This window comes from Camponotus vicinus, unplaced genomic scaffold (genome assembly GCF_025532165.1).
Source record: "Camponotus vicinus isolate PSW18456_S1 unplaced genomic scaffold, iyCamVici1.0 SCAF_5, whole genome shotgun sequence".
Classification (NCBI taxonomy): Eukaryota; Metazoa; Arthropoda; class Insecta; order Hymenoptera; family Formicidae; genus Camponotus; species Camponotus vicinus.
In genome coordinates this window covers 10,792,466-11,029,887 of record NW_028141977.1, presented here as the reverse complement: position 1 = coordinate 11,029,887, position 237,422 = coordinate 10,792,466, and the positions used below count along the sequence as shown (strand labels likewise).

General features: G+C 29.4%; 25 protein-coding genes, 3 long non-coding RNA genes and 2 pseudogenes across 69 annotated transcripts; 22 read left to right on the top strand and 8 right to left on the bottom strand.

The window, feature by feature from the left end:
- Window positions 1-703: 703 nt before the first annotated feature.
- LOC145972565 (uncharacterized) lies at window positions 704-27,342 on the bottom strand. Of its 2 annotated transcripts, none has more exons than XM_083101307.1 (2): window positions 26,719-27,342; window positions 704-4,439 (listed from the first exon to the last, which is right to left on the bottom strand). In XM_083101307.1, exons 1-2 carry the CDS (start codon window positions 26,754-26,756, stop codon window positions 3,794-3,796), a joined length of 684 nt encoding a protein of 227 aa, XP_082957433.1. In that variant the 5' UTR covers window positions 26,757-27,342; the 3' UTR covers window positions 704-3,793. The 2 variants fall into 2 exon arrangements, with proteins under 2 accessions (XP_082957433.1, XP_082957434.1); XM_083101308.1 differs by lacking the exon at window positions 26,719-27,342 and adding an exon at window positions 8,819-8,973.
- Window positions 8,884-42,533, top strand: LOC145972564 (SKA complex subunit 1-like). The gene is made up of 5 exons (XM_083101306.1): window positions 8,884-9,000; window positions 41,329-41,428; window positions 41,524-41,645; window positions 41,728-42,223; window positions 42,334-42,533. The coding sequence occupies exons 2-5, from the start codon at window positions 41,341-41,343 to the stop codon at window positions 42,486-42,488; spliced, it is 861 nt and encodes a 286-aa protein (XP_082957432.1). The 5' UTR covers window positions 8,884-9,000; window positions 41,329-41,340; the 3' UTR covers window positions 42,489-42,533.
- On the bottom strand, window positions 29,256-39,094 carry LOC145972563 (facilitated trehalose transporter Tret1). Of its 2 annotated transcripts, none has more exons than XM_083101305.1 (2): window positions 38,934-39,094; window positions 29,256-30,893 (listed from the first exon to the last, which is right to left on the bottom strand). In XM_083101305.1, exon 2 carries the CDS (start codon window positions 30,849-30,851, stop codon window positions 29,439-29,441), a length of 1,413 nt encoding a protein of 470 aa, XP_082957431.1. In that variant the 5' UTR covers window positions 30,852-30,893; window positions 38,934-39,094; the 3' UTR covers window positions 29,256-29,438. The 2 variants fall into 2 exon arrangements, with proteins under 2 accessions (XP_082957431.1, XP_082957430.1); XM_083101304.1 differs by lacking the exon at window positions 38,934-39,094 and adding an exon at window positions 31,508-31,749.
- A 152-nt stretch (window positions 42,534-42,685) lies between the features above and the next one.
- Window positions 42,686-45,951, top strand: LOC145972562 (uncharacterized). Its single transcript, XM_083101303.1, has 3 exons — window positions 42,686-43,028; window positions 43,336-43,605; window positions 43,735-45,951. Exons 2-3 carry the CDS (start codon window positions 43,345-43,347, stop codon window positions 45,643-45,645), a joined length of 2,172 nt encoding a protein of 723 aa, XP_082957429.1. The 5' UTR covers window positions 42,686-43,028; window positions 43,336-43,344; the 3' UTR covers window positions 45,646-45,951.
- A 408-nt stretch (window positions 45,952-46,359) lies between these two features.
- Window positions 46,360-52,144, top strand: LOC145971473 (uncharacterized). 5 transcript variants are annotated; one of them, XM_083099165.1, is made up of 8 exons: window positions 46,360-46,563; window positions 46,995-47,106; window positions 47,226-49,093; window positions 49,248-49,460; window positions 49,541-49,690; window positions 49,772-49,832; window positions 50,099-50,230; window positions 50,471-52,144. In XM_083099165.1, the coding sequence occupies exons 2-8, from the start codon at window positions 47,004-47,006 to the stop codon at window positions 50,974-50,976; spliced, it is 3,033 nt and encodes a 1,010-aa protein (XP_082955291.1). In that variant the 5' UTR covers window positions 46,360-46,563; window positions 46,995-47,003; the 3' UTR covers window positions 50,977-52,144. The 5 variants fall into 5 exon arrangements, with proteins under 5 accessions (XP_082955291.1, XP_082955292.1, XP_082955293.1 ...); XM_083099166.1 differs by having other exon boundaries at window positions 46,992-47,106; XM_083099167.1 differs by having other exon boundaries at window positions 46,360-46,611.
- A 454-nt stretch (window positions 52,145-52,598) lies between these two features.
- LOC145971475 (uncharacterized) lies at window positions 52,599-54,423 on the bottom strand. Of its 2 annotated transcripts, XM_083099171.1 has the most exons (3): window positions 53,976-54,423; window positions 53,189-53,786; window positions 52,599-53,044 (listed from the first exon to the last, which is right to left on the bottom strand). In XM_083099171.1, the coding sequence occupies exons 1-3, from the start codon at window positions 54,105-54,107 to the stop codon at window positions 53,007-53,009; spliced, it is 768 nt and encodes a 255-aa protein (XP_082955297.1). In that variant the 5' UTR covers window positions 54,108-54,423; the 3' UTR covers window positions 52,599-53,006. The 2 variants fall into 2 exon arrangements, with proteins under 2 accessions (XP_082955297.1, XP_082955296.1); XM_083099170.1 differs by having other exon boundaries at window positions 52,600-53,786; window positions 53,976-54,422.
- A 108-nt stretch (window positions 54,424-54,531) lies between these two features.
- LOC145971477 (peroxynitrite isomerase THAP4-like) lies at window positions 54,532-56,143 on the top strand. Its single transcript, XM_083099175.1, has 4 exons — window positions 54,532-54,647; window positions 55,107-55,186; window positions 55,273-55,783; window positions 55,907-56,143. The coding sequence occupies exons 3-4, from the start codon at window positions 55,406-55,408 to the stop codon at window positions 56,021-56,023; spliced, it is 495 nt and encodes a 164-aa protein (XP_082955301.1). The 5' UTR covers window positions 54,532-54,647; window positions 55,107-55,186; window positions 55,273-55,405; the 3' UTR covers window positions 56,024-56,143.
- Window positions 56,144-56,610: 467 nt separating this feature from the next.
- LOC145971476 (peroxynitrite isomerase THAP4-like) lies at window positions 56,611-57,382 on the top strand. Its single transcript, XM_083099172.1, has 2 exons — window positions 56,611-57,006; window positions 57,088-57,382. The coding sequence occupies exons 1-2, from the start codon at window positions 56,611-56,613 to the stop codon at window positions 57,202-57,204; spliced, it is 513 nt and encodes a 170-aa protein (XP_082955298.1). The 3' UTR covers window positions 57,205-57,382.
- A 638-nt stretch (window positions 57,383-58,020) lies between these two features.
- On the top strand, window positions 58,021-65,397 carry LOC145971714 (uncharacterized). Of its 2 annotated transcripts, none has more exons than XM_083099657.1 (5): window positions 58,021-58,487; window positions 59,154-59,225; window positions 59,311-59,373; window positions 60,881-61,043; window positions 61,585-65,397. In XM_083099657.1, the coding sequence occupies exons 2-5, from the start codon at window positions 59,155-59,157 to the stop codon at window positions 64,510-64,512; spliced, it is 3,225 nt and encodes a 1,074-aa protein (XP_082955783.1). In that variant the 5' UTR covers window positions 58,021-58,487; window position 59,154; the 3' UTR covers window positions 64,513-65,397. The 2 variants fall into 2 exon arrangements, with proteins under 2 accessions (XP_082955783.1, XP_082955782.1); XM_083099656.1 differs by having other exon boundaries at window positions 59,034-59,225.
- Window positions 65,398-66,099: 702 nt separating this feature from the next.
- Window positions 66,100-72,691, bottom strand: LOC145971553 (uncharacterized). 2 transcript variants are annotated; one of them, XR_014438897.1, is made up of 3 exons: window positions 72,007-72,691; window positions 66,817-67,949; window positions 66,100-66,616 (listed from the first exon to the last, which is right to left on the bottom strand). It is a non-coding gene; the product is annotated as an uncharacterized LOC145971553 (long non-coding RNA). The 2 variants fall into 2 exon arrangements; XR_014438898.1 differs by lacking the exon at window positions 72,007-72,691 and having other exon boundaries at window positions 66,817-66,998; window positions 67,113-69,082.
- Ampdeam (AMP deaminase) lies at window positions 66,411-95,325 on the top strand. 13 transcript variants are annotated; one of them, XM_083099326.1, is made up of 15 exons: window positions 67,345-67,502; window positions 69,936-70,075; window positions 72,280-72,484; window positions 82,317-82,491; window positions 89,321-89,474; window positions 90,258-90,444; window positions 90,854-90,943; window positions 91,160-91,509; window positions 91,976-92,173; window positions 92,273-92,568; window positions 92,645-92,771; window positions 92,880-93,043; window positions 93,130-93,424; window positions 93,572-93,682; window positions 93,878-95,325. In XM_083099326.1, the coding sequence occupies exons 3-15, from the start codon at window positions 72,388-72,390 to the stop codon at window positions 94,046-94,048; spliced, it is 2,415 nt and encodes an 804-aa protein (XP_082955452.1). In that variant the 5' UTR covers window positions 67,345-67,502; window positions 69,936-70,075; window positions 72,280-72,387; the 3' UTR covers window positions 94,049-95,325. The 13 variants fall into 13 exon arrangements, with proteins under 13 accessions (XP_082955445.1, XP_082955452.1, XP_082955442.1 ...); XM_083099319.1 differs by lacking the exons at window positions 67,345-67,502; window positions 72,280-72,484 and adding an exon at window positions 66,411-66,554; XM_083099316.1 differs by lacking the exon at window positions 72,280-72,484.
- Window positions 94,324-98,223, bottom strand: Efr (ER GDP-fucose transporter). Of its 2 annotated transcripts, XM_083099332.1 has the most exons (6): window positions 98,052-98,223; window positions 97,800-97,948; window positions 96,695-96,911; window positions 96,305-96,619; window positions 96,066-96,217; window positions 94,324-95,960 (listed from the first exon to the last, which is right to left on the bottom strand). In XM_083099332.1, exons 2-6 carry the CDS (start codon window positions 97,874-97,876, stop codon window positions 95,714-95,716), a joined length of 1,008 nt encoding a protein of 335 aa, XP_082955458.1. In that variant the 5' UTR covers window positions 97,877-97,948; window positions 98,052-98,223; the 3' UTR covers window positions 94,324-95,713. The 2 variants fall into 2 exon arrangements, with proteins under 2 accessions (XP_082955458.1, XP_082955457.1); XM_083099331.1 differs by having other exon boundaries at window positions 97,800-98,223.
- On the top strand, window positions 95,465-100,997 carry LOC145971551 (KIF-binding protein-like). Its single transcript, XM_083099330.1, has 2 exons — window positions 95,465-98,883; window positions 98,991-100,997. Exons 1-2 carry the CDS (start codon window positions 98,826-98,828, stop codon window positions 100,523-100,525), a joined length of 1,593 nt encoding a protein of 530 aa, XP_082955456.1. The 5' UTR covers window positions 95,465-98,825; the 3' UTR covers window positions 100,526-100,997.
- A 1,074-nt stretch (window positions 100,998-102,071) lies between these two features.
- Window positions 102,072-105,123, top strand: LOC145971548 (KIF-binding protein-like). Of its 2 annotated transcripts, none has more exons than XM_083099315.1 (2): window positions 102,072-103,249; window positions 103,360-105,123. In XM_083099315.1, exons 1-2 carry the CDS (start codon window positions 103,192-103,194, stop codon window positions 104,907-104,909), a joined length of 1,608 nt encoding a protein of 535 aa, XP_082955441.1. In that variant the 5' UTR covers window positions 102,072-103,191; the 3' UTR covers window positions 104,910-105,123. The 2 variants fall into 2 exon arrangements, with proteins under 2 accessions (XP_082955441.1, XP_082955440.1); XM_083099314.1 differs by having other exon boundaries at window positions 103,357-105,123.
- An 886-nt stretch (window positions 105,124-106,009) lies between these two features.
- LOC145971547 (KIF-binding protein-like) lies at window positions 106,010-108,334 on the top strand. 3 transcript variants are annotated; one of them, XM_083099312.1, is made up of 3 exons: window positions 106,010-106,213; window positions 106,300-106,555; window positions 106,663-108,334. In XM_083099312.1, the coding sequence occupies exons 2-3, from the start codon at window positions 106,498-106,500 to the stop codon at window positions 108,192-108,194; spliced, it is 1,590 nt and encodes a 529-aa protein (XP_082955438.1). In that variant the 5' UTR covers window positions 106,010-106,213; window positions 106,300-106,497; the 3' UTR covers window positions 108,195-108,334. The 3 variants fall into 3 exon arrangements, with proteins under 3 accessions (XP_082955438.1, XP_082955439.1, XP_082955437.1); XM_083099313.1 differs by having other exon boundaries at window positions 106,010-106,555; window positions 106,666-108,334; XM_083099311.1 differs by having other exon boundaries at window positions 106,010-106,555.
- A 1,567-nt stretch (window positions 108,335-109,901) lies between these two features.
- LOC145971546 (KIF-binding protein-like) lies at window positions 109,902-112,229 on the top strand. 3 transcript variants are annotated; one of them, XM_083099308.1, is made up of 3 exons: window positions 109,902-110,095; window positions 110,299-110,520; window positions 110,628-112,229. In XM_083099308.1, exons 2-3 carry the CDS (start codon window positions 110,463-110,465, stop codon window positions 112,163-112,165), a joined length of 1,596 nt encoding a protein of 531 aa, XP_082955434.1. In that variant the 5' UTR covers window positions 109,902-110,095; window positions 110,299-110,462; the 3' UTR covers window positions 112,166-112,229. The 3 variants fall into 3 exon arrangements, with proteins under 3 accessions (XP_082955434.1, XP_082955435.1, XP_082955433.1); XM_083099309.1 differs by having other exon boundaries at window positions 109,902-110,520; window positions 110,631-112,229; XM_083099307.1 differs by having other exon boundaries at window positions 109,902-110,520.
- A 1,051-nt stretch (window positions 112,230-113,280) lies between these two features.
- LOC145972397 (uncharacterized) lies at window positions 113,281-115,245 on the top strand. The gene is made up of 3 exons (XM_083100956.1): window positions 113,281-113,865; window positions 113,971-115,026; window positions 115,145-115,245. The coding sequence occupies exons 1-3, from the start codon at window positions 113,808-113,810 to the stop codon at window positions 115,243-115,245; spliced, it is 1,215 nt and encodes a 404-aa protein (XP_082957082.1). The 5' UTR covers window positions 113,281-113,807.
- A 2,697-nt stretch (window positions 115,246-117,942) lies between these two features.
- On the top strand, window positions 117,943-120,724 carry LOC145971541 (KIF-binding protein-like). 9 transcript variants are annotated; one of them, XM_083099297.1, is made up of 4 exons: window positions 117,956-118,450; window positions 118,566-118,850; window positions 119,409-119,450; window positions 119,970-120,724. In XM_083099297.1, exons 1-4 carry the CDS (start codon window positions 118,393-118,395, stop codon window positions 120,110-120,112), a joined length of 528 nt encoding a protein of 175 aa, XP_082955423.1. In that variant the 5' UTR covers window positions 117,956-118,392; the 3' UTR covers window positions 120,113-120,724. The 9 variants fall into 9 exon arrangements, with proteins under 9 accessions (XP_082955416.1, XP_082955417.1, XP_082955415.1 ...); XM_083099291.1 differs by having other exon boundaries at window positions 117,948-118,450; window positions 118,566-119,846; XM_083099296.1 differs by having other exon boundaries at window positions 117,949-118,450; window positions 119,409-120,724.
- A 1,242-nt stretch (window positions 120,725-121,966) lies between these two features.
- On the top strand, window positions 121,967-172,341 carry LOC145971543 (KIF-binding protein-like). Of its 5 annotated transcripts, none has more exons than XM_083099302.1 (6): window positions 121,967-122,180; window positions 131,707-131,785; window positions 168,642-168,758; window positions 168,845-168,915; window positions 169,621-169,762; window positions 171,898-172,341. In XM_083099302.1, exons 4-6 carry the CDS (start codon window positions 168,849-168,851, stop codon window positions 172,112-172,114), a joined length of 426 nt encoding a protein of 141 aa, XP_082955428.1. In that variant the 5' UTR covers window positions 121,967-122,180; window positions 131,707-131,785; window positions 168,642-168,758; window positions 168,845-168,848; the 3' UTR covers window positions 172,115-172,341. The 5 variants fall into 5 exon arrangements, with proteins under 5 accessions (XP_082955428.1, XP_082955430.1, XP_082955424.1 ...); XM_083099304.1 differs by having other exon boundaries at window positions 168,642-168,767; XM_083099303.1 differs by lacking the exons at window positions 121,967-122,180; window positions 131,707-131,785 and adding an exon at window positions 167,434-167,663.
- LOC145971545 (KIF-binding protein-like) lies at window positions 125,812-127,613 on the top strand. Its single transcript, XM_083099306.1, has one exon. It carries the CDS (start codon window positions 126,105-126,107, stop codon window positions 127,497-127,499), a length of 1,395 nt encoding a protein of 464 aa, XP_082955432.1. The 5' UTR covers window positions 125,812-126,104; the 3' UTR covers window positions 127,500-127,613.
- On the top strand, window positions 132,183-134,325 carry LOC145971802 (KIF-binding protein-like). Its single transcript, XM_083099862.1, has 2 exons — window positions 132,183-132,679; window positions 132,761-134,325. Exons 1-2 carry the CDS (start codon window positions 132,622-132,624, stop codon window positions 134,323-134,325), a joined length of 1,623 nt encoding a protein of 540 aa, XP_082955988.1. The 5' UTR covers window positions 132,183-132,621.
- Window positions 136,513-157,401, bottom strand: LOC145971544 (cytochrome P450 4c3-like). Its single transcript, XM_083099305.1, has 8 exons — window positions 156,686-157,401; window positions 145,272-145,469; window positions 144,735-144,917; window positions 141,222-141,291; window positions 140,965-141,091; window positions 140,302-140,541; window positions 139,123-139,285; window positions 136,513-138,671 (listed from the first exon to the last, which is right to left on the bottom strand). The coding sequence occupies exons 1-8, from the start codon at window positions 156,867-156,869 to the stop codon at window positions 138,337-138,339; spliced, it is 1,500 nt and encodes a 499-aa protein (XP_082955431.1). The 5' UTR covers window positions 156,870-157,401; the 3' UTR covers window positions 136,513-138,336.
- Window positions 141,877-144,252, top strand: LOC145971801 (uncharacterized). Its single transcript, XM_083099861.1, has 3 exons — window positions 141,877-141,973; window positions 143,069-143,281; window positions 144,155-144,252. Exons 1-3 carry the CDS (start codon window positions 141,877-141,879, stop codon window positions 144,250-144,252), a joined length of 408 nt encoding a protein of 135 aa, XP_082955987.1.
- Window positions 172,342-181,506: 9,165 nt separating the features above from the next.
- Window positions 181,507-182,679, top strand: LOC145971540 (uncharacterized). The gene is made up of 4 exons (XR_014438896.1): window positions 181,507-181,596; window positions 181,973-182,086; window positions 182,323-182,376; window positions 182,443-182,679. It is a non-coding gene; the product is annotated as an uncharacterized LOC145971540 (long non-coding RNA).
- A 5,480-nt stretch (window positions 182,680-188,159) lies between these two features.
- On the bottom strand, window positions 188,160-194,241 carry LOC145971539 (uncharacterized). The gene is made up of 2 exons (XR_014438895.1): window positions 189,570-194,241; window positions 188,160-189,492 (listed from the first exon to the last, which is right to left on the bottom strand). It is a non-coding gene; the product is annotated as an uncharacterized LOC145971539 (long non-coding RNA).
- Window positions 189,765-193,650, top strand: LOC145972396 (uncharacterized; annotated as a pseudogene).
- A 179-nt stretch (window positions 194,242-194,420) lies between the features above and the next one.
- Window positions 194,421-212,530, bottom strand: LOC145972395 (cytochrome P450 4V2-like; annotated as a pseudogene).
- Window positions 212,531-220,614: 8,084 nt separating this feature from the next.
- Window positions 220,615-223,133, top strand: LOC145971538 (uncharacterized). The gene is made up of 3 exons (XM_083099287.1): window positions 220,615-220,868; window positions 221,564-221,705; window positions 222,846-223,133. Exons 1-3 carry the CDS (start codon window positions 220,802-220,804, stop codon window positions 223,060-223,062), a joined length of 426 nt encoding a protein of 141 aa, XP_082955413.1. The 5' UTR covers window positions 220,615-220,801; the 3' UTR covers window positions 223,063-223,133.
- Window positions 223,134-227,913: 4,780 nt separating this feature from the next.
- LOC145971988 (uncharacterized) lies at window positions 227,914-230,729 on the top strand. Of its 3 annotated transcripts, XM_083100140.1 has the most exons (5): window positions 227,914-228,548; window positions 228,644-228,956; window positions 229,334-229,454; window positions 229,578-229,761; window positions 229,841-229,969. In XM_083100140.1, the coding sequence occupies exons 2-5, from the start codon at window positions 228,942-228,944 to the stop codon at window positions 229,842-229,844; spliced, it is 324 nt and encodes a 107-aa protein (XP_082956266.1). In that variant the 5' UTR covers window positions 227,914-228,548; window positions 228,644-228,941; the 3' UTR covers window positions 229,845-229,969. The 3 variants fall into 3 exon arrangements, with proteins under 3 accessions (XP_082956266.1, XP_082956265.1, XP_082956264.1); XM_083100139.1 differs by having other exon boundaries at window positions 227,914-228,956; XM_083100138.1 differs by lacking the exons at window positions 227,914-228,548; window positions 228,644-228,956; window positions 229,334-229,454 and adding exons at window positions 230,112-230,221; window positions 230,473-230,729 and having other exon boundaries at window positions 229,624-229,761; window positions 229,841-230,027.
- Window positions 230,730-230,879: 150 nt separating this feature from the next.
- Window positions 230,880-233,090, top strand: LOC145972394 (uncharacterized). The gene is made up of 4 exons (XM_083100954.1): window positions 230,880-230,964; window positions 231,619-232,401; window positions 232,504-232,752; window positions 232,861-233,090. The coding sequence occupies exons 1-4, from the start codon at window positions 230,880-230,882 to the stop codon at window positions 233,088-233,090; spliced, it is 1,347 nt and encodes a 448-aa protein (XP_082957080.1).
- The last annotated feature ends 4,332 nt before the right edge of the window (window positions 233,091-237,422 follow it).

The window sequence follows — 237,422 nt, the reverse complement described above, 5'->3', positions numbered from 1 at the left end:
ATCTTAATATATAAAGATAATTATTAAACACGATTTAATAAAATTGTACTTTATTTAATTTTTCCTAGTCATTTCATCATAGTGCATGAAAAAAGCGCAAAATAGTATATGCAATATTTTTAATACAATCGGTTTTCTTTGTTCTGAAATAATTATCTCTGTATAAACTGGATTTTTTTTCTTTTTTCTCTTCTGTGTTTACTATATGTTTATCGCCTGTGAATTTACGAAGAATAGAAATTGAAGATCCAGAATAGATGAGAAAAATTGATCTCGTTTTTAGAAAAACAGATTTGATTGTTCCATAAGAATTGCGACTGTTCATTCCCATTAATAAATTCAATTACGCAAAAAGCTCCTTTTGGAATATTACATGTCGAGGGTTTCATAACAAAAGAGCGCATCTCCAGATTCAATATCCCAAATTATATCAAAATCAGAAATTAATATTTTGCAAATCTAAATATATACCTATGTTCCTAATGCATTCTTATTCAAAATAGAAAATTGCATTTTCTTATGTATAAAATTTTAATTTTAATTTACGTCCTCCTGTGAATGAAATCCTCAATATTATGTTTTGTAATATATTATGTAAAATCACAAAAAGTAACTTTCACAGGAATATTAAATTTATATTAACTTTTTCACGGTAATATTAAATAAATCAAAAAGCGGTTCTGCATGCATTTTTTAAAATCAATAAGAGTAATAACTAGATTTTATTTTGCCAAGCATACAATAATAAAAATTAATTTGATTATATTCCAAACTTGTACATTCTTTTTTTGCATAATTACGTATCTATTCCTTATTTAGAAAGATCTAATTAAGATCTAATTTTTTGATAACAATCACGAATCCACACAAAGAATGGATCGTTACTGCAATTTGTATTCTTAAGCATTTGCATTCTAACGATTACATTATTACGACACACGTGTTGATATTGCAGTCACATTAGTAATCATAATTTACACAAGTTCAGAGATTCTCAAGTATTAATATTTTACTCAATTTAATATATTCAATGAACGAATATTATTCTTTTGCTATTAAGTGCAAAGATAGATTCTTAATAGAATCATTTTTTTAATATTCTTTAATTTCTTTAATATAAGTCAGTAGATATATATCACTAAATAGTAACAAACATATAATAATGATGTAATTGCTTGAGAATCCTTGATCTAGGATCTTAGGTGCTGTATCGTAGAACAATCATAAAAGTATATACAACTTGCAATACATGGAATGAACGTAAAATCATAGTAAATAAATCGCTTACGCGCAGTGAATTAATAGCATAATCATGAAAAATTTCAGTTTTGAAAGCTTGTGTCTCGAAAGGATATTTCTTTGTTTAATAAAGAAATTGGTTGGCTAAGAAAAATTTTAAATCATACATGGCGCAATATACATTGGCTCAAATTGACTACTTAGCAAATATTACTTCTATTGGATATTTAAGATTTTCATAATGTTGCAAGGATCACACGAATGCAACAAAATGTAAATTTTAGATATGGCACTGTGCATTTAATATGACTATAATTTATATCTTTTTCTAAGCATTTTTATTATGTGTGTGTGTGTATATATATATATATATATATATATATGTACACACATAATAAAATAATATGTATAAAAAGAACAAACAAAATGAAAATGATACTTTGCGCCATTTTTGTTTCAAGTATAAAGATTTTCAACACAAATTATGAATGTGAAACAAAATGTAATATCCAATATATCAAAATAGAAAAATGTACTCTGTTAAGAATTATATATTGTGTACGTTACATTGTAATAATTCGATAAATAATTTTTCTTTTGTAGAAAAACAAATATTATATTTTTTGTTACATTTTTTTCTTTTCTTTTGCTATAATATTTATTTAAGAAAACCCTTAACTACAGATATTATGTATATAAATCCGATACACACAAAATTTATAAGTATATAGAAAATTACAATATTATATTGACACATCAGGAAAGCATCTATATACTGGCTCTATTCATATTTTAAACAAAAATTTAATTCCCAAGACTCCAAATTTAGAAATATGTTTGATCAGTGTTTTCCTTTACAATTCTTATCAGATACTTAATTATCTTGTTATCTTATTATATTCACAACTCGCAAACCTTAAGTTAAACAATCTTTTATTAACTTTACAATCGTAGAAATAAATAATCATATCACTACGTATACAATATTTACAAGTTAATGTCGATCATCGCAATAGCAGATACAATTCGATAATAATATCGAAAATTTACTCACAAAAGAAAAAGAAAGCAAATCCAAATAAAGTATAGTAAGGAGAAAAGATATCTGATGGATCTGATGCAACAACTTCTAATTACACGCAAATTATAAGATTTATTATTTGTACAATTACTTAGCTGCAACCTCCAAAATGCATTCATTTTCTTTCGAAGTAGTATATATAGTAATTGAGAGGTAATTCGGTAATTCGACTATAGACCATTAGTCATATGATTTATATTACAATTTTATTTTTTTATCTTTTCATAAAATAACACCTAATAATGATATATACTATTTCTCGATGTGTTTTAACGTTACTTTTTCAGTGTAATTTACAAGTAACTCTTAAAAGTGTCCAAATTTATAATGATATTTTTATATTTTATCCTCGATCATGTCGAGATATCCTTAAAGCTTATTTAATGCAAGACTGTATGCAATAGTTTTCAAATCAATAAAAAATTATAATAAACATAGACTCCATTAAATTAATTTTATCTATTAAACCAATAAATCATCAAACGCGTCAAATCTTAGAGATTATATCTCCTAAATATATTCATAATGTAGAATCTGCTATTAATTAATACATATTTTAGCTATTTTTATGATAATGTTTTCATATCGATAGAAAATTATATATTTTTTTAAATTAATTTTTTTATTTTACAAATAAATAAATGAGTTAACATTATTTTTTTTAACACAAAAAGAAAAAAGCATAAAATACAAAATTCTTCTCAATATCTATGTTTTATTGATAGAAAATTCTACGAGAAAATGCAATTTAGAATGTAATGCAGAATAGTAATTTAATGTAATGCAAAACATAATTTAAACTAAATAATTGCGTGTCTTTTTTAAGTGTTTTACGTAATATTTTTGTTCTATATTCACCTTTATATCTTCTAACATACATCTTCTAATATAGACCTAACCCTGTGTTCAAAATCGCGGTATGCTTCATGTATGGCAGAATAAAGAAAGAATTGTTTACATCGCTATATATAATCATATTCTCCTGAAATCTTTGTTATTCTATTTTTATTCAAATAGCTTCTCTGTCGCGTGAAAACTGTTATTAAAAGTAGAACAGAACTAAACGTTGTTTTTTTACAATATCATAAGAATGACATCTTATCTCACGATATCAAGTTTATTTGAAAACTGATAACTTATTTGCACTCAAGAACCAGCGAAGATTTATTGTCTTAATTTACATTATTGAAGAATGTAACTTATTTTCATTTCAGCACATGAACAGCATACTTAAACCGCAACGAGTTACATAAATAAAATAACGAATTAATATTTCAAAATTTTGTTGGCGGAAAAATCCAAAGAAATTTTGCAACCCGCGTAATTGGTTTCTTGAGAGTTCGCCGGTTTCTATAAAATCAAGCAAAGTGATGGAAGTTTCCACGAAGTTGATGACGACGAGGCGAGGACGAGACGGTATCTGCTCTTAATGCCAATTGTCGCGATGACGATCAACGAACAGACAATGGCGAATCAGACTTGCCCGCCCACGTCTGCCTGATATCGCAGCGAAAGATATTCGGCCGCCTCTGTCATGCGGGCGAGACTGCGATGAAGGCCACGCAGATGACGTTTAAAGTCCTGGGCGGCGATGCTCGCCAGATCGGCACATTCCTCGCCCTCCAGCCCGCTATCGATCTCGATGCCTACCTCAGAGTCTGAGTCCGAGGTGGAAGTAATCGAGGATGCGCTCTGCACGCTCTGCATCGAGGTGGTACTGGGGCAACGCACGTGGCCCAGTCTGGCGCCGGTTACAACCGGATAATGATGCATTTCGGATGGGCTACCGACTGGATAACTCTTGATCAGCTGATCGTCCGCCTCGGTGCCTCGCGTAGGCTCCTGCGACCACAGTAGCTCGATCTTCATCTGATTGATGATGTTGTAAAGGCGGTATAGATCAGTGTTGGCCAGAGTGTCCTGTACCGTGTAGCCTCGCTTGCCCTTCAATTTGCAAATCATATCGCCTGCGTCACCCACCGATAAATCCAGCAGACGACTAGGCACCAAGATAGTGTCCTCCATTTCGCTCACGGTACGCACGAATTTTTCCATGCTGTTCAAGATGCTGGCATTGCTGAATTCCGGCTCGTCGTGCCGGGCGATCCTCCGCAGGTTTCTGTAATAAAAATTATTGAGCGTATTTTAATACGATGCATTTGGGATACATGATATCTTATCTAATCATATGTGTGTAAAAAATTGCACTTTAATCCTCTGTATAGTAGATTAATTAACAAAAAGACATATATTAATTGCGATTTATGTGAGAGGAAAAATTATTATCAAAACGCCATTTTAAAAATGCGTTTACCAGCAGTGACATTTTATTAAGATTTTCTAGTATTTAGAAATAGACGATATAAGAAATAAAAGTTTATTATTGAATTTTTAATTATTGAATTAATTTCATTAAGATGCAAATATATCTTAGAACAACAGACTCGATTCGAAACTAAAACGTTAGTAAACGTAGTAATAGTTTACTATTTTCACAAGTCATGATTCATTTTAATCAGACTCGTGATGAGTTGTTTATAATCGAAAGGTCGACTCTGTGATGGGATTCTTCCACAAAGTTGTGATACTTTAATTATCGTAAACATTGAGCCTCATTGAGATTAATAATGTATACATTCCTTCAAAGTAATTAGATTGATCTTTGCTCAGTTATAGTCAAAAAATATATTACAAGAGATTACTCGAATACATCATCATCTTGCTTCAGCGGAAAATCGAAGATTACTAAATGATTGATTTGTATGCACTTCACAATCGTGGCGTAATGAACGAATATGATGCAATATCATTAAAGAACGTAGTGTCACAGAAGGATGTGATACTTTAAGAGAAACCCAATCTTCGTCGATTTGTAACTTCGTAATAAGCTATCGCTGGAAAATACTAATACTCCTTTCATCAATAATTAATATCGATTTAATATTTATGGTATTCTAAATTAATTCATTCGACTACATTTTAAATTCACTATATAATTTATTAAATAGATACATATAGATGTGTGGCCCTTATCTCAAAATTAAATATTGATATTACATATGTTTCATTTTTTTAGATATAAATTATATAAATTAAAAATTTGACATTTTAAGAATATTACAAAGATAAATAAATAATTTATTTTTCAGTTGATAAACATATTCAAAAAGAATCACGTTTAAGGAGAACATATGACGTCAATATGACGTCAAATTGATGTTATTTTAACTATTGTATTCTCCTTAGAAAATGTTGCATATAATTACATTATTGATATATAATATGACATATTGATAAATTGAAGAAATTAAATGCAAATTTAATGAATCGATATTTCTAGTCATACAATCATATTGATATTCGATTATTGTAATGAAAAAAGTCATCTACATATCTGTTTTAAATTTTCATTCTGTCATGTAAATAAATGCATAAAGTTAAATAATAAGGTTTACATAATCATATATAACGTGATTATAAAGCTAGTAATGAATAATAATAATTTTATATAAATGAGCAATTGTTGATTCTGTCATCCACACACATGCACACAGATTTTTAAATAAATTATAAAATCTCTTTCCAATTATGAAAATTATTTTACAAAGAAATCGTTACATTTTTAGTGAATTTATTGATATTATTATAAAGCAGTAATATATTATCTGTGTTATCACTATAATCTGATGATAAAAAAAATTAAAAATCAACGAATTTTTCCGCTTCATTAGCCCATATTTCATGTATATGTGATTGATCAAATGGTTTTCTTAATTAAATAAACACGATTAAACTTATCTCGCCAGCGTAAACGGCGGCTTTATATTGTAAATTGGTGAGCACTGGAATTCGCAATAAAGTCCAAGTCGACGCATGAATAATTCAAGTATGCGTGCGCACTCTCAGCCGAATTAATCAAATCACTTTGTTATATTAATCGCCATACCTGCATATAATAAGTACGTGCACGAAATAAAAATTTACTATAAATCCATCGATAGGGCCAAAAAAACCTATGTAAAGATTTTAACGAGCGAAATATTATAAACTGACGATCGGCACTACCTTCTCACTTTCAGCAACAAACGACAAAATGCAAAACGTAATTCTATTACGTTTTGCAAGTGCATTTTGTATTGTCGTCACTCATCTCTTTCCGCTCGAATTGCAAATTATTTTCTTACACCGCGAGCGTAAGGATAAATTATATAGTACATTATTTGAATATTCTCTGGTGTTAAATAATGCAATATATCATTATGCATAATGTTTTATTTATAAACGTAACGCGGTGATAGTTCTTTTATCCCCCTCCACGACACTCGGCTCGTATGTATGCGCCTTTAACAGTGTTTGAGCGAAGAAGAGCTTATCGGAGAAAATAACGGGCGTTCTATAGCGTTAAATCGATCCTCGACTGATTAAGGACGCGCGCCCAACGAAATTAAGCGAGGTGACGCGCTAAAAATAATCACCGTAGTGTTCTACTTATGTAACTATAGGCCTATTCTGTCCCACTTGTGTATGCAAGACCCAGTCCAGCAATACCTTTATCCGAAATCGACAATCTTTCTCTCTTCTTGTTAACGGAGAAATCAGAACACGATGTTGTCTCTGACTCTCGAAACTCAGCATCGATAAATACTTTCAACGGATGCAATTCTTGATATTTCAGAAAAATTTATTTTACAATGCCGTATATTTATTTTACAATACCGTTATTTTGCAATACCATATATTGACAGAGTCGATGGTTCTCATCATTCACAAACAAACACAAGAATCATTCCGATCTATTATATCGAGATCTCAATTAACTGAGATTATAATATTAAATAAATTATGTTAAATTAAATAAATTATATAATTTATTAAATAAATAAATTAAATTAATTAAATAAATTAATTAAATAAATTATGAAAAGCTTTGAAAAGTTTTTCTCGATATCCTAAATATAAATTACCAAATATTAATATTGCTTATTAGTAATATAATTTATTTAATATTATAATCTCGGTTGAGGTCTCATTACAATAAACGAGAATGATTTTTACTTGTGAATGACGAAAATTATTGACTATTTGTCAATATTGTAGAGTCATTGTCAGTATTGTTGACTCATTGTAAAGTAATGTAAAATAGATTTCTCTAATTACTTTTTTTTATCCCTTTCTAAAATAAAATGTCTTATCTCTCCGTGTATTGATAATTAGGCGTGTAATGCATTTCTCAAGAAAAATTTTTCCTATATATAACAAAATCATAGATAAGATAGGCGTGCTTATTACTGTGAAATACATAATTTACTTGAATTTTAAAAAAGAGAATAAATTTTATCAATTATTTTCAAAATGCAACAATAACAACACAAAATTACAAAAAATAAAGTTAATTTAATTTTTAATTTCAATCTCTTGTGAAGCAAGTTGGAATAGATCTTTTTTTCTCATGTTAATTCAAAAAGTGTATTATTTACTTTATTATAATTTGTGTAAGGATTTATTATTCTGAGCAAAGGATAAATATTTCTAATCAATTATGATTTTATCAATTAAATTATCTTTAAATTATATTTTTTTTCTATGAAATAAAGACCTTTGAATCATCTTCTTTGAATATAGAGAAAGTTTAAAATTTTCGCAAATGCGAATTATCAATAATAATTGCGTATAAACCAACTACAGTTTAGTTTGATTTCAAAACATTGCGCGAAATGAAAGACTGTTTCAACATAAGAACCATTTTACCTAAAGTCTCGATTACACATGGAGTCCGAGGAACACGCGAAGAAGTCTGTGCCACTTTTTCGAGAGGATTCTACTCGAGATACCGTTTCGAGGTACCTGTTCCTTTTTACGCGGCGCCTCTTCTTTAGAAAAACGAAAGAGGAACATGCTCGAAGTAAGCCATCGCCCAAGGCATCGAAGACGCTAAATTCCGCGACTGAAATCGTAAAGGCTCTAACCGCAGCCTCGGGGAGTCTCGAGGTATGTCGTGCTTCTCGTCAATTCCCCCCCCAAGATCCTGGCACATGTTACAAGAGATGGAAGAAATTTCCATATTTCTAATCGCTCGTCTTAACCCTTTCACTCCTGATTTTGTATTTTTGGAAATTTATAATTCTATGGGTTAGGTATTGAGGAAAAAGGTTCAACAAGTACAAGACGAACAAAATTTATTTAATTATATCACCGGGACATATATGTCCCTACAGGAGTGAAAGGGTTAATCGAAATAATCGCCTTTACGAAACGCCTATCACAACTCCGTGCAACGTCACACATCTTGGCCCTATCCTCTCATCATGCGTATTTATGAGGAAATTATTACGGAACAAAGTCGCATGGTTTCGTAACGAGGATTGCATAACTAATAAACACGGGGTCGGGATGACGACGAAGCGGAAGAAACACACGGGGAATGTTGAAGCAACGCCGTAAATAATCATTACGCGATGATAATGAGCTATTCGATGGCTCTTATATACGAGTACATACCGCTTAGAATGCAACATCCTGTGTCGGCGCGATATCTCTCTGTGAACCGATGAATATCTCGTATTTTGGAGCCACCAAGTCGCAATATATCAGCCTATTTTATTCTCCGACAAGTCCGAACACCGAACTGGCTTGATCGACGTCGACAGAAAGACAAAACTTGGCGGACGTCTGTTAAAAAGGTAAAGACCGGTCGATGGTCGCTGATGAATATTCGCGCGCATTTGCCATGCAAAGCTCTTTTACGCTCTGACCTCGCGATGGGAACGCGTATTATATGATAATGGTGGGACCGATCGCCTCCTCCATTATTGTGGTATCTTGCTGATTCTCCCTCTCATCGCTACCTTTGATCGATTATCGAAAGTAACGTAGGAAGCGATCCTATCCACATTTTTCATTTCGCGAGTTTCTTTTCGAACAAAGATAAAAACTGCTGCTCAGGTCGAGTCTGACATTAATTGACAGATGTATAGTCTTTGTAACAAACAAGTTATCATCGTCATCGATCTTTTTTACAAGTAACTAAAAAAACAATTGTTTACCGGTTACATTTCGATTATTCTAATGTTTAGTAACAATGATGTGGAAATCTAGTGTGATATATTAAAGAGAGAAAGAGAGAGAGAGAAATGTATATTAATATATTAAATGGTGAAAATGAGGGAAGAAAAAAATGAAAAGTAAAAATCAAGTGGGTTACGTCAAACATAAAGAATATGACGTTTCCCACGAAAGTACACATCCTATTTCCTGATAATTTTCTTGTCGTTTTAAGAATACACATAACGTGTACGTCGTTGTTTTTACCGCGAATACCGACATATTTGCAATTTGACGTTAACTTGCTAATGACAATGATAGAAAAAAATGTTAAGTGGAATTATTCCAGAGACTTCGGACTTGACGATTCATATCAACATAATATTGATATTCAATGAAGTGCAAACAATTTAGTGACGAGATTATTCGCTAGTACATTGAAAATCTACGATGAAAGTCTAAACCGTAAAACCGAATGTGTACCTAGGCACACAATCGTCGTTTGCTCAATTCTGTATTCGTGTAAAAAAGCTTCAATGACATTCGACAACGTCCTTTCCTACGGCATATTTTCGAAATATTTGTAGAAAAAATTCTACTTTACGAGAGAAGAATTTTTCTACACTTAAGGCTTACGGTTAAATCACGTCTTTTCCGTACGTGTACAAAATCTCGAAATTCTAAGAGACCTTTTTGCATATGCGTTCTTTAAATAAACGTGAGTCGATAAAAGATGCGATATGATTATTCTTTTATAAGTCATAATCCGCTTTCTGCTTTATTATTGGCACCGGTAAACTTTCTAAGACTAAGATTGACGTACGTAACATACTACGCACCTCTATCATTTGCCACTTTCGTTCTATCGCGGTGCACATGAAGGAAATACTCGCGTAGGAAATGCAACCCTTTACATCACAATTGAAGGATACCAAGAAAAAAAAAAGAGGCGTTGAATTTCTTTGGCGAAATGCGATTTCACTTTATGTGCGCTGATCGAATATTTTCAGTGTTAAATATTAGATTAAATTAATCTTTTAATATTAATTCAAAATATAAAACTAATTGACTTTTAATGTGCTAATATCGTGAAATTATTAATTATAATTTTGAGCAATTCTTGTGATAAATTCTGTTGTCTAAAATGAATTTTATGAGATAAATCATTGATCAAAAAAATGTGTCCTTTTATTGGTATTTGAATATTCTTATATAAATATATGAATTATATATAAATTATATGAATATTCTTATATGAATATTCTTATTCCTATAATTCTCTGTATATATTATATATATTATATAATATATACTATATATTTTTTTAATTTATGTTTAAAAAATTTTGAGATATTTATTTCAGGATTCAATTCATATATTCTTATATAAATATTCTTATTCCTAAAATTCTCTGTATATATTATATGTATCATATATATTATGTATTTTTTTGAATTTGTGTTTAAAAAATTTTGAGATATTTTCAGAATTCACGGTTTTTTTGCTTATGAAAAATTCACGACTCGATGTGTAAAAAAGTTTAATATTTTTATCTCTGTTTTATTTTTATTCAGCGATATGTAGTTGTTATGTATTAAATAAATAATAATAATAATCGCAAACACAATGTTACGTGCAAGCGCAGTTTTTTAAGCGATATCGTTGACAGATGATATCTAGAATTCGTACGTTTAAAATCACGTATGAATGCATCGAAAAAAAAGAATTATATTTACTTGAAATCACACGTAACAACCGAATATACAGGATACTGTGGCAATTATCTCATTTAATATCTGTTGTGCAATGTGTAATGTGTTGTTGATAACACATGTACTGTGCAAATTATTTCGTGCAAAAATGTATCAATATTGTTCATAAAAAGAAAATGTATCTTTGCGATTACAATGCATATCTACGTAATTGTATTCGCATCCGTTTATATTCTTTTTAAAAAATTTACATATCGAAAATTTATTTAAATATATTTCTCGGAATTCGATTTAGAAAAAAGTGCAAAATTTATTTAAATGTATTTCTTGAAATTATATCTAAAAAAGCATCATCAAAAACATCAGTTTATATAAAAATTGAAAAAATTAAAATTAATTATATTTTTCACATATATAAATTATACACAGAATATTGAATATAATTATAATACATATTTTATTCAAGATTTGTCATAGCAATAGATATCGGTGTGATTTCCGTGAGTTTTTGCAAGAATCTGATGACCGTCTTACCGGAAAATTACGCGAGAGCAACAAAAATACGGAAATATCGTCGCTCGCTTTCGCTAGTTCAGAAAGTGAGATTTTCTCTGATGTGCATTTCATTGAAGGGATTAAACTTGATGGCAATAGCCTGTCGCGGGTGATTCGATTGAGATAGATACAGAACATATTCGAATATTTCAAATTTTTCGTAAATATTTCAAGTTTTCCGCCAATTAGCATATCTATCCGTGTTTCACCTATTCAAAATTTACGATGACTGAAATAATTAAGATGATAAATGTACGTTTTTGCATACATGTACTAATACACGATATACGTACGTTTTTGCTTTTAAGCAAAAGAATATTTTCAATAAGAAAAAAAATATATTATGCATGTATATGATATATTTATATAATATAAATCATCTATATTTTATCTTACTGAGGAAATTAAATTTGCAATTAAATACAACAAATTAAATGTTTTTATGCAAGATTTAAAATAAACTCTCTTATTCACTTTCCTTGTTTTATAATTATTCAAAGTGCGTATGCCGATTATTTCATTGGTAAACTATGTTAAATCTGTTTTCAAATAACATGAGATGACTGAGATGACTCAGTTTTAATAACTTTCAAATTTTGATTCTGATTTCCTGATAATATGTAATTTAACTAGGCTTAATATATATTTTATCTTTTTTATAACTTATATATATATACAGGGTTGGGAAGTAACGCGTTACTTGTAACGCCGTTACCGTTATAGTTACTTTTTTTTGGTAACGGACTGATAACGGCGTTACATTTTTTTTTCTGTAACTGTAACGATAACGTAGTTACATTTTTTTAGTAACGATAATGATTTTAACAGTTACTTTTACCGTTACTTTTCATATTTTGAAAATACTTATGACATCGTATTTCTGTCATATTCAATTTTTAGTCATCGACCGACATTCATATAAAATTCGATAATACTTCGGATGAAATTTATAGCTCTGAGAGGTGTCTGTGAAGCTGGCACGACAATTTACGAATTTCAAAAAAATACTAAGAGTTCTGATAGCACTTTTCATAGTTCTACAGTTCCTGATAAAAATTAAAAAGAGTTCCGCATTCCTTATACTAAAAAATCGAAATCGAAAAAATGTGCTAACTTCGCGAATCTAGCACGACACTCTTCCCTCTAAAATACCAAAACGCGGTGAATATTATTATTTTTAGTAAGAGTTTCCGATAGTTCTGCTATAGTTCGGCCTATATATGCAATTTCAGATCGATATTCCAAAAATTAATAATTTTTGATGAATTTTTAATGTTATTGCCAGCACGACACTTAGTGAAAATGTGTCGTGCTGATGATTTTCCCTCGTTTTAACGGCAGTTCTGGACAGTTCTATAAGAGTTCTATCCTTTAGAAACATTTTTGCGCAGAGTTCCGACCGTTTATCATTTTATAAATAATTATTTAATTATTTATTAATTTTCAGGAACTGTAGAACTATGAAAAGTGCTATCAGAACTCTTAGTATTTTTTTTAAATTCGTAGATTGTCGTGCCGGTTTCACAGACACCTCTGAGAGCGATTAATGACATCATTGGTCAATCACAGTTATTCCATTCTTCTGAGGAATGGATGTGATTGGCCAGCTTTTAAGTTTGACGTAATATCGGACGAGAGCGCATAAAAAGAATGTAAATTTAGCTGTATTTATCAATTTAATGGAAATTAAAATTTTTTATTTACATGTGAAGTTACATGTTAAGTGCTTTAAAATCTATATCTCTTTAAATTTTTTACAGTTTTGTAAATTTAAAATAAAAAATTTGTTTTTTATTAATATTTTAATCAAAAATATTACCAAAGTAAATTTTTATTTAATTCTATCTTGTTTTAACATTAAAAGGGAAAAGTAACGAATCGTTACTTTTGAAGTAACGGTAACGGTAACTAGTTACTTTTAAAAAGAAGTAACTAATAACGGTAACGAGTTACTTTTTTTACTCGGTAACGAGTAACGGTAACGAGTTACTTTTAAAAAGTAACTTTCCCATCCCTGTATATATATATATATTTTTTTTTCTTAAGAATAAAAGTCCACTATTGTATTACTATATCTAGAAGAAATTAATGTTTTGTTTGTCCGCAAGAATAAATGTCAAATGAAGAAATTTGAGAGAATATAAACAATATACTTATTTATAATGTCTCACAAGGGGAGGGCGCGACCTTCGGAACATCGATTTGAAAAAAATTTTAACTGTGTATAGTACTCGACTAAAGAAGTATTTGAGGAAAGCGAGAGGACGCAACGCTTAGTCGTTTTTAAAAAAAACCAACTTAAAAATATGCCGTATCTTGTATACCGGTGAATTTAGATCGATCATCGAGTAAGCGGCGTTAAAGCCCCAGACTACTACGCTGCTGGTCACAGGTTCGATCCTGGCCTGTGGTAGTTTCTTTTTTCATTTTTTCTTAACGCGAAACCTGCAATATTTTTATAAAATAAAGTTAATTTAATAAATAATTTAATTTTTTTGTTTTTATTTTGCATTACGAAAGGCAATTTAATTTATTTACGATACGTCGTTAATTTATATTCAATTTCATAAAACCTTACAATTTTATATATTCTACTCGATATTAACCAAAAAAATAAATTAAATAATTACGCCACTTATTAAATAATTATAATTTAATACGAAAAATATTTTTCGCAATTTTACATTAAATTATAATTATATTTAAACGAATTTTTATTCACGAAAATTATACGACTTCGTTTTTCATTTCCGCAAGTCACAAGAAATTTATCGCGTTTTATTTCATTTCACATTATGACAGCTTTCTCTTTGTCATCAATTATAGATATAATCCAGCTAAAAAAAAAGTACAAAAGCATGATCGAATATTTCTTGTGTCTTTATCCGCGAAAGGCAATGATCAATTTTTAAACAAACATTATTTATTTCCTTAAGAAAGATTTTTGATGAAAATAAAAAAAATGTGATATATTTTTATCAATCTTAAAAAAAGAATGGGTTTTTTAAATTTAAACATTTCTTAAATTTAATTCCGAACTTTAATTTTTTTCAAGTTTTCAAATCTCATACACTTTACACTTTTTTCTACTATATCCAACTTTGGAATTGCAAGAGCAGTAATATTAAGACAATGCACACAAATTGATTAGCACAAAGGAAGAGATGTACAATAAAATGTGACGCATTGCGTAGACCATGTAAATTCTCACGCATAGAATAAAGAGATAAAACACCATGCAAAACGTGTTATGCTTTGAATAAGTAAGTATTTCGAGGCATTTTATGCACACTTTGTATATATGCGTTAAGAAGAGAGAAAATGCTCAAGAACTACATTGAATATCGAATTACATTGCATATAAAAGCGCCCGTATATATATTTAGATATAAATATTCAATATATGCGTACGAAAATGTTATATATATATACTGAATATTGATGAGATATAATAAACATATCAACATTTTACACAAAAATTAATAACTACTAATTAATAATTATTTTAATTTTATATATAAATCAAAATTTACATTTATCAATTCAGATTATATATATTATTATCTTGATAAGAGATTAATCTATGCAATTAATATAAGATTTATTAATATGTTATATTAAGATTAATAATATACATGCATGTATATTATAAAACCGTCTGTTTTATCATTCAAATAATTTATTATCTTCGCACAGTTCAAAAAGACATATAAAAATCTCATCGTGATTAATCATACATCGAATTTTATAACAAAAATTTAAATAAATTTATATAATAAATATTGCCAAATTGTGTAATTATCAGTCTGCGTAAAACGCATTGATACATTCGTTGCATTATCATTCGGCATTTATCTTCGAGTGACATTCTCTATATTTTTAACACAGAATTCATACTGCGTCAGAATACGGCGCAGTAAATAAAATTCATAAATAAATATGTATACGAATAAAAAAATATGAAATTCATTGATCTGCATAATGATATGCTTATGTAAACCGATGTATGGTCTCTCTAATTCAATTTATCTCTTCCTTTTAATATGATTTTTAAGACACGCAAAAAATATCGCAAAAGCGTTTTTTCTATTTCATACAACTCGACAATTATACAAACATAAAAGACTTGTAAATACATTTATCTGGCTATAAACAAGTACTTTTGCTTGCCGTAGTTATCACAATTGTGACGTTCCCAATATTAAATGCAAAGTAAAAAATTCATTTAAGATTTAAATTTTGCTAAAAGTTTAAACAATTTATATACGTAACTCTAAAGAGTCTTGACACTATAAATATTTATGAGATATTTCTTCTTTTTTTCTACGAGACATTTCGAGATTGTATTGATTTTTTAATTAGTAATAAATGAAATTTTAATTAGTAATGAATCGATGAAACGCGATTCTTTGATTTTTTCTATTCTTTTCTATTTTTTTCTACAACATTATGTCGTAAAATTCGTAAACATATTTCTGTTAATAGCTATTCAATACATAATTGTTGATTTTATATACGGCTCTCATTTTACACTTTTCTGTAATATAATTAAATATAAACGGTGCCTCTAAGAAATTAAAGTTTTTAACAAATGATTAAAAATAAACACATGGATAGATTTTTATAAAATTATATTTCGTGTAACGTTAAAAAAGAATAGAAAATCATTTTCAATATAAATACAATGCTCTTCGAAACGAGCAATCACGAGTAAATCTCACGCGTTGTTCATTATCGTTCTAATGCAAGTGCGAAATTATCGTAATACAATCTTAATCTCTAATATAAAAATATATTATAATATTACAATAAAAAATTACTATTACATTAAAAATATGTATAAATATCATAACAAAAAATTATAATGAAAAAAATAACGAATATTAATTGCCGAGTTATGTTTTTTCGAATTAATTTTTGATGAAAAAATTTTATATTTATTAAAGATCGATGAAAATTTATAGATGATTTCAGTATAAAATATATGTGCAAAATCTATCATTAATAATAAATAATATAACTAAATATCGTATAAATGAATAATCGATTGGTATACTAGAAATGAGATCTTTTCATAAAATCATCATCACTACAATTCACGTTTATTATTTAATTGGTGCAATGATGTTATATAATAGATATTTTGGACAAAAAGCCATAATTTTTCTTTGCTTGAATCGTTATTTTGTTAAGATTTTTAATTTCTAATAAAATTATATTGTAAATACTGTAAAACAGCTTAATATAAATGTATATTTATATTAAGCTGTTTTACAGTATTTACAATATAATTTTATTAGAAATTAAAAATCTTAACAAAATAACGATTCAAGCAAAGAAAAATTATGGCTTTTTGTCCAAAATATCTATTATATAACATCATTGCACCAATTAAATAATAAACGTGAATTGTAGTGATGATGATTTTATGAAAAGATCTCATTTCTAGTATCTCATTTCGCGTATTTTTAGCACAGATTGAGATGAAAATACGGCACGATGCGTGAATCAAGATACAGACACTCGAATATATTATTTATGATTTTATTTTAAGAGTTTATCATCTCGAAAATTCGCACAATGAATGTTAATCGCTTCTAATTATAAGTATATATTCGCACGAATAATCGTATGAAAATATCCTAGAAAAGTTCGCGTGCGATCGAGAGTCCGATGGTTAAGATGGCACGTAATTTTTCGTGACGAACAATGCGTTTAATGCATATCATTCACATCGAAACTAGAAAGGAGAAATCGTGCAAACGATTAAAGGGAGGCTATAACATACAATTGTGCGAACAACAATCCGGATAAGTATAGACTAATAATGATTTTCCAGAAGGTCAAGCATTACGTGTCTCGTTGTCATTTCTGATTCTGAAATTTCTTTATTTGTATCTTGATATGGAAGAAAAATTTTTCACGATGGATCTCACAAAACTTGTGATATGATTTGGTTTAGTTTCGTCCGGAAACACCGATGTTATATTTGATGCGTACAGAGAAAAAAAAATAAATGTCAATTCAAAACTTATATATTTAAACTAACGCGTTCATTGTTTCGTATATACGCAACAATTTATATTCTTCTTAGAAGAATTTAATAATTTTAAATTTTAACAATATTATAGTCTTATTTTAATATTGTAATTGTCATCTCAAGAATATATAATTATTTAATTCTATTTTAAGAAAATTATAATCTTTGATTTAAAAATATTATTTTCTATCTAACATTGTTTCTTTTCCATTCAAGAAAATTAAATCTTAAATCATAAGAATATATTTTTCTTGATTGAACTATATAAAAATGGCTTCATTCAAGTAAGCAATTATTCAAGCAATTATATTTTTCTTAAATTAACAATATAATCTCATTTCAAGATTTCCATGTTAAAACTAAATATATTTTCAAAACAAGAATGTCCTTTTTTCTGTGTATTATTCTCCTTTTAGCAATTCGATGCCAAGATTATTCATTTTATACGCGGACTTTTATTATTAAAATTGTGCGTATCTCCATGAATACAGATTCGGAAGCTTTCAAATGAGCAATATCGCTCATTTAACTACGTTCGAAATCATTCAGATATTCAAAACAAGATGTATTTATTTTACAAAAAAGTTTATTGAAGTTTTTTATAAGATAAGATCATTTCACATATAAATTACTTCACAAATTTTAACTACATGTTTATAATTTTATGCACGTACACGGTCAGCAACCTTGAATTCCAATGCCAAAAATGGCACCACAGTGAACAGGTATGGTAATGACATTAGCGACACTATCGGCACTTCCAAACATATAACATGTGAGTTGGATTATGTAATGTTATATAGCGAAATCAACTGCTAAAACGTTTTTCACGAAGTCAATTTTTATGCAAAAAATTATGCTCGCATAAAAGCTACGTGAACCTGGCATCCGACTTTTAAAAAATTAATTATTATCAAAGTTATTATTGCAAAAATTACATTTATGCGATAAATGTAATTTTTGCAATAATATTTGCAATAATATTTGCATGCATATTTCGAAAGAATATGCTTTGAAGTGGGAGGGATTGGCGTAGGAAACTCCATGAAACATATCATTTAACAGCAATTCTTAAACGATTATTCTTTATCTCGACGATTATTATAATAATACAAAAACACATATAGTGCATAAATATGAATAATTTTACTTGATATGCAAGTGTTTTTCTTTCTCATAAGTAACATAGCAAAGCGCAAGTTCGTAGCAGATAATGAAAAAAAAATTGTCTGGAAAAAATTATACTGGAAATTATAAATAAACATATATAACTATATAACTCCATCTTGACTGTTATTATTAAGTTTTGCACCGTTATATATCATTTTAATATGTCATTCAGCATACATTAATAAATATTTAATAAAATACATATAATAATGTATCTGTCTCGAGAATCTTATACTTTGACAGTGCGGAAAATTTCAAATGATGTAAAAAACAAGTCTTGTTTGTTCTTTTAATTATCATAAGTTTGCATAAAAAACTTATATAATTTTTACTATTGTAATATAATTTCTTTCTCACCGATATTTTATTTAACAATGTTATATAATTGTTATATGTTATAAATTATAAATTGTTACAATGTGTACATATAAATTGTTAAATTGTGTACAATATTATAAATTGTTATGTTAAATCTTTAATCATTAGATCGATTCTCGTACATATTTTACTGACAAAATAAAACAGTATCTTTTTATATAAAGAATGATTTGAATTTTATATAAAGAATTTTATATAAAGAATGATTTTTATATAAAAAATGATTTGAAAAATGTATTATAAATGTACAAAGAAAGAAAGGATTGTCTGTTTCAAAATATAATCTAGATGATAGAATAAATTATTTCCATAGACATCTCGTTTTCGAGAAAATCGCGAATAGAATATTAATAATAATAATAATATTAATATCTCTATTCGCTTTAAGTTTTGATTTAAAATAAAGTTAATAAATTTCTTCAAGTCTTGTGTAATATTATCTTGTATAATAATTTGTTATTGAATTCGTTTCAGTAGACTATCAACGCTTGTATAAGGAAATTTACTCCCTTTAAAAATATGATTTAAAATAACTGTTATATGCAAAATATCGAAATTATTTTTTTCTAATAAAATTATATCTTTTATATCATGTTATATTTTTTCATTTCACTTCTTAAGGAATAAATTTAAAAAAAAAAAAAAAACAGTTTCAGAAATATCCTGATTTTTGCGTATATTTATAATTCAGCGAGAAAAAGAGAAAGATTCTAATCTATGTGTATCTTGCATAATTACACGCTTCGCTGGCAAAAGTTCCAGACAAACTGTCGTGCTTTTATCAGGACAACGAACTTGTCATCGGAATAACCTTTTGACATCCATGATAAATCGCCACTTGAAGACAATTAGTCGCGACTCCAATTTTTTTTTATTACAGAGACATGCTACGCTCACGTGATAGGCACGCATTGATCAGCTCATAAGTAGTTTTCAATCAAAGATGATATCAGTCACGCTATGATCAATGGGCGATCAAGTGTTCAATTTTTCTCAAAATTTGGACTTTGAGAATATAAGATTAATTCTTTCCAATATAAGAATTTATGAATGAACTTAATTAATGCCAGAAAATACATGGAAATATGATTTCGGTAACTTTTCCCTCAAGAAGCGCAGTCTTACTACCCTAGAATGTCGATTTTTACGAAATTTTCGTCTTTCTCTTTTAAGATTTAAAAAAAACTGTGACGTGATGGAGCAATTCTGACGTCAGATTCGAATTCAGCGGGCCAAAATACATAAGACTAGCCTAGTCAGATCGCCAGCACAGGGTACTTTTTTTTTTGTGGGCCTGTGTTATCATTAATCCCCACGAACGATCATTGACCTTTACGAGCGAGTCATATTTCATATTTTCGATAAACTACATATTTCTAGCATTTCGCAAATGATGTAGAACGTATCGCAATAGTTACGAAATAACTAAATAGTTGCAATCGCGCGTTAAAGTTAAATCATATGTGTTGTATCGTATAAACTTGTTTTATTTTTCTTTCGCAATTCAATAGATATGATTTTCATGGAAAAAGTACTACTTTCTATTAAGAAAAAAATTTCTTTTGTACGATAAGGAACCTATAAGAAAAGTATAATCTATTTTCATCCAAGTCTTAATAAATATTTATATAATTACGAGATATTAGGGATTTATTGTCCAAATATAAAATTAGACAAATGCAAATATAAAAGTGAAATACACTAAGTTTCAAAAAAAGCGGTACACTTGAAATTTGGAAAAAAATCACCAAATTTCAAATGACGATAACTTTGTAAATAATAAAGATAGAAAGGTCTATAAAAAATGAAAATAAAGCTTGAAATCTCTACTTTAAAACTAGGTTCTCCGAAATGTTGCGAGATAACATTTTTAAAAATGACGGATGACAAAACCAGAACATGCAAAATTGAAAAATAATTGTTTGAGTTTGCCATGACACATGGCGAGAATCAAATGTTGCAGGTCAATGGGGTCAAAAGCATATGATAGTACAGATTCCTCTTTAAAATGCTTTTTTGTTCATCTCGATACGATAATTTTTCGCCGAGTTATACGCATTTGGAGTAAAAAGCCGCTTTTTTCTTCAAATGCGTATAACTCGTTGAAAAATCATCGTATCGAGATGAACAAAAAAGCATTTTAAAGAGGAATCTCTGTACTATCATATGCTTTTGACCCCATTGACCTGCGACATTTGATTCTCGCCATGTGTCATGGCAAACTCAAACAATTATTTTTCAATTTTGCATGTTCTCGTTTCGTCATGCGTCATTTTAAAAAATCTTATCTCGCAACATTTCGGAGAACCTAGTTTTAAAGTAGAGATTTCAAGCTTTATTTTCATTTTTTATAGACCTTTCTATCTTTATTATTTACAAAGTTATCGTCATTTGAAATTTGGTGATTTTTTTCCAAATTTCAAGTGTACCGCTTTTTTTGGAACTGAGTGTATAAGACTTGACAAATTATATTTGTATGATTTCTTGCGAATATTTTATCAAATTATGTACACATATGAACACACGGTCTCTTATCTATTCGTCCTATGACTAAATGATCTTTTAATTACAAATAAATGAGAATGTTAATTTCAATTTAATATAGCCTTAATTTTTAAATCCTTTCCTTGATAAAACAAAAAGTGTTCAAGTTTTATATAAGTCACAGCAGTAATTTTTACTACTTAAAGAGAAATAAAATATTATATAAAATATTATTATGTGAATAAAATAGCGGCAGTGCAGAAAGTACTGATGCAATTTCACAATTTTATGATCTATATTTTTCAGGATATTAAAAATAATTTATAAGCGATATTAAAAATTCAGGATATTAAAAATTATTTATAAAAAAAACAAATCTTATAGAGAATAAGACACAAAATAACAGCGAATTTTATTTCCTACAATACATTACACACGAAAAAGGAGGATGCAAATTTTTCTTCGACAGTCTATGTTTATTGTAAACAAAGCAATTGTAAACAAAAGATTCGATTACAATAAACTCAGTCATGTCAGTTATAAAAATATGCGAGGAAGATAAAAATACTTTTTTGTTGTTATAATGCAGACATTATTTGTTTTTTTAAACCTTTTGAAAAAAAATTCAAAATTAATTTTAGGAAGAATCCTTTTAAAAAATCACGAGAAGCTATATAGAACAAAAACTAATCGTAAGAATTGAATGCTATTTTCTCTTGAGACAATTTTTGGGAATTATCTTATCAAACGTGACTTCTTAAAATTATGTAATAAACGTATATTCGAAATTATATTACGTTTTCCTTTTGGTTGCTATATCCACATATTTGATAAAATTTCTTTTTAATGTATTGAAATTATGATAAAAAAGTAATAAAATTTTTACCAAGGTCTTTTGACATCATTGAAATTGAACGACGAGCGTTACGTAGGTGTTATGACAAATGCACAAGCGACATTCCAAGCGGAGGAATTATGGTATTACAACATCGGTATTTCAAGTTCGTTGAAACAAATGCGATGGTTTGATCTTTCCGAAGCTGACTGCCAAAACGCAAAAATATCACATAAATATTTTTGCTTATTATTAATAGATAGATTAACGAACGATATTTTTTGTTATTATTTTTTGCGAGTAAATAAAAATGACATCTTCCATGTATATATCTTTTAATGTTATTACGTCTTTCTATCAATTTATGTTAAGTCTGAAGACGTAGATATCTGAATTAAAAAAGAAAAGAATCTTTGGAAGATATATTTTATCCATTGTATCATAAGAAAAAAATGTTATTTTTCGTAAAATACATATGATATAAAATTTATGAAACGATTTCTAGAATATATTGGAATAATGTTATGTTGAAAATGTAAACGATATTAAACATGAGTAGAAATATGATTTATATTAATTCTATCGAAAAGAAGTATCTACCCGATAAGTATTTGATTAATGATTTTTTTCTGTAGACTTCTAAGACATATATTTTACATATTCTAGAATCTATTCTATTATAGTTTAGATATTTCTAGTGAAATTTCGAAACAATAGATTTGTATATAGATTCAGTTATGAAGATAAAATATTTTAATTCGTATTTCAATTTTAAAGAAAGTCATATATAGAATCTTATTTCGCAATTATTCTGTATAACATGGAATAAAAGAAACAAGAGGTTCTTAATTACTTCAAGCATTCGAAATTACGTGTATTTTGGGCTTCGACACGTGCGATACAATTAAGAAAAAGCAGAAATTTTAATGCTAATTATATTATGTTATTAATGTAATCAGATCTGATTGGTGAATACAATTTGCCGGTTATTCGACTTGGATTCATCCGAATGGATTCAACGGTATTTATGGTTATAATATTACAAGAATATTTCGTAGTAGCTAAGTCGTGGCAATGGTGTCACGGGTAAAGTCACAGACGTTGTAACGCTAGACTTTCTACAGACGATGGCCAAGACCGAAAGGCGGGACGTGCTTTGCATAAAATTGCGCCGCGAATCTTTCCAAATTCATTTCTCCGAGTGCTAATTTGCGCATCGAGGCGCATACGATTGCTTCTTTCGTTAAGGAGGAACTGAATCGGTTATGTCAAGAGTTAATAAACCTAACGTATTGTGAGATTTATGAATTTAATATTGCGCAAAATCGACTTTTAGACTTTTCAAATATAAAATTAATAATTGATTTGTACAGGTTAAAACAAAGCCTTTATCTTGCAGATAATATAATTTAATTTCAAAATGTAAATATTAAATTTTTAATTTAAATTGAATTTAAATTAAAAAATTTAAATAATTTTTAATTTATATAAATTAATTAATTTATATTGATTAATTAATTTTTTTAGTGACTACTATGATTTTAATTGTATGATACAAAAACTCATGAAAATAAAAATTTTAATTCTGAGTCTTTAATTTTAATTCAAATCTTTATTGTAATTCATCAAATCTTTCATCAAGTCTTTAATTTTAATTCAATCTTTAATTTTAATTCAAATCTTTATTGTAACTTACACAAATGAATTATTAATTTTATATTTTAAAAGACTAAAAATAATTTGCATAATGTCAAATTTATGAATATTGAAATGTATTAAATTAATTAACTTTCGACGTAACTATCCAGTTCCTTTTAAACAATTGCAATTGAAGCCGTTAAATCATTTTAAATAGTAAAGCTATGAAATACACATACATAAGCATATGAGTTTTAATATTTTCGCCTATAACATTTTTATTCAACACTGTTTTATTATTTCTTGCTTTAATTATTTTACTCACTCTTTTATAACAAATATTTTTAAATGCTAAAATGTGATACTTTTAATTAATAAATACGATGTCCAAGAATTATAGATATCAAATTGTTAACAAATAAAAATCTGCTCAAATTAATTGAATTATTGGAAAATAACGCGGTAGGAAATAAAATAAAATAAATGATATCGAAATATTAATGTAATATGTATCAATATATATCATTAATCTAATTAATAAAAGATCTTTTGATCTGAATCATAACGTATCTCTCATCAGATTGTAGTATTTCATAGCATGTAAATCAAAGTCGCGAATTCTGCGATCGTATAAAATCGATTAGATTTGAAGAAAATCGATAAGAGATCTTAATAAGGTAAATGGCTATAACTTTGTCAGCGGATATAATTTCGTCAGGCCTTCTTAAAATTAAATAAATTAAGCAATCTCGCGTATATCGACTATATTCGTATTGAAACGATGAAGTGTTCAAATCGTTTCAAATCGGGAAATATAGTCGATATACGCGAGATTGCTTAATTTATTTAATTTTAAGAAGGCCTGACGAAATTATATTTTTAAATGTTAAAATGTGATACTTTTAATTAATAAATACGATGTCCAAAAATTATAGATATCAAATTGTTAACAAATAAGAATCTGCTGACGAAGTTATAGCCATTTACCTTATATTATAATCGCATCGCTTGTTTTTATACACATGTTTGCATAAATATGCTTTGCATGGGATAAAAATCTAAATTGGTAATTCTGCATCATTGACGCAGTTTATTATTTTTTTAAAAAAAACAGGCTTTTAGGAAAATAACTAGTATTCACTACAAATATAATTTACTTTTAAGAGATAAGTATAAAGATATTGATTTTTAACAGGAAAAATATATATATATGGTGACTCATCTTTATATGTGCAGATAATACGGTCACGCTATGTTACATGAAACCACTTATACTTGAAGCTCGATCTGGTTTTATATTGCCTTCTTCGAAATAAATCTGTGGAGTGTATTTATTTCGTTTGTATACACATTTGGTATACATCTCTCATTAACATAATGTATATATAATGTTAAATCACGAAAAAGTGACGAAATTTCATTAGGTATATTTCTGACACGAGTCATGGATATTTATACACATTCAACCCGGAAAAACCTAAACCGGAATTTGAAGAAGGGATTAATGAGCCGAGTGTGTAATAACAAAGTCACATAAGTATATATTTAATGTTTCTTGGCGTGCGTATTCACGCAAATTACAACGCATATACTTATCATTGCACTTTGCAATCTATATGACTTGTACAAATTGCTAAGTTAATTATCGCAAAAAGAGATCGTGAACATGAATAAATATATGCTTGCCCTCCGAGAAGCTTTCGTTAAAGAAAATATCTTAATATTTTTTCATTAAATTTTCGCTTTTTTTCAAAGAAAATATCTTAATATTTTTTCATTAAATTTTCGCTTCTTTTTAAAGAAAATATCTTAATATGTTTTCATTAAATTTTCGCTTCTTTTTCAAGAAAATATCTTAATATTTTTTCATTAAATTTTCGCTTCCTTTTAAAGAAAATATCTTAATATTTTTTCATTAAATTTTCGCTTCTTTTAAAGAAAATTATCTTAATATTTTTTCGTCAATTTTTCGTCTTCCTGAATTTCGATCGTAACAAAAATTCCGCCGGTCATGAGAAAAAAAAAGGCGCGCGAAACAAATGATATACCTGGAGAAATATTGCGTAAAACATGTGTAACAAGGCAAATTTTTCTCTCAACATAAAGAAAGCGCAATGTAATTTTCACGAGTAACAGCATATTTGTTTTAAGATAAAGCACCTCTCATGATTAAGAGTCGCGTTCGATTATCGAATGATAAAGCCACTTTTCACATATAGATTTTCACGCAAAAAAGTCTCATTAAATTCACGCGGCCAGGATTATGTTGCAACGATCAAATGCGATTTCATTAGCTCGCTCGTCCATATTGCTCAAAAATTGACCAATCATTCGCGCGAGCAACCGTTTCTACGAAGGAACAAGAACTTACGTTAGAAGCTTTTGTACGTAATATTTGCATTATTCTAAATAAATAGGCTGCAATATTTTCACGGAATGTAATTTGCCGGATGCTCGTCACGTGAAATGATGAAACATTAGAAGTGAAATATGTCGTACATCGAAGTCGTGTATCGAAGTAATGAATTCTAGAAAAATCTCATACCTGGCAGGATCGACATTCGACATATCCCCGTAATTCATCCTGTTGTCTTGACGGTTGACGGGCTTGCGAGTGCACGCGCACCTAGTTACGCTCTCACCGAGGGAAGAAAGGAAACGTTGGCGAGAGAGAGACGGCGGATCGCGAGTCCAAGAGAGAGGAGACGACGACGATTCCTCGTTCGGCTCGCTGCTTTTATACCTTCGCGCGAGGGACGCGTGTTGTTAAATGCGAGATTAACCAACGACGCGCTTTGTCGTACGATGCGTTACGACGAAACTAAAAAGACGAGCGAGTTAAGAAGAGCGGGGAAGCGCAGCATGTTTCTACGGAGCATCGCGGAGCGGAAACTGACAAGGCTCGCGTATCTCTCTCTCTCTCTCTCTCTTCCCCTCTCACCTTTTGCTTCCTTGTCGCTCGCGACAGATGATCCGACGAACTCCAACCGTCGCGATCACGGATTCTTATCGCGCCACGTGTATTGACGGGTTAATAAGCGCGCGGGTGGGATGGGCGAGATACCGGGATGCACAGAGATTGCACTACACGAACACCGGCCGAGATGGATCACGCAGCCAAGCAGTGACAATGGCACGAGAGCGGCGCCGCGCCGCTCCGCGCTGACAGCTGGCCGCTTCCCCCACCACGCGCCCGAGTCGGACCACAATCCGCGAACGCGATTGGCTGGCGCGGACCACGCGAGCACCTCGTCTCCTCTCTGTCGTCATCGACGCGGTCCTCATCCTCTTGCTCTTCTTCCTATTCCGCGTGTATAGCCTGATCCGTCACGTACGGTCACACCATCGTAAAATAGATCTCCTCACTGGACCGGCGAGACGATATATGTGTAATTGATGTATTAAGAGACACGATAGTGGCTCGCCTGGCGAGTCAAGCGAGGTGTATATAGGTCTCGTATGGGTTTTACGAATGATATCTCTGAAAAGAGATATCGATGTATGATTTTCTTATCTCTACGTTCTGTACTTTAACCCATTCAGACCCTATGTACATAATTATGCAAAAACTTTAAAATCATGTGAAATAGTTATTTTTTAGAATTAGATTCCCTGCGATCTCTCGGTGGACTAAATAATAATAAAAAAAAAATAAATAATAAAATAATAATAATAATAATAATATATAATTTTTTACATTACCAGAAAAAATTCAGGTCTGAATGGGTTAATAACGGAAATTTTAATACATACGAATCTTTACATAAAATATATCTTTTCGTGGAAATGCACGATATTAAAAACATTTTTTAGTAATTTAAAAGAAATAGACCTTCATGATATCGAGTTATACGATTTGAAATAAAAAACATTTATACACGGTCAATTAAGTATATATCTCTCGATTAAAACTTTAATGATGGACTTTACAGAAAAAAGAATTCAATGACTTTTTATGTCTGTAAAGTCTATCATTAAAGTTTTAATCAAGAGATATATATTCAATTGACCGTGTATAAATGTTTTTTTATTTCAAATCGTATAACTCGATATCATAAAAAGGTCTATTTCTTTTAAATTACTAAAAAATGTTTTTAATATCGTGCATTTCCACGAAAAGATATATTTTATGTAAAGATTCGTATGTATTAAAATTTCTGTTATTAAAGAAACTCGTACAGATTATTATAAAATTCTTATCTGAATATATATATGATTATGATGATATTTATATGATAGATTAAATACTTTGAAAGATACTGAAATACTTTGAAAAACTTCTTTGACTCTCTCGCTTTCGATATTTCTGACTGTTATAAATAAAAACAAATTATATATTTTTTTTTTATTGATCAAAAGGAGGTTCTTGATCCGAAAATCATACAGCATGCTGAATTATTCATAGTAGATACAAAAGATTAGTCTTATTATTAAACAAAAACAAATTATATGATCAAAATTTAAAAGTGTAGACATCTATGAAAGAAAATGCAAAATTAATCATAAAAGGCTAATGATAAATGGTAAGGAAAGTAAAAAGATAAAAACAACAGATTCCTACATTTTTGACGAAGGATAAAGTAGCTTCGGAGAGACTTATGTTAATTTATAATTTTCACAGAGAAATACAAAAAAATGGACATTTTAAATATTTAATAATAATTTATTTGCAGTGAGAGCAAGCAAATATACATAAATATAATGCTAATATAATTCATATAATTCTAATTATCTTAAATAATAATAAATGAAAATATTATGACATCAATTAAAACTTTATATAAAAGAATCAGTCTTATTGTATATTATACAATAAAATGTTTAATCTAAGTATCATTAGGACACTGATGCTAATTTTAACTTTTAAATGGCAGATAAACTAACAATATTTATGAATCGTATTAAAATTTCAGAGTAGAAATTTGCATCTTTTCAAAATGATATACTAATGAATTTAATAACTTGAGGAAAAAGGAAATATATGTATATTCTCTCTTATATCACCGATGGTTCTAGTGAGGATTAAGATGGTATTACAATATAAGATGGCAATAAGGATATTGAGTATTATACATTATAAAATAACAATCTAAAATTTTGAATAATATTACATGGTCATAAAAATACATGATGATACAAGTTTGTCATAACATTATCAATTTACAATGCATGCTTTGTTAAAATACTATAACTTATTATATATGTACAATTATATATATATATGTATATATTTACAATTTATATTTTTAATAGGAACTCTCTGACTCAATCATTATTTAACTCCCTTTGGATTTGATCCAGCGTCTTGCCCTTAGTTTCTGGGACTAAGAAATAGACGAATACAATGCCAACGGCACAGAATGCAGAGAATATCCAGAAAGTACCAAAGGAGTTTACAGCATCAACCATGTCGCTATAAAACTTGGTGACTATAAAAGCTGTGAGCCAGTTGAATAAGCAGGCGCTGCTTCCGCCAATTCCCTTTACTTCTGGCGCAAAGATCTCTGGCATCATCATCCACGGAATTGGGCCAAAGCCGAGAGAGAACATTATAAGGAAAACGCACAGTGGAATAAGTGCGAACCACTTGAGATTGTCAAAAGCACTAGTATACATGATACAATAAAAGTAAACTCCGAGGATCAGAGTCGTTAAAAACATAACAACGATCGATGCCAATAGCAATATTCTTCTGCCCAATTTATCGACGACCAAAGTGCCAACGAAAACTGATATTACTTGTACCACTCCCACAATAATCGATGCCTCATTGGGCGGTAAAGAACTTCCAGCTTTGCTGAAGATGTCCGAAGAATAAAAAATAATCGAGTTGACGCCGCTCATTTGTTGGAAGAGCATTAATCCATAAGCGATTATGAAGCCTTTTTTGACGGCTCGTGATTTTATCATGACAGCAAACGATAAGTTGCTTCGAGTGGTCTCTTCAAGTGCCTCACGATGTGCCTGTAATTCAAGCTCAATGTCATACTGATTACCGCGAAGTCTGGCCAAGCTCTTTCTAGCAGCTTCCTCATTTCCTTTCTTTAGGTAGTACACTGGAGTTTCTGGCATGAAGAAGAATACTGCGAAGAAGACCAGCGGTATAATTCCCGAGATGATTGACAGTGTCTCCATGTTTTCTAGAACAGTTCCGAGAACGTACGAGATCAGAATGCCTATAGTAAGCATCAACTGAAAATAAGAACCGAGTGTGCCACGGATTTCACTTTCGGCTATCTCTGATGTATATAAAGGGGCAGCCACACAAAAGGCACCACCGCTGACACCAGTAATAAATCTACCAAAGTAGAGCATGAGCACTGAGTTCGCACAGATGATAAGTAGCCAACCAACGGTGAAAGGGATCACCATGAGCAGCATAGCAGTCTTTCTGCCAACTATATCTGCCAGTATACCAATGGGAATGCATATCGCGCCTGCTCCAAGAGTAGCGAGCGATCCTATCCAAGAGAATTCGCTTATGCTAATGGGTATCTCATAGTCCTTTGCCAGATTCTTGCCACCTTCACCAGCAGGCGATGTCCAACCCAGCACCATACCAGCAGCAAGAGCACCGAGCGTCGCTGCTATGCCTGCTAGGTATTGTGGCAATTTCTTAGCCTTTTGGCCATCGGTGGAGACCAAAGTTTGTTGTGATATACCAATTTTTTCCGACATGGCTTGACCGTCCGCTGACAGAAGTGGTGTGGTTTCGTCGGTCTGGAGAAAAAAATATTAATGATTGTTTTAAAATAAATTCAATTACATATAATTAATGAATTACATAACATATTCATATCTCTGTTTATAAATTTGTTTCTCAATAGATTGCGCATAGATTCTTTAATAGTTTTGAACATGAAGCCATTTTAAAGAACATTATTTTTCTCATGAATCTTGACTGAAAAGTTCCTATTTTCAAATCATATTATAAGTAAAACAGATACTCTACAAATAGTTAATTTGTATCTAAAAATATTTTTAGATTCTTATTTAAAAATGACCTGAGAAAAATAGTTGTTTAAAACTACATTATACATGTATCAAAACTTTGCCTTTCTTTCCTATTTTTTGTAATTATTTATATGTGTATATACTTTTTACAATGTTTATTTTTATCTTCTCCATTTATAATTTGAAATTAAAACCGTGATAATATATAACGTGTGAAAGTAGTGCGATATTTAAAAGATTATTGTCGGGAATTATATTATACACATGATATCGTCAGTAATAGCAGAAATGTTCGTCGAATAAAGCAAAGAATTGAAAAATGATGATATTGCATATTGAAGGAATATATCGTAAAAAAGAAAATATGTAGGCTTACGTACATTGCATATTGGTGCCGTATTTTCGACATCCCCTATATTATTCGATGCCATTTTGCTATAGGAGCTTTACACTCTACTCCGATAAATTATAAAGGGAAATGCGGCAGATTTCAATCGACAATTTATATATCGTGATGTCGTGTGACTCTTTTGTCGATCAGCGGACGATATACATGTGTCTATTGTATTTGTTATCTATATTTATCCTGGGCTGCGGTCAAAGTGACGCTGAAGCGGGGAGCACAGACTTTTACATAAGCGCATAACCATAAGCATAAGAAAATTGATTGGTTCATTTTCTTATGCATATACTTTTGGACCAATCAATTTCCTTATGCTTATGGTTATGCGCTTATGCAAAAGTCTGTGCTCCTCGCTTGAGGATGCTTTGAAGCGTTTGATTGACCAATCAGGTTAAAGAAATCTTTACTCCTTTTACCCTGATTGGTCAATCAAACGCTTCAAAGCATCTTCAGCGTCCCCTTGACCGCAGCCATAGGTCCATATTCTGAATCCTCTTTTATTGATAAAAGTGCCTTTAAAAGTGGCTTATAAGCCTTCTGATTGGCTGTAAGCCACTTTTAGAGGCACTTTTATCAATAAAAGAGGATTCAGAATATGGACCTTAAGCCCCTTGCACAATGCTAGGCAACGGGCAATAAGAACAGAAATAGTATCTATTCTCTGCTCCTATTGGCGAATATTTTCTGTTCTGCGTAATTATTGGTGAATAGTTTCTATTCCTTATTTCTATTGCCTGTTGCCTAGCATTGTGCAAGGGGCTTATAATATAAAGAAGGATAATATAACACTACTGTGTATCACTTGTCGACTCTTCGTACTTTATTGCATACTTTAGCTGGATTCCTTAAAGCGCGCGCATGTATTTATATATTTGATGTAAACGCAGTCGAATTAAGGGTCGTCTACAATGGCCGTAGCATAAGGTTGTAAGGCCGTAGTCGTAAGAAATTGACCAATCCCAGTTGAAGTTCAGGAGAATAATCAACTGTGATTGGTCAATTTCTTACGACTACGGCCTTACAACCTTATGCTACGGCCATTGTAGACGACCCTTAATTCGACTGCGTTTACATCAAATATATAGACGATATATAGACAAATATATAGACGACCCTTCAAACGTTTGGTGCGCATTACTTTTGATTCGCGTATCAAAAGACGTACGGTGTAAACCAGGCCTATATAGCTGTGACGTCATGAACGAAACGCAACATAGGGCGTGTTCCAAAATTCACTGCCAGCGCTGAAAATCTATAGTTCACGTTACGTATATTATATATTTTCAGCGCTGGCAGTGAATTTTGGAACATAGGCATAGAAACACGATGCGACATTAGAAAATATTCGCGCCTGACATCTACAGAAGGAACTAAAAATTAATTTTACACTGCAAAAAAATATCGAGAGGAGAATCGGAAATAAATAGTGTCCCTAGGAGATCTAGGGATACTAGAAATAAAGAGAAGAGAGAACTTCTAACAAGAAACACACAATGACATAAATCTGTCAAATAAAAAAATCAAATCGCTATTCGATAATCAATTGCATATTGTTTACGTGTGCTTTTTTGTTGGAAAGCTTCCGTGATTATCAATTGTGAAATTTTTTCCATTTTTTCCTTTGATTTTTTATGAAAAATTTTCGTTTTTTATTTATATTAAAGCAAGAAGTTACAGAAAGCGATAATACGATATATTATACTTTGTAAGTGTAATAGCTGCATAAATAAATTGTATTTATTTGAAGATACATTTACATTTAAAACGTGAATCATCAACGTTTGTTTTCCATTTCGTTGCATTTATATTATTATACTTTTAATTTTTATTTATATATTTTTTATATAAATATACACTTGCATAAGTGTAAATATACTTGAAGTATTTTTAATCGCATGTGCGTTATTTCTGTGTCTTAATTAGCTTTATGCAAAAATACTGCACGTGTTCACCGAAGTTAAAGTATATATATATATATATATATATATATATATATATATATATATATATGTATAATTGCATTAGCTTATAACTGCAAATATTGACATTGATGAATTTGAAATTTACGTTTATACCATATAATGAATTCAATTCTTAAACATCGTAAAATTCATAAACATTTTAATACTTTTTAATTATTCTTTTTAATTCTTTTTATTAGTATAAGAGACAAATTTAATTATTTAGATTTTAAATTTGTTGTATATTGCGATTTTTATTTATTGTACATTTAAATTCTATATATAATTTCTAATATATTCTTTTCTCATAGAAAAAATATAGCTATACACATACATACGAAAGATTTTATAATATATTATATTATATATTATTTCTTGAATATTCAAGAATGTAATACTCGTGCGTGACATTTGTACAATATAATATAGATTATATCATCGTGATTTTTTTATTTCGAAAGATACGTAGCTATCTTAGTTTTATATCAAGGATTATCGTGAGATACACGTACATTATACTGTTATTATCTTAAAATTTATATAATTTTACATCACTGATTGTTATTAATCATTTAAAACATTTCAACTTTAGTATTTTCGCGTGTTTGAATCATAGTATTTAACAAAAGATGATTTAAATAATTTATTCATACCAGATTATTTCTCGCTTTAAATATTAATATATGCAAGATTTTTACAAATGGATGAATTTAACACATCATATATATATATATAATTTTGTTATGTATTAACTTTATTATATATATTATTTTATATATATGAATATGTATTTATATTTTACAGATTTATTTATTACAAGTTTGTATTTTAGCGTTTTTCGGCTATACATTATGATCACGTAAAAATAAAAGAAATACAATTATGGCAATATATTATTTATTGCATGCATAAGATTATGTGTGATGTATAATCTATCGAGAAAAAAGATATGTATTCTATACAGAAAACTATACAATATTATTAACTATTGCATCAAGCATGATGTTAATCGAAGAAAAATTGTATAGATAAAAGAAATATAGATAATAGAGATATTGTGAAACGTACAAGGTTGTTACGTATATATTGTAAATGTTATATATATATATATACATACATACATATATATATATATATATATATATATATATATATATATCTTCGTACATCACTAGAAAACCGCAAATTCTTTATTGTTCTTATTTACAGATAATTAAAATTTATATTAATATTGAGATAGAGAAAATTTACATCTATATAACAATAGCAATGTTTCTTTATTTTTGTTTTACTTTAACTTTCGATAAAAAAATATGATGCAATAAAAAAATGCTAATTTTCTTATTGCATCATGTCTTTTCACAAGTATAATAATATGATAAAATTTTATAAAGTTTATGAAATGATGGCGACATGTGTATTGAGTAAGAATTTGTTCAAAACGGGAGCTGCTGCGAAAAAATTTAATATCTGCAAACGTCGCAATTTAAATATAACGAATGATAAGAACAGATATAATTCCTTTAATACTACTTTCTGGTATTTTGATAATGCGAATTACATAAATCATGCATGACGCAATCATTTTTAGTGTATATTATTTATTTATACTTTATATAGTACATGCAATTTATAGATATGTATAAATATTCCTTAATTTATTAAAGATTAAAAAAATTGTCTATACAAAAAATTATAATATTAAATAAAAGTTAAATTAAAAACACGCACAACGTATGTGATATTTGGCATTATCAATGAAAATATTAATTTTGATAACCTATTTTACAATATGATGTAATAATGTAAATATTTATGACAATTTTATTTTTATATATGTATAATCAATTCATGTCATTTTGTTATCTAGGATCGCGAACCTTCACCTTTGCATAAATATAGCATGATTAATCTTTATCAAACTCCATATAAATTTCTTTTTTATTGCTGCAAACTCAATTTCTAAGCTCTTTGATATTGCAATTCTGCAAGCTATTAAATACACGATCGTACCACAATTGAAATATCATCCAATGTATGTGATACAGGTTGGACTTTATAATTCATAAAATTTATTTTTTCTTCTCTTCTTATATATGTATATAAGAAATGTAAATAATTTTCTGAAAATTTACTTTTCTATGGAAAATAAATTTATGCGCAATTTAATTTTTTATTTTAAATTAATGGAACTTTTCACAGTTACCAATTATTTTATCAGGAGAAATATATGTTATGTCAATATTCTCTTACGATGTTACACTTTTTAAGTTTATCATCTAGATATGAAATTGAAGTATTTGCTTTTTTCGGCTCTGTATTTATTCTTGTTATCTGATATTGTTATCTTTGGAAACTAGATAAATATTCTTATAAAAGTCGAGGCTCTTCTATTTGAATAAAAAAATCTTCCGCTATTATTTCGTCATATCTACATAATCAATCGTTTTAAGATAGGAAAATCCAACATAAACATTTACGTATTTTATAAATTGTTATAATATATTTTTTATAAAATATAAATATTTATTACGATATTACTAATATTAAGGTATATTAAATATGTATAAACACTATATATCATCATTTCGTTTTAATGTTATCGCCTGATATATTGTAATGACATCAATAGAATCTAAACAATGTGGCATTTAAACTTGATACTCTTGAATCGAAAGCGTATCAATTTTAAAATAGCAAGATTAAACGCGAATCCATAAAGTATTAACAAACTTTATTGCCACTATTTCTTACCTAGATACAAAGTTATATGAATTGATTGTAAAATGGATTATATTCGTAAGATATATATTCTTCATATAAATTTCAACGGGTACGATCAATTTGTACGTTCAAAAATTTGTATTTATATTTTTAAAATATTATAGCTAATTTTTCGACTTTCGAATCGATGTGTCATAATAATAATAGATAACGCAAGCACCACTTCAAAAGTTTAAGCAAACAGGATGTATGATAATCGAATCTTGTTACATATATATATAAAATAAGTTTCGATTATTATGCATTCTGTTTGCTTAAATTTTTACTTGTATATTAATAAATAAATTTGATAAAAATTTACGTATAGAACAAATTAATTTGTGAATATAAAATTTCTCTAATAGTAAGTTTTACACGTTTTTTTAACATATATGAAATTACGATGTCAGTCCCTTGAGATTTCAGATTAATATCATTTCACAGATTAATATATGAAAAGATTTATATATTTATACATATATTATTTATATCTTTTTATATTAATTTAAAATGATAAATATCGAAAGACTGACATTATAATTCCATATATATATAGATCCTTTTGACATTCTTTTTATATTATGATATTATTCTCAATAATATTTATCGATAAAATATAATTAATCGCAGCACTCATTAAAAGTAATTTATTACCTTTATTAAAGGTAATTAAGAAAAACATCTTTTACTTTGCCCGTATTTAAATAGCACATCTGTATTTCAATGTTAAAGCTCATCAATGGTACAAATATGATTTATGTAACGATATGCGGTTTCTTATGTAAGTGGTAATGCATGTATGTTCGGTTCCATACATAATTTTTGTTTTGTTGTGTTTTTCCGCCTGTCGAAACGATCATTATCAAAGTGGGAGCTCGTGTCACGCAAAAAATGCAGAATCGCATGTCGAAATAACTTGACAAAAGCGCGAATAATTAAACGAGCGTAATAATTAGACAGTTTGCAAATTTTTTCTCTTCTTATCTCAAATATTTCATGGCTGCGATAGTATTTAAATCGAAAGCAGTCGATAGGAATGGAAAATTTTGTTCGTGTAAATATTGACCGGATAATTACAAAAAATCTCGACGTGTTTTTTTGAGTCATTTATTAATGTTCATGAACCTTATCTTATTAAAAACTGGTATATTGCACAAGTAGATTGAATATATTCATATGTTATATATTCATACATTCATTTATAGTGTGGTATTTTTTGACATTTTTGATTTAAATGAATGTGATATATCACGCATATAAGATATAGAATAACAATACATATTCGATGATTTACGTCTCTTGATAACTAATTATATAAAAATATATAACAGATTTATATAATTATAATTATATAAATCTGTTATATATTTTTATATAATTAGTATATAATTTATATAATTATAATTATATAAATCTGTTATATATTTTTATATAATTAGTTATCAAGAGACGTAAATCATCGAATATGTATCGTTATTCTATATCTTATATGCGTGATATATCACATTCATTTAAATCAAAAATGTCAAAAAATACCACACTATAAATGAATGTATGAATATACAGGGTGATTCAAAACAACCTGATGTCTTTGAAATATGATATTCTTGAACAAATTCTAAAACTATTTTTCCTCTTGAAAAAAATTTTTTTTAATTTTTTAATTTTTTAATTTTGTTGATATTTTATTCTTAAGAGTTACGTTATAACCCTCCTAGACGGTAATAATATTGTTAAATATTGTGTAGAAAAACTGCAATAATAATTTAATACACTTCAAAGGATCAAATATTGTGCAATAAAATTGACTGTCTGGGGAAAAAATTAAGCTTTGGACAAAATTTTTCAAGAGGAAAAATAGTCTTAGAATTCGTTCAAGAATATCATATTTCAAAGACATCAGGTTGTTTTGAATCACCCTGTATAACATATGAATATATTCTATCTACTTGTGCGATATGTCAGTTTTTAATGAGATAAGGTTCATGAACATTAATAAATGACGCAAAAAAACACGTCACGTGTACTTACGTGGAACTTTTAAAATAAAAAGACATGTGTAAAAATAAAAAACGTATATAAGCATATATATGGATAATACAATAATGCTACTTCAATTTTACTTTAAAGTTAGACTAACATAAGAGGGATAGAATGTGCGTTTTATGCCTATACTTTTTACTATTGCTAAACATTATTAATATGTTTTTGTGTAAACTTTTTTGCCATTCATATTAATATATCATATTTTTTAATTAACATATCATTTTTCAAAAAATTATTTTATTTTTAAATTCGAAAGAGATTTCGAAAGACAATCAAACATATCAAACACACACATACACACATCTATACATATCAATTAAGATATGTTAAGGCCAAATTTCTCGAGTTTACAAAATAAAATTGAAGCATCAATGAAAAATATCGATAATGCCTAACGATTATAAGAGCGATGAAAAAGTATAAGATCTGTTTCTTTTCACTTGCACTATTTTGCACACGTCCAATAGAATAAATATACGTGCATTAAAAAAAGAACTAACGGAAAAATAAAGAGAGTGCAAAAATAAAGAAATGAAAAAAGAAACGAATCTTTATCAACAAGAATTCCTTATATATGATTACCTTGTTGTGTTATAACATAATTTGACCATTAAATTGAAATTGATTACGCACCGAGATTTTTCTTCGCGAGACTTCTTCTCGACGGCGATGTTGCGTGCAAGAGGCAGCTTCTAGATCAGATAGAATCCGAATCTTTACACCGGATGTCGTGGCGTGTATAACGCACGACAGAGTATATAATGCTCGCCAGAAGCTCGCAACGTTAATCACCGCCCCGGCAAGAATTCAGTTCTTATCAGCCGCAGTATGCAGTATGTCGAAACGCGAATATATATGTATATCTTGATTTAATCGACGTGACTGTTTGCGTCGATGTCGTGCAAATGGGTCCCTCGTTTGCGAAATAATTTTTCGCAACGTAATTTTGTTGCATGTTACCGCACGTTCGGAAACATCACAATCAATTCGAATGATCGTGGTTGATGTTTTCGCGGAACGAATTTTTTATTCCGCGCTTCACGTATGATAATTACGTGTAATAGCGCAAAATTATCGTGCCGTGAGATGCAAGATGCAAGATGCAAGATGAGCCGAGCATCACGGAAACTGGAGATACAGATTTATCATTCTTCGTATGTGTCTAGATCGCGTATTTTTAAATAAAATATAAAAATAAATAAACAAATATTTCGCGCAAGGTTTTGGGTCTTTAGAAAAAGTATTTACTCTCAGAAATATGACAAACCCCAATCTCAGAGATATAATAAAGTTCCATTAATAAAAAAATTAAAATTGATAAAAATATCAAATATTTTCCTTTTCAATTTTATCCTATTTCTTATTCCTTTAGAATTTCTGAAAATCTGCAACGTTGAAATAACTTACATCTTCTATTGCTATGTGTTCAGACCACGTGCTTTGCGGTATCGCCGGATATTTAACCGCAAAAAAATATTTAAATCCCATACAGCACAGAACATTGCAGTAATATTGCGGCAATATTGCAATGTTGCTGCAATGTTACAACAATATTAATAATATTGCTGCAATATTCTGTGCTGTATGGGATGTATGCAGATAAAAAAAGAATCTTTTACAACATAAACTTCATATAGACAGAAAAAAGTATATTGCAATTTACACTTGAAGGAGAATTATCGTCTCCTTCTATTTATCGATATAAATCTGTATTAAAAATCTGAATCTATCAAAAAAATCTGCTATCTTTCAAGTATTAATCTAATTTTCTTGTGGATATACGTAACTCTGATTTATTTGTATGTCACTTTTAGATAACATGATAGCAATATAATAGTGATAGAATATGTTTCTAGAATGCTTTTGCAGTGAATTTTTTTCTTGTTGTCTACTATTCGTGGTATTTATATATCATTGTCGATAGTTTTTATACAATAATACACATAACTTTGCGCGATATAACTGATAAATAATTGATAACTTCCACTATCTTACTTTTGAGAAGTTTAGATATAAGTAATTATCTAATAATTGTTGAAAATGCCAGCAAAATGTATAAACATACTCAAAATGTGCAAGCATGCTTGTGATTTTATTTAAATTCTGGATTATTTTATGAATACAATAATGTAATTCCGTGCTTTAATCTTGACTTTTAATTTAATTACGACATATTCCAAATTCTTTTTTCTAAAAATATCATTGCCCAGTAATATCATTATAGATACTAATTAATGTAGAAAATGTCATATAATTTATATTTCTAATTTAAATATTACAAGTTATTATAAATTATTATAAATTAGTACATATTTTTTTCGATTGAGATAATAATTCTGAGGAGTATAAAACGGTTAACAATTTTGGAAATATTTATTATTTACTTGATGCTACATAGAAGTAATATCTATTTAATAAATAACTATGATATAAGTAGTAATTAATTTATGTTTTATTTATTTCTCGTATTTAATACGCGATATGAAAATATCTAAAAATATTATAATATTTGAATTGTCCCGCACAATTTAAATTTTATTAGAGGACGAAGAAAATCCCTATTCGATAGCCAACCTGTTTTCTTACTAGAAAGCACTCTTATTCCTGATTGGTCGATTAAATTCTATCTCACTTCGTGAAGGATTTTCGAACACATCCTGAAGAAAATGAAATAGTCGATTTCGGAACATGACATTCACGATGGGAAATAAACTAACGGAAATTCAAATTTAAACGAATCGTCACATGAATGAAAAAGTTATTGATATATATAAAAGTAATTTCTTCAAAAGCTAATGTGTTCCATTTCTTAAACATGAATAATTTATAATAATTCGTAATAATATATTTGGAATAATTATTAGGAATAGTATATGATATGATATGTGATACACATGACGCATAAATATAACCTCGATGTTTGTGATGCAAAAAAGTTTTGTCTCAAATAATTTAAGATACGTTGAAGACACATTGTGAAAAAAAAAATTATATATGCAAAGTACATCATCTCATATTATTTGTACAGTAAACTAACAATATGGACAAGCAGGATAATTTAGAAGAAATAGTTGATGGGCATTATAAAAGATTACATCAACTTAATGCGACCACAATATTTATAAAAGGTATGTTGGTAGAATATATTATTTATTTTATATTATATCATTTCAACAATATAATAGTAATTTATAATTGCAAGATCATGTTTCATCTCTTATAGGTAAACACAATATAAAGGATGATCTTCAGAAAATACGTAATGAAGTATTGCAAATCTCATATGGCATTGATAATACGAGGAAAATTTTGGAGCAAATGAAGAAACAGAATACAGATTCTAAAGTAAGCTTGTTAAATTATTCACTCCTAAAGTTTTTTTAATTAAAGAATTGAAAGAAAGTTAGAACTTTATATTTATACGCAGGAATTATTGTCGTTGATTGACATTTTGAACAAAAGAATTTTACACCAGAAAGAAAATGTTCCATTGGAACTTATACAAGGTTATCAGAATGCTGATAAGCAAAAATGCATTCAAAATCAAATCTCTCCTGTTATAACAAAAAGTGCTATAAATTCAGCACATAAATTGATAGAGCAAAATATATCTGCAAATATGTACAATAGTGGTATTATTGAACAAGAAATAATAAAAGACTGTAAAAGAACACTCTTCAATGAACTGGAAGTATGCCCAACAATACTATTTATCAGCACAGAAGAATTTAATAACGTGCCTAAATATATGATTGGGAGACAAACTTTGGAGACAATTAATAGTTTGATAACTGATATAAATAATACGCTAATTACAAAGTATACAATCTTATCATTGGGGAAGGCCGCTGCCCAAAAGAGAGGGGAAATTAATCTATATCTACAATATAAAAAACAAGAGTTTGATATTAAAAGAGGAAAAGGTAAGTCCTCAATTTTAGCAATTTTTGCTAAGATATATTTTTTAATAATATGTTACAAATATAAAAAATACTATATATGTGTGTGTAATTTATATCAATATGATTTCCAGGATATTTATATTTCTTCACAGCTGAAGATTATTACAGACAAACCAAAAAAAAAATTGACAAGACTAAATTAAATTTAATAACTGTATTGCGCCATTGCAAACGTTTACGCGAATGCAGAACAAATAATGAACTGCGATATGTTGTAATTAATTAATATAATCTTTATTGTATATTGTATAGATATACAATAATTTCATAATCTTCTATCATTAATTAATAACTTTTGTGAATTAAATAATATTATCTTATGATAGAGACAAAGTTTTAATTTATTAGTATTATTATTAACATATATAAGCTGTTAAAAAATTAACATTTAGAACAGTATATAATCACTAAATTAAATGCAAATTAACATAGATAAAAAAAAATGTTTGCTATTTTTATATTACATTGATTGTAATGGTATAAAGTTTGAAAGTTTAAGCACTTATTTGTGTAAATAATGAATCAATTTATTCTTCCATTTATATAATAATGTATACATATATATAACCTATTCTCTTATATCTTCTCTTGTATACATTAATATCAAAAGACAAAACAAAAAAGAGATAGTCAATTGTTTCTAGTTATCCAGTCAATTTGTTTCTCATTGAAGAAGCTGAATGATAGCACAAAAATTTGTTATTTCAAGAATATTGAGTTTGCCATGAAACAATATTTGAATATTTGTGTTCTTTTCAAGGAAAAGGTAATCTGCTCCATTTTTTCATTGCAACATTTGAAGTATTTTTTGCTGATCTATATATAATGTGTAAAATAAATTTAATATGTGTACATTAATTTTATTTTATATATTTCATATATCAAATATTTATAAAGATGATGAAATTATATTAAGTTATATTAAATATTGTATGAATAAATTATGGATAAGAAGTTACATATTTATAGTTTCTTAGATGGATTTTTTAACAATGTTTTATGGTTTTTATATGTTTAATATATAAAACTCTGTTTGCAATTGACTTATAAAGATTATTATGAATGATTTGCAGTTATAAAATATGTTCAAAGCAGAATCAATTAGTACATTAAGTGATCATGAAGATGACATTGATGATTTGGATGGCTCTATTGTATGGTCCCAAGAAGAACCACTTTCTTCCAACGAAATATTAGAATTATCAACTCAAGATGAGAGAGAAAATAATTTTGCTTTCTGTCGATTGTGTGCTGGCCAAACTAGTAATCCAATATTTATCTATTCTAAACTCGGGGAATCAATGAAATTGGCGCATAAAATAAATACATGTCTAAGTATTAAGGTATATAAATATATATATAGAAAGATCTTCTATTTTTATAAATATTTATTATACATATATTTTGATTGTCATGCAATATATGTATTACATAAATTCTTATAAATACATGTATTACGATTCATATTGCAGATTAGAAAAACAGATCCATTACCAAAACAGCTTTGCTTGGCCTGTATCGAGAAAGTAAATTATTATGACAGGTTTGACACACAATGTATTAAAGCGGAGGAGATCCTTTTAACAATATTAAAGGAAAAACAATCTTTTAATGCTTCCAATCACAAAAATCAAATTTTATCTGACCGACAGTCCTGTCCCTTATGTATAGAAGGTTACATGAATACATGTGAAAACATGTCTCAGCATGTGAAAGATATAGAATTAGACGAGAACGATATAATCTTAGAAAGCAGCGACGAGGAAAGTATATTTAATAATGTAAATGTTGATAAGGAAAATGGAAATCGCTCTATTATGTTACAATGTCTAGGAAATAGGCAGAAATACTTGAAATGTGGCGCGTGCATGAATCTCTATCACACTAAGGAGACTCTAGATGGTCACAAGTGCAAGCCCAATGTGCAGAGCACGACGAAACCATACAAGTGTCTTACGTGCGACACAACGTTTAGTTTCGAGGAGCGTTTGAACTTCCACAAGCAATTTCACAGAGGCGCAAAAGCGTTGTATTGTGAAATCTGCAAAATAACTTTCGGTAAAGAATTGAAGCTATTTTATCACTACAAGAGGTATCATTCTAAAGATATTAGCATCTCGTGTCTGCAATGTGGAAAATTATTCGAGAATCAGGAGACGCTTCGTGTACACGTTTGCGTGGACGGTAAGAATCGGCCACATATTTGCGAGGTGTGTAACAAAGGCTTTTCCGATGGCTATACCTTGAAGCGTCATATAGTGACACACCTGCCCGAGAAGCCTTACAAGTGCTCGCAATGTTCGAAGAGTTTTACACAGAAGTCAAGATTGAATAAACATGTCGCGAGTCACTGCATCGTTATTGAAAACAATCAGACAGTTTGGAAATGCATTCAATGCGGCGAAGTATTTATCTCTTGCGATGACGCTGATGCTCATTACAAGATACACGAGGATAAGATTACATTGATCGAGGAACTATCGATATCGAAATTATATCACTGCGAATTCTGTAATAGTCACTTTACCGACGTGGACAATCTGAAGATTCATCAGAATCGACACGTTATTGAAAAACCATACACATGTAACGCGTGCGAAACTACGTATAAATCGTTTGCAGAGGCCATTTTACATTGGAAGGAACACCAGAGATTGTTCAAAGTTCTCGTCGTCTTTCTATGCGATGTTTGTAACAAGGACATGAAGGAATTATCTCTATTGTATAAACATAAGCAAAAGAGACACGATTATGCAGCCAGATTATCCGAATCCGGTGATGCAAAGTTCGTGTGCGAACTATGCGGAAATATATTCGACAGGAGCGAGGATATACAGGCTCACGGACGAGATCAATGTTCCAAATTTCCCTGTGATATCTGCGGCAATCTACTGCCCACGGCAAATTCGTTGAATGCTCATAAAAGGCGGCACAATGGACTGCGACCATACGTCTGTAATATCTGTGGAAAGAGTTACACTCAGTCCAGTCACATGTGGACTCACAAAAGATTCCACATGGGCGTCAAGCCTTACGCTTGCGAATATTGCGATCAGCGTTTCACGATAAAGCCGGATTTGGCGGATCACACCAGGAAGAAGCATACAAGGGAGAGACCGTTCAAGTGCGACGTCTGTAATAAGGCTTTTCTCACCGGATCCGTATTTTATCAGCATAGATTAATACACCGTGGTGATCGTAGATACAAATGCCACTACTGCGAGAAGGCCTTCACCAGAACAGAGGCTTTAAATAATCATATTAAAATACACACCGGGGAAAAGCCGCATGCGTGCGATGTGTGCGGCAGATGCTTCAGACAGAAAGGAGACATGAGGAAACATAGACGCACCCAACATAATTCAAAACAGGATACATCTTGAAACTTTTGTCGCATTTCAAATGCAGTGTGAATTATTTTTGTTACTTTTGTATTTTAATCATTACATCGATAAATAACAAATATGTATATAATAATCTATTTGTGCAACATGATCATATTATACTATTGTATAATGAATATAGAATCACACAAATTACATTAATTTATCTGTTTCATAATAAATAATAAAATATTTCACAAAGAGAAAAAGAGAGAGGAAGAATAAAAATTATAAAAAAATATTAAAATATTACATATGAGACATAGTATAAAATATAAAAAAAGAAAATATATATAAGTATCATAATAAATATAATATATTAATAAATATCATGAATATAGAATAATAAGTATCATAATAAATATAATATATAAAATATAAAAAAAAGAAAATATATATAAGTATCATAATAAATATAATATATTATGATGGCATATTAAAAAACAATAATTTATGTAATATAGGTACATTATAAAAGGTATACAATAATGCATTTATTTCTCACTTATTATTTATTTGTCTATATCGTGTATTATATATATCGCTTAATTTTTTCATTATGACTACAAATGTATAAAGAAACATGTATATAGAGAACAGTGAAGGAATTCGGGACTCCGTACGCAATTTTAAAGGGCCGCGATAACGCGCCTGACGAATGACAGGTGCGCGCGCGCGCGCGCGCATGCGCCCGCGTATCGTAGAACAGGTGATGTGTGCGCTACATGCCTAGAATGTCTCATGACCGTCGTCATCGTGCATCTAATCGTCGCGCACGATCTGCTGGACGGACGACCTGACACACTTGGCTGTGATAATCACCGAGTCCGTCGCGCTCGCGGAATACGCGCCGTGATGGTCGCCGAGACGACGATGGCGAGGTAGAATCGTGTTCCCGGGATCGCGGAGCTGATACTGGTACGTGGTGGCCTAGAGTAAGAACGTCATCGTTGATCCTTCGCGAGAGTAAGTCATGATCAACCTTCGTCGCACGATCTTCCGAGTCGCTCAGGAAGATGTCCCCCGATGTGTCCCTGACCTATGTATTTGAGCGCGACTTAACCTTAACGCGTTTTGACATATGCATGTAACGGGCGTACGCATGTGACGAGGGTGGGACGATGTAATTGTAAACAAAGAAGTGAGATGTGACCGAAAACGCGACGACGATTCGAGCGATTTTGTGTAAAATTTTTTACGAAATTTATGCGCAGCAGTTTGGCACGTTATTTAGGTTGAACCTGTGACCGAGAGTCTATCCTTTACCTCGTTATCGCGCTCTTTAATTTCGTCGATGTTTGCAAAAGGTTATATAAGATCTTGTCGTTTGTCGATGTTCCATGAAGTAGAGGAGAACCATGGCTTTCCCGCCTTTAGTCAGTTCAACACCTCCACCCTTGGACAACTTCGGAGAGTCCGACGAGGATGAATTCGGAGACTTCACAGCTGGCGGAATAGATGGTATTTATATAATAGAATACATTAATGAAACATTATACATACATATTAATAACGTGATATCAATATTGATTATCTTCCACATTATCACAGTTATCTTCTAATATATAGATTTGTTGTAGGCTTATCCGTTTCATCAGAGTCTCCACAAAAACTTATCACTCCGATACAAACACCAATAATATCACAGAATGTATCTCCTAGGATAAATGGTATTAATGAGTCATCAGTATTAGACAGTCGCTCTAAAATAAACAAAGCCTTGAAATGTGGGGTCATTGATGACCTATTGATTGTTGAGAAGGGAGAGGACAACGTGAGCCACATAAGATTGAAAGATAAAACAGATAATAGTAGCATATTGGAAAACGATTTGGAAAATATTAGTATAACAGAACACAATGTATTAGATGTACCTAGAAATGGCGATTCGCATAATGTTGAGACTAGTAATAGTATTGATCATGTTTGTACTCAGAATGTTTTAGTTAAAGAAAATTTTGTTGATACAGATGTAATTAGTAGCAACAATAGTAGTTTAGCTGATAGTGTAAAGACAGTCAGTGAGCAAGAGGGATCGTCAAGTGGTTTAGAGGCAAATGATGAAATAGAACCTGCGAGCTTGGATTTGGAGGATCCTACGAGTACGCCGGATATTTTGCAACAATTGGATGACGATTTTTACAATTACGAACAGTTCAAAGATTCCAGTGAGTGGAACGATACTGTTTGTGAGAAAAAGACAGATATGACTGTGGCAGTTTTGCAAACAGATTATGATAATACGCCTAATTCTATAGACACAAAATGTAATGTAACAGATGAAATAGAAAATACTTACACGCCATATATCGAGAATGATGTCTGTGTCAATCATATTAATGATAAATCTACTTTCATTCATAATGAAAGCACAATTTCCAATTTTGTTACCTCACAAGAACTTAATGTAGACAGTACTAATGTTTTTAATCAGCCAGATTGCGAATACAGTATTCAACCAAAATATATAGAGATGTACGATGTAATATCCAATGGTGAGACAAGCAAGTCGAAAACTTTAAATGATTCTTTCAATTTTGATTTTACCTTTGATGATGCTCTAAGAGAGAAATCAAATTTAGATTGTACATCCATATATGCCGAAGACATCTATGTTCAAAAATCTAATATGAAGAGTGACGAGAATTTTCCTAATGACGTTTGCGATACAGTCACTATAGAAAGTATTACACAATCAAAAGAGAACGAATATGTAGTTGTAGAGACAAAAAATCAAATTGTTCAAAAAACAGGTATGAATGGGACAATTGAGGAAATTTCTGCTTATAAAGAAAAAAGCTTGAGTAATGAAGAAATAAACAGACACATTCCGGAAGATGATTATGACGCACATAATCCAGATAATTCCGACTTTACGGAATTTATAGAGCATAAAGGTTTTGACAGTGTATTGGAATTGACAAGTAGTTACAATCCGATATCCATTAATAGTGATTGCAAAACAGTACAAATTCATGATTTGCATGCATTTTCTTCCGACACATCTATACAAAAATTTTCATCAATTGAAGAAGCTTCACTGCCATCTACTAATACATCCCTTGACTGCTTAAAAGATAAAGTTAATTTTACAAGTACTGCGAGCGAATGTGCCACATATAAAAGCGAAAATTCTGTAGTATACTTTAGCGATGGCGAATTTTATGATTTCCACTTACAAAATATGGAGCCAGTAGCAACCAGAGTACAAGAAAATAATTATTCTGGCTTTGAAAGCGCAGATAACGAAGACGATGATTTTGGTGATTTTACTAATTTTCCGAGTGCGACAATAGAATCGAAATTAAATGATGATGCTAAAGAAATGAAGGTACCTGAGGATAATGACGATTTCGGAGACTTCAGCAATTTCGAAACATCAATGAATGTAGTAGAGACACAGCAGTTTAGTTTGAAAGAATCTATATGTCGGATAGAAAACAAGAATGTGAGTTTAGGAATGTTTGTAATATAAGATAGTTGGTAGTTTATTAGAGAAATAAATGTATCGCTTTGGCTTAGATTTCGTGCAAGTTTTGTATTAAATATAAATAATATAACTTAACATATTTTCTGATATATTTCGATCAAAATGATTTCAGGCCGCGAATAAGATAGAAGATATAATAACAAATATGTTTCCAATAATTCCTGAACATCATGAAGTTGAATTAAAATCTTTAATAGATAAAACGGATAAAGTTTGGCAGAATGTGAAAAGTGTGGAAGAAACTAATGCTCTCACTTATCAATGGGCAAATAGCAGTAGTAACAATGTTCTTCTAAATGCTCTTGGTATCGATTCCCGAAACATCGTAAGTATGCATATGTTGCACGTATTTAAAACTGAAAATATTTCATACATTTATTCGACAACAAATATTTGAAATTAAAGCTTTTTGGGCCAAGATGGAATCCGAATATACCAAGGTTTGCTGCAAATCTCGGCTTTACTCCACTGGAGCCGATTAAAGCTACCGTTGAACCTCAGCACCAACCATCTGCATCCAACGTAAACAAGATGCAAGGCACGGCTTGTTCAGATGTAAGTTGAAGCTTTTATTTCAATAGGATACACGTGTGAGTACAATCTACGTGTTTATTAATAATTGTAACATTATATTAGGAAGTACCCGCCGCCCAATTTGATTGGAATAGTTCTGGTCTTGTAAACCCCCTAGATGCTAGTAAGTATTTATTGTACTCGTGTGTATATGTGTGTGGTAGTTAAATTATTACATTGAAAGAAAAAAAAAGATGTTATATCTCTTATATATTTTTCTGAATCTCAATACACTCACATATAGCGAAAGAGAAAGAAAATAATATCTTTTTTTTTTTAAACAAGTATTTATTTTACACGTAAAAGCAATATATGTTGTTGTGATATAACATGTAAACACATAACATGTTGAGTTTTTTCTTAAATCTTGCAAAAAATAACACAATACAGGTGGTGGTGGGTTATCCGCTCTTCTACCTCTGGATTTGTTGTGTCCGTTTGATCCTCTATTAACACCTCATTGCTCCACACACTCCGAATCCTATCATCAGTCAGCTTGCTCAACGAACTCCGTTTATTACTGTAAGTGCTGAAGCTATATGTATGTGTTGTGATATGACGTATGCGTGCACGCTTATTTATAATTTTTATTTCAAATAAAAAATATCCTTTCCATATGCATTCATATATATGAAATATTCAGTAGATTTACGCTTATTTGCTTGATTTTGAATTTTATAGTATCTTCCGTAATTTTTCTGTATTTATAGTTAACCATATAATTAATTATTATATAGTTAATCATTGTTTATTATTATGCAGATCCACCGGAAACACAAGAATCAAGCAGTCAGCTTGTAAAGTCGCAAAATTTATCCGAATTTACTAATAGTTCGCTAAAACAGCAAAAATCGTCTCAGACGTCCAAGATAATAGAACCATTGCCAGGACCATGTACAGTAGAATGGAAAAAGAAAGTCGAACAAGATCTCGGAGCGAAGCAGAAAAGTAATCACCAGTCGCATAAAGCTTTGAGAAATGTTCCGCCGACCAACAATAAGTCGTTTTCGGTAAGCAATAATATTTCCAAGGTACATGATTATCATAGAAAGACATCGGTAGGTAGGAAAGAGAATACTCATGGTGCGGAACACGTGGTCATGGATCGGTATGGGCGACCGATGACCGTGCAAGCCGAGACCGCGAAGATTCTGAATCAGTTACCGGATCTGTCGTTCTTAAACGCGAGAACTCTGTTGTTCAATCGCGAGCAGAGGCAGATCGTGCCGGATCTGGGCGCAATGATAAATCGGAAGATGCCCGGCTGAGTAACATCGGTCTGAATGCGAGTTTGAAAGGGGCAAACGCGAGAGGAAACCTCCCGGAGAACCTGTTGCGAATTGGACGTTTCTAAATGACCCATACAATCAAAACGTACTTCTGCTACCTTTCAAACCTGTGTTCAGACCAACCTCTGATCCAACCTTGGCTCTTCCGCGTCTGAAAAGAATAACTAGACGCGTACGTGTGTACGTGTGAAACTCCTGTATTATTCATCTATTCACTTGCTGCACCGAGCAATGGCACTTTGACATTCCGAACCATCATTGTTTTGTGATTCTATAGCGCTATTGAGAATTATTGTTATTGAATCCTTTTAAAGGAGCTTTTACTTCGTTATGCAATTATAATTTAATATTGCACTGATCGTTTCGGTATGTAAGTTTGTTCTGTTAGCTCAACGGTTGCATAATTCTCACTGGAGATAGCAACATTTAACGTCTCTAAATTAAATAGATTTAAGAATTCACATCTATTCGGCCATGTTCTAGTCTACAGTTCTTAACAAATAAGTTTTAGGTATCATATGTTAGGAGAAAGATTTTCGTTTAAAGAGGTTTATATTTTTAATGATAATTACGAGCAATGAAGAAGTCGAAAAAAATTATATTACACGTTTTTATCTCGAACGTTAAATTCATTTATTAACTCTTCTGAGATTACTCTTAGATGAGAGCAGACCTGAATATTAATCATATACATTCGAGATATTTCGCGTACTTTGTACGATATTTACTTATTACAATTTCAAGCAATCGTAAATATTTCCAGTCATAATATAGAGAAGAGAAAATACACATACACATACATATTTAACTCTATTCAAAATAAAAACTATATACTAAATCGTAAGTCAATTATCAATTAGATTGACGAGAAGATTGATATCTGTAATGAAATCGTCGAGTGATGTCGCATATATCAAATTCGCTTGATGCTTTTATTGCACATTTTGAATTTCTACTATGGAACGTGATGTACTTAATTATATGTAAATGTAAAGGCATTTGCATATTGATTATTAGGGCGAAATGATAAGCTAAAATAATATTACCATTATCGAATTCGTTATTTATTAATGATAATATTGTAATATATATTTTATGTAAAATATTGTGGATAACATTAACACATAGGCAATCTTTGACAATTGAATCGTTGTTACTTTTCTTAACCAAATTATATCTTGCAAAAGTCCTCGATCTTTTCCCGATCCTTGAATTAACCATTTACAAAAGACACATATGTCGTATTTGATTTTATTAATTATATGAGTTAAAGAACGATAAACAATTCAATATTTTGAACATTCGTAGTTTTGATTTTACTAAATATAAGAGAAAAATTCGTTTAAAAGACCAACTAAATGATAGTTATTCTTTTTTTATTAAAATACTTTTATTAAAAAATTATTATTCATCATTCGATAACATATTTGGTTTTTTACTCATCATCAATATGTGTATAAAAAAATATATATTATTATATATATATATATATATATATATATATATATATATATACACACACACGTATTAAACAGCAATAGCTATAATGTTTACGCAACACATACAATTAGAATAAAACATGTACTTAGAATATATAATTAATAATACAATTAAATATTTTTTTTTAATATATTATTACATGCACACAAATTATTTCATATAATGCAATATAAATCTTTTTAAAACTTTTACAATTTTGTCTTAGACTAGATTTTTTAAATTCAAATATATAATGATCTATACATATATTATAATTATAATACATTAATTATAATTGTGTCTTAGACTAGATTTTTAAAATTCAAATATATAATGATCTATACATATATTAAATACATGTATGTATATATGTGTGTGTGTGCGCGCGCGCGCGCACAATTTGAAACAATAATACTCTGTATAAGTATAGAAATTTTTTTTAAAAACTATATATATATAATTTGTAAATTACAATTGCACCACCATTTCTTTAAATTATGAAAAAAAGCATAAACATATGATATTTTTCGTCATTCAGAAAATAGATCCTCTTCAGATTCTTCTTCTTCTGAAATATTAAGGATCTGTTTTGATTTTATTGTATGAGACACATTTATATTATGTAATGTTAATTTGTTTCTACTAGTAGAAGGCTCAGGAATTATATCTTCGCTAGAAGGAGAATTTGTACATCTGTTAAAATTTATCTTACTACTCTTTGGTGTAGCTTTCCATTCACTTTTATAATCTACTTTGCGTTTTTTTGAATTAGATGATGCAGTACTCTGTACTTTCTTGCTCTCTGCATCTGATTTTTGACTTTCATCGTCAGTAGTTTCATCATATACTGACTTTGTTGTTTGTTTATTGCTATCTAAAGCCTTCTGAAGCTCTCTGATCTTTTTTTTCTTTGCATTCAGAAGTAAAAGAAATTTTGTGTAAAGATCCTTCTCCATTTTATCTTTTATATTTATCATTTCCTCTATATCTGTAGTTAGCTTTATATTGCTTTCATTCAAGCATTTGTTCTCTTTTTTCAATGTTAGTATCTCTTCTTGACATTTTTGATAAAGCTCTAATAATTGTTTCAAAGTGTCAGAAATAATTAATATATTTGAAAGAGGATATATTGCAATTTTTCCACGAGTAAGAATATTTTGCTGTTTCCATATAAATGTATCATCATGCAGAAAAAATTGTATGTCAGCATTTTTACCAGAAAATGCATGTCTAGTTTTCTCCAAGTATTTTTCAAAAGATTCATCTAAATGATCTAGAAAGAAATTGGCATTTTCTGTGGCTGTGTGCATCTATAAAATAAAAATAATTACATTATTAAGTATATATTTATTAAATATAGTAGAAGATAATTATCAAGAGTAATATTTTGTTTTAAAAATAAAAAATTTGTTCGAGTTTTTCAAAATTTTAGTATCTAGTTTTGTAATATATACAAGTAATATACAATCGAATAAATAAATATTAATCAGATTATATACCTCTCCACTCAGTGGTATTGTGCATGGTCTTAACAATATTATTTTAAAATGCGTATCCTCCCATTCTGCATATAATGTAAAATTGGTTTTGTCCACTTGATTCACGAGCTGACTCACGCTCACGTTAATCATTTCAATAATTTAAAAAAGGTATATGTAATATAAATGAAAAACGAAGGAATTGCGCAAAAAACATTTGATGTATGATCTGATAAAATTTTTTAATAAATTTGATCATAAAAATTATAAAAATTTGATCAGAAAAAATATATATTTTGATGCATAAAAAGCAGATTCTGTCGATAAGAAACGATACTCTTGTACTTTAATGTAATTAAAAATTGATAATGTGCATGAAAGCACATTATAAGGTTAGTAACATGTCGGAGCATGTTCTGTTACGATGCGTCACATGTTTACATGTCATCGCTTGTCATCAAGTGACGCGCGCATGCGCTTCTCATAACAAAGTAATAACACTTAGGGCCGATATTACATTTATCAGAAAATTCCTTGAGTCTCTAGAATGCAGCCAATCAAAGCGCTTAAAAAATTTGTCGTACATGTAATATTAGTCTAAGTCCGTTCTTTTTAGCTGAACTGGATGCACTATATAAACTCTAGTGCAGCTAAAAAGAACAAAAATCTCATGACAAATTTATCTGCATGGATGTGAGTATTGTAATTGTTTAAAAAATTCGAAAAAAATGAAACGATATATTTGAAACATTAAAATGATTATCACACACATGTGCACGCTTAACAACAGTGTTCCGATTTTTATTAGCAACAATATTGCTTTTTATTAAAAACGATATAATTAAATTACCGAAGAATAACATGACTTAATGAAATGTTTTAAAGATAAAAAATTATTTACAGCGAGAAGAGAATTACAGTACTTTTTTTTAAATTATTTGAAACTGTCCAATGTTATTTATTTTTTTTTTATAATAGTTTTTAACATACGTCAACCGATTTTATCCTTTACGGTTTTTAAATCGACAAAAAAAGTAAATATTCAAGTACTATGCAATAAAAAAATTGAGACATCTTCCATAAATCAAGGATGTTAGAATATATTAGAATATATGTAATATGTTATAATTAATTAATATTAATATTTAACAGAAAATAACGTTATTAACTTTTACAAAAAGTATAAACTCGAATATTAATAGAGAATCTTTATTTGGAGTATTTTTGATAAGGTAAGAATCATAGTTATATCAATAGTTTATAAGCAAAAAACTTAATTTTATATCATATCTAACACTAAATATATTTATACTTACAGAGTATATTTTATTAAAATTTTGAAATTCTTAAATATAAATTAAAATTTGCTCAAACACCTTGTTCATCACTTATTCTACATATATTTATACTATATCTGGAATTAAATAAAGCAAATTAGGATATATGATAATATGGAACGTTCACCATTACCCAAAGCATTAGAACCATTAGCGTGGCTTGAAGGGACATGGCGAACAGACTGTGGTAGTGGCAACTATCCAACTATTAAAGAATTCAAATATTATGAGGAAATAAATTTTACATATATAGGACAACCCATGTTCAATTATACTGCTCGAAGCTACTCTATCTCGGAACCAAAAAAACCAATGGCTCAATCAACAGGTTTCTTGAAGGTGGATCCAAAAACTAATAAAATATTTCTTATCTTGGCACACAATTTTGGTTTAACAACTATCGAAGAGGGTGAAGTAGTTAACAATGTTGTTTGCTTAGACAGTATTGATATATTAAGAATGAAAGGGGCAAAACCACCACAAGTAACACAGGTGTGTTAATTTTTAACTTTTACTCAATTAAAAATACCATAATTTTTACTTATATAAATATAAATTATCTTAATAACTTATTAAATACAAATTATATTGTTTATACTTTATGATTTTTTTCAGATGCGCAGGATATTCAAACTTGATGATAATAATTTAGAGCATGTGTTTTATATGGCAACATCAAATACCCCAGAGCTGACTGAACATTTGCGAGCAAAATATGTGAAAGTAAACTAAAAGGAGAAAATATGAAGGAAAAATGAACTGTTAAATGTGCATATTATTATATAATTTCCACTATTTATTATTGCAATTTTTTATATAAGTATTATGAACGAATAAAATTTTAGAACAATAGGTAAAATGCATGCTAACTATTTGTTTTTGGGCATTAATTTTTTCTGCATCAGTGATATTATCTGTGCGCATATTACGTGATATGAATCTATTATGTATTCGTGTTTCAACATTATCTATCATTCAGATCCCGTGAAATTACCAGAAAAAAATATTGTTTACGCTATTACATAATAACTTCATAATACACGAAGTATGTGTCATTTTACAATTGACAATCGTAATTTCTGTTGCGAAATAAAAATTGAATGGTTTATGATGTTAAAAAACATTGCATGTTAACATATAATCATAATAAATGAGAGATTTCAGGAAGATATAAATACTGAAAATTTTGTGCTCTGATCTCCCAGTAGACATTTCAGCTTGCAATTGAGCGCTTGGACATAGAGAATACATATTATATAAGCTCAAGATATTTTTTATCACTTTTATTAAATTTGTATTATTTAAATTCATTGCGAAAAATGAATATGAAAATATTACCGTTACATGAGTTGTTACATATGCTGGCCTGGCTGGAGGGCATATGGATAACGGAGGAGCCCGCAGTTGGAATATACCCGACCATCAAATCGTTCAATTATTACGATGAGATAAATATCACGTCCATAGGCCAACCGTTGTTTAATTACATTGCGCAGAGTTGGCATCCGGAAACGGGAACGCCGATGCATCGAGAGACCGGTTTCCTGCAGATTTTACCGGGGACCAACAAGATAGCTCTAAGTTTGATTGATAATATAGGTCTATTCACAGTCGAACAGGGTGAGCTGATGAATGATACGAAAACAATTGATTTAAAAAGCACCAATATATTAGCGACAGATGCATCGATACCGACTTTTCCAACTTTAACGCAGGTACAATTTTTGTATAAATAATCGTTAATAATTTTTTTTATATTCAATAGTACAATGTTTAATGTGTTCTTTTCTCGATAGACGCGTCGAGTGTTCAAATTCGATGGTGATAGTTTGGAATTAATCTTTTACATGGCAACGTCAAAAACTCCAGAACTGATGGAACATTTGCGTGCGAAGTATAAGAAAGTCGCATAAGATATGAAGACGTGGGAATAGATTAAAATAAATTGTACAAGTTAATGCTTTTCACTTTTTGTAGTAATTATCTGACAAGTAGAAAATGTGAATATAAAATTTTCGAAAGATGCGGAATGTAAACACGCATTCTTCGATATAGCTAATAAATGTATAACAAAAAGTAGATCTAATTTAACACAGCGTAATATACCAATATTAATTTGCACAAAGTTATATACACATTTTTTGTCTTCAATTTTACCAAGATAAATCAACTAAATAAAAGGTCGGAGGTCGGTGCATACAATATCTAGGAGAAAATTCGCGACTGGCACGCGACGTGACCGCACAGAGAACTGCGCCACAGATTACATCCTTAAGCGTATCCTTTTTCATTTGATCGATGAAGTTTAGTTATACTTTATTACATTAATAGCCAGTATGACTTTTATTGATTGTGATATACTTGCATTGCAACCTACATTATAATGTCAAAATATCAAAAATTTTAATTTTATCTTTATCATTTAATTATATGATTACAGAAAATGGTAGTGAAATTTGATATAAAAAAATCAAGTAATATTTATAGTATTCTATATATTTAATAATGTAACGACAAAGTTTATCATCTAATTTTATTCATCTCAAAATCATATATCATAGGAGAAGTGAAAGAATTAAGAATCTCTGATTCTTAAAATAATTCTGTGTCAAATTAACAAATTAAAGTAAATTGAAAAATATTTATTAGCTGCGAAATTGGATTGAAAAAAAAAAGAATACATATATATATATATATATATATTTATTTATTAATATATATATATATATATAATTTTACTTTTCGCAGTAGATCCTGCATTTGATTTTTTTAATAGAAAGAACAATTGTGCAATTCATATCAATCTGCGATTGTGTGGAATGATAATTGTAATGCATTTAAATTCATCGAAATGTACGTATTTACGTGTTTCGTAATATCGCGAAACCTGAAATAAATAACCGTTGCTGCTTACATTAGTCGCACGAATCCGCTCGGCACCCAAGGGGGTAGGGAATGTAACACCTGCGTGTTTACCCGCTGAAACAGCCTCGACCTACCGCGGTAGAACCGATGTCGACCATGACAGTTGCTCGCTGCGTCGGCATGACGAAGGAACGTTCCCTAGCTCCTCGAGGACACGGATATCGGAATTGATCTCCGAATCCTTCGCGTTACAACACCGCGAGTGTTCATCGTCGTCATATGCCGCTATTAATTCAAGGCGATTCAAGCACCTCTGTGACACTTAAAATACGTGCGTTTTTTGTTTGAATTTATTTTGCAATTCGCTCTCTAGATTATTTTAAAATCATTTTTGAGTTTAGAGAATAAGCGTATTTAAGTCGTCAAGCAGATTTGTTAATTTTGTACTATTTTGAATGCTGTTCCCATCCTTCTTGATTTTGAGGCAATTCTATATATTTTAGATTTTTTTCATTAAAAGAATTTGTATACTTTTATTTTAAATATATATTTTCTGTGTTATCTACACGATTTTTTTCATTTTAAATATTTGGGATTTTTTTCTTTCTAATCGCTCATCTTAATTTATAATTAAATTAAAAATAATATAATTTAATTAAAATTTTGTTTTGTATCTCTTTAATATATTTTATAAAATTTACATTTCTTCGAAAGAATTAACATAATTTTTTGATCCGATTTAAGGTGGTTAAAAACTATGGAAAGTGGAGAAAAACGTTTGTTTCAAATATAGATTGCAATATTCGGATTCATTAATTTTCTTAATAGATGCTCGCTAAATTATAAATGCATAAGACTGTACATATCTTGTGTTTAGAATCATGCTACTTTTGACTTGACTTATGTGCAACTTGAACTTGTATTATTGAATCGATCGAGATCACTTCTCGATGCGCTCAATCGACTTTAGACTTTTTGACTTTTGAATGCCCTGTAGCATGGCACCGCTTTATGATGGCCACGATCATTACAAGAGGATGTTTGAACTTCAGGAGAAACTGCGAAAGAGGCAAGTGTGTCAAATTCTCATAAAATAATCGCACATTACATGAATGCACCGTAAAAAGATGGAGATATTGTTACGAATTTTTCAGTGAGGAGCAAAGGATACGATTAGAGGAGCAATTCAACGTGCTTATGCGAGAATCTTATAACAGGTGAACGATTGTCTTGATTAATTTGAAATTCGAAAATTCCTTGAACTTGATTTTTTATGCTGTAGAGAAACTTAAACTTGTAATAGAGCTGATAGTTTTTATATGAAATCTATGACACATAAAATCTATTATGGAACTGTATCATAAAATCTATAATAAGTTATAATTTTTTTGATTCAATTTAAAGTTTTTCAAATAATTTAAATAGCCTTAAATAATATTTTAATTATCTGTAAAATTGTTGCCACATCGCCAATAATTATTGTTGCATATATTATTGTCAACAATACGACACACAGCAATATGATTAATCATATTAATTAACATGACAACAATATGATTAATTAATGTGATTAATCATACGTTTGGTTATCTGGGCAATCTTGTTTTTGAAGAATAAGGATAAAATTAATTTTCTATTGCTTTTTAATTTTTGTTTCATGATTTTTATTTTATATTGTTCATAAATAATAAACTAAATTTATTTAAAATCTATTTATTTTTTAATAACGCGTTAAGCAAATTTTTCAAGTCTAAAATGCGAAAATTAGAATAAATCAGTTTGCATTTTCTAATCTAGTGCGGCAACGGTAAAGGAATTACCAAAATACTCGATATCGATCCAATGGCAACCCGGTTTTACGGGACCCAGTGAGAAATGATAAATCGAATAGACGTCTAAGACGTTTAATAGATGTCCAATAGACGTTTATTAGACATCTTAGACGTCTAACAAACATCTATCCGACTTGTCATTTCTCACTGTGGATGTGACGATCAATAACACTATGAACATAATTTCATTCTCATCATCGTCCGGCATATCTTCACGTTCGCGAATTCCATTCTCTCGTTGTTTACCTGTTCCGATTCGTGTCTGGCCGAGACATCCAACTTCATCGATCGGGAAAACAGGATAAGAACGCGCACATATTTCATGCCATACGATAGTGCGCGTCTCCGTTTTAAGGCGATGCGTTAGCTATGTATATTGTAACGGAAACACGACCTTGCATTATCAAAGCATTGTCACGAAATGTTTTTTAATTGTAAAGGCTATACTAAATTCTTAATTGATCGATAAATAATCGAAAAGTATCGACTAAAAAAAATAACGCATAATTTTTATTTATTTCTAACTCTAATTTTACAACATTGTATGCCTGTAAAATTGACAAATATGTATTATATTATAAGCGCATATCTCATTGAAGAAACATTTTTTTCATTTGTAATATATATTTAAATATATATTACAAATGTAAAAATATAACTAAATATATATTATATAATAAATTTAATAATAAATTTATATAATAAAATTTAAATTAAAAAGAGTAAATTACAAATTAAAATTTATATAAATTTATTTATAATAAATTTAATATTATAAATAAATATTTTTAAATATATATTATACAAATGAGAGAAAGAAAAGGTTTCAATGGGAGTACTTATGAAGCTTAAACTTATCATTCCACATAGCTCGACGATTTTCTAATTGCAGACACGATGCTTGTATAAATCGGTTGCGCATGAGATACATACAGTATTTAGAGGAACAACGTTCGAGAGATGAGAGGAATCACAAGCTTCTCGCAGCATTAGACAAGGTCACGAATAAACTTGCATTAATAAGCGCGAAAAAAGACAGACTCAATGTTCTCAGGGTAAGTGTTATTTTAATCAGAGATTTATAATTATTTTAGAAAAAATAATTTACCACTTGTCTATCATATTAAAATATTAGTATTATTTTATTAGAAGTAAAACTAAAGTATTAAGAAATGACAGAAATATATTCCAAAAATTATATATATTTTATTTTCTTTTTTCTTTTTTTTAGACTGATTCATTGATTGATCAAAGAAATTAATTTCTTCATTATTTAAGATTTCAGTAAAATAAAATTTGAAAAATTTCTTCGAGAGAAAAATTCATTTTATCCATATCTATAAGAATTCAAAATAATCTTTTCTTCCAAAGATTTAAAAATGGAAAATTGAAAATAAAAAAAAAGAAATATTTTTTTTAATCTTTCCCTAGTATTCGTGTTCTGATTACATAACAAAAAAAATATTTCAATATCTTAAATTTTGTCTATATATTATATTGCATGTACTTTGCTCTTATAATTGCAAGGAGATATAGCTATTGCGAGCAAATAAGTATCAATCCTTCTAACAAGCAAAAATCTTGGTTCCTTCCCAGAAACAATATGAAGCTTATCTACTTCGCGTCTATGCCAATCGTCGACAACCTGGTAGCGTCACCGGGGACAGTGGTATCGCCAGTCAGAATGAAGATAAATATACGAAAAAAGTAATAGTGATGGCGCAGCCTGATATAGCACCCGCGGAAACGAGAAGCGTTTCGTCACCGCGAGTGCATCCATCTGCTCAATTGAATCAACCAAGGTCTACCTCCACATCCAAGTTGCATGATCAAAATGCTATAAACGGTACTTTATTAAATAATCCTCCGATTTCGCCAACTACGCCACTAGGTGTACCCTTCGGCGCCGATTATCATCAAACGCGCGTTCTACCCGAACCGCACATTTATGTCTCACCGGTCGGTCAAGCGAGCAAGCAGTTCACTCAAGTGTCAATTTCTTCGCCAAATATCCGTCAGTATCCACGAACGATTTCCGATTATGATGGAAGCGCATCTCGTAATCTTGAAGATGTCGCCAACCTTCGCGCTTCGTTTACGAAAGCACCGGTTTTGCCGATGACATCCTTGGATCAGATTCAACCCGATACTATTCCCGTTAATCGATTCTTCAGAGAGCATGTGGAATCAGTGCAAGCCGCGACTTCTGGTCTCTCGATGCAATTTCCCGCTGGAAATACAGCGCGATATGAAGAAACATTGCAGAACGAAGCTGTTCCACGACAATTCGACCCTGATATAATGTTACCTAGTCCGCGGATAAGAAAATACGATCCGTCAAATATTGCAAGACCTACTTTAATGACCGCGAAGTCGAGTACGTATCGAATAGATCCCAATACAAGTGTCGTGGATGAAGTTGGTCCGTTGCCGGGATATATGGACTATATCGCGGCGAGTCCGCAGAAGTCCGAAGACGAAGAATCCATCCGTTCTCTTACCAGCGATGATGTGGATGATCTGATAAGGCACAACGAGCATCTATTGCGGAGAAGCACGGATGGTACTAAGACTCCTCGATCGCCGATTGATGTTTTGGGGTTGCATAATGCTAATCTGGACGAGAATGGCAGGACAGCGATACTGGAGAATGAACTGGACCGATACATTGGCAAAATCCGGAAACTTCATCGAGAGCACGGTGTGCCAAGTCTAGAGGAGCTAGATCAGGAACAGAACACTAGCGGTGATCTGCTGAACGTCAGTCTGTCGGAGGACGCAGCGGAGCTTCCGGCCGAAGATCGGACGAGGAAGGAACGAGTGTCCGAGGAGATGGACAGGATCTTGGCGTTGGCAAACGATCTTGCGTCTAGAAGAACTGGACTGAAGGAAGTTGCGCCAAATACAGCCGAGCAAAATGGCAATGACAACTTATCTGCGAAAGTTATCGGGGACGAAATTAGACACCGTGAAGTGACGCCGAACGATACACTGCAATTCGAAAGAAAACGCGAGGCTGAAGGACGCGGGATTTCGGTAGAGAACGAAATTAGAGAAGATATTGCGACACACTCAACGGAATTAGAGCAAACGCATATAAATACGGAGATTGCGAAAGAGGACTGGAATAATGCGGACGATTTAGCCGAATCGCGAGAACGCGATCAGGAAATATCTTCTACGAAGAAAGATGACATGTACGAAAAGACAGCCGTGTCCTTGAATAACGAATTAAAGATTGACGATCGGAACAACGCATCGGAAAAAGAACAGTTTGATCTTGTTACCGGTAAAGAATCGAATATCGAAGGTCTATTCAACGTCGCCGAAGAATTAGCGCCGTGGAATCTTGCAAGCGTGCAAAAGGAAGTTCGAGAATTACATTTGAATGATTCTGACGAAGTGAAAAAGGATGCTAAAGAGACGGAGAACAGAATTGTCGATGAAATTGCGAGCGAATCGCATGTTTCGTCATCGTCCATCGAGCAAAGCGGCGCGGATGATGAAGTGAAGAACGCGCATCTCCAACAAAATACACTTCCTCAGGTAGAGGAGGTGGAATCGAAAAAGTTGGATGCGATCGAACCTGACGAAAAACGTTCCTCTATCAAGGATGCTGAAGATGCGATCTTGCAAATTTCGAATCAACATAAAGCCGATGAGTCCAAGATCGTATCTCAGATAAATGAGGAACTTGGTGAATCAAAGAAAAATAACGATAACAAGCAGGATAATGAGAAAACGACAAAACCTCGAATCGATGATCCATCTGAAAAGATAAAAGATAATAATGTCGAGCAAGAATATATCGAGGAGTCGAGTCAAGAGCGACAATACGAACAAAATTCAAATGAGCAATATCATTATGATCAAGGTATGCCATACGAGGGAGTTAATAACGAAGAGTACGAGAGATACGTCGCTCAAGGATACGCTCAAGAGGGGCAGGAATATGTCGAGTACGTGGATGGTCAGTACGAGCAATATCCTGAAGATCCCAATAATCCACAATATCAACACGATCCTAACGCTCAATACGAGCAGGACCCGAATCAAGCATATGATTATAATTATGATCCCAATCAGGGATACGGGAATGATCCTAACCAGCAGTACGATCCCAATCAAGGATACGGGAATGATCCTAACCAGCAGTACGACCCCGATCAAAGATACGGGGACAGTACTTCTGGTAATCAGGCATACGATTACACCGAACAAGTTGCTTATGATCAGGCGTACGATAATACATATGAACAGGAATATAAGGAAGAACAGCATAATCCTGATAATGTCGTCGTCGAAAATCGCGAGGGGGTACCGGAAACGGAAGAAACCTCTCAAAGACAGGCAGATTCGGAATCGGAACACAAATCGAGCAAAGCTGAAGATGAGCCGCAGCAAGACACTGTTAATGGGACGAAGAAGAAGAAGGATGTAATCAAATCCTTGCTGGATTCTGACACAGATACAACAATCGAGAGAAACGTCTCTAACACGGAGAGTGATTTTGATTTTAATTAAAATGTACTCATGTATTAGTACGCAACGGAAAGACATTAAATTTGTATAAAGAGGTGAAGGTAAATAATAAGAGGTAAAGGCAGTAACAAGATCCTCTTAATAAACTCAAATATGCATTAAACAAGAACGTGACTGAACACGTGACTGAACGTGACTCTACACCGAGTTTCAACATCGATTTCGCGAAAAGTGCCTCAAGTATGAACAGCAATTTAATTGAAATGTGCAATATCGACGAGAACGAACTAAGTTAAGTATAGATGAAGAAAAGTACAGCAATCTTGTTCATGAGAAAGTTTAATTCAGAAGGACATGCTTTTGAATCTGTGCTGAGAACTTCAATATGAATTTTACATTTATTTCGTGAGAAATGCAAGAAATGTGAATTTAATTTTAATTAGAGCTTCAATTAAAGTCCACTAATTGTAGCAAAAATAATTAATTTCCTTTCGTGAAGTTTTGCTTGAAATCTAAACATCATATTTACATATGTAGGTGCAGAATAAAATGGTAAAACCAGATGCAAAAATGAAAATATATATTATTTCATGGACACTTTGTTATATATATTTTCGATTAATTTACAGCAAAATTTGAATATAACTAATTATATGCATATGTGAAAAAAACTGCGCACCTGTCAACGTGTCACAATCGTGAAAAGGTTCTCGTTAAAAGTGACACGGATCTAATTATAACAATTTACATCGTAAGAATCGATTATTAAAGACCTATTAAATTAAAAAAATGGGAATAGAGTTTTTCGTATAGGTAGAAAAAGATTAATTAATTTAAAAAGTTTTAAAGGATTTTAAAAAATGAAAAAAAATTCTTTTATACATATTAATAATCTCTCTGCTTCATAAATTTAAAAGCTTCTGTTTAGTTAAATTTAAAGCAAATATATTAAATAAATATATCGGCGTTGAATAAATACTGATAAAATTTCTCTAGATAATCATTTGAAATCAGAATTTTTCTGTTCCGTGCTGATTCAATATATATATATATATATATATATATTATAATACATATGAACAGGATCGCGTATATATATATATATATATATATATATATAGTTCGCGTATATATATATATATATATATATATATATATATATATATATATAAAAATTAATAAATATAAGACTCGAAATATAAAATTAACAAAACAGTTATAATGGCAATACGAGTCTAGTGTCGATGTTATAACACATTTATTTATATTACAATCAGAGATACCGAGACATTTATTATCGCTTTAGACAGCACCCTTTGTAACAGACTCCGATATAAAACACTTTGTTATTATATTTTTTCATTATATTATCTTTTGTTATATACTTTCGCGCTGAAGATGACCCAAAAATAGGGTCGAAACGTTCGCTATCCTCTCTTTGTATGCTTTAATATCAATATTTATTTGATTGTAATATAAATAAATGTGTTATAACATCGACACTAGACTCGTATTGCCATTATAACTGTTTTGTTAATTATATATATATATATATATATATATATATATATATTAGACAATAGGAATGCAGTAAATTAGCAAATGTGATATTTGACAAGATCTATTTACAAAAATATTATCTGTATATTTTTTTCTTTCATTATTATCTTTAACATATACGTAATACAATGATAAAGATATATAAATTTGTGTTCTCTTTCTAAGAATATAATTTTATATAATGTGAAATTTAATTTAATATTTTAATTCAACAGTTAAGAGGGCAAGTTTACAATTGGGAAATCGATTGAATCGATTGATTAGACTGTTAAGTGTTTCTTCATTTTTGCATGTGTAAAACACGTATATGCAGTTTCGTATAATTAGCGCAGTACGACGGCGGCGGTCAGTCGCACGGTATGGATTTTCATGGGATCGACGGAAACGAGTCTGCGCCACTCGTGCGATTTTCGCAGCTGTGTAGCGTCTTCTCGACCAATCACGCTTATAGTACCAGTGCCGTAAGAGCTGCCGGTGAAGAGGATCTTCCTTTGTCCACTCCGTCTTAGATCAACCCGAGAAAGGTAAAGAACTCATACTTTCTTCTAGAATTATTCTTTCTCTCTCTCTTTCTCTCTTCACTTTTCTAAAAATTACAAAATTGCATAGAATCCCAGCAAACACCAAGTAACATTTATATAATTGTTAGTTGTAATTTCCCACTCAACAATATAACTGTTACATGTTATATAACTGTTACATAACATGTAACAGTTATATTGTTGAGTGGGAAATTACAACTGACAATTATATAAATGTTACTTGGTGTTTGCTGGGATTATTCACCGTAGAATTAACTGTTTTGCAAGACACGACATATTATCAATAAATGAAAGAAATTGTATTGAACGAGATTTCCGTGAAGTATCCTCCAATATTGAATGATCGAGAATCTCGCCGCAAAGTAGAATCGCTCCTTAAGTTCCATTACGTATCGAATTTTCTCTAGATTGCAGCACGTATTGAATCTAAGAAAGCTCGGTAAATATTGAAAGGAAAATCAATCGAATTCTATTCGCGTATCATCGAACAGTTTTAATAAAAGTGACACATATTACGCTCCCGCGTATATATGTACATACGTCACTTCGATACATCGAAGGCCACTCGCGGCATACGTCAAGAGATGACTCACACAAGTGCGTTTTCTTCATGTTTACGCATGGAATTTTTTTGCGACAAAATTCTCCGATATATCAGGCGAGAATTCACGCCTTTGAAATCGAGTCACGACGTTCATTCCGCGGTGAAACATCGCGTTTATCTCCCCTCGACGAATTCGCGTAATTCGAATTAATCGAACGCTATGACAGGAGCGTGAACGCTATATCGCCCGCGTTGCCGCGGACGCGCGCGCGCATGCGCGTCATCTCCGCGTCACCTCTCGCGTCCTTCGCGGCCAGCTGTTCATCTGGAGCCGCGCGCGCGACGCATCTCCTCCGTTCGCAGGGCAGGGCAGAAATGAGTGAGACGTAAGTGTGACGAGCGTCGTTCGAAACAACGCGATAACTCGCAAATAATCGTTGCGACAAGTAACGGCGATCGATAACGAACACGAGTCGATTCGCTGGTGCAGCACAACGGTGCGTACGGAAAAGCATTAGCGTATCGATTGGATCGGCTGACACGTCCCACGTGTGCTCGTTCTTTCGCAAAAGTCGCTAATGGCGTAATGACGGGGAACTCATTCATGTGAGCGAGCAAAGTGCACGTTTATCCTATATATACACGGGCCTATTTAAATCTACATTTGTTTATCGCTGTACACGTACCGGTAGGTTTCAACACACGAAGTGGTAATATAAATATTTACTTGGATGAGCTTTCTCTCTTGCTCTCTCGTTGATTTTAAAGAGCAAAACGTTTACCTTTCTATCGTAACGGTATTCCATACAGCTATCAGCTGAGTGCGTGTTAACCTTAAATTCGAAAAGTTTTTTGATATTGATATATATATCGATAATAAAGAACTGGAAATTTGGATATAACAATGATGGATAAATATATATTATAAGAAATAATTCGATTCCTTCTGTGAAGATGAATCCCATACAGCACAGGACATTCCAGCAATATTGAAACAATTGCAATGTTGCAATAATATTAGTAATATTGCTGCAATATTCAGTGCTGTATGGGATAATAAGCATGTGTGATATCTTAAATAAAGATATAATTTATTCAATCAATCGAGAGTATTGATTTTGCAAGTATTGCATTCGACGATTAAGATACTTTAATAGATTAGAAAAATTACATAATGCAATAAAAAGTTGTTCACTTCATAAGTAGGCGGATAAAAAATTCTTGCCCATGTATTGTTTTTAAATATATACTTTCAGGTTATGGGTTAATGCATTCAGTGTGTTTAGCTGGTACACATACTATTGTAAATTGATTGAAATGTAAATTATGATCAATTTTGTTAAATGTGTGTACTGTGTACGATGAAAGTCAAACATTATTATACATATTATCGAACATATTCGAATTTACTACACGTGCGTTAATTTGCAGATTGTCAAAACGCACATTCATTATTTTTAAAACGATGAAGAAGAAAATATCCATGCTAATTACACTATTAATAGCACCATTAATCCCTAGTTAAATGAGCGCGAATTAAGCTCTTAATTAGCGAATACTTATACTTAATAGAATTACAATTGTATTGCAAACTAATCAGATTAGAATGATGAGATTAATAATACACAAGAGTCGAATTATATAAAAATATCTTGTAATTCTTTATTTGACATTTATTCGCATCAGATTAATTGATAATTTGTTTGCGGATCTTTTTCAATAATTTCTTATTAGTAATCATGTGATAAGTTATGCATATATAAGTTTTATTAACGCAAAATTAATAATTATAATTATAATTAAATAATAATTATATTAAATATTCTTTTGTTATGAGTAAACTTGTGCAGTGCAGTTTTTCAATTAGCGTTTCTTTATCACAAAATGCAATTTCATTGATAAGGAGATGTATATTAATCCAATATCCAATATCCATATAGATAACATGTACAAAACAAACAAAGTATATAATACAGTGGCGTTTTTTATAAAACAATGCCATAAATAACTTAAAAAATCATTTTTAAATTCGGACTTTATACTAAAGATGATTTAATAGCATCTTTATATATTATCTTTAATATTTTTATAATTTATTATTTATTATATATACACAGAAAAAAAGGACATTCTTGTTTTGAAAATATATTTAGTTTTAACATGGAAATCTTGAAGTGAGATTATATTGCGTTAATTAAAGAAAAATGAATAATTGCTTATTTGAATGAAGCCATTTTTATATAGTTCAATCAAGAAAAATATATTCTTATGATTTAAGATTTAATTTTCTTGAATGGAAAAGAAACAATGTTAGATAGAAAATAACATTTTTAAATCAAAGATTATAATTTTCTTAAAGTAGAATTAAATAATTATTCTTGAGGTGACAATTACAATATTAAAATAAAACTATAATATTGTTGAAATTTAAAATTATTAAATCCTTCTAAGAAGATTATAAATTGTTGCGTATATACGAAACAATGAACGCGTTAGTTTAAGTATATAAGTTTTGATTTGACATTTATTTGTTTTTTTTCTGTGTATATATATATAAAATTTATGATTATAGTATGTTAATAATTTTTAATATATAGCTTAATTAAAGAAAAAAATAATTATTAAAAAAATAACAATTACTAGATTTATATTTCTTATTAATAGTTTTCTTATTTTTTATATGATCATAAGAAATATATATATTTCTTTATAATCCTATTTATTTTATATAATTGCATCGTTTATCAAAAAATCTATGATTGATAACGCAACCATTGCGGACAATTAAATGTGACGAATTAAGATGAATGCATTTACAGAATTATGGAAGACACGATGGCTGTGAATGGGGTGAAGGAGGTGAACGGCGGCGCGGACAGGATTTACTATGAAATGGATGGCGAAGGTGATGCCGATAGCTCAACAACTCCAAGTCACAACGTGGATCACCATCGTGATCGTGAGTGCTATATCAATTTTTATTTCAATATCTATCTTTTTCTGTCTCCTTTTTTTTTCGCTCTTACTCACTAGCTCTAATCAATTATTGATAAAAGCGTTATGCAATCATACAAGACAGTCATATGCAAAAATTATGAGACAAGATAATAAGATTCTATGACGGACCTTTATTCGTTGAAGTTATATTTTTAGTTCCTTGAATAAGTATAACTTTAAAACAAGTGTTAGTCTGACAAGTGGTCACTCGCATCAAAGTTATTCTTTAAAGCTTCTTGGAGACTGATTTTAAAATCATAAAATTGTCGCAAATCATTTAATAAGAAGAGAAATTATTGCATAATTTCTTTTTGTTAATGGAGATGATTCTAAGATCATAAAAATTACAAAGAAAAATTACATTCTTTGATTACTTGGAAATCAATTTTTTTTTAGTAAAAAATTTTGATTAAATGTTGTTTTCTTTTCATAATCTCATGTTTTAAATGACGTGACGGCCAATCACCTTCGTTTTGATAGAATTACATTATGAAGCGAGCACACAAAACATTTCGCTAAACGGTGCATTATAATAGCCACGATTCGTGTATGTCTACAACATTTTATCTGGCAGCACGAAAGGTGAAGTTAATTAAAGTTCGTGAGGGCGGTAGAGATCAATATGAATTATACATACAGTAACCACGATAAGAAAATAAATGTCTGGTCGATCTTTTATACGAATTAGAATTCGCTGATTCTCGTAGTACACAAGATTTTATTACAAGTCTGGTAAATGAATAAATATCATAAATAAAATATCGGAAATTGTGAAAAATAGCAATTTTTTACAGATTGATAGACACGAGAAATTGTGAGAAATTATTTAATAGGTAATATTTTTCAATATGCTTCAATATTGTGCAATCATCATTAATCGTCAAATTTATCTTTTCAAACAATACATTTTTCGCAGGTTGAACATTGTGTTCTATTTTTGTTTCTGAACTATTTTTAATACTGAAATGTCCTCAATAATCATATAAATCAATTTTAACATAGATTTACATGACATTCTGTCGATTGACGCGAGCAAAGGTTTTGGAAATTGGCAGGCAGCCTAAGAACTTCTCTTTGCAGACGACCGATAATATTTTGGCCCTCGTTACAATGGTGCCGTCTCTCGTCTCGTCAGTACGAAGCGAGACTTTCAGAATAGAGGCAAGACAACAACGTGTGCAGATTAACTACGTAGAAAGAGACCGCAATTCGACGGTAGTTTCGCGATACCCCTCATTGAGTTGCGTTACGCATAGTCGTAAATTTTGAAAATAGATATCATATGTGTGAAATTGAGACAATCTCGAAAACACAGTTTCTGCAATAATTGCATAATCAATTCGACATTCAGCGATAATTGTGAATCTTGAAAGTGGTGTATGTGAAATTTGGAGAATTCCATGAAAAGAACTATCACAGCCAATTCAAAGACTGTCAATAAATGGCTAGTGAAAGCTAAGATCTCGTGAACCTTGCAATTTCGATTTAATTTAATCTCTATTTAATTAGGTAAGTTATAAATACTTTTCACGACGCAGATAACAAATATTTATTTTTTTTAGATAATAAATGATTCATCATGTAGTTAGTGATTTTGAATAACAGAGTTTCATTAAATAATTAGAAAATTAGTTATTGTCAAGATTAAGAAAGTCAAATAAAAATAATTTCTTAATTCGACTTAAAAATTTTGTAATAAATTATTTCTCTATAAATCTTGAAATGCGAGATTTTAGTTGAATCATTCTTTCTGAAATAAATATTTACTCCGCTCGATTTTATTTGTCGCCAGATTTTAACAAGTATATTCGCGTTTTATGATTGTTTTAGCTGAATAATTCGCGATCATGTTTTGCGTTTTTGAATTCACGCGTTTTGAAATCATCCAGTTACCTCGTTTGCTTTCGTGACCTTCGGGACATAGTGTTGGCACGAGACTTGATGAGCACAACGATTAGCACGTTATTTAGTGCGATGCCTACGACGTAGCTAAAAACGCGCCACGATATCGCACTATTAAAAGTCATTTTATCCGCATCGAGTTCGCGCACTTCCTATCGTTTGTAGTCGAACATTTTTTTTAAATCATAAAAACGCGATATATCGCAGAAAATTTATTTGTAGCATCTTGACGAGTCTCTCCGGGGGAAAATTTTTGATTATTAGGAGAGACAAGCTCGTTGGTCGAATAAATCTTCTGTCGAATCGTCTCGACCCTAGTGCAACTTACTCCGCATCGAGAATCGCGTGACTCGAGACGACCTCGGTGGAGAAATGTCAATCAGGGGTGTGACCACTTCGGAGAACGAGGCGTTCCTTGGTTCCTTGCGTCTACCGAATTTTCTGATCGACCCGGATGAATATTACGAAGGTAAAAACGAGCGCGAGGGCTCGGATTCTGCTGCAACGATATTAACCGCTTGATGTTGGGAATCGAATTGGCAAAACGCACACGTGTCAATTTTACTTTATTTCAAACTGTCTCAGATAGCGACATTTCTCCGTCGTGCACTTTGTATATGTGAATAACAGTGGTGATGAATTTACGTCCGTTGTCGAATCGTTAGTTTCTTGTCTTGTCAATAACACAACTAATAGCCTACTTTTTATTGTTGAAACAATTTATTATCAGATTGTTTACAAGATGCATGTTTCTAGAGAAAGATAGATGCATAATTGCGTTTTCTCGGAATTTTCCGACATGATTCATTGCGTACTTTCCTAAGCGTATCTAAAACTCTTCATTAAAACTGCAAATTACTCAAGGTACAAACTCTCGTCAGTGGTAAACAAAGCTGCTCGCTAGAAATCATTAAAATAGCATTTTGCTCTCGATTTACGCCCAAAATCCTATTTTAGTGACTTCTAGTTTTAGGCAACTCTGTTTACATTAGCATTGGCATTAGTGGCATTTGTGGTATTATTTCCCACAATTATCTCCAAATTTTACCCAAATTATCACAATGAGATAGTTTTTACGTAACATAATTATTACAAAAATTTCGAATAATTTCTACATATTGCTTACAATTAAAGCTGATACATATATCATGGCATTTATCTAATGTTGCGCAACTTTAATGCGGTCGGACAGTTTTTTGGCATCTTACATTAAAAATAATCGAATCAATTATTTTATTAAAAATTTCAAAATTCCTTATTTTTCAAGATTATAAAATATAAATTGATTAAAAATAACTTCTATTTATTATTCTATTTTTTATCTTGGAATTTAAACCTATAATTCGTAAGCTTCGTATTAGACACAATTCTACATTACCAATCAAAAAAGTATTGAATTATAATTATAAAATTTTTCAGGAGAATTATTTTATTTTTGCAATTTTTTTATTTGCGAAATCATAAAATTGAAGTACTTCAATCAGAATTTCATATATTGCCTGGAAGTTATGATAGTATCATATTTATAAAGCCATTGATGCAATATTAGGGGAAATAATATTACATAACTGAAAATATATAAAAATCAAAATACGTGCTTAAAATCATGATTTTTCGTTGGTACATATTATCAAATTTTTTAAAGTGAATGTCACAAATCATGAACTGAATTTTGTACCGAACTCTTTAATTCTGAGATGTTATATGCACGTTTACTGCAGCAAACTTTGGCCAGGATGATCTTTCGTAGCCTGGGCATTAATGTCGTGCCAATAGGTATCGAAAATACCGACGCCGGCTTATTTTTGTTCCGCGATATATTTATACGGTACATTCTCGTACGAGTCCCTCACATGCGTCAGACGAGGACGAGGAAGTGCCGGCGTTCTCGATGGGAAAGATTGAGGCGAGCTTCGCAGAGATCCACGGTAACTGTGCCAAGAGGTGGTATTGATCCTTTCCGCGACTACGTCTAGCCACTATGTCACTTTTCTTGGCGCGCGCAAACCCCGTATTACTGCCAGAAATTGAATCACGCAAATTCACGCGATTGCCGTAAATAGACACTGCACTCAATAGGATTCGATCGCGTTCTTCGACGCCTCGAGGAAATTTCCACTGCCTACTTATTATTAGAAACGATTGCGTCATAATGCAGTTCATTGTTAAGGAGTTGATTTCAATCAAACGTCAAATATTCGTAGAAATGATTGATAAATAGTTATCAGATATTCTTGTTGAAATATTAATTAAATTTCTGTATTGTATATTAAATTTTTTCCTGATGATTTAATTAATTATATTATGAATTATATATATTAAAAATACTTATTTATTTTTCGCGTTTATGTGTACATGTTATAATGATAAAATTTTACAAAAGTTTTACAAAAATTAATTTATATCTTTCTACAAATGTAAACACATATTTTACATGATTATTTATTAATGTCTTGATTTTCTTGTCTTGTTTATGCAAATTTTCATTAAAAGATTTGCACATCAGTTAAAATACTTATGGCAAAACGTTGGTTTTAACCTTGATTTTGTAGAATAGTTCTGCAATGAATTCTTTAATACAGTTTTCAAAGTCTTTCTATAATTAGTCCGCGTGTAGCATAAACACTTTTTATAGTGTCGGAAGTTACGTATCTAGATATGCATGATAAAATCGATCAAATGTATCTAGGTACGTATGATAAAATCGATAACCATTATCTTGCTACATAATAACAAGAGAGAATCACGAGATTTTACAAAATAATAAGTTTTATGTAATTAATTTCGTTGAAAGCAACGAAAAGTAAAGACTTTGCACAAATCAATCACATTTCACCTGTATAAAAATATGTCTATATTTATAATATATATAAAAAATGAGTGTTACACATAAAGAAATTTGCATAATTATTAGTTTTTTTCAGAGAATTTGTAAGTCAGATTTAATTTGCAAAAATGCCCCCTTAAAATCTATTCAATCACGAAACATGTGCGGTGAAATTATTTCTACATTCGAGGAATATACATCGTGTGATTCGTAATAAGATTTGCATGCTGTCGGTGTCACTGGTTGCAGAAATTGCAGAAATTCTTCGCGCGCGTGGTCGAGGTTGTGAGCACCAATTAATGCAATCGTTGTGTTCGGCGCACGCGAAAATCGTTGTCACGACAAAAACAATGTTCCGTAATTAAATCACTAGGTATATTACACATCGCTGAAACAGCTCACGAGTCTGACAGGAAAATGTGCGCGTGTATGATGCATCATGGTGAAAAATAGCACACGCGAAAGCGTTATTGTTCATTCTTTATGTTCTCGACTTTTTATACTTTGAAATACCCACATGTCATATTTTACTCTTGAATAAATTTTTAATAAATTTTTTTTTAATTTATTTTTTTATGATTTTCTCTCTTTATTTTTTTATAAGCACAATATTAATCGATATAGTCATATCAAAAAGATACATCGATTTTTTATTGTACTTTAATTGGAACATTAATTAGTATCGTCATATGAACCATTTTTTCCTATTTTTCTTTATCGCGATTATTAATTTTATTCCTTAATTTTCTCTCTCCTGTCTTGTTTATTTCTTGCTTCTAGCATTCGCAAAAACATGGTTAATTACGATTGCGAACTAATCGCCAGAATTGCGCAGCACTTTACTTGACCCGTACTTTATTTTACATTGCAATAGAAATACACGAATCAAATGGCTGTACAAAACTATGGTTCGTTCAGCACTGGAAAATTGGATGGTTTCACACGATGCTATCTTTGTTACTAACGAATAATATACGTACGCATTTTATTTTAAATCTTATTATCTCTTATGAGAAAACAAATAAATGTATACAAATTAAAATTCGAAATATCCAAAATATCCAAAAATATATCCATCGATTCACGCGATTGATTTCGATCGAATAAATCATATAAAATGTTTCAATTATATAATTGATGTATGTAAATGTCGAATTTGCATATAATATATACGATATATATTATTATAAAATACAGAGTTAATATCGAATGCACTTCAAATTGATTCAAGCGTTTAATTATAATATAATTAATGATTATTTCGTTAATGATTGGAGAAATTTGAAAATAATTGGTAATTATACTCTGATATTGTCTGATATTATACAATAGCAAGTTATACAATTATTACAGTAGAGTATCGATAATTTTTTTCAGTATGGGAGGAGCGGAAAATTCCTCGAAAGTAATTTATCAGGTGTTTTCACATATTTCTAGTATATAAAGCGCGTCGTCCTATCATTCTATTATGACGTGGAGGGGACACGATATTAGTCCGCTGTTGTTTACATGCTACAGTTTTGTAATCATTCACGTGACGACATTCATATAAAAAGGTAGTGGGACGTGAGACCGTTGTGTATGTACGTCGTATTATCTTTCGAAGTATATATATATATATATATATATATATATACGATAAAAATTCAAGAATATGTCATCGCGATTAATTTTGCTCGAATAAATGACATAAAATGCTTCAAGAAATTGATGCATATGAGCATCGAATTTATGATAAATACGGAATATGCAATTGATAAATACGGAGTCAATAACAGAGGCACTTGTTAAGATTATTTATTATAATTATAACAAACGTAATTAGACGTTCGAATCAATTTGTTTTGTATTCGTTTTTATTAAGGAGTAAGAAATTCGAAGATAACGTTATAATGTGGTAATTTTATTCTGATATTGCGTGATATTACATGATAATACGCAAATTGATTAAGAGTCTAATTATATATATATGTAAATATATTTTGTTTGGTTAAAAATATCGCTTATTCAGCGATTGTTTTTTGTAACGTTACATTTGTTATGAATTTTGCGACGCACAACGCCCTGATATTTACATATGACTTTGTTATTCGCACCGCAAATGACAACACGTCGTTCTGTATCATATTATTTCTCGAACTATGATCACAAGTAGTAAAAGATACCAAACAATTATTTCTTGCAAATTAAAAATCGTCATATAGCACGAGTAATTAATTATCGCATTTTTACTGTCAAATATATCATAAATTCGTTAACTGACATTTCCACGTTTTTCTCGAAAAATACAAAATAAAATGAGTGTTGTATAAATAAGTGCTGCGCAATTTGACATTCTGGTCATTAGTGTGTGTGCGAAAATAATTAAGCGTGTTTTGAAAGAATGCCACGAAGAAGCAGCAAAGAATGAACAGGAACAAAGGAAGAGATTTGAGGAAATATCGATTAGGTGAATGATTCACATATTGTTATTAACATATTTTATTTCATGTATAGAATTGTACGCGTTTTACGAGAAAATTTAAAAGAGTTCAATGTATTGTAATATTATAAACCATACAATTATCAACAATACTTAACTTTTTAAACGAGCGTTCATCGAACAAACATTCCATCGTTTGCGCGAAAGCTGACTTAAACACCTACGCAGTTACGCACGCACGTGGGCATATTTGTCACACCGCGATATGTGGGTCATCCAGGAATAAGCATGCACTCGCGATCGCGAGTGCGAATATGTTATCGAAAATCGTGAAACACACGTTTCACCTGTGTTATCGAAAATAGCAGAACACATACATGTATCGCGCGTTGTAATGTGTTTGTGCCAAATTTTCGGTATCGTTTCGCGTGCCTGTCATGAATAAAGTTGGCTATTAATACATCGATGACTTGCAAAAACGGCATAAATACAATTTCGAAAATCTTATTGAATTTCATGTGACGCGAACGCATTATAATTTTATTATAATTTTTGACGTTACGTGATATGTGATACTAAAACAAATCACGCGATAAAGTTCGTATTAAGATTATATTAAAATCCACTTGTGAAATTAATTAATTATAAATTAGCCTTATTCTTATCGGCCAAACAAGATTTCACCGTCAACTCGAGAGATTTAAATCGCTCGAATTCTATGAAATAATCTTCCTCTTCTGAGATATTTCTAATATTTTCAATTCATTAAATTCCATTAATTCTATTAATTCATTAAATTCTACTAAATTCAATTTATTAATTTCATGACTTCGGTATCGAGAAATCTCTTCAGAAAACACAAGGAATGTTGTTTAACGAAAAATTTCATAATAATCTAATATAATTACATAATTAATTACATAATTATATAAAATAATTACATAATTATATAATAATTATGTAAGAATTGTATAATTATTTTTTAAAAATTTATTAATTAAGAACTCATTAATTTACACGCGTACGCGTGTTTTGTCGCGTGTGGCGCGAGTCTTGCGCATTTATTACGCACAGATCCCACGATACGACTCTACCAAGATTCTGCCAAGTATCCCCCCCTTTTCCCTCCCTCTTTTGCCTTGTCCTACCACAGTTTATTCGATACTTACGACCAGTTGGCATGGTCAGTGCCCTCCGAAGCGTCGTCGATTAAACATATGCGGTATAGTTTCTCTTTCGCGACTCTCGAGAGTGAACTCGCATCTCGCGCGCGTCGCGCTTATTTTCTCGTAGAATAAAGTTACTGAAGTTTTATACACGACGAAGGAAAATAAAACAAATATCGCACACTGAGCAATTCTCGAGCATCTCACGGAGAACGCCTTGTATCGTAACTTTGTGTGTTATTCAAGGAACTGTCAAATTCGTAATATCGCGTTGATTTGTCTAATTCTGGTATCATGGGATTCGCGCGAGTAATAAATTGATGAACCGTTTGTCATGAGAATGGTTGAAACACTTTTTGTTTCTTGTTTGTTTTAATAGCGAGATATTAAAACGTTTATAATCTCTTGTTTTACAGAAAATATATTATAAATGTTTGAATGATTATCGATCTTGTTTGATTTATGAAGAAAAACATTAAATTACAAATTATTCATTACACAAAATGTTTCAACCTCTCTAATATGATTTATGAAGAAAAATTAAATTAGAGAGATCAATAAAAATTATTAATAAAAATCATTAAATAAAAAATGTTTCAACCTCTTTAATATTTATTTTATATAAGCTAATATAATATAATATTTTTCAGATTAAGTCTCAAAAAAATTTCTTTTAAGACAATTTTTAATTTACGATTAATATTCAAATTTTTCAAAAGTCATAGCATACAATAATCGCTTTAAATTGTGCTACAAAAGAATTAGCTTAAATTTTATAGGAAAAAATAACGCTAATATCTATTTAATTTCATTCGTGAGAAACAGGCTATACGTCATAAATCGCGCGAAAAGACCCAGATGACCAGAATTAACGATAATTAATGTTGATGCAATATAAACGATTTTTGAAATGTATTGATCGCCGATGCGAAAATATTACTTGCCAATAAATAACGTTTCGGCGAGAGCATTAATAATAATCGTAATAATTAATGTAGGACTCTTTGTCTTTTCGAAAACATTTTGATAAAATATATCGTCAGTTTTTTGCATGAGAACGGTTTTTATCGACAAACGTAGTTGCATAAATTTATATGTGACGCATATACACATTACTGAATAATAAGTAACACAACATCCTACGCGAAATTTAATTCAAATCTCGTTTCTGTTTTGCGCAAATCTCTTGAGTATCGATTTTGATAACGCGAGACGGAGAGATAATGAGGGAATTAAATTATGTGCTGCCCGATTAGAACTATCAATATGAATCAAATTCTACATTATTACCTAGATATCTGATTATTATTCAAGTATCCGGCTGTTTGAAGTCGCAGGCAATTCATCGACGATTGAAATGATGAACTGGAGCACAGTTTAATATATATATATATATATATATATTCAACCTTGTCGCATAAATTCGTACCACTTATGCGAGGTGTTTTTACAACATAGTTTTTTCATAGACTCAGTTTTTTGTATATTTGCATAAAGAGATATTTTTATAAGCTAAAATTGTTTTATATATTTATAAAATCTACTTTTCCTTAACAATTAAAAGGAACATTTTAATGATATATGTTGATGTATGATGATGTTTAATGATATATATGATATGTTTGATATAAATTTGAACCAATAATAATATTAATGATACGTTTGATATAAATTTGAATCAATATTGCTTTGTATTTTAGAAATTAATTTGGCATGAATGCCGTGATAATCAATAATTTGCAACGGGTAATTTCTGGGAAACCGTTAAATTTTTAAGCAAATTGCCATATTTGATTATTTATTTATGAAAGTTTTGCAAATATGACAACCCATGTCTCGTATACGTGGTTTAAATCAAATTTGTGCAAATGTCTACAATGACGCATTGTTAATAATTGTTTTGTATTGCATAGAATTTCTGTTCTTCGTAGAATTTTGTAATTTGCAGTTAATTCGATGACTCGGTAAACGTGTGAGTCATCACACCGATATTGAAAATGGTAGAAACGATGTATCGATCTTGTGCAGAAAAGCCGGCAGAATAAATTTTTTTCGAATTAATTATTTATTACGTGAATCGATGTTTTTAATTGCCGAAAGAAAAGTGAATAGAAATCGTCTATTGACATTGTGTCGCAAATTTTAGACGCCAACTGTTTGCTACCAATTCACGTTGAAACGATTGAACCTGTCATTTTGTTGTGCAATGTTTTCTTGTAGACAGCTATAAACGGTTTTTTAAAAGGAAAAATTCATATAAATAGTTGTAGTTTATATATATATATATATATATATATATATATATATATATATATATATATATATGTATAAAGTATAAATCAATTATTTTATATATTTTTGTTATTCTTTGTTTATTTTAATATATTTGTTTTGCCTTTATTTTTGTTATCAAATTTTTTAATGTAAAAATTTTAATCGCGTAAAATCAACATAGTGATTATTTTTTTCTCTTTTAAAATATTTACTTTTCATGAATTTACATTTTGCACTTTTCTACGCATATCATGGAAAATAATTAAAAAAAAAATAAATAATAAAAGAATAATTAGCTCATTTCCTAGTTCGCTTACACAGTTGACAATAATACGTTCATGTCAATTTCATGCAAATTACACGTACAGAAACTGTGTATAGGCGTAATTTAATCATCCCTGACGCAACCCTAATTTATGTACTCTGATGTAGACTATCGTTTACTACGCATAATTTCCTAGCAAGGTTGTAAAATCTGCTTCATCATAAATAAGTTGTTATTTACTTTGTAGTCTTATTTGCAACGATGTGTGTGACATCTCCTTGCTCTCGTGGTTGAATCATTGCTTCGGAGATGAGAAAGCTCGTTGTTGGTTTGTCGAACGAAAACAACAGTCCTCGAATGCCGCGTTGCGTTCTATTAATAATCCGACATCGCGGCTCTTTGTAGATTTGTCGACAGTCGAGGGTCACAACGAGCTCGTTGGCTCATTGATCATATTGTACTACGATGTGTTTCTCTCGCGGAGGTGCCATCGTTGAATTAGAAATGCTCTTGTGATAAAATGATACAATCAAGAATAATTGGCATGAAAAATATTAATTAAAAAGACATTATCTATTATAAATAATTTATAATTAATTATCAAACATTTTTATTTATTACTTTGAAATTACAAATTATGCGTTTAATTTAAAAATTTAATAAACATAAATTGTGAACCACGCATATAACTAGTTGACAGTCAATCATTATTTGACATTTGTCATTTTTCGACACAATATATTGCTATTTTTTAATTATACATTTATTAAGACATTGATTTGTTTTTCCATTAAATATGATCCATTTAGTAAATTAATTGCAGTTTTTTTATCTTTATGGGCGAGTTAGAAAGGCGATCGATCATTTCGAATTTTCCAAATAAGAATATCGTGTAAATGCGTAAAGTACAAAATATAGCTAAAAAATGTTTACAGAGACGATAGGAGTTCGTTGATAAAAAACGATCGAAATTCTTGAAATGGGAAATGAGAATGAAATTCTTGCCATATACAAGCGCAATTCTATTACTGAGTGGTTGCAGAAAACTGGACAATATACAGACTATGTAAACAATGGTAAACCCTTCGATAATTATAAAAATTGTGGTCTCTCTTTAACTTTTTCAGTCTATTTTATGCTATATATGTTTGTCTCTAAACGAAATGGAAAGTTTGTGATTTTTCGAGTAATTTATCGCAAGTCCCTTATTGTCCTTTATTATTTATATTAATAAAAAAAGATTCATTTTTTAATAAAAAAATTACCGATCCTATATATCCTAATATATTCTATATAATAGTCGATGTCGATTCTATTTTAATAAAATTATTTTATTTCTCGCTGCAGGAAGCGAGAGTCCAGTCTTCGGCATCGAAGGTGGCGGAACTGGCACTGGAGGTAGCAGTAGCTTGAGACTTGCATCCGAGCTACCGAACGAAATTTCGGCACCCTACGAAGTGCCGCAATTTCCGATCGAGCAAATTGAGAAGAAGCTACTGATTCAACGACAACTGACCGTTAAGTAAGTGTGATTAATCTTAAAATGCATGCCTTTTCGAATCATGTGATTCAGATCGCTTCAAGCATGATAAAGACTTTATATATAGGCGATGTTTAATATATATATGCATATTTTATATATTTTTTATTGTATTTATCGAATATTTTCTTACCAAAAGAAGTTAATTATAAAAATATTCATATTTTTTCATATATATTTTTATATTTATTGAATATTTTGTTGCCAAAAGAAGTTAATTTTGAGAAATAAAAGGGATATCGATAACTAAGCAGCGATAAAATCGCGTTATATTTACGACTATGTGGAAGGTACTAAAATATATCGAAGGATATAAAGTGCTGGTGTGTGTGTTCATAGATACACTATCGCATTCGAGTACCTAGTAAGACCGAGTGCCATAAACCTTATATAAGGTGTTTGCGATGCGAGCATTTATTATTAAGGGAATAAAAAATTCTAAATTAAAGCCTAGTAAAAATCGATAAGTGTATAAATTCTTGAAAAATATCTCGAAAAATAAAATTTTCTGAAAGATGACGGAATATTTAAAGAGATATATCATGCTTCGAATATTTACGTTTAAAGAGAGATATCATGCTTCAAATATTTTTTAAATAAAGGCCAATCTATATATGTATTATGTACCATATTGATCTAAACATTCTGACATTTTCGCGACGATCAAACATGCTGTAGCATGTCTAAATATCATGATAGCGAATTATACATCTTGAGCAACTGTATCATGATCCGTTAGGGGGCTTTTACGAAAATTAAGGAACGAGTAAAGAGTCACTTATTCTTTGCACAATATACTATCACGGGATTATCAATAGTATTGCGAGATATAATATTTTAAACGTAATGAGAATATCTCTAAGAATTGCTCCTCTAGTTTTTCATTAAAAGAATACCAGAATTGCTTCATTTAAAAAAAAATATATAATTCTCACTTAAATTTTTAATTAAGATTCGAAGTCTGTAAAAATTAGGACGAGTAAAAAGTTTATTAATCGAATAATTTAAAAACACGAAAAATAAAAAATTTAAATTCTAACTGCATAACAAATCTATTTTTATAAGTTTTTTATAGTTAGAGATACATAGTGTGATTTTTTATCAAAGAGAGAAGGGACACTGTATTTTTCAACGCGACAATCGAGCGCTGATGCGATACTTAGCGTTGTTCTACTTCCTGCGATGTGACGAAACAATAAGAAACGTTTTTATGCGTCGTACATATATTGATAGAATGTCAACTCGGCAACGTTCGTCGAGCGATCTAGTTTGGAATTATTGTTAGATACCTCACTGTTTCCGTAATGTATTATATAGACACGAAATTTAAATAAGGACAAGTAGATAGGATAGAGATTGATAGCTCATATCGTTTATACCTCATTGAAATAAATCGAGATGGACATTTTGAGAGTTTTGCGTAAGCCAAGTCATTTTTATTACTCGATGAAGTTTTGCGTTCCTTTCGAATTTTTGTCATATTTTTGCCACGTTTTGAAATAATTACGTTTTTAATAATGCAGTGATTGTACTACATAAACTATTGTGAATTATATCTCTTAAATTTATACATGTATATATTTCTCTATTTAATGATTTGAATTTAATACACTTTCATCTAACTTGAAGTATATTTTCATCACATAAATAAATGCGATAAAGCTTTAATTCAATTCAATTAATTAACATTACTAAGATTATTTATGATACAAGTATAATTATCAATATATAAATAGCAGCGATAAAACATTTATCATTCTTCATATCTAAATAATCCTAACAAAATCCATCTTATGTTTGGTCTCTTTAAGTTGTTTTATTGTTTATAATATAAACATTAGAAAAAATTTAAAAGTGGCAGATAATCGTGATGAATATATTGTCTGATAGTCACGTACAGTTTATTCATAAACACATGGCGTTTGATTACAAATATGTATGCGAGAAGAATGCATCGGCGAGCATTTACATCAGCTACAAAATTTTCGTTTATCAGTTATATGAAAATCGGAGAGCAATCATGAATTACCTTGATACTGGATCGTTGATCACCGATAAAATCATCGTCGTGTCGTGAACGGAATTCTGCCGTTGCAACCGATAAAGCTGCGATCAATAATTCAACGCAGGATGTATGCCTGTCTGGCCTCGAGGTGCTTAATGTAATACGATAATTCAATTCAGAATGTGTGTCATAATCGTTGATAGATGTTTAAAGAACAGTTCTATGATGTAAGTAAAATCGATTAAAGGATTTGACAAAAGATTATTAAAGTTTAAAAAAAAATTGATTTCGTCTTCGATAATTTATTGGGAGGGACATACATGTGAACCTTGCGAAACAGTCTATATGAGGTGACCTCCATCTCAAAAATCGATCATAGCTGGTTTTCGTCGTGAAACAAAGACGAAATTATTTAGAACAGTTTTTTGTTGATATTTCTGTTTCTCGCTACAACTGGAAAATACGCATGATATTTCAACGATATCGAAGCACTTTTCATCTATCGTTGATGTTATTCGATATCTTCTATAATCTGAATAAAAGTATCAATATTCTGCGATATTGTTGAATATTCAAGCTACAATAACGATGCAATAATAAATTACTAAACTGATTTATGTATTATAATAATATATGTTAGAATATTGCAATTTACATGTCTACATATATATATGCTATTTTTATTATGACACTTTAACAATGTATTTAAATATATGCATAAAGATGTATGTAAAAAGAAGTTTCATAAGCGGAAACCATGTATCAACCGTCTTTATATGCAATCAGAGAGTTCGTGAAACGCGGTGGAGTGGTGAAAAGAGAGAGGGGAGAGGAGGAAGGGGTTGTTCGCGATCAACCCTCCTCAACCGCCCGTTCAGTGCTCGTGCGACCATCGTTGTTATAGGACGTATATTCGACGGTGTATTACGCGACTTCCGGTACGAGAGAATTGCATGCGCGTGGAGAGTTAGAGATCGTTCGCACAATAAATCCGGTGTCGTGTCGCATCGCAAAACCGGTAGTAATATAAATTGGCGAATTATAGACGTGGAAAAATAGAACTTTGCGCTAAATCGTCGCTCTGATCATTTATGGAAATTGTTTCAACCCACCGGAATTTTACGTCACCGAAATTATATCAAGTTCAATCGCTGATTGCAACATATTCTGCGTTTTAGGTCATTTGCGTAAAAAATTAAGATTGCGTAGCAACCACACATATGTATATTTTATATATACGTCTCATATGATTATTACTTTCTAAAAATACTCTGTTAAATGAATAAATCAGTATATTATCATTGATAAACAGTGATTTTAATTATAAGCACTGAACAAATAATGAAATCTCACTTGTGAAAAGAATCAGTAGTATGGATTTTCCGTAAAATCGTACTACCTTAATCAGTGAAATACGACAGAGAAGCAAAATATTCATTAATCTTCAGTGAAATCTTGTCATTGCTTTAATCAGTAACATTTTCATTAATTCAGTTTGAAAGTGTAAAATATGTATCTTTTATAATAAATATAAGGATACATGTACATGGGTAATATTTCTCGGTAATTACATATTCAATAGAAAATCGTTTATATATTAAAAAGATATTTAATTCACTAACATAATAAACACATAATATGAAGGATTAGATCATATTAAAGTTCTGTATTTAATCCATTTTAAAATCTGGAACTTGATTTTTTGTCTTTCGCTGCAATGCAGTTATATTAGAACTTGAACTTGCAAATATAATGCGTATAATGCGTGATGCAACGACATTATCATGTGTTTAATTCACGTAGATATAATGAATTAAAGAATTTCTCGTTATAATACCATTGCATATGTAACAGCATTAATCCTTATACGAATGACATTTGGACAAGATCAAATCAGATTGGATACTAGTTGATTGAAAAGGGACGCCTCTCACTAGCATTTAAATATCGTGTCAACAGCATCGGGTGACGCAGGAACATGTAATACGCGATTCTAGAGCTTAATTGAAAGGATTCTTCAAGAATTCAATTTAAATTTGTGGCTTTTAATTAATACGATTTATTAATCTTGTATTTCCCATAAATTCTTGTTCGTTTATATATGTGTTACCCTTGTAACATATATCATATGTTTAAAATAATTCAAATTTTATAAATATAATTAGGAATTAGAAAATCAGAGATTAACAAGGAATTGTTTTAATAGAATCATAAAAATTAAAATTAAAAAATAAAATTTAATTTAAAATTTTTATTTAAAATTTAAAAATCTTACAAAATATATATGTTGAAATACTTATATGAAATGGGCCTAAATTATTTTCAAAATATGAAAAAAATTATTAAAGTTCTAGATTTGTGTGTGTAAAATTTTAAAATTCTCAATCGATTTTTTGTCATTGAACGCAATGAAAATATCAAATAGATTAAAATAGCATTTATTATCTGAAATTCTGCGATTTTAACAATTTTACAATCTTCTTAGTTGTAGACTTAGAAAGATTTGTCGCGTTGAAAGCAGGAGCAAAGATGTGATAAACGTGTTACCGCAGCATCGTATAGGATGATATTATACTGCAGAATTTTGTTACTCTTTCGCTATATCCTGTAACTTCATCAACTATTCATCGTCTAAGTTAGGTCACACTAGGGCGAAATATAAAATGATAAAATACCGATAAAGAATACGAAATAATAATGTACGTTAAGAAAGTGACACATTATTTATATAATAGAAATTATCTGTAATCACGATACGATTGACGTTTCTTTATTTTATATTTTCTTTTTCATACATGAGTAATATTTAAAGTATAATAAATATTAATTCTTTTTGAATTTTTAAATTTAACGATATTACGTAATATATATTATATAATATTTTGCAAAATATATATCCAGGCAAGAAATCATCTGCGACGAACGATGATTATCGAGACAAATGTTTAATGATAAAAGCAAACGGTTATGTTAACCTATTTAGTGATACGAAATGTAGCAGTGTAGTGAAATATATGCGTGAGACTGTGAAAAAAACCGGGAAAGGACCACGTGGCTCCCATTGCGCCTTATTAGCATCTATAAAAGGAACTTATCGGGTATATCGGCCGACTAATCATGACAGATTATGGGAATTTTCCTATCATGTAACTGGAAATTGGACGATGCAACCGACTCGTGATCGTGATCGAGAAACGCTATTAGGTCGAAACGAATTCGCGATTCGTTGCGTCCTCGTCTTCTTACGAGCGAGACGCTATTTTGCGCACTGGTATTTCTGTAACGTTGTTTTCGCACTTTCGTAAAATATCACGAACGACTCCCAATGAGAATAGAACAAAGCGCAGCACAAACTTCTTTACGTTACTCGACTCGCATAATTTCCACTTCTCGCGTAAGAGCGATCAATCTGCAACACGTGGCATCGATCACGTAACATGTTCGCAGACGCGAACGAGTCAAAACGATGGACGAGAGATAATAGGATTCTCCTGAGGTAATTTACTATTTACTATGAACTATGAACGAAGAATGCAATAGATTAATTTAATTTTTTAAATTCTGAAAACTGGAATGTATACACTCTTGTGTGTATTAATTTTATATTATTAACTTGGGCTATTACTATCATGCAATATACATTGTAAATTATTATTATGAATGTTACGTAATCATATTTGATAATAATGCAATGAAAGTGTCGATTAATCTAAATATTATATAGATAATTAAATTATTAATTTTGATAATGTTGATGTTACTTTTTTTTACATATCATAATAGATTATATTATAAGTATTAATATATATCATATATTATAAGCATTAATACATATTAATTTTTATTAATTTTTAATTTATCTTAATCACTTTTTATTCTCTTTATTCTTTTATACTTAAATGTTCATTATATCTAAAATTGCTTCAAACATAAATATCTCTTATTATATGCATGTCTTTTGCAAACAGCTTCAATATTTCCGTCGCAATCGGAGACATTCTTTTCAGTAGGAAATTTTTTAAATAACATTACTATTTAAATAACATTATAAAATTATGGACATGTGAGAAAATAAGCCAATATGATCGGATAAATATTAATAGAATTTCGGATGATGCAATAATTAAAGAGCAGTTTCTCAGAGTTGTTTTTAATTTTTAAAAGAAAGAGAAGCCTGCGTATCAACACGATATTCATCGATAACCCTGGAGTCAAAAGTGCGCGAAGTATCACGATTATCATGACCTCGTCAAATTTAATCCTTCTTTCTCAATCATGAAATTACTTTATTTGTCTTCATTGCAACTCGTAAATTAACTGCGTTATAAATTCTCTCATATCAACGTTTGTATAATTTTAGATATTATTCTGAGCAGAGCACACAGTTAATGTATGTCAATATGAAATAAAATTCTTTACTTAAATCTGAAACAAAAATTATATTTATAGAATATTAAAGCGCGAATGTTGGTTTTTTTTTTAGAAAATTGCAAATTTATTGTTTATTATTTATTTAGTTTTGTGTAAATAACCACAATAAAATATAAATGTTACATTTCATTATACATATATACACATTGAAATATTTAATATTAAGAATGAAAAAGTTGTAATAAATTACACTTTATTATACCACTTTATTAAATTATTAAATTTCATTTTAAATTTAAATAAGTACATTTGACTTTAATATTTTGCATAATTGCGAATAATCTTATATGAAGATAAACCTTATTGCAAGGTTTTATTTATTTTCATCTAAAATAAAATGGATTCATCGAAATGTTTTTTTTTCTTTCTCGACAGAGCTGCAAAAGATCTTGAGGAACGTCGCAGTCACTACGAGCCATCGCTTCATCCAGGTGTTCCCGATGACATCGATCACAGTTTTAAAATTGAAGAAAATGACTTTGTGCCACACTTCCAACGGGTTTCCATATCCGGCGAGGACACTTCCGGAGTGAGTCTCAGAATATTGACATTTTAATATGACAGATTTTTTTAATGCGCCGTAAAATTTTTCTGTGACTGGTTTTTTCGAATTATGTAATTGTTGTATTAATTATCACTTTAATTAGAAGGATTAATTAATTATAATTAATGATTTACAAATGTAAATTATTAATTATTGCATCATGCTTGTAGCGAATATTTAAATTATTAAAGTTATTAATCATGAAATATGAAAAATGAGTTATCTGTAGAATAATTTTCGAGAAATAACGATATTGCGAGATATTATTTATATCGAGATATCTAGAAACGTAACTTTAGCTTTATAGTTTCACGGATGCTATATTATGTACGACGTGTCTCTTTAAAGATTTTATGTGAAGTTGAAACCTTGGGACTGTAGAGACTTAGGCGAGAAACTTTCGTCATCTAGTTGTCTCTCTCGCTCCTTTATCCTTCACGTTCATATTAATCTAAGAGACGCTCTAATCTCTAAAAAATCGAGTTTCTTCACTCAATGACCTTGATTTATTAAATATATTGGAATTTTATTTTATATTTTTAATTCTACATATATATAATTAATAATATTACAATTGAATTATATATATGTTTATATTATTTTATTGCACATGAAGCGATTGATAAGAAATTTCTTAAAATATTATTTCATGGCTTCATGTATCCAAAAATGTAATTGTTTCAATTATAGATGATTCAATTATAAATATTTGTTTTATATATAATTATATATATCATATTTTCTTTTAAAAATTGTACTGAATTGCAGGTGCCTCTGGAAGATCTTCAAAGGGCGTCAAAAATGTTGGTCCAGGCATTGGCGATACGCGAGAAATATATGATCAATTCCAAGCAGAGCTTCCCTTCTATTACATCTAGATTTTTACGTAGTGTCGACAAAAAGCCACTCACCACGAACGACGAGGTCCATCATGATGATCGGAAGGCCATCGCAGGTAATTATTGTTAATCAAGGAACGAATTCAAAGAATCTCAAAGTTACATGTGAGGAATCCAAATTGATAGTCTACATCCTTGCCCTACGTGTCCCCGTTTCTTCCTCGTGCCGTCGTGACACCAAGAAAGAACAAATAATACTTGATTTTCATGAAACATTATAATGCATTTAATATATATATTGTTTAGCGCTTCAACGCCAATAGCAATCGATCGACGTCAAGCTATCGTTTGTGTGTTGTGTAATTTTTTCTTTTTTTTTTCATCGCAATGCAACGATACGCGAATCACGCAGCTCTCTAGTGAAACATCATAAAACACAATTTTACTTTTGCGTTATCAAATCCTTTGCATATATATGAGCTAATGAGAAGTATACGATATTAGTTTTATTATATATTTCCTAAGGGAAAGGGCTGCTGGATATCGTGAGTGAAATCCGGGAAGCTCGGTCTGACGCGGACATCGACGCGCTGATCAAAGACGTCTTTTGGACAGGTCTTCCTAATGCCTATTATCCTTGCCTTAAATATCCTGTTGCACGCTGTTTTAAATTATATTAGTTATTAAATATGATAGAACTTCTCTTTCTCTCTCTCTTTCTCTCTTGCGCGAAATAATTTTTTTACATTAAAAAAAAAAAGAAACAGCGCTGCGGCAAAAAATAGTTAACATTAAATTATGCTAATACACGCTTCGATTGATTATTATCAGATCACCCGGTACATGCGCCCGCCTCTCGGGGCGATCCCTGGGAGTGCGAATTTCCACCGACGAAGAATTACAAGATTGTACCCGTCAACGGCGTATTCAATGTGTTCGCCAACGATGAGGACCTGGCTAACGGCAAGCCACTCCCGTACTCATATCCAGATCTGGCGACTTTCGTCCAAGACATGAATCTGTTGTGCACCATGATAGCCGATGGACCCTTGAAATCATTCTGCTATCGAAGACTGAGTTATCTTTCCTCCAAATATCAGTTGCACGTACTGTTGAATGAACTCAGAGAACTAGCGAGTCAGAAGGCGGTGCCGCATAGAGACTTCTACAATATTAGAAAGGTCTGTCTGTATGCGAATAGTTTGGAGTGCGAGTATATTGAAATCATAATTTGTAAAGATCCATTCTTAAAGATGAAACGATATACACGGCGAGGAAATCGATAAGCTTCTAAAATGCAGCTTCTAGAATTCATTTTAAATAAAAATGTTTAGAATGTAAAAATGTTTGAAGTTAAAATGTGATCACATTTATTTTATTTTAATTTCAACATATTCCTTTTGAAAAACAATTTTTAAAAAATTTGTTTAAAGCAGAACTTAATATAGAGAAACGATGAACCTTGCACATCAATTTGATGATGAATACTTTATAGCTTATAAAGTTTAAATAAAAAGTTTATTATATTGATAACTTGAACAAGAAAAATCAAATAAGATATTCAATTTCTATTTCTGAAATTAACTCTTTTCGTTTCCTATACATCAATGTACCATCAAATTATGTGTTGTACAATTTACTTTATAGGTCGACACTCACATACATGCGGCTTCATGCATGAATCAAAAGCATCTGCTTAGGTTTATCAAGAAAACGTTGAAGAACCATGCAGACGAAGTGGTCACTTGTTCCAAGAACGGGGAAACCATGACACTCCGGGAAGTTTTTCAGTCTATGAACCTGACGACCTACGATCTAAGCGTTGATATGTTGGATGTACATGCAGTAAATATCCTTTTCACCAATGTTTACGTTAAAATATATTAAAGATGAGCTTTTTCGAGAGAAGAAGTATTAGAGTGCATAATTCCTTTTTTTTTACAGGATAGAAACACATTTCACAGATTCGATAAATTCAACGCAAAGTACAATCCGATCGGTGAGAGCCGTCTGCGTGAAGTTTTCCTAAAAACAGACAATTATCTAAACGGCACATATTTTGCGAGAATAATCAAAGAGGTAGCAAGTGATCTTGAAGAGTCCAAGTATCAGAATGCAGAATTGCGTCTTTCGATCTACGGTAAAAGTCCAGAGGAATGGGATAAGCTGGCTAAATGGGCAATTCAAGGTGACGTTTACTCAGACAACGTGCGTTGGCTCATACAAATTCCTAGATTATAGTAAGTCTATATGATATATACGAGCACAAAACATAAACCCGACAAATTTTCATTGTTTGCATTTCGCACGTTATAGTGATATCTTTAAGCTGAATAAGCTTATGACGAACTTCCAAGAGATCATCAACAATATCTTCCTGCCGCTCTTCGAAGTGACCAATGATCCTCATTCTCATCCGGAGCTACATAAATTCTTACAATATGTACGTTCTTTTATTTCTTTGTATTTCATATGCTATTCTTTTCTAATCCACTTATTATTTATATACTGTTTTTTTAAATATATATTCGCTATTTTATTGTCATTATAGGTAATCGGTTTCGATTCCGTGGATGACGAAAGTAAGCCAGAAAATCCTCTTTTTGACAAAGATGTTTGTCCACCTGCAGAATGGGATGACATAGAAAATCCTCCTTACGGATATTATCAGTACTATACTTATGCGAATATGATAGTTCTCAATTACTTTAGAGCGTATGTTGCTTGTTGCAAAATTCTTCTATATACTATTTAAAATAATTATTTTATAAAACAGCCTGAATATATGAAATCTTTTATAGGGAACAAGGCTTGAATACATTCGTCCTGAGACCTCATTGTGGCGAAGCCGGACCCATTCAGCATTTAGTGTGTGGCTATATGATGGCGGAAAATATTTCACATGGTCTGCTGCTCAGAAAAGTTCCCGTGCTCCAATATTTGTATTATCTGGCGCAAATCGGCATCGCGATGTCGCCGCTCAGTAACAATTCACTTTTCCTAAATTATCATCGTAATCCGCTTCCGGAATATCTCGCTAGAGGATTATGTATAAGCTTGTCCACAGACGATCCTCTTCAATTTCATTTTACTAAGGTAAATAAAAAAGTAATTATATTTTTTACGTAACAAAGAAATTATTTAAAATATATTATTTTTATTTTATTCATATATTCGAAAATTATTCCTATATATTTAATATATTTCATGAGATTTTTTAATATGATGATATATTAATTATAGGAACCCCTGATGGAAGAATATAGTATTGCTGCTCAAGTGTGGAAACTTAGTTCATGCGACATGTGTGAGTTGGCACGCAATTCTGTTCTCATGAGCGGTTTTCCGCACAAAGTAAGTTATTATATCAGTTTTCTAGCTTTCTCATATATAATGATATAAAAGCTTCATTTCCTATTTTATAATAATGATAACGCATTAAGTACTTCATTCTATATCTTTTGATTTTATATTTTATAAATTTGTTTAACGCGTCAACGCGGTTTGATGCATGAACTATCATGTAATCCGATTATTCCTATTTTACAGAGCAAACAATACTGGTTGGGACCTAATTATACGAAAGAAGGAGTTGCTGGCAATGATATCACGCGAACCAACGTACCGGATATACGGGTAGCTTATCGGTATGAGACATTGGTCGACGAGTTATCTAATATCTTCAAAGTCGTAGAGAAACCCGAATCCCTTCCATTTTAATAACAAATTATTATTTGAGGTATGTCAAAATGGACCGATTAATTAACACATGAAGGCACTCAATTTAGAGATTACAAATTATAATTCTTATAATTTGTATTCTCATGCGATTCTTGAGACTTTTAGTTCTTCTACATCGATCAAAATATGTCTCTATAATTTTGTGAGTTTTCTGACGAATTATTTTTTTTAAGGTATATAACTTTTCCTTGGTGTATCAGGAGTATATAATTCAGAAATTTGAATATCACTCGAATTATACTTTAAACAAAGTATAATTTTAAGTATATCTTTTATTGTGGTCATACATATACTCTACATGAAAGCAAGCTTAAGATTATAATGTATGTCACATGACATATAGGAATACGAAACTAGGGATTATAAGAAAATAAATGTGATCTAACCAATTGTTGTAATTCGGTAATAAATTGTGAATTCAGTTTTGAAACGAAAATTTACATTAATGGTGAAATAATACGTGAATCACCATCATGCATCTTATAATTTTTTTTTTATAGAGATTTTAATTATAAGGATAAATCAATCAGAAATTATATATACACGTTGACCAATTTAATAATAGTTGTTAGAAGGTTTATCTTCTATTGTTTTTGCAATATTAATAATATAATTGCATATGTATTGTAATAAGCTAGAACCGAATATATGTTCGTTTATCTTACAATTAATATTTTAATTAATATTTTAATATTTTAATATTAATATTTTCTCGCGACGGAATAAATCAGTTTTTCATATCTTTGCTGTGCCCGACAACAGCAGTACCCTTTCTTGGATTTTAGCTTTATTTTCTTACATTTTTGTACATTTACATCATGAAATCGTATGATATTGTTTCGACAAGTATTCAGACAGCTAGTTCGTACACAGATAGTTGACTCCGTGCCATTGTATACATTCTGTAATATTCTCCCTTTTTCACAAATAGTGTAAATAGGAATTTAATTCAATTAGATGTAACAAAGATTTTTTTTTATAAATTATATATATGCGTGCCAAGCAGCAGTATATATATGCTGTCCCCTTTCACTTATTACGCCTTTCTTACTATTTTTTCAGCTATTTTCTGTGAGAACTTTTCAAACAACGAGCCTAATTAAGCGATATATAAACTACTCGACTATAAAATTACTCGAAATTACTGTGCCCTCATATCGAATTTAAATTATACTGTTGCTAGATAAAGAAAAAATATATTTATTGTAAAAAATATATATTACAAAAAACAGAAATATACCTGTCTTAAAACCGAATTTGCGAAATTATTAATATGCGCTAACAATAATTTAATTTACATCAACATCACTAAATGATCAGGTACATTTGTAGTAATTGAAAATAAAAATACGATTCTCCTTTTTATTTATTATTTGAATTATATGAAAATATATTATTGAGGTAGTAAGGACTACATTTCGAATGTTATTATCTATTTTAGAGAAGCATGTAAATTTATAGTAAACAATGGACGGCACTAATTATTTTCTCGATATTATGTTTGAAAAACATGCAGTTTTCTATATTTAATGTCATTATTATATAAAATATTTTAAAGAATTCGTTTTTGGAACTTTATCATATACTCGATAGAGATAAAAGATGAGTGCTTTGCTTGCCTCATTTTTTTATATTAATGTATCTCTATTCCACTTTTTTCGTCTTAGGTACATTTTGTAAGCTTTGCATAATCTTTGGTATGACTTCTGTAAATATAATTGTACCTATAAAGACTAGTAGCGTACCAATCCAATGATGTATAGTGAACGGATTTTTGAAATAAATAATCGAAAATAACAGAGACAGAAACTTTCGCAGCGTTATTACCAAAGTAACTGTCAGGGAGCTACACTCTGTAGTCAATGTAAATACAGAGCTGATGCAGATGTACCTGAAAACTTGATTAAGGAGAATATTTCGGAAACGTATCTAATAATAGTACATTCATTAAATATATGATATTGCATATAGTATAGCTGCAATTAGAAAAGGATACTGTGTCAAAACGTTTCCAATTAAATATGCAATTAATGATGGCATGTGTACACCAATCAGAGGTAATTTCAATGGCTCAGATGCGAGCGCGAATTTCCAATGATCGTAAATGTTGGGCGCTAGTGTTAAGAAGAATGGCAGAGGTAAAAAATGCTGTAAAGATATTTTATATACTATATTAATAATTATACTATATATAACGTAGATATTTAATATGGCAAAAAATTATGAAAAACTTACCGTATAATACAAAGCTTCCCGTGCATGTTTACCGTACCGGCTGTGCAGCTCTTCTTGATAGATACCCATTCTAGCAGAAATGAACAAAGCGATTGTAAGTAGAGATATCCCCAGAATCCACCAAAAAAAATCATCCCATGGTGTTGTAGGCATATAGTCTGCATTCTTCTGTTGTAAGGACTTGATCTCTTGACCACTAACAATCGTGCAGAGTGCTATTCCCGTTGTAATCATGAATACTGATAAATATTTGCTAAATGCATACTTTCTCTTTAAAATAACAATACCCATAATCATGTTGGCTATGAGAGAACCCTGAAATAATATGATTATCATATATGATAAAAGCTAATAATTTGTATCATGTAAATTGAATTTATCGGTACTTACAGCCCTAAATATCATGTGCAATGGCATAGGAATATTAAAGTCAAATGCATAATTGTTGCAAACATTGGCAACAAAAAACATTATGACTAAAATAAAATAATCCTTTACGCTTACAACTGGTTTGACAGTGCCGCATTTAGATGTGAATAGAAAACCTTCAAGTGCTATAATAAAAAATTGTGAAAATGTAATAAGATTTCCACTGCCAGGATCATCCCTAAAATCAAACAATCAACATTTAAACAAGTATATTCAAGTTAATAGAAGGCGTCAAATATTGTTGCAATTCAATACTTAAAATACACTACATTCTTGATAATCTTAAAATTTCCTTTTATTAATGGAATTAGCTTCAACCTTTACTCTTATATTTAAATCCTTTTTAGCAGAAAATTAATAAATGATAAAAAGTTGGAACTATTAAAATGGCAAGTTTTGAAATCATGAAAATTGATAGATATTAAATAGATGTTAAATACTGAATTATCAATGCTTATATACTGGCTTGAAAAGAGAAACAGAAAAAGAATTGTAAGTGAAAATGGAAGAAATATATAGGAAAAGAGAGAATATGATATACAAATAGGAGATGCAATGTTTATAAGAAATACAAAGCTGCATATAACAAGAAGAGTTTGTAAGTAGTTAATGAATTAATTGTGAGATAAGACAGAATGTAAAATAGATAAGATAGGTAAGACAATTTTAAAAGTAAGCAAATTGGTAATGAGTAAGAAAATATGTAAATATTGGGGCCCGAATATATCTATTTAGATTTTTTCAAGAATATAAGCCAATAATTTACTTATTAATTTAAATATCAATTTCAATATATTTTTTATTTTATAATAATGATTGTTGTATATACAAACAGTAATACTATTATTAAACAAAGTTCGAAACCAGCAGATATATAAACACGTCACTTTTAAATTAGACATTAAGATGTAATTGAATAAAAGAAACTATAAATGATCCTATTAAATGGTAAAATATGTATATTGCATTGTACACGTATGTACATGCATATACTTACAATGCGTAAACATATCTATTTATTATACGTTATGCAATACATCAAGTCGACCGAGTCATCGGTACTCACTTTACAAGCAGTTCCAGGAACACGACGTTGGTGCAGCAGCCGAGGAAGACGCAAAATATCGCGATAGCCGCCCGCATCGTGCTCGAGGTCCTTCTTTTTCTTCTTGTTCAATCACGGTTTAATTCCAGAATTGCGATTTAATCTACAGACTATATATCGGTACACACACTCTCACCATTCGACAGGCTATCCATTATATACTGTGTCCGATGGCAAACGTAGGTTAATGCAAATTGTCAAGAAATCACTTACTAGATAACGTAATATATCGCATGATTGGTCAATCAAACGCTTCAAAGCATCCTCAGCGTCACTTTGACCGCAGCCTATATTATGGCATATGATAAAATTTGTGCGATGTTAGTAGAACGCTACACACATACTCGCCTGTCCACGTTTCCGCTATTCTGAATCAGCTGTTCTTCTAAAGGTCCTTTCACAATACTAGGCAACAAGCAATAGGAACAGAAGATCTATCTCTGCTCCTATTGGCGAATATTTTCTATTCCGCGTATTTATTGGTGCATATAGTTTCTATTCCCTATTTTTATTGCCTAGCATTGTGCGAGGGCCTTTATAGAATAGAGGTTATATGTGTTGGAGCCCTAATTTAACTATTTGATGGAAGAAGACGTAACGTAATGACATAATCTCATATAATTAAATCTCGAATAGAAACATTTGTTTCCGAACATTAAGAATTCTCTATTCGTGAACCAATTGCTACAGTATCTATTTGTGTTTTCTTGTTGGAAAGCAATAAAAACAATAAATAAAGAGCGCAAAGCTTATAGCTAGCCCCACTTTTTTTCATTAGGTTTCTTTGTATTTTTTTTTATATTTTGAACATTTTGGACGTTTGTGTTGAAACTTGTAGTAACTAGTAACAGATAAGTTATTTGAGGATACTTTATCCGTAATCAATTTTGGACATATATGACAATTTTGTGCAACACGATTTTACAAGTTGATAAGAGGAATTTTTTAATCAAATACATATAATTGTAACATATATAATTGTAAGCAATGTTGGCCTTTCTTAAAAAAATCATAGAACATCGCATCGAACAGATACGCAAATCTGGTAATGTAGATTTGTGGATATAATCTATTCAAACAATCTGTCACATATTCAATTGAATTATCTTTTACTTACTAAAAACATTTTACTTTCTAAACTTTGACTTTTAGCAGAAACAACAAAAGAGGAAGAAACAAACACAAGCAAGAATGCCGATGCTTTCATTGTTAGTGAAAGTTACCAAGAAGTTCTAAATTTATCAAGAGAAATAAATTTGCTGTATGAAAAAAGTAAAATTCCCAAAACAGTTAAGAAAATGATGTATCGGCTGAAAATCAAGATGAATAATTTATTTGAAAATTTTGTAATTACTTCAACAGAAATCAAATGTGATGATATTCTAGTTCTTGCGATGGCTCATATTAATTTAGGTCGCATATATCTTTACAAAGAAGATAATTTAAATGTTGCTAAAGATTATCTTATTAAATGCATGGAGTTATTGAAGGGAAAAGAGCTACACTATAAATTTATTTTGACAGCTATCTATGCACATATCTATCTACATGAGATTTGGCAAAAATTACAACAGTTAGAGAATTGTTATTCATTATTAGATAAAGCATTAGAACTATATTTAAGTTATACAAAGGAAGATGATTACCCAGATCCTCTTAACGTAGATATCTTTTTACCCAACAAAGAAAACTCTAAAATTAATCTGATTGACAGTCATATATTAACATTAGAATATATGGAAGAATTGTATTGCCTACAACCTACAAATATGCACAAATTTGTAATATATGTTCATAATTTATTGAACGAGCAGCTGAAAACAATAAAAGACTCGACTGAAAATCACATGTTTTTATATTGGGCTGAAGCCTCAGCTGATTTATCTATTTACTTTTTGTATTCTAATCGCTTTATGGAAGCTAAAATTCATCTTGCTGCTGCGGAATATATGACAGTGATGTATTATATATCGTTAATAACAGATCCGGATGATGCAAAATCTCAAGAGAAAATTTATAACTATCATCTAGTCTATATGTTCATCAATCAACTTTGGACAATGTATGGTATTATGCTTTTACGTTCATCAAAAGAAAGATTACTACAGCATGAAAGTAATAAATCTTGTGAGGCAAATAATATAGAATCAGAATGTCATTTAAAGTTAGAGGAAGAAATAATGAAACCTCTAACATTTGTTGACTTAGAAAAAGATTTAAAAAGCATTATTAAATATCACATCACAGATACATATGTATCTGATCTTGATGATATAAAGATAATTTTTGGGAATGTGTTAAGATGGCTTGATGAAATATTAATGCATTTTAAAGAAACAAATCAATTTATACCTCAAGTGCAAATAGTACTTTGCATGTCCAAAGCATACAAATATTATGTATATTTTGAAGGAAGTACAAGTAAACAGATAAAAGTAATTAAACAACAAACAAAAATGTTAGAGAGTTTTATTAATACATTTTCTTCAGAATGTAATGCATCACCAGAATATTATTATCTTAAAAAACTTAATTTTGAACTAGCAATTACTTATTCCACACTCTTGAGTATAACGTCTGAAGAATTAGATGAAATTGAGGAAATTACTGATGAAATGAGAAAGGAAATGAAACAATTAGTGACAAATGTTATACACAAATTTAATTTATTTACAAATTTATCTTAAATCTTAGCTCATTTTACATATTTGAATTTTTAGATTTCTTTTCTGAAACTTTTATGTCTTCTATTTGTAATCTTATATTACATGTATTGTGCTTTTTTTTGTTATGAATATATTAAAAAAACACAATTCATTATGCAAAATTTTTCTATTTTATATTTATATATTTAACACGTAATTAATGCATATAAAAATAGATGACTTTTTTTGGAAACAAACCAAAATAAATATTACAAATAAAAGGCATAAGTAAAAGTTGTTTATTAAAGTATTTTTAAAGAAAAGAAATACTCAGACTTAAAAATAAAAATTTTTATACAATTTATTATATAATTTTATAATTTATTCGTATAATTTTATCATTTTTATACAATCTATGTATCTATATATTCCTTCATTTCTGAATATTTGCGCCCTAGCGAAAATAAATAAGGGAGCGTAAGTCGAATGTAAGGAAAAAGTAACAGAAGTGTAAACGAAGCTTATAGGAAGTGTTAACGCTTCATTTACGTTTCGTTGTTTCAATTTACGCCTCCTAGAACCTTCGTTTCTACACTTCTGTTACTCTTTCCTTACATTCGACTTACGCTCCGATATTTATTTTCGCCAGGGCGTACCATAACTGCTGATGAAAAATAAAAAAATAAATAATTTTATTTCAATACTACTCGACATTTTTGTTAAAGGGAAATTATATCCACAATATAACTTTACAAATTTGTTAAACAATTGATTATTTTAAGATAATCTGTATATATATATACAGGGTGGCCCATTTTAATCCATCCAGTCGAATATCTCGAAAACCAAGCCCGGGAGAGAAAAATGTTTCAGACAAAAGTTGTTTGGTTTCGAGGGAGCCATAAGATGGTACCATTGGTTTGACCTTGAAGAGTCTTTTGAAGGTCACGTGAAGGTCACTTCAATTTTTTTAAATGGAACACCCTATTTTTGCATATTCTTGTAGCTTATCTCGAGAGCTTTCCAAAACACTATAATTAAGTACCTTTTCGTTAAGTACTTTTCGAATTATGAGGCTTGAAATAATTTCTTAATTTTACATAAACCGTAAAATATCTTGTAAAATATTCATTTTTCGATTATCTTACTTTAATACTTTTATGTACAAAATAATGAGAGGAATCAATTGGTGTAAAGAAAACACATAGTTGTTTTGAAGAAAAAATATGTAATTTGCAATTAACAATTCCATATTTTTTCTTAAAAACAACTATGTGTTTTCTTTACACCAATTGATTCCTCTCATTATTTTGTACATAAAAGTATTAAAGTAAGATAATCGAAAAATGAATATTTTACAAGATATTTTACGGTTTATGTAAAATTAAGAAATTATTTCAAGCCTCATAACTCAAAAAGTACTTAACGAAAAGGTACTTAATTATAGTGTTTTGGAAAGCTCTCGAGATAAGCTACAAGAATGTGCAAAAATATATAGAGTGTTCCATTTAAAAAAATTGAAATGACCTTCACGTGAGCTTCAAATGACTCTTCAAGGTCAAACCAATGGTACCATCTTATGGCCCTCTCGAAACCAAACAACTTTTGTCTGAAACATTTTTCTCTCCCGGGCTTGGTTTTCGAGATATTCGACTGGATGGATTAAAATGGGCCACCCTGTATATAAAAAGAAAGCACGAGCGTTAAATATATTCCGAAAAGTCATATAAATACATGTATATCAACCTTATTTTAAAATATAAAAATTTTATCTATATCTTATCGATAAAACATCATAATTTATTAAATTATAATAAAAAATTCACGTAATTATTAAATCATAATAAGTAAAGTAATTTATATATGTAAATCAAAATGATACTACATGAAGTATTTGAATTACCGCTTTTTGCTAATTCCGTTTGAAATAAAAATTTTTTAGAATTTTTGTAATATTTATTTTATTATAGAAATACTATAAAATTTATTATTACAATCATTAATATTTATTATTGTAATTTAATATCATTTACGGTTAAAATAATGTAATTAAAATTTGAATATGAGCGAGAGTTAAAGAAAAATGGCGAACCGATTAAAAACGATTTCCTGATAGTCAGTCCCTTATGCTGTTCTTTTAGAAAGAGACAAAGAATGAGTTAAGCTAAGATTAAAGTTAAGCGGCGTTGGTAGAAATGGCCATTATTAAAGGATTTCTATCCTTCGCCTTGTCCTTGCTCCAATATTAATGACTGATGTTCCGTCTATGTATTTTATGTGCTCTGGCAAGAAATATAAACCTAATCCACTTATAATAACCTTTTGCTGTCATTAGGTATTAAACAGTGGTATTAAATAAAGAAATTTCTTCCAAATGTTAGGAATTTTCTAGTGAATAATCAATTGACGCAGTGTTTAGTTGTGTTTTCTTGTTGGAAAGCAATAAAAAACAACGAATAAAGAGCGCAAAACTTATAGCCCTACTTTTTTTCATTAGGTTTATTTGTATTTTTTATTTTTGTATTTTGAATATTTTGAACGTTTGTGTTGGAAATTAGTAACAGATAAGTTATTTGAGGATCCTTTATCCATAATCAATTTTGGACATATATGACAATTTTGTGCAACACGATTTCACGAGTTGATAAGAGGAATTTTTTAATCAAATAATAATAATCATATAATTGTAACATATATAATTGTAAGCAATGTTGACCTTTATTGAAAAAATCATGGAACATCGCATCGAACAGATATGCAAATCTGGTAATGTGGATTTGTGGATATAATCTATTCAAACAATCTATCACATATTCTATTGAATTATCTTTTACTTACCAAAAACTTTTTACTTTCTAAACTTTGACTTTTAGCAGAAACAACAAAAGAGGAAGAAACAAACACAAGCAAGAATGTCGATGATTTCATTGTTAGTAAAAGATACGAAGAAGTTCTAAAATTATCAAGAGAAATAATTTTGCTGTATAAAGAAAGTAAAATTCCCAAAACAGTTAAGAAAATGATCAATCAGCTGGATGTCAAGATGAATAATTTATTTGAAAATTTTGTAATTACTTCAACAGAAATCAAATGTGATGATATTCTAGTTCTTGCGATGGCTCATATTAATTTAGGTTACATATATCTTTACAGAGAAGATAATTTAAATGTTGCTAAAGATTATCTTATGAAATGCATGGAGTTATTAAACGGAAAAGAGCTGCACTATAAATTTATTTTGACAGCTATCTATGCACATATCTATCTACATGAGATTTGGAAAAAATTACAACAGTTAGAGAATTGCTATTCATTATTAGATAAAGCATTAGAACTATATTTAAGTTATACAAAGGAAGATGATTACCTAGATCCTCTTAATGTAGATATCTTTTTACCCAACAAAGAAAACTCTAAAATTAATCTGATTGACAGTCATATATTAACATTAGAATATATGGAAGAATTGTATTGCCTTCAACCTACAAATATGCACAAATTTGTAATATATGTTCATAATTTATTGAACGAGCAGCTGAAAACAATAAAAGACTCGACTGAAAATCACATGTTTTTATATTGGGCTGAAGCCTCAGCTGATTTATCTATTTACTTTTTGTATTCTAATCGCCTTATGGAAGCTAAAATTCATCTTGCTGCTGCGGAATATATGACAGTGATGTATTATATATCGTTAATAACAGATCCGGATGATGCAAAATCTCAAGAGAAAATTTCTAACTATCATTTAGTCTATATATTCATCAATCAACTTTGGGCAATGTATGGTATTATGCTTTTACGTTCATCAAAAGAAAGATTACTACAACATGAAAGTAATAAATCTTGTGAGGCAAATAATATAGAATCAGAATGTCATTTAAACTTAGAGGAAGAAATAATGAAACCTCTAACATTTGTTGACTTAGAAAAAGATTTAAAAACCATTATTAAATATCACATCACAGATACATATTTATCTGATCTTGATGATATAAAGATAATTTTTGGGAATGTGATAAAATGGCTTAATATAGTATACATGCATTTTAAAGGAATAAATCAATTTATACCTCAAGTGCAAATAATACTTTGCATGTCCGAAGCATACAAATATTATGTATATTTTGAAGGAAGTAAAAGTAAACAGATAAAAGTAATTGAACAACAAACAAAAATGTTAGAGAGTTTTATTAATATATTATCTTCAGAATATAGTACATCACGAGAATATCATTATCTTAAAAAACTTAATTTTGAACTAGCAATTACTTATTCCACACTTTTGGGTATGACGTCTGAAGAATTAGATGAAATTGAGGAAATTACTGACGAAATGAGAATGGAAATTAAACAATTAGTGACAATTATTATACACAATTTTAATTTACTTACAAATAGATCTCAGCTCTTTTTATATATTTGAATTTTTAGATTTCTTTTCTGAAACTTTTATGTATATCTTTTATTTGTAATCTTATATCATCTGTATTGTGCTTTCTTCATTATAAATATAATAAAGAAAAACACAATTCATTATGCAAAATTTCTCTATTTTATATATTACTTAACATGTAATTAATGTATATAAAAATAGATGAGTTTTTTTGGAGACAAACCAAAATAGATGTTACAAATAAAAGGCATAAATAAAAGATGTTTATTAAAGTATTTTAAAAGAAAAGAAATAATCAGCCTTAAAAATGGAAATTTTTATACAAATTTATATAATTTATTATATAATTTTATATTTTATTCGTATAATTTTATCATTTTTATACAATCTATGTATCTATATATTCCTTCATTTCTAAATATTTGCGCACCATAATTGCTGATGAAAAATAAAAAAATAAATAATTTTATTTCAATACTACTCGACATTTTTGTTAAAAGAAAATTATACCCACAATACGACTTTGCAAATTTGTTAAACAACAATCGATTATTTTAAGATAATTTGCATGTATATATATATATATATATATATATATATATATATATATATATATATATATATATATATATATATATATATATAAAGAAAGGACGAGCGTTAAATATATTCCGAAAAAATCATATAAATACATGTATATCAATCTTATTTTAAAATATAAATATTTTATCTATATCTATATCTAATAATTTATAGATAATAAAATATCATAATTTATTAAATTGTATAAAAAAATGCATGTAATTAATATTTCACGTAAATCATAATAATTCAAGTAATTTATACATATGTAAATAAAAACGATACTATACATAAAGTATTTGAGTTTTCGCTTTTTGCTATTTCCGTTTGAAATTAAAATTTTTCAGAATTTTTGTAATATTTATTTTATTATAGAGATACTATAAAATTTATTATTACAATCAATAATATTTATTATTGTAATTTATAATATTTATTATTTAATATCATTTACGGTCAAAATAAAGTAATTAAAATTTGAATATGAGCGAGAGTTAAGGAAAAATGGCGGACCGATTAAAAGCGATTTCCTGATAGTCAGTGCCATATTAAAGGGTCTCTATCCTTCGCCTCGTCATTCCTCTAATATTAATGACTAATGTTCCGTCTATGTATTTTATGTGCTGTGGCAAGAAATATAAGCATAATCCAATTACAGTAACCTTTTGCTGTCGTTAGGTATTAAACAGTGGTTAAATAAAGAAATTTCTTCCAAACGTTAGGAATTTTCTAATGAATAATCAATTGACACGGTATTTAGTTGTGTTTTCTTGTTGGAATGCAATAAAGAACAACGAATAAAGAGCGCAAAACTTATAGCCCTACTTTTCTTCATTAGGTTTCTTTGAATTTTTTATTTTTGTATTTTGAATATTTTGGACGTTTGTGTTGGAAGTTAGTAACAGATAAGTTATTTGAGGATCCATAATCAATTTTGGACATATATCACAATTTTGTGCAACACGATTTTACACAAGTTGATAAGAGGAACTTTTTAATCAAATACATATAATTGTAACATATATAATTGTAAGCAATGTTGACCTTTATTGAAAAAATCATGGGACATCGCATGGAACAGATATGCAAATCTGGTAATGTGGATTTGTGGATATAATCTATTCAAACAATCTGTCACATATTCCATTGAATTATCTTTTACTTACTAAAAACTTTTTACTTTCTAAACTTTGACTTTTAGCAGAAACAACAAAAGAGGAAGAAACAAACACAAGCAAGAATGCCGATGCTTTCATTGTTAGTGAAAGTTACCAAGAAGTTCTAAATTTATCAAGAGAAATAAATTTGCTGTATGAAAAAAGTAAAATTCCCAAAACAGTTAAGAAAATGATGTATCGGCTGAAAATCAAGATGAATAATTTATTTGAAAATTTTGTAATTACTTCAACAGAAATCAAATGTGATGATATTCTAGTTCTTGCGATGGCTCATATTAATTTAGGTCGCATATATCTTTACAAAGAAGATAATTTAAATGTTGCTAAAGATTATCTTATTAAATGCATGGAGTTATTGAAGGGAAAAGAGCTACACTATAAATTTATTTTGACAGCTATCTATGCACATATCTATCTACATGAGATTTGGCAAAAATTACAACAGTTAGAGAATTGTTATTCATTATTAGATAAAGCATTAGAATTATATTTAAGTTATACAAAGGAAGATGATTACCCAGATCCTCTTAACGTAGATATCTTTTTACCCAACAAAGAAAACTCTAAAATTAATCTGATTAACAGTCATATATTAACATTAAACTATATGGAAGAATTGTATTGCCTTCAACCTACAAATATGCACAAATTTGTAATATATGTTCATAATTTATTAAACAAGCAGTTGAAAACAAAAGATTCGACTGAAAATCACATGTTTTTATGTTGGGCTGAAGCCTCAGCTGATTTATCTATTTACTTTTTGTATTCTAATCGCTTTATGGAAGCTAAAATTCATCTTGCTGCTGCAGAATATATGATAGTGATGTATTATATATCGTTAATAACAGATCCGGATGATGCAAAATCTCAAGAGAAAATTTATAACTATCATCTAGTCTATATGTTCATCAATCAACTTTGGACAATGTATGGTATTATGCTTTTACGTTCATCAAAAGAAAGATTACTACAGCATGAAAGTAATAAATCTTGTGAGGCAAATAATATAGAATCAGAATGTCATTTAAAGTTAGAGGAAGAAATAATGAAACCTCTAACATTTGTTGACTTAGAAAAAGATTTAAAAAGCATTATTAAATATCACATCACAGATACATATGTATCTGATCTTGATGATATAAAGATAATTTTTGGGAATGTGTTAAGATGGCTTGATGAAATATTAATGCATTTTAAAGAAACAAATCAATTTATACCTCAAGTGCAAATAGTACTTTGCATGTCCAAAGCATACAAATATTATGTATATTTTGAAGGAAGTAAAAGTAAACAGATAAAAGTAATTAAACAACAAACAAAAATGTTAGAGAGTTTTATTAATACATTTTCTTCAGAATGTAATGCATCACCAGAATATTATTATCTTAAAAAACTTAATTTTGAACTAGCAATTACTTATTCCACACTCTTGAGTATAACGTCTGAAGAATTAGATGAAATTGAGGAAATTACTGATGAAATGAGAAAGGAAATGAAACAATTAGTGACAAATGTTATACACAAATTTAATTTATTTACAAATTTATCTTAAATCTTAGCTCATTTTACATATTTGAATTTTTAGATTTCTTTTCTGAAACTTTTATGTCTTCTATTTGTAATCTTATATTACATGTATTGTGCTTTTTTTTGTTATGAATATATTAAAAAAACACAATTCATTATGCAAAATTTTTCTATTTTATATTCATATATTTAATATTCATATATTTAATACGTAATTAATGCATATAAAAATAGATGATTTTTTTTGGAAACAAACCAAAATAAATATTACAAATAAAAGGCATAAGTAAAAGTTGTATATTATAGTATTTTTAAAGAAAAGAAATACTCAGATTTAAAAATGAAAACTTTTATACAATTTATTATATAATTTTATATTTTATTCGTATAATTTTATCATTTTTATACAATCTATGTATCTATATATTCCTTCATTTCTGAATATTTGCGCCCTAGCGAAAATAAATAAGGGAGCGTAAGTCGAATGTAAGGAAAAAGTAACAGAAGTGTAAACGAAGCTTATAGGAAGTGTTAACGCTTCATTTACGTTTCGTTGTTTCAATTTACGCCTCCTAGAAGCTTCGTTTCTACACTTCTGTTACTCTTTCCTTACATTCGACTTACGCTCCGATCATGGGCGCCGGGAGGGGGGTGCAAAGCGGTGCACTTGCACCCCCCTGGCCCTGGCCTATGAAATAAGTGGGGAAGAGACAGAGAAAAAATTCAATAAAAAAATCATGTAATATAGAATAATATCGATAATTTTTTCAATTGAACAAAAATGCAATGGTTAAATATTAATTAACATTTGTAATAAGCCTTTGGGAAATCAATTTTAGAAAAATCAATGTTTGAACAAAAACTTGAGCCGTCTTGGTTGCTTTCCAAATTCATTTGTCACATTATGAATAAATTCAGTCTCCTCTTGCACTCTTTTTCTATGAACGCTGACACAGTAATGAATCTTTATTAAAATTCAATAAATAACATAAACGACGTTAACAAAAATATAATTATGAACTGGGAAAAAACCGTTTTTCCAGTGCATCCTCTTTTGAGTGCACCCCCCTAAAAGTAATTCTGCCGGCGCCCATGGCTCCGATATTTATTTTCGCCAGGGCGTACCATAACTGCTGATGAAAAAGAAAAAAATAAATAATTTTATTTCAATACTACTCGACATTTTTGTTAAAGGGAAATTATATCCACAATATAACTTTACAAATTTGTTAAACAATTGATTATTTTAAGATAATCTGTATATACATATTATATAAAAAGAAAGCACGAGTGTTAAATATATTCCGAAAAAGTCATATAAATACATGTATATCAACCTTATTTTAAAATATAAAAATTTTATCTATATCTTATCGATAAAACATCATAATTTATTAAATTATAATAAAAAATTCACGTAATTATTAAATCATAAAAAGTTAAGTAATTTATATATGTAAATCAAAATGATACTACATGAAGTATTTGAATTACCGCTTTTTGCTAATTCCATTTGAAATAAAAATTTTTTAGAATTTTTGTAATATTTATTTTATTATAGAAATACTATAAAATTTATTATTACAATCATTAATATTTATTATTGTAATTTAATATCATTTACGGTTAAAATAATGTAATTAAAATTTGAATATGAACGAGAGTTAAGGAAAAATGGCGAACCGATTAAAAGCGGTTTCCTGATAGTCAGTCCCTTATACTGTTCTTTTAGAAAGAGACAAAGAATGAGTTAAGCTACGATTAAAGTTAAGCGGCGTTGGTAGAAATGGCCATTATTAAAGGATTTCTATCCTTCGCCTTGTCCTTGCTCCAATATTAATGACTAATGTTCCGTCTATGTATTTTATGTGCTCTGGCAAGAAATATAAACCTAATCCACTTATAATAACCTTTTGCTGTCATTAGGTATTAAACAGTGGTATTAAATAAAGAAATTTCTTCCAAATGTTAGGAATTTTCTAATGAATAATCAATTGACGCAGTGTTTAGTTGTGTTTTCTTGTTGGAAAGCAATAAAAAACAACGAATAAAGAGCGCAAAACTTATAGCCCTACTTTTTTTCATTAGGTTTATTTGTATTTTTTATTTTTGTATTTTGAATATTTTAGACGTTTGTGTTGGAAGTTAGTAACAGATAAGTTATTTGAGGATCCTTTATCCATAATCAATTTTGGACATATATGACAATTTTGTGCAACACGATTTCACGCGAGTTGATAAGAGGAATTTTTTAATCAAATACATATAATTGTAACATATATAATTGTAAGCAATGTTGACCTTTATTGAAAAAATCATGGAACATCGCATCGAACAGATATGCAAATCTGGTAATATGGATTTGTTGATATAATCTATTCAAACAATCTGTCACATATTCCATTGAATTATCTTTTACTTACTAAAAACTTTTTACTTTCTAAACTTTGACTTTTAGCAGAAACAACAAAAGAGGAAGAAACAAACACAAGCAAGAATGTCGATGATTTCATTGTTAGTGAAAGATACGAAGAAGTTCTAAAATTATCAAGAGAAATAATTTTGCTGTATGAAGAAAGTAAAATTCCCAAAACAGTTAAGAAAATGATCAATCAGCTGGATGTCAAGATGAATACTTTATTTGAAAATTTTGTAATTACTTCAACAGAAATCAAATGTGATGATATTCTAGTTCTTGCCATGGCTCATATTAATTTAGGTTACATATATCTTTACAAAGAACGTAATTTAAATGTTGCTAAAGATTATCTTATTAAATGCATGGAGTTATTGAAGGGAAAAGAGCTGCACTATAAATTTATTTTGACAGCTATCTATGCACATATCTACCTACATGAGATTTGGAAAAAATTACAACAGTTAGAGAATTGTTATTCATTATTAGATAAAGCATTAGAACTATATTTAAGTTATACAAAGGAAGATGATTACCCAGATCCTCTTAACGTAGATATCTTTTTACCCAACAAAGAAAACTCTAAAATTAATCTGATTAACAGTCATATATTAACATTAGAATATATGGAAAAATTGTATTGCCTTCAACCTACAAATATGCACAAATTTGTAATATATGTTCATAATTTATTGAACGTGCAGCTGAAAACAATAAAAGACTCGACTGAAAATCACATGTTTTCATATTGGGCTGAAGCCTCAGCTGATTTATCTATTTACTTTTTGTATTCTAATCGCCTTATGGAAGCTAAAATTCATCTTGCTGCTGCGGAATATATGACAATGAGGTATTATATATCTATAATAACAGAACCGGATCCGGATGATGCAAAATCTCAAGAGAAAATTTATAACTATAATCTAGTCTATATGTTCATCAATCAACTTTGGGCAATGTATGGTATTATGCTTTTACGTTCATCCAAAGAAAGATTACTACAGTATGAAAATAATAAATTTTGCGAGGCAAATAATATAGAATCAGAATATCATTCGAAGTCAGAGGAAGAAATAACAAAACCTCTAATATTTGTTGACTTAGAAAAAGATTTAAAAAATATTATTAAATATTACATCACAGATACATATGTATCTAATCTTGATGATATTAAGATAATTTTTGGGAATGTGTTAAGATGGCTTGATGAAATATTCATCTATTTTAGTGGAAAGAATCAATTTATATCTGAAGTGCAAACAATACTTTGCATATCCAAAGCATACAAATATTACGTATATTTTGAAGGAAGTAAAAGTGAACAGATAAAAATAATTAAACGACATATAAATATAGTAGAGAATTTTATTAGTGGAGTATCTTCAAAATATAGTACATTATCAGAATATCATTATATTAAAAAACTTCATTTTGAACTTGCAATTACTTATTCCACGCTTTTGGATACGTGGTCTGAAGAATTAGATGAAATTGAGGAAATTACTGACAAAATAAGAATGGAAATTAAACAGTTAGTGACAAATATTATACACAATTTTGATTTATTTATAAATATATAAATTTTTACTTAAATTTTTGCTCTTTTTATATATTTGAATTTTAGATTTCTTTTGCACAACTCTTATGTACGTCTTCTATTTGTAATCTTATATATTGTGTCTCACGTATTGTGCTTTCTTTGTTATAAATGTATATAATAAAAACACAATTCATTATGCACAATTTCTCTATTTTTTATATACTTAACATGTAATTAATGTATATAAGAATAGATGACTTTTGGAGACAAACCAATATAAATATTACAAATAGAAGGCATAAATAAATGTTCATTAAAGTATTTTTAAAGGAATGAAATACTCGGACTTAAAAATGAAAATTTTTATACAAATTTATACAATTTACTGTATAATTTTTATATTTTATTTGTATAATTTTATCAAATTATACAATCTATGTATCTATATATATATATTCCTCCTATCTATGTATCTATATATATATTCCTTTATTTCTAAATATTTCCGCACCACAACTGCTGATAAAAAATAAAAAAATAAATAATTTTATTTCAATACTACTCGACGATTTTGTTAAAAGGAAATTATATCCACAATACAACTTCACAAATTTAATAAACAACAATCGATTATTTTAAGATAATTTGCATGTATGTACATATATATATATATATATATATATATATATATATATATATATATATATATATATATAAAGAAAGCACGAGCGTTAAATATATTCCGAAAAATATTCATATAAATACATGTTTATTAATGTTATTTTAAAATATAAAAATTTTACTTATCTTTTATCGCTAACACATCATAATTTATTAAATTATAATAAAAAGTTCACATAATTATTAAATCATATAATAATTCAAGTAATTTATATATATATATATATATATATATATATATAAAAGCGATATTACATGAAGTATTTGAATTATCGCTTTTTGCTAATTCCGTTTGAAATAAAAATTTTTTAGAATTTCTTTAATATTTATTTAATTATAGAAATACTATAAAATTTATTATTATAATCAATAATATTTATTATTGTAATTTATAATATTTATTATTTAATATCATTTACGGTCAAAATAAAGTAATTAAAATTTAAATATGAGCGAGAGTTAAGGAAAAATGGCGAATCGATTAATAGCGATTTCCTGATAGTCAGTCCCTTATTAAAGGGTCTCTATCCTTCGCCTTGTCGTTGCTCCAATCTCCAATATTAATGACTAATGTTCCGTCTAGGTATTTTATGTGCTGTGGCAAGAAATATAAACCTAATTCAATTACAATAACCTTTTGCTGTCATTAGATATTAAACAGTGGTATTAAATAAAGAAATTCCTTTAAATCATTAGGAATTTTCTCATGAATAATCAATTGATACAGTGTTTATTTGTGTTTTCTTATTGGAAAGCAATAGAAACAACGAATAAAGAGCGCAAAACTTATAGCCCTATTTTTTTTCATTAGGTTTCTTTTTTTCATTTTTGTATTTTGGACGTTTATGTTGAAAGTTAGTAACGGATAAGTTATTTGGCAATCCTTTATCCATAATCAGTTTTGGACATATGTGACAATTTTGTGCAACACGATTTCACGATTTGATAAGAGGAATTTTTTAACCAAATACATATAATTGTAATATATCTAATTGTAAGCAATGTTGGGCTTTATTAAAAAAATCATGGAACATCGCATCGAACAGATACGCAAATCTGGTAATGTGGATATGAATAGTCTCTATTCAAACGATTTGTTACATATTCCATTGAATTATCTTTAACTAACTAAAAACTTTCTACTTTCTACACTTTGACTTTCAGCAGAAACAACAAAAGAGGAAGAAACAAATACAAGCAAGAATATCAATGATTTCAATCTTAGTGAGAGATACCGAGAAGTTCTAATTTTATTAGCAGAAATATATTCGCTGTATGAAGAAAGTAAAATTCCCAAAACTATTAAGAAAATGATTAATCAGTTGGAAGTCAAGACGAATAATTTATTTAAAAATTCTCTAATTACTTCAATAGAAATCAATTATGATGATATTCTAATTCTTGCGATGGTTTATTTAAATTTAGGTTACATATATACTCTCAAAGAAGTTAATTTAAATACTGCTAAAGATTATTATATGAGATGCACGGAATTATTGATGGGAAAAGAGCTGCACTATAAATTTATTGTGATAGCTATTTATGCACTTATTTTTTTACATGGGATTTGGAAAAAGTTACAACAGTTAGAGAATTGTTATTCATTATTAGATAAAGCACTAGAACTATATTTAAGTTATACGAAGGAAGATGATTATCCAGAACCTTTTGCAGATATCTTTTTCTGCGACAAAGAAAACTCTAAAATTCATCTGATTAAATGTCATATATTAACATTAGAATATATGGAAGAATTATATTGCCTTCAACCTACAAATATGCACAAATTTGTAATATATGTTCATAATTTATTGAATGAGCAGCTGAAAACAATAAGAGACCCGACTGAAAATCACATGTTTTTATATTGGGCTGAAGCCTCAGCTGGTTTATCTATTTACTTTTTATATTCCAATCGCCTTATGGAAGCTAAAATTCATCTTGCTACTGCGGATTATATGACAATGATGTATTATGTATCGATAATAACAGAACAGGATGATGCAAAAAAACATGCCATTAATAAATATCAACTAGTCCATATATTCATCACTAAACTTTGGGCAATGTATGGTATTATGCTTTTACGTTCATCGAAAGAAAGATTACTACAGTATGAAAATAATAAATCTTGCGAGGCAAATAATATAGAATCAGAATCTCATTCGAAGTCAGAGGAAGAAATAACAAAACCTCTAACATTTGTTGACTTAGAAAAAGGTTTAAAAAATGTTATTAAATATCACATCATAGATACATATGTATCTAATTTTGATGATATTAAGATAATTTTTGGGAATGTGTTAAGATGGCTTGATGAAATATTCATGTATTTTAGTGAAAAAAATCAATTTATATCTGAAGTGCAAACAATACTTTGCATATCCAAAGCATACAAATATTACGTATATTTTGAAGGAAGTAAAAGTGAACAGATAAAAATAATTAAACGACATATAAATATAGTAGAGAATTTTATTAGTGGAGTATCTTCAAAATATAGTACATTACCAGAATATCATTATATTAAAATACTTCATTTTGAACTTGCAATTACTTATTCCACGCTTTTGGATACGTGGTCTGAAGAATTAAATGAAATTGAGGAAATTACTGACAAAATGAGAATGGAAATTAAACAGTTAGTGACAAATATTATACACAATTTTGATTTATTTATAAATATATCTTAAATTTTTGCTCTTTTTATATATTTGAATTTTAGATTTCTTTTCCGCAACTTTTATGTACGTCTTCTATTTGTAATCTTATATCACGTATTGTGCTTTCTTTGTTATAAATGTATATAATAAAAACACAATTCATTATGCACAATTTCTCTATTTTTTATATACTTAACATGTAATTAATGTATATAAGAATAGATGACTTTTGGAGACAAACCAATATAAATAGAAGGCATAAATAAATGTTCATTAAAGTATTTTTAAAGGAATGAAATACTCGGACTTAAAAATGAAAATTTTTATACAATTTACTGTATAATTTTTATATTTTATTTGTATAATTTTATCAAATTATACAATCTATATATCTATATATATTCCTTCATTTCTAAATATTTCCGCACCACACTGCTGATAAAAAATAAAAAATAAATTTTATTTCAATACTACTCGACATTTTTGTTAAAAGGAAATTATACCCACAATACGACTTTACAAATTTGTTAAACAACAATCGATTATTTTAAGGTAATTTGCATGTACACACACACACACACACACACATATATATATATATATATATATATATATATATATATATATATATATATATATATATAAAGAAAGGACGAGCGTTAAATATATTCCGAAAAAGTCATATAAATACATGTATATCGATCTTATTTTAAAATATAAAAATTTTATCTATATTTATATCTAATATTATCTTATATCTAATATTTTATAGATAATAAAATATCATAATTTATTAAATTGTATTAAAAAATTCACGTAATTATTCACGTAAATTATAATGATTTAAGTAATTTATATATAAATAAAAACGATACTATACATAAAGTATTTGAGTTTTTGCTTTTTGCTAGTTCCGTTTGAAATTAAAATTTTTCAGAATTTTTGTAATATTTATTTTATTATAGAAATACTATAAAATTTATTATTACAATCTCTAATACTTATTATTGTAATTTATAATATTTATTATCAGTGTTGCGCTTAGATAATTTAAAATAATCTAGATACAGATTAGATAAATCATATAGTCATGTATCTCAGATAAAATAAAGATAATTCGGTTTGAGTGTATCTAGATAAAAGATGTATTAGTTAAATATTTTATCTAGATACTTTTAAGATAATATTTAAGACAATTTAGGATATATAAAAATAATACACTCGAGACAAAAAAATTACAGAAAATAAGCATGTATTCATTTGACAATAATAACGAGTATAGGCCGTGTCTACAATGTCAATGGCCCATATTCTGAATCCTCTTTTATCAATAAAAGTGCCTCTAAAAGTGGCATATAAGCCTTCTGATTGGCTACAGGCCGCTTTTAGGAGCACTTTTATCGATAAAAGAGGATTCAGAATATGGGCCAATGTCAATCGACCAATGTGATTATGGCTACGTTCCACTTAACAATCGCAACGCTCGCAAAATCATCGTATCCTTGTTGTTCGCTAAAAGTTAAACAAAGACACATTGGCCCATATTCTGAATCCTCTTTTATCGATAAAAGTGCCTCTAAAAGTGGCATATAAGCCTTCTGATTGGTTACAGACCGCTTTTAGGAGCACTTTTATCGATAAAAGAGGATTCAGAATATGGGCCATTATGTTTACGAGTGCCGCGATCATTAAGTGGAACGCTTTTAAATCCGTATTACACTATAGGCCGCGGGCTCGATTATGATTGAAATGTTGAAATTGACCGATTAGAGTAGCCGGCCGGTAAATTGCTATGGTTTGGAAAAATTGTACTCAGTGCACACTGATTACATTATCTTATGTGTTTTAATAAAAGATATCACTTTTCTTATATCTGAGATACAGATAAAGATACCACAAACTTGAATTATATAGATAAAAGATAAAATAAACAATAATTGCATCTAGATGAAAATCTAGATAATTTTATCCAGATAACGGAAAACACTGTTTATTATTAAATATCATTTACGGTCAAAATAAAGTAATTAATAGCGTTTTCGACTTGTCGGGTTCAATCGCTCCAGGGTAGTTTACTAGACGTTATTGACCAATCACAGCCATTCTTTTGAAGAATGTAACCATATATTCTTCAGATGAATGACTGTGATTGATCAGTAACGTCTAATAAACTACTCCGGAGCGATTGAACCCGACAAGTCGAAAACGCTATGAAATTTGAATGTGAGCGAGAGTTAAGGAAAAATGGCGGACCGATTAAAAGCGATTTCCTGATAGTCAAGCCCCTTGCACAATGCTAGGCAACAGGCAATAGAAATAAGGAATAGAAACTATTCACCAATAAATACGCGGAACAGAAAATATTCGCCAATAGGAGCAGAGAATAGATATTATTTCTGTTCTTATTGCCTGTTGCCTAGCATTGTGCAAGGGGCTTCAGTCCCTTATTAACTCTATCCTTCGCCTTGTCATTGCTCCAATATTAATGACTAATGTTCCATCTATGTATTTTATGCGCTCTGGCAAGAAATATAAACCTAATCCACTTATAATAACCTTTTGCTGTCATTAGGTATTAAACAGTGGTATTAAATAAAGAAATTTCTTCCAAATGTTAGGAATTTTCTAATGAATAATCAATTGACGCAGTGTTTAGTTATGTTTTCTTGTTGGAAAGCAATAGAAGCAACGAATAAAGAGCGCAAAACATATAGACCCGTTTTTTTTCATTAGGTTTCTTTGTACATTTTATTTTTGTATTTTGAATATTTTGGACGTTTGTGTTGGAAGTTAGTAACGGATAAATTATTTGAGAATCCTTTATCCATAATCAATTTTGAACATATATGACAATTTTGTGCAACACGATTTTACAAGTTGATAAGAGGAATTTTTTAATCAAATACATATAATTGTAAGCAAAATGTTGGCCTTTGTTAAAAAAGTCATGGAACATCGCATCGAACAGATACACAAATCTGGTAATGTGGATATGAATCTATTCAAAACGATCTGTCACATATTTCATTGAATTATCTTTTATTTACTAAACATTTTTTACTTATTAAAAACATTTTTCTAAACTTTAACTTTTAGCAGAAACAACAAAAGAGGAAGAAACATACACAAGCAAGAATGCCGATGCTTTCATTGTTAGTGAAAGATACCAAGAAGTTATAAATTTATTGAGAGAAATAAATTTGCTGTATGAAAAAAGTAAAATTCCCAAAAGAGTTAAGAAAATGATGAATCAGCTGGAAGTCAAGATAAATAATTTATTTGAAAATGTTGCAATTACTTCAGAAATTGGATTTGATGATGAAATTGTAGTTCTTGCAATGGCTCATATTAATTTAGGTCGAATATATCTTTACAAAGAAGGTAATTTAAATGTTGCTAAAGATTATCTTATTAATTGCTTGGGATTATTGGAGGGAGAAGAGCAGCACTATAAATTTATTTTGACAGCTATCTATGCACATATCTACCTACATGAGATTTGGAGAAAATTACAACAGTTAGACAATTGTTCATTAGAGAATTATTCATTATTAGATAAAGCATTAGAACTATATTTAAATTATACAAAGGAAGATGATTATCCAGATCCTCTTAACGTACATATCTTTTTACCTAACAAAGAAAACTCTAAAATTAATCTGATTAAATGTCATATATTAACTTTAAAGTATATGGAAGAATTGTATTGCTTTCAACCTACAAATATGCACAAATTTGTAATATATGTTCATAATTTATTGAACGAGCAGCTGAAAACAATAAAAGACCCGACTGAAAATCACATGTTCTTATGTTGGGCTGAAGCCTCAGCTGATTTATCTATTTACTTTTTATATTCTAATCGTCTCATGGAAGCTAAAATTCATCTTGCTGCTGCAGAATATATGACAATGATGTATTATACATTGATATTAACAGATCCAGATGTTGCAAAATCTCAAGAAAAAATTGATACGTATGGTATAGTCTATATATTCATCAATCAACTTTGGGCAATGTATGGTATTATGCTTTTACGTTCATCAAAAGAAAGATTACTACAGCACGAAAGTAATAAATCTTTTGAGGCAAATAACATAGAATCAAAATCTCATTCGAAGTCAGAGAAAGAAATAATGAAACCTCTAACATTTGTTGAATTAGAAAAAGGTTTAAAAAACATTATTAGATATCACATCACAGATACATATGTGTCTAATCTTGATGATGTTAAGATAATTTTTCAGAATGTGTTAAAATGGCTTGATGAAGTATATGTGCATTTTAATAAAAACAATCAATTTATACCTCAAGTGCAAATAGTACTTTGCATATCCAAAGCATACAAATATTATGTATATTTTGAAGGAAGTAAAAGTAAACAGATAAAAATAATTAAACAACAAATAGAAATGTTGGAGGATTTTATTAGTACAATATCTTCAAAATATACTACAGTACCAGAATATCATTATTTTAAAAAACTTAATTTTGAACTAGCAATTACTTATTCCACGCTCTTGGATTTGACGTCTGAAGAATTAGATGAAATTGAGGAAATTACTGATGAAATGAGAATGGAAATGAAACAATTAGTGACAAATATTATACACAAATTTAATTTATTTACAAATTTATCTTAAATCTTAGCTCATTTTACATATTTGAATTTTTAGATTTCTTTTCTGAAACTTTTATGTCTTCTACTTGTAATCTTATATTACATGTATTGTGCTTTCTTTGTATGAATATATTAAAAAAACACAATTCATTATGCAAAATTTTTCTATTTTATATTCATATATTTAACACGTAATTAATGCATATAAGATTAGATGACTTTTTTTAGAAACAAACCAAAATAAATGTTACAAATAAAAGGCATAAGTAAAAGATGTTTATTAAAGTATTTTTAAAGAAACGAATTACTCAGGCTTCATATGAAAATTTTTATACAATTTATTATATAATTTTATATTTTATTCGTATAATTTTATCATTTTTATAGATACAATATATGTATCTATATATTCCTTCATTTCTAAATATTTGCGTACCATACTGCTGATGAAAAATAAAAAAATAAATAATTTTATTTCAATACTACTCGACGATTTTGTTAAAAGGAAATTATATCCACAATACGACTTCACAAATTTGTTAAACAACAATCGATTTTAAGATAATTTGCATGTACATATATATATATATACAGGGTGTTTCATTTTAATCCGACCAGTCGAATATCTCGAAAACCAAGCCCTGGAGAGAAAAATATTTCAGACAAAAGTTGTTTGGTTTCGAGGGGGCCATAAGATGGTATCATTGGTTTGACCTTGAAGAGTCATTTGAAGGTCACGTGAAGGTCACTTCAATTTTTTTAAATGGAACACCCTATATATTTTTGCACACTCTTGTAGCTGACATCGAGAGCTTTCCAAAACACTATCATTAAGTACCTTTTCGTTAAGTACTTTTTGAGTTATGAGGGTTGAAATAATTTCTTAATTTTACATAAACCGTAAAATATCTTGTAAAATATTCACTTTTCGATTATTTTACCTTAATACTTTTATGTACAAAATAATGAGAGGAATCAATTGGTGTAAAAAAAACACATAGTTGTTTTTAAGAAAAAATATGGAATTGTTAATTGCAAATTACATATTTTTTCTTCAAAACAACTATGTGTTTTCTTTACACCAATTGATTCCTCTCATTATTTTGTACGTAAAAGTATTAAGGTAAGATAATCGAAAAATGAATATTTTACTAGATATTTTACGGTTTATGTAGAATTAAGAAATTATTTCAAGCCTCATAACTCAAAAAGTACTTAACGAAAAGGTACTTAATTATAGTGTTTTGGAAAGCTCTCGATGTCAGCTACAAGAATGTGCAAAAATATATAGGGTATTCCATTTAAGAAATTTAAGGTGACCTTTATGTGACCTTCAAATGACTGTTCAAGGTCAAATCATTGTCACCATCTTATGGCCCCCTCGAAACCAAACAACTTTTGTCTGAAATATTTTTCTCTCCCGAGCTTGGTTTTCGAGATATTCGACTGGTCGGATTAAAATGAAACACCCTGTATATATATATATATATATATATATAAAGAAAGCACGAAATATATTCCGTTAAATATATTCCGAAAAATATTCATATAAATACATGTTTATTAATCTTATTTTAAAATATAAAAATTTTACTTACCTTTTATCGCTAACACATTATAATTTATTAAATTATAATAAAAAGTTTACAATTATTAAATCATATAATAATTCAAATAATTTATATATATAAATGAAAACGATACTACATGAAGTATTTGAGTTATCGCTTTTTGCTATTCTGTTTGAAATAAAAATTTTTTAGAATTCCTATATTTATTTTATTATAGAAATACTATAAAATTTATTATTACAATCCCTAATACTTATTATTGTAATTTATAATATTTATTATTAAGTATCATTTACGGTCAAAATAAAGTAATTAAAATTTGAATATAAGCGGGAGTTAAGGAAAAATGGCGAACCAATTAAAAGCGGTCTCCTGATAGCCAGTCCCTTATTAAAGGGTCTTTATCTTTCGGCTTGTTATTGCTCCAATATTAATGGCTAATGTTCCGTCCATGTATTTTATGTGCTGTGGCAAAAAATATAAACTTAATCCAATTACATAACCTTTTGCTATGATCAGGTATTGAATAAAGAAATTTCTTCCAAACGTTGAATTTTCTAATCAATAATCAATTGACACAGTGTTTAGTTGTGTTTTCTTGTTGGAAAGCAATGGAAACAACGAATAAAGAGCGCAAAACTAATTCTGGCTAGCCCTATTTTTTCGTTAAATTTCTTTCGAGGAAAAAAGAAGATGATGCAAAACTGTTTACTTTTTTTGTATTTTGAATATTTTGGATGTTGTGTGTGTTGAAAATTAGTAACGGATAGGTTATCTGAAAATCCTTTATCCATAATCAATTTGACGAGTTAATAACAAGATTTTTTTAATCAAATATATTGTAAGCAATGTTTGAATTTATTTCCAAAATCATGGATCATCGCATCAAACAAATATACAAATCTGGTAATGTAAATAAGAATAATCTATTCATAATGATCTATCATATATTCTATTGAATAATCTTTTAACGTTGACTTTTAACAGAAACAACAAAAGAAAAAGAAACAAATACAAGCAAGAATGCAGATGCTTTCATTGTTAGTGAAAAATATCTAGAAGTCCTAATTTCATCATTGAAAGTAAAATTTCTGTATGAAAAATGTAAAGTTCCCAAAATGACTAAGGAAATGATCAGTGAGATAGAAGTCAAAGTGAATAATTTATTTGAAAATTTTGTAACTACTTCAACAGAAATTGGATTTGATGATATTGTAGCTCTTGCAGTAGCTTATTTTAATTTAGGTAATATTTATACTCACAAAGAAGTTAATTTAAAAGCTGCTGAAGATCATCTTATGAAATATATAGAATTATTGAAGGGAAAAGAGCTGCACTGTAAAGTTATTTTGACAGCTATCCAAGCACGTGTTGACTTAAATATAGTTTATATAAAATTACAACAGTTAGAGAAATGTTATCCATTGTTAGATGAAGCATTAGAACTATATTTAAATTATACAAAGAACGAAGATGAATATCCTGATCCTTTCAATATAGGTGCCTTATATCATAGTAAAGAAATAATAAACTCCAAAATTCATCTAACTACATGGCATATAGTAACTTTAAAGCATATGATACAATTATATTACATTCAACCTAGAAATATGCATAAATTTGTAATATACGTTCATAATTTAATGAACAAGCAACTGAAATCAATAGAAAATTCAACTGAAAATGATATGTTCATATATTGGGCTAAAGCTTCAACTGATTTATCTATTTATTTTTTATATTATGATCGCTTTATAGAAGCCAAAATTCATCTTGCTGCTGCAGAATATATGACATTGATGTATTATGCACTGATTGTAATAGATCAGGATGCAAACTCTCGTGCAAATAATAAATATCATCTAGTTTATACATTCATCATTCATCTTTGGGCAGTGTATCGTATTATGTTTTTACGTTCATCAAAAGAAAGATTACTACAGTTTGAAGGTAATAGATTTTGCGAGGCAAATAACGTAGAATCAGAATCTCATCCAAAGTCAGAGGAAGAATTAATGAAACCTCTAACATTTGTTGACTTAGAAAAAGATCTAGAAAACATTGGTAATTATCATATCACAGATACATATGTGTCAAATCTCAAGGATGTCAAAATAATTTTTGCGAATGTTTTAAGATGGCTTAATATAGTATACATGTATTTTAAAGGAATAAATAAATTTATACCTCAAGTGCAAACAATACTTCGCATATCCAAAGCTTACAAATATTATGCATATTTTGAAGGAAATAAAAGTAAACAGATAAAAGTAATTAAACAACAAACAAAAATGTTGGAGAATTATATTAGTGCATTATCTTCAAAATATAGTACATTACAAGAATATCAATATTATAAACATCTTTACTTTGAACTAGCAATTACCTATTCCACGCTCTTGAATATGACATCTGAATTAAATGAAATTGAGAAAATTACTGGCGAAATGGAAATGGAAACTAAGCGATTAGTGGGAAATATTATACACAATTTTTATTTTTATCTATAAATATTTTTAAATTTTAGCTCTTTATATATTTGAAATTTTTACACATGCCTTCTATTTGCAATATTATATCATATGTATTGTGCTTTTTTTATTATAAATGAATATAATAAGAAACACAATTCATTATGCAAACTTTCTCCATTTTATATATACTCAACATGTAATTAATTATATAAGAATAGATGATTTCTTTGGAGACAAACCAAAATAAATGTTACAAATAAAAGGCATAAAAAAAGGGTTTAAAACTAATTCTTTAAAGAAAAATATTCAGACTTAAAAAATAAAAATTTTTATACAAATTATTTTTATACTATATGTGTGTACTCTATTAATAGTAGAATAAATTTTTTATTTTGTTAGCGATGTAATAAAATATTAGTTTTTTGAATTGTAATGCTTGTGAAGTTTTATGATTTTATGCCATCTTGTTATATGTATAATTATATTCTTATGATATGTATGACATTTATGAGAAAATTCAGCAGTCATCTAGGAGATAAATTAAAGGCTTTTTAATTTCGACGTAAAAGCTAAAAAAGTAAAGTCATCCTTTAATTGAAACTCAAATATTATCAATAATTTATATTATATATAGTCGATGCGATATATATATATATATATATATATATATATATATATATATATATATAAATTATATTTTTTCGCTCTAATCATCGCTTTTGATCTCACTCTGGAGTCGGTATCGAAGTAATATGAGCATCAGATGGATCAATTTTAAATTGCGACACATTTAATTGATGAGTAAGTAATAATTGAAATCGTATTTTAATAATTTTTCGCGGTTCTGTAGCGTAAATCCGACATATAGCAACACGCGACGTATTATTTATGAGATATCATCTCGTCGTTCGCGCGATAATAGTCGAATAAGTAGGTCAATAATGCTACACGTTACATTAATTTTCAAGATGCAATCGCGAAACGTATCCTGTTTCTACTCCTGCTCTTTCTGCTCATTGCTTTATATTCCTTCATCTTTAAATATTTGCGCATAATTGTGGAAAAATAAAAAAATAAATAATATTTCAATACTACTTGACATTTTGTTATATAGAAATTATATCTACAATATAATTTTACAAATCATGCCCATTTGATCGTGACGAAAATTTATCTATGGCTCGTCTTTAATGGTATCATGTCGATGTTATTTCTAAATCTTTCTTTTCTTTTTATTGTTTCAATATCGATGGCCGATGTTCCGTCTATGTATTTTATATACTGTGGCAAAAGATACTCATATATACCCAATAATATGATCTCGTGTTCTGATTAGGTATCAAATAGAGAAATTCCTTCGAATTTTAGAAGTTCTCTATTCGATAACCAATTGAATATATCTATTTACTGTTTTCTTGTTGGAAAGTTAGGAAAAACGAATAAAAAGCGCAAAACTAATTCTTACTAGCTACACTTTTTTCCGTTAAGTCTCTTTCGCGGAAGAAAGGGATGAAGCAAAACTGTTTATTTTGTTGTATTTCAAGTATTTTGAACGTTTGTTGGAAATTAGTAACGGACAAGTTATCTGGGAATCTTTTATTAACAATCAGTTTTGAACGTATATGACAATCTTGCACAACACGATTTTACGAGTTAATAAGAGGAATTTTTGTGTCATATATTGTAAGCAATGTTAGATTTTATTCGTGGGGTCTTGGAACATCGCATCGAACAGATACGCAAATCTGGTAATGTAAATAAGAATAATCTATTCAAAACGATCTATCATATATTCCATTGAATAATGTTTTAACTTCGACTTTTAACAGAAACAACAAAAACGAAAGAAACAAATGCAAGTAAAAATGACGATGTTGTTAGTGAAGAATACCTAAAAATTCTAAATTCATCGTTTGAGATCAAATTTCTATATGAAAAATGTAATAAAATTCCCAAAAGGACTAAGGAAATGATCAGTAAGAGGAAACTCGAGATGAATAATTTATTTAAAAATTATGTAATTAATTCAATGAAAATTCAATTTGATGATATTTTAGCTCTTGCAATAGCTTATTTTAATTTAGGTCGCATATATATTTGTAAAGAAATTAATTTAGATGCTGCTAAATATCATCTTACTAGATGTATAAAATTATTGAAAGGGAAAGAGTTGCACTATAAAGTTATTTTGACAGCTATTCAAGCACGTGTTGACTTAAATATAGTTTATATAAAATTACAACAGTTAGAGAAATGTTATCCATTGTTAGATGAAGCATTAGAACTATATTTAAATTATACAAAAGATGAAAATGAATATCCAGATCCTTTCAATATAGATGCCTTATATCACATTAAAGATGAAATTATAAATTCCAAAATTCTTCTAACTAAATGTCATATGTTGACTTTAGAGTATATGAGTGAACTGTATTATCATCAACCTATAAATATGCATAAATTTGTAATATATGTTCATAATTTATTGAACGAGCAGCTGAAAATAATGGAAAACTCAACTGAAAAAGACATGTTTATATATTGGGCTGAAGCTTCAACTGATTTATCTGCTTACTTTTTATATTATGATCGCTTTATAGAAGCCAAAATGCATCTTGCTGCTGCAGATTATATGACAACGATGTATTATATATCAATTGTAACAAATCAGGATTATTCAGAATCTCGCAAGAATAGTGATAAATATAAATTAATTCATACATTTATCACTAAACTTTGGGCAATATATGGTATTATGCTTTTACGTGCATCACACACAAAAGAAAGATCAATACAGTGTAAAAACGTAGAATCAGAATCTCATCTAAAGTCAGAGGAAGAATTAATGAAACCTCTAACATTTGTTGACTTAGAAAAAGATCTAGTGAACATTGTTAATTATCATATCACAGATACATATGTGTCTAATCTCAAAGATGTCAAAATAATTTTTGCGAATGTTTTAAGATGGCTTAATGCAGTAAACATGTTTTATAGTGAAGGAAATCAGTATCTTGAACGAGATTGGTTTATGTTTCGAGTGCAAACTATACTTTACATTTCCAAAGCTTACAAATATTATGCATATTTTGAAGGAAGTAAAAGTAAACAGATAATAATAATTAAACAACAAATACAAATGTTAGAGAATTTTATTAGTACATCTACAAAATTTTGTTATACATTACCAAGATACAAATATTTTAAAGAACTTTACCTTGAGCTAGCAATTACTTATTCCTCCCTTTTGAATATGACATCTGAATTAAATGAAATTGAGAAAATTACTGATGAAATGAGAATGGAAATGAAACGATTAGTGACAAATGTTACATACAATTTCAATTTATTTGTAAATGTTTAAATTTTAGTCCTTACATATATATATATACTTTATCACAATATACTTTAAATTAATATACTAAAAGATTTTAGTCGTTTTATGTATATTTGAAATTTTAGATTTCTTTTCTGAAACTTTTAGGCATATCTTTTATTTATAATGTTATATCATATGTATTATGCTTTCTTTGTTATAAATGTAATGAAAAAACATAATTCATTATGAAAAATTTCTCTATTTTATATATATTTAACTTAGTTATTAATTTATATAAGATTAGATGACTTTTTGAGACAAACTAAAATACATGTTACAAATAAAAGACATAAAAATAAGATATTTATATAAAACGATTTTTAATGAAAAATACTTAGACTTAAAAATAAAGATTTTTATACAATCAAATTATTTTTACACTATTTATTTATTATGTGTGTATTCCATTAATAGATTTATAAGACATATAGTAGATTTTTTATTATGCTAGTGACGAAATAAAATATTAGAACTTTTGAATTGCAATGCTTGTTAAGTTTTATGATTTTATGTCATCTTGTTATACATATACAATTATGTTCTTATGATATATATATATATATATATATATATATATATATATATATATATATATATATTTATACACACACACACAAATATACACACACACACACACACACACATATATATATCATAAGAATATAATTATATATAACAAGATGACGTAAAATCATAAAATTTTACAAACATTGCAATTTAAAAACTCTAATATTTCATTTCTTAAATTTTATTTCCGTAGCATATAAATCCGGTATATAATCACATGCGATTGTTTACATTAGAGATAAGCAAATCTGCTGTCGTTCCCCTTCATTTCCGCTAGTGAGGCTGAATTCTCGATTCGCATATTATCGAAAGCGTTGTTATCGAGAATACAAGCTCGGGTGCTCGGGAGCGTACGGGATCCCTAGTCCCGATGCTCTGTTAGATGAAGTGGAGATAAGAAAGAGTTTTTTCTATTCCCACACTTCATTGGCGCATAACATGATTAATCCATAAATATGTCTTACATATTTTCGTAAGTTTCTTCGAACATTCATATAACAATACTTTTTGTCTTTAAAATAACATATAAAACTTTTTGTCTAAAAATTATATATAACGTAATTTAAAAATAATAATTATACTTTCCTATCTTTATAACATAATTTAAGGACCTGACTTAGCGTAAAGATCTAGAATAAAATAAGAGCCTTGATAAGCCGATATCTTGAAGTTATACGTACAATTAAAAGTTACAAAAGTATACGAGATCATATCCTCTGATCCGTGTAAAATATATCGGACAGTTAATTATAAAAATTCTCTGTTATACCAATATAAAATTAACGTGTTGTTGTGTGTGATTAATCTTACTAATTCAATATATAATTTCTTTATATATTTGCGCGTGCATCGAAAGTAATAATAGCTTGAATGTGCAAAAAAATAATTAAGAGAACTGTATCCGTGTTTTTTTTTTTAAATAAGAATAAATTTAAAGTGTATTGATGGAAAGTCGTAAACAATGATTATTTTAATTATAATCGCAAGAGATCTACGCCTAATAGTTCGTGCGAAGTCGATAACCGCAAATATAATATATTAGTTTATTAGAAATATAAATAATGCAATAACGAATAAATTAATTCGAATATCTTGATTCACATTTATCGAATCAAACCACGTATCTTTTTATTGCTGAATATTTCGTGTAATCAAATGCAATTAAATATTATGTGAACTAAATAGCTATAGGAATAAGTATAAACACTTGATGAGATTGCATGAAACATTTCTGCAATGTAAAAAAAGATTGCTCTTATTGATACATGATAAATTTTACTGAAAGGATTGAATATGCAAGATCCGAAGAAACATCATATGTAAGATTTTTAACTTTTAGGAATATTACTGTTTGTGAATGTATTGTGGCAACTTTAAATATAATTTTAACTTCACAGTATTCGTGATCAGATTAATGGAATAAATACACGGTGTTAATTATCTATAGTTATCTAAAAATTAAGAATTTTATTCAAATTTGCATGAATAGGAGTAAGCAGGAGTCAATTCATCAAGATCATCGATATCTAAATTAATTTCTAAATATCGTCTTTAAACATACAGAATTGTTTTCTTCTATACTAACTCTGTCGGATGGATCAAATATAAAGTATTTTTTTAAAATAACCATCGATAAGATAAGGTCCCTAACCGCTAAGCATATCTGTGCTTCCTAAAGTAGATTAATCGGACGAATAAATTAGCATATCTGTTAAAATAAATTATTTAAATAAAAACTAAAAAAAAGATTTATTTAAAATTTGGAAGTTTAAATTCAAATTTAATCTCTAAATTAATGTTTTATATAAAACTAAAATATATAGTATTAAATTTTTAGATTTTAATAAATATATACCGAATTAAATGCGTAATTTTTATTTGGAACTCATCCACATGTATCCGACGACGAATATTTTTGTCGGATATCATTGAACAAAAATGTTACATCGATGGTTCATCTGGTAACAACTGATAACTGATAAATTTTATTTAAGCAGTGTTATCTCGAGCTATTGATGTTGCAATGTTGAATAAAATTTGGGTTTGAATCAAGTTTAGGATGGGCCAAAGAGATAAGCGGAATCAGGATCTATCTTAAAGATCTCAGATTATCGGGGTCAAGTGTTTTTTCAATGTTTCTATCCGGTGCTCTTCAAAGATATTTAAATATCTACAACGTTTTATTAAAATCTGTTTGACCTTATTCTGTTTGAACAAGCTAAATTTAGCTAAATACACAATGTGTTTTTAAGATTTTCTTCTTAGTCCAACGTCGCTAGCGACGTGTGGTGATCGCTCTTTTTCATATACATGTGTTGCGCACCAGATTATCACACGTATATGGGACCTACAATTTAATGCCAATTCCGAACGACTACATTAGAGCGATTTTCTTGGCAAGATTTCCTCGGTGGTTTACCATTGCCTTCCGAGAGCAAGCAATTTTTCGATTCTTCGAGAATCGAACCCAGGGCCATTGACTTTGTAGATTAGTGCGCTGTCTTACTGTGCCACGCTTCGCTCATTATTTTTAATATATCTTCTTCTATTTAAATTTCAATAGGCACTTCTGAATTTTGCTAATATATCACGCGTATATTCTTGCCAAAGAAAGTATGATACGATTAACATGTTGATAATGTATATGCTAATAAATTTTTAATTTATTTCGTATTATTTTGCCAACAATGACATTCCATTATGATTTAAATTTCGTATACGATGATGTTTCTCCAAATTTGTGTATTTATTCCTTCTCTTTAAAAAAATAATATTTTTCTCTCGCGATTTATCATGAAGATCTTATGTGATATAAGTGAATTTTATTCTCGGTTGCTGTCATATCAGGTAGTTATCTCATCTCCACTCTATCCATTTGCAAATCTAACCGAAATACATGGCAAAAATTGTCGAAACCGAATGGGAATAGAACGATTTTTGCTCGCTTTTACGTGCCGTCATCTTGTCATTCGCGCGGTGACAGCAAATAGGTCAATAGTACTGCGTATTGCATTAGTTTTTGAGACGCAATCACGAAACATATAGTACGTCAAACAAGACGTCAAAAGTATACAAGGGATTAATGAGTATCAATGAATTTATTTAATTCGATTGCATGATTATATCGAGGCGACGGTTGTTTGTTATATGTATTGGAGTAGATCAGGTAGGAAGTAGGTAGCGATGGGAATCTATATAAATCATTGTCTCATGTATATGTATATATATAATGAGACAATGATTTATATAAATTTCTATCTCTTGTTATTTGTTATGTATTAAAATCATATTTTAATCATTTTCAATCGCGTTGCAAAATACCGCGATCGTAAAGGACTGTTGATTTCGCGCGCATACGAAGTTAGTTTTCTAGAGATACGAAATTAGTTTTCTAGAGATACGAAATTAGTTTTCTAGAGATATATATCGCAAGCGAATGTATCAATCTTTGCGCGCTTTTCCCTCGTTATTTTCCTGTTACGATCGAATGTACGTCACATGTCATTGTTAAAGTCGCGTGCAAAGTGCTTTCGATCATTAATTGTATTTGAGTATGATTAGTATGTGCGTAATCGTAATTAATTGTTTTCGAGTGCACGCTAATTGTAATTCATTATTTTTGCAGTGAGTATCACATGAAAGAGCATAATGTTAGATGAGAGAAGGAGGCTTGAGACGGCATCAAAAGACGGAGCAATCATGAGGTAAATAACTTATTATTTGTTTATTACTATTTGTAAAAAATTTAACAAAAGAAAAATTTTAATGCGTATAATTATTTTTAGTGATATTAAATATAACTTGGACATTTTTGCTTTAATTGAGATTAAATAGATATATTTGTGTATTTATGTCTAATCGCCTTTAATGGTATCATGTCGATGTTATTTTTAAATCTTTCTTCTCTTCTTATTACTTCAATATCGATCAATATCGATTATTATTTAAGTTAACACGTGCTAAGATAGCTGTCAAAATAACTTTATAGTGCAACTCTTTTCCTTCCAATAATTCTATACATTTAATAAGATGATATTTAGCAGCTTCTAAATTAATTTCTTTGTAAATATATATGCGACCTAAATTAAACTTACTTCAGTACCGAAGTTCCGTCTATGTATTTTATATACTGTGGCAAAAGATACTCATATATACCCAATAATATGATCTCGTGTTGTGATTAGGTATCAAATAGAGAAATTCTTTCGAACTTTAAAAGTTCTTTATTCGATAACCAATTGAATATATCTATTTACTGTTTTCTTGTTGGAAAGTTAGGAAAAACGAATAAAAAGCGCAAAACTAATTCTTACTAGCTACACTTTTTTCCGTTAAGTCTCTTTCGCGGAAGAAAGGGATGAAGCAAAACTGTTTATTTTGTTGTATTTCAAGTATTTTGAACGTTTGTTGGAAATTAGTAACGGACAAGTTATCTGGGAATCTTTTATTAACAATCAGTTTTGAACGTATATGACAATCTTGCACAACACGATTTTACGAGTTAATAAGAGGAATTTTTGTGTCATATATATTATAAGCAATGTTGGATTTTACTCGTAAGGTCTTGGAACAACGCATCGAACAGATACGCAAATCTGGTAATGTAAATAAGAATAATCTATTCAAAACGATCTATCATATATTCCATTGAATAATGTTTTAACTTCGACTTTTAACAGAAACAACAAAAACGAAAGAAACAAATGCAAGTAAAAATGACGATGTTCTCATTGGTAGTGAAGAATACCTAAAAATTCTAAATTCATCGTTTGAGATAAAATTTCTGTATGAAAAATTCTATATGAATAATAAAATTCCCAAAAGGATTAAGGAAATGATCAGTGAGGGGAAATTCGAGATGAATAATTTATTTAAAAATTATGTAATTAATTCAATGGAAATTCAACTTGATGATATTTTAGCTCTTGCAATAGCTTATTTTAATTTAGGTCGCATATATATTTACAAAGAAATTAATTTAGAAGCTGCTAAATATCATCTTATTAAATGTATAGAATTATTGGAAGGAAAAGAGTTGCACTATAAAGTTATTTTGACAGCTATCCAAGCACGTGTTGACTTAAATATAGTTTATATAAAATTACAACAGTTAGAGAAATGTTATCCATTGTTAGATGAAGCATTAGAACTATATTTAAATTATACAAAAGATGAAAATGAATATCCAGATCCTTTCAATATAGATGCCTTATATCATACTAAAGATGAAATTATAAATTCCAAAATTCTTCTAACTAAATGTCATATGTTGACTTTAGAGTATATGAGTGAACTGTATTATCATCAACCTATAAATATGCATAAATTTGTAATATATGTTCATAATTTATTGAACAAACAGCTGAAAATAATGGAAAACTCAACTGAAAACCACATGCTTATATATTGGGCTGAAGCCTCAACTGATTTATCTTTTTACTTTTTATATTATGATCGCTTTATGGAAGCCAAAATTCATCTTGCTGCTGCAGATTATATGACAACGATGTATTATGTATCAATTTTAATAGATCAGGATTGTTCAAAAGCTTGTAAGAGTATTGAGCAATATAAATTAACTCGTACATTTATCACTAAAGCTTGGGCAATATATGGTATTATGTTTTTACGTTCATCAAGAGAAAGATTAATACTGTGTAAAAGTAATAAATCTTGTGAGGCAAATAACGTAGAATCAGAATCTCATCCAAAGTCAGAGGAAGAATTAATGAAACCTCTAACATTTGTTGACTTAGAAAAAGATCTAGAAAACATTGGTAATTATCATATCACAGATACATATGTGTCAAATCTCAAGGATGTCAAAATAATTTTTGCAAATGTTTTTACATGGCTTAATGTAGTATACATGTTTTGTATTAAAGGAAATCAGTATTTTTTAGGAAATCAGTTTATGTCTCCAGTGCAAACAATACTTTACATTTCCAAAGCTTACACATATTATGCATATTTTGAAGGAAATAAAAGTAAACAGATAAAAATAATTAAACAACAAACAGAAATGTTGGATAATTATATTAGTGCATTATTTTCAAAATATTATACTGAATTAGGACGCGACTATTATAAAGAACTTTACTTTGAAGTAGCAATTACTTATACCACGCTCTTAAATATGACGTCTGAATTAAATGAAATTGAGAAAATTATTGACAAAATGGAAATTAAGCGATTAGTGGAAAATATTATACACAATTTCAATTTATTTCTAAATAATATTTAAATTTTAGTCCTTATATACATATATATATAAGTACTTTATAAATATACTTTAAAAAATTTGAGTCTTTATATATATTTAAAATTTTTGATTTCTTTTCTGAAACTTTTAGGCACTTTATTTGTAATATTATATCATATGTATTGTGCTTTCGTTGTTAAAAATGTGATGAAAAACAATTCATTATGCAAAATTTATCTATTTTATATATATTTAACTTTTAATTAATTTATATAAGATTAGATGACTTTTTGAGACCAACTAAAATAAATATTACAAATAAAAGGCATAAAAATAAGATATTTATAAAACTATTTTTAATGAAAAATACTTAGACTTAAAAATAAAGATTTTTATACAATCAAATTATTTTTACACTATCTATTTATTATGTGTGTATTCCATTAATAGTGTAATAGATTTTTTATTATGCTAGTGACGAAATAAAATATTATTTTTGAATTGCAATGCTTGTTAAGTTTTATGATTTTATCTCATCTTGTTATATATAATTAGAAAATATAATGAGAGAAGTGGCTTGAGACGGCATCAAAAGACGGAGCAATCACGAGGTAAATAACTTACTACTTGTTTATTACTGTTTGTAAAAAATTAAACAAAAGAAAAATTTTAAAGCGTATAATTATTTTTCGAGATATTAAATATAACGTGGATTTGCTTTAATTATAACGTGCCACTCTTGCTTTAATTTAGATTAAATAGATATATTTGTGTATTTTACAAATTTAACGCTGTTTATTTCTGCCGGAATCACATAGATGAGTTTGAATTATATGTTATTTTATTGTTTTATTGTTACTATTTTATTATTAGATTATTATCTATTTGTTATATTTGTTGTTTATTTTATGAGAGAGTAACTTTGAGAAAATTATTTGTGTTTATATGTGTGCATCAAATATACATACAAAATATATCTATAAACTGACAAATATTAGTAGTAAAACAATTTAAAGTATGTTTCTAACAATTATTAATATATAAAAGTTTGTATTTAATAAATTTACAATGTTAATAAATGCAAATCTTACATATATAATCTATTATATGTAATCTTATTTATTATTTATTCTTATTATTTTTTTTTCTATTTGATAATAGAACCATAATTTATTTTAAAATTATATTAAACATAATAAAAATTATATTTAAAAATAATAAAAGTTAGGAATATATATACAGTAATATTATTAATACATATACTTTACATAAATCCATACTTTACATAAATCCTTTTTTAAATGAATGGATTAAGACAAATTAGGCAAAATATTTAATATGTGTGGAATATATGTGGCTGCCTATCAATGTTCATACAAAGATGTATAATACACATACAAATAATTTATAATTAGATATTAAATTTATTGGGCATTATTTATTATAAATTAAATTGGATATTATGTTTTGCGTTTTTGATCATTTTGAGAGGGAAAGGAGATTAATTATCTCGTAAAAAATATTGGTAATTATATACATTAGCGATTCCTCACCGATTTCAATGACCTTGAAATATGTTGTCGGGAGCATGATTCTGAACAACTTTTCCTTATACATGTTACCGCCGCTCGGCCTTAGGTTTCCGAGATATTTATAAAAATATTTTATGGTTTTGCAATATTGTCACCATTATGAAATAACTTTTTTGCACCATGTATTCAGTTTTTGACAAAGTAATAATGTTTACCAAAAAGAGTTGTAAAGCGAGATCCTACCGGCGGGGTGGTTGCGGGAGGGGGGGGTCGAAGGGCCCCCTTGCACCCCCCGCGCGCGCGTGTGTGTATATGTGTGTGTGTGTGCACATACATTTCTGATATTTTTTAATTGTATTAAATTGTATTAAATTCTATACAAATTCAAGTTAAAAATTAAATAAAAATAACAAATGAAAATTAAAAAATAAAAATTTTAAATTAAAAAAAAAACTAGAAAGAGGGATGTCAAGCGGACTATAAATTATACGATCTTTTTAACATAAAAGTGGTTATAACTCGGAAACAACTTATTTCAGGATTTCTATGTTTATATAACTTTTTTTCCTCTTTTTGGGTCCCGAATCACCTCTCGAAGTATTGCGGGCGATTTTTCGGACACCCTATATAATATGCAAGTATCAAACATAAACAGTAGAAAAAACAGGAAATGTCTTATAATCAAAATATATTCCCCAATTTTTCATAATGTTTATTGATATAACATCATATGTATTACAAAATAAAATAGTAGGAAACAAGTACAAGAATTTAGTAGTGGAACATATAAATTTTCTATATAAATTATTTTAAAAGTACGATTTTATAAAATGAGGTTTTATTTTTTTTCAAATTTAAAATAAAAAAAGAACAATGCAGGATTAATTTCAATAGTAAAGAGTTAACTGAACCAATTTATTAAATCGCATCGTTCGAAGTGCTAGCGGTATGAACATATATAGTAATTAGGATATATTTTCTAAACTTTCTAAATTTTCTTAACTTTGGTTAATCTAGCAAGTTCCTTTTGGCTTAGCTAGCACGTAGAATGATTAAGGCTATTAGAATTAATAAAAATATATAAAAATGTAATTAAACGCGCGCATTTAATAAATAGTCTTAATTATCTATCTCACATATATCACATATATACATTTTTATAATTTTTTGTTTCTATTTATTCATCAGAGCAGAGCGCCGCGAAAAGCAGTACCGTCTATGCCGTGCTATAGTCACTAGTATGCACTTAGAGCGGAGAAAATGGCACCGAGATCCGGACTGTATTCATCAGTCTCACATATTTTTATCTCAATGTATCAAGAAATGTAATTCAACTCGCTTCCTCTTTCTTTTTGTTTTCATTATACATTATCAATATTTGCAACTTTTGGAATATATATAAAAATTTGTATATGTGCATGTATATGTGCATGTATGTATATACATGTACGCGCGCATACACCCACACAAACGTATGTACATATATATGTATGTTACATATAATGTTATATGTATAGATCTGAGTTTGTATATTTATTTGTTTGAAACAGCTAAAAATATCCAATATACATGTTTCATTCAGAAAAAAAATAAATGTTAACTTGCGTTTCTACATTTTCTTTTTATTTTGTAATAATTATCATTAAATCCATGAATGAAAAAAAAATATGACTCTGATTCCAAATTATGTATTATCAATATTTGCATATGCAATTGATAATTCTTGAAAAGTAGAAAGAAAATATATTTAGAAATGCAAGTTAATATTTATTTTTTTTTCTCAACAAAATATGTAAACTAAATATTTTTAGTTGTTTCAAACAAATAAATATACAAACTGAAGTCTATAGATATAACATTATATACATATATATAATTTTTTACATGTATAAATTTTTTTATTGAAAACAAATTAAGAAGATATTTGTCCAATAAGCTGTTTAATTTCTATCTTGCTTATATTTTTCTTAATTTCTTTAAAATGAAACAGAGAGAGAGAGAGAGAAGGAGAGAAAGAGAAAGAAAAGGAGAAAGAGATAGACTTTTGTTACTAGATTAAAACTAACATTTTATATTACTATTTGTTATTAAAACTTCTATAACTGTTCCTGCGAAAAACAAATTTTCTTATCACACATCGAATATATTTCAAAAGTCACTGTAAAGAAATGCTTCGATCCCGATCAATTGTCTTGTTGTTTGATAGGATATATATCCTATATATTCTATCAAGCAACAAGACAATTGATCAGGATCGAAGCATTTCCTTATAGTGACTTTCGGAATATATTCAATATGTGATAAACAAATTTGTTTTTCGCAGGAACAATTATAGAAGTTTTAATAACAAATGGTAATATAAAATGTTAGTTTTAATCTAGTAACAAAAGTCTATCTCTTTCTCCTTTTCTATAATTTCCTTTTTTAATATATAAGATATATGTTCTATCAAGCAACAAAAATGTATAGAATATATAGAATAAATAGGACATATATTTTAAAAATAGAATATTTCGTCTTGCTAACGTGGTGTTATTTTTAGACGAAGTCCGTTCGCATTTACTAGTACTAATTCCGATATGAAGCGCAATTGATCTTCTGTATCGAAGGCTTCCACGCGGAAAGCTCTTAGCACGGATAAAACAGCCACTTTGATGACCGATGTGGCAAATCTCGAACCGATACAGTTTCGTGAGCCAGCGCTGAAAGGGATGAAAGTATAAAGAGGTAATTTTGGGCTATCCGGCAAGAAACGCTCCGGACGATAAATATGCGGGTCGGGAAAGTGACGAGGATCACGATGCAGCAGATAAGAATTGATGAGAACCGTTGAACCTGGTGGAATTTCGTTACCCACTAGAAACATAAAAATATAGATAAAAGAAAAGTCCTCGTTTACATTACACAATTCTTAATTACATTTGTAATATTAGGAAATACATCTTAAAATCTGTTGCTTAACAATTGTTCAACAAATATATATTCTATAAATGTTTATTATTTATATCAACTGATAATGTTATATATCTATCGGTTCATATCTCTTAATGTTATATATTTATGATATATAACATTAAGAGATATGAACCGATAGATATATAACATTATCAGTTGATATAAATAATAAACATTTATAGAATATATATTTGTTGAACACTTGCGGCAAATGTTATATATCTATGATATATAACATTAAGAGATATGAAATAATAATGCAGTAATATTATCAAGTAAATAATATTTTGTTGGAAGTCCCGTGAAGAGGGATATATCGATTTTCCGAAAAATAGAATTGAAAGATACTTACTTAAATTGATTGGTTTGTAAATCTGTCTTGCTATGAGCGGTGCTACTGGATATATTCTCCATTGCTCTTTAATACAGGCGTCCAACCATGTTAATTTGTGGATATTTTGTAATGTGACTTCTGTTGTGCCTAATAGATTGTAATATTCGTCCAAGATCTTTTCCTAAGAGAAAGCAAGAGAAGACGCAGATGTTAAGTTAATGTTAAAAATATGAGAGAAAAGTACATGTATCTATTAATTATAAATAAATCTTCTGAAAATATATTAAATACCAATTTTTTTAAATTTATTTAGATGAAAAATCTCGCTCTCTCTCTCTCAAAGAAATATTGTAAATGTAAAGAAATATTGTAAATGAAGATTCATTAAATTCCAATGAGAATTGCTAAAATTAAATGACTATAAGAAATTAGGCTCCGTATATTAAAACATAAACTTTAAATTTAGACGGGCCATCAGAGCTAAACGCGGATGGTAGTGCGTAATTTCAACGAGAATTAAGTTCTCGTTGAAACTTATTTGTGTGCACGGGGCACAAATTTTCTTGGTACAATACCAAGCAAATTTTAAATAATTCTCAATTCGAGAAATTATTTAATTATTATCCCTCTTTTCCCCCCTGTAGTGTTGTAGGCGAGAAAAATATCGGGCCGAAAGTCGCTGAATCGGGAATCGAACCCGAGTCTTTCGCTTGCCGGGCGACTTTAGCTCTAATGGCCCGTCTAAATTTAAAGTTTATGTTTTAATATACGGAGCCTAATTTCTTATAGTCATTTTAAAATTCACGCCGGCGGAAGATGGCGTTATTTCCTAATTTAATATATATTTGTAGGCGACCGAGAAGTATCGAGTTGAAGGGTCTGAATAGATCAGTGGTAAGAGCAGTCGCCCGGCAAGCGAAAGACTCGGGTTCGATTCCCGATTCAGCGACTTTCAGCCCGATATTTTTCTCGCCTACAACACTACAGGGGGGAAAAGAGGGATAATAATTAAATAATTTCTCGAATTGAGAATTATTTAAAATTTGCTTGGTATCGTACCAAGAAAATTTGTGCCCCGTGCACACAAATAAGTTTCAACGAGAACTTAATTCTCGTTGAAATTACGCACTACCATCCGCGTTTAGCTCTGATGGCCCGTCTAAATTTAAAATTAAATGTTAATGCAATAGGACGTACCTGATATTCGGGATGTCGCCCCAACGCGTAAAGCGTCCAGGATATGCTGGTAGCCATCGTGTCATGTCCGGCATACATAAAAGTATTTACTTCATCACGAATATCCGCATCTGAAAGATGCACAGTTCCATTCTTCGATATGTCGAGCAGTAAGTCCAATAGAGCCTGTTTCTTATTCGGCGGTTCATTGAGATTCCCATCATGTTTCTGCTGCCATTCGATCTTTTTCTGTGCGATTACCTATGAATGAAACATCCCGTATATACGTCGAAAGCGAAAATACTGCATATCAATTTTTTAACTTTTTATCTCTATAATTATGTCCGAAAAGTCTCGATATCAAATTGCACTAAAAAGAGAAAGAGATTCTTTTTTTTCTTAGATATAGTGTTATCTTATTTTGAAATTGAAACCGTAATTTAATTTTCGAAATTTAGTGTTCGATGTCATTCCAAAATTGTATTAAAATTGCAATAATAATAAAAAAATAGTTAGTTCGATGAAATTTAAATATGAAAATCGCAATATTATGCTAACTAAATCATCCCGATTCGTAGTTTTAGTTTGAACTTCGCTCCGTGAAGTCTCGTGAAATTGTCACACTAGCAAATGACTATAAAAACTCTAATCATTCGAATTTATTTAACTTAAGATTTTCATTACTTTGTCAACAAAGTCTTGAATGATACGAAGTGCGTGATCATGCTCCTTTCCTGCTTTGGTTAACTTGAAAATTTTATCATTTGATACCCACACGTTTGTGAAACGCATTTGTACAATAGATGCAATTCTGAAAATTAAAAACGGGATTTTTTTAACGTAACTTTATTATATGACTTCAACATTGTATGTTGTATGAAATGCGAAAAGAAATCTATGTAAAAATCTATGTATACATATTTCAAGCAAAAGACACTTACTTGTCCACAGCTTCTACATATTCATTTTTGGAATTTAATTGAGCCTTTAGTTTATAGCCCATTGCAGATTCTGCAATAAATTTATAAGTTTATTTTATTTTAAATAAAAAATTTTGTTATCTATGACTGTAATAAGATAATTGATAAACAATTTAATAATTTAATATTTTGTCTTAACTAATGTATTATACAATAATTATATGTAAATTTAAAAAAAATTATTCTGAAGTTTGTGAGTTATTTATTTGCAACAATGTTTAAAACAATATTGTGTGATGTAATTTCATTGAAAATTAATAATAATACTAACTAATAATTAACTGTAATAATATTATAAATTACAAATAAAACAATTATCGTATATTTCAAGACAACTTTGTCAAAATATTTTAGAATAATAGACAATCAAGGCGGGTGATAATCGATCATTTATTTTTTTTTAATTGCAGAATTCAAAATTCTGAGTATTATGATTAAAACAATCCAATAAGAACTTCGCAATAAAATGTAGAAAAATTGTCATACAAAAGTGCATTTCGAATATATAAATTTGTTTGCTGAATGAATTATCTTACAAATATGAAAATAAATAGCGAATTTAATTAAAATATCTCATCCGGATTCGAACAAACTCGCAAAATTTACGAAGTTTAATATGCTTGATGAAAATTTACTATTTAGAGCAGAGGAAACGAACAAAGAAAACATCTCTTTGAACAACGAGGATTCGAATTCTTGGGATAGTAATGCAGGCAATGATTTGCCAATTTTTTAAAATTTTATTTTTAAGTCCAAGCAAAAGAAGTTTATCTCTGTTTCTAAATCCAAACGAAAGGAATTTATCTGTGTCATCAATCTCAGGATTATTTATTTCTCAAAATCATAAGTCCTACTTTCAGGGATCCTCCGTGGCAATCGGCATTGCATCCATCGAGTGAGATACCAACATCGCTCTGGAGCAAGGCTACCAGATTGCATACGCTGCGTCCAGCGGCGGCACGATTTGTATCCCCACCACTTTCGGACACAAAGGTATCTAGCGCTCAACGAGCGCTTATGCCTTTGTGTCCGAAAATTGTGGGGATACAAATCGTGCCGCCGCTGGACGCAGCGTATGCAATCTGGTAGCCTTGCTCTGGAGTCGCATATCACTGTGTTAAAAAGCAGCATTAAGTGTGAGGTCTGGATAGCTCAGTGGTCTAGAGCAATTGCCCGGAAAGCGAAAGACTCGGGTTCGATTCCCGATCCAGCCACTTGCGCCTCACATATTTGTCTAGTCTGCGAATATTGTTTTCTAGCAATTATTCGTTAGGCTGAAAAATGTGTGAATGCTCTCTCCACAGGATATGCGTCAATGCCGTTGCCACGGATGGATTCTGTCGCTCGTTGATCAAATGGGCGTAAAGACACGTCCGACCTCCTCCCACATACATCCCTATCTTTCTCTGGCTAATCTGGCAAATTTGTCTAAAGTATGTGATTCTTTTTAATTTTTTAAAATTTACATTGTGAGAAAATATGCTAGCGCATTTTTGCTTCGATTGAATTACATAGAATTTTAAGTCACACTTTTTGATGAAATTGTGAAAAGAATGTAAAATATAAATAGAATTGTTTAATTAAATAATAGCATCTTTTAAATTCCTTGCGTATTTTTGCTCTTGAAAAGATTTCATTGTTTCGAAGAGTTTCAAGAATTATATATTATTAAAGTTTATTAAGTTGATTAAAGTATTAAGTTTTAAGAACTTGTCTTATACGTTTTCGAGTAATTTTCTTCAATCAATCTTTAATTAATTTGAATCAACTTTTATTTTATAATCATATTTATACATAAATTTGTTTAGGTAAAAAAATATCTGCCTTGCTTTACGACATAAAAGAACGAACAAATCAATTGGCACAATCTCGATCTCGCGTAACAGAAACTTTTCAAAAGCTCTTGAAATGCGGAATTTCAAAGCCGATATCTTGTATATTGAAGCTTGCATGTCCAAAAATCCATGATTCATTAACAAAATCTGTTAATTGTGTCTTACCAAGTGCGTTTAAAGCGATCGGTTAGTAATTTCCGTTGCCATTAGCAATGTTTTAGGCAGTCAATATTTTTAATAAATTTTTTAGTTAAAATTATTATTATAATGATATGATTCAAAAAGAAGAAATAAAATTTATGAATGTAAACTTGTATTACGGATTATAGCTACGCAGCGGATAATCGAGTTATCGCCACGAAAAGATCGACATTTTAAGTCGCTGATACATAAGACGCGGATACATCGATCGTGCAATTTAAAAATACGCGATTTGTCTACGTCAAAGGAAGTAAATCACAATGTCAAATAGAAACAATTTGCTTTATCGAGGAAAGATAAATTGGAAATGACGAAATTATTTCAAAGATTTTTACCGTAATATCTCACTAATTTTCTAAATTTTTATAACGTAATTATTTTTGCCATATATATATCACAAATTACAGATTTGTGTAATTACAGTTTGTGATATCAAAATCAAAATGAAAAAAGAAATGCGGAAGAATTTTCTGCGAATCGCTTTGAATATATTGTCGCGAACAACGTTCGATTCTAATATTAGAGCAGCTGAAGGCCTACTATAATGCTGAAGGTTGTAGAAATCTTTTAACATTTTGCGTCAATCTCCTTTGATCGTTAATATTTATCTCATATTTTTCTCACCACATGCGTATTATATTTTCCTAAGTATCATTTATATGACAAGAATATCAGATAAATTCCGAGTGCCGAGTGAGAAAAATGTTCAGCCTCATTAATCACCATCAATATACTCAGCTGATACGTAGAAATCTTCTCTTCTTAAAATTTAACTACGAGCATTGTTAATAACGTGTGATTTGACTTCAGATAGTGATCGTAATGCAAGAAGTATGTAAAAGAGATTAGAATGAAATAAATCTGAATTATCGAAGAAAACGAGAAAACAAGAATCATTGTATTATCTTAGTAATACGAATTTGGATAGAAGCGTCGTTATCATCAATTTAGGCTAGAAGAAGAAATTCGCCATTCGTAAATCATAGATATTATAAATCATCAAAGATGACGAAGAATATTAATTAGTTAATGATTGAACTTTCATTCTCGTGCAAGATAAAAATATATTTTATCCATTAGTTCCGCGATATCTATTTCTACCAGAGTTTGTTGATTACGTTGATTTGTATTACGTTGTTGCATTGAAAAAAATTAATATATTTTTCTTTAATAAAACTGACAATAAATATATATAAAAAAATAATAATAAATAATAATAATAGAAGATAATAAATAATAATAAAAAAAAGAACATATGAACTATATAAAATATATAAAACAACGAAAAATATATCAATTTAATACAAAAAATGATATTTTTAATTAGAAATAATTGTTTATTCGTAAATCGCAAATTAATTATATATGTGTAATTAAAACAACTTTAAAAATAAATTTATTAAATTATTGGATCAAAATAGCAGTTATATTAACTCACCGCATATAATATCGAGAGCGGCGCGTTTTAAATAGGGTACCACGTCGAACCATTTGTTAGTTTTTTTTTCGAGACAAGAAATTAAAACATTCGTCTCTTCTTTTGCAATCTTAAAATATGTTGCAAGAAGACCGCTGTGGAACGTCGGCGTCAACAATTTCCTGCGAAGGTGCCATGTTTCTCCTGAAAAAAGAATATAATTTTAGTTAATTTTACATTTCGATGATATTCAACATAATGTATATTATTACATTATAAAAAAATCGATTGTGCAAGAATATACGTACGATATATTAGGAAAATTCAGAAGTGTCTATTGAAATTTAAATAGAAGAAGATATCTTAAAAACACATCGTGTATCTAGCTAAATTTAGTTTGTTCAAACAGAATAAGGTCAAACAAATTTCAATCCGCGTAAAACGTTGTAGATATTTAAATATCTTATTTTAGATATTTAGATTTGATATTTTCGATGCGCATAGAATTAATTCTTATTGCCGTCACAATATGACCTTAATGAATCGTTAATCACTTACCAGTGCTGGTCACTAGGCCGGTACCAAGCCATGGCTTCAAGTATGCATATTCCAAACTTTTGTCAATATGCACACTGCTACTAAGCAGGGGTTGTATCGCTTCAACTCTATAAAGGAAGATAAAAGGCCGCAGACCAACCCAGAGCAAATAAATGTTGCCAAACTCTTCAGCCCATTTGATCAAATTCTGAAAAAATTCTGGAAAAAAAGAGAAAACGAATTGAATTTTAGACGTAAAATCGCTAAAATTTCTAAGAAATTATTTTGTCAATTTCTTAATGAGATTTCTCGATTCACTTATTATGATAGGCAATTACACAACGGAATGTCGATATTTTTGTTTAACTCTATGTAAATGAATATTATTTCTTTCTCTTATATATATATATATATATATATATATATATATATATATATATATATATATATATAAGAGAAAGAAATAATATTCATTTACATAGAGTTAAGCAAAAATATCAACATTCCGTTGTGTAATTATTAATATATATATATATATATATATATACACACATATATATGTTATATATGTAGTTATCGATCTCGCACGAACTATTGCTAGGCATAGATCTTTTGCGATTATAATTAAAATAATCATTGTTTGACTTTCCTCTGTTTCCATCAATGCACTTTAAATTTATTCTCAATGTAAAAAAAAAGACGAATACAGTTTTTTTTATATTTTTTGCACATTCAAGTTATTATTACTTTCGATACACGCGTAAAAATATAAAGAAATTATATATTGAATTAGTAAGATTAATCACACATAATAACACGTTAATTTTATATTAGTATAACAGAGAATTTTTATAATTAACTGTCTGATATATTTTACACAGATCAGAGGATATGATCTCGTATACTTTTGTAACTTTTAATCGTACGTATAACTTCAGGATGTCGGCTTATCAAGGCTTTTATTTTATTTCTAGATCTTTACGCTAGGTCAGATCCTTAGGCCCGTATTTATAATCATGATTCTGCTGAGACACTCAGCTGAAACTAATCTTGAGATGTGATACGGTTTAATAAATGAATCTTAAGAATCAATATGGTATTCATTTATAATCTCGATTTAATAGAGATACTCAGAGGAAGTTTGTCTTGAGATGCAGCTTGAGCTGTGTTTATTGCATTTCAATAATCACTACTTGAGAAAAAATCTCACGTGTACATATTAATAGTCGGGAAAAATTGCGTATTACTCAAGTGTGGTTCGAAGGTGACTTGAGGAAAAGTTGACAGAATTAATAGGATAATTTACACAGATTAATCATCAATTGATACATAGAAGTATGTTTATGTTTTTCAATTTAATAATATATACGTCTACTTAATAATAAAAAAAGTAATAAATAATATAATATAAATAATAAGTAATATAATATAAATAATATAATATAATTAATTAATATATAATTAATATAAGTAATATAAATAATAATTTTACTTCATAGTAAAAAAGTATTATACTTAATAGTGAAAATATTTTTATTACAAAATTTTTGACAATGTACAGGTTAATTAAAATGAATTGGATTGAAAATTGAACAATATGATATTTATGAAAATTATGATCAATATGATATATATGATATATATAACATATATATGTAAAATTTTTCTTTTTTTGTGTCGATGACATTCTGTCACTTTTGTATATATTCACTTATGATATTTAAAAAAAGGTTACTCAAACAAGCGCGTATCGCTGCTTTAATCAATATTTTAAATCTCAAGAAGAATTTCATGTGAGTAATCATTCCACTTTTCAATTGAATACAGTCTCAAGTGATCTTTAATCAAAATGTAACTATTGAATCGTTCGTATCTCAAGACACAAAACTCCAATCTGAGTATTTCACCTGATACGTTCTTGAGACGAGATTTGAGAAACGACTATAAATACGGGCCTTAAATTATGTTACAGATATTAGAAAAGTATAATTATTATTTCTAAATTACATTATATATAATTTTTAGACAAAACGTTTTATATGTCATTTTTAAGACAAAAGGTATGAATGTTCGAAGAAACTTACGAAAATATGTAAGACACATTCATGGATTAATCCTGCAACGATTTTTTAAATTTCTTATTAAATAATCAAGCATTTTAATAAAAAATTTGAATTATTATTTTTTAACAGAACATTATGTATATTACGTAGGAGTGAGACAAAAAGATTTTTTGCATTTTTTGTGTTTCAAAAAGTTACCTTTCAAAACGTGATTATTTTTAAGATGCATATTTTCGAAAATGAATAGTCGAAAATACTTAAGAATTTTCGTAGATAATTTTACGACGTTATATTTCACGAGAATAAGTCTATGATGTGTATCATTCGTATTCGAATCTACGACGTTTTTACGAAGAGATTAGGTTTAGTTATTCACAATCAATTATTCTCGCGGTCACTAACCCGGCCCGCGATTTCAAAAATAGACCTGCAATTTCGTATGCAACCAATTATCGTTATCGTAGCTCTAGATCCACTCTATATGATTTGCATCATACGCTTTTGCTGATGGTTGCACATGAAATTTGCTGATGCAAATTACGATCTCTATCAGAGCTAGAATAAAACTGTTAATAATGAAATAAAAGAACGAAACTAAATGTAACGTAATATGATGGAAGAATAGTAAAAAATAATTTAATTTTATCAAATATATTTTTTAAAAGAGAAAAGTTAAATTACAAAATATGAATGTATAGAGATATGATACGATGATAATATGGAACGGATATAATTTTACTATCTGAAGCAGATATGATTTAAATTATTTTTAAACTAAATTATTTTTAAACTAAGAAGGAAGAAAGAAAAAAATAAATATTGTTTGTCAAAAACAATACGTATAAATAATTTAAGATTATATAGAAAGCTATTATAAAATAGATAGCTTAAAAATAAAAAAATATTTAAAATTCTTTCTTTTAATTTCTCTTTATGTTTTAAACATTACAATTATAAAATTTTTTAACATTGCATATGAAAATTTCATTTTTTGATTAAAATTTATATGTAGTTTATTTCAACGAAATGAAGAGAAATAAGAAATTATTTATATTTTTTGAATGATATATTGAAAAAAGGTCGATGTAGAAACAGATAAACAGAAAAAAAGAAAAAGAGAAAAAGAGAGATGGGGAATTAAGAAAGAGTACGGCTCAACGGAGAAAGAGAGAAATCGCACGTGCAGTGAGTTGACGGCCGAGACTGACTAGACATTGACCGGTCGAACATAAACAGCATATATATTTGCAGTGCACATGGATGATGGGTGAATGTAGAGAACAAGAGAGAAAGAGACAGAAATCAAGAGGAAGGAAGAGAAAGAATGAGGGATAGAGAGAGAAAGAAAAAGAGATACCGCTCTGAAAAGAATGGGAGGCGCTGTCAGAGACCTTGACAGGCATGCAACGAGACGTTAGGCGTCCTTCGGACAGTAGTGGGCTTTCGACCTATTTTAGGCCGGAAGCTGGCCTATGTCAGCTTCTTCCCCGCTTTCCCGTAAAGAATGCGTCATAAGTTTGAATGATAAATAAATTTGACATAACGCTCGAAATGTATTATGCATAAAAGAGGAACCGGTTCTGCGTGACAATTCGAAATGGTATTTCTTTTTGATACGAAGGAACATAGAATCGTATTTATATTTCGTTTATTGTCGACATTTACTTTAATGAATATCCAATATATTGCAAACTGAGATTTGTTCTAAAAAAGAATTTTCGCGTGTTAGTTAAAAAATTGAATTTATATGTAAAAGTTTTCAAATGGAAAACAATAAATGGCAGAATCTTTTTTAATCTTTTCATTATTTCTTATTTATTTTATTTTATTAAAGATTTTTTATTCTACTCTTTCTTTCTATTCTTCTTTTATTATTATGTCTTATTTTGCCTATATAAAACTATTTTATATTAGACATTAGCATGTAAAGACTAAAGGCTAAAGAGTTCAACTCTTGACAATCTTTTCATCAGTCTGATGTAAATTTTCCTAGATATTGCTTATAAAATAAGGAAGAAGAAGAGCGACCATAAATTTTGATTGAAGCTGAAATTTTTTGAAAGCACATAATAAGCGAAAATAAAATCGAAAAGATAAAAATATCGATTAACATTGCAATAAAGTGTCGTTGTAGACTAAGATTTTATCGCTTTAAATACATCCTTTTTCTTGTTTTGCGAAACAATAGGGATCAATAACGATTTTAGCAATGCATATTCGTGTTGCCACTAAACAGTAAAAAATAAAATGTTAATTATAACATTTTTCACATGTCCCAGAAAGTCCACTCTAAATTTTAAGTCGAAACAACTCATTCGTCGTATGTTACTTATCGACAAACTAAAAATGTTAAATAATTGACACAATACTTTACATTTATTTTTGTTATTGTGACTTTAAGTGTAATGTAAAAATAACATACAAATTAATTAAAAATTACATGAAAAAATAGTTACAATAACTTGTACAAAATGTTGATAGGACATTTTCGTTTGTACAATATGAATGAAAAAATTATTCCATTTTAACATAATTCTTCAGTTAATTTAATTTAAGGTAAAGGTTGATATTAGGGGACTCACCTCCGATGAGTTTCACCTTGACATATGTTATCAAGATTACTGTTTTAAGTAACATGCAAAAGATTTTAACCGGCGCTCGTTGTTTATTAAAGAGTATAAACAAAAGAAGTTTTACGAATTTCACATAATTTTCGGACACCATGTACAATAAAAAATTTTTTAGCTTGGGATAAACATACACGAGCTATTTTAGCATTATATCGACTTCTTCCTCCAACAGCTAGAGGAAAACATAAAGCTGCAAGAGAAAAGTCTACTGCGGTTTTGCAAAAAATTATTTTATTTAAAAAGGTATATTATAGAATTTATTTAATAATTTTAGTTATGTCAAAAGGACATTTCATTTATGTTATGCTTTTTATTCTTTTTGTTTTGTTTTAGAACGGTACGCCTTTAGAATCAACGGAATCAGAATCAAGAGAAAAGACTCAACCACGTTTAATCGCAGTAGGCTCCACCAAAGCAGCTGTGGCTCAATACTTTTTAAACGTAGACAACAAGCTTATTCTACTTCATGCACAAAATTTCATGAAGGCTTTTGACATTTTATTTAAAAGTCATTTCGTTTTTAATATACAGTACGATTCGAATCTGGTAAGCTTCTACAGATTTATAGAAACATATTTTTATAAAATAAACAATGGTCCTGTAACTCCACGCGTAAGAGAAGTATATACACTTCTACGAAACCAAATGGATATGTGAATTTAATCTCAATATTTTGACTATATTATTATTCAGTTATATATTAATGTGTGATACTGATCAAAATCAAATTTTTAGTTATATTAATTGAGATATTATTTTCAAGATGCCTTATATCTGTACAAATTATACTTATGTTGCAAATTCAATTAATGAATTATGTCGACATTTAAGAATAACTCATTCTCTCTATGAAGGTATTACACACAATTAAACTTAAAATGTTGTTTTTTAAATTGTCCTTCTATATTCAAAACTTATTCGGGATTTAGAAAACATTTAGCTAAATGTAAGCTAAATATTGAAACAGTTTGTACTATAGATAATTCAAATAATTTGACAGAAATTCCGCTTAATTGTAATTATAATATTGAAGAAAATTTAAATAAAAATAATAATAATGAATCGAATACAAATACTCATAAAGATGTAAGTACAAATAATTTTAGAGATCATACTAATCTGGATATTTCTGAAGACATCAATAATAGCTTATTAATTTTTATACAAAATTTTATTCTTTTGGTATACTTGATACATCAATTGATAAAATATTGCAATGTATATCTCAACTAGTAAATCCTGTATTCGAAAAAATTTTAGATAATATAGATGAATCAAACATTATTTGTTGGCAAATTGTATCAACATTTCTTAATTCTTTCGACATGTATTTAACAAAACATAAACGTCATAAAAAGTATGAAAAACATATGGTAAAACCAATAGAAAAAAGTTGTGGAATTCGCATGGAACAAAAGTTGGACTCTCAATTAAGAATTTACAAAATAGTTCCTTCAACTTGTACATTTACTTATGTGCCAATTATTGAAACTTTAAAATTTTTATTTCAAAATAATTCCTTTAAAAAGATAATATTTAACTCCTTCAATAAAAAGACCTTAAATTGTAGCACATACAATAATCTTGCAGATGGTGAAATGTATAAAACTAATCAACTTTTCCATAATTCCGAAAAATTAATTATTCAAATAGAAATATTTTTTGATGACTGAAATTTGTAATCCTCTAGGTAGTAAAACTTTATCTTATAAAATTGGAGGATTTTATTTTTTAATATGCAGTTTACCTTCTCATTTTAATTCTAATTTAAACAATATTCATTTATTAGCTTTGTGTTACAGTGAGGACATAAAAAATTTTGGTATAAATTCAATTCTGGAAGTAATTGTAAAAGATTTAAAAATTTTGGAAACAGAAGGCTTTCATATTGAAGGAGTTGAATATCCAATAAAAGGAACTTTAGCAATATCAAGCCACGACAATTTGGGAGGAGCAATGCTATATGGCATGGTTGAGTCTTTTCAAGCTAATTTTTTTTGTAGAATATGTTTGATGCATAAAAATTGTACTAAAGTAAATTGCAAACAAGAAGATATTCTTTTGAGAACACTGAAAATTTTAAAAATCATATTCAATACTTGCGATTAACCATCCCGGTGATAGCGTACATGGAATTAAATTACGTAGTGTTTTAAATGATTTAGAATTTTTTAAATTTGGAATAAATTTATCAGTCGATATAATGCATGACTTTCTGGAAGGAATTTGCCAACTTGAACTTAAATTGTTTCTGAAGTTTTTAGTACAAGAAAAATTAGCTTCGATAAAAGAAATTAATGATTGGAAAGTAATTCTTTTATTAATAGAAATTGTCAAAATAGTATTTGCTCCTATACTTCATGACACTTTAGTGATTGATTTAGAAAATCTCATCGAAAATCATCATAAATTATATTTAAGTGAATATAATACCCATTTAACACCAAAACATCACATGATTATACATTTGCCAACCGTTATTAAAAGAATGGGTCCTCCAAGATATTTTTGGACTATGAGGTTTGAAAGTAAACACGGTTACTTGAAAGATCTTTCAAAAAAATTAAAAAATTATAAAAGCATTTGCAAAACTCTTGCTTTCCGTCATCAACAAGATATGCTATTTAAATGTAATAATTGCAATATTTTTGAACTTTTCCTTTTCTTAAGAAATGTAACATTACTGAAATAGGAAGTACCACATATTTTCCTATTTCAAAGTTCTTAAATTTAAAATCTGATGTAAAAATATGCTTTGGAAATTCTGTCGAATTATTTGGAAATCATATTGAAATTAATAATTTTATATGTACTTCTTTTCATGAACATTTACCTAGTTTTTCTAAGATAGTTTCTTTATTTGTATATGATTCAAAACCATATGCTATATGTCAAAGTTACAAAACTTTATCTGTTTGTAAAAAATATTTAGGGTATATAATTTTAAAACAAAATAATAATGAATATTTTATTTTTTGTTTATTACAATTAAAGCATTTTAAATCGTATAATATGTACGAAAAAGACTGTACAAATATGTTAATTACGGAATATTTTATGTGACCTTAGCTATATTAATATGTTTATGTATGAATATGTTTTTATATGATTTTGTTGATTTTATTGATTTTATATATATTAATATATAAAATCAATATACATGTTTTTTATATTTAAATTAAATTAAATTAACTGAAGAATTATGTTAAAATAATTTTTTCATTCATATTGTACAAACGAAAATGTCCTATCAACATTTCTTACAAGTTAGTAACTATTTTTTCATGTAATTTTTAATTAATTTGTATGTTATTTTTACATTACACTTAAAGTCACAATAACAAAAATAAATGTAAAGTATTGTGTTAATTATTTAACATTTTTAGTTTGTCAATAAGTAACATACGACGAATGAGTTATTTCAACTTAAAATTTAGAGTGGACTTTCTGGGATATGTGAAAAATGTTATAATTAACAATTTATTTTTTACTGTGTACGCGCGAAAGTTATGCGAAATTATTTGTCTCTTATTATAATAATCAATTTGTGTGATTAACAGAATAAATATAATAAGATCTGAATTTTTTAAGAATTAAACGTTCAGAGATCAGATACTGTTCAAAAAGAACGAATACTGTTTTACAGTCAATATCAAACTGTTATATAATAATTTAAACAAAACTGCACTATACTTTATATACTTGGTTGATTTTTTCACAGTCTGTTATAAAAGGTCTGTTAAAACGGTCTTCATGGTTTATTATGGAAGGAAATTATTTCATTTTGCATAAGCAATACTAATTGAAATAAAATCAAAACCAGGGTTGGGAAGTAACTTGTTACTTGTAACGAAGTTACAGTTGTAGTTACTTTTTTTCAGTAACTCTAACTTAACTCGTTCCTTTTTTTCAATTTGTAACTGTAACTTAACTCAGTTACATATTTTCGGTAACTAGTAACTAATTTAATAATTACTTTAATAGTTACTTTATATATATATATATATATATATATATATATATATATAATATATAAAGATATAAAATATATAATATATAAAGATTTAAAATATATAATAGATATAAAATATATAATATATAAAGATTTAAAAAAAAAAATATATATATATATATTTATCTTTGCAAATTGTATTGGACTGCCTTGCACTTGCGCATAAACGCTTTTATCGATACTTTATGATCCAATGCATATGCTCCCATTTTTTATTAATAAAAATTTTAAACATATTGAATCATTTAACATATCTTAGTATTTCATGATATGTGTTACATATGTATTAATCATTATAATATGTAGAGTATTTCATGTATGTTATAAATATTAAAAAAACTAACTAAAAAAATATAGTAATAAATATTTGTAATTTGGATTATTCGTGATGTATGTATATATATACACATATATAAAAAATATAGTAAAAAAGTAAAGATTAATTATATACATATACTATCTATCTTAAAATAATAAAATTATAAGAGCGATGCAATAAAATTATATTTTTTATAAGTTTTCTTTTACATTAAATAAAAATTTTTGTTTTTATTCAACTGTTTTTAAATTAAAATAAAAAATGTATATTTCTCTCTTTAAAGTGAATGCCATTCTAAAATTCCCTATAATTTGCAAGAATTAAATTAATACCTTATAAGATTGTCATTAAATTTTTATTACTGCGTGCAGATTTAATATTTTTATTTCCATTCCAAGGAAGTAACTACAAAGTAATGACTCGTTACTTTTTAAGTAACTGTAACTGTAACACGTTACTTTTCAGAATCGGTAACTTGTAACTGTAACTAATTACATTTTTTACTAAAAAAACTATAACTGTAACTAATTACTTTTATAAAGTAACTTTCCCAACTCTGATCAAAACGTATGAGAAGTCTCATTTAATTCTTATTACGATATAACGAATTTCTATAATATTCTCGAGTAAACACTGTTACATCTTCCATAAATCTTTTTTTGAAGTCTACTTTATTAAAGAGAAAGAGAAAGAGAGAGAGAGAGAGAGAAAGAGAGAGAGAGAGAGAGAGAGAGAGGAAGAAAGAGCACATTTTAAAATGATTTTTAAAATTATGAATTAGAATTGCATGATATGTTATACGTAATGATGTTTCATCAAGTTGCCTTTGACCGCTAATTGCTATCAATTAATCAGCGCATTAATAAGTACGATAAACAGTAGATAAAAATATAAAGTGTGATTCAATATGTAACGTATTTCGTCTCAATAACAAGACAAATATGATTATTTGCACTTAATCATAATCAGTCGTGCGGTTATTAAACGCGTTATGTCATAATGATATAAAAAAGTATTAAAAATAAAAATTATTTTATTTCAGGTGCAATGGCATAATGATTTATACTTATATGAACATATACGTATATCATATATAGAATATATGTATGATTTTGAGATTTTTCATTTCAAATAAAAAATAAATTTTTTTCTCCACACAATTTTTGTTTGATTAACTTTAGCTAGAAATTTTTCTATTGCATTCTCAAAAGAGAAAAGAAAAGAAAAGAAAAAGAGATAGGAAGAGGTAAACTATCAAAAATATAATTGAGAAAAGTCTAAAAAAAATGGATAGAAAATTATATTCCCATATCTTTTCCATATATATCTCTTTACCTCTTTATAAAAATATTTCAAACATAGAATAAGTTTATCATCATTTAAAATGTTTGACATCACTTATGTTAATTGTGTTAAAATTAGATAAATAGTAAAATAATATTTGCGTTCATCTTGGTCTCCTGACTTTAATATTTTGTAAAATATACCACGATAATATAAATGATAAAAAATTCTTTACATCAAAAAAGAGCAAATGTATATTAAGTCAAGTTCAATAGAGATTCATTGCTTTTCAAAAGTAACGCTTATCCTGTTTAACATAAAAAAAGAATCTAATGAATTGTATATATGTTGAAATATTTAGACATTTTGTAATATATTTGTAAATGATCAAAGTTCAAATAACTTAGCAACACAAACCATTTTACTTTAATCCATTATCTTATCTTATCTTTCTACACAAATATTTATTAGTGAAAGTTGCCAGTATGATTTAAATCAAAATGTACAAAAAGAAAGAGAATAAGAATTTAGTTTAGTTTATAAAACAGATTTTACTAATCATTTTACATACAATGCTTTTAATTATCGTGCAAAAAATGTTTTACATATTCACTGTAATGTTTTAAAATTGTAATGTAATATAATGTTTTATATAATATTGTCTAAATAACACAATTTTATAAAATTATGTTGGATAATTTAGGCAAAACATTGGGCAAATACACTCACACACACACACGTACATATATATATATATATATATATATATATATATATATATATACAATTTGCGACCTCAATAAAATTTACATGCATTAGTTATCTTTTCTCTTCCTTCGACGAATAATATAAATATTATTCTAGTTATATAGACTTCGTAACAATATCTTTTTTATGCGACACATGAACAATCGAAAAAAAAATTATATATTATATTCAATATTAATGAATATCACATTTACATTCATTTTTAGCAAAGTTGTTAATATAATTCGTCCGACTCATCAATAATAATAGCTATATATTAACGAATTATGATGTTATCATGCATGAAAAATATAGGATATACATAATTGTCATCGCGATATTGCTATGTTTTTTAATATGCCGAAATCACAAGGGCTTACCTTCTGGCGAACAGTTGAGCTGATAAGCATTACCGATGATGGGCAATGCTGTGGGATAGGGCACCTTCCTCAAAGCGTACAAAAATTTTCCTCGCTTTATCAATAAAGTCAACAGAAGTGATAGCAGGCAGACAGAGAGGATCAACCAAGATCCTCCTGCCATAAAAATTGACTTCACAATCATATCGATTGTCTTCTGGCAGTGCTTCCTCGATATAGGCTTCTTTTTTCAGAAGAGACGAAGCAAAATTTTTCAAATCTCTTCGTTAGATTTTAAGAATGATCTAACACTCTTTCTTTCCGAGATCTCTTTAGAAAAGATAAGAATTATGTCGAGGAAATCAATTCTGGATTGGAACTCTTCTTGGAACTCTTAATTTTTGCAGTAAGATTGAAAATCTTTTCCGTCGCGAGCGATTACGGAGATCGAGTCGAGAGATCCGATCTTAATACGAACACGTTCACTAGTATTCTGCGGGAAAAATGCGATCTTAGGTGTAAATATATCTTGGAGGAAACGAAAGGTCACGATCTCGCGCAAAGTCCAGAGAAAGAGAGCGAGAAAAAGAGAGAAGCGTCACAAGAGCTTCAAAAAATAAGAAGAATCGCCGATTTCTCAATCGCGAATAAATCGAATGGATCACCAAGACTTATATTACCGCGTTATAAAGACGTGTCACTCGGTGGCTACTCTCTCCGGTTATAATGCATGATCGTACGAAAGAGCTGCCCTTATATACTACTGGAATGCCCGATGTACTACACCAGATGGGCAGTGGCTAGCTTCCTCACCAATAGAATAGCGAACACGTGGGACATATATATGTGTGTCTGTTTGTGTATACATGTGAAAGGGAAACATATATTCACACATATATATCTCCGATTGTATACGTTTATATATGTGTGCGCGCGTGTGTAAATGGAGTCGCAGAAATACAGAAGCGAATACCCCTCCGAGATCGCCGCTCGCCCTCCCTATCACTCATCGACACCGCCCGCAGTCTTAGTCAGGTTCACCTCTCAAGACAAGAATTTCCACATGAAAAAGAGGAGAAGCGACTCCCGCCAACGTTACCGTCAATGACAGTGTGATAATTTGCATTATATGCGACATTCACTGTCAGAGATTTCGCAAAGAGAGAGTCTCGCTTTCCGTGTCGAAACATCGGAGATGATGGGTAACGTGACGGAGGAAAAGAGATTTCTTTTGTCCTATTTCGAAAAAGATGAATTTATATCAAATATGTAATGTTTAGATAATGAAATGAAATTTTTTTGTAACGGTAACACGTATATAAATATGTACATACATCTGTAAATCTATCATTCACAAATATTGCAGCTCTCGTGTGCGACATGATTTTCTTCTTTTATCATATAGAGATGTCCGTCTCGCGAAACAGACCATCAGTAGTGTATGCAGTTTTTAATAGCACCATGAAATGCAACAAAAACAATAACTGTATTTTTACTGAAAAATGTAGAAAATTATATTGAGAAAGATAAAATTATTAAGTTTCTGTTAGACTTGATATTTACCACGCGTTACACATTTCTTTATAATGTTTGAAAATAATACTTGTACTTTTTTTTGAAGACTTTTCTTACTAAAATAAAAAGTTATCAATCAGAGACCAAAATAATTTGGTATATTTGGCACACAAGCATGTTTATGGAGTTACGAAGACACGTAACGATTGCGAAACTCGAAAGTGAATGTTTCCATGTCACACTTGCGTTGTGTTGTATACACGTGGTATTTATATTTTATAAAATTTAGGTCAGTATAATATTTCTTTTACTTTACGTGAAAAGAAATTTATATGCGTTATAATTTTACTAGGAAGAGGAAAACAAGATACACATTCTAATTAATCTTTAATTAATATTTAATTAGTTTTTATATTCATTACAAGATAATTAGAAGTAAAAAAACAATAGAATTGCTATTATAACCTAAGACAAAAACCGTTGCTATTATAACCTGAGGCAAAAAACGTTCTCCACGTGCGGTATTATTTCATTATGCCTCGAATATTTATTTGTTGACTTATCTTAATCGTTTTATCATTGCGATAAATTAATAAATAATTATTTAATGATACTCATATGTTTGTTTTATCAAGTATATAAATAGTAAGATTCTTGCACGTGGATTATTATTTTGTTATTTTCTTTCTGATTCATTATAATTTGCCAAACAGCAAAGCATTTGGGCACAAATTTAAATGATCAGACATAAAAGAAAGATTAAAAAATTGATTTTGAAAAACTGGTTTTTGAAGAGACCTTTTTAGATTGATTAATTATGCATGCTATAAACAAAATAATAATAATGAATTGTTTGGCAACGATGTTATATTAAAACATTGACAATAAAAAAAAAGAAATAGAGAGATTATTCCTTTGTTTCGATTATTTTATCCATTCTGCGAAATCGCAGATCTTTTCATATAAGCATCCGTTCATTGCAATAAAGTTACGTAAGAATCATATTTTCCTGTTATATCAATTAAGTGAGTTATTCCATTAATATCTTAAATTCCCACGTATTTTTAATCTCTTATTTTCTAATATTGTATCTCTAATATTGTCTAGCTGTAAATAGAGTCTCTATAGAGGTGAATATACAAAATACAAAATCAAAATAATGCGAAATTGCTTTTTTTCGCTAATTCAGCAAGAGACACACACATATATATATAATTTTAATCAAGTAATAGAATTTCATAATACACGATTTAATGATAAAATTTTTCTACAAAATTCACAAATTTTATCATGTCAATGAAAGTTCCGTTGTTTATACTTTGACTTGTTCATCGGGCACTAGAGTCTTTACTTTTTTTCAGAAGAACATGAGTATAATACGGTAATTAATAATACATGACATCTGCGTATATAGAATTTTTCCTGCTTCCCTCGAGACAAATATCGTGCTATCAATTTAAAATAAAGTACATCTCGCATCCTACAACTTAGAGTTCTGTGTAAATATGTTTTGGTATATTTTTTATCAACTCCGCCACGCGTATATGAAAAATATAATAAAATAATTTTATCATTTATTTTCATTGGCGATATCATTGCAACTATGTAGCTTGAAATATTTGTTGTAACAAAGTACAAGATGGAGTTGTCTTACGTCAATGTTACCTAACATTATTGCTTTTATATCTTTTTTTATATCATCGCTTATGTATGTATGCAGTGTGTAGCATTTGAAGAATCTAATTAGAAAAATTATAGCAATGCGTCAATTTGAATTATTGAAAATTACGACGACACATTGCTTTGAACTGAATGCGGATGAAAAATTCCAAAACCTTATTAGTCCATTATATCCTTATTAGTCCAATAATCTAAATACAATAAAATATCAATTTATGAAATATACAGTGATATAAAAAATTAATATTATGAGATTTTATAGTAAAATTTTTTAAAATAAGAATTGTTTCTAAATATTTTAATAAAAAGATTACATGTGGGGAGATTTGTATCTTGAAATTATTTTTTTGCATTTTATACTCGACATTTTAAACAATGATCTCACTTGTTATATTTATGCAATCGTTTAATTATCTACTTAGTGGAAAAATAAGTGTCCTTGTTCAATACTATATATATTTACCAGTAACATTACTTAGCACTGATTCTTCTGCGTTATAAATAACTTCAATTTAACGATTTCGACATGTTTTTTCACTTATCTTCTCTCTTATCTTCGAATTCCATTTCAATTGAAATACAAGAGTACAACATTATTTCTACAACGATTTTTATATTCACATTAGAACACATATAATTAAAATATGTACATTATACATGTCAATTAAATTTATCACTAAATGAGGCCATCTTTTAATCTTTAATTCTAAATTTACATTTCGCATATCTAGAGCTTCTTATCTTTCCATACGTGTCCTCCGTTTACATTTATGTTTTTTTTCTTTTTACGAAAGCTTCTTGACATTGTGCGGCATCTCTGTGAACAATTCTCATTCAAATCAATTCTCAAATCTTCATTTGTAAAGATATTCTTTATCGATACGCGCGATTATCTCTCGACTATGTCTTCGGCATCTTATTCACTTTCATGTAGATCAACTCGCCAGACAATAAATCGACCCCACCAATATTCCCGATGACGTTCTCCTTCGCTCGGTAAGTATATCGGATAGCATCATATATGATGTCATCGACGATGATTGCCTTATCGCCACGTGCCATGTAAACGCAACAAGGTCTCTGCACCACGCGTGTGAGTGCGAATGAACGGAGGATATAAGAATATATATGTATAAGAGAATACATAAGAATAAGATAGTACATACTATTACAATTTAAGAACGCACTCATTAAGTTCCATTTATTCTTCCGTTTCAAGACTGGTCTTGTTCTTGTCCCTCCCTAAATTTCAACTATTAATTAGTAGCAATTGATTTACACATGATTTATCTATCTGCAGTCGCTGATAATGGCCACGTGCGCGATCAAATCACTTATTTAATTTTCTGCAGAGTCATAGTTTGATTGATTACGTGTATCTTTTGACTTAGATTCGCAATGTTAGATAAGTGTCAAATGCTTTGCTTAAATAAGTAAATAATAATTGTATTAGACTTAATTATTTACTTTTAATCCGCTTATTTATACATAAAATTGTTTATTATAAATTAGTTATTTGTTATAAATTATTAATTATGATGAAGTTATGAATTATAACTTATTAATCTAATTGCGACGCTAATTTTCATTACAATACACTAATTCAACTGTAATTTAATTTTCAAACATTCGATGAGATTTACTTTTATAATATAAAATTATATTTTTGATATCCACTTGTGAGGAATTTTGTGCAGTTTTACTCAGAAATACATCAAAGATAATTGTAACATTCTATTTTTCATCATTTTTTAAAATCAGATTAAAAAGAATTTTACTTATATTAAATTTATAATAATTTTTCATACAGTTTTCCCCTGAATCTTATTCTAGATTACAATTTACTAAGCTATATATATTTTAAATCATCTTTGAAGCAATTGTTGATCTTTTACCTGTTAAAGTTTTGAAAAATACTTGTTAAATAAAAAAATAATAAAAAAATTTTAAACCGGGTGTTTGTAAGTTAATTTTATTTGCAAATTAATTATCATATTATTATCGAATCTAAATTCGTCATAGCTAAATATATTTAAATATATTTAAATATAGTTGATATTCTCTTTCTCTCTCTTTCTCTCTTGCATCAAACTTAGTAGTCTGAAAAGGAATAATAATGAATTTAAATTCGCAGACATCATTATATTGGTATGTATGTATTTTTGAATATGCGAGTTATACTTATCGCCGTGGAAATAATCAGTATCGTGATGAACAAGAATATATTGCACAGTAAGATAATACTAAGATAATATCCATTTGATTGATATCGATTTATAGGTAATTAAAATTAAATTGCGATCTTTTTCGTGACTAATAACAAGAATACATTGTACAGTAACAGTAAGACAATCGCTATTTGATTGAGATCAATTCGATAAGATTTATAAAGAGAAAAAGAAAAAGAGAAAAGACAGAAAGAGAGAGAGAGAAAGGGAGAGAGAACGAGAGAACCTGAATTTTTGTTTGAATAGGTAATTATTTACTCCCTTAAAGTAAATAATTACCTATTCAAATTCATAGGTTTATCCTACGTAAATACATATAAGTATGTTAAAAAGCTATTCTTATGTTGCGAGATGACTTTGCAGTAATACTTCTTAGATAAATTCAAAAGATACATAACAAAATATACAATAAAATATACTATTTTACATACATTCTATACATGATATTTTTACAATTCATTCGTAATTGTCATTGTAATAGATTGTAATAGATTCTTTGGACGCATTCTTTGAAATGATTTCGTTTTAAATGAAAATATCGAGGAGGACTGTGATTTACCGTTTTCTAACAAAAGCTTCTCAAAAGTAAAAATTCTATCAAAGTAAAATCTTGAAATTAACGGAGAATATGTGATTATGTTGTCTACTTGTTTTTTTTTTTTTTTTTAATTTTAAATTGCGAAAAGAGTAAATATTTTTACTAAGGAAAAATTGATCTTAAATTTACTAAGAAATCTATCTTTAAAAAGAACGTTAGTTATGAATGCACAATTAATTGTGAAGGCGCACTTATGTTGCTGTAGAAAAAAGAAAAATCTGAGAAAAAATTGAGAACTCTGTGAGTCAAAAACAGATTTCACGATGAGAAATTTGACTCTAACAGTCTGCATATCTACACGTGCGCGCACATCAATAACGTAAACGGGATCTAGTTAGCAACAAGATATGTTTATTAGCATCTGAATGTTCATTGAATATCTTTTGCAAAACATTGTCGTCAATACATGCTCGGATATCTTCAGCATCTAGCTTATTGATTTTCATTATTCCAGCTTTTCTGACGCTCTTTCTATGCTAACTTCTCTTTTCAACGCGATTCTAAAGTACTATTGAGCGAATTGAAGACGAACGAAAATATTCTAATGTAGATGTCACAAAAAAGACACGTGTTAAGTATCTGATCCGATAAGAGATAAAGGGGATAAAGTGTACAGTTCCAAAGATGACGCATGCTCGTAAAAGATTTAAGATATAAAAAAATCAACAACCTCCAATAAAAAATTTTAGAAGCGCAAAACTCCTGCATTGTTGTCACATATTAATATTGATAAGAAATTGTGATTGGATTATAAAAATGAAGTAAATCGATATATTTAATATTGATCGCGATAGCGCATTTTAAATTTTGATATTTTAATATTTTATATAATCTGTTATATTCTCGCTCGCTATTTTTTTTCTCATCTGTTATATTTCGCTGTTATACTTCGCTCTTTCTTTCTCTTTTCGATATCGAAAAAGCATAAATGAATAAAAAACCAATCATATCGAATAATTTTAATTTATCTTTTAAGTATTTTATTTATTTTAATAAATATTTAATTTTTTCATTTGAAGTATATGTATTTTATTTTATGTCTTATATGTAGTAATCGCAATGTCTTTTTATCTTTTGAAGAATTTTGTAACTAGAGCGATATATTGAGAAGCGCGTGTAAGTGATAACGTAACGTAAACACATCGATTATACGAATGTCCTAATTATGAATCGATCGCATATATGAGATAATTACAAGGCTGCTAAACTTTTTTCTCGTTTTGTTTTTGTTCTTCTTTTATCATAACGTGTATATCGACAAGATTAATGTTTTCTTAAAATGCACTTTTGTCATACAACAGATATCATTTTTATGAAATATTTGTTTCGTATTCCATTATACGTCATAATGATTTAAAAACCCAAGAGCGTCACGGTGTAAATAGAATTAATAATCGTCGAATAATTATCGTCGCAAGCTTTTCATTCTTCAAACCCTTTTCGAGTGTGTTCGAGTACTCAGGATATGTTACAGTTTCAAAAAACTCAGGATTCTGATGAAATTTAAAAATTATTTAATGCCATCAAACCTCATTTGTATTAGTTTATGTTGACCAAAGTGCAATTAATTTAATTTAAAGTATTATTATTTAATTAATTTGAAGTATATATATTTAAAGTATTTATATTTATTTAATTTAAAGTATTATTTTTTAAATTGTACTGTGTGATTATTATAATAAGTTGTACCATGTGATAATTGTATTATCTGTGCCATGTAATTATAATAACTAATTGTAAGGTAATAAATAAGAGAGTTGTGTACTAACTGTGACTACTTTAATAAAAATATAATCATTGAAATTAATTAATAATTATTAATTCGTGAAGAGCACAAGTTATTTTTATATTATGTTACAAATGTTCTTCGAAGCTCAAAATTTTCAGTCAAATAATTTTTCAGAGTATCCCTTATCTGATTAGCATTAAAATTATCTAAATTTCGAGCTCTTGTTAATTCTGGTTGCTGAATTTCGGCTTGTTCCTTTATTATTGCATGTTCCCACGCTGGTAAATATTTTTCGTTTCGCGTCTCAACTATGTTATGTACAATACAAACGGTTGATATTATATGTGGTATATAAGTATAGTGTACATTAATACGTTTAAGTACTCGTCGCCAGCGAGCTTTGAGTCTTCCAAAAGCTATTTCAACACATACGCGGGCAGAATTCAGGTATACATTGAAAGATTCTTCCTCAGGAGTAAGGCGAACAGTTTTAGTGTATCCTTTAGTGAGCCATTCCAGTAACGGATAAGCAGGATCTCTTATTATAAGATAAGGCACTTCTATATTGAATACTGTTTTCGTTCCCTGAAATATAAGTTCTATGTAAATTTTATGAAATTATAATATAAACGTTATTCAAAGAATGAAACATTTTTTACTAACTTTGGGAATTAATAAATTATAGTTTGTGTACAATTTTGAAGTTTGGAAGACCGCAGCATCATGACATGATCCTGGTGAACCACAGTAAATATTACGAAACCTGAGAAATAATGACGTTAATCAATCATTATATTAAAGACAAAAACAGTGAAATAAACAAATTTTATATTTGTACCTGTAGTTATTATCTACAACTGCTTGCAATATCATAGAAGGCCATCCTTTTCGATTAATGTAGTCTCTATATCCATCACTAGGAGGAAGAATAGGGATATGCGTCCCATCAATTGCTCCAATTAATTGTGGAATATGCGTTTCTTTTTCGAAAGCTGCAACTATTTTACGACACTCATTATTGTCAGGCATGGATATCCACAAACTCATTAATTCCGTATTAATTGCATCAATTACTCTATGAATACATTTCCACACAGTTGTCTTATGAATTCCAAAATTATTTCCGATTATGCGATATTCACAGCAGCTAGATAAGAAGTATAGACAAATAGCAACTTGCTTTTCCACTGATACTGGTTCTCGGGTTCCTATCTGATTTAAATTTGGAGCAAGTTTTTCTTGTAATTGATCACATAACCAGAGAAAAGTTGTTTTTGTCATTCGAAATGTTTCTAACCAGTCTTCCTCTTTAAAGTAATCTTTAACAATTCGATCCCACCAATTAATACTTCGTTTTTTCATCCATATTTTCCTTTCTCGTGAAAATTGTAATATAGATCCGAGATCAAGCAAATAATTTGGTAATGTTGAATTTAATAGTTAAGTGTTGTGATATAATTTCTTTCAGATGTCTTCGTTGTTTAATTAAAATATTTCAGATGTGTACTGTACATTGCATAATCATGTTTTCTATAATTTTCAAGTATACGGCAACAAACAAGCGAGCGATTTCCATGTTCTTTTCCATATTCTTTCCGCTTAATTCAAAATTGAAATAATCTAAAATTTTAATTTCACGTGTTAATTATATATTACATTTTAGTTGAATAAATAAATATTTAATAATTTCCAAATTCATAATGTAACCTACCTAAAAATTCACTTTGTTTGTTGACTCACTTACACATCACTTGACTTCTTTCACATCACAATCCTACCATAAGCATAAATAAGCATCTAATTTTTCATTTTATATTGATACTACTGGAAATCTTGGACTCACTTCATTCGAAAGTTATTAAGTTATTTTAGCTTGGTGGGCATAGGATAAGCTTGAACGTATAAACGCAACTCACTTTAAATAGGAGTTATAACATCAGCGTTACTAAATCGAAGTTAGAAGCCATGTAAACGTAGTCAATGATTTAAAAACCCAAGAGCGTCACGGTGTAAATAGAATTAATAATCGTCGAGTAATTAAAGTTTTTATCATTAAGATATATATAACTCATTTACTTTATACTAATATAATATTAATATAACAATGTTTACTAGGTATTAATTATATTAATTATATATAAGCGAAATATTATGTCTCCTTTTTTATCATATTACGACACATTAAAAACAATATTAATTAAATTAAACTTTAATGCATAAATTTAAAAATAATTAGTAAGTTTTAATAATAATATTTTGTATAAACAAATAAATAGTGTCTAATTGTATAAATGTTTTGAAATACTTGTTTCGACATTATATCAATTTCTATTGTTCTTATTTCTTTATTTTAATTCAAGCCTGTCTAACCGTTAGTAGCAAAAGAGCCAGCGATCCCATTCTTATCAATACGGATTTTCCCCACCATTACGCTCACAGTCTTAACGCGCGGCATCATATGATTTTATTTATACAGAAGCAGATGTTACGGCATAATATAAGCGTCGTGCACAATTGCGATATATATATATATATATATATATATATATATATATATATAAGAACAAAAAACAAAAAAAATAACGAATTTCGCGACCCGAGTGATTCCCAGGCGTCGTCGCGATCCGAGTCATCAGCTCGAGACGTCATCGCGACTCAGAATCACTTCGAGACGTCGTCGCGAAGAAAGCGAATAAAATATAATAAAATATAATAATACGAATCGCGCGACCCGTGTGATTCCCAGGCGTCGTTGCGATCCGAGTCATCAGCTCGAGACGTCATCGCGACTCAGAATCACTTCGAGACGTCGTCGCGGAGAAAGTGAATACAATAGTAACCAATAAATTAAAACGAGTTTTTCGCGTAAGAGATCGTCCTTCGACGCCACAATGCCGAAGGACTCGTAACGTCATAAAATTCAGCGAAAGGACGAGCGGAAGGGTTCACGAGTGGTCAACACATGTCGTTGCGCAAGCAACGCACTAGTGTGGCCCTTTGACCTGAGCACATTGTAGTCTCGACAGCGGAGAGAAACGGTTGCGTTTAGTCTTGAGCTGTGACGAGTCATATCAATCGTTTAATTATTAATATCACGCAGTCTTTGTTCTGCGATTTTGTACGAAAGTGTAAATTAATAAACCGAATTATAAACGAAACTACAGAGTGAACACGAGAGTGTTGACGCTGACTGAACAGCAGATGTGTCGCAATAATAAGCGATTTCTCAAAACACACGATGCTTCTAAAGTATTTTTAATAAACTAAAAAACAAGCGTCGGGAAGCGTTGAAAAATCACGAATGAATCACGAGACGCAGCGCGGCCCGCGGGCAAGCCTGTTTTAATTAGATTTTAATAAGATTAAACCAGACATATATTACCAATTTTTGAATAAATTAGAATTAAATAAAATCTCTCTTATTTTATCGACGTATTCTCTTCTGTTTTTTTGCAAGCAGAAAATATTTATCTATTCATTAAACATTATAACAATGATAATATTAAAAAAATGGTACTATTTATTATAAAAAAAAAAAATATATATATATATATATATATATATATATATATATATATATATATGTTACATCGATAAAATAAGAGAGATCTTATTTAATTCTAATTCCTATGTATTATATATATGTATATATGTACAAAATATATACATAAACATATATATATATACATATACAAAATAATTCTATGTGTCGACTTTCTCTTTAAATTATTCGTTTCGTTCTGATCTCTAATTAATGTTTTAATTTAATTTAAAGTTGATAGATTGTATTCGATAGCAAAATTAAATCATATAATGTAAAATATTATATTTAGAGATATTATTTATAGTAAATTTAAAAAATATATTTACATGTAGTAATTAGAAAAAGAATATAAAAAAGAGAAAACTGATGTCATGTAAATATTTTTTGTTATTTAAAAAATTAATTATTTTTTATATATTGTATTTTAAAAATACGTAATTGTACAAAATATTTAGATTTATATTTAATTAGCACCAATTTTCATAAAGCGAAATATTTCGTAAAAAATAATTATTGCTCTTTTTCTTATCCCTAAAAAAAATTTTCCTTCTTGTTAAACACATGACTGCAATAATTAAATTATTTGAGAAAAACATTTTATTTTTATGTTGTGAATTTCAGGCTAGCATTCTCATCACTGTGTCTTTTTCTTTTTCTTTTCCACATATTTGCCGATACATAAGATGAAAGAAATGATCGTTGACCAGTTAGGAATAACGGATACGTCGACCGCGTTCTTAATGAGGAAGGCGAGAACCGTAGTTACAAGTTGCGTGGGTTTATGGAAAGAAATCGAAGGAGTAAGAACCGTAAATGATTTCATTTCTTTGAAAAATCTCAGCCGTGTTAAGAGCAAATAAACTACGATCTTATTTGTTTTTGATAGGAATATGTCGCTCCAGTTCATTTTGTTTGGTGTCAGTGTTCTTTTGCATTGCTACGTGTTCGGTTTATCAGGTGAGTCGATTTATTCGATAATTATATTATTATACATAGAGATAAATAAATATTTTCTCTCGAATATTACACTTTATATATTATATCTGTTAATAAAAAAATAGAACTAATAATAGAAAATCTGTTAATTAAATTTATATATCAGCTGAATAACTGCAAATAAAAATAGTTAAATATTTATTACGTGATTTTAAAGAATGTTGTATTAATAATATTTGTATGCATAGATATATTATAATATTATAATATTATAATATTATAATATTATAATAGATATAATATTGTACATATCATTCCTATGTGCATGCTAAGGTAAAATAAATATTTAACATATTTTCTATTTGTAACAATAATAACAATTATTTCAGATTGTAAATCCATTAAAAACAGCATTAGACATATTAAAAATAAAATCTAAACATATTCTATTAAACATTAAGACGATAAAATATAATATATTTTAAATATTTTTTTATATATAGAAATATGTTTGACAGATATTTCAAATAAACTTGTGTGCAATTTATAACAATCGAAAATATATAAACTCTGAAAAAAATAAAGTCTTTTATTTTAACAATAATATTAATCGAAAATAGTTATTTTTTAAAAATTATTTTATTATATAAATTTATTGCCTTAAATATTGTCTTAGATATTATTATTTGACAAAAAAAAAATATTCTTACGATCTATTTGTTTCAGATGAAGATAGAAATTTAATGAGCAATCATGCATTAAATGCAAGAAATACAATGAATGCACCATTAACACCTTTGCCAAAAAATGAAGTACGACAATTTCAAGGAAATTATCATTTTCCTCTATTTACATCTGGACCGCAAAAGTGAGTTCATCATAAATTTCTATGTATATTATATTTTTATATTTATTATAACAATATTTTATATATATATTTATATTTATATATATTTATATATATTTATATTTTAATATTTATTATAACAATATTTTTTATATAATAACATTTTATTATAACAACATTTCTGTATTGCGACTTACAACAATACGTAATCAAATATAAGATATTTAATGTTAAGTAATTAATATCCTTTTTTTATTTTTCTTTTCACATATCATAACATATTATTACATATTGTAAAATACTAAGGCTATTCAGAAATTACATAGATTTTTAATATTACTCAGCATGATGATAAATTGCAAATAACACTAATCTTAAAAATTACTCTATTTAAAATGGAATATTCTATATTTAAATCTCATTATGTATCATTAACAATTATTTAAAGTGATGTACTATAATAATAAAAAATTGTTTGTCTCAAGTTGTTAGACAAAAACTTGGCTAAGAATAATGAGTATGCTTTAGTTCAGTGCTGGGATTTACTTGCAACTTTCGGCCAGATTTCTTAGCTTACGCCTACTGCTCCCCTCTTACCACTCGCGCCTTGGCAACCGCACCATTACGTATATGTTCTGTAACAATTAAAAATATTTGTGTTTTGAAACGTAATTAATAATAGAATAATTATTTTTATTATTAATAAATAATAAAGAGAACTTAGATAGATAGATAGATTGCCACATTACATTTGTGACGCGCACGTTTCTGAGCGCTCCTTAGTTATGAGCGGTAAGAGGGGAACAGTAGGCGTAAGCTAAGAAATCTAATCGACAGTTGCAAGTAAATCCAAGCACTGTTAGATAAATGTTGATGACGCTTATACGTTGAAAATATGTATATATTGAAAATTTATATTAATTTAATTTAATTTAATTAACTGACATCAATTTGTTGATTTACTATATTGTATATAAAAGATATTGTTAATCTGAATTTTTAAACAATTCTTTCACATTATTAGTTCACCATTAATGTCAAAATTAAAAGATCGAAGTATTTAATATCAGTAATTATTTAAATATCAGTAATTATATCACCAAATTTTAACAGAATAATAAATATAGGGGGAGTTCCCCTAGTAGCGGACACTTAAGGTTTTTCGTAGATAAGTTTAAAAAATGTATTTTATTTCTTTTATATTTTGCAGTAATTATTAACAATATTAGAAATGAGTTATTAGTTAACAATATTAGAAATGAGATATTAGTTAACAATATTAGAAATGAGAATAAATGAACGGAATAATCAACTTTTCTATAATATAATATTTAAATCAGTGTGAAACTTTGGTATAAAATTTTGTACGATCTTGAAGTGGCGCCTAGTACCGGACATGCTTAAAATAGATCCCCTAAACATCGTATAACTTCAAAATAATTTATAATGATCACAAATATAATTATCAGAACACTCAGGGATATCAGCATATGCCTCGTGAGCCCATTCCTAGCAGTTGGAGCATTGAATCTTTTTCATTGCTCTCTAGGCAAACTACACAGGTAGTATCATCGTTTGTATGTTTAGATGTTAGTGTTCTAGTTTTCTTTATCTTCTTTGATCGATTCGTCTTTTTAAACTTATTTCTTCACAGACATGCAATACTGACATTTTTAGTGTCTGGCAAGGTTAGAATAAAATATTCTGTCTGAGCCAGGGGACAAAAAATGTATTAAAAGATAACGAATTCGTAAAAACTAGTTTACTTTATGCAAAAAGCACATAGATATTTGAAAACTATTTATCAAAATACTTCATAATACAAGAACACGTATTGTAGACAACAAATCTTCATAAGTATGACCTGTTTCTAAATTATACAATGCAACGTTTTATCTTCAAACGCATCGATTAACAGTCCTCTTAGCTTGCGTATGCAAATCTGGAGTGTGTCGCATCCTGCACGTGGATCACTATACTCTCTCCGCCTTATCACCGAAATAACCACCCAATCGCGTTTTTATTCGCATAGATATGACATATGTCCGGTACTAGGTGCCGTCCGGCGCTAGGGGAACTCCCCCTATATAAATTAAAATGAGAGTTAAAAACACGTATATATTACGAATAATGATACTTACATATTTCTGTTTCAGATGTCCTTTGTGTGATAGTTCGGTATATCCTTATTGTGGCGAGAAACTGTTACATGATGCCTGCTGTTGTGTCGATTCTCATGATTTGCCTTATCAATGTAGATTAGCGGACTGCCGATTTCTGCATGCCAATAGTTGTAGGGAACACAGATTGATCGCCAATTGTTGCTGTAGCGACGATTATCGAGCTGTCTTAAAAAGTTTCGCACAAAGATAAATTTATTATACAATACACATATTTATCATCCGTGGCAGAAACTATAATTGAATAATTTGGGAGAACAAATAAAATGTGCAATATATAATTTCATGTTTCATATTTGTACTAGAAATTAAATAATTAATTATTAATAAAAAATAAAAATTATTAGAAAAATAATAGAAAATAATAGAAGTTAATACAATAAACAGAGAACTAAAAAATAGAAAAAATGCGATTATAATGAGAAGAATATTTATAATTATTGTGAAATAAAATGATTTATTATGAAATAAAATTGAGTAAAACATTCTTTCTCTAAAGTAATAAGAAAGAATAACAATATCATTGTAGAATATTTGTTATTCAAGAAAAAAATAATATTATCTTTTTCATCCGTGAAAAAAATGTCACTAAATAGTGATGCCAAAATGGACACGCTTGCACCCGACAATGGAGCAGAGGGAAAAGGGCTAATTGGAAGCATGACTCACCAGATTCCACACTTTTCCTTTTTCATCCGTACAGAAAATATCACTAAGTACAATGATGTTGAACGGAAATGAACGACTGTTAAACGGCTATCGAACGACATTAAACGATTATCGAACGACCGTTGAACGGTTATATAAAATGGCGTATTAATCGCAAATAAATTCGCAAATATTACAGACCTTAAATGTCTGTCGAAATATTTTTACACTTGTGCGTGATATTAATTATATCGCGCGTGTCTATTAGGGGCTCCCCTCCAAGATATACATATGTAATATTATATATTTTTATATTTTATATTTTAATAATCATTTTATCCTTTTATTTTATAATCATTTTATCCTTTTATTTTATAATCATTTTATCCTTTTATTTTATAATCATTTTATGTTTTCAATTTTTATATTTTTATATTTTTATATTTTTATATTTTTTTAAATTTTATAACTTTACATTTTATTATTATTATATTCACACACACACACAAACAAATGTATAATAACACATTTTAAGAAATTATATATTTTATATTTTAAAAATTGCAATTATTTACGCGCCTTTCCCTTGCGTTGCCTTTGCGCTATCTCTCTCGCGCTAGTTATAAGTCTTTATCGTTCTCTCTTTCGTACGCGATCATCTCGACCTATCGTTCCCTCTCTCTCGCACGCGTTGTCTTTTAAAGGAATGCAGCTGTTTATATTGTTTATAAACCGGGCATCGGCATATGTAATACTGTTTATATTGTTTATCAACCGGGTAATATAATATTGCTTATACTTGCGATAAAACATCCAACACGCGCCGAAACAAGCGTACTCCGTCCCGCAGCCCCCGCGCCGCCGAAATCTCCTCCGTCCCGCGTGACGTCATTCTCCCGCGCCACCGAAATCCCCCTCGCGTCTCACCCCCCCTGAGAGGACCTGGATTAGAACTCTCCTAGTCCTAATTACTATCAATAAAATAGTAAGTCCATTCGATTCTTCATAGCGGTGTATAATTTCTTGATTTTCCTATATCTCATTGTTTTTTTTATTTTTATTTTTTTTGTTATTATCTTGCTCTCAGTGGAATCCCGTTCCACTCGCACTATTTCTGAGAGGCATTGCGCCAAACGGAACAGATACCATCGGAACCGTCGAACGCGGAATTTATTGGCTCGAGCTGTGAACGATCCCTCATTCATATTAGACTTAAGCCGAATTAACACCAACCTACCCGTTGCAAGAATCTTCTTGAAAATAGTATTTAAGAAGATCCACGAGACACTCCCTACCTATCTCCAGGAACCCTTCCTCCCAGTTACTCCCCTATATATGAGGTAGAACCCGATTTGATAGAAGTAGATCCTCCATCTGAGACCCTCAATTGTATTCACCTCCTCCTTCTCCCCTTAACGAACCATCACCAAGAAAGAAAAAATTAAAAAAACAATTGGTTGTACATCATAAAAAATTGCTCTAATTCCCATAAAACTTGTTTTAAAAAAGTTTTTAGAATTGCCTAGTGTTTTTACTAATATTGTAGAATATATGAATGAATGCCAAAATAATATTACATTGCTAACTTCAGTTTATCATGGTGAAATGTGGAAATCCACAGTACTAAAAAAAAATAAATTTGTTTTACCAATAGCATTATATTTTGATGACTTTGAAATCAATAATCCACTAGAATCGCGCAAATCGGTTCACAAATTAGGTGCAATTTATTTAAGTCTATTGGGACCATATATATAGGAAAATAGAGATGGAGCGTATCATTGGGGATGGGGCCCCCACAGAGGGAAAGGGACGAGATAAATCCGCCATGTTTTTGTTGCCCAAAAAGCGATAATGTATTGCTTAATTTGGTTATATATAGATAAATCAAATCAATTAGAAAATATAATTCACTGGATGAAAATGGGTGTATGTGCTGTGCCTACGTGTAATAATCGAACAGATAGAAGAAAATCAAAAGCTAAAATTACATTTCACAGGTAGATGACAATTTTATTTAAATCATATATAGATTAAGTTTATTATTAAATTAGATTAGATTTATTTTTTTTAGATTAGATTTTTTTATTTTTAATGTTATAAAGACAATGGTTTTTTCTTCAGATTTCCAAGGGATTCCAAGAGACGAACTCTGTGGATAAATATTTTGAATTTGGATTCATCAAAAATTTCACAACATGCACTTATCTGTTCGGACATTTTAAAAAAGAAGATATTTATAGAGCATCTTCCACAGCCAGGCTTAAATCTAATGCATTGCCAACTGTAATAAATAAATTTACATTAACACAATATTTCTGTTAATTAATATATAGAATCTGATAATCTATATTAATATTTTAGAAATATGTGAGTAGCGAAACTGTTACTTCTTTAGAATTTCAAGAAGAAAATGATACACAAATGATTAATGTTGATGGAGTTGCTATCCCACATATAAAAAGTGAAGAAAATGTCGTAACTAACATTCAATAAATAACAGAAACACCAATGGATGGTTCCATATGTAGATAATCTGTTAAAACTTTTTTTATTTTATTCTGGTTAAAAATATTTAATTAAACACATATCTCTGTAGCTTTAGAAGCACGTTCATCACTTACACAAGAAAAGGGAACCATGGTAGATCTTGCGTTCATTTCTAATTCACCTGAAAAAACTAGACTACGAAGTCGGATAAAATAATTAACTTATCAATATCAGGCCAAGATGCGGACGTTACATCGATCTATACGTCGTAAATCCAATTATATTAAAACATTGACTGACGCATTGGATGAATTGAAGAAGAACCGCCTATTGAACACTGAACAAGCTGAAATTCTACAAAATCTAGCTACGTCAGTCAGTAAAATTATTAAACGTCAGTTGAATCGCAAATCTTATTTGTCTCAACATAGCCAATATGAGCTTGAATTAAGAGCTTTTGCACTTACGCTCCATTATTATTCTCCGCGCGCTTATGAGTATGTCTGTGAAATATTTGATCACTGCTTACCACATGCTAAAACCCTAGCGAATTGGTATAAAAGTATAGATGGAAAACCTGGTATTTGTGTTAAAGCACTCAATTCTATCAAACAGCGTGCTGATAATGTTGAACATAATTTAATTGGTGCATTGATTTTTGATGAGATGGCTATCCATCAACACTTGGAGTATGATGGAGTTAACTATAACGGTTATGTTGATATGGGCGATATTGCATGCGATAATACAATGCTTGCTAAAGAGGCTTTGGTTTTTATGGTTGTATGTGTGAATTCTGGTTGGAAAATTCCTATAGCGTATTATTTAGTGAATGGTATAACTGCTGAACAAAAATGTAATTTAATTTTGCAATGTATTTCTGCACTGCATCGTATGAAAATGAAAATTGCATGTGTCACTTGTGATGGAACATCTACTAATTTGACAACATTTAAGTATTTGGGTTGTAATTTTAATGATGTGAATGCGTTACCACATTCCAACATCCTATTTCGAATGAAAAAATTGTGGCATTTCCCGACTCTTGCCACATGATAAAACTCGTGCGCACCATATTGGCCTCTAATGAGAATGGAATGATGGATAGCGAAAATCGAATAATTTCATGGTCGATTTTAATAGCACTTCATAATATACAACAAAATGAAGGCATGCACTTAGGTAATAAACTGAGAGAAGCTCATATAAATTTTAAACAAAAAATGAAAGTTCGATTAGCAACTCAATTAATAAGCCGATCTGTTGCAAATTCACTTGAATTTTGTAGAGATGTTTTAAAATTGAAACAATTTGAACAATGCGAAGGAACTATAAATTTCCTCAAAATGTTCAACAATTTGTTTGATATCTTAAATTCTAAAAATATGCGACAGATTGGCTATAAAAAACCTCTCAGTGCATCAAATGCAAATTTAATATTTAAGAAATTAGATGAATGTAAATTATATATTTTATCATTAAGAAACATTTACGGTGAACCTGTTATTAATACACGTAAGAGAACTGGCTTATTAGGACTCTTGATATGTATCGAAAGTGTCAAAATTCTTTATGAGGAATTGTGCTTAAAAGATAAGCTTTTGATGTATATTCCATTTTATAAGTTAAATCAGGATCATATAGAATTATTATTTGGATGCATAAGATGTCGAGGAGGATCTAATAATAATCCGACTACTCGTCAATTTAAAGCATCAATGAAAAAAATATTAGTTCATGTAGATATACGAGGGATAAATACTGGTAACTGTATACCTCTTGAAAAAATTTCAATTTTACCTATTTCCTCAGCTTTAACAAACAAAAAATCAGAGGATATTATAAATAGTACCACAAAAATGAGGCAATTATGTGAATAGAATTAGATGATAGTAATCTAATTGATAACAACAATATCGATGATGAATTAGAGAAAATACTTACAGATCATGATTACGGATGAGATATTCGGGTCAGAATTCTCAGAAAATATTGTGGAATATATTGCAGGATATGTCTCGTTAAAATTAGGACAAACACGACAGTGTGAAACTTGTATAGCGGCATTAATTGATTGTGATACACAGAAACAAAATTTAATTAATATAAAAAATAGAGATGGACTAACTCAAACATCTAGAGATGTAATCACAATATGTTATAAATGTGAAATCGTTATTAGACAAGCTTTTCATATTGGCTGCGGAACTAAAATCAACAAAAAATACATTGGACAATATCTAAGTAATCTTGTATTAAGAAATATAAATATGAACATTATATTTAAAAATCTTGAGGAACATACGAATGAACAACTTGCACTTGAAACGCATGTAATATACTTAACTAAAGCAATTATTCAAAGATATATTAAAATTCATACATTATATACATTATATCGCTTTGCATCCAATAAATAAATTTGAAAGTAAACGTCATTTCTTCAATAAATTAACCCTGTTTAAAGGATAATAGAATAGATATAGATATATTTAGATGTTTAATATATATATATATGTTTAAATATATATGTTGGATGAGGTAATCTCATTTTAGTACGAGCGCCTGTGAGCGTCTGATATACAGAGATTCGACCGATGTATGAACACATTTTTATAGTACGATGATTTGCGGTTTTGGAACTCACCGGCTCACTCCGCGCGCTAGCGGTCAAACGATTATCACGTGTTTTTCAATTCAAGAGATTATATCCGTTATTTCATATTATATTGAACATTGATTGTGAAATATATACTTTTGTTTTCTGTAATAATTACTGTGTGCTCTTTTGCTGCGGTAAAACCTTCCAATAATATAAATAAGTGACAATATTAGTGTAAAAGTGACAATATTATTGTAATAAAAATTACTACATTGTAACAATAGTTGTGTTTGTAAAAATTCATTATCGTTATATATGTATTGTATGTTTTATACGAATGTAATTATGTTCTTGAATTTCATATTACCCGCCCGATGGGCAATAACAATATGATGGATTATCTCGTCACCCTCTGTGGGGCCACTCCCCTCATCCTAATAAGTACTTTACGCTCCATCTCTATTTTCCTATATCTATGGTCCAAACGACCCTGGTAGAAATTAAATGCAGTTTTTGATTGGTTATTGAGCAGTTATGCTGACTTTTCTCTAATAATTGAACAGCAAAACTGTTTAGTATCCCAATCAAGATGTAACGCTTTTCGTGCAGTTACTGCATAGAAAAAGTGTACAAAATCTGATTTCAGATATTTCACAGTAAATAAACAATAAATAGAGAAGAATCTACATAATTTAAATGACATAGCGAGTGATAAATTTACTTAAATTTAATGTATTATTTAAAATTTTGATATATGTAACAAAAACTTTAATTATATATAAATTTATTTTTATTTTATCTTCATATTATTATAAGATACATATGATATAATATATTTATATTATTTATAATATATAACATTTAAACAGGAACATATTATCTATTTAACTGTGAATAATATCGTTATAATATCGTTATAATTGTTCACATTAGTAGATTGTATTAGTAGATTGTAAATTTTTAACCATTATTATTTTTGTCCATTTTTTATTTAAATTTATATTATTGTTAAAACATTTATATTATTATTGTTTGATATTATATAATGTCAAACAATAATGATATAATTATTTTAACTATAATATAAATTTAAACACAAAATTTTCTTGAAATATAATGGCTTATTCGGTAATTATTTAGCTTAGGGGAGCCACTTCGGATAACCTTGACCTTGACATATGTTGTCAAGGTCACTGTCCTGAGTAACATTCAAAAGGTTTTATCCGGCGCTCGTTGTTTATTTAAAAGTTATTAACAAAAGAATTTCACAATTTTAATGCTTTTTATCTCCGAAAATATTGATTTGAGAATAAAAATTTTAAGCAAAAAATAAAGCCGCTGAAAAACTCTACAAAAAAGGTTATATCCTTTTTTTTCATAAACCTACTATTTTAGCTGTTATATAAAAAAATAATTATTTTAAATATCATCACTTGGAGGATCACTTTAATCATTATTTAGTGGAATTTATTTTCAAAAAGACATTCGATGATGAAAACCGATTAAATGCTTTCTTTCGAATAATGGCTGCTATGTATCCTATCAATGAAAATATAAATGAATTATAAATTACAATAAATAAACATTTATGCTACTTCCTAAAATTATTATTCTTTATTTTAAATACATTTAATACAATTAAAAAATATCACAAATGTATGTGTACACACACACACACACATACACACACGCGCGGGGTGCAAGGGGGGGCCTTTGGCTCCCCCTCCCGCAACCACCCCGCCGGTAGGGACGCATTGCGAAGAGTTGAATCACAATGGATATATCATGGACCTAAGAAGATATGGATGGAGTCTAAAGCGCTCATATGGGCGAGGGGGCTGTGAAATTTGCGGTAAGGGAGGTGTATAGCTCTGTCTCTTTCCAAAAGCAAATAAAAATACATGTATTTTTATTCGAAAGTTAGCTAATATGGGATATATAACCTTTCGGGAATTATCGGATATGCGACGGAAACACCCGAAGGTTGCTTTTGGAAAGAGACAGAGCTATACACCCCCCTTACCGCAAATTTCACACCGCCCCGACTCTAGACTCCCCATCCATATCTTCTTAGGTCCATGGGATATATGCTGTAAATTATAAAGCGAGGTCCATCTTGCCTACCGGCAGGGTGGTTGCGGGAGGGGGGCCGAAGGCCCCCTTGCACCCCCCGCGCATGTGTGTGTATGTATGTGTGTACACATACATTTGTGATAATTTTTAATTGTATTAAATTGTATTAAATTCTATATAAATTTAAATTGTATTAAATGTATTTAAAATTATTATTTTTTTATATAACAGCTAAAATAGTAGGTTTATAGAAAAAATGCATATAACCTTTTTTGTAGAGTTTTTCAGCGGCTTTATTTTTTGCTAAAAATTTTTTTTCTCAAATCAATATTTTCGAAGATAAAAAGCATTAAAATTGTGAAATTCTTTTGTTAATAACTTTTAAATAAACAATGAGCGCCGGCTAAAACCTTTTGAATGTTACTCAGGACAGTGACCTTAACAACATATGTCAAGGTCAAGGTTATCCGAGGTGGCTCCCCTAAGCTAAATAATTACCGCTTATTCTTCCGAATCATCAGATTCTGAATCATTCAATTCATTTAATTTCTCTACTTGACTTTTAGTCTTTACAAATTCTATTTGATCGTTTGTATTAACAAAAACAAATGTATTCATTTCTTCTTGAGAATCAGATGTAGAAGGAGCAGATGATGTTGAAATACTTTTAATTTTTTTTTCTTCCACCATGCCAATCACGAGCATTTGATAACATTTTTCCTAAAGTGCTCAAGATTTCCTTTTCAGATAAACATTTATCCGCAGTACTTTTATCCAGTAATATAATATCTATAATATTAAAAATTAAATGAAATACAGTATATTTTATTTTAATACATAAAAAAATATGAAAGAAAAATATGAAAAATATATTAACTTTTCATGCAATGATAAAAAAACCATATTGCACATAATAAACTTATCATTTACTTTTTTTAGACCCAATAGACTTCATTGCGATCTCTGCTGTCATAAACTTTTTTAACATATTTACTAATGATTTACTTACAACTTGATCTTTATGTATACATGTTTTAAGAATGTTATTCTAAAAATAATATTTGAAAATATAATTTTTCAATTACACTTATTATAATACAATTCAATTAAAATCAAGATTGCAAATTGAATCAATAAAAAATTACAAATAAATATATATTATAATTTAAAATTAATAAATATTTTGGTTTTGCTCACTACATTTGCACATAGTTTTTCATCATCTTTAAGTCTCTCATTAAATTTTATAAATTCAGTCAAATTATTGATTGGAAGAGTGAGATTATGATATTGAGAGAATTGATCAGCGTTATAAATTGAAGTTTCTTTTCTTTGCAATAACAAGTTAGTAATGTTTATTATTTTTCTTTTAATGAATTGGACATCGCACTTTTAACTTACTTTTTATGATTTTACTACCTATTTTATGTACAGCCATCTTTTTTTTTAAATCATTAGCTAAATTTTTTAATTTATTTTGCTTAATAGTGGTCTCTTTTTTTCAGTTAAAGTAGCATCATTAATGTAAATATATGTTCTTCTTTTTCTAAGTGTGCAAGTTTGTCTACTGCTTCTTCATATGTCTCTATTAAAAGTTTATTGTATATATTTATTTGAAAATATGTATTTATTTTATATATAATACAAACATAGATTATAACAAAAATAATAATACTTACTGGCACGCCCTTTTAAAGGCCCGTATTCATAGTCGAAGCTCAAGACGATATTTAGGATCGACTTGACCAAGATCTTCTTATTCAATAAAGGCTGTCTCAAGATTAATAGAATTCATAGACATGAATTAAGATAATCTTAGCGAAGAAGTTCTTATTCAAATATGGAAGAAAACAAAATAAATGGTAAATAATTTTAAACAAATATTTATAAAGATATATATAAATAATATATTTGTAACAAAAGTACACACATATGTGTATGTATATATATATATATATATATATATATATATATATATATATATATATATATATATATATAAAATGTATATATGTATATATATATATATATATATATATATATATATATATATATATAAACATATGTATATATATATATATATATATATATATATATATATATATATATATATATATATATACATATATAAAATTTTTACTGACATGAAATAATCATACGTACTAAAGATTATTTAACTGTTAAAATTTAACAAATTTATTATATATATCACAGATTTATATATGCTTTTTGTTTCAGAGAAAGCAGAACATATTATAAGTATTTCCTTAGATGATAATGAGGCGACGACTATGTTATGTGAAAGTCATAATGATGATAGCAATTATAATATAATGGACGAAGTAGAAAAAGGTATATTACATTAAAATAAATTAAAAGTAAAATATATATACAAGTATACATATTATATGTAAAAAATACAGAAAAATTATTTTAAATTGTATTAATGTTATTATTGTTTATTTATTAATTAGATTATATAACTATATACAAAAATATATATATATATATATATATATATATATATATATGCATGTTTGAAAAGTAATGTTACTTGTTAAAATAGATTAATTATTAATGATTTTTAGATGAAATAACGATTGAAGAAACAATGGACAAAGAAAATTAAAATATTAATAAAGGTAATATGAACAATGTTGGATATTTTCTTATGTCGATTGAATAACTAAATATTATTGTATTTCCAGTGCTTTCTGTAAAAAGAAAAAAAATTTTGAAACAAGACACTACTTGTACGCAAGCTAGTAAAATAACGAAAGTAGAAAAAAACAAGGAAAATTTAGTTAGAAACGAAGATTTTATTAAAATTGAAAGAATAAAGCGGATTATGGAAGACGAGAAGGAAATAGCAGATATACGAAAAGCTCACGAAAAAAAACTGGCAGTAATGAAAGAAAATTTTTATGAGGAGTTGCATATTCTAGAAATCCGAACAGCAATTGCAAATCTGAACTAGCTGAGTTGCAGTTGCAAAAGGAAAAAGAAAAATAGATTTAAGAAAAGTTTGAAGATTACAAAAAGTACAAAGATTAAAATATAAGTTATTTATAACATAATAGAAATATATAATATATAAAAGTAAATATATTTATTATATATATATATATATATATATATATATATATATATATATATATATATATAAAATGTGAGACTGCATATATAATTATATATGGAGAGAGAGAAATAGACATATGGAGAGAGGGTAAATGTTACATATTAAAACTTATTTAAAAAATGTTTCTTTTCAATTTGTTTGAATATTTTGCTTTAAAAATGAGTTAATTTTAAGTATTAACAATATTATTATAAAAGTGCAATTGTTTAGTTTTGCTTTAATTAAAAGATGTCACAAGTGCATTATATGGGTTTCTTTGTATTAAATAATTTATTTGAAAAATTACAAAAATATATTGTTATATTAAAATATTATATTGTTGCAAAGACAATAAAAAGGACATTTCTTTTTATCTAAATAGTCTTTCAATTAGTGCTGCTCGTACTGCAAAACCCTCGCCCGGTTGCCAATGTGGTTCCTCAACTGGCACTTCCATTTCATTATCTTGTTCTTCTTCTTCATCTTCTGGTAATACATCATTAAAAATTAGTGAAAGATTATGTAGCACAGCACAAGCGACTACAATTGTGGTTGAACAAATCAATTTGTTAGTTAGCCCTCTAGACAGACATGGAAACCTGCGCTTCCAAATTCCGAATGTCCTTTCGACGATCTGACGTGTTCTTCTGAACTATATTGTAACTGTAATAGAGAAAATATATTTTTCATAGATTATTATAAAAAGTAATCCTAACAGCACACAATGTCCAAAAGATGTCCAGAGAACATTCATAGGATATATGGATATTCTATGGATGTCCTCCAGACATTCTTCGGATATGTGTGCTGTTAGAGAAAATAAAATAAAAATGTAGCAAAATTAAAGATTTTACTTACGTGATTTCTGTTTGTGGATTCTGAATAGGAGTTAAAAGGAATGGTAAGCACGGATATCCAGCATCTCCTACCAGAGTACCTGATAATTGACGTTGGACATATCTCATATATATTCTAGAATTTTGGAAAATTCTACTGTCGTGTTGGCCACCAGGCCATTCTGGAACAATGTCTAGAAATTCCGTTCTAGGTCCAACAACAGCCTGCATAAATACATACATATAATCAAATATTAAAATCAATAATTTTTTAATATATTTTATAAAAAAATCACTTTTATCGATAAAAGAGGACTCAGAATATGGGCCATAGAATATGCGTACCTGCACATTTAATGACAAATATCCTTTTCGATTTCTATAAATTTCCTCAATATTATGGAATCTGGTACTGACTAAACGTATATGTGTACAATCTATAGCTCCATCAATGCCAGGTAAACCGATGCCTCTATTATGTCCTATATCTCTAAAAAGTCTTTGATTTTCTCTTACAGCATCTGGTGTACAAGGCATCTTTATAAATTTATTGAAGATTCCTGCTAAATGCACAGATACTCGAAATACTATTCTTGATATAGTTGGCTGTTAGACGATTATTGTATCTCCAATAACTTGCTACAAAAATATTACAATATTACATTTTTACAAAAAAATTTTTAAATTCTCGCAGATAATTATGACATTATGTTATAATTATTTTACTTAATATATATTGTATACATCAAAAATATCTTATTACACATAATTATATATTTTACTAATCTGAAAACTACCTGTGGCATAGAACCGTAGACAAATTAATAATTGAAGTACTGGAAGTATAGGAAGGCCTCGATTATTGATACATGCAAGTCCCTCTTCAATTTTAGGTAAAATTCCATATATTACAGTATTTTTATTAAACCTAAACCGTCTTTTAAATTCTTTATTACTATAAAACTGAAACGGATCAATCCAATCTCTAATATATCTTTTTGATGCACGCACATCATTCCCATCATCGGTAGAATCAATTTCTTCCACGATTTCATGTATATCAATATTTCTATCTTCTATTTCCATTCTATTCCCATTAAAAAATGCTGATTTTTACACGTACAACAAAGAAGATTTACTTAAGTCCACTTCTGACATGACTTGATGAAGATCGTCTTATTTGACTACTTATATACCATATAAGATATACTTTAACGACTATGAATTCGGTAACAATAAAATAACCTTAAGTTTATGCTTATATGAAATGAGAAATGTTTATGAATCATATTAAGAAATTCTGAAATAAGATCATCTTCGATAAGTCATGCTTTAAGATTTTGCTCAAGTATTGCCTTAAGTTTTAACTATGAATTTAGAACACATCTTAAGATAAAACTTAAGACGATCTTCAAAATAAGAATCGACTATGAATACCGGCCAAAATTACAGAATAAACAGGCCCATTCTTCCAATGGATATTCAAGATTTTTTATTAAATCGTGTAAATTATATACATTTTCCGATGTATATGGTGGACTTAAAAATCGTGAAACATTTCTTAGTTTGAGAATTATAATCTATTCAAAAAGTAGGAACAATATCAATTTTTTTAATTAGAGGCCTTCTACCTCTTGTTATAAATTCTACCAATGAATATATATGTAAATTTTCTGTATTGTCCATACCTAGAAAAAAAACCTTTTATGTATCTGTTAAAGATTACTAAATGCTCGAATGCACGAATTAGATAAGAAACTTCTAGGGCCCTACTTAGTAACTTTATAATGACAATGTCGCTTTTTATATGTCAAAATATATACGCAACGATATGTAAAAATAGCGACATTGTCATTATAAAATTACAGAATAGACCTACTGATAATACAATACAATATATAATATAATAATATTCATACTTTAAAACTCGAACTTGTATATCTTTATTTAACATACAAATATTATTGAGAAAATAACTAATAATAGATGATTACTTACTTATAATCTTTTATCACTTTTAATAATATATGAGAGCTCTCTCTTTTTCTGTGTATTTTTTATTGCAACAAAAAATGTGACATATGGCCATCATTACGAATTAGATAGTTTTTTGTTTCTATAGGGTGTGTTCAAGAACTATACTCACGCGCTAAAGCGTTATTCTTTATTCGCATTTTTCTGCGCATAGGCGGCAAAGTGAGGAGAGCGTGGTGAGCTATTCAGTACCGGGTCTGGCGTGTGAATAAAAAGATAATCCTATTTAAACAGATTTCTTACACAGCACCATGTCCAAAATTGGTACATAAGATGTCTCCAAGACATTTTTAAAATGTTTTATGTGCCGATTTTGGACATGGTACTGTTTATGTTAACCGTAATTTAATTTTCGTATTGTTTATGTTATAATTATTTTATTCGAAACTCTACGAATGCATTATTAGCTTTTTGAAAGTGAAGATTAATATTATTCATTCATATTCTTACTTGTCACTTATAATTTTTGACAATTGTCATTTTTAACCTTTGTGGGAACTTTTATGACAGAATTAGTAAGCTGTTTTAGTTCTACAAGTTTTCTTTTCTTTGCTCTATATTTTTGTACGCGTTCAGACATTTTTATCTAATTTTATTTGCTTATTTTACACATATAATATTAAAAGAAATATATTATATGTATATAATATACCGCAAACGCGTGCGCGTGCATACGTACATATATGAGTATAACGCAACTGATCAAAAACTAATCAAAAACTTTTCATAATATTTACTATAAATTTTGTAAAGATTTTACCCACATATTATATAGTAAAATTACTGTAATTAATTTTGTCCAGTTACTATGCAGTATTTCTGTATATAAAGAAAAATCAGTAATACTAGATAGTAACGGGTTACAGTAACGGGTCCAGTGTTCAGTCAAACTGCATGAATTTCTACCAGAGGAGCTCATAAGCGTAATCGCACGATTTTTGGCTATCGATGAATTATGTCGTATCGGCCAGTTTCGAGACGCTGCCCCTACCAACACATGTCGAAAGCGAAAATATTACATATCAATTTTTTAACTTTTTATCTCTATAATTATGCCCGAAAAGTCTCGATATCAAATTGCACTAAAAAGAGAAAGAGATTCTTTTTTTCTTAGATATAGTGTTATCTGAATTTGAAATTGAAACCGTAATTTAATTTTCGAAATTTAGTGTTCAATTTTATTCCAAAATTGCATTAAAATTGCAATAATAATAAAAAAATAGTTCGATGAAATTTAAATATGAAAATCGCAATATTATGCTAACTAAATCATCCCGATTCGTAGTTTTGGTTTGAACTTCGCTCACACTAGCAAATGATTATAAAAACTGGCGCGACGAAAATTAAATGTTAGCGGGCCCTCTATCGATCCCAACGTAATCGCCCATCTATATACATTTCAATTACCGCCGAGCGAGCTCTGACGAACGAATACCATTCGTGTGAGATCGGGGTCAATCGGGGACGCCCGAAGGGACCCCTCCGGGGAAACGAAGGGCGATGCGATCGTCGTCGACACTTCCCTTCTTCCATTCGTCACGGCGAGATCGTAAGACAGTAAGAAAAAGAGAGTTTATATCGCTACGCTATAAAATAGAACGACCGAGTTCGTCAAAACGTTAAGTTTCGTTTATACCACGAGGCCGAGTCCTCCTCATTACAAAATATTAAATAAAATACAAGTATTCGAAATCGAAATTCGTGTGTGAGATCAGTTTAACCATCACATACTCCTTAACAAAAACTCTAATCATTCGAATTTATTTAACTTAGGATTTTCATTACTTCGTCAACAAGGTCTTGAATGATACGAAGCGCGTGATCATGCTCCTTTCCAGCTTTGATTAACTTGAAAATTTTATCATTTGATATCCACACGTTTGTGAAACGCATTTATACAATAGATGCAATTCTGAAAATTAAAAACGGGATTTTTTTAACGTAACTTCATTATATGACTTCAACATTGTATGTTGCATGAAATGCGAAAAGAAATCGATGTAAAAATCTATGTAAACATATTTCAAGCAAAAGACACTTACTTGTCCACAGCTTCTACATATTCGTTTTTGGAATTTATTTGAGCATTTAGTTTATTGCCCATTGCAGATTCTGCAATAAATTTATATTGAAAGCAACATATAAGTTTATTTTATTTTAAATAAAAAATTTTGTTATCTATGACTGTAATAAGATAATTGACAAACAATTTAACAATTTAATATTTTGTCTTAACTAGTATATTATACAATAATTATATGTAAATTTAAAAAAAATTATTCTGAAGTTTGTGAGTTATTTATTTGCAACAATGTTTAAAACAATATTGTGTGATGTAATTTTATTGAAAATTAATAATATTACTAACTAATAATTAACTGTAATAATATTATAAATTACATATAAAACAATTATATCGTATATTTCAAGACAACATCGTCAAAATATTTTAGAATAATAGACAATCAAGGCGAGTGATAATCGATCATTTATTTTTTTTTAATTGCCAATTCAAAATTCTGAGTATTATGATTAAAACAATCCAATAAGAACTTCGCAATAAAATGTAGAAAAATTGTCATACAAAAGTGCATTTCGAATATATAAATTTGTTTGCTGAATAAACATTATCTTACAAATATGAAAATAAATGGCGAATTTAATTAAAACATTTCATCCGGATTCGAACAAGCTCGCAAAATTTACGAAGTTTAATCTGCTTGATGAAAATTTACTATTTAGAGCAGAGGAAACGAACAAAGAAAACATCTCTTTGAATAACGAGGATTCGAATTCTTGCGATAGTAATGATTTGCTAATTTTTAAAAATTTTATTTCTAAGTCCAAGCAAAAAAAGTTTATCTCTGTTTCTAAATCCAAGCGAAAGGAGTTTATCTCTGTGTCATCAATCTCACGATTATCTATTTCTCAAAGTCATAAGTCCTACACTGATCTGGCAGATTTGTCTAAAGTACGTGATTTTTTTCTAATTAAAATTTACATTCTGAGAAAATATGCTAGCGCATTTTTGCTTCGATTGAATTACATAGAATTTTAAGTCACATTTTTTAATGAAATTGTGAAAAGAACGTAAAATATAAATAGAATTGTTTAATTAAATAATAGCATCTTTTCAAATCCTTGCGTACTTTTGCTCTTGAAAAGATTTCATTGTGTGTGTGTTTCAAGAATTATATATTATTAAAGTTTATTAAGTTGAAAGTATTAAGTTTTAAGAACTTGTCTTATACGTTTTCGAGTAATTTTCTTCAATCAATCTTTAATTAATTTCAATCAACTTTTAATTAACATTGAGAGATCTCACAAATATATATATATATATGACAACTATATGTGATCATTAGCATAGAGATTGAAATTTTTAATAAAAAATAATTTTAATAAAAATTTTAATAAAGAATTTACAAAATTTAATTGCGATAGATTTATATCATATAATCATATTTATACATAAATTTGTTTAGGTAAAAAAATATTTGCCTTGCTTTACGACATAACAGAACGAACAAATCAATTGGCACAATCTCGATCTCGCGTAACAGAAACTTTTCAAAACCTCTTGAAATGCGGAATTTCAAAGCCGATGTCTTGTATATTGAAGCTTGCATGTCCAAAGATGATCCATGATTCATCAACAAAATCTGTTAATTGTGTCTTACCAAGTGCGTTTAAAGTGATCGGTTAGTAATTTCCGTTGCAATTAGCATTATTCATTTTTCCTTCTTTCTTGATTTTTGGGCCATGGTTTGCTATAAAATCAAAGAGATATAATTAATTTATAAGAAAAAACTTTTGAAGTTATATCTTTAGATACAAAATTTCTTACTTTTGTACCCGTCCTCGTCGGCTTCAATTGTAGTGCGCAGAGGAAAGTTGATGAAAAACCGCATAAATCGTTAAATCTTCCCATCACCCCCTGTACGTTTCCAGTAGGAGCTATTAATTCTATAGGCACGGTGTCAAGGGGCATTGTCTCGATTGTAATTCAATCGTTATATAACCAATACCGCAAAAACTTATTATGCTTATCGATTCCGACTATCGCAAATCTAGTTCCAGCCAAAACATTTCCGCGACACTTAGTAAAAATACCGCCCAACATCAAATTAGCAGACCCTGAATTTCATCTGCCACAGACGGTTGACTTGCTAATTGGATCCGGAACAACCGTTTCATTATTTTCTATCGGGCAAATCGATTTATCTCAGGAAAATCGGGAATTATATTTACAAAAAACCCGTCTCGGATGGATCATAGCGGGCGGAACAACTTCACGGAATCGCCCGAAAAACGCCACGTGTCAATTAACCGACTTCGAACAACTGATCACTAAATTTTGGACAATCGAGGATTTACCGTTCGACTCCTCGAAATCCGTCGAGGATCTTGAATGCGAAAAACATTTCTTAGAAAACGCCACTCGCGAGAAAGACGGTCGTTACAAGGTACGATTACCGTTCCGTGAAAGCGCCAAACGTCTTGGTGAATCGCGAATTTCCGCTCTTAAACGATTAAATCACCTCGAGCGAAAATTAAACTTAGATCCGACATTAAAGCACACTTATTCACAAGTGATACAAGAATATTTGGATTTAAAACAAATGTCCATGGTTGAGGATCCGATTGACGACGGATTTTATCTTCCGCATCATGCCGTGATTAAGGATACGAGCGCGACTACGAAAATTCGGGTAGTATTCGACGCGTCAGCGAAATCGAGTACAGATACATCCTTGAATGATATACTAATGATAGGACCGACGATACAAAACACATTCACACATCTAATACGATTCCGCACCTATAAATATGTCATCACCGCCGATATAGAAAAAATGTACCGACAGATATGGTTACATGAAAACGACAGAATCTATCAACGCCTATTGTGGCGTCACAACAATCAAATAAGAACTCTACAACTTAATACGCTCACGTTTGGTGTTTCATCATCGCCATATCTCGCGATCAGGACAATTCACAAATTAGCAGACGACGAAAGTAGAGAATTTCCAACGGCCGCCCGAATACTTAAAGAACATCTATATGTCGACGATTTATTAACCGGAGCCAATACTATTATCGAAGCTCGCGCGATACGAGACGACATAACCACATTATTAGCTCGGGGCGGCTTTCATATTCGACAATGGGCATCAAATAACATATGTATCATTAATGATTTAAAATCCGACGCGATAAATTCGAATTTGATATTAGACAAGGACAATTATTTAAAAACCTTAGGCCTATCGTGGCATACACACAACGACGTATTACGTTACTCGACGCATTCAATCAATCACGCCAGAAGAATTACTAAGAGAGTTATTTTTTCGGAGGTTGCCAAAATTTATGATCCGTTAGGCATACTAGGACCCATCATACTATACGCCAAAAGGTTGATGCAGAACTTATGGCGAAATAAATTAGATTGGGATGAATCAATTCCTTCTGACATCCACACAACATGGGTTAATTTCGCAACGCAGTTAGAATTAATCAACAATTTATCGATTGATCGTCTAATATTAACCCCGGATTACGCGAATATTCAAATTCACGGATTCTGCGACGCGAGTCAAGAGGGTTACGGCGCCTGCATATATATTCGCTCCGAAAACCAAAACGGCGATGTACAATGCCGATTACTTTGCGCCAAATCACGGGTAGCGCCTTTGAAATTGACTACTATACCTCGCCTCGAGTTGTGCGGCGCGCTGTTACTAGCCAAACTGTATGATGAAATACAACGTACGTTAGGGATCGTTTCTCACAAAATCGTATTGTGGAGTGACTCTACTATCACGCTACATTGGATTAAAACACCGCCGCATCGTCTAAAAACCTTCGTATCTCATCGCGTCGCACAAATTCAAAATCTTACCAATTCACAGTTTTGGCGGCACGTTAAATCGGAAGACAATCCAGCCGATGCTTTATCGCGGGGTCAATTACCAAATGCTTTTATTAAGAATCAGTTATGGTTTTCTGGCCCATCATGGCTGTCAGAAATCGAAGATAAATGGTACAATGAAAGTACGAGATTAAAAGAAATACCAGAATTGAGAAAAAATATTTGTCTAGCAACGGTTTCGTACGATCTCGAGATCCTTAAAAAATATTCGTCATATGCACGATTATTACGAGTCATTGCGTGGTGCTTACGTTTCCGACACAACAACACATATCGTGGGCTATTACACGCGAGAGAAATCGACGAAACAAAAGTCAAAATAATGAAAATCATTCAAGCAGTATACTTCGCACGAGAACTACACGAATTGAAAAACAAACATTCGACGCATAAGGGTAACATTGCCGCATTAAACCCATTCATTGACGAAAACGGACTAATTCGTGTCGGCGGGCGTCTCAAAATGTCCGAGTTAACATTTCCACAAAAACATCCTATTTTACTCCCAAGTCGTCATTTCTTGACTGATCTTATTATTAAGGAAACGCATGAAAAACATTATCATACTGGGGTACAAACAACATTGTATATCATAAGACGAAAATTCTGGATTCCCGACGGCCGTAATCAAGTGCGTAGAGTTGTGAGGACGTGCGTACGATGTTTTCGTTTTAATGCCGAGACCGTTCAATACAAAATGAGTAACCTTCCAAAAATGCGAGTGTGCAATACGACTCCATTCTATCACACGGGAATTGACTTTTGCGGACCGTTCCATGTTAAAGAAAAGAAACATCGAAATCGGAATAAAATCAAGACATATGTATGCGTATTCGTATGCATGGCCGTAAAGGCTTTATTATTAATTATTTGGATCGACCATATCGAAGGCCCGAATATAATGTATATAATAATAATAATAATAATAATAATAATAATAATAATAATAATAATAATATAATAATAAATACGTAGCTTTAATAATAATAATAATAAATTCTTATTACATAATTTCAGCTTTTAATTTGCTTTAATTGTATACATTATATTCGGATACGGTCGATCCAAATAATTGACATTTATGTACCGATCAATTTATTATGCAGTCGGTATCTCCCGCATGATAAAAAGATTGACATATAATTTACTATTTCATTATTATTTTAGCTTCTTACGATGATGCGAGAAAAAAATTAATAGATGCTGAATTTACATCTACTTTAGAAACTGATGTAGAATTGCAACCAACTATTGAATATCAACGGCCAAAAAGAAACGTGAAAAGATCTTTCCGACTTTGTTCGGATTCTTCAGAAATTGAAGAAATATCATGCAATAAAATCCCATCTCTTCCTACGTTAAAAATAATACGTACAGAAAATAGTAATATTTTATCAAAAAAATCTATTACTTCATATAAACCATCAACATCGACAGCCGATATTGACAATTCTTCACAATATACATCTAGTGTTACAATTAGTCCTTCAAGACCTTTAGAAAGAATAGTTAGTTCTCCACAGAATATAGAATTCAGAACTATCTCTCCTACATTAAAAATAACATCTACAAAAAGTAATATTTTATCGAAAAAACCTACAATTGCTTCATACAAACCATCAACATCGACAGCCGATATTGACAATTCTTCAAAATGTACATCTAATGTTGCAATTAGTCCTCCAAGATTTTCAGAAAGAGCAGTTAATTCTCCACAAAAAAAAAGAATTCAGAACTACATTGACCACTTCAGAATTCCACAAATCAGGTAAGATATTAAACTTTTTTGTATGTACAAAATTATTGCAATAATATTAGTAATTATTTATGAAAACATCTATAATTTAACAATAACTTTGCTCTTGAAATAATGTATAAAATAATATCCTGAATAATCTGCACTTGGATCTATATAAAAGTCGGTTCTCTTGAATAATTGTGCTCAAATTAATTAAGTATCAACTTTACATATTGGTTGAATATTTATATACTATTCCCGTATTGTGCAACATTTACCACTCAATTTTTCTATATTCTATTTTTTTATATTAAAATTTTTTTTACATTTCTACAGTCAGGAGCTACTCTTGACTTCAACAATAAGGATAAAAGTTGCCAATCATTTTAAAGAATTTTACAACAAAACTACAAAGTAACTAATACACAGTAAAAAATTGTGCGTCCATTGTGCATCCTTTTTTATTTATTTTGCTGAAAAGCAATCAAGCGACGAACTTCTCTAAAGAAGAGTTCACCAGCTCCGAGAAGCTTATATACCGCGAATATCTCGAATCTCGAATGTTCCGAAAATTTACGAGATCTCACGATCATCTTGTTTCTATAGGGGCCACGTTTTACAACAATTGACTCAAAGCCGGAGATTATACATTATAATAACTTCCAACAATAGATATAAGAATATAAGGTCGATAAGAATAGTAAATAGCTCGTTCTAGAGACTTACAATGATGATAAATACATAATGAAATATGTGGAAATATATGGAAGTTAAGCGAACTGAAAATAATACGAAACACCTCGTTTACATTACACAATTCTCAATTAAATTTGTAATATTAGGAAATACATCTTAAGATCTGTTAACAATTGTTCAACAAAAATATATTCTACAAATGTTTATTATTTATATCAACTCATAATATTATATATCTATGATATATAACATTATGAGTTGACATAAATAATAAACATTTGTAGAATATATTTTTATTAATTATAAATTAATCTCCTGAAGATATATCAAATATCAATTTTTTTAAGTTTATTTAGATGAAAAACCTCTCTCTCTTTCTCTCTCTCAAAGAAATATTGTAAATGTCGAAAATTCATTAAATTCCAATGAGAATTGCTAGAATTAAATGATAATGTAATAGGATGTATCTGATACTCGGGATGCCGCCCCAACACGTAAAGCGACCAGGATATGCTGGTAGCCATCGTGTGATATCCGGCATACATAAAAGTATTTACCTCGTCATGAATATTCGCATCTGAAAGATGTACAGTTTCATTCTGAGATATCTCGAGCAGTAAATCCAGTAGAGCCTTTCCCTTATTCATCGGTTCGTTGAAGTTCCCATCATGTTTTAACTACCTGTCAACTTCAATGTTAATTAAAAGTTGATTGAAATTAATTAAAGATTGATTGAAGTGTTTTAACTACCATTCAACCTTTTTCAAGATGTAGAAAAATTGTTGTCAAAAGTGAATTTCGAATATATAAATTTTTTTACTAAATGGACATTATCTTACAAATATGAAAATAAATAATGAATTTATTTAAAACATCTCATCAGGATTCGGACAAGTTCGCAAAATTTACGAAGTTTAATCTGCTTGATGAAAATTTACTATTTGGAGCAGAAGAAACGAACAAAGAAAGTATCTCTTTGAACAACGAGGATTTGAATTCATAAAACAGTAATGCAATGATTCGCCAATTTTTAAAAATTCTACTTCTAAGTCCAAGCAAAAGAAGGTTATCTTTGTGTCATCAATCTCACGATTATCTATTTCTCAAAGTCATAAATCCAACGTTAATCGAACAGATTTGTCTAAAGTACGTGATTCTTTCTAATTAAAATTTACATTCTGAAAAAAATGCCAGCGCATTTTTGCTTCGATTGAATTACATAGAATTTTAATTCACACTTTTTGGTGAAATTGTGAAGAGAATGTAAAATAGAAATAGAATTGTTTAATTAAATAATAGCATACTTTTAATGCGTATTTTTGCTCTTGAAAGGATTTTATTGTGTTTCAAGAATTATATATTATTAAATCTAAGTTTTAAGAACTTGTCTCATACGTTTTTGAGTAATTTTCTTCAATCAATCTTTAATTAATTTCAATCAACTTTTAATTAACATTGAAGTTGACAGGTCTTATAAATATATGTATGACAATTATATGTATATGATCATCAGCAGTAAACTTTTTTTGTTAATAACTTTTTGATAAACGACGAGCGATGCTTAAAAGTTTTCGGAGGATACTCACAACAGTGAGCTTGACAACATATGTGAAGGTCAAGGTCATTGGGGTTGGATGTTCGTTATTATGCATATTTACCAAAATATTTATACATAAATTTGTTTAGGTAAAAAATATTTGCCTTGCTTTACATAACAGAACAAACAAATCAATTGGCACAATCTCGATCTCGCATAACAGAAACTTTTCAAAAGCCTTTGAAATGCGGAATTTTAAAGCCGACATCCCGTATATTGAAGCTAGCATGTCAAAGGTGATCCATGATTCATCAACAAAACCTATTAATTGTGTTTTACCAAGTGCGCTTAAAGCGAGCGGTTAGTAATTTACGTCCTAATTAGCAATATTTTAGGTAGCCAAAATTTTATTAAATTTTTTTAGTTAAAATAATTATTATAAAGATCCAATATTTATCTCATATTTTTCTCATCACATGCGTATTATATTTTCCAAAGTATCATTTATATGACAAGAATATCAGACATATATAAATTTCGAGTGTCGAGTGAGAAAAATGTTCATACTTATTAGTCACCATCAATATACTCAGCTGATACGCAGAAATCTTTCCTTCTTAAAATTTAACTACGAGCATTATTAATAACGTGTTGATTTGACTTCGGGTTGATTTCAGATAGTGATCGTTAACGCAAAAAGTATGCAAAAGAGATTAGAATGAAATAAATCTGAACTATCGAAAAAAACGAGAAAAGAAGAATTGTATTATCTCAGTAATACGAATTCGGATAGAAGCGTTATTAGGCTCAATTTAGGCTAGAAGAAGAAATTTGCCATTCGTAAATCATAGATTTCGATATTATAAATCATCAAAGATGACGAAGAATATCAATCGATCGCAAATATCCCAACAACGTATACCTAGAAAAATGCGAGCTGCGACACACCGGTGAGACAAGCGTCAACCCTTCTGTAAAGTCGTCAATTGAGTCAGGTATTGCTCAATTCGGATGAGCAACCTCACGGTCGTTAGCTTTCGTCAAAATTCCCTTTCATTCTGCGATCAAAATTAGAAAACGTGCATCGCGAGATTAAGATCGAAATGGCGACCGACCTATAATCTCATCCAAGCTATTTATCGCATATGAACCCTTTCTCCTTGAGTAACCGCCGCTGATAGTCATTTCATTGTATCATTTATTACTATTTTGTACCGTAAGTTTAATCGTGCTTAATTGTCCAAACGAGCTCATAAGCGTAATCGCACGATTTTCGGCTATCGATGAATTATGTCGTATCGGCCAGTATCGAGACGCTGCCCCTACCAACACATGTAGAGGAGGTAGCGCACACAAAAAAAGAGTCAAGTCGACGCCGCCTTGTGCTCGGCTAGCTTCAAGTAATAGAAGATATATCCGACAAGCAGATTTCTTTTTGTTCCCGAACTGACGTCACCAAGCACAGAATCGAGATTTCGAGAATTATATATCAATTTTATCAATTAGATCTCGCGTATCCCTTCTTTTCTAGCTTAATTGTCACTAATAAAACATTAAAATTAATATTTAAATAAATACTATAAATACTATAAATTATATTTATTATGCATGTAAAAGATATAATCAATTAAAGAAATAATGAATGGAAAAAGCATAAATAATAGAAATCCACTCTTGGCCAATATGTACGCCTTTCTTTAAAAAAAATCACGTTATTAATTAAAAAAAAAGTACTTGTTAAAATAAAAACTAAATTTAAACAATATACACAATATATAGCATACCAAGCAATATATAACATAAAAGTTAAATTATTATTACGTACAATATTTTAAACAAGTTATTCTAATAACTTTTTGCTAATAAATACATGTAATAAAGTAAATAAATAAATGTATATATATAATTTTTGTATAATATAATATTACTTTTTTTGTAAATAAGCAACATTGTTAATATTAATGTAAATCGAGTTCCCCCTTCGTGATCTCCTTCTCCTTTCTCGGAGAACTCCATCTCTTGGGGAAAGAGCTCCGGGGAAGAACTGGGTTTCCCCAGTATCCTCCGAGGGCCCTCCCTTTGTCTTCTTGAACGGAGGGCTCCTGCCCTTCTCGACTACAGTCGAAGGGAGAGCCGTCCGCCCGCAGGTCTTTGACCGCACAAAAGGCGGCAAGGCTTCAGTGTCCATTTCAGGGTGACCTCACTAGACTCGCTAACTTCGAGTGCGCCCTTTTCCGGGAGGGGGACTGGCTTCTAACCGAATCAGACACCCAACCTTCACCCGTGGACGCTGCTGAGGTGCCAGGCTTGGCAGAACCCTCCAAAGGGTCTGCCCCCACCTGCCCACCTTGGCTCCTAGCTCGCGGAACTGATTTTGGCCCCAGGACATGGTTGCTCGGGCGCCCAAGGTCCGCATGAACATTTGAGCACTCAACACGAACAACTGACTACGTTGCTTATTTACAAAAAAGAATAATTCATATTATGCAAAAATAATATATATTTTTTATTTTATTACATATATTTGTTATTAGCAAAAAGTTATTAGAATAATTTGTTTAAAATATTATATATAATTTAATTTTTATGTTATATATTGTGTATACTGTTTAGAATTTAGTTTTTATGTTAAACTCTACTACTATATCAACTCATTTTTTTAAATTAATAAGATGATTCTTTTGAGATAAAGGCGTACATATTGCTAAGAGTAGATTTCTATTATTTACGTTTCTTCCATTTTTTATTTTTTGACTTATATTTTGTATATGCATAATAAATATAATTAGAATTTATAGAATTTAAATATAGAATTTAAATATTAATTTAAATAATAAATTTAATTTGAATAATAATGTTTCAATTTTTTATATATTTAAATACTTATTTAAATATTAATTGTGAACAATTAAGCTAGGATAGAAGGAGCACGCGAGTTCTAATTGAAAAGATATATAATTTTTGGCTACGTTCCAAAAACGTACTCTCCGAGGAAAATTTTAATCGATAGCATTTGGTCAACGGGCGACAGAATTCATCTGTGGCAACGGCATCACCGCATATCCTATGGAGAAAGCATTCACACACTTTTCAGCCCAACGAATAATTGCTACAAAACAATATTCGTCGACTAGAAAAATATGTGAGGTGCAAGTGGCTGGATCGGGAATCGAACCCGAGTCTTTCGCTTTCCGGGCAACTGCTCTAGACCACTAAGCTATCCAGGTCTCACACCTAATGCTGTTTTTTTAACACAGTGATATGCGACTCCAAAGCGATGTTGGTATCTTGCTCGGTGGATGTAATGCCGATTGCCATGGAGGATCTTTGAAAGGTCGCTCGTTGACTAAATAAGTGCCGGTGGAGGTATTCGCGTGCACTGTATGCTGGTTTCCGACTGGCCTTTCCTAAGAAACGGCACCGACGAGCACAACGCCGTAAAGTGACCACATTTCTCAAGATCCCTCTAGTAAATACTAATATCCCCACTATGCCAATAACAGTGCCAGATGGACCCTAATAGGGCCGTGGCAAGCCTCCAATATATTATATACAATAATTCTCGAGATCACGTTCTTCTGCTTGGTGACGTATAGCTCGGGAAAAAAAGAGACAGCAAATATATCTGTGCTCTTCTACTACTTGAAGTTAGCCGAGCGGCACTTTCTTTGCACACTCTTTCTGTGCACTACTTCCTCTACATGTGTTGGTAGAGGGTAACGTTTCGAAACTGGCATTCTTTGATTGCCCAGCAAACACAGTAGAAAGAATACATTAAAGATACATTATAAAGAATACATTAGCCTTGATAACGCCTGGGATATCACCTACAGAAATAGCATCTCCTATTATACATCTACATAAAAGAATGGCTAATAAAGATTTAGAGAGTGAACGAAAATATCAGCATACAGAATTACATGATATAGAACAGAAACCAAAGGAAATAGATTTATCTGACGATAGCTTTTGAAACTAATACTAATGTAAAAGCGCAAATTCACACACCTCATGACTCTGTGAAAACATCGCAAAATTTAAAAGATATGCAAAAAACCCCTGATAATGTGGATGCAATTCAAATAATCAAAAAGGATATTCCATTAAAAAATGAAGAGATGGAGGCAATGGAAATAGATGAAGAAGATAAAATTAATTAAATAAATTACAACCCGCCAAAATATCGTGAACAAAAAAACACCGAAAGTACCTCAATCGAAAGTACCACCGAAACTGCTTTTTCACCTTTTCATGAAATGAAGCCTAATCTAATAGAAATGATTAAAAATAAAATTAAAACTCAAAACTCCACTTATTAATAAAAAATGGAAACCTAGAAAACAAACAAACGTAAGATTTAAATCTCCCAAATTTACTAAACAAACTGAAAGATTAATGAAAAGGAGTAATTCATCTTCACAAATGTCAAGAATTGAAGAAGAAAGAAAAATTCCTCAGTTTCGTTGCCTTGTGATCGTGCCCGATTTCCTCGCGTTAGTAATTACCATGCGTTCGGCTTTAGATCATTGGCTCAACTGTTTGCCACGTTTCTGACTTCCGTACCACGTTACACGTTATATTTATATTCCATTACACGTTATATTTATAATAAGAGGCTGTATAAGCAGTTAATTGTGAATATAAGGACTACATTTCCCAGTACTTCCTAGGCTATTCATTGGACATTCCCAATACCTCGGTAGTCCTTTCCGTTCCAAAATATCATGAACAAAAAACACCGAAAGTACTTCAATCGAAAGTACCACCGAAACTGCTTCTTCACCTTTTCATAAAATGAAGCCTAAACTAATAGAAATGATTAAAAGTAAAATTAAAACTCAAAACTCCACTTATTAATAAAAAACGGAAACCTAGAAAACAAACAAACGTAAGATCTAAATCTCCCAAATTTACTAAACAAACTGAAAGATTAATGAAAAGGAGTAATTCATCTTCATAAATGCCAAGGATTGAAGAAGCAAAAAAAAAATATTTTTCTTTAATAAAACTAACAATAAATATATATAAAAAAATAATAATAAATAATAATAATAAAAAAATAATAAATAATAATAAAAAAAAGAACATATGAAATATATAAAATTTTGTAAAACAATGAAAAATATATCAATTTAATACAAAAAATGATATTTTTATTAGAAATAATTGTTTATTCGTAAATCGTAAATTAATTATATATGTGTAATTAAAACAAGTTTAAAAATAAATTTATTAAACTATTGGATCAAAATAGCAGTTATATTAACTCACCGCATATAATGTCGAGAGCGGCACGTTTTAAATAGAGTACCACGTCGAACCATTTGTTACTTTCTTTTTCGAGACAAGAAATTAAAACATTTGTCTCTTCTTTTGCAATCTTAAAATATGTTGCGAGAAGACCGCTGTGGAACGTCGGTGTCAGCAATTTCCTGCGAAACTGCCATGTTTCACCGTGTATGATATCGTTTGTGATATCCGACAAAAAAATATTCGTCGTCGCAATATGACCTTAACGAATCGTTAATCACTTACCAGTGCTGGTCACCAGGCCGGTACCAAGCCATGGCTTCAAGTATTTATATTCCAGACTTTTATCAATGTGCACACTGCTACTACCCAGACAGCACACATGTCCAAAAGACATCTAAAAGACGACTTAAAGACGTCTTAAAGTCTTTTAGACGTCTTTAAGACATCTTTTGGCCTTTTTGTGCTGTCTGGGTAAGCAGGGGTTGTATTGCTTCAACTTTGTAAAGGAAGATAAAAGGTCGCAGACCGACCCAGATCAAATAAATGTTGCCAAACTCTTCAGCCCATTTAATCAAATTCTGAAAAAATTCTGTAAAAAAAGAGACAAATTGAATTTTAAACGCAAAATCGCTAAAATTTCTAAGAAATTATTTTGTCAATTTTTTAATGAGATTTCTCGATTTACTTATTATGATAGGCAATTATGCAACGGAATGTCGATATTTTTGTTTAACTCTTTAACATAGAGTTAAGCAAAAATATCAACATTCCGTTGTGTAATTATTAATATATATATATATATATATATATATATATATATATTTCTTTTGATATTCACGTTTTTACTAACAAAAATAATTGTAACAAAATGATAATATCAATAACTGTTTGTTATTACAATGCGTTCATAAACTTTTGCATGAATGTCAATATTTTCAATATTTTAATACTTATATATATTATTTTTTCTATAATCTTTTACATAAACAATATAAGAAATATTATTATATTTTTCTTATTTAATATAATTGTTTGGATAGTACCTTTAATTTGACGATAATTTGTTTTTTGTAACCTCAAGTTTCGTGTGTACTTCAATCAGTTTGCTCGTACATTTACTTGGAATTGTGTAAAAATAATGTTGTAGAAAAACCCAAAAATTTTTAAGATCGTTCTCAAATTCCACATGAAAAGCGTAATGAGCCTTGAAAAGGTAATCAATTGATTTAATAATGTCGTTCGTTGGTAATAAAATAAATTTCTTGTCCACTTCAAGTATATAGATAAATCAGATACTGAGAAAAAGCAACTAATGCAAGAAAATATATCGAATTACGTAATACACTTATATTCTTTAGATTTGTCTGAACTTGTTATAACAAATATTTTAGAAACAACATCAAACTTAATTTTTCCATTCATTGACGATATTATATCACTTTCATTTAGATGAACGTCAAAATCTTGCTCTCGACTTTAGATATGCATTTGAAAATTACATGACTATATATAAACGAAATAAAAATTTGCCAAAAAATTTTGTGCTGCCTATTCAGAAAGCTCATGGTATCAAAATGAAAAAAAAAAATACGATAGTACAGCACAATGCTATAGACAAGTTCCAGTTACACGTACTTTTACGTATATACCTCTATTAGAAACTCTTCAATTTGTATTAAATAATGAAGCTGTTCAACAATTCTTTACAAATAATATTTTTGAAAATAATAATGCTTATACTAATTTCATTGATGGTACAGTTTATAAAAGTAATCCTTTTTTCAAATAAATAAGAATGTAATTCAGATTCAACTTTATTTCGATGAATTTGAAGTATGTAGTCGTTTAGGAAGCAAAGCTGGAGTTCATAAAATCGGAGCGTTTTATTTTACAATTAATAACTTTTCTATTCATATTAATGCAATGTTACAAAATATTTTTTTAGTAGTTTTAAGTTATAATATTAATATTAAAGAATTTGGCTTGAATCCTGGATTAGAAGTAATTGTAAATGATATTAAAATTCTAGAAGAGCAAGGAATATTTATTGAGTCTTTGAACACTTATGTATATTATGTGAAAGGTACATTAATATCTTTATCTTGTGATAATTTAGCTGGAGCTATGTTGCTTGACATGAATGAATCTTTCAATTCTCATCACTATTGTAAAATTTGTACAATGTATAAAGAACACGCCCAAAAAGCATGTGTTGCAGATTCAAGTTTATTACGAACAACAAAAAGTTTTTGTCATTTCATATCAACGAAACTATGCGAACAGCGATACAATTAATTTTTTTGGAATAAAACATAAAAGTGCTCTGTTAAAATTAACTCATTTTAAAGTTTCCAAAAATCTCAACATTGATGTAATGCATGATTTTTTGAAGGGCATTTGCCACAGAGACTTAAAATTATTTATAAATTTTTGTAATAAATCTGGACTTATTACTTTAAATGATTTGAATGATAAAGTACAAGCATTTGATTATGGCTTATGTAATAGAAAAAACCTTCCAAGCATTATACATTTTAATAAAAATTCAAATTCAATTGAACAACGTGCAGCACAAATTCTTTGTTTAATAACATTTTGCCTTTAATTCTAGAAGATATAGTTCCAAAACTTACAATTAGTGAAAATTTTAATAAATGGAAAATAATTTTATTACTTATAAAAATGTTAAAGATTACTTTATCGCCAAAAATTACGCCTACTATGTTAGATGATTTATAAATAACGATAAAAAAACATCATGAACTTTTAATCAAAGAATTTTCTGTTTCTTTAACACCAAAAGATCATATCATTACGCATTATCCTGCTATAATAGAAAAAATGGGCCCCCCATGAGCTTACTGGACTATGCGATTTGAAGGCAAAAACGGTTATTTTAAAGATTTAGCTCATAAATTAAAAAATTTTAAAGATATTGCATTTACTTTATCATTACGTCATCAAAAATATATTATCTCCGAGTGGAAAAATAAATGTAATTTTTTGGAGGAACAGCCAATCCTCCAAAATTTTAAAAAGGAACGTTTGAAATCTACAAACTATGCAGCAATAATTGCAAAGCATTTCAATATTGCACTTGAGACATTTATTTACGTTGGAAAAAGCGTTCAATTTAGAGGTACAAATTTAAGATTAAATAAGTTTATATGTACATCTTTTTCTGAAAAGTTTTCAAATTTTGGTAAAACAAAATTATTTTTTTCTGTAAATTCTACAAAATTTATTTTATATGGAAGTTGGAGTACTATTGATATTTCTCCACTAAATTTAGGATATATTATAAAAAAAATTCTTCTTTATTTATAATGGAAATGGTCAATTTTCCATTCACCAAAGCTTGGGAAATGTATACAACATCAAAAAATGATATAGTTATTATAACCGAGTATTTTTTGTAATTTGTAATTTTATGCATAAAACAAATAAAACTAGATTTTTAAGAATTTTTCAGTTAGTCAGATAGGGAATTATAAAAATAGATTATAAGCAGATATAGATTATAAACAGATTATAAAAATATAATGTATAAAAGTTATACAAATTTTACAATTAAAATAATTATAATATAAAGTATAAAAACGTATACAAAAAAGTTTATGTATATGATTATGTAACAAAGGTTATGTATGATATGAATTTATTTTTATTTTGTAATGTATCTTTGAACATATTACATTTAATAAAATAATTTGTGCAAAAAAATGTGTTATTTCTTTTTTAATAATAAATAATATTATAGTATTACTACAATGATAATAATAATACATATAATAATAATATAAAATTAATAATATACTAATTAACATTTTAAAAATGTAACGTTAACATTCTTTATGATAGGCAATTACACAACGGAATGTCGATATTTTTGTTTAACTCTTTAACATAGAGTTGAGCAAAAATATCAACATTCCATAATATATAAACGTAATATATAACGTAATATATAAACGTAATATATAAACGTATATATATATATATATATATATATATATATATATATATATATATAATTATATATATATATATAATTATTATATATATATATATATATATATATATATATATATATATAATTATAATTATAATTAATTATAATCGCAAAAGATCTATGCCTAGCAATAGTTCGTGCGAGATCGATAACTACATATATATATATATATATATATATATATATATATATATATTAATAATTACACAACGGAATGTCGATATTTTTACTTAACTCTATGTAAATAAATATTATTTCTTTCTCTTATATATATATATATATATATATATATATATATATATATATATATATAAGAGAAAGAAATAATATTTATTTACATAGAGTTAAGTAAAAATATCGACATTCCGTTGTGTAATTATTAATATATATATATGTAGTTATCGATCTCGCACGAACTATTGCTAGATCTTTTGCGATTATAATTAAAATAATCATTGTTTACGACTTTCCTCTGTTTCCATCAATGCACTTTAAATTTATTCTTAATGTAAAAAAAAACACGAATACAGTTTTTTTTTATATTTTTTGCACATTCAAGTTATTACTTTCAATACACGCGTAAAAATATAAAGAAATTATATATTAAATTAGTAAGATTAATCACACACAGCAACACGTTAATTTTATATTGGTATAACGGAAAATTTTTATAATTACTGTCTAATATATTTTACACAGATCAGAAGATATGATCTCGTATACTTTTGTAATTTTGAATCGTACGTATAACTTCAGGATGTCGGCTTATCAAGGCTTTTATTTTATTTCTAGATCTTTACGCTAGGTCAGACCCTTAAATTATGTTACAGATATTAGAAAAGTATACTTATTATTTCTAAATTACATTATATATAATTTTTAGACAAAAAGTTTTATATGTCATTTTTAAGACAAAAAGTATTGATATATGATTGTTCGAAGAAACTTACGAAAATATGTAAGACACATTCATGGATTAATCCTGTAACGATTTTTTAAACTTCTTATTAAATAATCAAGCATTTTAATAAAAAATTTGAATTATTATTTTTTAACAGAACATTATGTATATTACGTAGAGTGAGACAAAAAGACTTTCTTGCATTTTTTGTGTTTCAAAAAGTTACCTTTCAAAACATGATTATTTTTAAGATGCATATTTTCGAAAATGAATAGTCGAAAATACTTAAGAATTTTCGTGGATAATTTTACGACGTTATATTTCACGAGAATAAGTCTATGATGTGTATGTCATTCGTATCCGAATCTACGACATTTTTACGAAAAGATTAGCTTCAGTTATTCGCAATCAATTATTCTCGCGATCACTAACCCGCGTCGCCAATTCAGAAATAGACCTGCAATTTCGTATGCAACCAATTATCGTTATCGTAGCTCTAGATCTATTCTATATGATGCAAATCATTGGTTGCACACGAAATTTGCTGACGCAAATTACGATCTCTATCAGAGCTAGAATAAAACTGTTAATAATGAAATAAAAGAACGAAACTAAATATAACGTAATATGATGGAAGAATAGTAAAAAATAATTTAATTTTATCAAATATATTTTTTAAAAGAGAAAAGTTAAATTACAAAATATTAATGTATAGAGATATAATATGGTGATAATATGAAACGGATATAATTTTACTATCTAAAGCAGATATGATTTAAATTATTTTTAAACTAAGAAGAGAGAAAGAAAAAAATAAATATTATTTGTCAAAAACAATACGTATAAATAATTTAAGATACGATAGAGAACTATTATAAAATAGATAGCTTACAAATAAAAAAATATTTAAAATTCTTTCTTTTAATTTCTCTTTATGTTTTAAACAATTCAATTATAAAATTTTTTAACATTGCATATGAAAATTTCATTTTTTGATTAAAATTTATATGTAGTTTATTTCAACGAAATGAAGAGAAATAAGAAATTATTTATATTTTTTGAATGATACATTGAAAAAAAGGTCGATGTAGAAATAGATAAACAGAAAAAAAGAAAGAGAGAAAAAGAGAGATGGGGAATTAAGAAAGAGTACGGCTTAACGGAGAAAGAGAGAAATCGCACGTGCAGTGAGTTGACGGCCGAGACTGACTGGACATTGACCGGTCGAACATAAACAGCATATATTTGCAGTGCACATGGATGATAGGTGAATGTAGAGAACAAGAGAGAAAGAGACAGAAATCAAGAGGAAGGAAGAGAAAGAATGAGAGATAGAGAGAGAAAGAAAAAGAGATACCGCTCTGAAAAGAATGGGAGGCGCTGTCAGAGACCTTGACAAGCGTGCAATGAGACGTTAAGCGTCCTTCGGACAGTGGGCCTTCGATGACCTATTTTAGGCCGGAAGCTGGCCTATGTTAGCTTCTTCCCCGCTTTCCCGTAAAGCATGCGTCATAAGTTTGAATGATGAATAAATTTGATATAACGCTCGAAATGTATTATGCGTAAAAGAGGGACCGGTTCTGCGTGACAATTCGAAACGGTATTTCTTTTTGATACGAAGGAACATATAGAATCGTATTTATATTTCGTTTATTGTCGACATTTACTTTAATGAATATCCAATATATTGCAAACTGAGATTTGTTCTAAAAAAGAATTTTCGCGTGTTAGTTAAAAAATTGAATTTATATGTAAAAGTTTTCAAATGGAAAACAATAAATGGCAGAATCTTTTTTAATCTTTTCATTATTTCTTATTTATTTTATTTTATTAAAGATTTTTTATTCTACTCTTTCTTTCTGTCTTTTATTATTATGTCTTATTTTGCCTATATAAAACTATTTTGTATTAGACATTAGCATGTAGAGACTAAAGAGTTCGACTCTTGACAATTTTTTCATCAGTCTGATGTAAATTTTCCTAGATATTACTTATAAAATAAGGACGAAGAAGAGCGGCCATAAATTTTGATTGAAGCCGAAATTTTTTGGAAGCACATAATAAGCGAAAATAAAATCAAAAAGAAAAAAATATCGATTAACAATATTTGCAATAGAGTGTCCTTGTAGGCTAAGATTTTATCGCTTTAAATACATCGATATACATCCTTTCTCTTGTTTTGCGAAACAATAGAGATCAATGACGGTTTTAGCAATGCATATTCGTGTTGCCACTATACACGTTAATTACACGTCTCGCCTTTTGTGCTGATCGGTCTGATTAATTGACATATGTGTCATAACGCGTACGTAGCATCAAATTAAATTCTATTCTCTTCTCGCGATCGACGACGTCTGGTTGAAGTCTGATCCGGAGTCGTTCTCCGATCGCGAAGAATCTCGGATACAGGAGGCTTTTTTTTATGAAACTTTGTCCTGCCTGCGCGTGGATGCTTTCTTTTTTTATTCTCTCCCCGAAACGAGAGAAGAATACATAACACTGTTGCCTGTATAAAATCGCGTGTAATAATAGTCAGACCGCCCAAACGACCTCGTCCCGGTTCTTTTTATTTTTTCTCTTCCTCACAATTTCGTTTCTTGACACGTGCAGGGTGACCGACGATTAGTGGATGGCGCGAATCGTTCCTTTTTTCTTTATTATTTTTTCCCGTCGCGTGGGTGTCTCTACGCGCGAAAGTTATGCGAGATTATTTGTCTCTTATTATAATAATCAATTTGTGTGATTAACAGAATAAATATAATAAGATCTAAATTTTTTAAGAATTGAACGTTCAGAGAACAGATACTGTTCAAAAAGAACGAATACTGTTTTACAGTCAATATCAAACGGTTATATAATAATTTAAACAAAACTGCACTATACTTTATATACTCGGTTGATTTTTTCACGGTCTGTTATGAAAGGAACGGTCTTCATGGTTCATTATGGAAGAAAATTATTTCATTTTGCATAAGCAATACTAATTGGCTGCGTTTAGCAAGAAAAGCTGCTTTGCAACTGTTGTAAAATTCGTGAATCTGATTGATGTATGCTCTTAGATTCAGTCAAAATTAAGAGCATACACCAATCAGGCTCACGAATTTTACAACAGTTGCAAAGCAGCTTTTTCTGCTGAACGCAGCCATTGAAATAAAATCAAAACGTATGAGAAGTCTCATTTAATTCTTATTACGATAAGGAATTTCTCGAATAAACACTGTTACATCTTCCATAAATCTTTTTTCCAAGTCTACTTTATTAGAGAGAGAGAGAGAGAGAGAGAGAGAGAGAGAGAGAGAGAGAAAGAGAGAGAGAAAGAGAGAGAGACAGAGAGAGAGAGAGACAGAGAGAGGAAGAAAGAGCACATTTTAAAATGATTTTTAAAATTATAAATTAGAATTGCATGATATGTTATACGTGATGATGTTTCATCAAGTTGCCTTTGACCGCTAATTGCTATCAATTAATCAGCGCATTAATAAGTACGATAAACAGTAGATAAAAATATAAAGTGTGATTCAATATGTAACGTATTTCATCTCAATGACAAGAGAAATATGATTATTTGCATTTAATCATAATCAGTCGTGCGGTTATTAAACGCGTTATGTTATAATGATATATAAAAGTATTAAAAATAAAAATTATTTTATTTCAGGCGCAATGGCATAATGATTTATACTTATATGAACATATACGTATATACGTATATAGAATATATGTATGATTTTGAGATTTTTCATTTCAAATAAAAAATAAATTTTTTTCTCCATACAATTTTTGTTTGATTAACTTTAGGTAGAAATTTTTCTATTGCATTCTCAAAAGAGAAAAAAAAAGAAAAAGAGATAGGAAGATGTAAACTATCAAAAATATAATTGAGAAAAGTCTAAAAAAAATGGATAGAAAATTATATTCCCATATCTTTTACATATATATCTCTTTACCTCTTTATAAAAATATTTCAAACATAGAATAAGTTTATCATCATTTAAAATGTTTGACATCACTTATGTTAATTGTGTTAAAATTAGATAAATAGTAAAATAATATTTGCGTTCATCTTGGTCTCCTGACTTTAATATTTTGTAAAATATACCACGATAATATAAATGATAAAAAATTCTTTACATAAAAAAAGAGCAAATGTATATTAAGTCAAGTTCAATAGAGATTCATTGCTTTTCAAAAGTAACGCTTATCCTGTTTAACATAAAAAAAGAATCTAATGAATTGTATATATGTTGAAATATTTAGACACTTTGTAACATATTTGTAAATGATCAAAGTTCAAATAACTTAGCAACACAAACCATTTTACTTTAATCCATTATTTTATCTTATCTTTCTACACAAATATTTATTAGTGAAAGTTGCCAGTATGATTTAAATCAAAATGTACAAAAAGAAAGAGAATAAGAATTTAGTTTAGTTTATAAAACAGATTTTACTAATCATTTTACATATAATGCTTTTAATTATCATGCAAAAAATGTTTTACATATTCACTGTAATGTTTTAAAATTGTAATGTAATATAATGTTTTATATAATATTGTCTAAATAACACAATTTTATAAAATTATGTTGGATAATTTAGGCAAAACATTGGGCAAATACACACACACACACGTATATATATATATATATATATACACAATTTGCGACCTTAATAAAATTTACATGCATTAGTTATCTTTTCTCTTCCTTCGACGAATAATATAAATATTATTCTAGTTATATAGACTTCGTAACAATATCTTTTTTATGCGACACATGAACAATCGAAAAAAAAATTATATATTATATTCAATATTAATGAATATCACATTTACATTCATTTTTAGCAAAGTTGTTAATATAATTCGTCCGACTCATCAATAATAATAGCTATATATTAACGAATTATGATGTTATCATGCATGAAAAATATAGGATATACATAATTGTCATCGCGATATTGCTATGTTTTTTAATATGCTGAAATCACAAGGTTTACCTTCTGGCGAACAGTTGAGCTGATAAGCATTACCGATGATGGGCAATGCTGTGGGATAAGGCACCTTCCTCAAAGCGTACAAAAATTTTCCTCGCTTTATCAATAAAGTCAACAAAAGTGATAGCAGGCAGACAGAGAGGATCAACCAAGATCCTCCTGCCATAAAAATTGACTCCACAATCATATCGATTGTCTTCTGGCAGTGCTTCCTCGATATAGGCTTCTTTTTTCAGGAAGAGACGAAGCAAAATTTTTCAAATCTCTTCGTTAGATTTTAAGAATGATCTAACACTCTTTCTTTCCGAGATCTCTTTAGAAAAGATAAGAATTATGTCGAGGAAATCAATTCTGGACTCTTAATTTTTGCAGTAAGATTGAAAATCTTTTCCGTCGCGAGCGATTGCGGAGATCGAGTCGAGAGATCCGATCTTAATACAAACACGTTCACTAGTATTCTGCGGGAAAAATGCGATCTTAGGTGTAAATATATCTTGGAGGAAACGAAAGGTCACGATCTCGCGCAAAGTCCAGAGAAAGAGAGCGAGAAAAAGAGAGAAGCGTCACAAGAGCTTCAAAAAATAAGAAGAATCGCCGATTTCTCAATTGCGAATGAATCGAATAGATCACCAAGACTAATATTACCGCGTTATAAAGACGTGTCACTCGGTGGCTACTCTTTCCGGTTATAATACATGATCGTACGAAAGAGCTGCCCTTATATATACTACTGTAATGCCCGGTGTACTACACCAGATGAGCAGTGGCAAGCTTCTTCACCAATAGAGTAGCGAACACGTGGAACATATATTTGTGTGTCTATTTGTGTATACATGGAAGAGAAAGACATATATTCACACACATATATATCTCCGATTGTATACGTTTATATATGTGTGCGCTCATCGACACCGCTCTCAGTCAGGTTCACCTCTCAAGACAAGAATTTCCACATGATAGAAAGAGGAGAAGCGACTCCCGCCAACGTTACCGTCGATAACAATGTGATAATTTGCATTATATGCGACATGCACTGTCAGAGATTTCGCGAAGAGAGAGTCTCGCATTCCGTATCGATACATCGGAGATGATGGATAACAGAGGAAAAGAGATTTCTTTTGTCCTATTTTGAAAAAGATGAATTTATATCAAATATGTATGTAATGTTTAATGATAATGAAATGTTTAGTGAAATTTTTTGTAATAGTAAATGTGTAAATGGTAACACGTATATAAGTCTGTACATCTGTAAATCTGTCATTCGCAAATATTGCAGCTCTCGTGTGCGACATGATTTTCTTTTTTTATCATATAGAGATGTCTGTCTCGCGAAACAGACCATCAGTAGTGTATGCAGTTTTTAATAGCACCATGATATGCAACAAAAACAATAACTGTATTTTTACTCAACAATGTAGAAAATTATATCGAGAAAGATAAAATTATTAAGTTCCTGTTAGACTTGATATTTACCACGTTATGCATTTTTTATGTTTGGAACACTACATCTCTTATATAATAAATTTGAAAATAATACTTGCACCTTTTTCTGAAGACTTTTCTTACTAAAATAAAAAAGTTATCAATCAGAGACCAAAATAATTTGGTATATTTGGCACACAAGCATGTTCACGGAGTTACGAAGACACGTAACGATTGCGAAACTCGAAAGTGAATGTTTCCATGTCGCATTTGCGTTGTGTCGTATTCACGTGGTATATAAATCTTATATCTTATAAAATTTAGGTTGATATAATTTTTTTTTACTTTACGTGAAAAAAATTTATATGCAATATAATTTTACTGGGAAGAGGAAAACAAGATACATATTCTAATTAATCTTTAATTAGTATTTTATTAGTTTTTATATTTATTCATTACAAGATAATTAGAAGTAAAAAAACAATAGAATTGCTATTATAACCCGAGACAGAAAACGTTCTCCACGTGCGGTATTATTTCATCATGTCTCGAATATTTATTTGTTGACTTATCTTAATCCTTTTATCATTGCGACAAATTAATAAATAATTATTTAATGATACACATATGTTTGTTTTATCACATATAAATAGTAAGTATTCTTGCACGTGGATTATTATTTTGTTATTTTCTTTCTGATTCATTATGATTTGCCTAACAGCAAAGCATTTGAGCACAAATTTAAATAATCAGACATAAAAGAAAGATTAAAAAATTGATTTTGATAAACTGGTTTTTGAATTAGATTGATTAATTATGCATGCTATAAACAAAATAATAATAATGAATTGTTTGGCAACGATGTTTTATTAAAACATCGACAATAAAAAAAAAGAAATAGAGAGATTATTCCCTTGATTCGATTATTTTATCCATTCTGCGAAATCGCAGATCTTTTCATATAAGCATCCGTTCCTTCGCAATAAAGTTACGTAAGAATCATATTTTCCTGTTATATCAATTAAGTGAGTCATTTCATTAATATCTTAAATTCCCACATATTTTTAATCTCTTATTTTCTAATATTGTATCTCTAATATTGTCTAGCTGTAAATATAGAGTCTCTATAGAGGTGAATATACAAAATACAAAATCAAAATAATGCGAAATTGCTTTTTTTCGCTAATTCAGCAAGAGGCACACACACATGTATATATATATATATATATAATTTTAATCAAGTAATAGAATTTCATAATACGCGATTTAATGGTAAAATTTTTTTACAAAATTCACAAATTTTATCATGTCAATGAAAGTTCTGTTGTTTATACTTTGATTTGTTCATCGGGCACTAGAGTCTTTACTTTTTTTCAGAAGAACGAATACGGTAATGAATAAATACGGTAATTAATAATACATGACATCTGCGCATATAGAATTTTTCCTGCTTCCCTCGAGACAAATATCGTGCTATCAATTTAAAATAAAGACAGTACATCTCGCATCCTACAACTTAGAGTTCTATGTAAATATGTTTTGGTATATTTTTTATCAACTCCGCCATGCGTATATGAAAAATATAATAAAATAATTCTATCATTTTTATTTTCATTGGCGATATCATTGCAACTATGTAGCTTGAAATATTTGTTATAACAAAGTACAAGATGGAGTTGCCTTACGTCAATGTGACCTAACATTATTGCTTTTATATCTTTTTTTATATCATCGCTTATGTATGTATGCAGTGTGTAGCATTTGAAGAATCTAATTAGTAAAATTATAGCAATGCGTCAATTCGAATTATCGAAAATTACGACGACACATTGTTTTGAACTGAATGCGGATGAAAAATTCCAAAACCTTATTAGTTCATTAAATAATCTAAATGCAATAAAATATCAATTTATGAAGTATACAGTGATATAAAAAATTAATATTATGAGATTTTATAGTAAAATTTTTTGAAATAAGAATTGTTTCTAAATATTTTAATAAAAAGATTAAATGTGGGGAGATTTGTATCTTGAAATTATTCTTTTGCATTTTGTACTCGACATTTTAAACACCGATCTCACTTGTTATATTTATGCAATTGTTTAATTATCTACTTGGTGGAAAATAAGTGTCCTTGTTTAATACTATATATATTTACCAGTAACGTTACTTAGCACTGATTCTTCTGCGTTATAAATAACTTCAATTTAACGATCTCGACATGTTTTTTTACTTATCTTCTCTCTTATCTTCGAATTCGATTTCAATTGAAATACAAGAGTACAACATTATTTCTACAACGATTTTTATATTCACATTGGAACACATAAAATTAAAATATGTACATTATACATCTCAATTAAATTTATCACTAAATGAGGCCATCTTTTAATCTTTAATTCTAAATTTACATTTCGCATATATAGAGCTTCTTATCTTTCCATACGTGTCCTCCACTTACATTTGTGTTTTTTTTTTTTTTTTTTTACGAAAGCTTCTTGACATTGTGCGGCATTTCTGTGAACAATTCTCATTCAAATCAATTCTCAAATCTTCATTTGTAAAGATATTCTTTATCGATACGCGCGATTATCTCTCGACTATGTCTTCGGCATCTTATTCACTTTCATGTAGATGAACTCGCCAGACAATAAGTCAACCCCACCAAGATTCCCGATGACGTTCTCCTTCGCTCGGTAAGTATATCGGATAGCATCATATATGATGTCATCGACGATGATTGTCTTATCGCCACGTGCCATGTGAACGCAATAAGGTCTCTGCACCACGCGTGTGAGTGCGGATGAACGGAGGATATAAGAATATATATGTATAAGAGAATACATAAGAATAAGATAGTACATATTACAATTTAAGAACGCACTCATTAAGTTTCATTTATTCTTCCGTTTCAAGACTGGTCTTGTTCTTGTTCCTCCCTAAATTTCAACTATTAATTAGTAGCAATCGATTTACACATGATTTATCTATCTGTAGTCGCTGATAATGGCCACGTGCACGATCAAATCACTTATTTAATTTTCTGCAGAGTCATAGTTTGATCGATTACGTGTATCTTTTGACTTAGATTCGCAATGTTAGATAAGTATTAAATGCTTTGCTTAAATAAGTAAATAATAATTGTATTGGACTTAATTATTTACTTTTAATCCGCTTATTTATACATAAAATTGTTTATTATAAATTAGTTATTTGTTATAAATTATTAATTATGATGAAGTTATGAATTATAACTTATTAATCTAATTGCGACGCTAATTCTCATTACAATACACTAATTCAACTGTAATTTAATTTTCAAAAGTTCGATGAGATTTACTTTTATAAAATAAAATTATATTTTTGATATCCACTTGTGAGGAATTTTGTGCAATTTTACTCAGAAATATATCAAAGATAATTGTAATATTCTATTTTTCATCATTTTTTTTTAAGCAGATTAAAAAGAATTCTTACTTATATTAAATTTATAATAATTTTTCATACAGTTTTCCCCTGAATCTTATTCTAGATTACAATTTACTAAACTATATATATTTTAAATCATCTTTGAAGCAATTGTTGATCTTTTACCTGTTAAAGTTTTGAAAAATACTTGATAAATAAAAAAAATAGTAAAAAAATTTTAAACCAAATGTTTGTATATTTCCACATTGATTTATTATTACAGAAATTTTTACAAGATATAATTATGCAAAAAAATAAATTTTATTTACTCATTTTGTATTTTTTGTTCTTCAATAGGATACATTTTAGCCATAATTTCAAAAAATTTATTAATGCGTTCATGATATTGATATTTACGTTTGAATATAAATTCGCCTATGTAGTAAATAAAATGTTTATCTCGAATACTATATCGTGGAATTCCAGTTCGAATATCACGCCACAAACGTTCAATATTTTGAGTGTGTATTCCTGTATATGGATCCACGAAATTTTCTGTGTGATTCACTTTTTTATGTGTATAATTATAATTACTTAAAGAATCGTATACTCGCCAACAATCACTATGGATAATAGTACCAGATAAAATACGATGACGTATAATTGGAATTAAAACTTCCAATGATCGTCGCTCAACTGGTACTATAAATAAACGACTAGTGCTTCGTTCGATAGCTCCAAACAACCATTGACCAGTTACGAGGCATCCTCGATGATATTTATATCTACCAAATTTAGCTTCATCGATTTCCACAATTATATTTGGACCGCCAATTTGTTTTTTGCCATCTGCTATGTATTGTACTAGAAGCTATATGTATATATTATATATGTGTGTGTGTGCGCGCGCGCGCGCGCGCGTGTTCGTGTGTATGTATGTATCTCTATACATGTGTAAATATATTAAAATTGTAAAACGTACCTCACGACAAAAGTGTATCCAGTCAACAGCTGTCTCAGATGAAATTGATAATTCATTTTGTAAAAATAATTGACGTGGAGAATTTAATAATAAAAAATAACAAATTAAACGACACATTTTTGGTAACGTTAATGTGCTACGTGCAAACCACGTTCTTGTTAGAGCACTAATTTTAAAATTACACACTTGTTATTTTCGCTTTCTACCATGAACTTGTTTATAGTACGTTACAATACAATGGAAAATTAGGGATTCCGATCGTTGTACATCCAAATGTATTATTTTATTACACCACGGACATTTTACTCGATGCAAAATAACTTTCTTTTGAACTAAATATTGTATCAATTCAGCATAATTATACGTCAAATGTAGAAATTTGTGATATAACATGATGAAGAATAAGTAATAGAAATCGTTCACAATGATATCTAAGGAACAACTAAACACTTGTATTGTATATAAGTAAGAATCGAGAGAGACTACATTCTACAGAGACTACAATTCGTTTATATAGGTTATATAGTTCTATCTACACAGTGTCAATAAAATTTACATTCCATTTATTACTTCTTATATTGATAACTTTTTAACGAATCACGAGCGACGGCTAAAATCTTCTGAAGGTTATTCAGAAAGGTGACCACTTTAACATATGTCAAGGTTAAGGTCATCAGAAGTTACTCCCTTAAAGTAAATAATTACCTATTCAAATTCATACGTTTATCTTACGTAAATACATATATGCATGTTAAAATCGTAAAGCTATTCTTATGTTGCGAGATGACTTTGCGGTAATACTTCCTAGATAAATTCAAAAGATACATAACAAAATATACAATAAAATATACCTACTATTTTACATACATTTTATACATGATATTTTTACAATTCACATAATTGTAATAGATTGTAATAGATTCTTTGGACGCAAGTTGAAATGATTTCGTTTTAAATGAAAATACCGAGGAGGACTGTGATTTACCGTAATTTGTCAATTTAATATTACAGTATATATTTTCTAACAAAAGCTTCTCAAAAGTAAAAATTCTATCAAAATAAAATCTTGAAATTAACGGAGAATATGATTTTGTTGTCTATTTGTTTTTTTTTTATTTTAAATTGCGAAAAGAGTTTTAAGAGTTTGCGAAAATACTTTTACTAAGGAAAAATATATCTTAAATTTACTTAAAAAATCTATCTTTAAAAAGAATGTTAGTAATTATGAAGGCACTTATGTTCTTGTAGGAAAAAGAAAAATCTGAGAAAAAACTGAGAACTCTGCGAGTCAAAAACAGATTTCACGATGAGAAATTTGACTCTAACAGTCTGCATATCTACACGTGCGCGCACATCAATAACGTAAACGCGATCTAGTTAGCAACAAGATATGTTTATTAGCATCTGAATGTTCGTTGAATATTTTTTGCAAAACATTGTCGTCAATACATGCTCGTATATCTTCAGCATCTAGCTTTTTGATTTTCATTATTCCAGCTTTTCTGACGCTCTTTCTATGCTAACTTCTCTTTTCAACGCGATTCTAAAGTACTATTGAGCGAATTGAAGACGAACGAAAAAATTCTAATGTAGATGTCACAAAAAAGACAGGTGTTAAGTATCTGATCCGATAAGAGATAAAGGGGATAAAGTGTACAATTCCAAAGATGACGCATGCTCGTGAAAGATTTAAGATATAAAAAAATCAATAACCTCCAATAAAAAATTTTAGAAGCGCAAAACTCCTGCATTGTTGTCACATATTAATATTGATAAGAAATTGTGATTGGACTATAAAAATGAAGTAAATCGATATATTGATCGCGATAGCGTATTTTAAATTTTGATATTTTAATATTTTATAATCTATTATATCTCGTTCGCTATTTTTTTTCTCATCTGTATTTCGCTGTTATACTTCGCTCTTTCTTTCTCTTTTGGATATCGAAAAAGCATAAATGAACAAATAACCAATCATATCGAATAATTTTAATTTATCTTTTAAGTATTTTATTTATTTTAATAAATACTTAATTTTTTCATTTGAAGTATATGTATTTTATTTTATGTCTTATATAAGTAGTAATCGTAATGTCTTTTTATCTTTTGAAGAATTTTGTAACTAGAGCGATATATTGAGAAGCGCGTGTAAGTGATAACGTAACGCAAACACATCGATTATAGGAATGTCCTAATTATGAATCGGTCGCATATATGAGATAATTACAAGATCGCTTAACTTTTTTCTCGTTTTGTTTTTGATCTTTTTACGTTTTATCATAACGTGTATGTCGACAAGATTAATGTTTTCTTAAAATTCACTTTTGTCACCATACAACAGAGATCATTTTTATGAAATATTTGTTTCGTATTCCATTATACGTCATAATGATTAAAAAACCCAAGAGCATCACGGTGTAAATAGAATTAATAATCGTCGAGTAATTAAAGTTTTTAGCATTAAGATATATATATAACATATTTATTTTATACTAATATAATATTAATATAACAGTGTTTACTAGGTATTAATTATATATATGCGAAATATTATGTCTCCTTCTTTACCATATTACGATATATTAAAAACAATATTAATTAAATTAAACTTTAATGCATAAGTTTAAAAATAATTAGTAAATTTTAATAATAATAATTTGTGTAAACAAATAAATAGTGTCTAATTGTATAAATGTTTTGAAATACTTGTATCAACATTATCAATTTCTATTGTTCTTATTTCTTTATTTTAATTCAAGTCTGTCTAACCACTAGTAGCAAAAGAGCCAGCGATCCCATTCTTATCGATACGGATTTTCCCCACCATTACGCTCACAATCTCAACGCGCGGCATCATATGATTTTATTTATACAGAAGCAGATGTGTCGCAATAATAACCGATTTCTCAAAACGCACGATGCTTCTAAATTATTTTTAATAAACTAAAAAACAAGCGTCGGGAAGCGTCGACAAATCACGAATGAATCACGAGACGCAGCGCGGCCCGCGGACAAGCCTGTTTTAATTAGATTTTAAAAAGATTAAACCAGACATATATTACCAATTTTTGAATACGTACAAATTAGAATTACATAAAATCTCTCTTATTTTATCGATGTATTCTCTTCTGTTTTTTTGTAAGCAGAAAAAATTTATCTATTCATTAAACATTATAACAATGATAATATTAAAAAAATGGTACTATTTATTATAAAAAAAAAAAATATATATATATATATATATGTATATATATATATATGTTACATCGATAAAATAAGAGAGATCTTATTTAATTCTAATTCCTATGTATTCAAAATTTGGTAATATATGTCTGATTTAATCTTATATATATATATATATATATATATATATATATATATGTACATATATATGTATAAAATATATATACATAAACATATATATATACATATACAAAATAATTCTACGTGTCGACTTTCTCTTTAAATTATTCGTTTCGTTCTGATCTCTAATTAATGTTTTAATTTATGTTAATTAATAATGTTTTAATTTAATTTAAAGTTGATAGATTGTATTCGATAGCAAAATTAAATCATATAATGTAAAATATTATATTTAGAGATATTATTTATAGTAAATTTACAAAATATATTTACATGTAGTAATTAGAAAAAGAACATGAAGAGAAAACTGGTCATGTAAATATTTTTTGTTATTTAAAAATTTAATTATTTTTTATATATTGCATTTTAAAAATACGTAATTGTAAAAAATATTTAGATTTATATATAATTAGCAACAGTTTTCATAAAGCGAAATATTTCGTAAAAAAATAATTATTGCTCTTTTTCTTATCCCTAAAAAATTTTTCCTCTTGTTAAACACATGACTGCAATAATTAAATTATTTGCAAAAAACATTTTATTTTTATGTTGTGAATTTCAGGCTAGCATCCTCATCATTATGTCTTTTTCTTTTTCTTTTCCACATATTTACCGATACATAAAATGAAAAAAATGATCGTTGACCAGTTAGGAATAACGGAATATACGTCGACCGCGTTCTTTATGAGGAAGGCGAGAACCGTAGTTACAAGTTGTGTGGGTTTATGGAAAGAAATCGAAGGAGTAAGAACCGTAAACGATTTCATTTCTCTGAAAAATCTCAGCCGTGTTAAGAGCAAATAAACTACGATCTTATTTGTTTTTGATAGGAATATGTCGTTCCAGTTCATTTTGTTTGGTATCAGCGTTCTTTTGCATTGCTGCGTGTTCGGTTTATCAGGTGAGTCGATTTATTCGATAATTATATTATTATACATAGAGATAAATAAATAAATATTTTCTTTTGAATATTACACTTTATATATTATATCTGTTAATAAAAAAATAGAACTAATAATAGAAAATCTGTTAATTAAATTTATATAGCAGCTGAATAACTGCAAATAAAAATAGTTAAATATTTATTATGTGATTTTAAAGAATGTTGTATTAATAATATTTGTATGCATAGATATATTATAATATTATAATATTATAATATTATAATAGATATAATATTGTACATATCATTCCCATGTGCATGCTAAGGTAAAATAAATATTTAACATATTTTCTATTTGTAATAATAACAATTATTTCAGATTGTAAATCCATTAAAAACAGCATTAGACATATTAAAAATAAAATCTAAACATATTCTATTAAACATTAAGACGATAAAATATAATATTTTAAACATTTTTTTATATATAGAAATATGTTTGACAGATATTTCAAATAAAATTGTGTGCAATTTATAACAATCGAAAATATATGAATTCTGAAAAAAATAAAGTCTTTTATTTTAACAATAATATTAATCGAAAACTGTTACTTTTTTTAAATTATTTTATTATATAAATTTATTGCCTCAAATATTGTCTTCGATATTATTATTTGACAAAAAAAAATATTCTTACGATCTATTTGTTTCAGATGAAGATAGAAATTTAATGAGCAATCATGCATTAAATGCAACAAATACAATGAATGCACCATTAACGCCTTTGCCAAAAAATGAAGTACGACAATTTCAAGGAAATTATCATTTTCCTCCATTTACATCTGGACCACAAAAGTGAGTTTATCATAAATTTCTATGTATATTATATTTTTATATTTATTATAACAATATTTTATATATATATATATTTATATTTATATATGTTTATGTATATTTATATATATATTTATATTTTAATATTTATTATAACAATATTTTTTATATAATAACATTTTATTATAACAACATTTCTGTATTGCGACTTACAACAATACGTAATCAAATATGAGATATTTAATGTTAAGTAATTAATATCCTTTTTTTTATTTTTATTTTCACATATCATAACATATTATTACATATTATAAAATACTAAGGCTATTCAGAAATTACATAGATTTTTAATATTACTCAGCATGATGATAAATTGCAAATAACACTAATCTTCAAAATTATTCTGTTTAAAATGGAATATTCTATATTTAAATCTCATTATGTATTATTAACAACTATTTAAAGTGATGTACTATAATAATAAAAAATTGTTTGTCTCAAGTTGTTAAACAAAAACTTGGTTAAAAGTAATGAGTAATGTTTTAGTCAGATTTCTTAGCTTACACCTACTGCTCCCTTCTTATCACTCGTGCCTTAGCGACAGCGTCATCGAACGCTCGTAACGTATATGTTTTGTAACAATTAAAAATATTTATGTTTTGAAACGTAATTAATAATAGAATAATTATTTTTATTATTAATAAATAATAAAGAGAACTTAGATAGATTGCCACATTACATTTGTGACGCGCTCCGTAGTTACGAGCGACGCGAGCGGTAAGAGGGGAACAGTAAGCGTAAGCTGAGAAATCTGGCCGAAAGTTGCAAGTAAATCCCACTTTTAGATAAATGTTGATGACGCTTATACGTTGAAAATATGTATATATTGAAAATTTATACTAATTTAATTTAATTAACTGACATCAATTTGTTGATTTACTATATTGTATATGCAAGATATTGTTAATCTGAATTTTTAAACAATTCTTTCACATTATTAGTACCATTAATGTCAAAATTAAAAGATCGAAGTATTTAATAAATATCAGTAATCATATCATCAAATTTTAACAGAATAATAAATATATATAAATTAAAATGAGAGTTAAAAACACATATATATATATTACGAATAATGATACTTACACATTTCTATTTCAGATGTCCTTTGTGTGATAGTTCGGTATATCCTTATTGTGGCGAGAAACTGTTACATGATGCCTGCTGTTGTGTCGATTCTCACGATTTGCCTTATCAATGTAGATTAGCGGACTGCCGATTTCTACATGCCAATAGTTGTAGGGAACACAGATTGATCGCCAATTGTTGCTGTAGCGACGATTATCGAGCTGTCTTAAAAAGTTTCGCACAAAGATAAATTTATTATACAATACATATTTATCATCCGTGGCAGAAACTATAATTGAATAATTTGGGAGAACAAATAAAATGTGCAATATATAATTTCATGTTTCATATTTGTACTAGAAATTAAATAATTAATTATTAATAAAAAATAAAAATTATTAGAAAAATAATAGAAAATAATAGAAGTTAATACAATAAATAGAGAACTAAAAAATAGAAAAAATGCGATTATAGTGAGAAGAATATTTATAATTATTGTGAAATAAAATGATTTATTATGAAATAAAATTGAGTAAAACATTTAGAATAGCTTTCTCTAAAGTAATAGAATAAGTAATAGAATAGCTTTCTCTAAAGAAAGAATAACAATATCATTGTAGAATATTTGTTATTCAAGAAAAAAAATAATATTATCTTTTTCATCCGTACAAAAAATGTCACTAAATAGTGATGCCAAAATGGACACGCTCGCACCCGACAATGGAGCAGAGGGAAAAAGGCTAATTGGAAGCATGACTCACCAGATTCCACACTTTTTCTTTTTCATCCGTACAGAAAATATAACTAAGTACAGTGATGCCAAAATGGACACGCTCGCACCCGACAACGCAGCAGAGAGGAAAGGGGGAAAATAATATTATAAATTATTTTTGAATATTTAAAAATAATAACATATAAAAAAATGATCAAAATCTATAACTATAATTTTATTGCTCATAAATAAAATTTTTACTTGTTTTTAATAGTTCTCAGATAGAATTAACAAATTCCTGCAAATCTAGGATCGAAATAAACGAACAAAAGGAATGAAGTATTCGATTATTTAGACACAGGTCACATAGCATTCACAACTCTAAAAGCATACTAATATACTTGGGCCGCAAAAATATAATCTTGATCAGAAGAAACTTTCGGCGAAAGTGATTCGAAATTCGTTTTCCTTGATAGAAGGCTCAGAGGAAAAATGTATGAAGGGATAAGTTATGCCATGATTGATCGGAATCCATTGATCTTCGACGGAGCGGGTGGTCAGTTCACGGAGATCAATGCATTAAGGTCATACATGTGTCGAAGGAAAAAGATCGTACATGTGTCGAACCCTTGTGTCCACGTGCAACCCATTTCTCATGCTTTCAATGGTTACATATGTTACGTTCAGCCGACTCCACGTTTCCTTCCTTCCGCGAGGATTTGTCCATAATACGAACCGTTGCTAAACTCACCTCCTCCTTCTCTCCTTGACGAACCGTCGCTAAACTCACCTCCTCCTCCTCTCCTTGACGAACCATCACGAAATTCACCTCCCCCCTCTTTCCTTCTCTTCCTCCTCCGATTTATTCGATAATTATCTTTATCGATCCTAGCGATCTCCGCATCGCGACACTCCTCACCCTCCTTTTCCCTGAGTATACTGGTCCAATCCTTCCAGGTTGTTTTACCGTAGGACTTGGTCCCATATACCTCCCCATATTGCGCAGTTTCTTGAACGTCGCTCCCCCTAATATCATTATCCCCTGCTTTACTCCAGTTACCGATTATCCTTTAGCCATACCCATAGATTTCTTATGGAGAAAATATCCTCCACAATCTAATTCCTTCCATATCTAATTAACCTTCCTTGTCTCGTTAATACACGTATACACTCACACAGAATTAACTATCATTTGCACAGAAAACTCAAAATCATAATAATTTCCGGTCGAGCATAGAGATAAAAAATAGTATCCCCCCTTAATCTGCTCGACTGACGACCTCCGTACTCGTGTAACACCCGCGAGAAAACACAAACACATACATACCCACTCATACACCCACACACACTAAATATAGCGCACTTAATTATAATTCCTTTTTGTTTCTTCTCTTGTGTTTAAATGTACCAAGTATTTTTTTAATAAATTTAAATTTGTAACTAAATTTCTTAATTAATTCATTACCCTGCTCTCATTCCTATCCATCAAAGATCGCGCATTGGTCCCACCCTGTGTAAAAGGGATTAGATTCCCTTAAAAAGGAGACTACCGAGCGAATGCTCGAAGCAGAGTAATAGCGACTTAACGAGAGTCATTTACTTGTTTTTCGAGTCTCAAAATTCGCTCGACCCGAGTCGCTTACCTCCTGCTGCGACTTCGGGAAAATATTACCTGTGTCACGTCCTTCCTTCGACCCATTCTTCTCCGGGCTTTTTTTTTTTACGAGAGAGGAGAAAATGCTACTTACGCACACTCCGGCCCCCGTAGGCCGGAGTAGTGTGGGACTCGGCCTATTTATCGGCCTCTACCCACTAAAAACTCCTCTCTTTACGTCCCTCCGGTAATGGCGAGTCTTCCGGGCGGTACCCGCGCTAGCATTACTCGCCCGGTCAACAAGTGCCAAGTGGGCTTCCCCCCTCATCCTTCTCCGGGCCTGGATGTAACGCATAAGTAGATTCGAGTGCTCTTGTAATCGGCGATCGCTATGTCTAAACACTATTAAATGCCATAAACCAAATGAGGAAAAAAAGGCCTTAGAGACTTGTATTATGTAAAATTGAACACTTAACACAAAAAAAAGATTTTTTGTTATAAACAAAATTTAGTGTTATATTAAATTTTCTATCATATGAGAATAATTGCTTCTTTGAAACCGTATATTTGATGAAAAAAGTTAAATAACTTTTTTATTTTCATGCCTTGCATTTTTATATATCCATATGTTTGTATGTATTCAACATTATATGCGATTGCATGATGAACGCATGTAATATATGATAACATTGAATGCGATTTTCTGAAATTAAAGATAAGAATCTAAAGTCAATCTTTAATATGAATAAAAGATCTGTTATAATTTTTTTCAGAAAGCTCTCTTTATTATATGATATCAGTGATCATTGCTAAATCGCGACTAATGAGGTCATTGACGAAATCGGGTGAATTGATAGTTCGGTTGCCCGCATTTCAGCGAGCAGCGTTAAATGAATGATAAATGCGTTTCGGATATGCGCATTTATGCCAATAAATAAAATTATCATTGATGAGAACTGTCGAACCTGGTGGAATTTCATTACCACTAGAAACATAAAAATATAGATAAGAGAAAAGTCCTCGTTTACATTACACAATTCTTAATTACATTTGTAACATTAAGAACTATATCTTAAAATCTGTTAACAATTGTTCAACAAAAATATATTCTACAAATATTTATTATTTATATCAACTGATAATGTTATATATCTATGATATATCTATGATATATAACATTATGAGATATGAAATAATAATGCAGTAATATTATCAAGTAAATAATATTTTATAGGAAGTCGTAAAGAGAGATATATCGGATATGCGCATTTATGCCAATAAATAAAATTATCATATGAATAATGTGATATAATACGATAAAATACAATGGGGTCAAGTCAAGGTTTACACGTGTCAGCGCGTTCGAATAGTCTCAACAAGGCACCACGTACATCATTTCAATATCACTCGACATAAGAAGTTATGAATATATATTAAAAGATTTTGTCAAAGATTATCGGACGGGGCCAAATGAAGATAAAATCATGCTCTTATTGTCATCTTCTTATTTGCGAAAAGAAAATTTATTTTATCTTATTTTTCATCAATATAATTGATTGTTCCAACTATCTCGATACAACTGCAAAAAATTAAATATCAGATTAATATAGATTGATGTTTTAATCAAAACCTTTAACCTATCAATGAATAAAACATAAAAGTATTATAAAGCGTGGAACGGAAAACAAAAAGTAAGTAAAACAATCAATCACACTCTTAAATTTCTTTTTGTGTCTCTTGTAATAAATCTGGTGTTCGATTATTTCTAAATTTATTTATATTTATTGTTCCTTTTTTATTCTGTTGCAGTGTTGCTATAGAATTTGAATGATTTATATGACTGATTGTTAGTCGAATTGATACAAGATAGAATTCATACAATTGCAGAAGGCAAAATTAAAAGGAATGACTTGTACTGCGTGTATCATACTGAAGAGATTATACAGGATCATACAGTAAGCTGTGTTTTTATTTAATATAATATGGCAAATTATGTGTTGCATTTTTAAAATGTAATAATTCTGATGATATAATATGTGCATCTTATACTCATAAAAATGGTCCTCTTTTACATAATATTCCTTTCACATAAACTCAATTCACAAATTATTAAAAATGGGTCATATTACATATAGTTGTAATAAATGTGACAATTGTTGTATCTTAAAAAGTGATATTATATGCATTATAAAAAACATTCAAATCTCAACAAAATATTATTTTATTGTAAAAAAATTTAAGAAAGTTAACAATTTTTATGATTGTGTGTAATAGAATCAAAATCAATGGGATTGTTTAATGATCAAATTTATCCGAACAATTTATTATTCATTCATCATGCATTCAAGTTCAATTTTTTTTAACTGTACTACGTTGTCTTAACTACTTGAAAAAGTCCCATTTGTCCCGTTAACCATCATACATATCGAATCCTTCTCAGTTCACTCAAGTCACATGTACGACCTCTTTTTCATGGCGATACTTAAGGCCATAGGTCACGACACATTTTAATCGTAAGATTTATTTAATAGAAAATGACACATGACTCGCCGCCATGTTGAGGATAGGACAGGCGCTTATATTTGAGTTTTTATTAAGTTGTAAAATGATTTATTCCCTAGTAAATAGTTTTGTTGGATATGTAATAGCGTTTTCCCATCTATATATATATATATATATATATATATATATATATCAATGCGTCTTCGATATTCAATGATCGAGAGATTCTAGATACGACAGATGGCGCGTGCTATGCGAAGAGTCTATCTAGCTTCTAGTTTTCTTTTAGTTAGTGAGTAATGTTCTTTATCGCACAGATTGTAGTAACGTTATCTTTTCTTTGTTTTAGAAATATATAATTATTACTCCTTGTAAAGGTTTCTTATTCTATAAAAAAAACCATCAGGTTATGGGCCCAGGAAACGAAGACTATTAAAAGGAAATAAGAAAAATAAACCCGGAAAGAATGGCAACGTTGAATCCTAACCAAATTCAGAAGCTCGGAGAAAAAAATTATGAATCCTGGAAAATTCAAGTAAGAAGTCTACTTATATACAACGAACTATGGGCATACACTAATGGAACGGAATTAAAGACCGAACAAAATGCAGCGGAGTGGAGAAAAAAAGGATGAAAAGGCATTGGCCTTGATTTTATTAAGTGTAGAGGAAAGTCAATTAAATCACGTTAAAAGAGCTCAAACATCACTTGAAGCATAGGAAAACTTAGTAGTACTCAAAAAGTACACGAATCCAGAGGTCCTGTACGAAGAGCTGCATTAGGCTGGATCCTCATACAGACACCGGCGCTTTAGCACCAGCGCTCAAGCGCTGTTTGAAATGTTGAGCAACAGCCAATGAGAGCTGTCCAATTGAGTACAATCGAAGTGATATTTTTTGTTCAATTTTATAAATAAACTAAATAAATGGTAAACTATTTTTATTATGTTTCTTTGTATTAAATGACATGTAAATCTATTTGATTTTACATGTTTTTCACAAAATTAAAAAATTCGATCTTCAGTAGCCACAAAACTGGTCTAGTGATTTTTTGATGACAATAGCGCGTCCAAAGTTCGACCAAGTTCAACTTTTTCAAACAGCATATGTACACACGAAATTTTTGACTATATAAAGTGTATGTATGTAGAATACGTAAAGTACGTACTATATATGTTGAAAGACAAAATTTATTTAATTCGATGTTTTTGATCGGTGTAAATACCGGATTAATGAATTTTGTCTTTTATTAGATGTAGTACGTACTATATGTAGAAATACTTGAGAAAATAGTTGTACAAATAGTTGAAGAGTTGCAAGAAATGGCCAACATCCAAGTAAGTATTTCAGCGAATATCTTTTTCAATAAAATTTCGCAATATATTGTAGAAATAAATGTGTATATAATAAATAATAAATATAATTGCACATTCCATATTAAAAGTGTAATAAAATTCTGAGAAATTATGTTATTTGTTAAAATAAGGTTATAGTTACAGGGAATAACATTACGTTATTGATAACTGAACGAATTTTTAGGAAATTATGTAATTTTTTATTGAATCTTCATACAAAATATAAACAAAATTTTAATGAATTTGATAATAGTTTCATTCACTATATGGGGGATGCTGGACACTTACAGTTATAATCTTTTCAGAGATTATTGCTATGCATGTCTACGTAAGTTAACATGTAAATTTTCTTTCTGTAGGAAAACATTTGTGCATTATGTGATGCAACAATAGATATTGACATCGTAATGGACCATGAGTATTACGAACGATATACTAAAATCCATGTTGATGATGCAGGCTACGTATACCCACAGCTTGGTAAGTTTTTATCATTTGTATCGCAATTATTAAAAATGATTATCGACATACAAATTATATTCAAGAGCATACTTATATAGCGTATTATATTTGAGGACATACTGTATAGATATACTTTTGCAGATAATGGTATGATTGTCGACCCAAATGAAATTAACGATGAACCATTGACCGAGATTCTTTGGAATGAAATGTTGATTGGCGAAGTCCAAAAGCGAGAAGCCTTATGGAATTTTAATTCCTGTTACCGAAAGGGGCAGGAGTATTGTTCAGAAATTGTGGGAGGAGGTAGTGTCTGCTATGAATGGTATGTTAGCCAAGCACAGTCATATTTCTTCATATAAAATATTCTCGAAACAATAATTAGTTTGCAATTTTTCTTATAGGTAACATCAAAGATGTTAATGAGGCCAAGAATATATGGAAAAAACTCCGTTACAATTACAGGCGAATTTTAATACGGGAGAGCAATAGCAAGAAAAGCGGCTCGGCTGGTAGTGGAATGAAAAAAAATAAATGGCCATACTATGAAATGATGGCCTTCACTAAAGATCTCTTCATCGAGAATAGAAAGTAAATAATAAAATCATACATATAAGACATTGTTTGTAAATGAATAATGCATTTTTAATTATGTATTTTGCCTATTATTTATAGAAGAAGTTCCAATGTATCAGTATCAAACCTGTACAATGATGATACAATGATGTCGGTTGCATCGACCAGTTCATCTTCATCAGTACCAGAAACAGAGGCAAAACAGAAACGTAAATCCATATTTTGATTTTTGGCAGGGTTTGAGGAAGGATTGTTAGAACGAAGAAAAGTTGTATACAATTATATCTTTTAGAAAAAGCACATTTTTATGAATTTTATCTGAAATAAAAACTATGGTCTCGTAAATTATAATTCAGAACTTTTTCTCTTTGGAAAAAGCAAGCATCTCTGTTTTAACTTTTAATTATAAATAAAAAATAATCCAACTTCGACTTTTGGCATTATATAAACATTGTTACAGGTCGCTCATCCGAGTCAAACGAAGCAATATTAATGAAACTCACTTCTTTGTTGGATGCACCTCTACCTCCACCGCCTGAACTCGTCTTACCACCATTACCTGCTATGCCACCGCAGAACGACGAAGTAGAAAACGTGATAGGACTAGTTCGGGCAGCGTTAAATAGAATACCTCTTTCAAAGAGACATGAGTGTATTGTAGAATTACTTACATTTTTATATTCACGCGAAAACTCTTATAAATAAAAAATATTTTTCAAAAAATATGTGATTACGTGTTTCTGATAAGTTAATATAAATTGTTCATGTAGCATAATTCTCACAGTCAATGTAGTCTTTTCGTTGTAATAATATCTGTGTAAACTGTTTTTCTATTGCAATAGAAAGCAAAATTTAACATCTTTGAATATGATTATCAATCCGCTTAACGTTGTTAGACTTTTATTGGTGTCAATAAATTCAATATACAGTGATGGGAAAAAGTTCCGGAACGGTTAAATAATTTTTGAACGGTTCAAGATAAAGGGCTAAAATTTATATGAGTTCAATGGGACTATAATATCGATCGTTTAACGACAAAACCCCTCATCCAGCCCCCAATGGAGGGCAGGGGGCGACGGGGGGGGCGAATTTTTGTAATGGCACGGGGGGTCGAGTGACGGCTCATTTGAAAGGGTTTTTCAAGACGAATACAACGGATTTTGGAAAAGTTCGCTACAATTTTTTTTCGCGGACTTATGATGATTTAAAAGTAGTCGGTTGCGACAGCCCACGAACGGACGGGATAAAAATTTCCATGGAATTTTTATCGATTCAAAATTGTCTCAGACGCGCGCGCGCGCGCGTGTGTGTGAGTGTGTGTGTGTGTGTGTGTGTGTGACTGTGTGTGTGTCCTGCTCTCGGCGTCACCCAGGATCAACGACGTGGACGTAGCAGGAAACTGATCCCTTCGGGGTGTTGGTTTAACGTGGTAATCCCCTAGCCTCTCACGTGCGTGCGTGCATGTGTGTGTGTGTGTGTGTGTGTGTGCGTGTGTGTCACAGCAGAGACAGGGACCCCATAGCTCGTCATTTCCATGGTATTTATTGACTCCAAACCCTCTCTGATGTGTGTGCTTCTGCGTATGTGTTGTGTTTAATGTATTAAGTGCTCAAACTGACTTATAAAAGACGAGCTGTTGAGTATTGGCGACATCGGGACACTGATGAAAACAGTAATGACAAAAAAAGGAATCGTCCTCTAAAAGTAGTACAAAGTAAATTTAGAAGAGTTTCATCTGAATGTCAGTTAAGGCGATGGAAAGAACAAATACAATCAGGTGGAAGTCGTATAGAAAAATTATCTTACATCTCCAAATTTACACATAATAAATTTACTGCAGCTGTTGAATCAGGATTCATGGTTCATGATATTGATCTAAAAAGATGGGCTTTACAAGCTCAAGAAGAAATAGGAAATTTAAATCCTATATTTAAGGCATCTCACAGTTGGATAGCAAGATTCAAGAAGTCTCACCGAATTGTTTCAAGAAAAGTTACGAAGTTTGTCACTAGAAGAACATTAGAAGATTCTGCTGATTTGCAACAATCAGCTGATGATTTTCTGGAAACAGTAAAACCTCTTATTGAACAGTTTGGATCTGAAAATATTTACAATTCAGATCAAAGTGGTTTCCAATTGGAAATTCATTCTGGAAGATCATTGTCTAACCAGGGAGAAAAGAAAATAGAACGTGTCGTGCAATCCATATCATCAACAACTCATTCATATACGATACAACCAATAATATCCTGTAATGGCAATTTGTTGTCACCTTTATTTATTGTATTAAAAGAAGCTAATGGTAAATTTGGACCAAGAGTAGAAGAAAATTTATTTAAACCAGAAAATGTTATTGTAAAAGCATCGAAATCTGGTAAAATAACATCAGGTATTTTCCTTTTATAATTACTTTCTTTAACAAACTTATTTCATTTAACAATTTAATAAGAGTCATAAAAAACTATTAAATTAACATTTATATTTTTTACAGATCATTTTAGAATGTGGTTAGAAGAAGCTTATTTTGCAAACATTGGTCCTAATAGCGTTCTTCTTATCGATTCATGGACTGGACATTGCCCCAATACTATTTCGAATTTAACACCTCCAGGAATACATATTACTACTATGATAATACCGAAAGGAACTACAGGAAAAATACAACCATTAGATGTTTATGGATTCAGAATTTGGAAAAATTTTGCTAAAATATTTTCAGATACGGTTTTACTGTTGGAAAGTAATATAAATTTACATGAACGAAATAATATAATAAAATTACAATCTTTGATACATAATCAATTGTCCTCACGATATCGAAACTTATTTAAATATTCGTTGTTAGTAGGATATTCTGATGAAGCCAAGGCATACCGATTATGGGAACGAGGAACTCGAACAGTTTTTAAAAGAAGAGATGTCCGATTCATCGAAGATCAGAATACTACCTCGTACAAGGATGAACTGAAATTATTTGAAGCACCTATAGATTTAGCAACCCCAAAAGCTAAGGAAGAAGAGTCTCAATCAGAAGATGACATAGATACAGATCTATACCAGATGAAGACAATAATCTAGATGAACCTCAAACTGAACCTGCATACGAAGAGCTACCTATCCAAACTGAAACTCCCAATACCATTCGCGTACCTGGACGTCCCAAACTAGGAAGAACCGGAAAGAGAATGTATGTGTTCGCATGTGTGTCTGTATGTGTATAGCGACTAGCTGATCGCAGCAGGCGCCCCGTGTAAGCACCCGCGTCTGACGGTGAGTCGCGCCACCCTTACCTGCCTCTTGTATTCGACCCGTCGTACGTTAATTACTTCCTTTAATAATTCAAAAACTAAGCTTCGGACGAAATTTTGCTAAAGGAAAAATCGTCTTAGAATTGATTCAAGAATGTGTCATTTCAAGGACAATGGGGTTATTTTGAATCACCCTGTATATATATATATATATATATATATATATATATATATATATAGACAACAGCAAAAGAGCCACCGATCTCACTTTTACTGCTACGGACTTTTTCCACCATTACGCTCACAATTTCAACTGCATCATATGATTTTATTTACGCATAAGCATGTGATAAGATTTGTCGCAGTAATAAGCGATATTTATCAAAACGCACGATGCTACTAAAGTCCTTGACAAACTAAAAAACAAGCGTTGGAAAAAAAATGAATGGATAATTAAACGCGGCGCGGGCCAAGCATCGAACGTTGCAAGCGGGGAAGCCAAGTTCTATGGTAGGGGAAAGAGGTTCGAGTGGCCCGCGGACCGCGGGTTAGATAGGCATGATTTATGTTAAAAAAACTTTAAGGTGCTAAATATTTTTTATTAAAATAATTTTTATTAAATAATTTTTATTAAATAATTTTTATTAAAATAATTTTTTTTTTAATATATTGTCTTTTATTTAAAAACCGCCTGGCATACGGTGTAGAGATATAAAGATGGAAAGAGAAAAAAGAACTGGAAAAAATTATGTTGGATTATGCGAGATGGTTATTTAAATTAGACTTTTACATTCCAAGGTACATAGTAACAAGAGAATTAGGGATTGATAAATTAAAAATAAGATGGGGTCTAAGAGCAAGAAGGTATATCTCTCATATATGAGATAAAGAGGGAATGAGGAAACGCAGTATGAATGAAGATAAGTAAATTGTAATCAAGTCCCGCTCTAAGTTGAAGTGAATAAAGTTTATATATATTTAAAAATCACCTTTTATAAATAAAGTAAATATATACCTGAATATAGACCTGATAAATGAGAAAAGTCAAAAAAATTCTAACTAAACTCTATAATCTATTTTAGAATTTATGAGGCATAAGAAATCGACGATACAAATTTTACTACAAATACCTGAACAAATGTCGCTAAAGAAAAAAAGGATCAATAACGAAACCTAAAGGATCAATAACGAAATCTAAAGGATTAATAACGAAACTTAAAGGATCAATAACGAAACCTAAAGACCTAAAAAAACCTAAAAAAAACTCTATCAAGAAACCGATAAACCTAATCAACAACTGCAAGATAAATCTTACAAAAATTCGAAACCTTAGAAACTAACGACAAATAGAGACCCGAACAAATTTTCTTAAATCATATAATTAATAGAATAAAAGGCTAAGGACCAGACGTTAGGTGTTTACGTAAACATAGGCCGTATCTTGTATTGCATGTTATGCGAAAGACAGATTGGACTAGGTTTATTAGATCTATTTTGAAGGCCGTAATCGAAAGAATTTATTTATATAATTGCAATATTTTTGAATCTTTTCCTTTTCTTAAGAAATGTAACATTACTGAAACAGAAAGTACCACATATTTTCCTGTTATTTCAAAGTTCTTAAATTTAAAATCTGATGTAAAAATATGCTTTGGAAATTCTGTCGAATTATTTGGAAATCATATTGAAATTAATAATTTTATATGTATTTCTTTTCATGAACGTTTACTTAGTTTTTCTAAGATAGTTTCTTTATTTGTATATGATTTAAAACCATATGCTATATGTCAAAGTTACAAAACTTTATCTGTTTGTAAAAAATATTTTTAGATTTTAATAAATACCGAATTAAATGCGTAATTTTTATTTGGAAATCGTATGTATCCGACGATGAATATTTTTGTCGAACATCACATTGAACAAATATGTTACATCGATGGTCCATCATTTGATAACAACTGATAACTGTGTGATAAATTTTTAAGTAGTGTTATCTCGAGCTATTGATGTTGTAATGTTGAATAAAATTTGCATTCGAATCGAGTTTACGACGGGCCAAAGAGATAAGCGGAATCAGGATCTATCTTAAAGCCGGATTATCGGGGTCAAGTGTTTTTTCAATGTTACTACTTGGTGTTCTTCGAAGATATTTAAATATCTACAAAGTTTTACACGGACTGAAATCTGAAACTTCCAAATTTTAAATAAATCTTTTTTCTGTAGTTTGTTACGTCCAGCCGACTCCACGTTTCCTTCCTTCCGCGAGGGTTTGTCAATACTGATATATTTTTATCTCGGGCCTAATAATCCGTAAATATCCGTCATGAGAAAATTTAGAAAATATCTCTGACCAAACCCTATAATCTATTTCGAGGGATAGAAAATCGAAGATATAAAATTTTATCACAAACACTTGAATAAATATCAAGAACGAAACATAAATTATCAAGGATCGACAATCTAATAAAAATCGAAACTTTAGAAACCTGAACAAATTTTGTAAATCTAAAATTTAATCGAAGGACAAGATATGTACCTACGAAGGAACCGGCAAATCTAACGAACGCCTGAGCAAACCTTGTCGAAGGACAAGATATGCAAAAGGCAACCGAAGACAGAGTATGAAAAGGAAGCTCTCGAGGAAGACCATTATTCAGTCGTGATCAATCCTATATCCGGCGCAAGTTATTTCAAGTAAAGATTTTTGTAAAAGTTCCGAGTAATTATCGTCCAACTTCGTCAAAGTGCTTAGCGACTCCCTCATTCACGGGAACATCACGATCTACTGGAGAACTTTTCGCATCAGCAACCAACCGACCAGTTCTTTGACTATCAGCTCTTCGACGAACAATTCTTTGGCAACCAGCTCAATCAGCATCAATAAAATAGTAAGTCCATTCGATTCTTCATAGCGGTGTATAATTTCTCGATTTTCCTATATCTCATTGTTTTTTTTTATTTTTATTTATTTTGTTATTATCTTGCTCTCAGTGGAATCCCGTTCCACTCGCACTATTTCTGAGAGGCATTGCGCCAAACGGAACAGATACTATCGGAACCGTCGAACGCGGAATTTATTGGCTCGAGCTGTGAACGATCCCTCATTCATATTAGACTTAAGCCGAATTAACACCAACCTACCCGTTGCAAGAATCTTCTTGAAAATAGTATTCAAGAAGATCCACGAGACACTCCCTACCTATCTCTAGGAACCCTTCCTCCCAGTTACTCCCCTATATATGAGGTAGAACCCGATTTGATAGAAGTAGATCCTCCATCTGATCCTCAATTATATTCACCTCCTCCTTCTCCCCTTAACGAACTATCACCAAGAAAGAAAAAATTAAAAAAACAATTGGTTGTACATCATAAAAAATTGCTCTAATTCTCATAAAACTTGTTTTAAAAAAGTTTTTAGAATTGCCTAGTGTTTTTACTAATATTGTAGAATATATGAATGAATGTCAAAATAATATTACATTGCTAACTTCAGTTTATCATGGTGAAATGTGGAAATCCACAGTATTAAAAGAAAATAAATTTGTTCTACCAATAGCATTATATTTTGACGACTTTGAAATCAATAATCCACTAGAATCGCGCAAATCAGTTCACAAATTAGGTGCAATTTATTTAAGTCTATTGGGACCATATATATAGGAAAATAGAGATGGAGTGTATCATTGGGGGTGGGGCCCCCACAGAGGGAAAGGGACGAGATAAATCCGCCATGTTTTTGTTGCCCAAAAAGCGGTAATGTAGGGTGCGTTCCACTTAACGACCGCAACGATCGCAACGCCCCTAAACTCGTTCCACATAACGACCGCGGTCGCTATGATCGCGCGTGAAACGTCATAGATGACGTCATTGATTGCGACCGCATCGAGCCCACGACGTCCGCAATCTGTAGGTGGGTCGGTGTGGTCATTCCGGCGTTTTAGCACGCTTTTTAATTTCTTCGAGGGCATCAACGAAATGGAAAGAGAAAATTTCGTTTTACGATTCTATCAACGACAGGCTGGTGGAATTAAACCTGTCGACAGAAGATGCCACTATGAATGAATCTATGAGCAGCCTACTTTTTAATGTTAACTCATCAGTATATCAGTAATGTCCCTTTTTTCAGACATGGTATTTGCAACGTCACTGATGAATGCTGCTC

Excerpts from the sequence above, each read along its gene's own strand:
- LOC145972565 (XM_083101307.1), bottom strand. The coding sequence starts at position 26,756 with ATGAATTACGGGGATATGTCGAATGTCGATCCTGCCAG. Across the intron at positions 4,440-26,718 it reads TCGAATGTCGATCCTGCCAG|AAACCTGCGGAGGATCGCCC; the intron begins GTATGAGATTTT and ends TTTTTATTACAG.
- LOC145972563 (XM_083101304.1), bottom strand. The coding sequence starts at position 31,558 with ATGGCATCGAATAATATAGGGGATGTCGAAAATACGGCACCAATATGC. Across the intron at positions 30,894-31,507 it reads ATACGGCACCAATATGCAAT|ACCGACGAAACCACACCACT; the intron begins GTACGTAAGCCT and ends TTTTTTCTCCAG.
- LOC145972564 (XM_083101306.1), top strand. The coding sequence starts at position 41,341 with ATGGACAAGCAGGATAATTTAGAAGAAATAGTTGATGGGCATTATAAA. Across the intron at positions 41,429-41,523 it reads GACCACAATATTTATAAAAG|GTAAACACAATATAAAGGAT; the intron begins GTATGTTGGTAG and ends CATCTCTTATAG. Across the intron at positions 41,646-41,727 it reads AACAGAATACAGATTCTAAA|GAATTATTGTCGTTGATTGA; the intron begins GTAAGCTTGTTA and ends ATTTATACGCAG.
- LOC145972562 (XM_083101303.1), top strand. The coding sequence starts at position 43,345 with ATGTTCAAAGCAGAATCAATTAGTACATTAAGTGATCATGAAGATGAC. Across the intron at positions 43,606-43,734 it reads ATACATGTCTAAGTATTAAG|ATTAGAAAAACAGATCCATT; the intron begins GTATATAAATAT and ends TTCATATTGCAG.
- LOC145971473 (XM_083099165.1), top strand. The coding sequence starts at position 47,004 with ATGGCTTTCCCGCCTTTAGTCAGTTCAACACCTCCACCCTTGGACAAC. Across the intron at positions 49,461-49,540 it reads GTATCGATTCCCGAAACATC|CTTTTTGGGCCAAGATGGAA; the intron begins GTAAGTATGCAT and ends TTGAAATTAAAG. Across the intron at positions 50,231-50,470 it reads AACGAACTCCGTTTATTACT|ATCCACCGGAAACACAAGAA; the intron begins GTAAGTGCTGAA and ends ATTATTATGCAG.
- LOC145971475 (XM_083099170.1), bottom strand. The coding sequence starts at position 54,107 with ATGATTAACGTGAGCGTGAGTCAGCTCGTGAATCAAGTGGACAAAACC. Across the intron at positions 53,787-53,975 it reads CAATACCACTGAGTGGAGAG|ATGCACACAGCCACAGAAAA; the intron begins GTATATAATCTG and ends TTTATTTTATAG.
- LOC145971477 (XM_083099175.1), top strand. The coding sequence starts at position 55,406 with ATGGAACGTTCACCATTACCCAAAGCATTAGAACCATTAGCGTGGCTT. Across the intron at positions 55,784-55,906 it reads AACCACCACAAGTAACACAG|ATGCGCAGGATATTCAAACT; the intron begins GTGTGTTAATTT and ends GATTTTTTTCAG.
- LOC145971476 (XM_083099172.1), top strand. The coding sequence starts at position 56,611 with ATGAATATGAAAATATTACCGTTACATGAGTTGTTACATATGCTGGCC. Across the intron at positions 57,007-57,087 it reads CTTTTCCAACTTTAACGCAG|ACGCGTCGAGTGTTCAAATT; the intron begins GTACAATTTTTG and ends TTTTCTCGATAG.
- LOC145971714 (XM_083099656.1), top strand. The coding sequence starts at position 59,143 with ATGCCCTGTAGCATGGCACCGCTTTATGATGGCCACGATCATTACAAG. Across the intron at positions 59,226-59,310 it reads CAGGAGAAACTGCGAAAGAG|TGAGGAGCAAAGGATACGAT; the intron begins GCAAGTGTGTCA and ends CGAATTTTTCAG. Across the intron at positions 59,374-60,880 it reads ATGCGAGAATCTTATAACAG|ACACGATGCTTGTATAAATC; the intron begins GTGAACGATTGT and ends TTCTAATTGCAG.
- Ampdeam (XM_083099316.1), top strand. The coding sequence starts at position 67,390 with ATGCGCGTCATCTCCGCGTCACCTCTCGCGTCCTTCGCGGCCAGCTGT. Across the intron at positions 92,569-92,644 it reads ATACAAATTCCTAGATTATA|TGATATCTTTAAGCTGAATA; the intron begins GTAAGTCTATAT and ends CGCACGTTATAG. Across the intron at positions 93,683-93,877 it reads TGAGCGGTTTTCCGCACAAA|AGCAAACAATACTGGTTGGG; the intron begins GTAAGTTATTAT and ends CCTATTTTACAG.
- Efr (XM_083099331.1), bottom strand. The coding sequence starts at position 97,876 with ATGCGGGCGGCTATCGCGATATTTTGCGTCTTCCTCGGCTGCTGCACC. Across the intron at positions 96,218-96,304 it reads GGGAAGCTTTGTATTATACG|CATTTTTTACCTCTGCCATT; the intron begins GTAAGTTTTTCA and ends ATATCTTTACAG. Across the intron at positions 95,961-96,065 it reads ATTGGAAACGTTTTGACACA|GTACATCTGCATCAGCTCTG; the intron begins GTATCCTTTTCT and ends TCAAGTTTTCAG.
- LOC145971551 (XM_083099330.1), top strand. The coding sequence starts at position 98,826 with ATGTTGGCCTTTCTTAAAAAAATCATAGAACATCGCATCGAACAGATA. Across the intron at positions 98,884-98,990 it reads CGAACAGATACGCAAATCTG|CAGAAACAACAAAAGAGGAA; the intron begins GTAATGTAGATT and ends TTTGACTTTTAG.
- LOC145971548 (XM_083099314.1), top strand. The coding sequence starts at position 103,192 with ATGTTGACCTTTATTGAAAAAATCATGGAACATCGCATCGAACAGATA. Across the intron at positions 103,250-103,356 it reads CGAACAGATATGCAAATCTG|CAGAAACAACAAAAGAGGAA; the intron begins GTAATGTGGATT and ends TTTGACTTTTAG.
- LOC145971547 (XM_083099312.1), top strand. The coding sequence starts at position 106,498 with ATGTTGACCTTTATTGAAAAAATCATGGGACATCGCATGGAACAGATA. Across the intron at positions 106,556-106,662 it reads GGAACAGATATGCAAATCTG|CAGAAACAACAAAAGAGGAA; the intron begins GTAATGTGGATT and ends TTTGACTTTTAG.
- LOC145971546 (XM_083099308.1), top strand. The coding sequence starts at position 110,463 with ATGTTGACCTTTATTGAAAAAATCATGGAACATCGCATCGAACAGATA. Across the intron at positions 110,521-110,627 it reads CGAACAGATATGCAAATCTG|CAGAAACAACAAAAGAGGAA; the intron begins GTAATATGGATT and ends TTTGACTTTTAG.
- LOC145972397 (XM_083100956.1), top strand. The coding sequence starts at position 113,808 with ATGTTGGGCTTTATTAAAAAAATCATGGAACATCGCATCGAACAGATA. Across the intron at positions 113,866-113,970 it reads CGAACAGATACGCAAATCTG|CAGAAACAACAAAAGAGGAA; the intron begins GTAATGTGGATA and ends TTTGACTTTCAG. Across the intron at positions 115,027-115,144 it reads ATTTGTTGACTTAGAAAAAG|TGAAAAAAATCAATTTATAT; the intron begins GTTTAAAAAATG and ends CATGTATTTTAG.
- LOC145971541 (XM_083099289.1), top strand. The coding sequence starts at position 118,393 with ATGTTGGCCTTTGTTAAAAAAGTCATGGAACATCGCATCGAACAGATA. Across the intron at positions 118,451-118,565 it reads CGAACAGATACACAAATCTG|CAGAAACAACAAAAGAGGAA; the intron begins GTAATGTGGATA and ends TTTAACTTTTAG.
- LOC145971543 (XM_083099298.1), top strand. The coding sequence starts at position 122,510 with ATGTTTGAATTTATTTCCAAAATCATGGATCATCGCATCAAACAAATA. Across the intron at positions 122,568-122,648 it reads CAAACAAATATACAAATCTG|AAACAACAAAAGAAAAAGAA; the intron begins GTAATGTAAATA and ends GACTTTTAACAG.
- LOC145971545 (XM_083099306.1), top strand. The coding sequence starts at position 126,105 with ATGATCAGTAAGAGGAAACTCGAGATGAATAATTTATTTAAAAATTAT.
- LOC145971802 (XM_083099862.1), top strand. The coding sequence starts at position 132,622 with ATGTTGGATTTTACTCGTAAGGTCTTGGAACAACGCATCGAACAGATA. Across the intron at positions 132,680-132,760 it reads CGAACAGATACGCAAATCTG|AAACAACAAAAACGAAAGAA; the intron begins GTAATGTAAATA and ends GACTTTTAACAG.
- LOC145971801 (XM_083099861.1), top strand. The coding sequence starts at position 141,877 with ATGCTTGATGAAAATTTACTATTTAGAGCAGAGGAAACGAACAAAGAA. Across the intron at positions 141,974-143,068 it reads TTCTTGGGATAGTAATGCAG|GTAAAAAAATATCTGCCTTG; the intron begins GCAATGATTTGC and ends AAATTTGTTTAG. Across the intron at positions 143,282-144,154 it reads AAGTGCGTTTAAAGCGATCG|AATCTGAATTATCGAAGAAA; the intron begins GTTAGTAATTTC and ends TAGAATGAAATA.
- LOC145971544 (XM_083099305.1), bottom strand. The coding sequence starts at position 156,869 with ATGATTGTGAAGTCAATTTTTATGGCAGGAGGATCTTGGTTGATCCTC. Across the intron at positions 141,092-141,221 it reads TATGTAGAAGCTGTGGACAA|AATTGCATCTATTGTACAAA; the intron begins GTAAGTGTCTTT and ends TTTAATTTTCAG. Across the intron at positions 138,672-139,122 it reads TTACAAACCAATCAATTTAA|TGGGTAACGAAATTCCACCA; the intron begins GTAAGTATCTTT and ends TTATGTTTCTAG.
- LOC145971538 (XM_083099287.1), top strand. The coding sequence starts at position 220,802 with ATGTCGTTCCAGTTCATTTTGTTTGGTATCAGCGTTCTTTTGCATTGC. Across the intron at positions 220,869-221,563 it reads CTGCGTGTTCGGTTTATCAG|ATGAAGATAGAAATTTAATG; the intron begins GTGAGTCGATTT and ends TATTTGTTTCAG. Across the intron at positions 221,706-222,845 it reads TTTACATCTGGACCACAAAA|ATGTCCTTTGTGTGATAGTT; the intron begins GTGAGTTTATCA and ends TTTCTATTTCAG.
- LOC145971988 (XM_083100138.1), top strand. Across the intron at positions 230,028-230,111 it reads CTCTTCATCGAGAATAGAAA|AAGAAGTTCCAATGTATCAG; the intron begins GTAAATAATAAA and ends TATTATTTATAG. Across the intron at positions 230,222-230,472 it reads AACAGAGGCAAAACAGAAAC|GTCGCTCATCCGAGTCAAAC; the intron begins GTAAATCCATAT and ends ACATTGTTACAG.
- LOC145972394 (XM_083100954.1), top strand. The coding sequence starts at position 230,880 with ATGATTATCAATCCGCTTAACGTTGTTAGACTTTTATTGGTGTCAATA. Across the intron at positions 232,402-232,503 it reads ATCTGGTAAAATAACATCAG|ATCATTTTAGAATGTGGTTA; the intron begins GTATTTTCCTTT and ends TATTTTTTACAG. Across the intron at positions 232,753-232,860 it reads TACGGTTTTACTGTTGGAAA|GATATTCTGATGAAGCCAAG; the intron begins GTAATATAAATT and ends CGTTGTTAGTAG.